General features: G+C 44.6%; 13 protein-coding genes and 2 long non-coding RNA genes across 27 annotated transcripts in view; 11 read left to right on the top strand and 4 right to left on the bottom strand.

Moving 5' to 3' along the window:
- stx8 (syntaxin 8) overlaps positions 1-25,106 on the bottom strand; it is a 36,554-nt gene extending 11,448 nt beyond the window's left edge. For both annotated transcript variants that reach the window (XM_078080264.1, XM_040186440.2), the window contains exons 1-6: positions 24,978-25,106; positions 22,423-22,522; positions 22,229-22,323; positions 21,869-21,979; positions 18,551-18,684; positions 17,090-17,182 (exon numbers count right to left, since the gene is read on the bottom strand). In XM_078080264.1, the coding sequence (XP_077936390.1) occupies positions 17,090-17,182; positions 18,551-18,684; positions 21,869-21,979; positions 22,229-22,323; positions 22,423-22,522; positions 24,978-24,994 (550 nt within the window). In that variant the 5' untranslated portion in view covers positions 24,995-25,106. The remainder of the gene's footprint in view (positions 1-17,089; positions 17,183-18,550; positions 18,685-21,868; positions 21,980-22,228; positions 22,324-22,422; positions 22,523-24,977) is intronic.
- Positions 25,107-27,884: 2,778 nt separating this feature from the next.
- Positions 27,885-32,186, top strand: LOC120825363 (TBC1 domain family member 24). 2 transcript variants are annotated; one of them, XM_040186948.2, is made up of 11 exons: positions 27,885-28,143; positions 28,225-28,439; positions 28,523-28,784; positions 28,910-29,023; positions 29,333-29,749; positions 29,845-30,084; positions 30,223-30,378; positions 30,821-30,884; positions 31,013-31,111; positions 31,268-31,544; positions 31,624-32,186. In XM_040186948.2, the coding sequence occupies exons 1-11, from the start codon at positions 27,947-27,949 to the stop codon at positions 31,788-31,790; spliced, it is 2,208 nt and encodes a 735-aa protein (XP_040042882.2). In that variant the 5' UTR covers positions 27,885-27,946; the 3' UTR covers positions 31,791-32,186. The 2 variants fall into 2 exon arrangements, with proteins under 2 accessions (XP_040042882.2, XP_040042881.2); XM_040186947.2 differs by having other exon boundaries at positions 28,907-29,023.
- A 1,127-nt stretch (positions 32,187-33,313) lies between these two features.
- LOC120825364 (uncharacterized) lies at positions 33,314-42,550 on the top strand. The gene is made up of 6 exons (XM_040186951.2): positions 33,314-33,478; positions 34,336-34,393; positions 34,507-35,630; positions 40,583-40,711; positions 41,117-41,174; positions 41,272-42,550. The coding sequence occupies exons 1-6, from the start codon at positions 33,425-33,427 to the stop codon at positions 42,408-42,410; spliced, it is 2,562 nt and encodes an 853-aa protein (XP_040042885.2). The 5' UTR covers positions 33,314-33,424; the 3' UTR covers positions 42,411-42,550.
- An 858-nt stretch (positions 42,551-43,408) lies between these two features.
- cfap52 (cilia and flagella associated protein 52) lies at positions 43,409-52,738 on the top strand. Its single transcript, XM_078080260.1, has 14 exons — positions 43,409-43,857; positions 44,096-44,295; positions 44,426-44,562; positions 44,984-45,112; positions 45,203-45,302; positions 45,507-45,623; positions 45,776-45,876; positions 46,089-46,256; positions 46,713-46,852; positions 46,978-47,123; positions 47,463-47,614; positions 48,741-48,843; positions 51,684-51,795; positions 52,366-52,738. The coding sequence occupies exons 1-14, from the start codon at positions 43,797-43,799 to the stop codon at positions 52,545-52,547; spliced, it is 1,848 nt and encodes a 615-aa protein (XP_077936386.1). The 5' UTR covers positions 43,409-43,796; the 3' UTR covers positions 52,548-52,738.
- A 1,239-nt stretch (positions 52,739-53,977) lies between these two features.
- Positions 53,978-130,773, top strand: usp43a (ubiquitin specific peptidase 43a). The gene is made up of 16 exons (XM_040187101.2): positions 53,978-54,942; positions 59,832-59,987; positions 77,673-77,776; positions 87,608-87,700; positions 89,653-89,788; positions 91,524-91,668; positions 99,036-99,204; positions 100,411-100,522; positions 104,395-104,498; positions 114,337-114,414; positions 114,696-114,825; positions 116,905-117,024; positions 118,965-119,214; positions 120,800-120,958; positions 124,791-124,952; positions 125,053-130,773. The coding sequence occupies exons 1-16, from the start codon at positions 54,304-54,306 to the stop codon at positions 126,192-126,194; spliced, it is 3,699 nt and encodes a 1,232-aa protein (XP_040043035.2). The 5' UTR covers positions 53,978-54,303; the 3' UTR covers positions 126,195-130,773.
- LOC144383244 (uncharacterized) lies at positions 105,476-106,037 on the bottom strand. The gene is made up of 3 exons (XR_013450611.1): positions 105,920-106,037; positions 105,723-105,802; positions 105,476-105,562 (listed from the first exon to the last, which is right to left on the bottom strand). It is a non-coding gene; the product is annotated as an uncharacterized LOC144383244 (long non-coding RNA).
- LOC144383243 (uncharacterized) lies at positions 112,711-113,274 on the bottom strand. Its single transcript, XR_013450610.1, has 3 exons — positions 113,157-113,274; positions 112,960-113,039; positions 112,711-112,799 (listed from the first exon to the last, which is right to left on the bottom strand). It is a non-coding gene; the product is annotated as an uncharacterized LOC144383243 (long non-coding RNA).
- Positions 130,774-134,813: 4,040 nt separating the features above from the next.
- On the bottom strand, positions 134,814-138,925 carry mchr1a (melanin-concentrating hormone receptor 1a). Its single transcript, XM_040187673.2, has 2 exons — positions 138,579-138,925; positions 134,814-137,835 (listed from the first exon to the last, which is right to left on the bottom strand). Exons 1-2 carry the CDS (start codon positions 138,652-138,654, stop codon positions 136,820-136,822), a joined length of 1,092 nt encoding a protein of 363 aa, XP_040043607.2. The 5' UTR covers positions 138,655-138,925; the 3' UTR covers positions 134,814-136,819.
- A 19,315-nt stretch (positions 138,926-158,240) lies between these two features.
- On the top strand, positions 158,241-169,148 carry gga3a (golgi associated, gamma adaptin ear containing, ARF binding protein 3a). Its single transcript, XM_040186223.2, has 17 exons — positions 158,241-158,383; positions 158,840-158,924; positions 159,096-159,171; positions 159,268-159,366; positions 159,463-159,586; positions 160,811-160,914; positions 161,618-161,698; positions 161,919-162,056; positions 162,320-162,401; positions 162,671-162,796; positions 163,613-163,807; positions 164,014-164,087; positions 164,190-164,563; positions 165,172-165,455; positions 166,382-166,551; positions 166,696-166,806; positions 167,724-169,148. The coding sequence occupies exons 1-17, from the start codon at positions 158,263-158,265 to the stop codon at positions 167,832-167,834; spliced, it is 2,355 nt and encodes a 784-aa protein (XP_040042157.2). The 5' UTR covers positions 158,241-158,262; the 3' UTR covers positions 167,835-169,148.
- LOC120824983 (small ubiquitin-related modifier 2) lies at positions 169,148-173,238 on the top strand. Its single transcript, XM_040186226.2, has 4 exons — positions 169,148-169,701; positions 170,739-170,870; positions 171,493-171,564; positions 172,731-173,238. Exons 1-4 carry the CDS (start codon positions 169,510-169,512, stop codon positions 172,797-172,799), a joined length of 465 nt encoding a protein of 154 aa, XP_040042160.2. The 5' UTR covers positions 169,148-169,509; the 3' UTR covers positions 172,800-173,238.
- A 135-nt stretch (positions 173,239-173,373) lies between these two features.
- jpt1a (Jupiter microtubule associated homolog 1a) lies at positions 173,374-182,366 on the top strand. Its single transcript, XM_040186227.2, has 5 exons — positions 173,374-174,070; positions 175,759-175,901; positions 179,359-179,456; positions 179,693-179,720; positions 180,808-182,366. Exons 1-5 carry the CDS (start codon positions 174,015-174,017, stop codon positions 180,939-180,941), a joined length of 459 nt encoding a protein of 152 aa, XP_040042161.2. The 5' UTR covers positions 173,374-174,014; the 3' UTR covers positions 180,942-182,366.
- Positions 182,367-182,736: 370 nt separating this feature from the next.
- LOC120824982 (uncharacterized) lies at positions 182,737-190,233 on the top strand. 3 transcript variants are annotated; one of them, XM_078080263.1, is made up of 9 exons: positions 182,741-182,895; positions 185,641-185,717; positions 185,799-186,131; positions 186,545-186,856; positions 187,262-187,390; positions 188,142-188,171; positions 188,825-188,863; positions 188,965-188,997; positions 189,082-190,233. In XM_078080263.1, the coding sequence occupies exons 2-8, from the start codon at positions 185,651-185,653 to the stop codon at positions 188,994-188,996; spliced, it is 942 nt and encodes a 313-aa protein (XP_077936389.1). In that variant the 5' UTR covers positions 182,741-182,895; positions 185,641-185,650; the 3' UTR covers position 188,997; positions 189,082-190,233. The 3 variants fall into 3 exon arrangements, with proteins under 3 accessions (XP_040042159.2, XP_077936389.1, XP_040042158.2); XM_040186224.2 differs by having other exon boundaries at positions 188,142-188,174; positions 188,828-188,863; XM_040186225.2 differs by lacking the exon at positions 188,142-188,171 and having other exon boundaries at positions 182,737-182,895; positions 188,828-188,863.
- A 12,405-nt stretch (positions 190,234-202,638) lies between these two features.
- Positions 202,639-204,764, top strand: LOC120825809 (uncharacterized). Its single transcript, XM_078080266.1, has 4 exons — positions 202,639-202,940; positions 203,032-203,352; positions 203,621-203,745; positions 204,083-204,764. The coding sequence occupies exons 1-4, from the start codon at positions 202,889-202,891 to the stop codon at positions 204,197-204,199; spliced, it is 615 nt and encodes a 204-aa protein (XP_077936392.1). The 5' UTR covers positions 202,639-202,888; the 3' UTR covers positions 204,200-204,764.
- A 5,108-nt stretch (positions 204,765-209,872) lies between these two features.
- Positions 209,873-212,270, top strand: LOC120825102 (uncharacterized). Of its 2 annotated transcripts, none has more exons than XM_040186499.2 (4): positions 209,873-210,450; positions 210,542-210,862; positions 211,128-211,252; positions 211,597-212,270. In XM_040186499.2, the coding sequence occupies exons 1-4, from the start codon at positions 210,399-210,401 to the stop codon at positions 211,711-211,713; spliced, it is 615 nt and encodes a 204-aa protein (XP_040042433.2). In that variant the 5' UTR covers positions 209,873-210,398; the 3' UTR covers positions 211,714-212,270. The 2 variants fall into 2 exon arrangements, with proteins under 2 accessions (XP_040042433.2, XP_077936391.1); XM_078080265.1 differs by having other exon boundaries at positions 211,591-212,270.
- A 7,723-nt stretch (positions 212,271-219,993) lies between these two features.
- septin9b (septin 9b) lies at positions 219,994-279,588 on the top strand. Of its 8 annotated transcripts, XM_078080258.1 has the most exons (12): positions 232,430-232,506; positions 235,651-235,747; positions 245,132-245,833; positions 265,179-265,364; positions 268,218-268,346; positions 268,473-268,554; positions 268,768-268,905; positions 272,205-272,322; positions 274,659-274,754; positions 275,030-275,126; positions 277,024-277,075; positions 277,740-279,588. In XM_078080258.1, the coding sequence occupies exons 2-12, from the start codon at positions 235,717-235,719 to the stop codon at positions 277,960-277,962; spliced, it is 1,854 nt and encodes a 617-aa protein (XP_077936384.1). In that variant the 5' UTR covers positions 232,430-232,506; positions 235,651-235,716; the 3' UTR covers positions 277,963-279,588. The 8 variants fall into 8 exon arrangements, with proteins under 8 accessions (XP_040042428.2, XP_040042429.2, XP_077936384.1 ...); XM_040186494.2 differs by lacking the exons at positions 232,430-232,506; positions 235,651-235,747 and adding an exon at positions 219,994-220,256; XM_040186495.2 differs by lacking the exon at positions 235,651-235,747 and having other exon boundaries at positions 232,340-232,506.
- The last annotated feature ends 6,990 nt before the right edge of the window (positions 279,589-286,578 follow it).

Below are 286,578 nucleotides of genomic sequence, written 5' to 3'. Positions count from 1 at the left end.
ATTAAATTACGTATTGACCGATACGCCGGAAAGCGCCGCTACTCATCCGTTCCCGACCTGTGGCGTTATCAAACGTTGTTTGTTTTGAATGGGATTTTGTAGCAATGTTTTAAATGTCTTTGACACGTAGAACCCTTACAAAATATGATCATATTTATGGAACCAAAATTACGCATAAACTTGGTGTTAGAGTCCTGCTATACGGCTTTGTGAGTACAGGTGGATGCAGGAGAGTACAGTAACAGTAACAGTATTCTGACGGTAGTAAATATGTCGTTTTTGAAAGGCTCGACACCCACACATGATGTTTAAGCAAAACGGTTTGTTTGATAAAACAAATTTGTGAATTTTGGATTTCATGAATATTATTCTGATAAACTCAGAAAATATACGTTGCAGGAACTGAGCACCACGCGACTAGCTGTGTGTATGACAGACTGAGAAGGGTAAAACAGGTGGAAGGCAATAAAACTTGCACGCCAAGATACTAATTTATGGGATAACCGATGCCAAAACATGACTCACAACATTTCATCAAATAACATTCCTAAGCAGACACTGGGAGCATATCGATTCCAGCGATATTTCCAGTACCACGTTAGCTTTGGTAATAGATCATTTTTATTCACCATTTCGGCTCTTCGGTTTAGCCTTAAACTATTTTCAATTTTGACTGTTCTTCAAGAGTTTTCTTACTTTTTAGATTAGTCCAGTAGTAAATCTTCATTCAAACATCAGTGAGTGAGTGTACTTTCTTTCAGGTTTAGGTCCAGTGATTTTGGGAAATGCACAGTACCAGTGTGGACAGTTTGGACACACTTTCTAAATAACTTTTGACTGGTACAGTAGCATCCTGTGTGTAATTTCCTCAGGTCTTGTCTTTTAGGAAATGAGAACGCAGAGTTGTCGTGGAGCACTGCAAGGACAGAGAGTATGCAATCGAGAGAGTTTAGGATCCTCCCCCATTCCGTCACTGGATACCACATTGGAAGAATGCAACTCATTAAACCAATCACCACATGATAATTTAAAGACTAATTCCAGTCAGACGGCAAATGTGACTCTCACACGCAGGAAAATGGTGAGAAGCGTGGCCGATTCGCTCTATTTTTAATGTTCAAATTCCTGCAATATACTCGCCCCAAGCATCGGGAAATTGCAGACTCATCTTGTGTCGGTTTTGGTTTGTGTGTGTGTGTGTGTGTGTTTGCATGTGGTGGGGGCACTGCCGTAAACAGTGACACCCCGGCGTGGCTGCAGGATGTGCTGTATTACCTCTGTGTGTGGTTGTAGGACTCGTTCCCAGAGAGGGCAATCGCTTGTGTTCTCTCACTGGTTTAAAACGCACTCTGACTCAGGGGGGCGAATTCTGTTGTGCTTATTCAGGAGATGATTTCTCCTGAGGACGTGGAGGAAGAGGGAAGTGAAGCAGGTTTTTTTTTTCCACTCAACCATCCTCTTGTTACCCTTGTTGTAGTGCAAGGGGGTCCGACCACAACTGTTACCAATTGGACCTGGTGTGAATGACTGTGTATAGAGAGTAGTGCCTTGTTGCCAACTAAAACACACACACATCTCTGGATGTAACTGGAACTTCACTTGGCACACACGGGGCACTGAGCATGATGATACAACTCAGGGCAATTATGGTATTTACAAGAAGTTGCACAGTCTTGGAAGAGGTTCTTTCAACGTCTTCTTTTTTCCCTCTCCCTGCTCTCGCCTGCTTATTGTAAACAAACCGACCCTGAGGATCAGTGGGGAGTGAGGATTAGGGTGAATTTCACTCAAAACCTCAGTTTTAAACCCCAACAAATCATATGAATGCCTTCCAACAAAAAATAAATGTGATGAACCTGGGTGTGGAAATAATCCTAAAAATGTGTTTGATTAATCAGACGTGTTAGAAACGAGGACTCGTGGTCACACGTTTTCTTTTTTTCTTTCTATTATTGTATGAATATTCACACTGTTAATGACTTCATATCTGCTATGCTGTCCAACACCAACAGTTCGGGAAAAAGCCACGATATTTTTCACCCAATGGGTGATGATACTGTGATAGATGAGAAATCAATGAATATTAACTAACATTTCTCTGTAATGCTTTAGAAATATGATGCCACCACAGATACGATGGAAAATAAACAATAATTAGGATATTATTGCTGTGAAAAACGATGCAGGCCACTACAAGGAACATTTTGTACATGTGATTAAATGCCCCTGCTGATGTTTACATCAGTATGTGCAAAATGTCATCATTTTATTCAATTAAAACTCAATTTTGGGGAAATTGTCGTACGTAGCATATGAACTCTTCAGTGATGGCTAAAATGAGGTCACATGTCTGATCCCCACAGTATAAACCAGTACTTCCAGCTGCAAATTGAAGCCGGAGTAAAGAAATTTCCCCCAGGTGCGCCTGACGTATATCGCGTCCATGAGAATGGCCGCCACCGAGCGGCCGTCGTGTCCGGCCTTTGTTGAAAGCCTTCGTTTGGAATCGGCCCGCTCTTTTCCAAATGTCAGTGGGGTTTCTGAGGGCACCGCCATGCATACAATTCACCCTTCCCACATCTGGCCTTCTGAAGTGCCGGGCCACATGTGTACAGATTAGTCCCACTGCTGGATATCATCAGCGCCCTCGGCCCCAATGAATCTCTGAGTCGCTCCGAGAGGACTGACAAGCTCCCCCGGTCAACACTTTCGGGGGGCAAGACATTCTCTATTGTATCATTTGACGGTCTGTCTGTCGGCTGTTGGCAAGCGGAGTGTCGATAAACGTCTCGCTTTAAGCAGCTCACGGCCGCCCTCGCCGATGATCGGAACAGTGTTGTTTATTCATGTTCTGCCGCTGCCAGTTCTCCAGTGAAAACTTTGAGTTGGAACCGTCTTTGTCAACCTTGGAATAAATGTAACTTTACGGCTCCAGCAGGAGAGGTTGTACAGACAGCAGAGAGCCTTCCATCTCTAAATATTCATTTAAAACAGTATTGGCATCAGATATGAGCACTCTGATAAATTGGAATCAAGTATTTTCATGACAAATGTATAAAGAGAGCCAATGGCAAATTGTGAAGGCAGATCATGCAGTCCGGCCAGGACTTGTCTTGGTTTAGAAACTACATAAAAATATAATCCAAACTCAATCTAAAAGGGGGCCGAAAAGCACTTTACATAAACCAAGTAGCTGGAGCAGTAGTGACCCACCACTTTGACAACCATTATTTGGCCTCCACATTTCCAGCCTTAATGCCGGCCACTTGGGTGCCAGTTTGAAACTGAAACCGGCTGTGTGTCCTCGGACAGTTTCACCTCCCTAACCCTGCTGGGTCTACCCCGAGATCCATCACGGCGCATGATGGACACCCAAAAAAACAAATGGCTTGCTGATGAATTGAACCTTTGGACGTTGGAGAGAGAGCACACTTCAAAGAAAAGCCCATAAATTGAGGAGAAGAAGCATCCGTACCGTTTCAGCACGCACAGACCATTGGGTTTGTGCTTCCTCGGTTTCAAAGACAAGGTCCATGTGAATTATGGGAACGTGCCGAAGTCATGTGGGAGGACAACATGAGGTTTCTCATGCTATTGCAATCTCACGCAAGTTGCTAGATCGCTCGTTGCGAAGTAAAGTTATGGTGATGAGCTTGTACATATTCATTCATCCGTTTGCATTTGTACTGACTGGAAATGTCGAGTAGCAGCTATTATGACATTTATGATTTCTTCCCTCATCCGCTCCTTCAACATGTACATCCTGTGACGCTCCAACGCACCGCTGGGATGAGACAACAATTCAATCAGGGCCTTTTCCAGGGGCATTCCGCGACTACAGCACTGCAGCTTAAAAAACCTGCAAACTGGAAATGATCAACGCCGTGCCCATGAACACAAAATAAAACCGGTGAGTCACGCTGTCATCTTGTGATGCCGGCTGAATGAATTCAAAACCCGGGGAGGCAGAATAAGAGCAGTCATCGGGCCGTTGGCTGTGATGGGTTTTTGCAATTGTGAGCTTGAGCTGTCCAAGACGGCTGGAAACAATCTATTAAATGCACGCAATGAATTAAGGTCGAACCCATAATGTCTGTGGTCTGTGGTCAAAAAATAAACGTAATGTGGAAAACGCAAAAGCGTAAGAGCAGCGAGGAGAACTCACATCTCTCAATCAGCCTGTCACAAGCAACTGTTTCTGCATTGGGGGGGCCCTCATCGATGAGTCGAGGCAACCAGTGCCTTACATACAATTAATACTCACATGTTAATCAAAACAAGGATTTACTAAACGCACACAGACAGAACACAGAGCAAAGACCAACAGCGTGGAGGAGAAGTGTGATCAGTAACAGGTTTTTACACCATCACTCCTCTTAAGGCCAGGTGCCACCGAACAATGCGTGGATGATGAGCATGAGGGTGCCAGCAGCAGCAGCGTGGGGCGGAGACCACCCTGTTGCTGGCACCTCCAAGCCAGTTACACTTCATCACTGCCATCACACTTCATTACACCCAGGAGAGGGTGACATATTGAGAAGCTATAGGAACTGATCAAAAAATAAATAATAAAACCGGGATGAAAAAGAATAAAGTTTCGATCGGATGAAGCAATCCAGTACATTTCCAAACCTATTATAAAAAGGCTAATTCTATAATAGTACGCTTTTGATTAACTTGGGGGCCCCAGAATGTTTCGCCATTGATCGCAGCGCCGAATGATGAGGTCACACCCACTTTATTTGGATAGAGCATAGCACTAAGCGGTCGCTTTTGCCATCAGCGAGATCGAAGTCCAAACCTCTACCTCCCCCTTCCGTCATTGTGTACATGTCAGCGACAACATGAGCGCCGACGATGACGATCACCACGGACTTGCTTGAATGCAACAGCAAGAAGTTTTAACTTGCACGCAGACAAATATATATGCAACCATTTTGGTCCCATACTGGATCCCTGGATAGTCGGCAGTGACACATTTCAATTACCGGGAAAAAGAAAACCTTCAAAGAATTTTGTAAAAAGGGCGTTTTTGCTCCCCCTATCTATAAAGCAGGCTTGGCCAGGTTTGATGTGGAATGGCATTCATCCAAAATAATTAATAATTAATTGAGCAAGATCTTTCATCGTTATTCAAAAGACATCTGAAAAGGACATAAAACAGAACATTTTTCCTACACCATAGATTTTATTGCAATTCATTTAAAAATGTAGACCTAACTTTTTTCAAATAAATCTTTGTATTGCTGCCTAGCCTCGAACCTTTATTGAATCATCCATTTAACGGTTTCCTTTTAAATCCTTTATGCTCTTTTAAAGTATTAATATTTAACAGGGGACATTTCTGGCTTCTAACTTTTCCTGCACGGTGTTTGAAGTTATTGATATTTTATTGCCTTTTTGTATGTGCAAATAAAGAAACAACAAGAGAACTTTTTGAAAAACATCCAAGTATGTTTTTCCAATAACAAGCCGCGTTGGTTTTCCTAATCGTTACTGTAATAAATAACGTAACCAAAAAACAGAGACAGAGGTTTCTCACTGGCCAAATGACTGTGTTGTAATTGAAATGATCTGATTCTGATGAGTCTTCGTCCCCCTCGGTGAGCGGAGCTTCCTGGCAAAACGTCGGCCGGCCGACTGAGTTATGGAGGGACTTTGATCTCAATGCCAGAGCCCATTTCACTCATAACGCACTCACACGCATGCAGACACATGTGCTCCCATGCACAGACGCTGACACAACCACGTGTGTCAGTGTGTGTGTGTGTGTGTGTGTGTTCTATGAGCAGCGTATGGACTTTAACTTCCCGGACGTGACACTCTTCCGAATAATTTCCCCGTCCACGGGCTGAAGACGAGTCATCTCATGAGCGTTGGGCCACAGTGCCGTTCAGAGGGAGAACGGGAGAGTTGATAGAGATGTTTTATTGTGGAAAACACCGTTCAGGGCCAGCTGGTATTTATCTGCCAAAGATCAAATGGGGGTGCAGAACATGAAACACCACGCGGTTGTTGTTCAGCCTGGAGTATTCCCAGATAAGACCAGATTGGTGGACTTTACTTCGGAACGTGCACTGAGCGTGAGCATCTTCAAATATGGGTATTAAGTTCAAAGTCCTAATGAGTGCTGCTTCTGATGAGGGGACGTCCAGCAGTGGGACGAATAGTCCATCACAAAATGAAAAAAGGTTATGGTGACTTGCACGTTTTTTTCCTTTTGCCAAGCACCATGAGGGGCAAATATGTGTGTGTGAGTTTGGCGAGGAACACGAAGAAGGGCATAGAAGAGAAAGGTAGATTCCCCGAGCACGGAGGGAGAAGATTGCTTCCCAACTTCCATGTGAGGCAACAGGTGCAGGATGGGTTTAAAACACAATGTGGCCACTTGAGGACGGGGTCCAACGACAAAAAGGTCGATGCAAACTGAAAAGGGCACATCTGGACCTCCTGTGCGCCAATGCCAGTGTGAACGTGGTGTGAACGTGGAAGTGACGGGCACGGCAGAAATGTCGCATCAGATGCACAGAATTGCTGAGAGTCATAGCGAGCATGCGGTGGATTTTGGGGTAATTGTGCTCTCCTGGAGGCCAGAGTAAATGTTTGGCCAACAGCGCGGCTGGAACAACTTCCCATCCTGAGAGGAAACAGCCTCCCACATAACCCGGTCACCGGAGCAAAACAGACGAGGAAATACATGACGCAACAAGGGCCTCGCGCTGCACTCGGGGGCCACATTGGCTTTAAAAACGTGGCCGTGATTCACAGACAGTTCCGACATGGAGACAAAAAGAGATGCACACGGCGCCCACGCAGGAATGAGCGCCGCGGCGAGAGTCCCGGGGTCTGATGCCGCGATACAAGCTGTAGCCGTTCAAACAGCTGCACCTACAGCTGTCGTATCATTACCCAGCTCCTCCGAGGTGAAAAGGAGGAGGTGCCGATAACTGGAGGAGGAGAAGAACAAAACCTCCTCGGGGGGAATTAAAGTCAAAACCTGTGGGAGATCCCGTGACTTGCTCCATGTCCGCCTTGTAAACCTTGGATCACGAATCACGTCTATCCCGCGGAGGGGGAAGCACAGAGCATGTTGCACCACGAGGACCGGAGCTGCCTCTGCTGCCCGCTAGTGGGTTCACACGGAACATTTACCACTTATCACATTGCTTCCAATCACTACAAATCAACAACGGTAGAGTTTAAAAATACAATCAAAGCAAAAATATTTTATTTATAAAAATTAAATATTCAATAGTCACCACTTTTTTAGTGTTTCCAAAATTGTAGAAACATTTTAATTACATAGGCTCTTATTAGGCCGACAAAGAGTTAAATATGTAATTTCAAAACAACTAAAATAAATACTTTATGTATTGAAGTTTTACTATGTGTAATACTTTGGAGCAATGAATATCACTTATATAACAGAAATTAACCAACAAGTATGTTATAAAAAATAGTTTTTAGTAATTACTAAACATGTTGAAGCATGCAGGTTTGTCATCTTTGCTGTGGACAGTGCAGGTCTACGTTAAACACTTCTCAAATGTGTAACAATAGCAGCTTGGAAACAGATGAGAATGATTAGATCACAGATCAAGGGGTTCTTGTTTGTTCAAGCGGCACTGATCTGTGCAGGGCCCACAACATGTTAAACGGGCGACAAAATTTAACACCAAAAGAAAAGACCAATAAAGGGCCTCTTATTCCAAAGTTTTTCATCTTTTGTCCAAGGGAGCCCGGAGGGGATCGGGGGGGCATTATCATTGTAGATTGTATCCGACGGCACACATGCGGGGCTGTCAGATAGCACATGAAACGGAAGGCGCACGAAGCGTTTCCCACTTGAAAGGTTTCATTCTAGAAACGAGACACGTCTTTTCGCAGAGACCTGTTACAGTTTCTAATGGGACGGATACAAAACAGCGTCTCTTTGATGGTTAGGTGACGGCTATCGCCTACATTTATCTCCCGGCAAATACCTCGCGAAATAACACAGTAATGTTATGGCTACGGTTACGTTGTTCGGATATTTTAGAACAAATTACCAGTTTTATATACTGAATACGTGTACGTTCTCGAGAGTATAAGTTCTTCTTATAGAATATTAATTTTCCTTTTCACCACTTTATTTGTTTCATCTTCTTGCTCTCAGACTCTCTTGCCTCCCGTCTTTGCACAATGCAACCGGAACATCAGCCCACCCTGCTGCCTGTCACACTGTGTGTGTGTGTGTGTGTGTGTGTGTGTGTGTGTGTGTCCGATCCCTCCTCGGACCGGCCGGTCGGCCTCTGAGCTCCTTGTGTAGATGCACAGACACGATCTGTGTGCCGGCAACGACCCCGAGAATGTGCTGGACATGTGGTGTCGACTTTCAGCACAAACACAATGACCTCACACTCAGACAGGGCACTTACACTCTAAGCGAGCGCTGAAGAACAGATGTATACACACACACAAACACATAAAAAGGCCGATGCAGATAAAGGTGCAGTCGCTCGCTAGCAGCCACCTCCTCCCCGTGCATAAATAGGAACCACGTGCTGCCTTTGGGTCGAGGCAGAGCCAGCGAAGTAAGTCCTTCCACTCGTCATGAGAGACGACCCATGCTTCCCCGGGGCTGGTGGGGAAAGCAAAAGCAGCTCCGGCTCGTCGGCCCTCTGAAACCTGTGCGGTTCGCAATTCAATAAACAGAGGAGGAGGATTTGTTCCCGCTGTCACTTGCGTTTGCCAAAAGTCTGAGTCATTCTGAGGTACCGTTAAATGGCAGGGAATCTGTCGCCCGGAGGTAACTGAATTGGCAGAACAAGCAGTAAGTCTGCCCCCCCCCCCAAAAAAAAACAAATAAACACAGCAGTGACTTGGCTGTGCAAACATAAGGCAAATTCTTTTGAGCAGGTAATCCAGTAATATCCGTGTTATGATGAGTTCATCTACTTCACATGATTGATGTGTTGCCAGATATTCGGCTGACGGCAAAGGTGTGTAACTGTGCAAATGTCGTCACGCCTTCCTGCAATAGGAAGTATATAAATAACGCTTATATAGAAAGTTATCTCTTTCAAAGTCATATTGTGTGATTTTCCAAATGAATCATAGTGGATGGCACTAACAATTTTTTTAAAGAAAAATCTAAAAGGCAGATTATTGTGTGCACTCCCCGTCAGTTTGTCTGTGTGGCTCCGGCAGCATGTCAGACTACCAGCACAGCAGAAAGTGCAGGCACAACACAACATGTAAAATAATGACTTTTTAAACCAGGTTGAGCAATGCAAGGTTCAGCCTCCGGGCGCCCTACCAGCACTCAGAACCCCGCGCTCACCCACGTAGTCCAGCGGGTCGTCTACAGCAAAGAGACATTCTGAAAACACGAAGCTGGTCAAACACAAAGAGGCTCGTCTCTCCCATCGCCGGGGTCCCCCTCAAACTTTGCATCACTACCAGCAAAGGTTCCCTTCAAAAAAACGTTAAATGGTGAAAAGTGATCGAACCTGGCAATGAGACCAAACACACAAAACACACACACACACACACACAGCTCTATAGGTGTCTGTTTCCAAGTGTTGTGTCATCATCAGCTTTTAAAGATGGCAGTGGGAAATCAAACCGTCGTAGATTTCTTTTTTTTTCCCCTGTTCCTTATTAGCGGATGTGTTTTCAGGGACAACTGATAGTTTGTGAGAAAGCTTGCAGCTGCCAGCATGGATGCCGTGCGCGCTGTGAGGGATGGATGCAGTAGGGAGTACAGCGGGAAACAACCTCGCCCAGTCCGTGCACGGGCCTGTTGGTGGACATCTGGATGTGATCCGCCTCTGCAGATGAGCCGAGCAGCGCCGACCACACCTCATTCCTGCGTCATCCGTAGAAGTTGGGCTTCTCTAGGTGCCCGTCTCCCTTGTGTACGCAATGACTGGGGCGTGTAGATATATGGGTGTGTGCAGGTGAGAGAGAAAGTCTTCTTAATAAGCGCGGATCGGTCATTTGACTGGTTAAATGGTGAATGTTGTTTGTTGTTATGATGACAGCACACGCCAGTCTGGATGTTACCGGTTATCACAGCTCTCCGGGGAGAAAGGCGGCTGACCAGTAGTCTACTGATTAGCTAGTTTTCTTTAGCCTGTGTAGCATTGAATCATGGAGGAATTAGCAAGTGAGCTTACTTGTTAGCTGGTTTGTTAATTCCACCCTGATTTAATGCCACGTTGGCTACAGGAAATGAGCCAAACCAAGTTGTCACTCATCAGGAGTGAGAATATGAGGCCTTGAGTTGTTAACGTAGGTCTGCTAAATTACAAAAGTAAAGTAAGGCTACACATAAAAATGGCCGCCGCCCTGACCAATAATCTTTTCTTAAGGAGCTCTCAATTATTGGTGCCATCCATTAAATAAATCAATAGTACCAGTTTTTTTTTTTGGAACAGAACTAGCTATAACTACGTCCAAATGCTCAGACGGTTGTCTCTTCCTCCTGTCTGCCACTAACTTTTGAATGCGGGGCCTTTCCTGCTTACGACTGTCTCCAGCTCACGTTGTTCCAGAGGGATCGAGATGAATCGACGTGTGGCGTGTGGCTTGTAAGGCAGAAAATATAGAGAAACCTCCTACTGCGAAAGCCTCTTACACGTCGGCATGTGTTAATAACAAAGGACATCAGTCCTTAGTCTTAATGCTTGTTTGTGAGACAAATGTTTAACCAGATTTATAATCAAAGCCAGGTATGACTACTCCCCGATGTCACTGAGAACATTTATTTTAAATCCGATGCGTGTGGATGATGGAAAATAGGCTACTGGCACTCAGCCTCTTTTTCAGAAAACATGGGTAAGGAAACATTTTTTTTTACTTTTTCATGTATGTATTTCTCACTCAATCCACTAAATTACTTTCGCATTCAGACAACTGACTGATTGTGATTCCGTTACATGACCGAAGAAATGAAGGCCCGTGAAATCGCTTGAGAATCTCACAGTTACTGGAGAAAAGACACAAGTCCAATCAAGGAGATTAAAAAGGTACAACAGGTTGCATGTCTGTAAAGAGAGGAAAGCCAAAGTCCCGAATCCTACTTTCTGAATGATACAAAAAGGGGGCATCAATCCACTGAGGGAAACAAAAGAAGACATGATTGATGAAATGACTCCAGACGTTTTTCTTTAACGTCCAAAAATGTAAATTTCCTTGCTGCTAAACAGGATTATTCATCACTCGGCTGTAGTTAACCCGAGTCCCTCCTCTCATTGTTAGCGCCCTCTTCTTCACAACTCAGTCAGTTTGACACCAACAGGCCTGGGACAGAGACGGATGCCGGGATGGATGGATAGAGAAATAAGGACACCAGGGCTGGTGATTGATTGTAGCCTGGTTAGGATGCGTGGCACGAGAGGCCTGGCGACGCGCCGTGCTTCTTCATCTGGTCATCTCTCCAGCACACATCCAGCTTCTTTTGAGATCTTAAAGCCTCTAAACAGATCTAATTTGTCAAAGAGTATAAATAGAAAACATTGTGTAAATCTTCAAAATGGATTATGATTCTTGAGCATAGGCTGAGTTTATATGAAATAATCTGGTTAAAACGCTGCTTTATGCATTTCTTAAATCCACAAACTTGCTTGCTGGCAACATACAAACTGGAACACAATTGATTGTTGCTTTTAAAATATCAATATCAGTGAATAGGTCCCAGAATGCATAATGCAATATGTATGTATGATTAAGATGAAACAACTGGAGTCCCCCCCACTGCTACTCCATCAAGCAATGATAGAACTAAAAAGAATAGAAGGTACAGCCGACAGATCAGATGTAAAAGTGAACCCCCACATCAGCTTCTGATTGAGACAGTGAAATAGAGAAAAACAAAGTTCCTGTAAAGCCTGGCAGGTCTTCATTATTACAATGAATGAATAAGAAGAAGAAGGCGCAGTCTGTCAACTAAAGTGAAATGTTCCTCAGTAAAAGATTTGTTTTCGTCCTTTTTTCTAAACATAGCATTATTTTCTATTTTATTCCTCGTGCAATGTTGTCTTGTCGTCCATTGTCGTACTGTCTGCTGTCACGCACCAACCGCTAGGTTGGTACTGTTAATTAGACAAAATAAGTTATTGGTATTCGCCATATTGAACTGATTACTTGGTATTGGGCATCTGTCAAATCCTGTATATTTAATATAGTAAAATATGACTGAATCAAATAATCCGTAGTTGCAACCCAATATACATATAACAAACAAGCATGAGGTAAATTATCAACTTATAACTCTTATAAGCTATTCTCAGACACATTTCGAGAGCAGCCTGAATTTTTCCAATGTAAATCAGACCCTTTACCACTAAAGGGCGGCTGTGCTATCCCTCCATCGTGCACCGTGTGGTCCTCAGTAATTCCCCAAGTCAAACACCAGTCAGCCGATCTGGTGCTCACTCCAAATGATGCCCTCCTTCACGGCTCGTTGCGAGCTCCACATTCCTCCAACGGCCTTTGAACATCGCATCAGGACTCTCCGCATTTCCACGTCTGGAAAACACCACTCACTACTACCAGCCTCACCTTCCAGCGGAGCGAATCAAACAAACAGTGAATCAATCTGCGCCGACTTTCTGCCCAGTGGCATCATTAGTGTGGTTTATTTGCTCACCGAGTTGTTTCTAAAAGCAGAAGCGGGCGGGCGGCTGCGTTCTCTGGTGGCTGATGTCACTGCGCCGCAGTCTCACTCCGCTGTTTATTTGGAAGTCATTAGTGGTGTCCGGCCCGGGCCCTCTACGCGCACCGCTGACGCAAAATCAGTGATCTAATTATTAGCAAGAAGTCCATCACAGGAGCAAAGTCTTTGGTAAGCGGCTGGCGGACTAAAGGCTCGGTAGGTAACAAACTTTTACCTTGAGAATAAAGAGGAGGACAAAGTGCTTTAAAAACCCTAAAACGGTGATATGACGCTCATATTGGCCAAAAAAGTTCTACGTTTTTTATTTCAGTGACACTTTATCACCTCAAACTCCGAGAAAAGAGGTACAACGGAATAGACTAAAGAGATCCATTGTAATTTTTTGTCAAAGCCTCACGTAGCTGCAACAGAGGGGCAGAGGAGCCGCGGGTTCAGGGTGCCCATAAATGAAATTAAATCACAAAATGGGAAGTGCAAGATAACGGAAACAACTTTGGATTAATAGAATGAACCGCTTTTGCTCTTTACTTACTTTTCTTTCTTTGCAACAAAAAGATCCCATTGTTACGGGGAGTAATAAACCTTTTGAACGCACTATAAAGGGTAGCTGATTAGACAGATGCTTCACTGACACGTTTGAGAACTACAAATGCAAAGTTGCTTGCATGTAGATATTAAGCTGCACTAACTGTGTGTAACCACAGTTGCAGAACCTTTACTGCGATATATTCCCAGGAGCAAATAGTGATAATGAATCCATCAATGGTTTTGACGTTGAATCTACATTGTCTTTGTCTTTTACAGGAAGTGAATGTGTTTATAGGGATGTATTGATGCCACATTTGTCAGACCAAGTACAATTACTTACACAAAAGTAGAGTACTTAATAATACTACTACCGTGCAATACCAAGCACTCTGAATATGGTGAGATATTTATTGTGAAAACACATCAGTCGGAGCCGTCAGGGGTCTGAGGCCTGGACGTGTGCAGACGAACACACAGAAGACGTGGCAGGGACGGGAGTCATCTGAGCGCTTTGTCCAGATCTCACAAAGCAGATTCAGTTTTGAACTCCAGACACACTGATGTGGTGAAAAAGACATGAACTCCTAATTCATTCGTTCCGTTGGTGGAGTAAGTATGTACAGTAACCCCTGACCTTCGATTACCTTTGATATTGTGCAAAGGGGATTATGGAATATGTCGTAGCTGCAACTACATCCCCCCCCAAAAAAGCCTCTAAAATTCTGACGCTTGCCACTCACCATCACTGGAAAACACAAGCCATTGACACGCGCGGTCTATGTTCTCCAGCCACAATCTGAGAAGAACCAATACCAGTAAAGTGAAACTGATGTTGATTCTTCTCGGTTGTGAAGGGAGACTACTGCTGATGCAAGCAGCTGGAATGCTGCGGACTATTTTCTGCAACATTTCATTTGGAAATTAAAATATACAATGTTTGGTCACATCATTTTGAAGATAAAAAAAATGTAACGTTAGAAACTTGACGGTATGTCATTTAACTCATTTTAAAACACTAACAATCATGATTAAACTACTCTTGTTGTTATGACTGGCGAGAAAAATGGGAAAAATCTTCAGCTTGCAGTGAATTCATGTTACGAGCTATAAAGCAGACAGATGAAGGGAATCGGTCTGCTCACTCGTTCCTACGTCTCATTCTGTCCCGGTTGAGAGTGAGACGGGAGGAACTGGGGGGCTTTGGGTTCATCACTGAACCTCCGAAAAGGGTTGTCTTCTTTCTGACCTCGGCCGGATTTGTTTCCCAAAGAAGGAAATGATTGCAACCTCCACTGCACTTGGGTCATGAGCTAAACTTGAGGAGCCAAACTACAAAGAGCTTAATCTATTTATAGGAAAACACCGCTACAGGACAGTGATCTGGGGGGAAAGGAACCCTGCGAGACGGAAAGACAGTCGGACGCCAAGGACACGCGCCAACGGTCAGCCTCAACAAGGAGCCGTGCCCTTAAGAACTTACGTCCGTGTTCCCTGCCTCTACGGAAATATTCAACTATCCCATTACTTTTTACACTTTCAATGTTGCCCTTCGTTATGAGTAAGAAACGCAGCACCTACAAATCTGTCTCCTGCAATAACATTAGCAGGTATTTTAAGCACAAGTCACATTTGGATGTCTCACATTAGAGGGAAAAAACTGAAATTGGAACCGACAAAAAAGAGCTTGCATTAATGCAGAGTTATTGTTGTAATAATAAGGATACAAAAGCTACGTTCCTCAGACTGGATGAACTACTGGGGAGAGCGCTGCGTTTTTATGGCCCACAGCTCCATTGTCTTGGTCGTGTGTGAGGCCGAGTCTTTACTTTACCGCTGTGTAGGACGGACCGACCACCAACCGGGGGACGAACCCAGAACAAGCTTTAATAAGCTGCCCAGACAGAACGGTGGCGAAGAGGCAATGAGGCGCGTATAGGCCAACTATATTCCTGTAAATTAAGCAAAAGCATTTTGACAGCCTGACACGGCTGTATAGTGAATGTGAATAGAAAGCTATTGTTTTTTTAGTTGTTAGTTCAGTTTTCTTATCTGATGAGGAGATGCTGTTCTACTGACAACATGCAGAGTTAAACACAGACAAAGTTTAAAAAGAGAAAGATTACTCTGACCCGAGGGCTCTATTCTAGCCCACGTTTCATTGGAAGAAATACATAAACGTATTTTGGAGTGTGCGCAAAGCCAGATACTCTCCCTCGTCAAATCTTGTGAGTTTCTCCGGAGAACCCTAAATCATGCTTAAGGAACGTGGGGTCCACACCAGCAGTCACCACACCTGTGTGATACGTCACTCTCCATCCTGAGAAACCCAGACGCCTCCCATAACAGCACGGCAGGGTGCAGAAGAGACACGGACGTGGAGGAAACTGAAAAGGGGTTTATAAAAAGGAAAATACTGTATAAAACGAGCCGAGGGAGAGCAGGGGGTCAGATGAGAAATGAGAGGGGGGGAGGGGGGCATCAAAGGCCCCTTAAAAGGAAAGTAGCAGAGGGAGGTAAAGCAAACCTGTGGAAGGCCAGAGCCCCGTGGGCCCCGTGAGTCATTGTCAGCAGGCCTTATGAACCTGACGTTAGGCCATAAATCGCGGAGAGGCCGTGAGGAAACTCTGGTTCTACACTTTATCAACACTGCGCCACAAATATCTTTTGTAGTGAACAAAACGCAGTGTGTGTATCTGAGAGTGGCTCCATCGTTTGAGCGAAACACCAAGTTGGGCTTTCCTTAACCAGCAGCAGACTTCTACAAATGTCTTCGGTTTGTATTTCACCAAATGGAGCCAACAACAATACCCAAAGGTGGCCTGGATATCTTGGGCCATTACAGAAAAAGAAGAGAAGCTGAGTTCCCATCAGATATATCTTTCAGAGTTATGTGGGCTCTAAACTCGCGAGCAGCAACAAGCCATTGTTTCCGGGGAAACAGACATTTGCCTTCTCTCGCTTACTCGCAGTACCGTCGCCCATTCAGGTTCCTATTATCGGAAACACTGACATCAAGCTGAAGGAACGAGAAGAAAAAAAAAAAAAAAACACGCCGGTGGGAGCGTTGGAGCAGTGATCCGTCTACTTCGATACGGTAACGGGAGAGCGCGGCTAAAGACCATCCGCCCTCTCTTTTCTCTTCTCTTCCATTCTCCCATCAGCGTCGACAGAAACATCTGCCGTTCCTTCCCAGCACGAGGGACGGCCGCTTGTTTCCGTGCAGAGATCAATTGGTTATCCAACCCGGTGGGCTTGTTTGGGTACGACGGCTCAGACAGGATATTACCAGACAGTACAACGCCTTCGTTTCCCACCGAGAGGCTGGGAAGCAAGTGAGAAAAAGACAATAACAGCCTGTGCTGTAGGTGTGTGGGAACAAACACATCTTTTCAGCGTCCTGATAACTGCTGTATTATTCTGCCAACGAGATGCATTAAAAGATCTAATTGTTCACCGGTCGGCGGATGATCGTCCCAAAAGTCGAATGTCTCACGTGGCGCCTGTCTGAGCGTCAACAGTCCGGGGAAGTTGGGATGGAAGCTTTTTATGGACCGAAGAGAGACATTTAGTCAGGAATAACTAATAAAAGCACCATTATCTCACAGTAGACCTGATTCCAAGCCGTTATTTATGCAACACTAAGGCTCAACAGGGGAAATACGACAAAGGTTGAGCTGGTCCTGAGGTCAGTTGCTCTGTCAATGCCAGTGTGTGTGTGTGTGTGCGCTTGGTTCTAACTCTGTCAGTGTTGCGGTTGTGTGAGGCAGTATTGCCGTCCAGCAAGTTACATGAGGCGAGTTATTCCGTCGCAGAAGAAGTATGTCTGATTGACATCGCGGTGCGTAATGTGTGGGGAATTTTGATTTTCTTTTTATGTGCACATGCGGGATCAACTTTTACCGTTCTGTTCTTCCAGCTCATTGCCGATGTCCTGGCCCATTATCTTCTGTCTGCTGATGACGGCGGCCAGCGCATCCAAGCCTGCATCCTGGACTGCGAAAAGACAGAAGACAGAAACCTGTAAATCCATCCAACCAAAGAACAAGAAAGGGGAGCAAGCAAGAGCGAAGAGAAGTGTATGTGGGGGGATGAAGTCGATGCGATGTCAGATTTCGCAGTGGGGTAAAACAGACGATAAAGAAAACGTTTGAATAAGCGGAATTACAAGAGAGCCGTAGAACGACTGTGCACCGTTGTACGATGAGGTGAATATTGGGGAAATAGGAATGACAGGCTGTCCGGGCTCGGCTCGGATCACGGTGCCTCATGTGAGTCATTCGGCACTTTACCCCACTCAAACGCGCTCTTGTTGTTATAACTGCGGTGGAGAGCGGAGTGAAGCCGAGCGCGACGAAAAGCCGCGGCCTCCGCTAAGTTTCCCAGATTGACACACTCTCTTCTACTGGAATTCGAGGTTTTCTTTTTGACCACAGGTTCAGGCACTGCACCAGAAATCCCCACAGGGAACCAGAACGACCTCCATGTGGTTTGTTTCTCGCCGTCTCAAGAGGAATCCGTGATCCCCACGTTGACAAGAAGCAGAGGAGCCGCCATGGCGACGGGGCAAAGAAGTGTCACTCGCAGTCAGGTGAACTGACGTCAAGTGATGTCAGAGACATTGGGGAAAATGGGTGGGGGGTCGGCAGCAGGCATTGGCTTTCAATACGTCTTCTCCATGAGAATGATTGTGATCCACTTTTTATATGAAAGCCTACAACCAGCCGAGCAAGGACTTGTTATATATGTATGTATATATATATATATATATATATATATATACACACACAAAGAGTCAAAGAGTCAATGTCAAAGTTAACGTGTCATTCAATAAGATAATTGTGGCCGAGAATAATGCGATAAGATATTTTAACACAGCTAACACCTTTGACACCGCCGCGTGCTCCAGTCAGTTAGATCGGAGACAGCGAGGCGACATGAGAAATGGAGAGAGCTTTCTGCATTGGAAGTAAAACAAACAGAAGCGGGACACACAGCGGAGAACTGTGCAGAGGAATTCCTCCACGCGTTAAAGGGAAGGGAGACACACTGCTAAGCTAAGCTAGCTGCTAGGCAACGTCCATCTCAACATCTACTCTGCAGAGGACCATCACTGCGCCCCTAAAAGACAATATTATGTGCACACAAATATTAAGAGATGTCACACATGATGCATTCTTGTTGGAAGTATAAATTTATATAAATAAAGTATGAGTTTAGGACAATTAGTGAATTTGTGGCAGGAATTTGATCATGCTATGCCCAGATTTGCCTTCAATGGCAAATTCAATTGGAAAGAAAATTAAGCGGACACACGATACCGTGGTTGCTCGTTTCATTTGGAGAGCGCTAAATATATTTTACCTTCGATGATTCGTTGTTGCTGCTGTTTGATCTGCCCAAAGGTCAGTCCTGTGGTTTCCTCCGATTCGTTGACCAGCCAGGGGTTGGCCACAACGCCTCCGCTCGATCCTGCCCCCGAGCCCATCAACATCGACCTGTGAGACGCCATCAAAAACACACTTCGTTTCAAAAGTGTGTCACCCGAACCTCTTCAGGTTCAATAAAAAGCTATTACATTTTTCGTCCAATTAGTTTTGGGAGCATGTGAAATGTATATTCGTAGCCAGAAAGCAGAGATGCAGCTGTTAAACTAACAGACTAATCATCCAACAGTGCAGCACGTCTCAGACACTCAATGGGAAGCTATTTTACTGACAATCACCACTCCAGCACACAAGTCTAAAGCACCCGTCAAGCATGAGTGACTTTCAGCTGCATAAGTAAACACAGTCTATTTCCCAGGTTGGGAAATAAGTGCAATGCACATCTGTACGACCTTGCACAGAAAACACATCTGTACAAGGCATGTTCCTATTAAAATACTTTAATCTTTCAAACATTTTATGACAACGACACCCTTCAGATCGCAGAGAAAAGTATTCAGCCACTTTGTCTTTTAAGTTCTTTGAATGATTGAAAAGTACCAGGTTAGCTCGCCTGTTAATCTTTCACAGGACTGAGGGCTGCTGGGGAGGTTTGGCCCTGACGAAGTGACAGACCAGAGAGAAAGAGAGGGGAGGGAGGGAGATCTGCACTGTACTTTGCTGTGATAAACACCGCTGTGTGCTTTTAAAAGCTATTCTTCTGCTAATAGCTTAAAGCTGTGTTTCAGCTTTCCCCCGTCTTGCCGTGACGGGCTCACAAACCCTGCGTGAGGTCGGATTTAACCACGTATGCCGAGAGCAAGCCGTCTGCTGGTTAAGCTCGTGGGGGGGCGGAGACCAGAGCCACATGTCCCAACTGTTACTTAACTTTGTCTTTTATTGGCACATTTAAACCTAAAGCTTTCAAATTCAGAAGTGAAAGTCGTTTTGGTTAATCTCCATTTCTTTTGGACCACCGCTGCATAATTTTACCTCCCGCCCCCAACTTCTTCATCAACAAATCCTTGTCAGGCCATTGGCAACGCCAGCTAGCTGGGGCCTGATACCATGAGGGCGTAGGTGGGACAAGGCACTCGGGGTAACCTTTCTGACACGTTTCATTACTGTGAGGCCGTGTGCCAGCCGGACACTTACTGCGCAGAAGTGCCCAGTGTGTGGAGATCCAATTAACCGGCCGGTGGGGGGGCGCCAAAGTCACTCGGGCACATCTCTTGGCAGCCGCGAGGCGCTAGACTGCCGCCACCGGGGCCCGCGCACCCGGAACATGACTTGAACGACTGGGACGGAGAAGATTTGACTAATTGCAACTACTTCCAGTGTGATCAGATCAAAAGGAAAGGTTAGTGAAGAATGATGGCGTACTGAGTCCTTCTTTTGCCCGGTCTGAAATGGAGATTCAGAGAAATGTATGGTTTCAGAGATAGAAGTTAGGAGCTGACTTTAATCGATCCCTTTTCTTCTACCCAAAGTTCTCACCCCAAAAAAAAAAAAGAACGGCTTAGATGATGCAAGCATGGCCAATCCCCCCCCTCCCTCACTGCATCCACGGGGACCACACAGCGGCAGAGAGTCCTACCCACAAATCCAAATGACCTACCACAAATCACTGTTATAGTGAGGTCTGAAAACTTAAGAAGAGAAGAACAAATCACACGGCCACATGATTGCAGTTTGCCGAGCTTTTTTATTAGCAAATATCATTTGTGTTTTATTTGACTTTTTTCACAAGGTCTTTTTATAAAATTGAGTGTGTGCAAATCACCGCCAAGTAGATCAATCCCAAAAAACAAAAGCCTATTGAAAGGAGTTTTACTAATCTAGCAGAACGGTGGCCATTACTTGTTTTGGCACAGAGGAGACATGCTGTACTGTACGATGTCAAAACAGCATCTCGAAAACACAGATTCACTAGACCGACGTAAAAAGCTGGAAGGATTTACACAACGCGCAAGAGTTTCCACCTCCCGTCCAAACAAAGATCACACGGGCCGGACTGGGTCAGATGTTACGCAGAGTAATGACCGCTCTCACGTCAATACAAAAGAAGAAGACACAAGTCTTGCTGCGAGCGCCGCCTCAGGAGGTGTGATCAGCGGTGCGAAGAAAGATATTTCTCTTAATGAAAAAGAATTAGGCGTGAAGTTAGGCAGGCCTGTCAAAATGGCAGACAGACGGACTTCTTTCCGAGTGACAGCACAGGGAGAGGTCACGGCACATGGGTCGTACCGGATGCACGGAGACTCTCACAGAGAGTCAGTGACCGGTGACGTCTCATCAAAGCGGAGAACAGAGCCTGTGACCTCTCTGGTCAAGGACATAGACAAGAGAATGAGGATTCGTTATTTTTAATTGGCCGTTCGGCACTTTGACACTGACTGACGGAGACTCAGGGTCGAGAAATATTCCGTAATTTTCTTAAACCAGTTAAGCAACAGGCTGGCTGCCCCAGAACATTTTTCAGAATGAAAGTGCTAAAAAAAAAAGGCACCACTGGTCAAAGATATGTTAAAACTCTGAAATTTGGACCAAATGGTCTAATGCATAACATGTTTATATTTTTCTAGGTTCACGCTTAGCGTTCACAGTTCTCCTATTTTGTGGAACCCATTCAAATGAAACGCTACCGTTGTCGTTTTATGTTAGCGAGGCCTAGGTCGCGTTGTATTGTGGACCGGCAGAACGCTTCGAAAATGATGACAAAGGAACCTGCATTTGCAACTTCATTGGGTCTTAGCAGTTAAGTATCCTTGCCTGCCCGGCTCCCCGGCTGCAGCTTTCAAGAGGGCAACAGACACAAAAGGAAGAATTTTCCTTTCCTTATCAATGCAATGGGGTTTTGCACAACATGGCGAAGCTATGAAGGTGAGAACAGACAACCACAAACCAGGAGGAAATGAGAGATTGACCAAACATATTGACCCATAAACTAGTCAAGTTTGATTAGCCAGTGTTCATCTTGAGTTTGAAGAAAACTAACCACTGAATGTATCTGTTTAAGGGCCTGGTTGGGAAATATAGAAGAACGTCTTAGTTATCAGGCACTAGGATTTTTAATAAAGCTTGCCCAGTGTTTTTGAAAAACTGTGAAAATGTATCTGCTTTTGTTTTAAAGGAATTGTAGTTGTTAATAGTTGATAAGCGTAGAGAATGCTTGATGAGATTTACCAGTGTTCCTAACTTTGACTTCTTAGTTAAGAAGGGCTAGGATAGCACAATCTGCTTGTATCTTAAATACCTTGAAGGTTCAGACTCCATGAAGTCTCCCTTGAGGGTGGCATTGAGCTGCTTCTCTCTGGTTAGCAGGTCGTCAATAAGGTTCTGTCTCCTATCAGCTTCTGACTGCATCCTGATGAAGCCACGTTAAAGGTCATGCACAAAATAGTCAACGTCCTTCAAACCACCTTGGATGCTCCACACACTTTTCTCTGAGCCAGTTTAGAATTAACCCATGAACACAGAAACCGATCGCTTGAGAAGTTAGGCCAGAGCTTTACATAACACTGTAACGCCCTCTACAGGAAGAAAACTGCTACTACACGCGAGGGAGACCCTCCAGGACTACCAGTGTATGGGACGTTCTCAGAAGAAAGGATACAAGCGCCGACTTGATGATGCTCGCAACAAACCCTCTTTAAGCTGGGCAATGTTCTGTTTGAGCTTCTGCAGTGACGCTCGCAGTGTCATGTTGATCTGAAAAAAACAGAAGATATTCGACTGGCCACCACAGAAACCGGAATATCAAAGAGATTTGTAGGTGAAGCCACTATGTTTGTGAATGTTACGCCGTACCTTTGCAGGGTTCCCCCCTGTTCTCTGCTGCCTGTTGCGCTCATGAATGTTTTCTGCCGTTTCCTGTGCCAAGCGACAAGTGGCGTCATAATTCTGTAACCTGTAGATCAATGAACGGGAGGAAATGTCATTCAAGATTTATTGTCAGAATGTAACACAGTGATCCACAACTAAGTTCAGCTGTAAAAACTACAAAACTTCTGTTGCTGCAAACATTCGACATGTGAATTGATCTGGAATCACTGACTCGTGACAAACAGTTGGCAAAGATAAATCACAGAGCCAAAATACATTATGTAATTAATGTGTGAGACACAAAACTAAAAGGTTAATCCCTGGATTTGTGAAAGGGTGAGAACAATCGGTTTCCATAACAAAACTTGTATTTAGAGAATACAGAACACAGTGCAGTAAACACGATCTAGTTCTGCCCTCGTAGCTCTTAATGATCAGACTGTCTGAGGGCTTCACATCACTCTCCTCCACCGACGTGTGTGCTGCACTGTGCAGGATTAATCCACGTAAGGCTGATGGCCCTGATGGCGTCCCCGAACGCGTGCTCAGGGCCTGTGCTGTGCAGCTAGCTGAAGTCCTGACTGACATATTCAACCTGTCACTAGCCCAAGCTACTGTCCCCACGTGCTTTAAAACCACCTCTACCGTGCCAGTGCCAAAGCACTCCACCGCAGTGAGCCTAAATGACTTCCGCCCAGTTGCACTCACTCCAACCATCATGAAGTGCTTCGAGAGTCTGGTCCTGGCTCACCTCAAAACCTGCTTACCACCCACACTGGACCCCTTCCAATTCGCCTACCGCAAGAACAGGAGTACAGAGGATGCCTTTCTCACCTGGACAATAACAACAGCTATGTGAGGATGCTGTTCATAGACTTCCGTTCAGCGTTCAACATTGTCATCCCCTCCAAACTAATCACGAAACTCAGTCACCTGGGTATCAACACTTCCCTCTGTAACTGGATACTGGACTTCCTATCCAACAGACCCCAGTCTGTTAGGGTAGAGAACCACACCTCCTCAACCCTCATGCTGAACACCGGCGTGCCACAGGGCTGTGTGCTAAGTCCTCTCCTCTACTCCCTCTTCACCTATGACTGCACACCTGTACACAGTTCTAATACCATTGTCAAGTTTGCAGACGACACAACGGTGATTGGCCTCATCAGTGACAACGATGAGTCGGAGGTCCAGCACCTGGCAGTATGGTGCGCCGACAACAACCTGGCCCTCAACACCAAGAAGACCAAAGAGCTAATTGTGGACTTCCGGAAGAAAACTGGCACACACATCCCCATCCATATCAACGGGACGGAGGTTGAGCGTGTCGCCAGCTTCAAGTTCCTGGGTATCCACATCTCTGAGGACCTCTCTTGGACCCTCAACACCTCATCCCTGGTAAAGAAAGCACACCAGCGTCTCTTCTTCCTGAGGAGACTGAAGAAGGCCCAGCTCTCTCCTACCGCTGTACCATAGAGAGCATCCTTACAAACTGCATCTCAGTATGGTATGGCAGCTGCTCTGTCGCGGACCGTAAATCACTGCAGAGGGTGGTGAAAACTGCCCAACGCATCACCGGTTCCTCACTCCCCACTATTGAGGCTATCCAGAGCAAGAGATGTCTGCGGAGGGCACGCAGCATCGAAAAGGACAGCTCTCACCCCAGCCACAGACTGTTTGCCCTCCTCCCCTCTGGGAGGCGCTACAGGGTGCTCCGTTCCCGGACCAGCAGGTTCAGGAACAGCTTCATCCCTGCGGCTGTCATTCTACTGAACTCTGCCCCTCCTGAACTCTGAACTCTGCCCCCCACCCCCAAACACATCCCCCTCAGTGACTGTACTTCCCCCCTCCAGCCACTGAACATTTGCACTGTTATTGCATATCCATTTCTTACTGTTCATATTGCAAAACTATTTCTTACTGTACATATCTATTTATTCACTTATTGCACATACTCTGCACTTTTTGCTATTTGGCACTTCTGGTTGGATGTTGTACTGAGGCAACGAAATGCAGTTTTTGTACCCTGTGCAGTGACAATAAAGTTGAATCTAATCTAATCTTATTTACCGCCATGGAAAGGATGAAACACCACTGACATTCAATACAGCAACTATACTAAAAGTGCATTTTCGTCACTTGTTGGTATTATTGGTTAAAAACGTCCGAGAACAGGTAAAGACTTCACATAAGCAGCATTTATCATGTGACATTAGCATCGCTTTTTTTACTAGCTTCAGTCTGAAAACAAAACCCAAGTGTAACGTTACCAACTTAAAAACATCAAGTTTCATTAATCTTACCCAGTGCCGCTGTACTAACCTTACATTTTACAACTCACAGATACCATATTAACTTAAAGTTCATATATTGTATTTGCTCAACGTTAATCCTGACAGGGAAGAGCTAACGTTAGCTACCACTTTAGCTAACAGCTGAAAGAATAACGTTAGCGTAAGTTATTAGCGTTAGAAACAGCATTTTTAAAGTTAATAGTACAGTTGAGATAATTTACGGTAAGCTTCGAACACTGTGCTTACCACGGGTCCTGAGACATAACGATAACAGTTATCAATGGAGAGAAAATCCACTTAGTTTATCTGGCAATAATCACCAGCAAACTGCTTCTTGTTTAGGTTTGACGTCACGACGGCACCCAGCGAGGTACAATATAGAAAGAAGCGAAACTTTATTTAAAGCAAATCCGTGCTTTACCAAATGATGACATGGAACAATGTGGAAACATGTAAAACATCGAGCCCATTTTGACAAAAAGAATATGGATATGTAGATAAAGACTAAATAACTGCGTATTGCATTATCATATAAGTCAATTTATAAATACTCAGCTAGACATATGTACAATATCAAACATAGCAAATCAAACATTATGCACAGCCTATTCTTGGCTCCATTAGTAACACAAACAAAGAACATTCCATCTTGGGAAAAACACCAGCAATTGTGTCATTGTGTTGTATGACTTTTTAGTATTATCTTGGATAATAGCAGCTAAAATTGGTTGGGAAAAAACATCTGTATTAGATATAAACCAAATGTCACAGGTGTATCTCATTTTTTTCCTTTATATGGATAAATGTCTATCTTAAATCTGATAGTATCAGTTTTTCCAAAACTGTTATGTGTGAAAATTGTAATAAGTAGCCATGGTCATCCAAGAGGTACTGAGAAAGATTATTGTATCGTCATTCCAATTTTGGCTGATTGAGGTTTCCCTGTTGATTGAAATTGTTCTGTTGTACGACAAGATGAAGTAAAACCTCCATTCTCCATTAATACAGGATTTGTCAAGGACATTCTAACCACTTTTAAGTAATATTTTTTCATTTCAAAGTCCCATTTTAGCAAAACTTCCAACCCTACAATCTTTTTTTTTTTATTCTGGAAACATGAGCCCACAACCACATGTCAGACATTCAAGCGTTCATCCAATTTATTTTAAAGTATCCTATAACTGATTCAAAGTTAAGTGTTTTTAAACCTCCCTTAACCAGTTGTGATATATGGATTAGTTAATATTGAATACCCCTTGAAGATATCCATGGATCAATCAATTTACAAGCTATTATATATAATACTTGATTAGGTTGGACTCCTGTTAAAACATCGGAGCAAGTAGCTGATCACGGTCAAAATATAACCACCAGGTGGCTCTGCATGATGTCTGTAAGGGAAATGATGAGAACAAATAAAGAAAAACTTAAATGTACAGAGAAGAAAACAGAAGACATGTTTTTGTATGATTAGTGGCACTAACCTGTCCTGTCTTGAAGGGACAATCTAAATTCAACATCAACCCTTTATAATGCATCTTATAGTTTTACATCTGTACTTGAGTTTGAACTAAAGGGACCGTCTCTCGGAGCACACAAGTCATTTCTTTTGGTAATTAATTCAATCGTGACTGTGAAATCAGAGTGAACTATATGGTGCTAGAGAAGTGTGTGAATTGGAGCTTTAAGTTGATTTTATGAGATTTAGCGAGTGATGATCCCAAAGAAGCCAAACCACAAGATGCAGAGCAGAAACTGTTGCTGTCAACATCAGCTGCATGATGTAAACAGCTCTGGAAACAGACAACAACGCACAACAACAGGCAATACATGAACGGAAGACTTTATTTTAGTTTTAGTAACTTTTAATGTAATTCTTATGCGTAGAAGACTTGTTTACTTGCCTTTTTAACTATCATCAGGAATGAGGAAACATTTGTTACCAAAACGCAAGAGGAATAAAAATATAATATAATAAAATATAATGCTATGGGTTGGAATATAAAGCTATGTGTTAGTTTAAAAATAAAGGAATACAAGTTAGAAATGTTTAAATAAATAAAGTGCACCAGCGAAAAGAAGTGTAAGTGCACATGTGTATGTGGAGTGTGACTGAAAAGGCTTCTCTCTTGTTTTATGGAGACATTCTGCGCACCTGACAGCTATTTGTTTTCTTTTAACAGCCTATCATTTTTCTAATCCAGAATAATGCTGTTCAACAGAAAAGGAAGGGAACCCGAGCTCACCTTTCACAGCGTCCTTCTCCTGTGTGTTTGTACCTCGAATAAATAACCTAATCAATACAAAATAATTGAAAAACTGTATTTGGGATTTCTGCTTTTTACACCTTTTTTTTCTTCTTACTGACACCCAGAGCGCTAGTGCTCATGAGCAACATTTACATGATGTTTATGATCCTAAAGAGACGTAAACAGTTCCTCCTGGTCACAATATGGGCCTCCATAGAATTAATAGTATGTAGGCTAGAAGCCCCCAATTTCTTAAAAGCATGACTTTTAACCATTTAGGAAGGTTCTTAATGGACCACCTTAATGGAAATTGACATAAAGGACCGACGGGATGCCTTCAGTTTGTTTTTCAACTTGGTAACATGTGGAGCCCGCACATGAAATGAGTGCTTGTTGAGGTTACATGTTTCATGAGAAAACAGCAGTTGTGTTGTGATCTAAACACACATCTGTTGTGTAGAACAATAACCTTTGGAGGACTTCTGGGAATAGACACATTTGACATTTGGCTGTTGTGCACAAGGCGGTTTCGGCGAAAGGAACATGATTACTCTGATGACCTCATCACCAATATTCAAATCTTTGACATGTCTCTGCATAAACAAATGAAATCAAAATATCATCTGCAACAACTGCAGCAGCGAGGAGAAATCTCTTGAGCTGTGAGTGCATGTGAATTTATGTTTTGTGTAATGTATTGTGGAGGTTTTTCATTCTTCTGAATGATGCTTCTGATAATTGGCGTTCTGAGGACACAGTCCAGTCGGGGTAATTACTCCCACACTGCACGTCAGCATACATACTTGGGTTTGTTTTTTGTCTGGACTTTCCACAAACAAACCCTCCCACCAAAAGTCTCGAATGACCGCAGGGCCCCACAGGCTTATATAACGGCCCGTCCCTCAGAACGAGCACACACTTTGACGCTCCGGAATCGCATGCCGGCGGACGACAAGACTTGAAGCAATGATCCACGTTTCGAGAGCGCCGGATTTCTCCAACTGCGTGGGCGTGAATTCCATGCCGATGTCCGACCAGGACCTGGGCTCCGTGGCCGGGGGCGAAGGCCGGCAGAGGTCACACTCCTACTGCACGCCGGAGGACAGCAAGAACTGCGGCCTGGAGACCCCGACGGAGGAGACCTTCACGAGGCCTCGCTCCAGGTATGTTAGACAACACTTGTAATTATGTGCATCTAAAGTTGGAAGTACTGCGTAGTTCAAACTGATTCCACTGCTCTCCAGGTCCTTTTACAGCTACGAACAGACGGAGCGTAACTCTGAATACGACGCGGGAAACTTCTCAAGGTCCAGTCCACTGAGGCAAAGGGTCAGCTCCCTAATTCAGTACCAAGTGAACAAAAAGGAGAAGAGAGAAGGGGACGGGGTTGGTGCTGGAGTCGGCACCAAGAAGACCAAGTCCAAACGAAGCAAGCACTCACAAATAGGAGATCATTATGGTACTAAAATATTGTGTGTGTTTTTCTCCCAAAGCTATTTACCTAAAACTAAACGTAAATGTGTGTGTTCATTCTTTTCTCAGGCAGTAAAGGCAATCTCAAGCCGGTGTGCATGATGACCATCTCTGAGTCAGACAACTGGGAGATTAACTCCTGTTCTGGGATGAAGTATGGGCAGTTTGTGGACTGGGAGAAGATTGACCCCGAAGCTGCAGTGCGATACCAGCAGATCTTGCACAGTGACCACCAGCAGCTGAAGACAATGGGCCGTGAAGGATTCTGGGCCACGCCGCACACACTGAGGGCCAAAGCGTACTACCATATCATCCACAGCATCAACTCCAGGTTAACGTTGTCACATTGAATTTTCTCAATTATGTCCTGAAGCACTTGGTGGATACCGCTTTTTGCAAAATTGGGAGGTGCTTTTTAATCTAAACCCAAATGGGATTGTGTTAAATCTGCAGCAGGTGTATCATTCCAGACAGAAATGTTTACTGTGAAGTATCCAAGACGTACTTTGGAGAACAGAAAATCAGCACACATGCGGTCCCAGAGTACATGGAGGCGGCAGAAATACCCAGGTACTTTGATGGGATAATATCGGTTCATGATATTATTAGTTTTGAAAAGTGAATCTGGGACTCTGTCAACTTATTTTTGCCCACAGCGACCCCCAAAATCAACACAAAGCGAAATGTTCCTTGTGGTGCCCTTCAAGCATGTCAGTTGATCTGGTTACATTTAGCGACATATTTTGACATATTCTGTCTTTTTCCCAGAAAAAGAAGATGCAATGCAGGATTTTTATGCTTTCAATGGTGAATTACCACGTGTACGACTACATTGAAGTCTCCCCAATTGACTCTTCTTCTTCGTCCCCCCTCATCTAGATACTGTCTGAACAAAGCGGGCCTGAACTCTGTGAAAAAGATCCTCATTTGCCTCGGCAAATGCTTCCCAGACATGAACTTCTGCCCCATCCTGGCCGAACTGGTCTCCCTCCTCCTCCACTTCAGCGAGGACGAGGCCGAGTGTTTCCACAGCGTGTCCCGGCTCATCTGCTACAAAGACCCCAACAAGCGCTACATCGACCAGACCTTCCTCACCTACCGCGCTTCCTGCATGACCTTCGGCGACCTCGCCAACAGGTGCTGCAGAGGCATCCGCAAGCTGATCGCCAGCTCCCACCAGAACCTCTTTGAGTTCTACTCCGACTGGATCATGTGGATATTCGCCGACCTTCCCTTCACGTACGCCATCAGAGTGCTGGACGTCTACCTATCGGAGGGCTACAAGGTCCTTTACAGGTTTGTTGTGCCTTTCGCATGGAAACAAAAATCTTGAGCGCATTGGCGGTCACCTTTCCGGAGCGGCGGCGTAACCCGTGTGGTTCTTTGCGAAGGGTGGCGCTGGCTCTGCTCAGCCTTTACAAGGTGTCCGTGTCTTCGAGAGTGGCCGACGTGGAGGACTTCCGCACGGACATGAAGAGGTTCGTTCAGAGCGTGGCTCGCCACTGCACCGTTGAGAATCTTCTGCAGAGGGCCTTCCTGATCCGGATGGCCACGCGGAGGGAGCTCAACCTGCTGTTCAACGCCAACGTGGACGCCCTCATGCAGAAAGGCGTCGGCACGCACCAGAAGAGGTGGGTCAGCGCAGAAGTTCCGTATAATAATGGCCTACTTGGCCTACTTGGGAGGAGAAATAGCCGAGGAATCTGCTCATGAGGCAAATAACTTTTTTTAATTTTCACGTTGTTGTCGTTTTAACGTTCCTTTAAAAGGCAGTCGGTCGAGACGGTGAACTTCAGCAGCTTCTCCTCCTGTGTTGTGACTGGGACGGAGATGAGAGTTGTCTGGGCCTGGATACCCGAGCGCTTCTCCCTCTTCAGCCCCGTCCGGCTGTTCAGCACGGCGGAACACGGAAGAAGTCTTGCATCGTAAGTTACCTTCGGCGACCAAAAAAATCTGCGAGATAAAGAGCTGGTGAATTATGTCCAATAGCCTTTTTCCATCTACTAAAATACTTCCGGTCCGGTATTTCTCTCCTCTCATCTGTAGTATTCATCAGTCTGGATTCTTTATGGTGTGAGTTGCCTAGTTTGATGAGAAATTAGTATTAAGTTTGTGTTTTCTTGACTTTGAGGTGAACACTGCCTTTAAATGAGGCCATGTTGTTATGGATCAATAACTGCTGAACAACATGTACCAGCAGGGAAGAGCAGACACTAAATAGCAGAGAATGTGGAGACCAAGCAACGGTTCAGGTGGTTCTGTTGACAAAAGTTAAACAACTATTTCTCAACTGTCGTTATTTAAAAATGATCAGGAGGTGGATGTTAGAAACGACACAGAATCACGTTTGTTTTCTCTCTGATATAGATTCTATTCACATGTGGAGGGACACGAACCAGCGGTCTTGATTATCAAAACGATGTGTGAAGAGGTAACATTATACAAGAACATATTTTCTGTTTTATTCAATATATTTGAAGAAAAATAAACAGAAAATCTATTGCAGACAATAATCAGTTTCTGAAATGCTGCCCTGCTGAAAAACTTTTCCTTTCTTAGGTCTTCGGTGCCTTCCTGTCTACAGATGTGATAGAAAGAAAGAAGCACGACTCTGAGGGACTCACGTATTTTGGAACCGGGGAATGTTTTGTTTTCACAGTGAGTCATAATCCAGCCTTCTTCCTCTTCTTCTTCTCTTTTTTATTTTGCCCCCTTGAGTTTAGCTCGTCACGCTTTCCTGCAAAGTTTTTTTTTTCTTTTGCGCCAACATTCTTGATCGCCTCTCGACATACTAAAAGTCTCTCCCTCCCTCAGCTGCGTCCCAGCATGGAGCGCTACCAGCAGGCCATGGTCAACATCATGACCAGAGCAGCTTCCCCTCAGATGGCTCGGCACGGCTGTTCGGCCTCCTCTTTGGTGCCTCCCATCACCGCCCTGCCCTGTCCCGCCGGAACCCCCCAGGACACCGGCTACCTGACGATCCCCTTCGCAGCCCCGTCAGAGCGACCCACGGCGACCAAAGAGCCGAGGAAACCCAAGGAGCAGGAGGCCTCCATGTTCATCGCAGGCAGTGACAGTCAGCTCATAATCGGTACGCCGGAGGAATATATTGTTATTGTTATTAGTTGTTGAGAGGCTCTGGTTATGTGCTGATGTTCCTTCTCTCTTAGGTGGTGATGGAGGAACTGCACTGTGCCTACAGGAAGACCTGGAGGCGGGGTACTCTGAGCCTTGTGACACGTTCAAGAGCACCCAACTCTGCAAGGGACATTTCAAGATCCAGGCCCTGGAAGTGTGGGGCATCCAGAACTCTATTTCAGTCTCTCTCTCTCAGTAGACTAAAGACAGAGAGCGAAGCTGTGGAACTTTGTAGCTTTGGGGGTAATACCCTGGAACCATTTTCTCCACCATGCTGTTTCATTGCACCTGATTTCTTATGTAAATGTATTGTCATAAACAGTGGTTCCTGTGGCACGCAACGACATCCGCTGTAATGACTCGCAAAAAAACATACTCTACCTGGATGCATATACACTTCCACATGGTATTTTCTTATTATTTCAGTTTCTATTTGTATTTTATACTACCTTTATGCTACATTTTAACATGTGATCAGTGTTTCATGTTTTCCTCTGTCTTATAACTTATTCAGATATATACTGTACCTATTGTGAACATGATATTTTATACTGAAAGGTAAAGCATTTTCTTTTCATTAAATCATTACGTTGTACATAATGTGTACTTTTGTCTCATCAAATATCACACCACAATGCGCACAACAATTCAAATACAATATGAATCAATAGCAACTATTTAAAGGAGACATATGATTATTTTAACACCCATATTTGTATTTAAGGTTTCCATCCTCACATGCTTTGATGTTAAAAAAAGAATTCTCGCATTGTCTATGTGAATTCCCTTGTATTCCCCTTCTGTCTGAAACTGGAACGCAATCTAGAGAATTTAGCAGAACTCTGCAGCCGACTGCAGCACATTTTGAGTGTTGATTTTGCTTTGTGCTGCTCACTAGTTCATCCGAGGTTTGCAAGAACAAAGTTGAGTGCTTCGCCGTGTTGGGGGGGGATGCGGTGGAGGGAGGGCCACGGCCATGTAGGGGACTCCCGCTTGATCTGATGACCTCAGCAAATCCCGGAACGTCCCTACAAATTTGTGTAATTTATTAATAATTCATTACAGGAATCATAGAAAAAACGCACCAGCCACCCTTGTCGTGTTAATTCCTTGTCGTGTCTCTGGCTCCAATGCTGCTCCCCGAGCAGACCACGGAGAAGATCAGTTCACTGGCCACAACAGAGTGCTAGAACAACGTCAATATCTTGCAGCACACGTTGAAGGATCAAAGCTCTTCCCCCTTCTCGTAAACATTGTTGTCGTTGGTCTTCTAGTTAATTCTGTTGTCGATCGAGAGTCTCAGGAAACCTGTACTCCTCTACCAAGTCCACAAACTCAATCACCATCTCTCTGGTCTTTTGATTGACATGCATGAGTTGGAATCTGGTTTAAAAATGGTTTTGGCACTATATTTTGTTTGGGATGTTCTACATCTTCACTTAATGTTTCTGTTGGACCACCGCTTTTCTTTGCATGGCTGTTATAAATATGTCAAAACAAAATAACTCAGTCAAGCATTCATTTGATTATCTTACAGTAACGCTTTAATTAAAGAAAAAATACAGTTCAGGCACAATTCAGTTGTAATTTCCCTTTAACACACGAAATGCAGGTAACATGTCCTCTACGTATTGTCAAAGAAATTCAGTTAATCTTCCATCCGTATTCAATTTAAAATATACGCTTTGTTATTATATTATTTTGACAACCGGAAATTGACTCACGTCGATCCCTCCGCTAACTTCACACAGGCTCTCACTCGCTCTCGATCTGAGCCATTTGAATGCGAACTAACCTTAATTAAATTTAAATGTCAAGGATGTTGAATTAAAGATGATGCAGAGAAAAGACGTTGCCGACCCTCAGTTGTTACCTGTTATTAAAGAGGTGGGACTCTTATTGTGTATGCCCTTTGGAATCGTATAACTAACGGTACGTCTTTGTTATGCTAGCCAGTGGTACAACAACGTTAGCCTCGGCTAAGCTAGCCGATAGCTAACCGGTCTTTTTACTGTGTGCACGCGCGTCCCAGATAAACAATCATCCAAATTAATTTTGCACAGCCAATGAAGAAATACATTCGTGTATGGTCAGCACATGACTCAAATGTAGTCCGCGTTGCGTTAGTTAACGTTACCCTGCATGTTTACAGGTGTTGAATCCACCAGATTCAGATACAGTGTTTTTCCTGATCAACACCTGGTTTATCGTCCTTTCCGAAGACCCGACTGTGGTATCTGTAGCAGGGCAATGAAGGAGAATCGTCTTCACCGTGAGCGCGAGAGAACCGCTGGATTGTTCTGCTCCGCGTTCTCCTCGGTGGTTCTCCTCGTTCTCCAGTTAGCAGCTGCATTTCAGTGTTAATAACAACAACACCGGAGCCCAACAGCTGAACCCTTCCAAGCAGAATCTGGCTGCAGTGTGGCTTTGCTGTAATAGCCCCAAACGTGTGGTCTCTTCTACGGTCTTCATGTCCTGGTGTATTTTACACACATATTTTATGCATCATGACAGCAGCTCTCTGGGTCTACGGTCATGAGTGTTCCGAACATGTGACTATAAGTTTACTATAGTTTACCCTCCATAGAGCAATGACAAGTAGATCCCTTTCAGTATATAATTGCTTTTTGAAACTATGTCCTTATAGCATTTACAGTATATAGTAATGTTATATACTGATAACAGATGCCATTTCCAATTACTCTCCATTTGTGTTGTTTTTATTTGTATCTGTGTGTGTATAGGATGCTATCATGGACCCTGGCGCCGCATCTGTCACTATAACTGAATCTTCAGAGGAAAGTAGGTGATGATTCCTCCTTTTGATTCCATGTCTTTCAGTTTAAGTCTTCTCAAAGGATTACGTAACATTAATAGTCACTGATGAAAAAGGTAATCCTTTGACTGTTCCTCAGGTCTGGGAGAAGTTGACATGAAGGAGGTCTCCGAATCGGATTCCACTGACGCCTCCACCGCCACTGAGCCCGAGCAAAAGTCTGAGAGCGGTGCGTCCGACAAGAGTTTCCCTTGCATTGTCTGCGGCAAGGTCTTCGACCGCCCGTCAAAGCTGGAGAGGCACGGAACCGTTCACACGAGGAAGCCCAAAGCCCTTCACCAGTGTCAGCACTGCGAGAAGAGCTTCACGCAACAAGAGAAGCTGATCCGACACCAGAACTGCCACAGCAGGACTAACAAGCACCCCTGTCCCGACTGTGGGAAGGTGTTCAACAGGCCATCGAGGCTCGAACGCCACAAGCGCACGCACTCCAAGAAACCGAAGGTGCCCCATCAGTGCTCGTACTGCATGAAGACGTTCAGTAAACTCAACAAGCTGGTCCGTCACAAGCGCATGCACACTGGGGAGAAGCCCTTCACGTGCTCGGTGTGCGGGAAAGGGTTCTCGGAGTCGGGCCACTGCAAGGCGCACGAGAAGACGCACCAGGAGCAGCCAGAGAAACCACACTGCTGCGCCGACTGCGGGATGTGCTTCCTAAAGGCCTCGGCACTTCGTCGGCACTTTCGCTCCCACACGGGGGAGAAACCGTTCCGGTGCGGCGTGTGCGAGAGTCGCTTCTCCCGCCCCGAGGGACTCAAAAGGCACATGAGGAGCCACACCGGGGACAGACCGTACAAGTGCATCATCTGCGCCAAGGGGTTTTATTCACGCCAGGATTTGAAAATACACTTGTTGACCCACTCGGGGGAGAAACCACACCTTTGCCCCGTGTGCGGCAAGGGCTTCTCGCAGCTGGGCAACATGAAAGAGCACGAGCAGAACGTCCACATCAAGTCAGAGAAGTACATTTGCAACGAATGCGGGGCGACATTCACGCAGTACAAGTCACTGATGAAACACCAGAGGACACACACAGGAGAAAGACCCTACGTGTGCCTCCCCTGTGGTCGCAGTTTTTCGTGGAGCCACTCTCTCAGCCGACACCGGCGCTCGCACACACACCGACAGATGTCGATGGACACGTCGATGGACACGTCCAAAGACAAATTATGTTCTGAAGGATCCTCGATGAATCCCGACAGTTGAACAATAGGAGTGAGGATACTTCATCGTCAAACTGTCTCCTGGAGCTTCAGTCGACAAAAAGTGTCGGATTTTGTTGCGCAGTGAGAAGTGATTTTGAAGCTTTGTTGCTATTCGCCTCGCAGACTGCCTTATTTTGCCACAAAATATTAGTTAGATGTTCTCAGCACACGCCTCAATGTGAGTATTTCTGTTGATTCCAGTTGTGTTCTATTAATTGAGTGAAGGCAGATCATGTGGCTATTTGAGGGCACTGCTGTAAGTTTACATCTTCCTTTCTGACCAATTTGGACTTGTGGAAGAATGCGGAAGAATACCGAGTTCCCAAAAGATGTGTGACAACCAAAGTTGTTTCCCAAGACCTGAACTCGTATTTGACATGCAACCAAACCGATGCTGGAAACAATATTGCGACTGTAGGATGAATAAATAAGTCATTTTGAAGTCTTGGCTAAATCTGAGTACTTATCTGCCTCTATGATAGTGTTTGACTTCATCTGCTGTGATCCTCTACCTCAGTTCTCCAGTCCAGTACCAAGTCAACAAAAAGGAGAGAAGGGTACAGGCCAGTGCTGAGTCAGCTTCAAAAAGTCCAACCCCAAACAAAACAAGCACGTCCCCTTCTCCCAAAGTCTATTTACATAAAAATAAACTTAAATATGTGTGTCCAAACTTTGCACAGGCAGTAAATGCAATCTCAAGCCGGTGTGCATGATGACCATTTCTGAGTTGGACCACTGGGACATTAACTCCTGCTCTGGGAAACTCGGGGCCGGGGACAAAAGGCTATGGTTTGCTACCGGGGCAGGAACAAGATGAGGGAATCCAAGGAACGGGTATGATTGTTTTGTTACCTCTGGCCTCCTTTTAAATGAGGACAGGTCATTATTTATCAATAACTGCTGAACAACATGTACCAGCAGTGAAGAGCAGACAGTAAGGTCTAGTTACATCGCAGAGGCAGGCCGTGTGTTTTCACTATTAACATGTTTGCTTTGGGTGTGGAGGCCGAGAGACTCACGGTTCACAAGCTTCTGTTTACAAAAAATTAAAACAATTTTAACTGAACTGGCCATTATTTCTTATAAACCCAACCACTGAAGTTGTCACAAAACTACTATCAATGGCATGACCAGTGACTCCTCACACAGCCACCAATTCCACACAGGTGCGAATGGGCTTGTTGAAGCAGATAGATGCTGGCGTCGTCCACTCCCACACGGGGCTTGTATGCATATTAAAATCAGGAATCAGGAAACATTTATTAGCCAAAATATGTCAAACATACAAGGAATTTGTCTTGGCGGTTAGTGCGCGACAGTAGACAGACAAGACAACAGTGCACAAGTAATAAAATAAAGTGGAATGAAATGCTAGTGCAATGGGTTAGTAGAATAAGGCTAAGGCTATGGGTTAGTATAAAACAAGGGAATAAAGTAAAAAAATGTTAAATATTAAAAAGTTAAAGAAAAGTATTAAGCATAAAGTGCACTAACAAACAAGTAACAGACAAGAGACAAAGTGACAAGTGACAAAGTGATGAATTGCAGTTAAAGTGGCATGTGCAGTATGAGGGGAAGTGACCGGTGGAATGTTATAGTCAGGCAGTGGGGGACCAGGCTCTGTTGATGAGCCCGACTGCCGACGGGAAGAAACTGTTCGTGTGGCGGGAGGTCGTAGTCCTGATGGACCTCAGCCTCCTGCCAGATGGAAGGGGCACAAACAGGTTTTGTCCGGGGTGGGAGGGGTTGGCCGCGATCTTTTTAGCTCGCTTCAGAGACCTGGAAGCGAACAAGTCCTGCAGGGACGGCAGATTGCAGCCAATCACCCTCTCCGCAGAGCGGATGACACGCTGCAGCCTGCCCTTGTCCTTGGCTGTGGCTGCAGCGTACCAGACGGTGATGGAGGAGCAGAGGATGGACTCGATGATGGCCGTGTAGAAGTGGACCATCATTGTCTTTGGCAGGTTGAGTTTCTTCAGCTGCCTCAGGAAGAACAACCTCTGCTGAGCCTTCTTGGTGATGGAGCTGATGTTCAGCTCCCACTTGAGGTCCTGGGTGATGATGGAGCCCAGGAAACGGAAGGAATCCACAATAGTGACGGGGGAGTCACACAGCGTGATGGGGGAGGGTGGGGCTCTGTTCCGCCGGAAATCCACAACCATCGCCACTGTCTTTAGAGCGTTAAGCTCCAGGTTGTTCTGGCTGCACCACGACACCAGATGGTCAGACTCCCACCTGTAGGCGGACTCGTCCCCACCAGAGATTAGTCCAATGAGGGTGGTGTCAGCCGCAAACTTCAGGAGCTTGACGGACTGATGACTGGAGGTGCAGCTGTTGGTGTACAGGGAGAAGAGCAGAGGGGAAAAAACGCAGCCTTGGGGGGAACCGGTGCTGATGGTCGGAGAGGCTGAGACATGTTTCCCCAGCTTCACGTGCTGCTTCCTGTCTGACAGGAAGTCTGTGATCCACTTGCGGGTGGAGTCGGGCACGTGCAGCTGGGAGAGTTTGTCCTGCAGCAGAGACGGGATGATAGTGTTGAAAGCAGAGCTGAAGTCCACAAACAGGATCCTGGCGTAGGTTCCTGGGGAGTCCAGATGCTGGAGGATGTAGTGGAGGGCCATGTTGACAGCGTCGTCCACAGACCTGTTGGCTCTGTAGACGAACTGCAGGGGGTCCAGGAGGGGGTCGGTGAGGGACTTCAGGTGGGTCAGGACTAGCCGTTCAAAAGACTTCATGACTACAGAGGTCAGGGCGACGGGCCTGTAGTCATTGAGTCCTGTGATCCTGGGCTTCTTGGGGACAGGGATGATGGTGGAGGCCTTGAAGCAGGCTGGTACGTGGCATGTCTCCAGGGAGGTGTTGAAGATGTCAGTGAACACCGGAGACAGCTGGTCAGCACAATGCTTCAGGGAGTGAGGGGAAACGGAGTCCGGACCGGCTGCCTTACGGGGATTTAGTCTTCTAAAGAGCCGGTTAACGTCTCTCTCCAGAATAGAGAGGGTCGTTGCTGTTGGGGGAGGGGAAGGTGATATAGATGAAGAGGCGTGAGCACCTGATGGGCTGGGGGAGGGAGGGGAGGGGGACTGCAGCAGGTTGGTGGAGCTGTGGGGGATGGGATCAGGACATTGTCTTTCAAATCTGCAGTAGAACTCATTCAGCTCGTCTGCCAGGCGGAGGTCATTCATGGAGTGGGGGGTTTTGGGCTTGTAGTTGGTGAGGTGTTTGAGGCCTCTCCAAACCGAAGCAGAGTCACTTGCTGAGAACGGTTGTTGGAGTTTCTCAGAGTACAGTCGTTTAGCGTCCCGTAAGGATTTTACCTGCGCTCTGAGGACCCAATCTACTTTGCGTACGTCTTTACCTATGGAAGCCTAAAGAGAGAGAATATTTTATGCTAAAAAAAACATACAATTTGAGGGATGTATCAACTTAAGACTGTGTGGGCCGTACTGATAAAATGTAGCACTTTGACATTCAAGGTATTTTAAATTCTTACGGCTCTGGAGAACAACTGATTGACATCCAGAGGTTTATCTGTTTTCAAAATAGTTTTGTTGCCTTATTTTATTTGTGATTCTCTATATCTTTACCTAATGTTTCTGTTGGATCACCGCTTTACTTTGCATGGCTGTTCATATAAATAAGTCCAATAACACCACAATCGGGATCTACGGGAGTGTATGGAGTGGTATTAAAGACGTTTGATTTCTACATGGTTGTTGTCAGAAATGTTCTGAACAAAATTAAATCAGTTAATCTTGCATCCGTATGGATTTTAACATAACGCTTTGTTATTAGATTATTTTGACAACCGGAAATTGTCTCACGTCGATCCCTCCGCTAACTTCACACAGACTCTCGCTCGCTCTCGATCTGAGCCATTTGAATGCGAACTAACCTTAATTATATTCAAATGTCAAGGAGGTTGAATTAAAAACGATGCAGAGAAAAGATGTTACCGGCCCTCGGTGTTTAAGGATTAGTAAAGAGGTGGGAGTCTTATTGTGTATGCCCTTTGGAATCGTATAACTACGTCTTTGTTATGCTAGCCAGTGGTACAACAACGTTAGCCTTGGCTAAGCTAGCCGATAGCTAACGGGGACGTTTTACTGTGTGCACGCGTGTCCCAGATAAACAGTCGAAATCGAAAGACCCAAGACTGAGGCTTTAGCGGTATCTGACGCAGGGCAAAGCAGGAGGATCGTCTTCACCGTGAGCGCGAGAGAACAGCTGGATTGTTCTGCTCCGTGTTCTCCTCGGTGGTTCTCCCCGTTCTCCATCTAGCAGCTGCATGTCAAACACCGGAGCCAAAGAGCTGAACCCTGCCATGCAGAATCTGGCTGCAGTGTGGCTTTGCTGAAATAGCCCCGAACGTGCGGTCTCTTCTGCGGTCTCCATGTCCCGGTGTATTTCAAACATCTGCATCATGACAGCAGCTGTCTGGGTCTACGGTCATGAGTGTGTCAGACTTCCCATGTTACGATCACTCTATTGAAAGCTTTAATATTGCTGCTAAACCGATGTCGTGTTTAGGAGGTATCTGTAATCAAGTGCCTTTTGCTTTGGTATTGTTGTAACATTCTAATTGCTGCTGTTAGAGCTCAGCAACCAGATTTGAATTGGCTGATATTAGCTTACAACAAATATATTGTCTTGTGCAAAATTTGATTTTTGATTAGAGTACAGGTACTGAGACAACAAAATGCATTTAGCATCAAACCAGAAGTGCAAGAGAGCAGATAAAGTGCAGAGTATATATATATATATATATATATATATATATATATATATATATATATATACATAAGTGTACAGTATGAAATATACATGGAGTAGTATATACATTAAGCCGCAGGGTTGTTAATATCAATGACAATGTAGTGCAAATGTGGCATACTTGAAGTGTGGAATGTTCAGTGGCTGGAAGGTCGTGTGTCACTGGGAGAGGTGTAGGGGGGCGTTGGAGGAGAGACTAGGGGCTGTCACGGTGGTGCAGAGTTCAGCAGGGTGACAACGCCATGGAAGAAGCTGTTCCTGAATCTGCTGGTCCGGGAATGGAGGGCCCTGCTGTCTATGGCCGGGGTGAGAGTTGTCCTTCACAATGCTCCATGGACATCTTGTGTGCTGGACAGTCTCGATGGTGGGGAGTGAGGAAGCAGTGATGCGTGGGGCAGGTTTCACTCTCTGCAAAATTGACTATGTTGTTGGAACTAGGTCTACAGTCGGTAGGTGAAGAGGGAGTAGAGGAGAGGGCTCAGCACGCAATAGGTCGGCCAATAACAAGACATTAGTGTACAGAATTACCAAATCAAGTTTGTGGTGAATTAGAAAATGTGACTACAACATAGTTTACCCTCCATAGAGCAAGTAGATTCACTTGGCCTTTCCTTAGAACATTTATACACCGATTTCCAATTACTATCTATTACTATTACAATTATTATCCATTTGTGTTGTTTTTGTGCGTCTTTGTTTGTGTGTATATAGGATGCTGTCATGGACCCTGGCGCCGGATCTGTCACTACAACAGAATCTTCAGAGGAAAGTAGGTGTGAATTCATCTTTTTGATTCCATGTTTCTCAGTTTAGGTCGTCTAGTAATGGTCACTGATGAAAAAGGTAATCCTTTGACTGTTCCTCAGGTCTGGGAGAAGTTGACATGAAGGAGGTCTCCGAATCGGATTCCACTGACGCCTCCACCGCCACTGACCCCGAGCAAAAGTCTGAGAGCGGTGTGTCCAACAAGAGTTTCCCTTGCATTGTCTGCGGCAAGGTCTTCGACCGCCCGTCAAAGCTGGAGAGGCACGGAACCGTTCACACGAGGAAGCCCAAAGCCCTTCACCAGTGTCAGCACTGCGAGAAGAGCTTCACGCAACAAGAGAAGCTGATCCGACACCAGAACTGCCACAGCAGGACTAACAAGCACCCCTGTCCCGACTGTGGGAAGGTGTTCAACAGGCCGTCAAAGCTTGAACGGCACAAGCACACGCACTCCAAGAAACCGAAGGTGCCCCATCAGTGCTCGTACTGCATGAAGACGTTCAGTAAGCTCAACAAGCTGGTCCGTCACAAGCGCATGCACACTGGGGAGAAGCCCTTCACGTGCTCGGTGTGCGGGAAAGGGTTCTCGGAGTCGGGCCACTGCAAGGCGCACGAGAAGACGCACCAGGAGCAGCCAGAGAAACCACACTGCTGCGCCGACTGCGGGATGTGCTTCTTCAAGTCCTCAGAGCTTCGTCGGCACTTTCGCTCCCATACGGGGGAGAAACCGTTCCGGTGCGGCGTGTGCGAGAGTCGCTTCTCCCGTTCCGAGGGACTCAAAAGGCACATGAGGAGCCACACCGGGGACAGACCGTACAAGTGCATCATCTGCGCCAAGGGGTTTTATTCACGCCAGGATCTGAACATTCACGGGTTGACCCACTCGGGGGAGAAACCACACCTTTGCCCCGTGTGCGGCAAGGGCTTCTCGCAGCTGGGCAACATGAAAGAGCACGAGCAGAACGTCCACATCAAGTCAGAGAAGTACATTTGCAACGAATGTGGGGCGACATTCACGCGGTACAAGTCACTAATGAAACACCAGAGGACACACACAGGAGAAAGACCCTACGTGTGCCTCACTTGCGGTCGCAGGTTTTCGTGGAGCCACTCTCTCAGCCGACACCGCCGCACACACACACACCGACAGATGTCGATGGGCACGTCAATGGACACGTCGATGGACACGTCAAAAGACAGATTAAGTTTTGAAGGAGCCTCGATGAATCCCACAAGTTGAACAATAGAAGTGAGGATACTTCATCGTCAAACTGTCTCCTGGAGCTTCAGTTAACATAAAGTGTGGTATTTTGTAACGCGCTGAGAAGTGATTTTGAAGCTTTGTGGATACTCACCTCGCAGACTGCCTTATTTTTCACACAAAATATCAGTTAGAGTTCTTAGCACTGGCCTCCAAATTGGATTTTTTACTTCAGTATCTTAGTTGATTCCAGTTGTGTTCTATTAATTGAGTGAAGGCAGAACATGTGGCTATCTATGGACACTGCTGTAGGTTTACATCTTCCTTTCTGACCGATTTGGACTTGTCTTTAGCTTTAGCGTTAGTGTGGAAGAATACCAAAAGATGTGCGACTACCATAGTAGAGTTTCCAAAGACCTCAACCAAACTGATAATGGAAACAATATTGGTAGCATCTCTCCAACTGTATGATGAATAAATAAGTCATTTTGAAGTCTTTGCTCAATCTGAGTACTTATCTGCTTCTATGATAGTGTTTGACTTAATCTGCTGTTATCCTCTACCTCACGTAAACAGCCAGTAGCTCAGAGATTTGTCCAAAAACGTACTTTCTTTTTCCAGTTGTTTTGGAAAATACCAAAAACACTAAAATGCCAAAAAGAACACTTTATTTGTGCTTTATTGTCCTTTTTTTTAAAGAAAAGGAATATGAAACGTTTTTCTCAGTTTGACTCAATTTGATGTGTATCACACATCTCAAATGTGCTGAACTCTCTTGTGCTGACAAAGATGTGAATTAGACTTGAATGAGCAACTTGTCTCTGTAAAGCTATTGTATAGAAATAACTGTATAGGCAGTAATAAACTGTCTTCAAAACATTTTATACAACATGGCATTTCTTATTATTACTTTATATGACATTTGTTGTGGTGTACTAACCAATTCTGCTACACGTTGCCTTGATGCCTACTAATGAAAACCAAAGTTGCCTTTAAGGGGTTTACTGGAAAATAAACCGTTTATCAGTGTCTTCCTTGGCCAAAGCCACGGTACAGATGTCGTGTGTAGTTGACTTTTTTTATAGAAATACATTGACGTTTTAGTGGTAGATATGTCCCTTTACAACAGCACTAGGGATTGAATAGAAAACAACAATAAATGCAATTTACGTTTTTAATATTTAAATCTCACATTTGTTACATGAGTATATTTCCGAGGGACAGTGAAGGCAACGATGACGTGTCACGACAGCGGCCGATAGGATCCCAGTGGATGCCAGGCAACGTTTGGTTTAGTGTAACTTAGCTAACTATTAGACCTGTTTGAAAAAAAACAACGGGAGCTTCTTCTTTTTGGGGGATTTTCTTGACGAAAGTAACTTTAAAGCTATCTTAACACTTTGCTGGAAGTGTAGTTTCTCAGCCATGTCTCTGGAAACACACGGAGTGCCTCAACTTGAGCTAGAGGCCGTTATTGGATTTAACGGTAAGTTTTAACTGACGCTAACGTTAGCTAATTAAGAACGTACTAATAGTTATATAGCTAACTAACGTTAACCTAAGATCAAGACTGTGGCATACATTCTATACATACATGCTCGACATTTTAAAACAAACATACACCATCACATCGCAAACTTTTTTTTTCTTCTTCTTTTTCCTCAAACACGCTCCATCTCATCTGAAGGTGCCCGGTATGCTAAAGTTACGTTATGTCTCATCAGGTCACGTGTCTTCTGGTCTGAGAGTCGACCCGGACTCAGAGCACCTGATCTACCCTCTGGGCTGCTCGGTTATTCTGAAGAGAATCAAAGGTGGCAAGCAGGAGATCCTGCATGGGCACTCCAACAACGTGTCCTGTGTTTCAGTGTCCAAAAGTGGGTCCTATATTGCCTCCGGAGAGGTCACCTTCCTGGGCTTCAAGGTAGGAGTAGCTCTATAATTCTTAATCTGCAATGTCTGAACTGAATAATCCAAAACACCAGTAATACACATATATGTATATACAGTATATGTGTATGTGTCATGTATGTTTACATTTGTTTTTTCTCCAGGCTGTGATTATCATCTGGGACTACGCACAGCGAAGTATCTACGCCAAGCTGCAACTCCACAAGGCGAAGATAGAAGCACTCGCCTTCTCCCCCAACGACAAGTACCTGGTATCCCTCGGCGGTCAGGACGATGGCAGGTAAACAATGACGGTCATTAAAGGGTGATGCCGTCCAGAGTAAGCTGCTAGATAGTTGTTACTAAAACAAACAAAAGTCTCCACAGTCTCTCTAGTTTGAAATCTTACTCATAAAATCAGGATTTAAATGACAAAGCTTTTTTTTAGAAAACAAACAATCCAATTGCCATGCACACATTACATTTAGTGACTATTCTCCACAGTTGGACGGAGTTACAGCCAGACGAGTGGTTACTTTAGGGTCTTCATGCAAATCATGACACTTCTCTCAGCATACTATCAGTTTGAAACAGTTAATTAATACAGCACTGTCCTACTGAGTGGTTCTTCGGCGTAAATAAGAGAGAAAATTCTCCATTTGACTAAAAATGTATTATTTATTCATCATTATTTATTCATTTGGTTTTCGGTGTGTCTCCAGGATAGTGGTGTGGAATATTGAGACCAAGCAGGCCATCTGTGGAAGCGCGGCTTCACCCGGGATGGCCGGGAACTGCCTCACTGTGCAGTACTCAAACACAGACGACAACGTCTTTGTTTCTGCCGGGAGGTGAGCGACTGCAGTCTCAAAACCAACCGGAAACATTCTTTTAAGCCTTTATTCTGTATGTCCATACATTTTTTTGTGTATTTTGGTCAGCGGAACATTGAGAGTCTGGGAGCTGGACCGCGCCAACTGTAGAATCCAGCCCACAGAGTGTCAGACAGGGAGGCTGAAGAGGATTGTGAAATGTGTACAGGTACGAGGCCACGGTCTTATATTCACATCCGTGATTTCAGCATATTTAACAAGCCTAACATGTTCAAGTCCATCTGGGCCGTGCCAAATATCTATTGCTGAAAGGAGATAAATGGCGAAAAACTCAACTATTAACCGCCCGTAAACACGCTGCACTACGTTGACAGAGTTTCGGTCATGTTGACGTGTTTATGATATTTCCCAGATCTCAGAGGACGATCAGTTTATTTTCTGTGGCACCACCAGTGGAGACATAATGGAAATCGACCTCAAGACGGGGCGCCTGACCAACTGTGGTCCAACTGAAGGAAAATACAGCATGGTAGGTCGACGAGTCCAACTAAAACAGGCCAGGTCTTCAGCTCTCTCTCTCTCCCTATATACAGTGTATATATATATATATATATATATATATATATATATATATAGAAGAAACTAGAGATTTGATCTTAACTCACAGTTTTTTCTGTTCAGGGTGTCAATGTCCTCAGGATTCTGCAGTGTGGGGATCTGCTCGTGGGTTCTGGATCCGGGATCCTCACTCTTTGTTCCGGGACTAACTTCAAAACTCTTAAGTGAGTCCAACAACTGCATTTTTTCAATCATCCCTGTGAAAAAGATACTTACATTTGGTAACAGTGTGCGAAGTTGTTGTTTTTCTCCATCTACATGATACATAACAATGAATGTCTGGGTTACCGATATGGTGCAAACTGTCTTGCCATTCTTATTTGACAGTGCTCAGTATCAGCTCCTCGCGCCCCCCCCCCCTCTTCTCCCACAATAGGAAGGTCCAGCTGGAAAAGGGTGTCACCTCCATCGCTATTGGAGGAGAGGGCAAGCAGTTCTTCGTCGGGACGGAGGCCGCCCAGATGTACCGCTTTGGTTGTGACTTCCGAAAGGAACTCATTTCCACCAGCCACAACAGCGCCGTGAAGGACGGACTCATATGTTTGTAAGAGGCACACACGCAATTCCCAGGAGAGGAAGTAAAACAGGCCAAAGCCCATTTATACAGCTTTTGAATTTGGCAAATGATAAACAAGAACATCCTAAATGAATGGACATTGGTGTGATAACAATGAGAATTTTCTCTGGTACCAAAAGCATCCCACGAATAAGAGCATCTTCTGTGTAAGTGGTTGTGTCTCAATTGGGTAAACGTCTTAAAGGCCGTTACTGTAATCTCTAATAATGCCTGACGTCAGTACCACTTTGCGCTCACTAGAGAGCGACATAAGCTTGCCTCATCTATGTCAGCTCTAAGATGACATTCTTTAGGCTTTCTTGACATGTTACAGATACATAGTGAGGTGGTATGATTGATTCCTTACTATATAACCACTCGGTTGATTCACCTGAAGTAGTAATCTAAGGGAAATATAATTCCACCTATCTCTGTTGTTTCTAGTGGAACATCTGAGTTGTTTGCAACCTGCTCTGACGACATCCGGTTGTGGCACAGAGACAATGAGCGGCTGCGCATCATCGTGCCCAACATGACCTGCAACTCCATGGACATCATGCTCGACGGACACAGCATCATCAGCGGTGGGATTCAGGGAGAGAAATATATATCCGTCCCAAGTCACCTCACAGAACCATCTCAGTGTAATCTGTGTCACACACTTCACACGCTGAATCCCCTCATCCTTTCGTTCATCCCCCTCTTGTAGGGTGGAACGACGGCAAGATCCGCGTGTTCGCGCCGGAAAGCGGCCGGCTCATGCTTATCATTCACGACGCTCACCAGAGGGGCGTGACAGCCATCGCTGGCACCAGGGACTGCAAGAGGATCGTCAGCGGAGGCGGGGATGGACAGGTGAGAAGACGTCGTTCCCCAAAAGGGGCAAGGTCGCATCTTCTCACTGATTGAAAACGCAACACATGGAAATTGTGCCACAAGCATAGCGAGAATGTGACATTTTAGAATGGCAGAAGTCTGAGCCGTGTCTTATTTGGTTGCTTAGTTGCAAATACATTTACCAGATTTCGCATGCAGATGAGCACAGTGGCATACGGCACCATTTAGGAGAGGCGAGAGAAATACTCTCTTCAAAGAATCGATCTCTTGTTGGCATTGAAACAAAGTGAAAAGGGTCTTTTAAATGAAATGTCATATCCGATGACTGATGAAGGCTTTGGGGCTCACCTGCTGTAGGTCCGCATTTGGGAGCTGCTTCCGCACGGCCATCGGCTAGTGGAGACCATGAAAGCGCACACAGCCACCATCAATTGTATCAAGATCAAGAGTGACAGCAAACAGTGCGTCACTGCCAGCGCTGATGGTGCCTGCATCATCTGGGACCTCGTGTGAGTAGCCCATCTGGGTACCCAAACACACACAGGCACACACATCCTCTTCAAACCTTGCTTCCTGTTTTTTGGTAGATGTCATTACAAAGAAACCACTCAGTGGGATTTGTAATGAATTCAATCTCAATTTATATTATGTTTTTCCTGAAACTCCAGAGTTTACTTGAAAAATACTAGTGGAAAGACAGACGTGTTACTGGATTAAGTTCCAGTAATAAAAAGAGGATAATACTATACGTTATAGACGATTACAGTATATAGCCAGTGCACTAGAGAGGAGAGCGTGTGCTGCTTTCGGTTACGCATTGAAATAAGAATAGATTGCTGAAGCACTTCATCGGCGTCTGGCTGGTACAGAGGGAATAAAAAGAAATCCAGTCTATTCTTTATGCTAAATCTTAAAATCCTTTAATCACTGTGTCTTCCTCTGTCGGGGGAATAAAACCTTTAAAAACTCGTCTTGTTTTTTCCCTTTCTTGCCTCTTCATTGAACACGTCTGTGGATTAAAGGCCTCCAGGCTGTATTCATCAAGAGTGGCATAGATTTTCCTTTTTTTTGTATTACTAACTGTTGATGAAAATAATGTTAGTCAGAGAAAACCTTCATTAATCTACGTCTGTCCGTCCTCAGAGGAAGTTGTTCATGCATACTCTTTTTTTTTTGGCAAACTATACAGATGAGATTGTGTGTACTCGGTTTGCCCCGAAAATAAAACATGTTTGGTCCCATTTAAGATGCTATTTTCTAAATTCACAACAGCTTTAGGCTAGAAGTCTGAACAGTGAAAACAAAGCTAACAGTGTAAAAAGCGCTAGTTGCGGGCGCTACGTTTCTACAGTGACACCATGGTTGGGGATCGGATACACACACTGAACGGGGTGCGTAAACAAAGCACAGAAAATGTTGGATTACAGCACACACAGAGGGGAGAGTGACGTCATTCTCTGCTCAGGAGGACATTACTCTTAAATAGTATCTTCACGGAGCAAACAGCTCTTTGCTGCTGTGTCAGTGCTCTGTATTTCAAATGAAGCACCTTAACACTGCACTCTCCCGATGAGAGGCTCAGTCGGCCTCTTTTCCTTTCATCTGCTGTACCATCGTCTCCTTTTCCTGCTGCAGGCGGTTCTTGAGTCTTCAAATGGTGATGACCAACACACGGCTCCGAGATGTGTGCTACCACCCGGAGGAGTACCAGATCATCACCAGCGGGAGTGACAGAAAGGTATTCAGACCCGTCCTTCAAGTAGAGCTGCTATTATCACTCTTTATGTACATCCCGTTACAGTCTACTAACATACAGTTGGTTGATTATTAATTGCACTGGTATCTAGAAGTGTTAACAAATAGATTCCAGCATTATCGCCTGACAAGGAAAGACCCCCCTTCCCCCCCCAAAAAAAAAGAAATGTAATAATTTGAATGATTGAAGATGCAGTGGAAAGAGGCCGGCACTCACACAGTCATAACGTGGACTTCTCATTATGCTCTTATATTTATTATAATCTCCACTGAGAGAAAACGGCCTGCAGCTCGACTACAATCAGCATGGAGAGGACTCACACACACTCACACTCACACACGTCGTAAGGACACTGATTAGTTTGAAAAGCTTATAATTTCTTTCTCAGCTGAACATGATTAAGCCGTTGTGTTGGCTCCTCGTCTCAGAGACAAAGCCTGAGTGGTTCTGGATGAACTCGTCACCGAGTGTTTACTCCAGGTCAGGAGTTCACAGATGCAGAAATGGAATGCTTGTTATTCCCCTGATTGTTCGCTTCAGCCGCACCCCTCCAACACCTCGGCCAAGTTGTGCTCAATGATGGAGCGCTGTGGATGTGCTCAGTGAGCAGAGAGAGAGAGAGAGAGATTCAGGGGATTGGGAGTGAGAAGGGAGACATTGAGAGAGAGGAGCGCTGTGGTGTCCGCGGCTTCCTGCGGATGTGCCTGCACCACCCAAGTGGCAGCCAGATCCACCATCTGCTCATCCCCAGACACAGGCGCCCTGTCTGGGGGAGAAAATACCGACGCACTCTCTCTCTCTCTCTCTCTCTCTCCAGTTGATTACTGACATTAATACAATTACTACTTTAAATTAGTTTTCTGAAATTGATGTTTAAATATGTGAATACGATTCAGAAATCTGATCACAGAATGAAAAAAATATATATTTGAAGAATATGGCTTTTATAGATACGTATTATACAATAATATACATTTTAAAGACACTACAGGTGAATAGGATCGATACATTTAACAATAGATTTCGCCATGAAACCTCCCCAGTTGGTTGACTTACATTTGGGCAATTTTTTTTTCTGAAACGTTATGTTTAATAAACACGGTCTGTAATTCTAAACTCTGGGGGATTCAGGAGAAATCTACCGAAGCAAACGGACAAAGTTTATTGAAGTTTAGTGAGTTTTGGCCTTCCTGGTTATCAGGTGAGCGTTACCCGCGGCGTAGGCCTGACGTTGCAGACTCACCGTCGCTTTTCGGCATTTGATTAATTTCCTGGTGGCTCATGTTGTGGCGATGAGTAAGTTTCCCGGTCTGAGGTGGAGGGGAGCCCAGATGGGCCGAGACAACTCACACAGGCGGGAGTCTCTATTAAGCTGCCGTAATGAGATAGTGACGGAGGGAGAAGGCATCGGAGGATGGCGCGGGGGAGACGTGGGGGTAGTGTGACAGTGACTTTAATCGTGCACAGAACATTTGGTGAACATGATTTCGTCATTGTTGGCATTTGGAGATGTGCTGCTTTGTTTGTTGTTTTGTCACAAAACCAGACCATAGCTGAATGGATTTGCATAGTCTGCACTGCTGTTAAATGTTGAAGAATTTCATCACTTTACCATGAACAATTTATCCCCTCTGATTTTACGCAAAAGTTAAAAATATATATTTTTGAGGAATATTTACACCAGGAAGCCATTCCGTCAGAGTGCTCGGCCACAGAAAATCGTTTCTGCGGCTGGTGGGGGCCGCTTATTACTTTGAGAATCACTCTGCGGGTCTGAAACTATAAATAAGTCTGAGCCTTTTGTTCCTCTTTCATTCCATAATAACCAACAGCCTTTGATACGCCTGTGTGCGATTACATTTACCCTCCTGTAATGCATTACATGCTCTTGTGCAGAGAAATGAAATCCTACCTCAGAGGCTATTTTTATAAGCGTCTGACTTATTCTGCGCCGTCCTGTGTAACATGAACTTCTACAAAAAGCCCCACCGTTGCAGTGCTGCTTATGAACTGATTTAAATGAATTTAGTCAATAATCATTTCACACTTCTGTGAATGGATCAAATAGATTCTCAGTCTTTAGGTCTGATGTGTAGTGCTTTGAACGCTTGATTGACTTTGAGGTGCAACCTCTTCTGACGGCACCTGACTCGCCCTAGAACGACTTCTGGACTCTAAAACACACAATGTTCGTTAGTATGACCCAGAAGACTGGCGATCAAATCCAATGAGCTTCTTATTTACAGTATTTAACTTCTAATAATGTAACCAGCTCGGTCATATAAATAACAAAAAAGGACCTTTGTTCTCCTGTGATGTTTTTTTTTACTTTTTACACTATAAATAAATAACAATTGCCTTTTGTGAGCGTCGATACTTTGACAGCTATAAAGCTCGGAGGGGTGGGGGGGGGGTGGGGGGGTGAGGGGGTTGGATGTCATTTGGATCAGTACAAACAGTTTAAATCAATGTGTGTGACTGTGTGACAGAATCTCATCGTAGACCTCATTTCCATCCAGAATACAGATAATACAGCAGTAAAGGTAGTTTGATGTTGCATTTTGCACAATGCCATTATAGGAAACAGTACATCATACGACAATGCAAAAGTATAATAACACAAGCTGTCACCGGCATCATCTGCAGAGTGAGCCAATAGTCTGCCTCCATCAATCTTCTAAACCACTTACTGCCAAAACTCAAACACCGGCAGATACCGAGGGAAAGTAGCATTTAGGATGAGGTAAAGAGACAATATCACTCTCCCTCCCTCTTGAACTGGTGATTATGTGATATGTGGAATGTGTTAACTTCCCTCTCAGGTGGCCTACTGGGACGTGTTTGATGGGACCTTAATCAGAGAGCTGGAGGGCTCGAAGTTCGGGTCCATCAACGGCATGCACATCTCGCAGGACGGCAAGCACTTTGTGACAGGTCCACTGCTTTGTTCCTCCCTCTTTTTTTTTCTTTCAATTTGATTCAATATATACATTTATTATACATATATAAAAGTCCTGTTGTACTCAAATACAAACTGAATTAATAGGGTCAAAGGTTTATGATCTGATTGAAATTTGGTGATCAAAAATTTAGGTCACAGCAACTTCACTAAACGCAATTTTCGCCATAACTCAAGGATTCATAATGCTAATTATGTGCATTTCTCACAAATGTTCACTAGGATAAAAGAATGAAGCGATGACACGGTTGTAAACTGCTACTTCCATAAGTGGCAGAGGCCTAAAACCGCAAGGCGCTAATTGTAGTTGCAAATGTAGTTTCATACTGAGTGACTTGCGTTAAAAACTGTACCATGAAAGTAAGGTTTGTGTATGTCGTGGTATCCTTGTGCTTCTTTCCGTCTGTCTTTCTTCACTCCCATATATGATGGAGAGGGTTCTCTTCTCTTTGCAGCCATTGTTTTCATCTCCTCTGACACTACAATGCACGCTCTGCCATAACGTCTCTGAGGTTGTTGACATGTTTTCCACCTCTCCATGGCAGGCGGAGATGACAAGCTGGTAAAGGTGTGGGACTACATGGCAGGTACGGTCACACACGTGGGAATAGCTCACGGTGCCAGCATCACCAGAGTCAAGATCTGCTCCAATAACCGCACCATAATCAGCACCAGCGCAGACGGAGCCATCCTCCGGTGGAGGTTTCCTCATCCTTCTCCCTCTTAATTTGTGGAACACCACATGTGAACTGCCCGGTGCGACTTCTACTCCAGGAACTCCACATTCACACCCAAATGTATCTGACGTTCTTCCTTAATCTATTCTCTTAACAATTGTTATGAGAGTTCAACAGTCTTACATGAAAATAGTTAGTTAATACTAGGACCAAAAAGGAAATAAATGCATTTCATTAAGCATCAGTGACTTTGTAGTGTTTCATTTTCCAACAGGTAAAAGAACGATATAAAAGAAGAATTGAAAATATCACATATTCGCAGGAGTGGAGGCACTTAAGTGGTAATTCCCCACTGGAACCAAATGTATGTGGGAATTCACGGAACGACACTTAAAGTGAGTTTAAAATTACACTTCAAGGTATAAGAAGGTGTTCTTCCCATCAAAGTGTCCACATTACACTTTTCTAGTGACACCCGCTCTGCAAACCGTTTCTCAATGCAGATGAAATCAGAATGTGTAAAAATAAGGCTATACTATTCAGTGCCTCAGATTTTCACAGATATGATTCTGTTTTTGTGGAGACACTGGCTGATATCAGACAGAATTGTTGACTAGATCGAGTGGGCGAAGTGAAAGGTCTGGATGGAGGGAAGCAGGGTGAAGGAGGGGGCCCAGATTCAGTGAGCTGATCTATCAACAGCGGTTCCCCCAGGGATTCCGGTTAAGACCACAGAGAGTTTCCCTGTCTCTGATCCGAACTTCCTCACTATTGTTCAGAGGGTCTAATCTAAATCATTAATATCTCACCCCTGCTTCCCAACAAAAAGTGTCGCGCAAACCAAGCCATCAAAAACATTTATGAATTAGTACAAACAGAAAAAGGGCATCGCTTTTGTGGGACATTGTGGGTCATTTTCTGTAAGGAATTGTGATTCACTTTATTTGCGTGCGCGTTTCCCAACTTTAATGATTGTATTGAAAAATCCTATTTTTCATTGCAATGGGAGCTCGTCAAGTATAAAAGGAGTCCATACTTTGACGTTAATGCGCACAACAAGAAAAAATGTTTTTATTCACACATTTGGGTCAGTTAGGGTCATGTTTAGGTTCAACAACCACACAAATGGCAGAATCACCATCCAACAGATGCCAACCGCATCTTCTTCTGAAGCATTAGCGTCAATCGGGTGATGGTGTAATTAGTCCTACAGGGGGCAGTTTAACGCTGACAGAGATTGTCACACGTGACAAACTGTCAACACAGAAGTTTTCGTCTTTAATGTGTAACGTCGATTTAACAACTTCCTTGTTCCCTGTGCAGCAAACGAGTCTGGTGAGTTTTGCTCTTTGCCGCTGCAGCTTGAGACAGTGAGTACAACTATAACTAGAAACACTCCACCCAAAGGAAGTCTGTGAATGGGGGCGGTCATTGTAGAGAGAATCCCCCCCCAAAACGGAAACTCTTTCACGTTAGGAGAGGAGACGAGAGGGGAGGAAAGGAGAGGAGGGCGCTGACAGCCATCGGTGAGGAAGTGTGATTGAACGTGCCGCGCGCGGAGGGAGGAGGACCCTCGTCTCATCTGGGTTCCCGCGCCGAGCATCGCTTCACGAACCGCGCGCCACTGGGGAATTAACCGGGATGTCACCGGTAATCACGCGCCTTACCGGCGCCACCTCAGCGGCGAGGCTTGCGGAGAGAAACGTGCAGGAGGAGAGATAGACAGCCGCGGCGGACAGGTGCCACTCCGCAGCCCGTGTCATTTGGGTTGTTTTTGAGGGGGGGGTTCTACAAAGTACCAGCGCCATGGATACCCGCAAGGAGAGCAAGGTAAGGAAAGCCTTGAAACCCAAAGCGACGAAGCGAAAACACAAGAAATACAAAACCGGGAGCTTCGGCAGAAAGAAATCGCTGCGATCTTTCGGGAATTTCATGGGGAGGATCCTTAAAACTTTGGGCACTTTGGCGCACTTTGGCGACGCGCAGCCGCCGGGCGCGGAGGAGGAGGAGGACGACGACGGCGGCTTCGGGCCGGGCGACTCGGGGGGTTTCAAAGACGGCGGCGCGCAGGTCGCCCGGGAGGAGGACGCCGCGAAGAAGAGCTCCGCGGCGGCGGCGGCGGCGGCGTCCTCCTCGCGCGGCCCGGTGAAGGGCAGGCTGTCGTGGTGCCACGGCGACAAGACCCCCGGGGTGCTGGGGCTGAAGAACCACGGCAACACCTGCTTCATGAACGCCGTGGTCCAGTGCCTGAGCAACACGGACCTGCTGGCCGAGCACCTCGGCCTGGAGCAGTACAAGTCCGAGGGGGGCCACGGCGGGGCGGACGGGCGGGGGAGAGGCGAGGAGCTGCAGGCCGCCAGGGGAGAGGTGACCGAGCAGCTGGCGTCGCTGGTCCGAGGGCTGTGGACCCTGGAGTACACGCCGCAGGTGTCCGTGGAGTTCAAGGTGAGGCCGCACCGGGGTGTCGCGCGTGTTTGGCGGCGTCGTGTTTAATCACCTGTTCACCGCGAGCTTTTATTTTATCATGTTTTACCCACCTGCCATTGACAAAAATGAGTTATATATGACCTCATAGGAAGATGTTAATGTCCTTATAATAAAGGGAACACGCTTTACCGTTTTACAAATACGAGCTGTATTTCTTTGGTAAATACTCGAAATGCATAAAACATGCGTGGGCCCCAGACCCCCAGGGGCCCTGACATACTCCGCCAAGTTAAATAGTGTGTTGATTGATTTCTGGTTATTTTATTAACTGCACATTTGTCTGGGAATGTTCTCCGCTAAAGCTCAATAAAAAACAACAACAATGGCACAGGGCCTAAAGGCATTTAAAATCACATTACCTCACAGCTAATTGACACACGGCAGCAGAGAGCTGCGGCCCGGTAGTTTAATTTCCAGCGCCGGTGGGTGTCTGGGTCTCTCTGGGCCCAAATAATGCAGCTGCTGTGAGCGGCCTGCTGCTGTGTGGTCTGCACTCAGCAGGTACTTGGAGATGACAGGAATATATTCACATTGGGAGGGGACTGCGTGAGGGGGGGGCAATGGGGGTTCACCCGACCCCTCTGTGAGCTGCTCCTGCAATAAAGACAGGTCATTATCGACACATTTAGATTAGTTCTGCACATTCATCCCAGGGGATCTAAGCGGCACCTTTTAAACACAGTCCCAGTAGGTTTAATGTGTCCCGGGGCCCCCACAGTATGTGTCGAGAGGTGGGTTATGCAAGGTTTATTACACTGAGGACTGAGGAACCAAAATTGGTTCAAGGGGTGGCAGTCTGTGTCCAACGAAGACGCTCGGCTCATGTGTGTCTAGTAAACCACTGACAATAAAAGGTATTCACCACTTTGCCTCCCAGTTTCAAGCCTTTATTCTTGTTTGTTGAGCTCGCAGTGCAGTTACTGATTACACACAGGGTGCAGCGTCCCCGCCTGACTCGCCATGCCCCGCAACTCAGGTGGTTTGTCTGCATTCCCGCCCTTCCGGGTGACAGCCGGAGCAGGAAGGAGTCCTGGATTCCGGCCTCATTCATTAACTCTAAAGCCCAGTCACGTGACGTGACAAAATGCAAGTCGTCTTGTCACTGCAGTTGGGAGGCGGTGCTGCAGGTTCCTCTCTGTGCTGGGCACACTCAGTGGTAACGCTCCTGATGCGTCGACAGACGGCCCCCGGGGGGGGGGGGGAGTGGTAGAAGAGTGGGAACGCCATAGTTGTCCATATGAATGGGTTATCATTTCGACTTCAATAAAGTTGATACTCTGACAGCGGATTGGATGGAGATTGCTCCTCATCCTCAACTACAAATTAGTGATGAAGTAAGAATGAGTGCAGTTTGTCCCGTAGGTGTAAAGGGAGAGGTGGTGAAGGTGATGAACTATTATCAAGAAGAAGATGCTGCTGTTTGGATCTGAAAGAATTACTCCGGATGTTATCGACCATGCGATATGAAATAAGCAGATTTTTCAAACAGAGGTTCAACTTCTAACTAACGACTATGTACCTTGCGTGGAAGTCCTACTAATGTCGGATCGCCAAAATAGCAGACATTCTTGGGGGAGGTGGGGGGCTCCTTGATATGACGGTAGGGTAACACTGCTGCCTGTGTCGTATTTTTCCGCATTGGCCACTTTTCACAAGTGATGGTTGCTGCCGTGTTTCCTTAAAAAGTGAGTCATGGGACCTGGTTATTGGACAGCAAGGAGGATGAGTAAAGAGTCATTTCTGGATAGTTGGCCTCTACTAACTCATTTTAATTCCTGTAACCGCTGAATTTGAAGCCAGGCCGGCACAGAGCGTGTTACCAAATGCTTACAAATGACAGCGATCGGCCCAATGGGAGTGCTGCATTGAAAGGTCGCCATTTCCAACTCTGCCACAACCGCTTCACTGCACATTTGACATTGATCAAATCTGGAGGGATGAAGTGTCCTTTTATTGGTGCCTCCAAAAGTTGTCTACATCAATTTGACTCGACGGCGGAGCCGAGCTCGTTCTTTCCTGACCGCCTCACACTCCCGACCGAAAGGATTTAACGACGCAGTAACTCCTTTTTTTTTTTTTTGCACGGATGCACTTTTTGTGTCTTTTTTATTTATTTTTCTATTGTTACGCTTGACATGGCACGCAGCTCCGTGAGGCCCGTTGTTTCCTGTTGGTTGTGGGGAGCGCCGGCCGAGCAGCGAGACTAATGGTTTGTTGTTCTTCACTTGTCTCTGCGCCCTCTTCATGCTCACTCTGGGTGCTGAAGATGTAGAACTTTAACACACACACACACACACACACACACACACACACACTGCTGTAGGGGAGACACACACTACTTGGCCTCCTTAAAACGCACAGACATAAGAATGAGCGTATTTTATAGCCACACTTGTACAGCGGGATCTTCATGCTTTGAGCACCTCGCAGTGTGTCTGTGTTTACAGCGCCACGGCACCACCAAGTTTATTATCCCTCCTGTGATTAATGTGCCAAGCCTGAACAGCTCTCCGCAGGAAGCCAACCACTCAACCCTTAGCGTCGTGGGTTTTGATTTTGCGATCGTGGGTTTGCGTTCACGCGACCCTTGATGGTGACAGACGCAGCTTCCCAGACTGTCAGTTGTGCGCGCGGCAAAAAACAAACCCCAAAAAAAGAACTCTACGGCCTCGACTGTGAATCCTCAGAATGAATTTCTCTGTTTCAAACGAGCCTGTAAAGGAAACGGGAGGCGATTATTTCCATCGCATCTCTTCCCCCTCATGTACTCACGGATCACCTGAAAATCCCACGTCTGCTTTTTCCGTTTTGACCTGCTGGCAAAGGATTTCTGAGCTGCTCACCGCCGCAGAGGAGACATAAGGTCCGATCTGAAGGCCCGGAGACGAGGCATTCAGATTTGTCTCAAAGAGAGAACAAATAATACCTTCCTGTTCTCTGTTGTGCTGGAGGCAAATACAGAGTTGCAGCGGGCGAGTGTTTGGTGTTTGTGCGCCCAGCTGGGACTGATTCCATTAGGGAACGGTTCTCTCACGATACAAAGGAAAGAAATTTGTCAGCATCCTACTCCGTCGGAGAAATCCATCCAGGCCTGATGGGATGCCGGACCCCGACGAACCATTTGGCTGATGTCTGTTTGGAAGCAGGTTCCTGGCCTCCGCCGGCACTCTGATCCGTCATTGTTTACAGAGCAGGAAGATGGATTGGGGGGGTTGGATGGGTGCGAGGAAGGCGAGACGGGGGACGCCAAAGCAGAGACGTCCGGGTCGCTGAAGCAAGGGGGGGATGTTGCCGGCGCACGGCCATCTTATCCCTGCCGAGCACTGGGAGGTCATGACCTCTGCCTCGGAGACCACCATGTGGTTTAACGTCTATCTTTTGTCTTATATTATCTATACAAGCTTTTAATTTGCAAACAGGCGAGTCGACTGTGGTTTTTCCGTTTTTGTATTATTTTCTATTTCGTAAAACATTCTGTTACACAATCAATTGCTATTACCTTTTTTTTTTCCAGTTCATTGCTGCACATGCTTTGATCTAATGAAAAGAAATGTGAAACAGCTTTCTTCAAGCCGAGGTGACTTCAGATGTGGGTTGAGAATTGAATCCTCGGTCTAGACTAATCAATAGTTTCTTAGGAAGAACAACTTAAGTTGACCGCTAACGCCTTCCTTTATCCTCTGGAGTGTTTGCTCAACGTAAGATCCCACCTGAGCTCTGATGAAACAAATACTCTCTCTCTTTTTTACACACACACACACACACACACACACGAGCGCTGAAACAGTCAGAAAACAGCAGATGAGGCGCTGAGGTCACTTCTTAATGAATCTGCAACCTCTTCAGTCATCAGGCGTCTGAGTCTCAACTCACCGTAACCGTGGCAACTATCTTTGCCTTGGTGTTTTTGCCCCCCTTATGTGCGTGTGTATATTCTCACTTTTTACCACAACAGCGTTTTCCTTGAGGAAAAGACAAAAAAACGTCCTGTTGTAAACTCTCCCACCGTCCTCTCCCTCCCTCCCTGCCTCTCTCCATCTGCCCCCCATTCCTCCATCCTCCCTGTCAGCGCTCCCTCACAGGGATGAAGCTCATTAGCGGGCTGTCAGGTGAAGGCCCCCCCCCCCCCTCCCCTCCTGTGTTTATATTTAGACGCTGCAGGTATGATGTGGTGGTTTGTTCTTCCACACCGAGCTGTGGAGAGCGCAAAGGGAGAGCGACGGAGAGAAGTAGCCATCACTTTTTTTTTTACGTGTCGATACCTGTCTCTCTCTCTCTCTCTCTCTCTCTCTCTCTCTCTCTCTCTCGCCTAAACCCACAACTCCCTCCTCATAATTTAATTAGACAGCCTGTTTATTTTCAGCACACCTGCCGTGGTGATGAGGACGGTCTGATTTGTGTTTACTGGTGCCGCTCAGTAAATGTGGATTTGGAACGAGTTAGTTTCAAGAAAACACAGGTCTTTTGTTTCTGAACACACACACGCACACACACACACACACACACACGCACACACAGCTTTACTTTAGTTCAGGTCAGTTTAACGGTCTTCGGCACCTTTTAGACCAAATCTCAATCTGATTGGGGACATTTTTGTTTGCTCCTTTGCTCACTTTCCTTCTGAAATGTGATGTTCTTGCCAGCATCCAGAGAATTGGCAGTGACTTTTTACATGATCTTACCAGAGCCGGCAGATGTTCCTAAATGTGTCTGCATTTAGTGACGATAAGAAAAATGTCCTTGCCTGTTTTTTCTTTTTTCCCTCCATGTCTCTCCAACTCCAACTTACAAACGATCGGTTCATGTGTTCCGTGTGAACTTGAATTCTTCTGATCTTTCCCCTGCAGAGCATCGTGGCCAAGTACGGCTCTCAGTTTCGGGGAAACTCTCAGCACGACGCCCTGGAGTTCCTCCTCTGGCTTTTGGACCGAGTTCACGAAGACGCCAATCACAGCCCGAACAACAACAACAACAGCAGCCACAAGACCAAAGCCTCCGTCAAGGTGAGCCAGTAATGAATGTGTCAGTAATGAAACATGTTGAAAGTTGCTTCAGCTGCTTCACAAGGTCTCTTACCTCGAGCGCAGGTGTTTTTCCCCCCTTTTTTCTTTCTTTCATAATATGAAGAGAAGCGTTATCAGAGAAAGATTATCTGTCCAGCGACGGGTTAATGTACAGGATTACAGCAGCAGAGCGGATAAAGTGCACACAGACAGTCAAACAAGTTCAAAACAGTCACAAACACCCAGGTACTTCTAAGATTTTACAATGTCAATGTCCATTCCCTGGATGTCCCCTGGATGTTCTCTGGTTCCGGAGGAGATTGTTTGTCTCAGCTCAAGTCCAGCACCAGTTCTTTGGTTTTACCGCAGTTGATCTGGTTCAATCCTAAAACGCCCTGGTTCAGTTCCCAGTAATAAGTAATAAGCCACCTTTTAGTCCTTTAGAAGCAGGGATGTGTATGATTTCCTTCTTAGTTGGATCTCCGGAACAAACTCCCCCTGATTCAGTTACACTTCTTTTCTGCACTGCACAAACTGCCAAGCGTCATAAGCCAACCAGATTTGTCTGAGATGCATTCATTTATCAGACGGATTGAGAGAAATGCACATTGTACAACAACAGCTATTGCACTTTGGATTTTTGGAACAGTATTTATAATCGTAAATTGCAAAATAACTCTTACGTAATGAAAAAAGCTTTCCAAACGGGAAGTCCATCGTTTTACTGTGTCTGCTTTCTTGAACATAATCAGCCAACACATATATATAATATAAAAAGAAGTAAACTGCAGACGTATGGGGGAAAAGGAGTGGGCCCTTTAATTGGTCTGCGGCGGTTTCACCGATATAAACTTTTGTATGTTTTGTAAACTGAATGTTCAAGCCTACGGTTTGGTTTCTTTGGGCACACATTGAGCACCGGACGAGGAGCCTTGCAGTCCTCGTTGGTGGATGATTACTGCCGTGAGCCGGCTCGCCCTCTCTGACAGCAGCGCTAATAGAGCCTTTTGTGCGCCGTTACACAGCTTACGACCGCCGATCTCATTAGGATGCCAGTGAGTCGAGGTCTTTGCAAAGCCGGCTTCCCCACCGGAGAAGAAGAAAATGACACCAGGAGGGCAACATTTCTGATTTTCTAAATTGAAACCTGAAACGGTCGTCCGCCTTCCCCTAAATTGATTTTCGTTCATGTGGCTCAGTGCGCTGGTGCTCTGGCTGCCTGTGTAACGTGAAGCGCGTTGGACCTCAGAGATAACATGCTCCTCCGTTTGTGTGGGAGACGTTCCCAAAATACCGCTGGATTAAAAACACAAACGGTAATGTGCAAAGGAGGTATGTTGTTAACTGGCAAAGCCTCCAGTGTGGCTCCGTACGCTTCATTAATAAATCATGGAATCTCATTAATATAATAAGAATAAGAATAATAAGAGTCAAGCGTCTCCATCCACGCCGCGGCTCTCGTGTGCTCTTTCTATTTCGTTCTTGCTTATTAGAGTCCATTAAATGAACAGTAAATATATGTCTATAATTCAATTGTAGAATTGTAAAATCCCATTAATTTGCGGCTTTAATCTCAGAGAGAGAGAAAATGAGAGAATACACATTTTTTTCCCTCCCTTAAAGGAAAACTTCAATCTTAAAAAGTGGCTTTGATCGCTTTGTCCGTCACCGCACACTGGGAACTATTTCGATCACGGCGAGCTGGCAGAAAGCCCAACGGTGACGTCAATTTTCACAGACGTTTCACGTACAGCAGCTAAAATACAGGTAGATTCCACAGAGTTGAAAGTTAAGTAATAAACAACAGCGGTGACGCACATTTGAATGTGTTGGGGAACTTTGTGTTTCCTGACGTGTATGATGTGCGTTTTATGATGATTTATTTTCCCTCCGTCGCCTTTTCCCTCGCTCAAACACGTCAATTCAGTGCCTGACTTAAGTTGACTTTACCGACAGCGCACCTGTCATGTATTCTGCTAACAGCTCGGGGAGAGCAGCTCCTCGCGCTACGTTGGCATCCTTACATCCGGTGCATTACATGCCACTTTGTCACGCTTTTTGACAGCCTTCTGTTCTGTTTTCGGTCTCATTCTTATTCCTGCCGTGATTTATCCTCTTGGGGTGTGGTACCATTCTCAAGGAAGGAAGGAAAATAACTACTATCCTTGTAAAGTAACTACACCTTTTGCGGTTGTGTTTAATAATGTTACTGGCGGCTTTAATTGTTGAGAAAACAAACATCTGCTGCGTATTTGAACATAAAGATTCCCACTTTTAGGTGTGTTTATAGGTCCCTCACACAGGCCAAGGATGAGTACAGGTTGATAGGACACTATAAATGATATTACTCCATTTGGATTACTATTATTAAGACTCAAAGAGTTCATGTTTCAAAAGCATCTTTACAAACAAATCAAAGGCACCTCAGTGCTTGACAAATGCTGAAAAAAGGAGAGAAGATGACAAGGCTAAGAACCAAGTGCAGAAAAAAGAATATGCTAAATTTAACTAATTGATTAGATAAAGCGGTAAAGAAAGTCAACTTTAGCTAAATATAGTCACAACAACAACAACAAAGAAGTATGGATGCATAAAGAAAACAAAGAAGAACTGGTTTGTGCAGCACACCTGCTGCGTGAGCAGTCTGACCTGTCCGGCAGCTTCCACCCGAGCGATTACGTAACACGAGGCTGTGAGCACACACAAAGGCAGCTGAGTTATGTTAATCCTCCTTCCAGCGGGACCTCGCTGAGCTCCCTCTGTTCCCCTCTCGCCTGGCTGGCACCGCGGCGGCGACGCATTCCTCGCCGGCTGCCAGAGACAACCCGACCCGCTGTGGAGTCATAGCTTTGTGCAACAACGGCTTCTCCAGCCGTCGCTCTCTTCCCCTCGATGTCAGCAATGTTGTCACAAGCGTTGACCAGCGTCTCTGCTTTTTCGCCTTGCAGCAAGAACAAGGGAGGCTACTGCTTTAGCTGGAAGACGCCCGTTTCTGATCCAGTTCTGCCGCTGCCTTTGAGTCGGGCAGATTGTCAGAAGCACACCGCCAACCGCTGCATATGTATATAGACCTTTAAGGCCTCAGCAGTTCAAAATCTGATAAGGAGCGGTGAAACAATGCTGATCTCAAACCAACTTACTCCAGCTTGCCTGCAGATGGTGGCATACGTTTCCCCAGCGTTCGTGGCGTGAGCTCACTGAGCGCAGCTACGTTCTGCCCCGGGCACTCGAAGCGAGAGCATTGTAGTAAAACCGCTGCACTTTGCCCGCGGAGAGCAGCGGGACAGCAGGTCCGCGGATGCAACACCAGGGCCAAATCATCAGGCATGCATTATTCCATTTTCAACCGTTGATAGCGGTCGGCTTTTCTGCCGAGGGGGGTCGACCGTGGAGGGAGAGAAAGAAGTGTGGGGGGGGGGGGGGGAGTAAAAAAAATCCCCTTTGTACCCCTGAGCCAACTGCTGACTTTGAAATCGGCGTCAAGCGCGCAAGCTTTTGTATCAACAAGGACAGAAATCGTGAGTTTGATGGTTCTCCTGTCTCATTATGTCCATGTTGGGTTTTAAATGACAGCCCCCCCCTGTCACCGTCAGCCAGGGGTCCTTCATCTGCTGCCTCCCGTTCCTGTGTCAATCATCACGGCCCTGGACATCACAGGCACCCTCTTATTCTATGATCCATAGACGTACAGTCCTCTACGTTTTGAGAGTGGGGCAACAGCTGGAAATCAGGCGGCAACCTCCGTTTCTGACGAGTTTAAGACACTTCCAATGCAGAAGTGTCTCTGGTGACAAATAACTTCTTAGTTTGGGTTAGAGTCATTTATTTCCCCAGTAAACACTGCGTCACGCAGTGTCACGCGTCTGTTTGTAGCTTTGCGTCGCTGGCTTCCATTGCAAATGACTCGTAGTCAGAGATGATGGGGTCGTGTGTATAAAACGTCCGTGGCCCTGCTTCTTCTTCACGACCCGGAGCAGAAAACTGCAACACACTTGTTGAAAGAAATGCAAAAGTTTCATAAATATTCCATGCTTGATGATTAATGAATAGCTCCCCAGAAAGTCAAGAGGCGGTTGTTAATATTTTACACACAAAATCAGATCATTTGTCAGATTTTTAAAGAACGGCTTTGAACTCATTCAGAACTTTCATTTGCAAGAAAAGTTTAATGTTAATATTCAAAGTATTAGCAATTTGGGGTGCAGAGGAAGGCATCACACACCCACAGATGCGTGTCTGCGGTCGCACCACAAAAACACCACCCAGAGCAGGTGGGCCCGCAGGCTGGGTGACGTAGTGACTCCTCGGCAGTGGCTGACCGCTAACTTGCTAGCAGACTCTGTCAGGCTTGTATTTTTTAAGCTCGCTCTAGGAGGTTTTTGCTTTTTCTGAAAAAAAAAAGAAGTGCAGGCGATAAATAGATTATGTGCTGTAACAGGATGGCACAGAGGAAAGTGAATAAATGGCAGCGCAGCAGTCAAGAGGCAGAGGGTGCCTTCGGAGATATTTTAAACAATCAATCCGAGAAACAAAATCAATCACTCCAGTAATTCCAGCAGCCAGCAAAACCTAAACACAACTTAAGCGCCCTGGGCCGCTATCCGGTTTACCAAGGTCCTCTCCCCAAACTGTCTTCTCATCTTCCTTATGTAGCCCCTTGACGACATCAGGTCCAGGTGTGTCTCCTGGCACACCTGATCTTGATGAGTTCAATTTCTGACGCTCGTTTAGGTGGCCGACCTTCCGAATATATAATACAGTACGCTCCCCTTTTCGAAAGGGCATCTGGGCAGATAAGTAATGTGTTTTTTTACATTGTCTTCTAAATAATTACTTTTTCATTTTAATGTTCCCAAGCCCTTAACCCTAATAATGTAATCGCTTTTTTGTAATTTTAAATTTATTGATCAAATTTTCTGCTTACTGTATGTTTTTGGAAAACAAATTGCGCAAAACTTAATTTTGTTTTAGTTTTTTCTCCTTCTTTGACTGAGTACAGTAAATTCCAGCTTTGTACTTTTTTGTGCTACACCTCACCTCAGTCTGGAAGTCTGTTCTGTTGTGAAGCTCAGCCAGCGCCCCCCCCCCTTTGCAAAAGATATAAGGGGGGAGGGGGCTAAGCATGCTAGCCGCTGCGATGGCTTGGGTCAACCAGGGAGAGCCTTCACAAGTAAGCAAGAGATACGACGTCAACACTACAGGAACCATTGTGAGGTCTCATGTAGTTTATCAGTGCGAAAACAGTCCGGACAGAGTGGTCGGGGTCAGCTAATCCCTCCCTTTGTCCCCCCCAACCCTCCCCACTCCCTGCGCCATCCCTTTCCTCCCTAATAGGATTTACAGAAGGAAAATGAAAACTTTTTGGTTGACACATATTTCTCCCCCCTATCTTCCCTCGGTACATCTTCATCCATAATTCAGCCCGATCAAATGTATGTTTTTCATTCGTTTTTTTCAAGCATCTTCCTTGACGTAATGGTTTGACTTATCCCGCCATTGAGGGTGGAATGAGTCGGGCCGGCTCATTGCCCGTCTGCTGTCCCCTCCGACACCCCGGCCCCTTCTCCTGCACCTCTACCTGACGTCTGCAGAAATTACATTTGAATTCCTCGGGTGCCGGTTAGCCGGGTCAAATAGAGTTGCCCCGCCAATGAAGTTATCCCAACTCCGTTCTGAACAGACACCAGCGATATCAGCACCGCTTAACCTCGAGTTAAGCCTCCACCTGGTGTTCGCGTCTCTTTTAGAAAAGATGAGTTGCCGAAAGGCACCGAGCTGTAGTGGCTGAGGGGGGGAAGGAGCGTGGTGTCAGCACCAATACGTCGCTGTAACAAGTGGCGTGCACTAGAGGGTGGATACCCGACCCGAGCCCGTCGGGACCCGACAGGTCGGGCCGGGTTCGGATAAATATTTAGAAAATATAGTCGGGCTCGGACACATCAGCGCGATAAGGCATTGAACATTCCATATTTAAAATATCTTAAGAAGCAGTGAAGTCAACTTCTGCTTCCAATGATGTAGAACCTCGGTTCCCAAACAGCGCTTGTTTGAGCGAGTACTGTATATTTATCTGTGGATGCCTGAGTTTTTATAAAGGCAGGCTATTTATTAAAAAAAACCTTCGTGAATGTGTCATTGTTATGAACAGTTGAGGCATTGACTCGCTCGGGTCGGGTTCGGGTCGGGTTCGGACAAAATTGTTTAAAGGCTGTCGGACACGGGCCGGGCTCGGACAGCGTGCACTAAGAAAGGAAGCACAAAGCCGGAGCATTTTATTATATTCATTTTTGATGGCAGAAAAATATGGAGAGGTTGAGATTTTCTGAGAGGCTGCTCGGAGATGAGAAGACTGATCCTGCAGAGAGAAGTTGTGTGTCTGTGTGTGTGTCTGTGTGTGCACCAATAGAACCTGCCAATTGGGGCCTATTTCTTCTCGTGGCAAGACTTTGATGCATTTGTTATATTAAAAATGTTGTGGTGAGTCCGTCATGCAAACGACCTGCAGTAGAGAATCACGTTACTAACACATGAGCCACAGTGCGACCATTCTTTTAATATTGTTTTTGCAAGGGGGCGGGTCTCAAGTAGAGGCCCGCCCCCTGGCCCCGGAGAAGCCTTAACAGGAGCGCCGTGTCTGAAAGGCCGTGCTGCGGGAGGTTATGAATTATTAAATAATGTCATATCACGAGCGAAACCACAGTTGTGCGCACACACACTCAAAGGAGATCCCCACGCGGCAGCAGCACCGATTGACACTCGGGGAAATGGCAGCGGGAATGTCGGCGACACTTATTCCTGGGGCCGCGTCCCAATTCCTGTCCTCTGCCCTTCCTCCCCCTCCACCAGGTGTCCTCTGTCGGTGCTTGTGTGGGTCGGCGGGCGGCGGAAGAGTTTTCAGGGGGGAGCTTTTTAAAAACCTCTCCTTGCATGTTTGACAAGAGCAGACAGCGATGGCCTCGCCTGCTCTCCGCTTCCATGTCAGCCTCCCATTTATTTTTACCAAGCGCTGAACCTCTTTTAGGTCAGATTTTTCTTTTCTCCTTTTTCCGTTATACTACTTTCCGTTCTCTTTCCCCTACGCACACACACACCAAAGTACAGCAACTCAAGGTGGGCCATAATCACCAAAAGTTCACTTAAGAGGCTTTTAAACGTTAATGAAATATTCAAATAACAAAATATTCATATTTGGAAACATTTAAATACATTACATGTTTCAAAGGATGTCCTTCGTTAAATAGAACATCTGAAAGATAAAATTCTGTCTGCAGGAGTGAGGGAGGGGGGGAAGAATGAAAGTGAAAGAGAGACAAAGAGGAAAGTGGAAAAATCGTGAAGATTTTTCTAATTAGAGCGTTAAAGCTTCCTCGCTGCCGCGCTGCGCTTTTCGGCTGCACACATTTTCCCGAACTCAAACGCATCGCGCCAAGCCGGATGCTCCGCCCGCTCCGCGTGTCCCTAAAACGCTCTTTGTTCTTTGAAAGAACGCACTTGTATCACTATGCTGTTATTATATTGTCATTATGTCATCGGCGGCATAAAACGGTCTGAAAATTGAGATAATATCGCAATAAATGTCCATGCAATAATCGCACAACAAAAATGTGGTATCGTGACGGCTCTAATGGGGCTTGGGGTGAAAGGGTGAACAGATAATCACATGGTAGTCCTAAAGCGTACCCTGCCTTATGGTCTACTTACTAAAAAGTTGGCCGTACATTAACATCATGCTGTATTGAAGAATACTTTAAGAAATCAACTACATAAACTGATTAACTGGGGCAAGAAATCAAGTGACAGGTAGTTTCTCTCTCTCTTTAACTCTTTAGAAGAAATGAAAGTTTCTTCCATGTTGGCCTCACTTTTCCGTCACGCTGGTTTCTGGCTGGTGTGTTCATAAACAGAAAATAGTTACTTAGTCGTAAAATCAATTCATTTGGTTTCCTCATTAGATTCATAGACAATAAGATCATTTTAACGCTGAAACCAGACACAATATGTCTAATTGTTTAGTGTAACTCCAGATGTGTACAACAGCACTGAACTTCCCTGCATCACGAGGTCATCTAGGATATGTGATGGGTTTGGATGTTGTGTATTAACACCCTGCACTGTGACGCGTCCAATCATCGTAAGAAGCACGCAGACCAGCGGCAGTTCATCTCATTTGTTTTATCCCCCGCAGGCCGTCGAAGTTGCACAGCCCGTCTTCTGATAAGACGTCCGGAGGAAGCGCTGTAAACGTCGGTGGTTTCTAGTGACTCTCGCCGTCACCTTGGAGTTACTTTAAAACAACCAGAGGGATCATTCTATTCCCGCCTGTCCTCCGTGTGACCCGTGTTTGTCGGGGGAGGACCGGTTCCTGCTGGGAGCTGAAATGCGTCTCCCGCCGGGTTATTGTTCCGCGCGACTTCCGCCACACACTCCTCATATGGTCGCGCCTGTGGAACGCGACATAGCAGTCCGATCCGTTCCTTCCACCGGATCAACCACCAGTCACGATCGTCCTCAGAGGCCTGAGATTTTGATATGACGCTCAACTTATTTGGTTTCACGTTTAGTCATGAAGTCCATTGGAAACTGGTGTGTTCTTTACAGGTGAACTAAGTCCTATTTACATTAATCAGCTGGTTATTTGCAGTGTGACTCTTTAGATTGTGGATGAGTAAGGCATCATTCTTACTTACTCGGATGTCTTTTTGTTCCTATGTGTTTTAAAACACCTCAGAGGGACCAACTGAGGCTTTAATAGTGTCTTTGCGAGGAATATTAAACAGCCTTTTCAGAGTCCCAATGGATGCTGAATGAGCTGAACTTTGTGACGGCGCGAGGGTTGGGCGTGACGGGGGAGAAGACGTTGTGACCAGAGGCCTTCAGAGATGGCGCTCTGTGCGTGAATCAGATGGAGGTGCAAACTAAAGACCCATAAGCCGTAGACTGAAGATGTAAGCGGGTATAAACCACAGACCAACCTCAACAATGCTGAGGCGGGATTGTAACCATCTCGCTTATCTTACAGCTCTGGCTTCAGCTTTAAGGGCGGAGGGGTAAAATGCCTGTTGGTTTCATCTCCCCCACCGCCTTGTTACAGCGAATCGGCCGTTTGGAGCAGAAAGAAATGGAGGAGTCAGACGCTTTCCTGCGCCGACAGCGTTTCTTTCTTCGCTCCCTCTGAGTCCGACTGTTGCTCCGCTTTATTTCCGTCCGTCCTTTGAAACGAGATACAGAGAGCCTGACATCATCGCCGGGTGGAAAGTGTCACGATGACACTGGAGTGTGACGGCAAACACGTTCGCTTTTGTGAGAATGAATCAGGAAGCGGCTTTTGATAGATTAGTAGTCTGTGGACAGAAAGGGAATTATTGTTTATGAAGATCGAATGTTTTGTGACTTTATGTTCTAATGTGGCTCAGCTGTCATTTGTAGCCACGTAGGCATAATTCATTTACTATATCTGATGGTTTTGACGATATTAATGTTTAAATAATAAATCTGACTCACATTTCTGTATTAACTCGCACAGCAGAAGCTGACGGACGCTGATCTTTTTACATCTGAAGGCCAGACCTTATTGTCGGCGGTTTCTCAGCCTCGTGCGAGGACTGACGCGCCTGTAGACTTTTACTCGTGTTAAGTAATTAAACACTGCTGGTCGCACATTTTTTTCCTAATTTCTTCCCGTCGCACCGTGGCCTTTTGAATCTTCCTTTTATCTCCTCTGCCTTTGGCATCGTTTGCTCCTCAATTATCCGTCCTTTGTGCGGCCACTTTCTCTCTCACTTGCTCCATTGACCTTACGCGACCCCTGCCATGCTGCCTTTTCACGCCGTTCGTTGAGGAGAGAACATCCGAGTCTTTGAGCTGTTTGATTAGAAGCGAACCAATCTCCCGTCCTCTCACATCGCTGACAAGCCCTCAGGTGTAAAACAACTCGTACACATGCTGGCTTGTGCTGATTTTCTAGAGCCAGTCAAACCCTCTGGTAGAAAGGGGCTCCTCTGGAAGACAAAAGCGGATCTGGAACGTCTCCTGAAGCAGCCGGCAGCCATGTCAACATTGTCTCGTTTAATTCGCACGCTCGGTGGGAGACTTTGTCTCTTCCTGCAGGAGGCCGAAAACATCAAGCTGATAGCAGCAGCTTCAGTGTGCTACTTCAGTACCGAGCGCACTGAAATACACACACACACACGCACACGCAACCAAACTCGCCAACACAGAATGCATTCATGCTCTGCAAGGGGACCAGACTGGCAGACACAAACAGTCCAGTCAGTCAATTATACAATTATTCAAATGTGTTTGTTTGAAGTGTTCATTTGAGATGATGAACTGTGATCTGTGGCTCTAATGAGCTACAATATCAGTAAAGTGTTTCAGAGACGGAGAAAGAATGTTGCTAGTAGTTTAGTTCCTCAGCCGTTACCAAACTAAAAAAAGAGAGATATGAGAGAGATAAAGCGACGGCTCACCGTTGGGCTTATTTTGGTTTCACTAACGCAGTATGAAAGCAACCTCAATAACTCCATACTTACATCAGTGTTGGGCAAGTTACTGAAAATCAGTATTTAGTTACTGTTACTAGTTACTTCTTTTAAAGGTAATTGAATTACTCACCAGTTACTGTGTATCAAAAGTAATTAGTTACTCTGGAAAGTAACGTTTAAGTTACTTTTATGTCTGCTTTTTAAATGTAATGAATATAAATAGTACTGAAAAGTCAAACACAAAATTTAGACCTATTTATTGTAATCAACAGGGCACCAGGCCTTCAAATCAAGCAATAGTACAAAAGTCCTTTTTAATACTTAACTTAATACAAAATAACTGTTTCAGGCATTTGCCTGAAGGCTCCACAGTTGACAGGATGAATCTCATCTTCAACATAGCGAGCAATCCATCTATTCAGCTCTGCCCGGTTTATCGGCTGCACTGCAGTCCGTGTAAAGTGGAGCCGTGGTGGTTTGCGTGGAGCGGCGCCTGCAGCATCCGCGGGGCTGCGCTCTTTCGTCATGAGCGACGCGATGCTGTTTACATGCACGTACGGCGACTATTCTGTGACACACAACGTTTATTTTGTGCTGACAGGCAGCTATTTACTCACTATTTGCCGGCCCTCCGCTTCGCGTCACAAAACAGAGTAACGCGAGTAACGAACTCATTTCAATTTCAGTAATTGTAACCGCGTTCATTTATTAAAAAAAATACTTTGTTACATGCTCGTTACCGCTAAAAGTAGTGAAATTACAGTAATGCGTTACTTTGTAACACGTTACTCCCAACACTGCTTACCATACATAAAGACACTGCTTACAGAAACGGATCGCAACAAAGCAGCGTACTTTCCAGCGCTGTGACATTAGGTTGATACATTATAACAGTTTAAAGGCTGGCTAGTTAGCTACCCAGCCTGTAAACCATGCTTTCATGAGCCCAACAGTAGACTGGTGGTCAGCCAGAGAACTGCGTTTAAACGGTCCCTGTGCCTCTTGATATCCTCTCTAGAACTCCCATCTGCCTGTTTTAATCATCTTAACCATATGAACAGGCACAGGGGCGTGATAAATGTGAACTGCTCCATAAACTGTGCATAAGGAAAGATTATATAGATGGTACTGAGAGCACCATGGGGGGCCTCACAGCTGATGACACTACAAAGAGATATATAATATTCGCGTGTCTCCCATTCATCGTCTGTGAAGCAGCTCCAGACTTTATATCTGAAGTTGAGACTTTCTTTCTGAATTTAGTTGGTGTTTCTATTTTAAAACCCAAACTCACTCACAAAACGTTAAGAGGCCATGAAGCTCATTTCATCGACACAACTTTCTAAATCACCAAAATTCTAATTCATGTTGCTGTATATATATTTTTGACCCAGCAGATCACTTTTTCTGTTAACCCATAATAAAGTCATAAAAGAACCAAACTTTTTTTGTGACAAAGAAGTTCCAACCGCTCTATCAGAGAAAAATCTGATTTGTAGAAATAACTGGAAACTCCACGACATGATGTTCTTTACAAGTGTTTGTAAACTTTTGACCACAGCTGTAACTTGACTACCACGCTGCTGTGGAACAGAGATTACAAATGTGACGCGATGGGTGCTGTACCCATAGGTGCACCTCGGGCGGTGCAGACTTTGACTCTTTCGGGACCATCCAGTCATTGGACATACCTGAGAGCACATGTCTGGTGGCTCTGGCTGAAACTGGCACTTTCGGAATTGCGATGCTTTGTCATTGTCATTTTGTGTCAAATTCATCCTCACATATTCAAATTCCCGTCGCACCCGGCTGTGGCAGTTTTCGCCTCATCACCTTCGTTATCGCTCTTCCTGCGTGACCACGAGGCAAAGATCATTTCATCAGAGCAAAATACGAACTTTTATGAGCCTGCTTGCATGCACGAAAAGTGAAACCGAAAGGGAGCAAGAGTGCGTCGGTCCATGCGAGTTAATATGTTACAATGTTTGTGAGCGTCTCAAGTGCGTGTCTAGGGATGACTCAGCACTTGCTGGCAACTCAGGTGAACGTGTTATGGCGCTTTCAGTTGATTAGAAATGTGGTTGGAGACGATAACCAGCTCAGCTTCTCTCCTCAGTTGGACGTCATTATTTTTCATCTTAATAAAATAAGCGTTTATCTCGCAAACTGCAGCTTCGGTTCTGTGCAACTATAGAAACATGATGCTGCAACCTGCTCAATATGGGGACACAACAGGTACTTTACCTCATCACAGAGTAGGGATGCGGTAGCTTTAATGTGTAGATGGATCGGAAGCATTCTTATGATCACAGTTGTTGGTGAAGAGATTTTTAGCATATTAGTACTTGGTCTCATGCTCTCGCTTTCAAACACAGCTATATTGTGGTGGTGTAATGTGCTACTTCAGCACACTCTAGGGACAAATGTTACTTTGGAACGACACACAATAATACATTTAAAAATGTAGTTTGCAGGGATTCCCATTTCAAATAGAATGTGTGTGTGTGTGTGTGTGTGTGTGTGTGTGTGTGTGTGTGTGAGCACATACTGCGATGCTTTAAGGCCAGGAAGACCTCCTGTGTACGACCATTCTGATACTCAACAATAAGTAATAAAAGAACCTGTGTCACCATTGTTCCCCTTCATTCTGCTCCATGAAAACAGGGAGTTACAAATGTCTTTCGGCCACGTTTCAATGCTTCATTGGTTGCTGTAGTTAAAAAAAGAAAAGACAGACTGTATCCTGATTTATAGTCGGGGCGTCAGCATTTCCCTCGCCCACTCTTTCCCGTTGTTACAGTGAAAGTATCACACACACAAACTTTCAAACAAACTCCCACTCATTCCTCAGCTCTGCAGCGGAGCGCCTCGGCATCGTCTCACATGAATGCACGCCACGGGTGATCAGCGGGGGCTTTTGATAACGCCTTATGTTTTCATGTAGGGGATTGCAGTGTGAGGACATCTTGAGGGAAACGGGGGGCCGGGGGGGGGGGGGGGGTCTCTGTTTAAGACACTGGGCCACTGAGATTTATGGAGGACTGCACGGGAAGAATGTTTCACCGATCACACAGAAATCAGTCCTCCAAGGCCAAGAGGTGAGGAATAGAAGAAGCCCGCTCGGGTAACGACGCCCACCATCCCGCTGGATGAGGGGGGATTTCCACCACCACTGCCCACTTACACTGGATCCTTAATCTTGGCTCACGCTGTGAATGCACAGGAGAAAGGACAAGCGTAGCTAACAACAAACATACAAAGATTCTGTTATGCATCGTTCCGTTGCCGTGGCTCCAGCGAAATACCGCGTGTTGTGGGATATTGTCATTCTGTAGGTACAGACAGACGGACAGGCAGCTGAAGCACACGGACGCAGCAGGTGGGGGAGAGATGGGCGCCATGCAGCTGCTGCAGGATCTCCATCCCAGTCACAGGAACAATCTCCTCTTAGTTTTTAGCTTAGTTGTGTGCACGTAGTGATCACCACGCACGCGTACGCATGCGCGCGCGACAGCAGGTGTGTTCCGAGTGAGTTTGACTCATCGCCAGGAACAAGGACATGAACAGGTTTGTAATTGGTCGCCACGGCGCTGCTTGGTTTGTGAGGAAAAAAACGCCCTCAGGTTTCACAGACATATTGTTGTGTGAAACAATAATCACCTCACGACATCACACGATGTCTGCGCAGAGGAGCTGACTGAAGCGCCACCACCACCCAAATCTAATTTCACAACACAGTGGCTGCAAAACACAACACGCATGAGTTTGTGCCTCTGCGTTGGAAAACAGGAGCTCCGGCTGGTTCTGAACTTGTGCGCCAAGTTCAGAACCAGTTTTCTGCACTGTTGAAAGAAACCACTGGAAGTGGTCAAGAATAATAGAGTTATTCTTGATGGTGATGTGATTCCGTTTCCGTTTTATGGCAAATGGGAAATGGGAGAAAAAAGGATCTGAGGACACGCTATTTTTTCTACACCCTTGAAAACGGCGTAATAATCGTAATAATGGAAAGAGGCTAAAAGTGCCAAAGTCACCAACGATGCACATCTCAAATAATTTGTCTGAGTCCTGCAGAATCCATTGCAGCGAGACCTCCAGGGTTTGGCTCGTACCCTCCGATTAAATCGCCTTTTTGTGCTGAAATCAGCTGTAAAAGAATAAAGCAAGATATAAAAGGCTTTAAATGCAAAAGCATGAGCAGAATACAGTAGATCTCTGGCTCTAGTAAGAAAAGAGAAAAAAAAAGGCTTTTTATTTTTAGTCCCTGAATATTTCTTCCCTTTTCCCCAGTTGTCTCAGATGCCTACTCATTCCTCTGCTACATTTTTCTGAAAGAAGCAGCGTTTTATCACTGAAGTCATTAACAGAGCAAAAGCAAATACGGGCTTCAGCTGGAGCACGCTGAGCTATGACAGTAAAAGTAAGCCTTAAGAAATCAATTACAGCGCCGGGGGACCGAGATGCTGCCGGTAATTCAGTCCTCGAGCAACAGGAAGCAGCTGAATATGGCCCAGATCTGTTGGGAGGCTGTTTTTTTTTTTCCAGGATACACACAGTGTGACAATTGAACAGCTTAGTGCCGCCGTATGTTAGTATTTGCTTGTGATCGTCGCGGCCGGCCCCCGCATCTATTTTTGGCGGAGCTGGAACGACGTTGCAGGGGCATTCGTTGTTCCCCGGGTGATAAATAATGAGCCATAGTGAGTCTCTCTCTCTCGTTGTGTTTTAACCGCGCACATGGCTATTTCCTTTAAAGCACACAGTGTCTTTGCTAGATGTTCCGCGTCCGTCCTCGTATCTCTCTCACTGTCGCCGTCTGCTTATCAGCTCTCAGATCTGCCTCAGAGGTTGATGACCCGCCCCATGTGGTGCAGTGAAAAGCCCCAGTTCGGATCAATTATGCATAGAGAATTAAGTATCAAAGCCACTCTTTGTCTCCCACCCATATTCCCGCTCCTCTCCATCACACAACAACTCTCCTTCTGGGCACTTTGTGTCCTCGGCGAAATTAAATGTGTATGAGTGAAAAGGCAAAGGAATGGTGACAGCGGTGCGGCTCAGCGGCAGGCGGCACGCTATTCAAACACATTATGCGGGAAGTGATGGATCTGAAGGTGAGACGCCTCAGACGTTTCTCTTTATTGGAATGGGATACTCGGGAAAATCCCATTACCTCACAACCACTAAGAACACGCTACATGCGATGCTCTTTTCCTTGAGCTTTTATGAGCGAAATTGTCACAGTACTTTTTAAACTTTTCCTCAAAATTCTAACGCGATCTATTTTTTGCTCAGTGGATACGAGTTTAGAAAACAAATACTAGTTGACTTTACTCTCATTCATAACGAAACGAGAATGTCTCCTGTTCCCATATGCTGATTGAGGGTAATAAGGCCGGGGTTGCCATGGCGATGCTTGTAACCGAGTCCGTCTCTCGTGGGTCTGAGGATCGTGCTGCATTGTCCTCTGGAGATGAGACAGAAAGAAAGAAAGACAAAAAGGAGAGTTGGTCACGGCTGGTCTTGTGACTCACAAACAAGCGAAGATGTTTAATACATCGGCACTGCGATGACACAAACCCATGCAGAGGCAAACGGAAGCATAATTTGAATCAGCGAAATCATGACTCGCCTCCGAAATCAAACATGATAGCCTGAGATTAAAAAATAAAGTACTACGCAGTCATTGCGACATTCATGAGCTGTGCGTCTGCAGGTTGCGCTTTGGGGGTAATTGTCTCCATTCGTTCTCTCTCCGAATGAACCCATTCTCGCCAGCGCAAAGTGGTAATTGAAGTCAACTTTAAATCGCCCCCGCTGCACGCCGTGGTCCCCGGGTGGCGGCGAATCCCCCGTCCAATCTTTGCAGGTGGCGCGGCGGGCCTCCTGAGCCGTCCGCTGTTCTTTCTTTGGGCCCCCGTTCTGCTTCTACCCTGCACCTCGACGCATCAAGAAGATGCACCCCCCCCCCCCCCCCCCCCCTCTCCTCCACTTAGCACGCGAGCAGATGGCTTTGGGTGTGAGCGTTTGGAAAACACGGCTCGCCAACAGCTGTTTGGAGGCCGATCAGCGTTCTCTTCTCCGCCGCGTCGACTCTTCGGTGACCTCGGCAGACACCGCAGCAGTTAATTGGAGAGGTTGTCTTGTGGTTTTCACTCGGGAAAAGAACATGGAGATTTAACTATTGCATTATGCGAATGACGAGCTTTCATGTTGTGCTGGATCTACTTAGTAAATGAAAAAGTAGACACAAGGCCGGGGTGGAGTTTGAAGGAAAACTGTCACATGGGAGATTTTTTTGTTGTTGTTGCTTTTTTGTGCTTTTTCTTCATTATATATATTCTAGTAAAGAGGGTCCCGGGAGAAGATTTCATTGTTCAAAGCGAATGAAACCGTGATTGGATTTTGTTTGAACAACAGTGGACCTTCATCAAAGCTGCGTAGTCGTCATACTGTTCCTCGCTGCGGTCTTGTGTGTAATTCCTGATGATGGTGGTGAAGCCAAAGACAATCTTAAAAACTTTAACCGGGGAATCTCTAAATCGAGGGGGACGGTTAGGACTCTGGGGGTTCATTTCTCGACGTTTAGGCCTCGATTAGCAACTCGAGATGCGAGACGACGTCTTCGACCCGGTTCTCTCACAGGCAAACTGTTCACAAGGTCATTTTTAACCAAAACGAATCATGGGGGGGATTCCAGTCATTTTTCCAAATAAAACATTTTTGTGTTTATTCTGTTTGATCCCCTCCTAGTTTATTAATGACATTTTTGTACAGTATTTCGTCCAAGAGATTGGCTTATTCTTTTAGCAAACATTCTCTCCATATCTGCAATCAAGTCTGGTTAAAGCTGCTATATAATGCACCACTGCTCCTTTGCTCAGTTTTCATTATCTCTCCGGAACAAGAAAAGCTTATGCCGGCACTATATCTGACATATGACTATATCTGACCCCCCCTGATGGGGACTTAGCCAACGTGCCCATTTGCCTTCGTTGGCCATGTTTTGTAAAACAGACAACCATATATTTGCACAAGACAGGCTTCTCCTCTGCAGCCTTGATTCATTTATTGTGGCTTGCAGGAAACCCGTGTTCTTATTCTTATTTAATGTCGTTGTGGAGTCGATGTTCATGAATCGGCCTGCGTCGACTAAAGCGATCGTTTGTCTCCTCTCTGTCCCCCGTCTCTTTGTCTGCAGGGACCCAGTTCCTCGGAGGAGTCTTCCAGCACCAGTTCAGCCGGCCCGCGGCAGCCTCGGGATCGACACAGTTTTGTCCAGGAACACTTTCAGGCTCAGTACAGGTGAGCAGCACAGACATGAGCCCCACGGATCAAACATTTAGCTTTTCATATAGTCTCTCTCACCTTTAGGAATGAAAGAAGTCTGCACAGGTGGATTCTGTAGCTTTGCTGAGTTTTCCATCCGATCTTAAAAAACGACCAACGTCTCCTTAAGTCTCCAAGCCGTAGTTTATTAAACAATGGTCACTTCTGATTGGTGTACTAGTGAGGGCATCGACACACAGGCGTGACACAAAAGCAAAGCAGAATCTAAGCGACCGCCAGTTTGAGGAAACTCGCATCGTCGTTGTCTCCTCTTCCCCGGAGAAGTAAACTGTACTTCTGACGGAGGGGAGCCGGGACAGAAGGCTTTGTGCTGTTGCCATGAGCAACATGACATTCATGACAACATTCCTCACTGAAGCCTCGCCAAGCGGGTTGTGGACAGCCCCAGTGCAAAGTTTTGCTTGTAGAAAAACAAGACATTTCTGGAATTGTGATCAGTTCTGCTGAAGCTTTCCCTCAGGCACCTGATCTGATGAGTTTGTGTTTAAACTAACACACCATGCATACCATTAATGAGAAAAGGTTTTCAGCACCGAGAAAACAGGTCAGAACGTTGTGTAGGATTCACGGGATTCTTCCATTGAGTCACAAACAGTTTCCTGCTTTAACATCCACTCCATTAGGGAATTGACTCGAGACCTTTCAGCAACGGCGCACATTTACCTCGCCTCTTGCTTTCACTTTCTACTTGATTCCAGAAGAATAACTATATGGAAACAGGCAGTAAATGGCCGGCTTTAACGTTGTGATTGTAAATCTTTCTAAAGTGGGAATAGTGGAAGAAAACATTCTCTGCCCTTACAGAACTTTTAAAATGATTTTTAGCTCAGTGATAATTGCTGATATCTGCAGGGTGTCTGAAACAGCTACTGTGCAGCACGAGTCGCTGATGCCTGATATGGATGGAAAGGCTTTCAGGTTGACTTTTAGCGAGTAGCATCTGTCCGTAGCGTGCCAGGATAATGTGCCCCGTCTCTCTGGATACGGTGCAAGTGGTGGGAACCAGGAGGATGATGCCTATGCTTTCATCCCTGATGGACAACCCCTCCCACTGCATGCGGGACGCCCTGGCTGCTCTGTACGGCTGCTTCAGCCACCGACTGCTCCCCCCCCTCTCCCCCCCGGTGTGTGAAGGAGAGGAACCGCAGGTCCTTCCCTCCCGCCGCTGTCAGGCTGCACAACAGCTCTGCTCCAAGTTTAAAAAAATATTCTGTGCAATATGTACAAGCTGTAGACATATAATGTCTGTATATATCATTTTATTTCAGTTATTGTGGATTTTCGTCTCATTTTTATTACTTATTCAGACTAATCTATTGATTAGTTTGCACTTTAAGCTTTGCTGCTTTAATCCTACAGCTAGTTTTATATTTGAATATTAATTTCAATTCATTTTACAAGCAAATGCCAAATATTTCCTGTTGGTGTTTTTATATTTCTTTGGTCAAATATAGTATGAGAGTAAACTGAATATAAAAAAGCAATTTTTACAGGCCACCTTGAGCAGTTTTCTTAATTTTTTTTTTTTATGAACAAAAAGACAAATTGCTCGCGTAAATAATCTACAACTGCATCAACCATAACAATAGGGGGAAGTTGTTGCCCTATAGTTCGCTTACCTGTCTGTTAAAACAATCCATCAACATTAGCACATTAGCATTTTATTTTGTTACACAGGAAGGAAATATCTCAGTTTACTGTGTTTTGAAAGGAAATTGAGTGTGCTGGATGAATTGATCCTAGTCAACAGCTTCACCATGATTAGTTTCACCAACTTGTCTCAGCTATCGAGCCTGTAGAATGTTTCCTCTGGAGCAAATGAGAGGACTTTTACCAAGCATACACTGCAAACGCCACATGGATCGGCAGATTATTTTTTTGCAGGAAAGGTAATAGTTCATAAATTGTCTGTAAATATTCACAAATGAATCATAATTACCTATAGACACCAATTTGACATCCTGAGGTTGTTACATTTAAACACATGTCTTAAACAGGGTTCCCGCGGGTCCTTAAAAAGTCTTAAAATGTCTTCAATTAAAATGTGGGTAATTAAGGCTTAAATTGTCTTAAATTTCACGTTAAGTTCCTGTAAGTATTAATTTTTTTGCCGATGCGCTTAATGACGACGCGAAAGCACAGTGGCGCATCGTAAAACATCTAATAGTTGATTAATTTAGTATTGTGCGAAATGAGTCTCCGCAATTTAATAGCTGTTTACGGTACGTCGGCTACAGACGCTGACGTCAGGCTGCGTGTCGCCATTACGCGGTTGTCGATGTGAGGTTGAAAATGCAAAGAAGATGGGGAAGTGCAAATTTAACGACAAGTGGATGGAAGATGATGCATTTAGGAGGTGGTTGGCGCCGGTTGAAAACAACAATGGGGCAATGTTTAAACTATGCAAAAAGACCTTTTCATTAGGGACCATGGGGCTCAAAGCCGTCGAGTCGCACATGAAAGGAGGAAAGCACCAGCGATACGATGCAGCAGCTAGCCATAGCGGGGCCAGGTTAATCCCTGCACTGTTTGCAGCACGACCTAACGACGTTACAACCTCTCAGTCAAGTGTGTGTTAAAAAAGTTTTGATTTCCATTGTAAATTGTGTATTCCAAAGAAATTGTGACATTTTGGGGTCTTAAATTATATTTTTTGAAGTCTTAAAAAGGTCTTAAAAAGCATTAAATTTTACTTTCGAAATGGTGCAAGAACCCTGTTAAAACATAGACGTTCTTTCATATAATACCCTGCTTGGGGACAGCAGACAAAACACTCTCACGTACGTTTCCATCGTAGAACAGTGGTATTTATTAATGGTAATATTAAGCAAACTCCATAACTGAATGTATATATGAAGCGCCCAACAAGATCCCTCCCCGTTTTTCATTTCCTCCCAAAAATTGCTCCTCCATCTCTAACGGCCTCCATTCGCTTTAAAAATGGAAAAGAAATTCATTACTTAGATTACTTTCTCAGTCCAACACCTTAATAAGGCGCCGGCTACGAAACACATCAAGAACACGCGTTGCGCTCTAATTGAAACTGCCGAGTTCTGATTACGTTCCAAACTCTGCGGCAGCCTCGTCCCCGGTGACTCACTCGCGTTTAATAAATAACGGTTTTGAATTTGTTTTCCCCACTCTGGGTTTCATCAGACCGTCTTCAGTGTAAATATACCTTTTATGCATTTGTATTCTCCTCGCGTTAGCCCGTCTCAGGCCGCGCTGGTCTCGGTCCGCTGAGTCGGGGGACCTTCATGAGCTCTCGCCGTCTTTACTTTGTGTCATTTCTGGGGACTTCAGAAAAAGAGCAATCGCTCCCTTTCACTTTTACGGCGTCTTGTTTTCTTTATTTCCCGGCTCTCATCTGTCTCCATCTGTCTGTCTCTCCATCTCTTTCGCTGGCCTTCCCTCCCCTCTTCTCTCTCTCTCTGCATCCATCACTTGTCTGATCTCTCTCTTCTTCCCTCCTGATTCTTTTTATATCTCACAGAGATGCTCCTCAGAGACATCCAGTGGAGTCGTCTGATCTGAATAAATGTTTGCGATTAGAGGCCGAGGCTGTCTCGGGGTTCGGGCTGCCGGTGTGGGAGTCGGCACTCAAGTCGCGGCGTTTGAATGGGGCTTTGTTAAAAGCTTCCCTCCTCCCCTCCGATGTCTGTCGCTCTTCGGCTTGTGGCATCTATTTTTAATGGCCTGGGAGACGAGCGGAAAGCCCCGGCCTCTATCTCCGTTTTGACAAACAAGAGAGTTGATGATGCTCAGTCTTTTTTAATGTATTTCTTCATACATCAAAGTGGCTTTTATTTGGATGCATATTCGATGTGAACGCTTTTGGGTTATTACACAGTTTCTTTAATAGACGTTGTCATCCGCAAACTAGAGTTTCTGTGATTTGTGGGCTTGCGCAGCAATGGAAACACAGCGAGCTAAAAGATACATGAGGGCACGTTGTTCCTCTCGGTCGCTGAAAGGTTGAGCCGACGGCAGTAAACAGTTGATGTGTTTTATATACAAACCGTGATACCTGTCCAGCATCCGTTGTTCCGTCTGCCAATCACGTTCTCTCACTCGCCTTTGAAGCCTCAACGCTTCATAGCAGAGGGCAAACTTTCTCTCATCTTCAAAAGACGCTCCGGGCCTCCGCTTCTTCCACCCGGGTCGGGATGCGCTCGCCTCGACCCCCCCCGTCCGGCCGCCGCACCCGCCGAGCGGCTGTGGGAAATGATGGACGACTCTCACCTCACTTACTTCTGATTTTGATGCTTTCACCACAACCAGCAGCGCCGCACGCACGTCACCGCTCTCCAGCGGCGCCGCGCTGCACCGGGCTTTGAAGTAGACGGCAGGCGGTGAGTGGCGAGCAGTACAACACGGGAGTGGTTCTTTGATCCCTTTTGTAAAGACCAGTCATTTCCCACTTTTGTAGTCGATAGTAGTTTACTGTAGTAAACTGAAAGTCCTCCAAGCCTAAGATGACTTCTGAACCTCACCCAGAAAGATGTTTTTGCCAACAGAAGTGAGCTCAGTACAACCAAACCCCGGATATGAGAATTCAGGACAAAAACATTTTGAAATAAAAAAAGTCACACAAGACACACGGACAACAATGTGGTAGCGACCTGTCAATCAGAATTCAATTCATTCTAAAGCATACTCGATCAATAATTTCCCAATTAACTAAATTAATATCTCGCTCTATTGAAAAAGACTCAAAAAACATAAACTTTCATGTACCAAATCAGACTTGGTTTTTTTTTACAAGCGAAGCAGTCGATTAAAGGAAACTTCTCCAGTGCCGTGTATGTGTGTGTTACCGGGTGAATATGAATTGTCTGATTCATATTATTTTGTGGAACTGACTATATTAGAGTCTATATACACAAACTTTTCCTGTCTACCACCAACTGTGTATGTTGAAGTTCAGTCCTCCAGTTTCTCGGCTCATTAAAACACACCAATACTTCTCCACTGTGGAAACCTGCCTTAAAATCAGCCATGAAACCCAGTCCTGTGTGTGTGTGTGTGTGTATATATATATATATATATATATATATATATATATATGCCTCACTGCATGCACACACCACACACACACACATTGCACACAGCGCTGTTTGGCTGTAGCAACGAGAAACCATGGAGTCGCTCGTTTGTAGAATTGGTTCCAACTCATGTAGATGCACTGTGTGTGTGTGTGTGTGTGTGTGTGGGGGGGGGGGGGGGGGGGTGCAAGTCTGAGAGAGAGAGAGAAATAATAACCCTACATTTAATTTATAACGCACTCTTCATCAGCAGACCTCAGAGTGCGACAGAGATGGCAAAACGTAAAACATTGTCGAAAATAAAGTAAGAGCTAGTAAAAACATAGCGGGAAAAAAACAGATTAATAGAGTTTAAAAAAGGCCAGTTTTAGGCCTTTGTGTCTTCAGCATAACAGTGAAAGGACATTCCATGTTTGCTGATGACTCGGCCGAGGGGGAGCATGTAGGTGATAAAGGGGGTGGGGCCAAGGACCGACCCCTGCAGAACACCAGAGGAGACAAGGAGCAGGCTGGACGTGCGTCTTCCCAGTGAGACGTATTGAGTTCTGCCAGAAAGGTGGGACTGAAACTGCTTGAGTGCAGAGTCTGATGAATCCAAGGGTGGTGTGGAGGCAATCAAGCGGCATAGTGTGATCCACTGTATCAAATGCAGGTCCAGGAGGATGAGACGTGAAGGTGATCCAGCATCAGCTGTCATCAGCAGGTCATTCGTTACACTGAGCAAAGCTGTTTCCGTGCCGTGAGCTGAACAGACTGACTGAAAAGTTTCAAACAAGTTGTTGTGCTTGAGGTGGTCCTGAATTTAAGAAGCAACTACCTTCTCTGGCACCTTGCACAGGAAGGCAAGGTTGGAGACACGTCTATAGTTGGCTAGAACCTCCGGGTCCAGGGTGGGCTTCTTGAGGAGGGGACAGATGACAGCAATCAGGGTATATGTGACTTGATCAGAGCAGTGAGAATGGGGTTGAGGGTGCAGGTACATGATGTCATTTTTCTGAGGATTTCCTCAACATGGCTCTCCTGAACCTCAGCGAGATGTAGAGGAGACAGCACACTGGCACTGACTATTTATTTCTTATTCATAGCATGGCTGCATATAAAACTGCAAACTCTCTATACGGAGAACCAGAACTGCCCACTTTTAACAAAAGGGACATGTAGCTACTCCCTCAAACAGAAGATCTTTAAAGTCTTGATGATCACTGTGCTCTCATCGCTGTTGGCTTTGACGGAGAGCTGCCGTTCTTCATGCATTTTGTGTGATTGTATGTTGTCTCACTTTGAACCCAGTGCTGTGTGAGGTGGTGACAGTGTTTTAACTCGGCGCAGGGTGGCAGACCACACCAAGGATCTGTACACAGCCAATACCCAACCCCGTCTGATGCCGAGGACAAGATGTCCCCGCATATGTACTTTGGTATTACCTTTGATTTGGTCAACAACCACCCAGGTGCTGCTGCCTTTGCCGCTGGCAGCTCGGAAAGCAGGTTGTGTGTACCGGTGCACACCGAGGGAGATTAATTCAACATCATTTTTATTTTCTCTTGGAAAACAAATTAGGCTAAAGAAACAAATGGTAAATGGACTTTTACAGTTAGTTATAACCTGTTAATCCTCAGTTTCGGCTGCATTTTCTCACTGACTCTCGACTTGCACAAACACCAACTCAGATCTGCTAATAATAACACCTTTTAAGTGGGAGTGTTTTTTACTCCTTCTGTGGACTGTCAAAGGCATTGTATTCCCAGGAAACGCTGCAACTGTAGACAACATCCGCTCATCCCTGACACCATTACTAATAGATCACACAATATGAATACCGTGTGTGTGTCACAACAGCCTGACCCATTTGGCACGCCCACCCTTCCCCCGTATTGTGCTGCAAAGCGTCTCAATTTAGAATAACACTTTTAAAAGCGGAATCGGGGCACGTGGTGCTGCATGATGTTTAGTGATGCTGCCGGCGGAGTGTTATTCATTCAGCCCCGAGCACATCGTCAGGATGCTGAGCAGCTCCGCTTTCTTTCCCCATGAATGAGAGCAGCTGCTGCTGGGTTGTTGGTTACTGGGTGTAAGGGGCTCCAGGTCTTAACCAAAGGTATTTTAAGGTTTGACACCTGAAACTTGCTCTGTACGCATCTCATATTCTCTGCCAGAGCTGCACTGTTGCGTATTTGTACATTTGACAAGTGTGCCTCTCCGGGAACTTGGAAGCCGCTCAACTGACAAAGATGATAGTGGGGGACCGCGAGACAAATCGAGCATGTACACACACATACACACAAACACACAAACGTAAACACAGCTGTCAGTGTTAGAGAACATTATGCAGCAACATTAGAATCATTTTCGTTCTGGTCAAACAATTATTCAGGAATCAGGAATCAGGAAACATTTATTGCCAAAATATATTTGAATATTGAAAATATTGAGCAAAGTAGTTATCAAGAAACTGCGTTAATGTCTTTGTAGCAACACAGAGGTCCGATTTAAAGTCACTATTAGCTATAACCACACTTTCATATAACTGTACTTAACTCAGTCGGAGACTTGAAGGTTTGAAAAGTGGAGCCAATGCTGATGTGTCTTAATGTGCATTCTCTCTACAGGCCAGCAGGGGGCGACTCCTGGAGTTGATAGTGAATATTGATGCTGCAGAAGTCTATGAAAAATGACCCTACTTTTGACTTGATTTATTACCTCAGAAAACTTTATCAACCTGAGTTTATGGTCCCGATCTCTAGTTTCAGCTCAGCGTGGTTGCAGCAGCTACAAGCCCACTTCTTATATGCAGTCTGTGTTTTTTTGCCTCACATCTTTTGACAGTGTTTAACCAAGCCACAAGTATGTGACTTAATTACTGTGATTTCAACAAAAATAACTCCTGCATCAGTACTTATTATCTTCTAAAGGATAATTGGTTTCCCTTTAAAAACTGGTTTGAATCTTTAATGTCGGCTGAATGAGTGCAGCGTAAGGCGCACACAGCGCGCCACATTGCATTCCATGATCTCACGTGTATAAAAGGATTATATTCCCCACTGTGAGGGGATTATGTGATTCAAGAACAAACTGAACATGGTGTTTTCACTCGACAAGTCTAGATTACTGTCAAATTTAGAGAAGAACAACCGGTTATTTGAGGTCTGGCGTCGGTTTGTAAAGATAAAAGCAGAGGCATCACACACACACACACACTCACACACACCAGGAATTGCAGTCATAGCTTACCCGTTTACACACTATTGTAGTATCAGACTGCTACTACTGCCCGTTGCCAGCACACTACCCTTTGAGGGACTCCTGGTAGTGTGCAGTGAAAAGCGCTGAGACTCGGATACACAGATGTTGCTCGGTCCGTTATGGCACACATAAGAGCTTAAGGGCACCTGGGTCGCCCACCGAAAAAAGTTGTGTAGCAAAAACCAGATACCTTGTTATCCTTTTGGATAACCAATGGTGCAATATATGTCTAAAGGGAAAAGTTAATCATTTGTGCTCATTTCAAAATCCACCTACAGACCCCTCTGATTTTAACAGATTAGTATTTCGCTTTTTTAATTAAAAAAAAAATGGAATTAGTACACTGCATCTAGTCGAGAAATGACATGCAAACCCTCTAAAATGACACGGCCCGTTTAAAGTGTAACTATACCACTGTACAATTTTAAAAAGAGGGAGAGGGGCTCAGTGTTCTTTGTGACGAAAGCCTCGGGGCAGCACTAATGTAGCTCGGAGAATGGCAATATGGCACAGAGTACTGAATGTGACGGATTTCCACACAGCCAAACCCGGCCGTCTCCGTGGCCCCGCGGGGCTGATTTAAAACACGCGGTTTGAGGTATTTTCATGAAAAGCGCGCGAGATATGGTAAGAAATGTCAACATTATAATTAACACCTGAGTTACAGAGTACAGTCATTCCATTTAGTTTGAAAATCTGTTTGACCTTTCGGGTCCGGTCTGTACCTTTTTTTCTTTTTAGTCTTTGTCAACCCGTCTGTGCTGCTGCCAGTCTTGTGTTCATTTTGCATTTGCTCCCACGGAGCCCAGCACCTTGTTGTCTTCCTCTTCATCTCTGTCTCTGCTCTTTAGCTTCCTCCGCCGCATGCAACCCCTCCTTTCAGTCAAAGTCATCTTTGTTCCTTTCAGCTTTCAGCAACAGTTTCTCTCCGCTGCCCTGGGTGCCTTTAAATATCCCATCCACCTTTCATCCTTCACCTTTCCTCTGTGCTTTCTTCTCTCTGCACGCTCATCTTCTTGTGTTCTTGAGGATAGAGGCTTTTTTTTGGCAGTAGCAGCTGCTTCAGCAGTGTCTCAAATGCCCAACTACACTTTCGGCGCAAAATATTACAGTATCCCCCCTATGTTGCTTTGCAGCACTTTCCTCAACAGCAGATTGAGTCCAGATGGCCGGATTCTGTGTGTGAGTATTCACCACGGTTCATGCAAAAAAAATCCTCATACGACTTAAGAGGCGATGTGAAGATTTGGCATGCAGGGACGGGCGATATCTGTCGATCCATCTGTCCAACGCTGTCGAAATAAAGTGAAAAGAGCTGCTTTTTCCACTAATGAATGTGATCCATGTGACCGGATTGGCCGACGCATCATCCAATTTGGAAAATAGCGTGAAAAATATGTAATGTTTATTTCAGGAGTGATCAGAACCCAGAGTGCACGTTGAACGGAGGTCGTGTAGAACAAGAGCATTAAAATTGCTCTTTTTGTTTGTTTTTCAGGTCTTCTCTGACGTGCCCTCATTGCCTTAAGCAGAGCAACACCTTCGACCCATTTTCATGCATTTCCCTGCCCATTCCCCTGCGACAAACCAGGTGATGTATAACACAGAATTGATTATAGTGTCATTTGTGCCGGTTTGAGTCTGTATGCAATGCAGCACTATCAGGAATGAGTGCGTCCGTGTTGGATTTTAACCCCCCCGATCATCGATACGTACGGTACCTGCCGTGCCAGAGAAACTCGTCCTCATGTTTTAAGAAATCGTCTTGGTACCAGTTCTCGGGGCATCCCCAGCTTCAACCTTACGTCAACCTAAATAGACGTCTAATCACCTGAAATAACTAAAACAGGGCCTGAAAAACCAGTGGAACGAGGCATGCTGGGTAAGCACAACATCCTCATTTAGTCATATGTTAGCCCCTTTCTCTTTCTCTCTGTCTCCCCCATGTGCATAAGAAAGAAGAGGAACAAATATCACAATTTCCCTCAGTGATTCAGTGAATCCCTCTATCTTCAAACGTTCAAACGTCGCAAATCAGCTTCCGCTCCGCACGAATGACTTCCACAACCCCATTTCTCTGACCGTGTGTGGTCTGCCCGCCCCCCACAGACACACACACACACACACAGTGGCCTCATTGCATTGTCCTGCGGCAGCAGTATCCCAGCAGAATGCCTGGTCTCGGGTCTCGGGGCCCCCAGAGACTCAGCAGGGTCTGGCTGGCAGTGGGGCATCGAGGTCTGGGTGCTGCAGATAATGCTGGGATGGCTGAGAGAAGAGTAGGCAGTATCTCTGAGTGTTTTCTCCTCATCTAACTCATGCACAGCTGGTAGCAGCACTAGAGTCCTTCTTTCTTTTCTAAAAACGATCAAATGGCACCATGAGTGATGTAGAAGGCAGGTCAGGTAAAGGCTGAAGAATGCATGGAATAAACGATGATCTGGTTCTGCTGCACCGATTTCCTTTTGTAAACTGTAAAGCACTTCTTTAGGAGTCACACGCTCTTTAAAAAGGTTTTCTAAGGTTTTTAATGCAGCAAAGATCATGTCAATAGGTTCAGTACATTGTTTTTTCCTTAGAGTTGGTGTAAGGGGTTTGAATAATAAAAAGTATATATTCAGATCTCTTCACTGCAAAAATACTTACCCCCCCACCCCAAAAAAAAATCCATCCTCTCGAGTATCATCCTACACCCTTCATCCCTTTCATTGCACATCTCGGTATCTCATCGCGTTGCATCTAACAATGCAAACAAAACATATTCCTCAGATCCTCTGCCGTCTGCCACCATTACGCACCTGAATAACTCATGATGGGAAACAGGAAACGGAGGCGCCAGCGGTTACGCCCGTCTGCTTCCCACATGGAGAAGGCGTGACCTTACTTCGTCTTCCCGCTCCGTCTGCAACCTGCTCTCCTCCGTGTCCTCTCATCCCTCCATCATTTGACAAATCTTCCTCCCTGAAAGACGGGTTTCCTCGTCCCCAAAGTGCTCGTCATGTGTAGTCACACGCAAGGGGGAAACAAAACACTAAAGACAAAGCTGTAAAATATTTCATTCAGTTCTGAATAAAAAGAGATGGTTTATGCTCAGGAAATTTGATTTTGTACAGGAAATCTTTTCCCAGATCGTATTAGAACTGAAAAGGCTCAACAGCGCATCTCAAAGCCTCCTTCTATCGAATGTTTTGTTGAGCTGTTAAGCACATGCAATACATAAAGACTCAACACTCAAACTGACAACAGAGTGAATGTTGCCCCCAGGCGTCCTGGTTAATGGTTGATGTGTGGATCTCTAAACAGTACGCTTGTATCAATATGTGTGCGTGTGTGTCTGCATACCAATATGTTAATGACTTGCCCGGGTGTGTTTGGAATTGGTAATAAATGTAAACATGCAAAATCAGAATTGCAAAACAATTTGGCACTTTGGTCGGTATGATTCATCCTCCTCTCTGTCTTCCTGCCCCTCCATCCCTTACACACACAAATGCACCTGCGTTCATGCACCTCCTCACGCTTCTTCCCTTTGGCGCCCCGCAGGCCAATGTGTGTGACGCTGGTATTCACGACGAAGGGTCACAGGTACCTGCGCGTGGGGCTGGCTGTACCCCTCCTGGGTTCCCTGTCCTGCCTGAGAGCCATGGTGGCACAGGAGGGCAACATCTCCCCAGACCAGGTACAGAAATAACCACACACACACACAAGGACGTCTGCTCTTGGGGGGGGTCGATGGGGGTCGAGCTGTGCGCACACTCACAGTACTCAAATCTGGTTCAATAAGTATACAAACCTGTGTGGGTGGATCATATATATCAATGACTTTTTTGCATTAAGATGCCAAACATTTGATGGTTCTAGTATCTAAAAATGAGTATTGGCTGCTTAGCTCTGTTGTTTTGATCATCATTTGATCATACAGCTCACTTCACAATAACGTCACAGTGTGATGCCAAACAAAGCTCAAACTAGAGCCGGTTAGGTTAATGTTAACTTAAACTCAAAGCAGAGGGAGAGACTGCACACATGGAGAGAAACGGTTTCCTTCAGCCATTGACAAACAAAACAAAAAGCGGTTTGTCAAATATAATATGGTTAAATGTAAAAAAAACTTGATTTAGCTTAATTTTCTCCTTTTTTTGGCCCTGATTGTTTTGTTTGCCACTTGATAATCAAAAGTTCTTTTCATGGGCTTAGTTGGGGGTTCGCTGTCTTGTCTTGATTTAAGAGTTAGGTAAGGGGGGAAGCAGGATGGGCCGAGCAGGCAGACACGAGTCTGACAGGATAGGGAGTCAGTTTCTGTCCTGGCTGAGGAATGTAAGGTCTGCGGGTCAACTAGTAGATTTACCAGCCAAAGGGGGGTTAGAGACACACCAACACTGTTCAACATACACACTCTGTTCGTCAATGTTTACGTTAAGTCAGGAGTCTGGACATTGGATGTGACCGGATCTTTAGATGCGGGGGGTGGAAGGTCCTCCTCTACGCCAGTTTAGGGTCAATAGAAATCTTTCCTTCTCTGTCTTTCAAGGGTTATAAAACATGATGTTCTTTCTGATGTTAGTTAGTTGTTCTTCTGGCCTGTGTGCTGCCTGAACTGCTCCTGCCTTTGCAAACGCAGCGCTGATACTTGACCTGTGATCTGACCAATAAATCTCCCAGAACGAGAGTTCGGCTGAATTTTTGATAACCCCAACCAGGCTCCAATTCTTGAACACGTATTCTTACACACTTCACTGGTTTCCCAATAAGGAAATTACTTTCAGTTCAAAGAGTGAGATTTAGCTGGTAACCTCCTACCCGCGGCCCCACGGTCTACAGAGGCCTTTCACATACGGACTCTTCTCAGGCTGTGTCTGGACATTGTGATTAATCAACATCCCCCACTTTCTGTTCATTTTGCTGCAGTAGTGGAAACATTTACAGCTTTGTCCCCTGTTCTGGTTTTGCTTTTATTCCTATAAACTTACATCAAAACACACACTGATTAATTCGGGCCAAAGACTGTCCCCTTATCATATACAGTATATATATAAGTTATGAATATCCATATAAGTCAATTGAACCCATTGCTCGGTAACAGATTGACTTGACTACTTAAGTGCAGTAGATTTGATTGCCTGCATTTTAATAATCCTTTCACACATTTTCTGTACTTAAGTATCGTTTAACAAGACATCTGCCGTCCATTCAGTATTTTGAAACACAAATAAATAAATAGAAAAAAGCCCTCCACCTTAAATAGTTATAAGTACAAAATATTCATCAGTGTGCATTACATTGCTCTCCTCACTTGATGCAAATGCTTTTATTTGGCTGTCTGGACTCATGAAAACATGAAAACGTATCACTCCCATTGCGAATATTTCGGCTTTGAATTTGTATCTTAATATCTTTTTCTCTGTCGGTCGCAGGTCATCCTTTCAGAGTTGTACTCTACGGGTTTCCAGCGTTCCTTTGCAGATGATGATGACCTGACAGCGATCACTGATAGCGACGTCATTTACGCCTTTCAGGCTCCTCCCCCACACAGCCGTGGAGGCTCCGTACCACACTCAGGTAACTATGGCAACATGCTGTCCATCAAAACCATGGACCACACTGATTTCTTTACCCCATTTTATTTCCCACACTTCGAATTCTCTCTTTTTGCTGTGGCCCTTGTGTATTTACGCTGACTCTGCACTGGGATTTTCATTCCTCCTTTTTGTTCCGTCTCTTCATGCGTGATTTCACCCAAACACACTCACTCCTGAATGAGTAAGTAGGTATGAGTATGGTCTCACCCGGATGAGCTCCTACGAATGAATAATTTGTCACGAGTGCTGGGGAGTTATCCGGTTTTGGGCTCGTAAGAACCATCTAGACGAAAACCGCAGGTTAAAGGTAAAATTGTTCATGCGCTTGCTTCCCTTTTTGTTATTCGGTTCATGAAGAAAACAAAGAGCTTTCTGATGAGATTGAAAACTGCTTTTACAGAAAATCTATTCGCCAGGGCTGGACGCACGACACGCAGAGGGGAGTTGGCTTGTGTTTTTGCTGCACATCTTACAGTATTACATGAATACTCATTAAAAACATTACGTATAAACGCAATGCATCATTAGTTAGAAATGCAAAAATCAGTGCAGCCGTGCAAGCACTTACCAGAAAAATGGGTAAAAGGCAGTTGGTTGATTGTGTATACCGGTAAATAGATATATCCAAAATTCTCCAAAGATGTTCTCAAATCATTTTGCATGGATGAGTAACAGTCTGGATGAAATACTCTTTCCTGGAAATGGCAGGTGGCAGTAAACAGCAGTTCATGCTGGTCACCGGACACCTGTGTAGTTCCTCAAGGATCTTTGTTGGGCCACCCACTCTTGGTTGTCTTTATAGAGGATTTGCGTTGTGTCGCACAGTCTGATGCACACATGATTATTGACAGTATAATGACAACTAACTCACGTTCTGCTTTGTAGAGCAAAAAGGCCGAACGAGGCCCTCATGAGAGATGCACCTCATGTTTGAATTGTTAAAGCCTTAGTATCTAAAGAGATGTGTTTCAATGGAGCACAATTGGGCGCTAAGTGCACAAAACATGTTTGCTGAAAGCCGACATATTAATGGAATTATTTCGGCATCCGTTTCATCCATATTGTCCATCTGTGGTGAAGGTTGTGTTTTACAACATCAGCTTCTTGGATTGAACCAACGTGGACAATGACATTTAGGAAATACGGATATGAGGGATGATCCATCTGTTTTCTCTGGTTTACCTCAATCCAGGTTGTATTATTCTATTCAGCCCTGAGGAATCATTGTTTTATATTCTGCTGGAAATTACTAAAAAGTCCTTTTCATCAGTATTTCATTTTTTGAAACAAATGATCGTAACGCGTATTAAATTGCGTCCTAATTTAAGCAGCATTTAAAGATGTATATCCAACCACTTCAGGCGGGAGATTCTCTGGACGAGCCAGTTTTAATCACAGTAACAACCTTGTTGTGACGCCGGCAGGTGAGCGAGTCAGAAGAGTGTCAGTGAAATGGAAAAATAACACAGTTCGGTCCTCTCGCTGTGGATGGAGTTAAAAGTTGTTATGATTTGAATCCCTCAGGCTGCCGATGTGAACGCTCTTTCCTGTTCACGGCATCACCCTCCACTCGCTTATGTTCTCAGTCAAAGGATCCCTCCGGCCTCAGAGGAAATGGAGAGCCAAAGGTCCTTTTATCAGCCAGCGATTACTTCAACAGATTGATGTTCGGCGTGAGGTCATTAATTGACGGCTCCCTCGGTTGCCGGGTTGAGGGAGATGTGGTTGGCCTTCGTCCATTGAAGCTTTCACAGCGGGGAAGGATTTGGGGGCTTGGTTGTCCCAGAAGAAGAATGCCTTCAATAATTCACACGTGCTCAAAGTGCACATGAAATATGAAGACTCTTCACTTTCTCATTAGGAGGCGTTTCTGTTTGCCGTTCACACTGTTACAAACGGTGTCACATGCGGTTTGATTTCACACACGGAAAGAGGCGTGCATGAGCGAAAAACCAACACGGGTAATGAATCCATTAGAGTTACACCGGGGAGTCGCATATACACACATGACCCTCGAGAGGACACACACACAAGCGCAGGAGTACACTTGTAAGGACTCACACTCAGGCGCCTTCGCTGGGAAATGCATCTGCAGTACTCACGAGCTATCTGAGGAAAAATGATGAACGGTCCATGCCTCGGAATAATTCATGCGGTCACAGCAGACCAGATTCCAGGATATCACAACTTCTATCAGTGGGATTTATGTCACTTTTAGTGGAATGTTGCATGTGGAATTACGCAGCTGAGGCCCATGCATGATAAAAGGTGATGGATGGAACATTTATAGCCTGAGCAAGTCCGATCCGGCTTCGCACCAATTTCAATAACTACGACAATAAAACACCACTGTTTGGAAAAGATCTAAACTACAAGCAGCCATATTGGTTTGAAGCAGAAAGCGTGTTACTATGGTTACTGAGGTTATGCAAGACTCTTAATTGCTCCGGGTCTTAAGGCGGTCTCAATTTGCCAATACACTGTAGTCACTCTACTTTAAATATATAAAACTGTTACATAAAGACACACGGGGCAGACGTGTGGGTGTGTTTGTGTGTTTTACACACATGTCGGGCTGTGCAGAGGTCTCTCAGACTAAACAACCCTTCAGCTACAGGTGTCGACGCGGTCTATCGTGTGAGTTTCTTTGTGCAGCCTTGGTGAAAAAAAAAGCGAAAGCCCAGTGCTGCAATGACGGGTAACTGTGGGGAAAAGCTCGTAGTCGTAGAAAAACTTCTTGAGGTGTTGTTACTTTGTATTGATGTGTGAGTTACTTTGAGAGGTTTAGCCATTTCCATTTTAGGATCAATCGCTTTGACCTTTAGCGTGGAAATGGACAAATGACTGCTGGTCCAAACAAAAGTTTAGCTTATTTAGACCTAACGGTTGAGTAAATGAATTGCAGTGATCCTGCGGAGGCTTTGTTTCATGCAGCGTGTTCCCCCATGGTCACAACCCGGGACACTGAATCACCGCAGCTGAAAAGCAAGTTTTGCATTTAGACGAAATGGCGGCAGGAGATCTGAAAAAACACTGAAATCAATTAGGTCCTCAGCGCCACGGTAGCATCCAGGCAATTTGTACTTAAATGGAGTCAAAAGGCTCCATATTGCTGCACAGAAAAAAAAGAGACTTACTTTCCACTGAATAGAAGCTCAGGGAGGCAAAGCGGGCCAACTTTGTGTGATGCTCACTTGGTGCCCTCTGAGTTAAACAGTTACGGTCTCCGATAATGGGGAAGTCAATCAAGATTTGAGCAGAGTGGATTGTGGGAGCTGCCTGCACGGATAGAGACACACTTGTGGAGAGAGAGAGAGAGAGAGAGAGAGAGAGAGAGAGAGAGAGAGAGAGGTGAAGTGTTTGATGATGTTTAAAGAGGATTCTGGGGACAGGTGCTAACATTTCTTAATTCAGATTTAGTCTTTCTTTCATTCCCTCGCGTTCTCCTCACCTACACATACAGTGTTGAATGTAAACCAATGTGGAAGATGCTGTCCGTGCATTGGATACCTAGACAGCTCAGCCACTGCATCATCGCCTCTTAAGTTATTGTAGGGAATTTGTGCAAGCAGCTTTTTGTTTACACATACAAGCGAATGACATTACCATTCATTTGGGGGGGTCGTGTTTCTGGTCACCCCTGAAAATACTGGGACAATGATGTGTTGTCTTGCAGCAGGAAGCCCGGCTTTGGGAGCACAAAGGACCTACGATGTGTCTCGATCTCAAAGTCGTCGACAAAATGCAACACGTGTGCAAAACGAAACCCTTGCAGAGCAAACACTGCGCACGCTTCCATGAAGGCCATTACCGGCCGCCCGCAGCTAGAAGCAAGCATGTGCCAGGGACACTCACAGGGGAACTCTGCCCCCCCCCCGCGGTAGTATTTCATCATTTAGAATAACCTAAGGAGAAACGTCTGCGCCTCTGGAACGTGTTCTCAGATCATCGGGGGAAATAACAGCGACGCTCGACTCAGCTGCGTCGGGGAGAAGCTTCCTCTAACCCACGAGCCTTTCGGAAGTGAACCTGCGCCACAAAAGGCCCAACGGCTTAATTGTGTTCCAGTGAACCCGCCGGCAAGGCGGGGAACTCTGTTTTTCTACCGTTGACCCGAGAGCCCTTTTCTGTTTTGTGCCTCAGAAACCTTTGATCAGACTTGTATTTGGTTCTGCAACAAAGCTGAAATGATTTATTTGTATTTATTGATAGATATTAATACCACAAATGTGCAGCACTGTACACAATGAAACAAATACCAAGGTGTGTGAACGGTGTGTAGTTGCGGGACTACAGGGGGAGAAAAGGGACGAAGAAAGATGAGGGACCATGTTGGAGAGGCGGCACCAGGTGTATTCCATTCCTCCCAAATGTGTTGTTGCTGTGGGCAGGAAGCTCAGGTGCTTCGCTGTGAGCGGCAGCGTTTGTGGTCGGACGGCTGCCCGCTGCCCCTGACCACTAATTGGTTTGGGGTTAAACCCAACACTCCCCCAGGGGGTATCCAGGTAGCCAGGTGTGTGGATGCTACGGACGGAGGTCACTCATACGGTGCTCAACCTCCTGGGAGCAGCGCCCCTCCCGGTGTTTTTGTGCTCTTGGTTCCGTGCTCCACAACTCGTGCTATTTTTCTGTCTGGAAGAGATGAGATCAGTGTAGAAAGACTTTTCCCTCCGGTGCAGCAGCTGAATGTGACTGTCTGGTTACATGAAGGCTGAAAAGAGAAATGGGACCATGAAGAGCTCACTGCTAAGTGATGCGGTTATCAATGAGGCCGCATGAGTAATCCGTCCTCGGGTTGTCCGCGCCAGCAGCCTGTTGTTAGTCAGTGAGCTCTATTGGTAGCCATGGTGACGGGGGAGCCAACCAGGAAGTGAAGTCAGGTAATGTTAAGAATTATTTAAAGTAGCATATTTAACTACGTTACCTAAAAAACATACTTATTTTAACAGATCTTTTCCTTAATGTTACTAAATAGTTTAGATTATCAATGATAAATGGAACGGTAAAAATATACATAAAATAATTGTCCACGTCTGTATAAGTCTGACTATTTTGCAATCCGTTGCACATTTACAAAGCACTGATGAATGGAGTACCAGCAAGAGAGACGGGTGACATTGCAGAGGATGGGGAGAGGCGAGCGATCGCCACATGAAGTGTGGCGTGTTTTTCAGGGCTGAGCTGTTTAATGCTCGCCACGTCCAATCTCAAGTGTCTTTCTCCTTCCGTCTTTGTGTTTATCTTTTAATTAAAAATGGCAGACCATAAACAGATTACCACGGCAACAAATGAACAAAACAACAAATGGTTCAATAGATCGTTACATCAATCTTCTCTCCCTCTCGCGTACTTTTAATTTATTATTATTGGCATCTCGTCTCTTTTCCTTCTGCCCGCGGGAGAACTCTTATTCTCACTTCCCAGTCTCACCTTTCTTGTCTCCAGCTAGCTGGCAGCTCTCTCAGTCCGCGGCGCATCCTGCTGTGCTTCAGGGAGGGAGGGAGAAAGGGAAGGAGGGAGGGAGGGAGGGAGGGAGGAAGGAGGTGAGAATCAAACCACGGGACGTGTTGGGGCCAAGTCGCGCCCCTCATTGTGCACAATATGTTACTTTTGAAACCGGCCCGGAATCAAACTTTGTTTTTGATTTTCAAACTGACTCAAGGTCCAGATAGTAAGAAACATTAAATAGAATAGAATGCTGAGCGCTGTTAAAATACGCCTGTGTGCTGGATATTCCGTGTTCATTCCACATTAGGAAACCTTGTCGGTGAACATGTCTGTCGAGTTTGCGAGCTGTGCGAAGAGTTTCATCAGCTTTTTGTTTTATATGGTTCTGTTTTGGCATTCAATGTTACTGAAGGAGTCTCCTGACAGCGAAGCAGGAAGGAGGAAGATATGAAGATCTGAGTCATTTCTGCCACAAACAAAAAGATCAAAAGGCACACGGAGGCCCGGCCTTTGAACTTCTCAGCTCATCTACTGCTCGTGTTGAACTGAGGACAGGCCGCGATATCGTGACTCTCTATCGCCTCTCGAAGTGCAGGTGGTATCACAGAGCAGTAGAAGTCTCTGCAACCTGCTCAGCTCCTGTTGATGACGTCAGTTCTTTAGGTTTTTAAGCAATTCTGTCCTTACACATTGCACCTCTGACATTGAACTGAAATAGCATTCTTCTCTTGACCTTAATCATTATGTTGAGTGTAATCTTGTTATTATTACTTTCCTTAACTGTCAAACTACACTCATTACAGTCATTTTGAGGAGTCAGTGTTTAATATATTAGGGGGAGTGGGGGTCAACCCAGCGCGAGGAGATGAATTGGTTGTTCAAAGGGCAGCAATATGCATAAAATGTCACATCGAGTTGCTCCTGTCTGCTAAACACAGAGTCATTTAGTGGCAGTCGACACAAACATTAGTCTCAGCTTTTTCTTTTCTTCATTATCTGAGCTTGTTTTAACAGTCAGCCCTTTCATTTTCTTAATCTTCTACTAATACTCGCATTTCTGACTGAGCTTCCAGTTGGACGAACACGTTTTATGAAGCAAAAATGCTTTGACTCAACCCTTTTCTGTGAATGAACTTTACATCTATTCACACTTTGCTCTCCTGTGTCCATGTTGAGGTTTGTTGTATGTGTCGTGTTGCAAAGTGGCAGTGATTAATTGCTCCGTGGGGTTCGTACCAGCATTGTTTAATTAAATCCTTTAATAATGTCAAAGTTTATGTTCGCTGGGAGTCGCGTTGGGCCTTCTGCATCCGCTCGGCTGTTATCCGCGATCAATCACAGCGTGCGTGTAGCGTGTAATTCATCTCACAGCTCTTCAGGAATCAATCAAACAAGAATCAAAGGCAATTCAACATGAATGTTTTCAGTGTAAACGTGTCACACTTCTGGCATACAAAAAGAATAAACAGACATTTGTATATTCCTAGATACTTCTAAGAATACATGTAAGTACATGTATACTGTACATGTACAATGTTGTCATTAGTTCGTATGGCATGTGGTGAAATCCGGTCCAGACGTCACCGTACGGCAGCTTCCTCCGTCGCTGATTTTGTCCACTGCGACGGAGGAGGCCGCTACACGTGACGGTATTCGGGATAAAGCAGCAGAAAGGGAGGAAGCATCTGTCCAAATCCGACCGCATTTCAAATAATGGAGAGGAGGATTTGGATTTTTATTCTTAACAGCAACAGGTTTCGAAGCACTAATTTAAATGAGCTTTTTGTCGCACACAGCAGCAGCAGCAGCTGGGATCTGGATTAGTTTTGTCTAGAAGGTATTGCTTCTTCTCCTTCTTCAGCTTTCATGAACTGTTCTGCCCTCCTCTGTTCCTGACAGGGTATCACCACAGCCTCCCCTCCTCCCCCTACACCTCCGCGCCCGGACCCGGCGCTCTGAAGCTGCCTTCGTCTGGCACGCTGTCCTCAGAATACCTCAACCAGGGCGGCTCCACCAAGGTCCTCCTCCTCGTCTGCAACACAGCGGGATCTGGCCAGCAGGCCGTCAGGTGAGCTGCAGGCCGCCCGCCGCCATGTAAACTCACGGGTCTGGGTTTATTCACGCCGCGCTGCTTCAGCCGCCAGTCTGCCGAGCGCTGACAGTAAAGAGACGCGACTGTGGCAGTTCTGGTTCCATCGGTCGCCGTGTGTCGCAGCTCCATCCAGTTGCTCCGTATCTAGTGAGCCGCTGGAGACATTCTGATGGGAGTGTTCATGTGACCCGGGGTGGACGGTGTCCATCAGAGAGCCTGGTGGAATCGCAGTAGCATCAACCCTCTGATGCCGAGGCGCTTTGAAAACCTCCCCGTCACCATCGTCACAGCTCTGTGACGCTCTGTGTGCTCAATAAACCAATTGTCATCCAGTTTCAGTCAACACGTCTGACAACACGCTGCGAAAAGCCTGACAATGTCAGAACGTGACATTTGTCCACATGACTCATGTGTATACGGCTGTGAGCACCCGGGTCTCTCTTTGTTCTGCATCCGTCAGCTAAATCAAACAACAGCTCACCTGGTGGCTCTCATTGTCTGTACGACTGGATCAAATAGCTCTACTTTTATTTTCTCTGTGCTCATGTTGAAACAGGAAACGTCATTGTATATTTTAGCTGTTGGAGTTCTCTAAACTCGTTCATTGGTCTTGGCTAATTCTTGCAATTATTATACAGAGAAACCAAAAAAAAAGTTCTAAGGCTCCTGCTAGGAGGCCTCAACGTGTCTCTAAAACCTTCTAGACTTCTAGAAGATGGAATCTAGTGCACGGTTCGTTTGAGCCTAAGTGTACCTGCAGCAGTAAAGTGCCGTGTTTTTGCGTGTTTGTTTGTTGTTTGTTGTACGTGCGTGAACCCCGGGACTTTGATCTTCGGCCATGTGTGTCTAACTAACCCCGTGAGAGATCCCGAAATACTCGACCAACGCCCAGCAGCGTCTGCGATCATCCTTGTGTGTAAAAGCCTCCGATGAAGCGCCTGTTGTGCACTCGCCCTCGAGCCAACCCAGAGACACGGAGGCCACTACGAGGCATCCATGGTCCTCCCGTTCATTTGGCCCCTGAGGCGGCATAACGAACCACTTCAAGCCTTGAAGCTCACAGGATGCAGCGACGGCGCAATTCTACCCCCGGGAACAAGTTTCTATTGAAAATAATGGACTTTTTCTAATGTGAGTGACGTAGCCGGGTGTTTAAAATGTTCTGTCACCCTCCTCCCCCAGGTTTGGACCTCCATTCCTCATGCGCGAGGACAGGAGCGTCTCCTGGGACCAGCTGCAGCAGAGTCTCCTCAGCAAGCTCTATTATCTGATGCTGAATGGATCCCAGGCTCAGGTAATAGTCTCCCACCCCCCCACCACCCCCCACCTCAAAAAAGCACATCATCCACTCTATTACGCCATCAACTCGAGTGCAGCAAATTAAAATAGCACCGCAGAGCAGCGATTTGTTTTAATCAATGTCATTACGCTTGGGTTCTGTGTTTGGATTAATTAGTTCTCATTGTCTGTGTGCAAATGTTTGGAGTTAAACTTCAAGCTGAACGACTGTAAAAAAGAGTTGTCCTGCTTAACTGTTGGAGTCCCGGAGGTTGAAGTTTAGGTCGGGCCATGGTGGACAGTGCTGTGATCTCCTTATGAGGAAGTACCTACTTCAGTTCTCCTCTCTATGAATATATGGTCCTCACACCTGGTTAATACAATTCCATTCTATTGTCTCGTAGTTCATTCTCCAGACACAGCAATTATTGAAAGAATTCTTTGATTGAAAGAAACGAGTGCACCTCGGGACACAATCCCAGCCTTTCATGAGAGCATAATGATGGTTTTAGGTTCAGAGCGTACATAAATTAAATTGTATGATTTGAAAATGTGTTCTACTTCTGCTACACGGCACTTCCTGCGAGTTTCAGTTAGTTTGTGCAGATTTAGGAACTTCCCATTGACCTTGCCGCCCATTTTCTTTATGTAACAACACCCTGACACAACCATCAGGGTCTTTGGGTTGTAGATTAAACTGAACATTTTTTTTCTGCCGATAAATAAAATACAACAACAACTGTGCCGTTTGTGTTCTCCCTTCCTGGAAGAAGTGTGCAGATACTTTGCTGACGTTACTTCTTCCTGGTGAGAGGCTCTGGCGCCACCCGCAGGTTTATTCAGCAAAATACAACTCACCTGTCGGAGTGGAAAAAAGCAAAAAGTTCAGATGTCCCGCTCGTCTTTCCCCGCTCTGATGTACAAAGAGGCGTTTGGCTGAATAAGACTGGCCGGCTGAGCGCCGTGTGGTCTGTGCCAAATGTCACACCTGGCGGAGAGGCTGTAAAACATAATGAACAGAGAAGCTCTTTTGCTTGCTTTGACGTGCGTTATGAGCCCACACCACTGCAGCTTGATGACGTTACGAGGTGAAACATTTCCGGAAGCGATTTTACAGGGTTTAGAAATCATCTCACATCTTTTACTGAATAATAAATCCATTCGAGTGCTGGAGATTTCTGTTATTTATGAGGAGTTATTGATCACCTGCTGAAGTTCTTTCAAAAACCTGGATTTAAATTTTATATTGATGATGAAATAACCTACAAAAGTTATTAACATGCATAGATTTTGCAAGACTCTAAAACTCTCGTGGTAACATTTGTCCTTACTGGTTTACCGGCACGTGTTTTCACATGGGATGCTTACCGCCGCTTGAAGGAACAGTGGGTTTGTATTGAGGGGATCTACTGGCAGAAATGGAGTATAAAATAAATGTTTCCTTTTCTGCATAATCAACCTTTAACATGACTACACACGGAGCGGGTCGTCTTCACAGAGTCCGCCGTGTTGCTTTGTTTTCTGCAGGAGCCCAGAACAGACAAACACAAGTCACGCTCCATGCCTCATCGTATCGATTTGCTACTTCCTGAGTTATAAAGAAACAACGCTTAACTATCCTGTAAACGAGCGCTGACAAATTAAATGGAAAAAATGTAAGATCTCTTTATTTCTAAAGCCTTTAAAAAACAATTGGCCTCCTTACTGCGTTCCCCGGACGCGTAAACAGTGCTGTTATCAGGGAACTAGTTTGTGACAGTCACGGCTGAAAAGAAATCCTGTTACCATAAACCGTGCTTGAGTCTACGCCCATTCCTATTTTCACATGGGCATGGGAGAAGAGCAGCTCTAGGAAATCAGTTACACTCAAAATTGTGGTGCATATTTCTACTTCCGGATAAGAAGGCTTTGCTTAATGGGATTTTCAGTCAAAAGACCCCTAGGTTTAGTTTTGATTTCCAGAACTGCTCAAAATCCTCACTGGTGATGACTGTCACTTAATGCAGATCATCTTGTCGAAGCTCTTAAATCCCCAATTAAGTTCTTTCAAATGCAAGGTTCACGATATTTCTTGTCGTGTACAGTTACCAACTTACTCTCTTCAATGAAATTCTTATATATTTGTATAATTTAATAACACACTAGAAGAGAAAAATACATGCATATGCATTAGACATTCGGCCAAAGCACAGCATGTGTTTATTGCAAATATTGCACGTGGAATTGGTGACATGGAGTGGCGGGGGCGGGGGGTGTTCTTGTGAGGGAGCTAATGGCCTGCGGGTAGCAACTGCTTGTAAGTCTCTCTTTTATGGATTTAAATGTTATGATTCCTCCTCCGCATTCTAGTCCATTAGAGAGACAGACCATCTGAAAAGAGAGGCTATTCCCCTTTCATTTGCTGCCTCAGTCTCCTAATAAGCCGCCGATGGGTTTCTCGTTATGCACGGCTGCAGTCGCCGCCCTCCGACATCGGGCCGCTCAGGAGGGACGCATTAGCAGCCTGATTCCAGGAACCGGGAGGCAGCCGGGCTGGTCGTGGGACACACAGATGATGTAACATGCACGTCCTGCAGCATTCAGCTCAGAATATGTGATGAACACACGGGGTGGAACAAAGACAATATGGCAGGCAGAATAGAGAGAGCAGCGGAGTACGTATGCGTGGGGTCGGACAAGGTCGGGAGATGAAATGACAGAAGAGGTTAGTGACGAAAATCAAACAGGGACGGACGGGATGTTACAAAATGACAGTTGTTTGTCCTCGACTGCACTGATTACCAATTGCCGAAGAAGTTGTTGCTCTAAAGTACTTATTCACTCCTACTTCCCGAAGGCTTTAAATGACACATTTTGCAATACTTTTTCTCCGTTCTACATTGAGCGCTTCCTGCGCCACCATAAAGTTGACAGAGATGGAAAATAAAAGGCAGCAGATGCTTTGCACTGTGACGCTCTACTTCAAGTTCAATATAGTTAATTTCATTATATAATTCAATCAGATTGTTACTGTCTTTCAATAAACATAGATCTCATTATGTGAATAACTATGCCAATATTGTTTTGAAAGTATATATTATATAAACTGACATACAGCAAATTAGTGCTGAATGGAAGATAACGCTGTCATTGATATAATAATTGAGCTCAGTGGCTGTTTACACTTCAAAACATGACGGGATTATAACATTTCAGTTGAATGTGGATAATAACACAGCTAGGATCGGGTTGAAGTGGCATTAACGAGGCATCGGAAATAATTACAGCTTATGAACACAAAAGCAACGGTTTCTCCCATAAGAACATTACAGGGACATTTCTCTTTATCCCTCTACGTTACAGAATGTGGGGGTGTTATTTCCAATGTGGTTGCGGTGTGGAAGCGCTGCGAACACGCCACACAGGTCACCTCCCACGGCAGCACACGCAGGGTGTTGACTTTACAGAACTTGGATTTCTTTCCAACTTGTTTTCAACTGTTGAATAAATTGGATTAAAATACTGTTCGGTGCAGCTGCTGTAGCTGCTTGCTAGCTTGCTTGTGGGTTTGCATTAGTCTATGATCAGTTTGCCATTTTCACTTCATGAAGAGTGTAAGAGATAATGTCATAGATATTTAGCTACGTGTAGACTGACATCCGCAGAAAGAAACACAGTAGTTTATGCATCAACCCCCTTTCCGTCATAGCAGCGAGGTCTCTGAAGTGGACCCTTACAATAGAGTCTGAACATAGATAAAGGAAAAATAAGCATTTGTTTACCTTGAATTTGAAATGGAGGAAACATTTTTCGTCCATTGTTAATCATTGACTCATAAGTTTATGTGTGTGTGTGTGTGTAGGAAGGGCGTTCTTATGTTGTTATGGATGTGTGTTTCTATCCCTGCAGAACGCCGGCGTGCTGTTCAAGATCCGAGTGGTGGGAGGATCAGCTGCCTACAGCTACCTGTCCCCACAGGACAGCAGGCCGCTGTCCCACCCGGCGGTCGACAGGTCGGACCATCCCACACGCACGCACACACGCGCACACACACACACACACACAAGTAAAACGCCTCTTTGTTCTCCACACACACAAACTCATACCTAAACAGTATGTAAATACAGAACACACTCTCTGCGGGGGCACCAACGCATTTATGAAGGCGTAGATTTCCATTCAGTAAAATGATTACTGCTGGGCGACTGTGGGCGAGTGCGCAAGAGGATCTTTTAATGAGGGTTGTCAGTGTGTCCTTGGGTGCCGTTCATGAATAAGTCCTTACGGGCAGAAAGCCCCGTGTATGTAGCGCCAGACGTCGGCGTATGAATGGTTTTACTGATGACATGTGGTGTTAAATGCTTTTACTAGAAAAGAGACACGTGGAAGAAGGGCCCATTTAATGTACACCACTTTGATAGAAGCGATGTACTCACACTTCATAATGATTTAATATGCATTTAAAAGCTATTTCAATGGCCGTGGCACATTGATGGATCGCTGGTACTCCAAGTACATTCACACGGTGTAGTAAACTAACAGACAAATAACCCTGGCAGCCTATTGGAAGCTTTTAAATGATCCAACGTCAGAACCGTTAGCTGACAGCCCCTCCCTTCAGGCGTTCCTGCAAAGCCACGCCCCCAAAACGACCACGGCGAACCTCACACAGGTTATTTGTTGCTAGCCTGTTTATGAGAGACTTTGGTGATTAACGATGAGCGCCGGGGCGGAATAAGCGGCGGTTAGCAGGTAGACGGGCATATTCGTTACCTGCGGGACAAGTGGGATGATTGGACGAGCTTACTGCAGCCCGGTGGCAGTATGTCAACTCCCAAAACTCAGAGATAATTACTGACCCTGCCTTTCAAACTGTAATGGAGACGCCTGCATAAACCTTCGTGCAGAACAGTTTTTTGTGCATTAGACCGAAAAGCAGCAATTTAACGAGTGTAGCGGCCCCTCGGATTGATTGATCAAGACGCAGAGAGTTTCAAACGGGTGTTGATTTATTTCGTTTCTCTCGACGAGCACCATAAGCACCATGACGTCGTGAACACCTTGAACACCGTGAAAACTACAGAAACAGAAGAAATACACAATGCTTCTGTGTAGTTTCAACAATTAACTTATACAAAATAATGTTTACACTCGATACAGGTCATTTGAAATACTAGCCAAAGTGAAATAAAATATGTTTAAAACGCTATGACAAATAAAACATGCATCCTTCATACCTCAATCCGCTCTCCAAGGGCGCTAATCAAAGGAATTTCCTCCACCTGCTAGCATCTCGGCACACCCTCATAATTAGGAGCTTTTTGAAATGACAGGTACCAACAATACAAAACAATGAAATAAATTACGATTTAAACTTTCTTTACATCATTCGAATGTATTTACAATACATAACTAATAAGTTTACAAGTTTTACCCTTGCTTCGACGATGCGTGACTTCCACGTTGCAAGTGATAAGTAGCAGGAAGTTAGCGTCACAAAAACATAAGAAGAAAAACGGCGCTTTTCAAAATAAAAGCAGAACGGACCTCGTTAACACATGAATAGAATATTGCGTAGGAGAACTGCAATTCAAATCAGACATTTACACTCCCACCAAATCCTAGTACAATGAATGAACAAATAAGCAAAGAATAAATGAATGGTGCTGGATTTCTCGACTCTAAGAAATGAACTGCCTGAAATTCAGAGGTATAACTATATAGCATCATAATTAACCAGTGCGTGCTGTGTTGTCAATTAAGTTTTTCCAATCAGTTCTCAAGGAGGAGCACCAATTTTTTGATTGGTCTCTCAATAATTGAGGGCTTGGAGGGAGGATCTTGTTTTTTATAGGGTTTCTTTTCCCCAACTTGCACTTTAACGCGACGAACTAAGCCATCACCACTTTGAATAGTTTCAATGACTCGTCCAAGTTGCCACTGATTTCTTGGGAGGTTGTCGTCTTTAATAATGACAATATCATTCACCTTTAGGTTGCGCTGAGGTGAGTGCCATTTCTGTCTCAAAGATATGTTCAGCAGATACTCCTTTTTCCAGCGGCTCCAAAACTGTTCGATGAGATACTGAACTCTTCTCCACCTCTTTGTCGCATACAGATCCTCCTTGACAAATACTCCAGGAGGAGGAAGAGCAACTTTAGATTTCATCATAATGAGGTGATTCGGTGTTATAGGCTCCGGTGCCTGTGGATCATTGATTCCATCTACTGTTAATGGGCGGCTGTTAACAATAGCCATGGCCTCATACAGCAGTGTTCTGAGGGAGGCATCATCCAGTCGACCTGGGCACTGTGCAAAGGTGGCATTCAGCACATTTCTGACAGTCCTGATCTGGCGTTCCCAGACGCCTCCTGCCTGACTGTCAGAGGGAGCATTGAAGACAAATTCGCACTGCTTCTCAGTCAGGAAAGTTTCCAGTAGTTTAGTGTCACATTGTTTAAGTGCTTCCTTGAGCTCATTTCTGGCACCAACAAAATTAGAGCCTTGGTCACAGTGCAGTTGCTGGACAGCTCCTCTCAGGCTGATGAAGCATCTCAATGAGTTGATGAATGAGTCTGTTGACAAATCTTCGAGCATTTCGATGTGAACAGCTCTAGAGTACAGACATGTGAAAATCAAGCCGTATCTTTTGTATTCTTTGCGGGCTTTCTTTACAATGAAAGGGCCAAAACAGTCCATGCCGCTGTATGTGAAAGGTGCCGAGGCTTCAACGCGTTCTTTGGGAAGTTCGGCCATTTGCTGTCTCTCTGTTGGCCGTCGCAATTTCCTGCAAAACACGCAAGTGTGTATCAGCTTAGCAACCAACTTGCTCCCACCAATTACCCAGAATCCATTGGCTCGAAGCTCCATTAAAGTCTGGCTTCGACCTTGATGGCATGTCTTAGCGTGGAAATGGGATACAATCAGCTTGGTGATGTGGCTGTTATTTGGTAGGATGACTGGATGCTTGATTTTGTGACCGAGTGATGACTGTTTCAATCTCCCACCAACACGGAGGAGTCCTTCAGACCAAATAGGATCGAGACGGAAAAGAGAGCTTGAGTTTGGAAGGTCTCTTTTACCTTGAAGCATCTTTATCTCATGAGGGAAGGCTTGCAGCTGTACGATCTTTATCACTTCGTCTGCAGCGTTCTCACGCTCCTTAACAGTCACATACTCACTGGGTTGTTTTGTTTTAACCCCAAGCCTCTTAATTCTTGCAACTACTTTAAGAATTGTTGTCCAAGAGGAAAACTGACTTAGACGTCCGAGGATGTCATTGTAGTTTTTGACTTCTGTTGCAAGCACCTGAATTGTCTTGACTTCCGGATCACCAACGAGTAATTCTGATGGAGCGCTGGGTGTTAGAAGTAATTTGCGCTCCCAGAGAAACTTTGGTCCTCGCAGCCAGTTTGTTGAATGAATGTCTGAAGCACGAAGACCTCGGGAGGCATGATCTGCCGGATTTTCTGCGGTGTCCACATAGTGCCACTGACTGGGATCACTGTTATCCCTTATCAGCTGAACACGGTTTGCGACAAATATGTGAAACCTACGGGCATCATTGTTAATGTACCCAAGCACAACTTGTGAATCTGTCCAGAAAAATTCTTCATCAATCCTGATGTCAAGTTCAGCTTTTAACATGACACTGACTTTTGCAGAAACCACAGCTGCAGTGAGTTCTAGCCTCGGGATGCTTGTGACGTTTGAGGGTGCAACCCTTGCTTTTGCCAACACAAGACTGCAATGGACTTCATCCATGTCATTTTTGTATCTGAGGTAAGAACATGCACCGTATCCTACGCAGCTGGCATCCGAAAAATGGTGCAACTCTACTCTAACAATGTTGTGGAAGTCATACGGGTGATAACATCTCGGAATTGAAACCTCTTTCAACTTGTGCAGACCATTTTTCCACTCCTCCCACCGTAGCATCATATCTTCTGGGAGCGGATCGTCCCACCCGATGCCTCGGTGACACAGCTCTTGAAGTATACGCTTTCCCGTTAGGCTGAATGGAGCGATGAATCCAAGTGGGTCATACAGAGAGGCAATGACCGAAAGGCAACTACGCCGGGTTGAAGGCTGATCTTTCAAGCTGCTATTAAAGCTGAAAGTGTCAGTTTTAATTGACCATTGAATGCCGAGTGCACGTTCTGACGGGGTTGGATCCAGTCCTAGAGGTTCGATGGTTGCTGCTCTTTCTGAGGGATTTAAGCAGGTGAGAGCTGCTTCCTCGTTTGAGTTGAATTTATGAAGGCGTAGGCCTCCTCTTTTGCACAACTCCTGTGACTCAGTGATAAGTTTCTTGGCTTCCTCGATCGATGGGACACTGACTAACCCGTCATCAACATAAAAGTTTTTCTCCACAAATGTTGATGCTAGCGGATAGGTGGCTTTGTGTTGCCGTGCCAGGTGTTTCAAACCAAAATTGGCACATCCTGGAGACGATGCAGCTCCGAAGAGGTGAACCGTCATCCTGTATTCCTGTGGTTCCTTCTCCAAATCTCCACCTTTCCACCAGAGGAATTTCAGATAATTCCTGGATTCAGGAGTGACGGAGAACTGATAAAACATTCTTTCGATGTCACAGATGATCGCTACGGCCTCCTTTCTGAAGCGGCAAAGAACTCCTACCAGTGGATTGATAAGATCAGGCCCAGTTAGAAGAGTGTCGTTTAGAGAAACGCCATGGAATTTGGCTGAACAGTCGAATACGACTCTCAGTTTGTCTGGTTTTCTGGGGTGATAGACGCCGTGATGCGGAAGGTACCACTCTGTCTCTCCCTCGGATGTTGTAGGGACAGGCTCTGCATCACCCTTGTTAATTGTTTCTTCCATGAATGTTTTGTATTGATCATGGTATTGTTTATTGGTCTTTAATTTCTTCTTAAGACACTGCAGGCGAACTGTTGCTAGCCTCTTGTTGTTTGGTAGGTTGGGTGGCGTGTTGCTCTTGAAAGGGAGTGGCATCTGATAATGTCCGTCCTTTTTCTGCGTGATGTTGTCACTGAGGAACTGTATGAAACGAACATCATTCTGAGACACATATTTATCTTCATAAGTTCTCTCAGTGAAGTCCGATTCTAGGGCCTTTAGAACATCTGTCGCCGATGGATTTGGCAGTTCTTTTACTGTGAGCCGATGCACAAAGCTCTGACTTCCTTGTCTATCTAGGTGGGGGTTTGATGTGCCTATGATACTCCATCCTAGTTCTGATCTCTGTGCAAACGGTTGATTTTTGTCCCCAATGATAACTTCAAGGGGAGCTAGCGCTGACGGACAGTCATATCCAATCAGGAGCCCTACATCACAGTCTTGAAGGGGTGGTAGCTTATCTGCTATATGTCTGAGATGCGGCCACCGTAATGCGGTTTCCTTCGTTGGGACGTAAGACTTGTCCACCGGGATAAAATCACGGCTGTAGGCTTGCTGTACTTGGATGTGGTTCTTGGAGTGCAGTCCTCGAACCTGTAGACCATGGACGTTCTTGCTCGATATGACTGTGTCAATAGCTGTCATAGTACTCAGTTTCAGTTGTACTTTTTGGGTATCTACATTCAATTTGTCAAGTACATCTTCTAAGACAAACGTTGAATCACTCTGTGTGTCCAGTATTGCGTACGTAAGCACTTCTCTGTGTGGTTCTTGTATTGAAGACACAAGGACTGGCACGATACTCGAGGTAGCAGAAGCATGGTGTGTTGATGCATGGGATACGACCTTATGCGTTTCCAAGCTGGCATGGTTTTCCGTGGAAGGAGAGCTATTCGTTGACGCTTCCACAGGTCTTTGTTTCCTGTCTTCGTGCAAGCAGGTTGGGTGACGACGGCTGCATATGTCGCATGTGTGCCGTCTCTTGCAGTCTTTGGTAATGTGACCCTTCCTCATGCACCCAAAGCAGAGCCGATTTTCACAGATGAATGCCCTTTTGTCTTCACCACTTTTCGCTGCGAATATGGGACACTTGGTGATGTTATGAGCTTCACGTTTACAGACGGAGCAAGGCGATTTAAGTTTACTGACGTGTGTATCTTGTTTCTCCTGAACGAAACTCTTTGTTTGCGTATTTGTGTTGAGAGCCTTGGCTCGCTTTGGTGATCTTTCATCTGTGGCTTTGAAATTTATCAACCATGGAGAAGCAATAGGGTTGCAGGCTATCCGTGCCTCTTTGCTCAGGAACTTTGTAAAGCATGCAAGATCTGGATAGTTTCCAGATGTGTCAAGTTCATCTACAACAATTCGACTCCACTTGCGCACGATCCAGTCTGGTAGTTTTTTAAGCAACTTGTGGTTTTCCTCACAATCGTTGAGGATAGCTAGTCCTTTGACGTGTGGGATCGCCTCAGTGCAGCCTTGGAGGAAGTCAGCGAACTGTTGTAGGGCTTGTGGGTCGTTTGTGCTGATCTTTGGCCACCTCATGAGCTTATCTCGGAAAGCCTTCTGTATGGTGAACGGGTTCCCATATCTGTCTTGTAAGACTCTCCATGCTCCGCTGTACGCGCTCTCTGAATCTCTATAAAAGAAACCTTCTACAGCTTTGCGCGCCTCTCCAACAAGATAATTTTTTAGATAAAACATCTTCTCACTTTGTGGGAGGGGTTTTCTGTCAATAAGAGCTGTGAATTGCATCTTCCAATCGGTAAACTGTAAAGGGTCGCCACTGAACTTAGTTGGTTCAGGGACCGGCAAGCGATTCATGCTTAATGAGCTGGCGATTGCTTGGGCCAGACTGACAGACTCCAGGGTCATCGTCTCAGCTTGATGAGGTTGAAATGATGCAGCATCCGGATTTAATCGAGGTTCATTTTGCATTCTGTCATTAATCTCATCATGGTTCTCAAAACCTTCCAAATCGTCATATGCTCTCAGACGAGCTGCTGCTACAGCAACGTCCTTTTCTGCCTGTAACTGTTGCAATTTGGCTCTCTCTTGTTCCAACTGTTGTTGTATTTCGACCTCCTTTTGTTTCATTTCTGCCAACATTTTTGCTTCTTTAAGTTTCCATTCACCCTCTAACTTGTGAAGATGTGCTTGCTGCGCTTGGATTTCTTTCATGGCCTTCGATTGTTCCAGTTTAGCCGCAAGCTCTGCTTGTGCATCTACTCTACTGCTGTGGGTACTAACTGAGCTGCAGCGGTTGTTCGATCTCTCCGATGACTTTGCTGAGCTTACCGTTTCAGTTTGGGTGTGACCAAAGACAGACCCATATTCATCTTTGTTTAATGTTTCTCTCACCCTTTCCTTCTCAAGTTGGTCATTATAATCTTGATTAATAGTCTCTAGACGGTCGCTTATGAGGTCACAAATGTCTTTTGTTAGTGTAACACAAGCATCCATTTTCTTTACAATCTCTGGTGTGGTATTACTGTTACGTAGAATGGGTTCATACTGCTGGCTTACGTCATCATGCTTTGCTTGAATGCCTTGCTGTAATTCGTTAAGGTCTTCCAATGAACAGAGAGTTTTTAACTTTGTTCTGGTCTCCCTTGCTACCAGCCTCCAAGAGTCATAGGTCTTGTTAAATGCTTTCTCACGTTTTCTTGTCTCTTGGTCATGAATCTCTTGGCCTTTCTCTGTTAGCTTTCTTTCACGTGAGCTGGACCTGCATGGTGTGTCTTTAAGTGACATCTTGTTTGTGCTGCTGCTGCTTTACTTCGAGTGTAGCCTTTGATTGTGTTATGCCTGAATTTACACTTGTAAGCTGTAGTTATCCTTTACCACAGAGTAATATTTATGCCAGGCATTAACAGATTATGTACATCCAAAGGGTTTTTAGCATGAACAGTAACAACAAGATTTTTTCTTCAACTCTTTCTTAAATAGACATGACACAAGCACATGGGTCAGTTTCTTGAAATAGTCACCATTTTTGAAGCGTTAGGCACAGAATCTTAGCTTGCAAGTTATTTTTGACCTTATAATACCATGTTATTATTTAAGTCGCTTCAGTTATGCTGTAAGCTTGCACTTGTGGAAATAGTTATTTTTCAGTCCTTTTGCTTGTTAGCATCCAGTGTCTTCTTTTGCATCTCTAGTTGTACCTTAAGCATGTTGTCCATTTTACGTCTTGTCCAGGTGCAGGAGTTGGAAGCGAAGTAAACTGGCTGGTAGTTGGACATCGGATGTGATGGCGTCAGATTCTCATCATGGATGGCAGGGCTGGTGCAGCGTTGAGTTTTCACTGTAGCGGCCCCTCGGATTGATTGATCAAGACGCAGAGAGTTTCAAACGGGTGTTGATTTATTTCGTTTCTCTCGACGAGCACCATAAGCACCATGACGTCGTGAACACCTTGAACACCGTGAAAACTACAGAAACAGAAGAAATACACAATGCTTCTGTGTAGTTTCAACAATTAACTTATACAAAATAATGTTTACACTCGATACAGGTCATTTGAAATACTAGCCAAAGTGAAATAAAATATGTTTAAAACGCTATGACAAATAAAACATGCATCCTTCATACCTCAATCCGCTCTCCAAGGGCGCTAATCAAAGGAATTTCCTCCACCTGCTAGCATCTCGGCACACCCTCATAATTAGGAGCTTTTTGAAATGACAGGTACCAACAATACAAAACAATGAAATAAATTACGATTTAAACTTTCTTTACATCATTCGAATGTATTTACAATACATAACTAATAAGTTTACAAGTTTTACCCTTGCTTCGACGATGCGTGACTTCCACGTTGCAAGTGATAAGTAGCAGGAAGTTAGCGTCACAAAAACATAAGAAGAAAAACGGCGCTTTTCAAAATAAAAGCAGAACGGACCTCGTTAACACATGAATAGAATATTGCGTAGGAGAACTGCAATTCAAATCAGACATTTACAACGAGCAAATGGCCCCTTAAGAGGATTACGGGGAACTGAGCGTTATAATCGGTTGCCTTTCCTTCCCGCATTATGAGGAGCCGACAGCTGAGGGGATTGGTCCACGTGCCGATAAGTAAAGGACTAAAGGACTTTTATTTCTGAGGTGCGGGTGAAGCCAACACATAAAGTGTAAAGATGGCCTCTGGGTTATTGTTATTGTTACTATCCAGATTCTCCAGCTACTTATTATTGTTCCATTTGTGCAGAACACGAGTGCATTCATTTTAGTAGTCAAAGGATGTGGTACCTCAGAGCGCCGTGTTGCATAATGGGGTCCTGTGACCTCCCTCGAATGTCTCGATAGCGCTCGGTTTGTACTCGGATTTCCCAGTAAACAAGAAAACAACGCAAGTTCTATTTCAGGGAGAAACATTCCATATGCATTCATGCTAGAAATCTCCATCAAGCATACAGATGCTTTGCAAAAATTAATTGAATTCTAAAAAGGCAAAACATGTCCTCCCTCGTCTTATCTAAACCTCGAGACACCCGGAAGCTCTCAAAGTAGCAAAACCGTGACAAGGAACAAATCACACACTTCACGTCTACTATTTTTCACACCACAACGGCTCAAAATCAGACTTTGCTTATTAACCTGTACAGGACGGCCCTAATTATTATCCCTGGTGCAGTTCTGCGTGTGTGTGTGTGTGTGTGTGTTGTTGTCTCCAGAGCAGTTCTGTCATTTGTCGTAGAGCACAGAGGTTTCAGCCTCAGTTGCCCAATCGATTTTGACCTCTCTCGCTTAATGATTAATATCTGTTCTTCAATGAAATACGGATATACTTTGTCTCTCAGCTGATGGATTACCAATGACGTTGTTCGTTTGTGAAGGTTTTGGTTGTCACAGTGGGATTCCATTGTACTTGTTCTCGAACGTGTGAAGTTTTCCGTTCACCATTTGCCTTGAACTCAGCAAATGTTCATACGATTGAATTAGAACCGGTCTCTTGTTGTATTGCAGAGCTCTGAAGTTCTGCGGCCCCGGGGGACCTGCTCACGTAAAGATTGTCATTGAGTGGAACAATAAGACCAAAGAGTGGTAAGCGTTCAGCTTCTAACGGGCTGTAATCAAATGTAAGAAACAGACATTTGCACAGTGATTTCTCACCATAAGTTTAAGCTTTAACGCACTAATATTTCTATAATATATTTTCTATTCTATTCTTATGATCACCAAGACAAATTCCTTTATGTGTAACATACGTGGCAATAAATGACCTCTGATTCTGAAAAAAAGACACCATACAATCAAACGATGGCAGCTGTAACGAGAGGAATAAACTGTGTGTGTGTGTGTGTGTGTGTGTGTGTGTGCTCCAGTCTCTTTGGCAGCATTCAGGAGGAGGTGATCAAGGACGCGGAGAGCGTGAGGAACCAGCAGCAGCAGCACTTGCAGCAGCACAGCTGTACGTTGGACGAGTGCTTTCAGCTGTATACCAAAGAAGAGCAGGTGAGACGGAGGACGGCACAACTCTAGGAAACAAACGGTGGCGTTCGTAAATAGTCAAATCTTATCGGGCCTTTTGTTGCTAAAAGTCCATCACAAACCTTCTTTTGGTTGTTGTTGTTTTTCGCTACTTTTAGCTTTGTTCATAACACAGTTTGAGTTGAATTGGTACACCGGTTGATATGAAATCAACATTTTTATTTCTTGGATAAGAGTAGGACAGTACCTCTAAATGTGCGACCAAAGAGTAGCATAGAGCGTTTTTTGTTGCTCCAGAAGAAGCTTTAAGAATCAGATAAGTCAATGTAAGTTTGGGCGTAAAAGTAGAAGCTTGCAATTGAAAAGAATCGCGATCGTTACCTTACAGCTAAAAGCCACATTGGTCACCTGAATCTTCCGAAGTTGCTGTGCTCGTTTCAATGTTCATCCATTCATTCAACCACCCATTCATTCAACATCCATTCATTCATCCACCCATCCATCCATTCAACCATCCATCCATTAATCCATCCACCCATCCATCCACCCATTCATCCATTCATTCAACCATCCATCCACCTATTCATCCATCAATCCACCTATCCATCCATCCATTCATTCAACATACATTCATTCATCCACCCATCCATTCATTCAACCATCCATCTATCCATCCATTAATCCATCCATCCATCCACCTATCCATCCATTCATTCAACCATCCATCCATCCAGCCATTCATTCAACCATCCATTCGTCCATACATTCATTCATCCACCCATCCATTCATTCAACCATCCATCTATCCATCCATTAATCCATCCACTCATCCATCCACCCATCCATCCATCCATTCAACCATCCATTCATGCATCATTTCATCCATCCATTCATCCATCCATCCATCCATCCATCGCTTATCTTGCTTGGCAGGGGTGGGCTTGCAGGGGGATTAGCAGGTATCCCAGAGGTTGGACCCCGAAGCGTTCTTAGGTCACTTAATATATTGATATTATATTATTAGTATGTTATGTACACATTTGTTAAATGCCTTGTCGTAATGTAAAGTCTTAAAAGTGATGTTCCCTCGAAATATTTCACATGTTTTCAAGGAAATTTAAGTTTTGTAGGTTTTTCATGAACTCAAGTGTGTATCACAATACCTCAATATGTGATGCCATCACAACACAATTCCACTAAAAGATGGTCAGATTCTGCCACTTGTCGTTGTGCGGCGGCCGGGAAACGCTTCAAATTAAAGTGGCGCTGGTCTCAATTCTGCGGCAGTTAGCTGAGCGTCAACCAATTACATCCTTCTCTTTCATGCTTTCCTGTTCCATCGGAAAGAGAAAGGTGTTGGTGATGAAAAAGGGCCTAAAAAGAAGGATCCAGCTGTTTCAACATCAGTTACTGTTGGCACTTCACATAACACCTTCCTGCCATCGATTTCCGTAAGTCAGAGGAACTGTGAGGGAGACTCGAGTGAGAGCAAACAGATCAACAATCCAAGCATTTGGGACGTCCGTTCGTAGCGCTGGTCTTTCTCTCGCGCGCGCGTGCACGCCCTTTGACACGCGTGTAATAACAGGCCCTTCGGGGACACTCGTCTCCCTTGTCAGAATCACAGCAGAGCGAGTATTTATTTCAGCGATCGATGTGGCAGAATTGAGGAAAGCGGCTTCTCGGGAGCTGACGGATGGAGCCGATAAGGCCCACGCATCACGTGCTGTTGAATGACTCAGCAGTGTGAAGCGAGGGAATCCAATTTCCTGACATCATAAAATAACACTTTATAAAAGAGAGGCAAAGGAGTTCAAAAGGGGGGCGATGAGTCCACGGAGCCATGTTTGCAACTATAGCAACAACAGAAAAGGTAAAGGCCAGATTTTGCGAAAACAAAAGGGCTTCGCTCTCGACCGGAATGGTTAGTCATTGAGAACCTTTTGCACTTTATCCTCAGTAGAGTCCTCACTTGGCACAATAGAGTAAGATAGAGAGCAAGAATCCCTAATTGCATCCTGAACATCGCTTAACATGTTTATGCATTATAGTACACTAAGAAATGTCTTTAACCGTGAAACGGGTCCTTTGGGCTGATTCCAGCTCGCCCCGGATGACGCCTGGAGGTGTCCGCACTGCAAGCAGCTTCAGCAGGGCATGGTGAAGATGAGCCTGTGGACCCTCCCCGACATACTCATCCTCCACCTCAAGCGCTTCCGACAGGTACGTGCGCCGCAGAGAGGTCGCCTGTGAACGCGCCTTGAATCATTTGCCTCCTAAAGCGCCACAAGTCTGTATTTTTCAACTGACAGTTGATCAAACGACTAGTTTATGTGGCACAAACGTATTCTGTTCCCCAGAAAAAAACAATAAAGCAGCTCCAAGAGAAGTGAAACTTTTTATATAGCGTCCTGCAATTTCTGCTGTTTCGTGTTTTGTTGTTTTCTTTCCTTTCTGTGGAGTTAAATTAACGTAATTTCAACAACTGTCGATTTAATGGCAGCCATGTTGATGAAAAGGGCTCTCTTAGTAATTGCGCCAATTATTCTGCAGACAACAAGGATTTGGGCTCTCACATGGGATATAAGTACTTATAAGGATATAATTGAGGGGTATGATAAGTGCTAAGCCAGAAATGCATCGTGGACTGAAAAGCAATACTTTACTCGTCTGGAAGTCAGTCGCACTCATTGATTTTTGATTTCGGCTCAAAAAACAAAGAACAGCCGGTCCTGCAGCACGTTTTTTAAACCAAATGGCAAATCCCCAACCATCAACATGACCTCTGCTCTTTCCTCCTATTATTGAAATGGGAAACAACTCTTGAGGTGTAATAACCACCCATTTTACTGACATGTGACCCCCCCTTGCCCCCTCTCCCCGTTCCCATATCGGAGGCCGAGAAGCACATTGTACACAGGCTGGGATTGTTGGTGTCTTTTAGCAAAACGCATCAGTGGTTGAACGGGGATTCAATGAAGTAGCATCCTTACTATTCAGTCGTTGAAGGATCGTTCCCCGCACCGCCCCGTGTTTTCTCACGGATAGGTTCGCTAATTCTAAGCAGGTGTTGTAAGTCATTAGACATTTTGACATTAAGCTAAGACTGCTTCAGTCTCAGGGTCCCTGCAGTGTGCTGCCATGAATCACTGGGACACTTCATTAGAACGGAGCCTCCGTAAAAGCTTTTCCCTTAAAAACCAACTCCCATTCATGAGCATAGACAATAGTAGCCTTGTAGCCTGCAAAGGCGACGTCACTCACCCTCCCTTTCTCTGGGCCAACGCGGTGGCATTCCCCGGGGACTCGTTAGTGTTCTCACTCTGCCGAGCATCTCATCCAATAAGTCAACTTTGATCCAGCAGGAAGAGTTTTATGTGCTGCTGCTGTTAATGTTATTATCTATATGTGTGTGTGAGATTAAATTGAATCACTATTGATTCTCGGTTCATTTGTACAGTGCACCTTTTCAAGGCCATATTTGTGTTTATTTTCATGGTCGTTGTGCTTCACGAGTAGTACTTGAGTGTGTCTTCATCACAATACCATCATATATGGTGCTCATGCTTGTTATAGTAGTTCAATCCTATAGTTGTGAGTGACGAACTTCCTTAGACTCCCACAGAGTACGTTCCCATCTGCTCGACCTGCACACAGTACCAGTCCAGAGTTTGGACACACTTTCCCATTGAATTGAATGAGAAACCATCGTTCACTTATCATCTGTTCACTTTTGCAGCTGAGGCCGAGCTATACGTCTACCTCTGCCCCGTTCACACCCCTCTGCCTTTTTTGGCAAACAAAGGGCAGCGTGTTTAGTCCTGAGTTCAGTCTGAGGGGTTTCCCTCCTCGGACCGGAGGGATTTTTCTCAGCCGCTGCATTAAAAATGCAGTCAGTCATTCAGGACCGTCTCTGCGGGGGATTTCTCCAGATGCCACCCGCACAACACTCCTCTCAAAGGTTGAGGGGTTATGCAGTGTCTGCCATTACAACCAGAAGCCATCCCCGAGAGGGGAAAGCAGCTTCAATAGTGAACAAGCTGGTGTTTGTTGATGGCTGCCGAATGAGTTCGTTTCTGTTCCATCCGCTCCTTGTAGATGTTCACATGCAATGTGTGTTATCTCTCGTACCCTGTGTGTGAATAAAACGTGTTCTTAAACAGGTAGGTGAGCGGAGGAACAAGCTGTCCACCTTGGTGCGCTTCCCCCTGACTGGTTTGGACATGGCCCCCCACGTGGTGAAGAGGAGTCAGAGCATGAGGAACCTCAGCTCAGGGGCCTGGCCTCCCCCATGTAAGCTCCCGTCGGGGCATCACCCCCAAGCCGCCAGCGCCGTCCTTCCCCACGACTACCTGTACGACCTCTACGCCGTGTGTAACCACCACGGAGGAATGCACGGGGGACATTACACTGGTATGGAATTGGCGGACTGCACTTATAAGACGTTCAGGTTTATTTGTTTTGTTTAATATGATTGACATTCATCATTGAGCTGGCTGCTTCAGGCTACAGCTTCCTATTGATAAAAGGACGTTACGTTGCTATTTTTGATGTCAGGCAACTTTTGCTCTTGTTTTATATTCAACATTCTTTTGAATCAGCAGCCAAATTCAACCCTTGTTAAGGCCCGTTCTTCATACATGTAGCGTCCCTCGTAGGAGTCCTTCATCTGGAGTTAATGGACACCCTGCTGAACATCTGACTCAACTACCTAATAAAAGGCCCTCTGAATACAACTCCATTGGACTCTTAAGACATTAGTTCTAGGACCTCTGGCCCTTTCCAAATCCCACAACGGCCGTACTTGCAAGAAGGGTCAGTCTTCACGCGTGTGATGGATTGGAAGTAATTACCTGCAGCACCCATTCAGGCGCTAAAAATGTGTGTTAAAGATTTACGGACGACACTCGGAGCCCTAATGAGTCTAACTACTCACTAGTCACTGGCTTTCTAAGTTCAAGGAACAGCCATGCAGGACGACAGGTCAACCTTTGATATTATGGTATACACACATCTAAGAATTTAGCAGGAGACGAATGCGGGAAGAATGAAAATGTGATGCTAATGAACTATTAGATAACGCTAATGATTAATGAACCATTAGTTAGAGAAACCAGCGATGAACAACTTTTAAACATAAATGAGTCCTCCCCAAATAACTCTGAATAAAATACTTGATCTGATAATGATGAGTGACTAGATAACCAAATAGGAGATGCTAATGAATCATTATGTAGGAATTAGCTCACATTGGCAGATCAAAACCAGTAGTGGTCTCTTTTAAACCCTGAGCATCATAACGTTTGGTCATTATGTAAAATATGCTTCAAAAGCCTGCTGCAACGGCTTGATGGGTTCAGGGGTGAGCATTGCACAAAGGTACATTAGAATGTTATCGTTCAAATATAATCTGTAAAATGTCCTCTTTGGTGAGAAATTAGAAACAGATTATGCCAGGTTAATTATAAATTTGCAACAATGGTACAGTTCCTCATTTTTTGCCAAGGCAACTTAATACATTATTGAGAAGAATTACTAGTGACGTGCCAATATAAAGAAAAAAAGACTTTTCTTTTTCTTTTTTTCATTTCTTTTTCCAGTATTACAGCTTCAGCTATGAGGAGACACTTCCTGGTATGTAGGTAACAAATCGAAGTCGCTGGCGAGGTGTGTAATAGGCGGGGATGGTTTATGATGAACCACAGGTCACCGCTTGCTTTCTCCGGGTCTTTTATGGCGCGGTTGAAATCGCACCTCGTAGATTTGTCGTGGGTTTGTTCTCTGTGTGTCGTCTGTCTGCATCGGTTTAATGTGGTACTATGTATCTAAAATCTCTCCATAAAACGTTTGGACCACTTTCTTTGCACGGTTTTACATAAAACACGTTGAGTTTACTTGTGTATGATGTGTTGCACAATGTAAAGTCACCCAAGGCTGGCACTGAACAAGTCCCCTTTCTGACCAATAGCGTTTATACCGATGTCATTTGCTAATGCAGCTTACTGTCGGAACTCCGTGGACGGACAGTGGTACAGCTACGACGACAGCAGCGTGGACTTGGTGCCCGAGGAGGAAGTGTGCACCCGAGGAGCCTACATCCTTTTCTACCAGAGGCGCAACACCATTCCTCCGTGGTCGGCCAGTTGCTCCGTCAGAGGTATGATATGAACTTGTGTCCACAGTGAACCGCGCTGCTCGTATATTCCGTGAGGAGAGAGCTGTGTGAAAGATTCTGATTAAAACTGTCTAATAAATCAGACGATTTCACCATTTCTTACAGGCGTATTAGAGCCTTTTTCCTTGTTCTCTGCTGGATGATTATGTGCAGATGATTAAGTGCAGGGTTTGGACGTAGCAGATGCTTTAAATGTCATGCCACTCTGAACCTCGCAACCATATCTTTTTGATGTGAAATAAGGGTTCAAGGTTTTGCTTCTCTGCTAAATTGTTTTGTAAAATAATAAGTGAACTGTTTGTCATCATTTAAATTTGTGGGTGAATAGTATATTATTTTACAAGGCAAATATTTCCAGAAGAGTGAATTATTCAGGATAAAAAAATAGTAAAAGAATTATTTAGCTTAGTATGTCCCAAAGTTTTTTGGTCATAGTTAAAAATAATAATATACATAATTGTCCAAAATGGTCAATAGTTGAATAGCTTTAAGTCAAAAACCTTTTTCTTGAATTCATTTTTTATTTTTGTGATGCCTCCACCCGATATCTCCTCAGATCCCTTATTTAGTGCTGTTCGGCTCTGCATGCATTTGTGACTGTCTGTGGCTGATTGCAGGCTACACGCCTCCTATGACATACTGCATATTATAGGCCATTTATGACGGCAAATCACTGTCAAAATTTGAGAGTGCAAATCAGGTTGATGCGAGCATAAATCAAACATCAAACATCGAACGTGAACTTGCTTGCTCGCAAGGTTAAGCTCGCGCTCGAAGGTGTTTTCTGTGCGCTCGCTGTTGTTCTTTTTGACAGTAAGGGGGTAATTGGTTACAAACCCCGTCTTTGGATTGGCTGGAGTTATGCATCCACAGGACTATAGAAGCACATCTGCCTCACTTTTTGTATCAAGGTAAACGCAAGGTTGTTATTCCCTTTGGATCGCTCTAATGTTTGGAGCAATTCTGCTAATGGCCTTCTCAGCCTTTCTCAAGAGCAGTCAATATAAAACCAAGTGTCCTTACTTAAATCCGCAGCATGATCTCAATTTCCCAGATTTAACCTTAAAAGAAGAAACACTATCCCTGGTGAGCATGCCTACGGTTGCGAACCACTTCAGAACGTAGTATAATCACCTCACGGTGGAGGAGCTCAACTGTATTGTGCCTTTTATTTCACCGTTTCAAACACAAATTGTCTGAGTGAAATGTTTTCATGTCTCACAGATTATTCGGTCTAAAGTAAACTTCCCTCATTAAAATAAAACAAGTTGCATGAAAGATATCAAATATCTTGTTTTCCATTTCTTCTTTCACGGTAAAGACCTATTTATTTATTCCATGCCAAAGTAGTAGATGCGGACTGAGCACGTCGGAGAGGCGTCAACGCAAAGGCATCAGCAGTCAACCACGTCCGTCTCTGCGTTCTAAAGGCTCGCTGTGAACAGTCAGTGCCCTCTTTTCCATGACTCATTCTGAATTCGTAACTACTTACTGGGGAGTTTTGTGAAAGATGCAGACACTCTTGGAATCCATAATCAGAGATTGACATGAAGAGTTTTTCCTTTGGACCAGCAGCCCAAATGTTTTGCTCACCCGACAGTGGGTTTACTTTTTAGAAAAAAAATATAAACCGCAATTGGATTATAATTTATGTATGCGCATGGCTAAATTATGATGCAAACTCCGAACTCATTTCTGAACCAATTATGGCCCTTATTTTTTTCTTTAAAAAGTAAATCCTGCTGTTGGGCGGGCCACATAAATCCTGCCTATGTGAGGTCCTGCTTATAGAAGACAAATGTCTTTTGGATCTAGAATCTCATCATTGAAGCGGAAGCAGAAAAATAAATGTCTCCATCCTCCGCATAGTTATGCAGCAGAGAAGACAACCGAGGAGGTTAGCAGAAGCTCACTAGTAGCATTCGATCTTCAACATGTTATGCAATTATTTGCCAATATTGTGGCTTTCTAGAGTCTCGAATGTCTCAAGATGACATTTCAGAGGTGTAACCTTAGCCCACCACGCCGAGGGATTCGTGTTTGACTCCATCGTGACGTCAGCCCTAAAAGGTCCGTACGCGTCTGCTCCACAGGGCACGTACAATATTGAAAGCAGCTACTGTAAAAATGTAAAAATGAAACAGAAGGTTCTTAGTCATTTGTCTTCTGTATCAACAAAAAAGAATGCATTCAACCAGCGGATAAAAAGGCAGACGGGGAATAACCAAGGACACAGTTTATCCGGTATGAAGTGGGCTTTTCCTTCCACTATACAGTACATGTCAGAAATAATGTTTCACTGCTGTTTGACATTGCACACATTTCTTTTGACACAATGTACTTTCCATTGTTCCGTCTGTCCACTTTAAAACACATTTACAGTATCCCTGATGTGAAGTGTACTGATGCTTTAAATAATGTGGATTAGACTTTCAGATGAATGCACCATTTTGATGGCTATTTAATAAACAAATTTATTTCCTACAGCAAAAACTTTAATGGAAAAGGGTCTGAAATACTATTTATTTTGTGCTACAGAGCCACGTCCACGGATACACAATAAATTGCTTTAAGATTAGATCAACCATTTTTAATTTGTATAAGTAGCGAAGCTAAAAGCGACTCACATTTTCGTAATGATATTACCGAAGAAATACACTTTTCCGAATTCTTTCTCAAGATAAGGCTGTTGCTTACTATGTGCAAGTACTGTGCTAACCATGTGACTGAAGTCATTTGTGTTGTGCTCATTTCAGTGGTCAGGTATTGTGTTCACCATTCATTTCCTCCTCTATTACAACCATACTTCTGAGGAAGTGATTCCCAGACATAAATAATTGACAATAAGACATGCAACGGCGAGCCTCCAATGCTCTAAAGTCTTGAGGGGATCTTCCACCATCTGACTCTCCCTACTTGCATTGTTAGTGTTTTTTGTAGGTGAAACAGCGCGCTTTACGCCGTCTCTCGCTTTTTTCACATCAGTTTGGGTGACTTGTGTGAATCGTGCTGATCCGAAGACTTTTTTTAAGGGGGAGGTGGGGGGGGGAGGGGGTCTGATTATAATTGCATCAACAGCTGACCAACAATAATGCAGGACTCTCAAGTGTCACGCATTGAGCCTCGGCCGTAGTCCGTATCAAGTATATGCATATTTGGCCCGGAGCCAGGGCTTCAATTACCTTTCTCTTGAAAAAAAACCCTGAAGAAAATAACGTTGTTGGTGCCGTTATTCACAGTTTGCACATGCGATGTACCTTCTGTGTCCTGTGTGATTATATTTGTTTCTGTAATCGTGATGGGAGACCACCAGATGCAAGAAGAATAGGGGCTAAAAAGGCCTCTTCTTTTTGCAGTTCCAGGTCCATTTCCCTAAATAAGGTATACACAAGCTTGTTTTAACACTGGTTTCCAGAAAATAAAATTTTCTCTAACGAGCTCTTGAAACTCTTGCTTCTCTTAAAATAGGCGGTTGCTAATATCTGGGTAAATGTGTCCAAAAACCGTTGTTCGGTTGACTAGATCTTTCCTTTATAACATTATGATAATATATGAAGGCAGCTCTGACACGGCGCTATGCAAGACAACTCCTCATTTAACCCAACCCCAAATGGAAAGTAAGGATCCCCCCGTCTCCTTCCACTACAACTGTTAACCTTTTCACAAACAGCAAGCTTTAGTTTGATATAAGATACTCTGGCATGCTGTCATCTTTTAGTTAATAACAAAAGTGGAATTCTCCAGGGGCTGAAAAAATAAAGCCATTGCTAAAGTGCAGAAATGTCTACTTTGTATTCCTCCTCTCGTCGCACAGGATCCACCAGTTCGTCGATGTCCGACCACTGGCTCATCCGGCTGACGGGGGACAGCAAGCGAGGCAGTCTGGTCTCTCGATTCTCCACCACCTGCCCATCGTCCTTACCTGACTCGCCTGAGTCTCCGGTCTTCCTTGAAAACGGTTCCAAAGAGGAAAGAGGTGAGTGTCAGTGAACGCCCTGATAGCTTTGGAGTCTTGTTCGTTGCTTCTTTACAGATGAATGCTGTGCAAATATGTCACATTTCTACGTGTCTTACAGGGTTTTTTGAGAGCAGAACCTTTATCAGGGGTCTTCAGGGACGCAGCGTGAGCATGAGAGCCCCCAGCAAGACCAAGGAGACCCTGAGCAAAGTGTTTCCCCTGCGCTGGTCCTTTGGTTCAAAGGACAGGCGGAAACCCGACCCGGTTCCTCTGTCGGTCCAAGATCCCGCCCCGGTGGAGCTAGTGCAGTACTTGGAGTCCGGCCGGCGGCCCCGATGCACGAAGGATCCGATAGCAACATTGATGAGCGAACCGCGCAGGGAAAAGGAACCTGCCGGGGCCCGGGCTTCAGCCAACGTCCGATCTGCCAGCGTTGGGAGCTTAAGTTGTATTAATAAGGGGGGGAACCAGCTGCCGCCTGAGTCTCCTCAGGTCCCGGAGGGCCAGAGGAAAGCATCCGATAAGACAGCCAGCTTGAGGCACAGAAAGGACAGTCAAACCAGAGGTGAGATGAGCAGTAGCTCTGCTAGTAACACCTTGAGCAGCAGGAAGGATGCAAGGAGGCAAAGCTCCTCCAAAACCTCCCAGGACACCACGGAGGCAAAAAGGAGTTCCGGTGCCGGAGTCCAGCCCAGCCACAGCACCCCTAGCCTCCTTGATGGGACCCTAAGAAGACAAAATGGGGACAGGGCTGATAGGGAACACCACAGTGCGTTTGAGGGAAGGAAAGGAGAAGCGCCCAAGAACAATGAGGGACTGCTCTCCTTCTTTAAAGGTAACTTCCTGAAGAAGGATAAAGAAGTGGGGAAGTCCAAGGAGGTCGACTCAAGGAAGGGAGAAGGAGAGGACGGAGGCAGGAGGACCCTATCTAGGCTTCCGTTGTCCAACGGAGCCGCAGGAGGGGGAACCCGGGTGGAAAGAAGCAAGTCCAACGGCGCGGGCAATGCGGGCAATGTGCTGGCAGACGGGAAGGCGGCACGAAACACGGCGGACATCAAGCGCTCCCAGAGCTCCTCCAACATCCCCACCAAAGAGGAGCAGGGCATGCGCAGGACGGCGTCTCTGCACCGCAACGGGATGTCGGCGCGGCCGCCGCGCAGCCTGACGGCAGACAAACCGTCTTACGGCACCCTGCAGAGGACCCGTTACAGCACGGCCTCGCTGGGACGCAAGAGGACGGTTCCCGAGTCCAGCTTCTGACGCGGAGACGCTCCATAGAACCGCACGAGCACACAGAGCCTTTTTCTTTTTAATCTGTCGTCAAGTAAATTACGTCCAATCTCTGAGATCAATAGAGCCTCGGTTCCCAGCGGCGGGCCTCTCTTGTCTCCAGAACATGAAGTGGCTCGAAGTGGCCCCGCGCCTCGGAGTTGAGAGTCACTTAGCAAATGACGGGTCCTGTAATTCTGGGATACAATCAGCAGTGGGTTTCTGACTTAAAACAAGTGCCTGAGAAAATAATATGCAGTTTAGACCGATGAGTTTGTCTGTTTAGCACTGGAAGCACGATATTACACACACACACACACACACACACACACACCACCTTATCTGTGCTCATTATTATTTGTCTAGTGTGCTGGAATCCATCTCTCCGTTTGGAACTCCCGTGGTTGTCCACTCACTGGCACGACACACTCATTTTATTCAGTCAGAGGAAATGATGTGCCAACTTGATTAGGGGTCTCACTTTGAGGCTGCCGTTTTCGTTTTAAATCAGTTATTCATCTTTAATCCTGTCTGTTTGTTTGTGTGTTGCTGAAGCACTGACTTGTCCCTGTGTGACCCGGACTCCAGTTAATGGTGTTTTGGTGGTCAGACCAAGACCTCTAACTGTAATAACTCACCGTGTGGGAGGGTTATTCTGTGGAGACGCTGACCCGCTTCTCTTAATCATCAGTTGGCTTAGATGTCCCACCAGGAGCAGTATACCTTTTATCTGTCCGCTCAATGCAGTTTCCACCATTAGAAAACTTTGTATATCCTTCATGTAACATCTATTGATGAGACTGAATGCATTTGTTTTTTTCGGCGGGAGCCCTGTTAGGGAACAGTTTGTGTCAGCTGGAGGCGACACACGTTTGATTGAAGCCACTTTGTCAGTGGGATCCGACATCTGGTGACCAAATGGAAAGTATCAGGGAGAAAAATACTACAATCTACATAATAGATGTTTTCCCTCAATTGAGCCACACTCTGAACAATCAAATCCAAAGAAGTTTTGAAACATGGAATAAAGTTATCCGCATTGATAAATGTATTTGGTTTTGATGTATGCATTTAATGTGCTGTAAGATAACTAGCACTAATCAGCTGTCAACACTTGATGAGACAAGTGCCAAGAAGATCCCTGTGTGTCTGTGTTTACACCTGCTTGAAGGATTTAAACTGAGTGGAGATTGTTTTTGTCTATTTGGCTCTGATCGTGCGTCTCAATGATGGTATCATAACAAGAAAACACTAATGCATTTTTTAGTTCACTTCTTTTTTGTCACATTTTGTTTGGTGCATTATGACCCAGTCAAGAATACAAAGGAGTATTTATGAGTGTTCATGACAATTCAAATTCAAATTGTTCGACATTTTAAATGCAACGTTGAAATTGTGTGAGATGTCTCAATGACGTGGCATCATAAACACTATATCATGAATGTCTATTCAGCTTAATGTGTTAACAATGCAGTACATCAGACTGATTAAATGTTATAATACCAGAATCCGATCATTGGACTGCAAGCTGCACGTCTAAACGAGCTAACGGCGGCTACAGTTAGCAGCGGTTTCGGGATACTTAAGTAAAGTCATCCGACATGAGGTTGGACATTTAGTACAAATGATTACACTGTAGTTAAGGTAAAAGAAGATATTCAACTCATGTCTCATATCAGCTAACGTATAAACCAAGCACATATGGCATTTAAACCTCAATGACAACAGTCATAAACAATCCTAAATACTGCTTCATGTCTGTGCCACAAACAAAGTGTTCAAGCATATATTATTATTATTTTTGTATTCAATGTAATCCATTTTATGATTGGTTAATTCCTTGCTATCTTTTTTCCCTTTATCAATGTGATTCATATTTAATTGGTATGGTATGTTTGCTAAAGTCAGTGAAATTACACTTTTGGCTGCTGTACAGCTGTTATGGGAATCACCGCTGGGAGTGAAGCGCATCCTTAGTATCCGGCTGGTGGAAGAAAGCAGAGCGTTGATTTAATTTTCCCAGCCTGGATGTCATCAGGGACTCCATTTATTAAAATCTTTGACTTCCTGGTTGCTTGTCTGCCGTGGCGCGGTAATACGCTTTAACAGGCCGGCTGGACACCTCTTTTGCGGCTGCAGTGGTTTATTTTCGATGATGTATGTGCACAGAAAAGTCCCACAATGCCTTGTCAGGCTCTACACGTATGTAAACGCTCATTGATATTGATATATATATACGCAGTGAAGCATTAAAGAACGACAAAACGCATTGAAAACTGGTAAACCCCCCAAACACAACAACAGCCTTTTGTAATGTGTATAACTAGGATGTATACTTAACCCTGGAAACCAACACGATTTATCAAGCTTCAATAATTCCAGTATTAAGTACTAACATGAATATGAGGAGGTGATGGTTTTTTAATTCAGTTATCAAATGCATATCAGCCTAAAAAATCTCCATTAACTCATTTGAACATGAAACATTGTTCCTGAACAACGTTGTTGTACACTGTGAGTAGATGTTGTACCTTCGGTCTAAGCCAGTAAAAAAGAAACATAATCAGGTATCCTCACTCCAAACACTACAGCACTATATTTTAATAAGTGGAATATGAGTAAAACAGACATTCCAATTGAAACCAAGTGGCAGGTTGCTCAGAGCAAAGGCTGTTATTTCTTTATTTGTTACGATTAAATTGCAAACACTGTATATTGGGGATTTATTTTCATACAAACAAAACCAACGTCCGACAAGTAGTGAGCTGGCTATGTGAGGTTTGGCAGTAACCAGCAGGGGAGTGCTAACACTCAAACAAGTTCTAATGTAGCTAGCTAGCTAGCCGACAGTTGGCTAGTTCTCTACAAATGGAAAATACACCACTCTTCTATTAATATTTTTCATGTGAGGTGTGCGCAACCCCTTTACCACTTAGGGTTTCAATAAACATGTTTCATTTTGAGATTTCCACCATTTCCATTCACACTTCCAGCAGGCGGTTGCTCAGTAACGTTATCGATTACGTAGCTCGCTGTAGATCTTTAAAGAATCCACCGCATTGCTTCTCTGGTTTCTGGCTTTGAGACAGAGCAGCTCCAGCTTCACATAGCAGGTTCACATGGTAGCTCCAGCTTCATTACATAGGAATTATGAAATTACAGTAGGATATATATTGGTGTTTTAAAAGGATTGCTGCAATTTCCACGAAATTGCACGGGTGGCATTATCAGTTTTAAAGGTCATGCACTTTAACTCTGTTTGCAGAGGAGCAGAGAAACCATTAAACCTTTGCACAAACTTGAAGTGCTGTTTATAAAACTGAGTGAGTTCATGCAGTCGGCAACGGCAGCTTTTCTTGAGTAGCCTACACATGAAATTGAAGTTGAAGTAGAGTTTTGGACCTTGAAACGTTGAATGGGATCGGCTGCTGCTGCTGCTATTTCCCCGTCCTCTTTTATGATTTTTCCAAACCATATAGTTGGATTTACATTGGCTGTCCACTTTCACACTGGTTGCAAAAGTAGTGGAGCTGTTTAGAATCTTTTCAGTTCTGATGCCCACGCTGAAATGTAGTGCAGCTTAGTGTTTGAGAAATTGTGTACTGTAGCAAAGAGACATTTGACAGAGATCTAAAAACTGATTTTGAAATAGTTGGTTCAACTTATATACCTAAGGCCACCTTCTTGTTATAATGGCTACAATCAAAACGTGTTTTTAAAAATGTTTATACCCCGCAAAATGTATGTTTTCAGTCGCTTTACTGACTCAAATGAAGCATTAGATCAGAATATATCGACCTAAAGTCTGTATTGCGTTGTAAATGTATTAAGTTTCAACTTTGCATGTCTCAATCCACATGTGGCCACATACACACAATGTTTACTCTGCCAAACTGAGCACACCTGTGTTTTTTTGTGAAATCTTAGTTGAAGATGTTTTGTATATGCAATTTTTCTACATTTTATCAAAAGAAATCTGTATATATTCATGGACACACACAGACCTATGGGGTGTAGTGATTATGAACAAGATGCTACGGTATTTAACTACAACCCAGTCGCTAGCGGTTTATTTGACATATGTTTCTTTAAAGATGTACTGTAAAAATGTTCCATAGATACGTTTCATGAAAATGCAAACGTTGACAATCGTTATCAGAACTACTTGGTGAAGGTTAGAAAAAAAGAAAAGAAAATCATTTTGGGGGTCTAAATAATTACGTAACAAAGTTTAATGATGACAAACATCTTTAGCTGACTTTTATTATGGAACAGAATTATTTTTAAAAGCGCTGTCGGCTTTGGAGTCGCGCATGACACAAACAGTGTCTCCACGGTGAAAGTCACCCACTAACCGAAAGCAAAAACATTTAATATTCAACGAAACTGCTTCAAAAAACTACAATGCCAAAAAAAATCTGGCAACTGGGTTGGCAACTGAACTCACAAGTATCATATGTTTTGCATAAGGGTGTATCTATATGCTTTTAATGTAAAACAACGGTACAGAAATATTGATGGGACATTGTTTTATTTTTCAATACAACAAATAAAAATGTTTTATTTATGACTATGGCCTGCAGTCAATTCCGTTTAGATGCTCGATTCTGAATTTTAATGAAAGGTGCAAAATCCCAAATTGGTAGCATTTGTGTTTTCTCTAACTCGCTCTCAACATGGTTAGCATCTCACAGCTAACGGGTAACACAGCGCAGTATGAATTAAAAAGGAGAAAAAAATAGCAGTGGACAAAGAAGTGGAAGAACAACAAAATGTTCAAGATGTTGAGTTTATGTAATCATGTTGACGTATCGTCTTCTTGGCAAACGTGGCAGTGGCAACGTTGCTTATCTACAAAAGCCAACCATTTCTAAACCATATAGCATTTAAATTGGGTCATGTTTCTGTCATTGACTGTGTACAATAATTTGGCCTAGTCAGAGGATGTCCCTCAGTATTCGTGGACAGCCCTTTTGAAGACTTGATTTTGGGATTTTTGGCTGCTGACATCTTGTCATTTGCTGCAGTTGTTTTGTCTGCTTTTGTCCTCCACCAACTCCAGGAGAAGATGTCTGTCCCTTTAGCTTCTAAATGCTCCCCCAGGCTCTCTACGGTGTCTGTCTGCTGTGTAATGCTGAACAGGCAGTGTGAGGTGGATGTTCTTCAGTTAAACAACTTGACGAGACCTGTGACAGGGAACCGAAACAGTTAAGTGGGTTAATTAATTAGTTAAAATAAAAATATTAACCGCTTACATTAAATTTACTCTGCTTCTGTGTTTGGCCGAGAAGCCACATGCAAGAACCAGGATGTAGAAGGTGGAACGTAATACACTCATAAGACACAGCATGACAGTCTGTCATCTCAGCTCAACGGTTGAGAGGAGACGCAGTCAGACCTGAATCAATTTACTGCTTGAGACATACTGGTGATTTCAACAAACGGCCCTGCTTTTTTCGCTTTTTTCAATTTCCTTTCGGAGTTAATTTTACTTTGTGATCAAAAGCTGCTGTTTATCATTATTTGTTGGTGTCCGGGGGGGGGGGGCGGAGTGGGGTTTCTGTTTTCTAGTTGTCTCTGAGTGTCCATGAGCCCCTCTGTTTATGCTTCAGTCCCTTTTAAGGTCAGTGAGAAGCAGCTGCAACAGAGAGATGACAAGAAGCGTTCCCTCTGATACCTGAACATCTAGAGCGCGTGCTGGTATTGACTCACAATGAACGTTTGCCGTGTTTGCAGCGTTATCCTCCTTCTTAACTCACAGATTCACCTGAAAATTCTCCTGATGCCGTGTTTCACAGTTCTCTGCATTTGTAGAACAGTGGCTGAGAGAATATGGCTGGCGGGCGGGATGGAGGCGATGAGGTAGGCGGATGGAGTCTTTGAGGGGGATACAGGCAAGTATCAAAGTTTCCTGCAGTGCCTCTGCGTCCTGCTCATCTGCTCTCGCTGTTTAGCTATATATCTATATCTGAAAAGAAATAAGATCACAGAGTCCTTCTATCATATTCTCAGGACACCGCCATCGACTGATAAATTAATGAATTAAAACACATCATGAAACCAGCTCTCTGAGTGTAGAATTTGAAACAGGCCCCATAGTGGTGTTAGATTGGTGTGAGCACTCCCTGGGAACTAGATTTCAATGGTACGTGCTGCTACCTACACCGGAACTACTTTTTCACATGTACTCCTTAACGTCTCTACCGGATAGATTTTTTCAAACCTTACAAGGCTGGTTTGGCAGATATTTGAGAACATAGCACTCTTCCGGTAGCTCCGACACCTCCGGGTCACTAGATATGCCCATAAGCATTCCTGTAACACGGTTGAGCAACTCTGAGAGATGAATGGATGAGGAGTGGAAGTTCTCTTGTATCTTATTCCTCAGTAAGTTATAGATTCTTTTTTTTTTCCGGATGTGGGATTTGATTTTTGCTACCTCCACGCTTTATTAATAGGAATGCTTGTAGGTCAGTTGTTTGATCCTTTGCTTTTGTCTAGACTGAAATGTCACAGACACTGTGTACCCTATAAATAACACGATTCATTAAGCAAAAAGAAGGTGATGCCACCAAATGACTTGTGATGCTCAGGTTTTTTATTAATGGGGCTCAGGTGTGTTATTATTATAATTTTGTAAATAATTGGTTTTCTGAAAAAATGTCATTATTCTAGTGAACTGAGCTGGTTGACATTTTTTGGGAGTATCTGTTTTACTGTGTATTAGACTTAGATTTAATACTCTATAGACATTTTACATACGAACAAAGATACTTTGCAACTTGGCAGCTTCTTGCATGTAACCATGTCATCTACATTCACGTGAACGATGAGATTCGGCAATGTTGACCTATATAATGAATACCAGTCGTCATGGATACAAGCTCGCAGAACAGTGCAGACCTTTGTTTAAAACGATTGGATATTTTTCTGAGCATAATTGGCTGTCTTCTTACTACCAGCTCATCCACCACTTAAACTACTTACTGCATTCACTTCCTCAAACCGTCCATCCCAGCTTGTAAAGGTCGCATTTAGCGTATTTAAGAGCTTGTGTTAAGAATCTTTAAACTAAGCTTTTAACCGATAACCGTCTTTTGGCACATTCTGAGACTGATCAGTCAATGTGGAAATTTGCACTAGAAAGTACTGTAGTGGGGACATAGAATGTAACGGTTTTGTGTGTGGATTATTATAATAATTGATCAAACTTTCAAAACTAGATTAGATCTAGTCTGGCTTTGGGAAGATTCATAAGCCATTATAGAAACCATTTCCCATGGCTGCACACATAAATCTTGATAAACAAGACATCTCATATTTTGTTTTCACAGAATCGCTATAAATTACTTTGTTTCCAAAGGATCCGAGTAAAACAGCTTGAGAATATTTCATCAATGCCACGGCTGGCTCCACTTAAATTTGATGATTGACAGTGCTCAATTTATCTCATCTGAAATGGCCTTTCAGCTGAAACAGCTCTTCCCGTCTTACCTTCAGCCCTGCCGCAGTTGAACTTTATTAAACTGATTGCGTGGTGAGCAAACAAAAATTGAAATCGGCAACGTAAGCTGACAGAGACTTGATCACTCTCTCGCTGGTAAAACTATTGTGACAACAATAATATATTATATATAATATAAAAAAGAATATGTTCCGCTGTGTCATTGAGCCTTGATTACTGTGTGTTTTACGTTTGTGCCTCTGTTCCCCCCCCGGCTCTGTGTACCTCTGCTGGCCCGGTGCTCCTCTGATTACCCACAACCGCCCTCCTTCGGGCTCTCGGATTCCACTCAGATTCTTTCACCGCCTCCGGTGGAAATTTTGGGGGATTTCTGGCAGCCTCTCGAGTTTTTGTTTCTTGTGCATTACCTCCTCTGGTGTTTGTCTGCCTGCCTGACGTTGTTGTTGCACCACTGACGGCCTGCGTCCTCATGGCTTCGCCTTGCATTCCAAACCACCTCCAGCACATCTCTCCTTTCCTTCCTCGCCCCCTCGCATCACCCCCACCATCTCCTTCCCTCAGCCACCTCCGTCCACATCCCCAAGCCCTCTACACTTTCCCCCCTTAAAACATATCTCTTTTATTACAATCCATGTCACAACAGGGTCTTTGTCAGTCAGGGAAAATAACAAACCAGCGTGCGACGGACTAGTGGAGTTGAGTGATTCTGACTTTCCTCGATGTGTTTTTGTAAAGCAAATGAGGCGCTTTTGATAAAACGGCCATGCTGACGCGGCACAGCCTCTCATCTGCACACTCCAAACCGCTTCTCCTGGAGAACACTGCCAATTACATTCCAATTGGAGATCATACAATACACAAGGATTGTCAGTCACTTCATGCGTCCTTGCTGGTTCCCTGTCGCTTCATCTCTTTACTCTACCCGATCCATCCCAAGATGTGAGTTCAAATTTGAATCCCACCGCAGGAGTTCTGAGCTCCGACAAAAAGATCTCCCGCTGGCTTTTAAAACAAACGCCTTTTCTGAAAAGTCTAAATAAATTGAATGAGTTTCAGTGAAAACATTTTAATGTTGGATATCAGTTAAATCATAATGCAGACAGACAAAACAACAACCACAGTACAAAGAATGCCTGCTCATTAAGTATTTTGGTCGTACGGATTTATTTCAATGCTCACAACAATACGCAAGTTATTGTTTTCATCAACGATCAAGCAAAACTGCTCAAGTTTTTTCTGCTTCACATCAGACAGAAACAACAGTTTAAACAGTTTCTCAGCTGAAAGTTGTGTTTTGATAGGCAGGTGGGGGGATTTCTAAAACTGACCAACGCTAGCTGTTTAATTTATTTTTTATTTGAAAACATTTCCAATTAATTGTGCGTTTGATCAAGTCAGAGCTTCCTTTGCCCTCTATGCAACAAAAGGCTACTATTTAAAAAATTTATATTCAAAGATGAATACATGGCGCATACACCCTTCCCAAAAACAATCACAAACACCTCATCTGCAAAATTTGCGTCATTTTACAGATGTGATCGACTCTTCAGTATTATTCCTGCGTTGAAGTTCACACTGAATTGATCCTGAAAATGCTTTGTCACTGCTTGACCAATAACTATTTGGTGTATTCTAAAGGTTTCACTTCATATGATTGAGACATTCCTGATGAGCTTTCTAAATGTATTTACACCAATCACATTATATTGGAGAGAAGGTAGACACCTCTACAGACGGTATTTCCAACACTAGTCAAAACACACTACAACAAATTATTCCAATAAACAGCTCTACAGTAATGAAAAAACTTCATTTTGATTTTCGGGTGAATCGTCCCTTTTAAGATTTAGCAAACAGAGAAACGAGCAAACAGAGAAAAGGAGCAAACAGATAGAGCTGCACATAGTAACAGAAAAACTATATTTTTTAACATATATTTAGGTCACTGTTTGAACAACACAATAAATAGAACATGACTTGCACAGCTAATCTTCCGTGATTGGAAGTCGCGTCTTCCACATTAAAGCAACACTACAATAGCGAGGAGTCTTAGAAGCACTTTGCTTGTTATCACGATAGTTTTTTCAGCATCTCACATCACATGAAGACATTATGTCCAGTCTCATTCTCCATTTTGCGTTTCAGATGTTATATATTACATTGAAAACATGATCACACACAAACCAGCAAGAGTACGCCATCAAAACCTCAATAACATCTCAACAAGTCTTTGAACACAAACCATTGTTTGTGTATCGATTGCTAGTACTTGCTCATAATAATATCATACCTGGCTGCGAGCATCTGCTTGTCAAACCGCATGGATGCACACAGAGATGTTTGCCTGAGTAGAATCATCACCTCAGATATACTACTTTACGTGTGTGTTGATGGGAGTGTACTTATAGAGCTATGGTATTTTCTCTACCTCTCAGCCAGGGCCTGCTGCTATTCAGGTGTAGGTATTTTACAACATTTTGACCTTAATATGATACATTCTGGGAAGAGAGAGGCCCCCTGTTGAAGTGGTTAAAGGACAAGGGGACTGAGTGTAGCTGGCATGTCATGACTGCTCAGGCTGCAAATGCCTCTTGTTTAACATGAATGTGTGACCCCACTCAAGCTGCAGGAGTCTGCTGGCACATGAGCATAACAGCATCATGTCGCGTGCATGGATTCACTGGATGAAAAGATTCTCCTCTCTCCGTCATTGTCCGCTGGCTGCATGCTGTTGAGAAACTCAGCGATGCGAGACCTCTTGCCTTGTATTCCGTAAACCTTCAGTATCGATTAAGCAACCCTCCGATCACAGCCCGTGGCTTAATTGTTGATTTATATACATTTTCAAAGGTAAGATATCAGGATTGTTCGACATGTGATGATGTTCAACCAAACAAAAAGGTTTTATTGACAATTTGCAGTATATTTTGAATTGACCAGTTAGGCCAGTAAGATTTTACTTCCCATTTAGCTTCCCATTTTGAAAATGTTTGTTAATTTTTTTCAAAGTGTAGATGAGTAAACTGGTGTTCAAGTCCCGTAGCAGCTCGAAATGTTAATCAGCGGTGCTTTGCATGACTATGAAAGATGGGAAACAACAATACGCTCAAGGTATATGCTGAGAAACTAGCAAGCACGTCGTTTAAATAATTCACTGCGGCGCCATGTTGGACGGCATCATCTCCCCGGGTGCTGGCTCCTGCCGAGCCCCTTCAGGCAACATTCTCACACTCACGCTTCCCCCATCTGTGGTGCTCGGGTTCACGCGGAACTTTCTATTGACCGGGCGCACGGCCCTGAGGAACAGCCTCTTGAAGGTCTCACTGAGGACGATGTAGAGGAACGGGTTGATGCAGCTGTTGGCGTAACCCATGCTGATGGCTATGTTGTAGGCGTAGGAGAAAGCCACGCTTGGCTTCTGCACGCCGAGGTGGACCAGTTGAAGGATGTAATAAGGGGCCCAGCAGACGAAGAAGGCCAGGCAGATGGCCACCGCCATCCGGGTCACCTTCCTGGTGCGCACCCTCAAACTGCGTGGCGGCAGCGGAGCCACGCTAGTGGACATGTGTTGGAGGATCTTAAAGAACACCAGGCAGATGATGACCAAAGGTACCGCAAACGCCAAGAAGAACTGGTAGAGCGTGAACCAATATATGTCAGTGACCGGGTTGGGTAGAAGGAGAGCGCAGGCCACCAGGCCGTCCGGGAGGGGCATCAGGCCTGCGTACATCCACACGGGGATGATGGTGAGCAGCGACAGGCCCCAGACCAGGCCGATGACCAGCGTTGCCACGCAAGGCGTGCGGATGTAGTTGAAGCGGATGGGATGGACCGTAGCCAGATATCGGTCGAGTGTCATCGCAGTGAGGATGTAAGTGCTGACAATCTGGCTGTTGGAGTCAAGCGCCGTGATAACCGTGCACATGGCGGCTCCGAAGTGCCAGGTGCCGTTGCCCAGCAGCTGGTGGATGAGGAACGGCATCCCAAGGAGGAACAGGAGATCCACAATGGACAGGTTCAAGATAAAGATTTCCGGAACGGTCTGTTTGGCGCGGCACTTGGTCTTCTTCATGATGGTGTAAATGACGATGCAGTTCTCCATGATACCCAGGAAGCAGATGATGCCGAAGATGCCGGGTAGGATGGCACTCCGGTAAAGGGCGCCGTCTGCAGCCGGAGATAAGAAAAGGGACGCTGCAGCAGTTGAATATCAATCAAATGCATGTAGTGATGTCATACCGGGTCGTACATTGTGTCAAGTAACCTTTTACGACATTAAAGCTTTTCTGTCACATTGTTACCTGATTCAAAGAGCAAGCACAGCAGAGTAATATCATCATTATCATCAATTGTGGTTAGTCAGGGGATGTGGCTGGTTTCCCACAATTGATCACTTATAGCATTTTGATATTAGGTTGCTGTATAATTTCAGGGTAGATTAATTACTTAATTAATTAATGAATAATGACTTACTTTGGGGTGTGGGAATGGAGGGGGAACAGTGCAGAACAAAGACAGGTGGTGATGAGGGCAGAACTATTGCATTTGTAAGTATAACGATGATGTTAGAAGAATAGACCGGTTGCTAAGTGCAATAAGTAACACAGAAAACTGTCACAGACCCAGTCGGTGCACGATGACCCTGTCGCCATTATTCCAACACTAAAATGAGGTGCATTAATCAATTAAGTAGACATCCTGGAGTTCACAGTTTACAAGTCGGCAACTTTGGGAAAGGATTCCACTGCACCCTGAAATTAATGCAATAAAATGTGAAAGCTTGATTGAAACACGAGAAGAAAACCGAGTGGTAGGTAAATCGCGGGAAATGAAAACACCGAAACAAAAAATACTGGATTTGTGTTATTTGCAGTTATTGCCCTTATGAACGAGTTGCTCATCCTACGTACCTGTTATTGACGAATTAAAGTATCCAAGGGAAAAATTTGAATTGATTAAGAAATCCATCGGTAATCCAAAGTGCATCCACGTAGAAAAGAAAAACAACGAAAAAAAGTATCACCAAGTGCGTGCATTAAAATTAAACTGCGGCAGCGCGCAAATGAAATCTGCCCCCACCTGCCCCCCCACCCTTCCACTCTCAGCGAGAGTCTAAATCTAATATGGCGATTAGTCGTACAGCAGGCGAATAGTCATTTGAAGCGCGCGTTTATTTTCCGCCTGTTGTCCGAGCAGCAGACCGGTGCTCGGTCCGCGGGGATGAAACCTCCTCCCGAGAGCATCTGCGCGCGGACTCTGTGACGCGACCTGCGATGCGCGTGTCAGTCAGATCGGCGTGAAATCGAGTCAGAAAAGTGGACTGCCAGCTGCCAACCTGATATATGACATCCTGGAAGATGTGTGTGTGCGTCTTAAATGTGTGTGTGTGTGTGTGTGTGTGTGTTTGTGTGTGTGTGTGTGTGTGTGTGTGTGTGTGTGTGTGTGTGTGTGTGTGTGTGTGTGTGTGTGTATTGCGTTACAGTGTGTCCGGGGAGATGTCTCATCCTATAAGATATTATTTAACTCTTATCTCGAGTTAAGTTGAATGACACCATATGTGTGTGTGTGTGTGTGTGTGTGTGTGTGTGTGTGTATGTGTGTGTGTGTGTGTATGTGTGTATTGCGTTACAGTGTGTCCGGGGACATCTCGAGTTAAGTTGAATGACACCATATGTGTGTGTGTGTGTGTGTGTGTGTGTGTGTGTGTGTGTGTGTGTGTGTGTATGTGTGTGTGTGTGTGTGTGTATGTGTGTATTGCGTTACAGTGTGTCCGGGGACATCTCGAGTTAAGTTGAATGACACCATATGTGTGTGTGTGTGTGTGTGTGTGTGTGTGTGTGTGTGTGTGTGTGTGTATTGCGTTACAGTGTGTCCGGGGAGATGTCTCATCCTATAAGATATTATTTAACTCTTATCTCGAGTTAAGTTGAATGACACCATATGTGTGTGTGTGTGTGTGTGTGTGTGTGTGTGTGTGTGTGTGTGTGTGTGTATGTGTGTGTGTGTGTGTGTATGTGTGTGTGTATGTGTGTGTGTGTGTGTGTGTATGTGTGTATTGCGTTACAGTGTGTCCGGGGACATCTCGAGTTAAGTTGAATGACACCATATGTGTGTGTGTGTGTGTGTGTGTGTGTGTGTGTGTGTGTGTGTGTGTGTGTGTATGTGTGTGTGTGTGTGTGTGTATGTGTGTATTGCGTTACAGTGTGTCCGGGGACATCTCGAGTTAAGTTGAATGACACCATATGTGTGTGTGTGTGTGTGTGTGTGTGTGTGTGTGTGTGTGTGTGTGTGTGTGTGTGTGTGTGTGTGTGTGTGTCTGCAGCCACGACACGCGAGTCAGTGGGCTTTGGCTGAGCAGACTGAGCAACAGGTGTTCCCACTTGGCAAATGAATCCACGACCCCCCTGTGGATGGCGGTCGTGTTTGAGCCGTTCGAACAGGTCCAGTTTCCACCATGAAAACATCCGGTCCGCACGCTGCCGCTCGCCTCGGTGCGCTTCATGGGCACGTTGCTTGGTTTCGATGCCTTCAACGCTCCTTGGCTTTGCGCAACCTCACGCTGCCGGTCGTACCCCACTAGGGACCACTAGATGGCCCCGATGCCCCCCATCTGGAGTCCTCCCACGTCTCCTTTGTTGAAGCTGCATGAGGTTTGAGGGTCACAAATATGCCCACGGACGATCAATGCATGAATGCATTCATGTGCTGCAATGATTCATTTGTCAATTTGGTGCAGATGTGACTATTAGGAGGTGGAAACCAGGCTGAAAGTACAGGATTTTTCCTGTGTGTGTGTGTGTGTGTGTGTGTGTGTGTGTGTGTGTGTGTGTGTGTGTCGTCCACGGGGCCATTTTAGCATCCTGGGAAGTCAGCATCTTTTTGTAAACAACTAAAGAGACCAGAAGCTGAGAATACAATATCGGCATATTTGTGCATTAAAGAACCATATGTTGGTAATATTATAAATGTAATATAATAATCCTAGTAATTATTGTTAAGTCGGCTTTACTATTGTCTGTGTGAGTGAGAGGATGTCAAACTGTTTTCAATAGTAAACATTTTGAATAAATAGTTTTTAACAGACTATCATTTAGTAGTGGATTCTGTTTTATGGAAGTGGACACTGTGATTAGTCGTTTCTCGCCACCACACCCTGTTGCGCATTGAAATAAACCCGCTGTGATTTGACAGCTTGCCTCCGCTACTCTTCCTCTTCATCACATCCTCCTCCTCCTCCTCCATCATCCTCCTCTCTTCTTTTTTCTTTTCTTTTCTTCTCCTTCTTCGTCTGTTCTGGCAGGCTGTATTGTTCAGGGACAGTCATTTCTGTTAAACAATTTTTGCTCATAGTCCAAGCCAAAGACCCAAATACACCCTCAAACTGTAATCGTTCCTAATCTCCTCCACCCATTTTTGCTCAAACCATTTAATGTAAAAGCATATTGAGAGATTACGACTGAGAGACCTGCACATTTTCACATTCTCTCAAACTATTAGATCCTTCCACACGAAAGAGCCTTTGCACCCTTTTTTTTAAAATATACTTCCGGACAGTTAGTCTCAGGTTTTTGCGCACACAATAACACAATAATGTGTATTTGAGCATTGCACTGACGCTTTGCCACTTGTCCTCACTTTTTTTCCTGACTCCTCCAACGCATCTCAAATGCGTACTGGTGGGAACACAACTCCAGTATGCTTAAATGTTGCTTTTAAGAGGTTGATTAACCTTCTCTTGCTTCTTTCCAATCCTCAAAGAACTTTTTAAGAGCTGCTTAAGAAGACATCTTGTCGAACATTTTTATCTGCGTTCTCAAACATTTAGTTTCAGTTGGTCCATCGACAGATAAGAGCGGTTTTATGTAATGATCGAACCGAAACCGAAATAAACAAACGAAAATATTTTCAATCCAACGATGCAACGTTTAAAAATCATGTAGATGGTCATACATTCAGTTTAATTGGGTGACATTTTAAGCCACATTTGGGCAACTGAAGGACCTGAGGAATTTAAGGATTTAAGGATAAGATACATCATGAGCAAATAGAAGACCTAATTATGCTAGAGACTTCTGCTCTATAAGGTAATATTGAAAGTTGGCAACAGAATTAGGAGAACTTTGTGAAGAAGTGACATTTGCAAGAACAGAGTAATGAAATAGTTCAACATAAAGCATCATGCTGCTGTAGCAATAATGTGAAGTGTAGTTTTAAAAATGTTAAAAGCAGTTGAGTCAAATCACTTTTGAAATGTTGGGAAGAAATATCTGTTTTCGAGACAGCTTATTTCTTACTAATATATAAGATGTTATCTACACCATCATCCTATGACCGAATGAAATACAATTCTGTATATGACCCCACTAAATAACACAAATAACATTAGCGTGGAAGGTCTCCACCATAATCACCACAGCACTCGGCCATTTCCATCAAAACAATTTCGATAACTGGATGAACATGTAATGAAGATTGATCCCCCGATTCTCCCTTTGGCAGTTTTCTGGACACGGCCCACAGATAGAAAGACTCAGGGTCGCAGCAGGAACACTGCTTATATTATCATTGGAAATCTGAACTAAATGGCCTCAAAGATGTGTTTGGTATCACCTTTGTGTCTATCCTCGGCTAACATTCTCCATTACGTTTTGGGGGGCTATAGTTATGGCTGCATTCTCAAGGCCCTCACAAAGATGCGGTGACTCACACTTTCTCAGAACATCTTTTATTGCCTATTTTTTCATATTGCCGTTCTGACTCCTCACACGCTATTCTCAAATGGCTCCCGGCCGAAAGGGACCTTGAGCGATGATAAACCTGTGTGCACTCAGTTAAACTCTTTTGGAATATATGTGCGTGTGGATAACAGCACGTCCCCGAGCAAACGCCACCAAAATGCCCCAGGCAGCACCAGCAAGATGGCCGCTGGCTGTCGGATGTCGGATCACAAGGACTCGGCTCCAGCGTTGCATCCCTGATCAAGGAGCACTTCGAGGGCGGACCTTGAACATAGTCAGAGTTAATGGACAATGCAAAGAAAGTTATTTTTGTTGCAGCTTTTTACTTTTCTTATGATGCAAATTCTTGAAAAATGGGCTTCAACCGCATCCTTGTGTTCTGTAATGACAATAAATGATACGATGAACTAGAACCCATTGCCTGCGTACATTGCTGCTGGTTTTTAACCGTTTGTGTCATGACAGGCACAAGTTGCCGGTTGAACAGATCCAATCAAACAATGTAGAACAGGCATGCAAAGCAGGGCCTCGCACAATGCTCCTTTTAAGTTGGTCCTGGTATGAAGGGAATTTAGAAAATGTAACTGAATGCTTTAAAAAAATAAAAATAAACAATGTACTGGCCGGCCATTCCATTGAATCACGCACTGCCAAACTAGGAAATGGCGTCGCAAGGGAAATGACCACTGCCGCTGATAAAATTGATAAATCAAACTGACTAGCAATTAGAGCTGCTGTAATTAGCTGAGCTGCAGTTAGAAGCCATTGTACTCACAGAGCAGATGCAGAGACACGTTGGTCGCCGCATGGTGATGATGTACATGTGAGCAAACACTCCTGAGTCAAGTGGGGTTGAGTCTTTGAAGTAAAATTTTCTGGTGCGTGTGTCATGCCGCTTTATTTGTGTCTATGGGCTCAAGTGAAAACTCTAAAAGGGAAAGCTGCCTACAGCTGGTTCAAAATTCCCCAGCTTGGTTGGAATTTTAAGTGACCTTTTCATGTTTTGAATAAAAGGCCAAATCTGAAGTATGGCTGGTGCAATCCGACTCATCCGACAGCCTCTCAGATTACATTTAACATCTTTGCATTAATAATCTCTCTCGCTCTAACTCATAATTAATTGTATCATCTGCTTGTTCTACTTTCCTTAGACGTGTATTGGTGGAATATAGTGTTTTTTAAAAACTCTGCCAGTTCTTGCGATTCATCCACTATTAACTCCACATATGTTGTATTTTCAATATGACAGATATGTTGAACTGCAAGTTTTCTGAAGCTTGTGCACTAGGATTTGTTTAAACCGCTTTTTCCCGCCAGAGTAAAACGGAGTGGAAGATTCAGTCATCTTCAAAGCTGCTTATCCTTCACACAAGGTTGCGGGTGTGCTGCAGTCAAATCTGGCATAGTTGCCAAACAGTGCCATCATATTTTCTGGATCAGTGGACTGAACTGGCTCAGGCCCCAGATACTTCTCCTCATGGACTTGCGCTTTGTCTACACTCGTGTTATAGTTCAGGCACCTGTGCCTTGTGCCGTCTTCCCAGAACAAACTGATTTGCCCAAATTATTTAAATCATTGGGTCCTCAAACGTGTAAATTGTAGAGCCCTTTTTAAATCACTTTGAAGCTTAAATATGTAGTATTTACTAACATATTTTATATCGTAAAACCAAATATCATATTGTATTCCATGGCAAAAATAAGAGAGAACTGGAGAAGCAAAAACACGTAGGGGAGAGTGGTGGATTTGTGAGAGTAATAGAAAGTAGTTTCTGGAAAACCTTGGAAGAAATTGGTCATGTGACCACATCATTTTGAATGAACGAATGAATCTATTTTACTCATCCTCCAAAGACGAGAGATACATGGCATGAGAGCTAAACACGTCTTTGCTCAAAAAACAGTTTTTTTCCTTTAAAAGTAATATTTCTATGATTAAGATTTTTTTTTGTAGTGTCTAAACAAGTTTGAAAACATTTCACAAATGTTTTAGTGCTTTAGCAGGCAATGAGTCTATATGATGTTAGCATGATGTTAGCTCTTAACTGCTAAATCATGCTAGTTTTTAAAACGTTTTCCCCCCAAAGGCACAACTTACCCCGCAGCAGGGGCAAGTTGTGCCACAAGACCACATTTTTCCCAAAAGCTATATTTCTGAATATAGCTGAATATATTTCTTGAAAGTCATTATTCTCAGGGATGCATCACATCCCGAAATATATGTAGCCTACATCCTTAAGTTGAAGGCATTACTGTCACGGCCTCACTTTAAAGTCACTTTCAGTAAAAACTGGCACAACTCAACCCACTTTCCCCTCCGGCTGTTAGGACTGCTGAGTTCTTCTTGATTTCTCTGAACTGCAACTCAAATCAGCAGACAGAAGCAGTTTGCGTGTAGTTGCGTGAGTGACCTGTCCAATAAACTGGCTGCTATGGCTTGATTGCAACAAAGCTCACGCGGGCAAAGCTATTCAAATACATTTGACCCCAAGAAAAGTAGCTGTTACCCCAGTAACACCCATTTGGGATCCAGAAGCGATAAACATTTGTCCGTCATTTAAAGATAACAAACACCTTCCAGTTTGGAGTGGGACCAGTAAATTCCTGTGATTGTTGCAGGGGGCCGTTCCCAATGGAGCGATTCAGCAGAAATATATTAACAGCGGAGAAAGCAACACGCCAAAATCTCATTACGCGGGAAAGTCATCTTCTTGTCAATTGTGTGGCACATCGACCTCACAAGAGGGTTATATATTTTTGTCATTTTGTGGCCGTGGAGGAAATAAATGCACTGGCAGCAACAGCGTCTGACTTTCAAAAAATTCAAAAGGCTTGAGTGACTCACTCTGTGTTTCGCAAAGGAACCAGCAGTTCTTCCTGGCTTTCTTTTGATGTTTACCCGTCATGTTTTGCCTATTCCAGAACCGTGCCATGGCTTAAAATATTCAGCCTTGTGGGAGGTAGTTACAGTTTTTTGACCGCAGTAAATCTCCAAGTCAGAATACCAGGCAGAGAGTTTTATTTTGCTACTTTGTCAGAGCCTCCAAAACAGAACGGGAAACTTTATTACCTCAGACAAATACACCAAAACCTTCCACCCATGCAGATTCTTCACACTGGCTCATCAGCAGACTGAGGCTTCAACGTCAAGTGAGGAAGCTTCCTTTCGCTCTCAGCACAACGATGACTGACAGCGATGTTGCATCATGAAGGTTGGTGGGAGAAGGTTGAGGATAGAATCCTTGACATTTGTATAAACAAGCAGTTTTCTAGAGACGGGTATATTATTGGCAAAGAAATGTAGAGAAGCACGAGAAGCCATTTAGTATTTTAGTTTAATTGATTTAATATTGATTTATATTTGTTTGGTACAGCCACATCCGTCGCATCTTCTCCCACTTTGATAGAAAAAAAAGAGGAAATTAAAAAACAACTTGTTATTTGTTTGTTCCTGCTTATCCCAAAAGAAAAGGGGATCATCATCTTGCCGGTATGATGATTGATGCTGTGACACACACGAGACGAAAAACAAACAGTCCAAAAGACGCACGTCAGAGAACATTCTGACTCATCCGCTGTAGTCGCACTGCCGCCCTGATGTGACCTGGTATGCAAGTCGCACTTGTGTGATGAAGGGAGAATAATGGATTAAAAAACAATAGTAGCAGCCTCAGGATAGGAACTCTTGTTCCTAACTGAATAACAGAGGTTGTAGTTCGGTTTTTGGAGTCTTTCTTTTCAGTAGTCATCAGACAGTTGAATAAAGACATGTCCCAGTGTGGAGTATTTGCACTTTCATGCATGTATGAAGTGTGGGGGGGGGGGGGGGGGGCGCACGTGGGAATCGATTTTCTCTCTGACAGCCACACAGCCTCTTCTGTCCCCCAGGCGAGAGCAACACAAAATAAAAATAGGGAGGGAGGCGAGCTACCGATCATTTTTTCTGAGAGAGAGTAGAAGGAAATACAATATCTTGGCGTTCTTCTTCCTTTCTCCTCGTTTTGGCTTGCCGGCAGGGGAGCGGAGGAGAAGGTGAATGGATGGGGAAGAATTAGTCAAATAAAACATCAATTCTTATAAAGACAAGTCACTCCGCCCTCTCGTCTCTCTATGATTATCTACATATTAACAGTCCATCGATCATCTCCTTCTGTGGCTTTCATTTTCTTCTTTTCATTTTAATCTCTTCAACGGTCTCACTTCTCTCCGCTTCTCGGTTCTGTCCACACAGGACGGGGGAGGGGGGGGGCACAGACGAAAGACTCCGACAGGGAGGAATCTTCTCTGAGATAGTTAACCCCCCACCCAAAAAACTAAAAACATCAATGCAGCGGTACAAAATAAAGTCCTCCAGCTCTTACTTCTGAAATTCATTATTTTACAGGTGGATGAGTCAGAGAATGCACTGCTGTCTGGTTATTAAAACAAGTATGTTTATTATTCTTCCCTGGGCACTTGGGAAAAAATGAATTGCTTGTTTGGTAGAAGAAGGAGCAGAGCTGTTTACAGCAAATGCAAGGGGAGAAGTGAATAATCAAGGAGAGGGAGAAAGCTTTCTTCTCAGTGGCGTAGTTTGGGGGGAATGCATCGCACACTGAGGGTATTAGAGATAACAGAGGATGCAACAAGCAAATCAACATATTTCTGGGAAAATAAGTGATTTTTTTATGTAGTTCTCTGTGCATATTTGAGCAACTGCAGATCTGAGTAGGTTGTGGAAAGAAATGAAATTCCTTCTTGATGAATCACAAGTTTATAATAATTTCATTTCCTTTGAGGCCCAAGTGACGGCAGCCGCGTTCAACCATGCGCTTCCCTTGCCAGATTTATGAGAGCCTTCGTATTTGTCAAACACAGAAAGACTCTCCTGGTTATAAATCATATAAAGCTTGGAAACAGATATTTTTTCTGTCTCGTCAAATGTTTCCTTGCAGACACTGAGAACACTATTATTTCAGAGACTTACGGTCTTATAGAAAGTGTGGGGTTACGTAACATCTTCTACCACGGTTAGAACAGCTTAGTTGGGCTTTTTAAGTCTTGATGAATTGACTGTGGTTTGTCTTTAAATATTCAGCTACACTCATTCAGTTACACGCATCAAAGTGATCCCCATCCGCCAACTCAACTTTCTCCGGTGCATCATCCTGTTAACCAAAGTCGACAGACATGACAAAAAAAAACAAATATCATGAGTCAGATTGTGCTCCATGGGTCTGAAACGAGACATTGGAACCATTGCATCCCATTCCTTCCCAGGAATTGTTTAATGCAGAGGACTCAGGAGTCGGTTTCTAAATGGTGACAAGAAAGAGACCATTTTGCAGTTAAGGAGAGCCGTGAGGAGAAAATGCAAGGAGACTACAAGGAGTCAAAGTCTGTAACATACGTGTTATCGGTAGTCCATCCATCCATTTTCAACCGCTTATCCGGGGTCGGGTCGCGGGGGCAACAGCTCCGGCAGGGGACCCCAAACTTCTCTTTCCCGGGCCACATCTACCACCTCTAACTGGGGGATCCCAAGGCCTTCCCAGGCCAGTGCAGAGATATAATCTCTCCACCCAGTCCTGGGTCTTCCCCGGGGCCTCTTCCCAGCTGGCCGTGCCTGGAACACCTCCCTAGGGAGGCGCCCAGGGGGCATCCTCACCAGATGCCCAAACCACCTCAACTGGCTCCTTTCGACGCAAAGGAGCAGCGGCTCTACTTCGAGCTCCTCGCGAATGGCTGAGCTTCTTACCCTATCCCTAAGGGAGACGCCAGCCACTCTCCTGAGGAAACCCATTTCGGCAGCTTGTAGCCGTGACCTAGTTCTTTCCGGCATGACCCATCCTTCATGACCATAGGTGAGGGTAGGAACGAAGATTGACTGGTAGATCGAGAGCTTTGCCTTCTGGCTCAGCTCTCTTTTCGTCACAACGGTGCGGTAAATCGAGTGCAATACCGCCCCCGCTGCTCCGATTCTCCGGCCAAACTCATACTCCATCTTCCCCTCACTCGTGAACAAGACCCCGAGGTACTTGAACTCCTTCACTTGGGGTAAGGACACATTCCCTACCTGGAGTAGGCAATCCATCGGTTTCCTGCTGAGAACCATGGCCTCAGATCCCAACCGTTTCACACTCCGCTGCGAAACGCTGCAGTGAGAGTTGGAGGTCACAGACGGAAGATGCCACCAGGACCACATCATGCAAAAAGCAGCGATGAGATCCGCAGCCCCCCGCACTGTAAACCCTCCACCCTCCACCCCCCGACTACGCCTCGATATCCTGTCCATGAAAACCACAAACAAGATTGGTGACAAGGTGCAGCCCTGGCGAAGGCCAACCCCCACCGGAAACGCCTTTGACTTACTGCCGAGCACCCGAAAACAGCTCTCGCTTTGGGCGCACAAGGATTGGATGGCCCCAAGCAAGGACCCCTTCACCCTGTACTCCTGCAGCACCTCCCACAGTTTCTCTCGGGGGACCCAGTCATACGCCTTCTCCAAGTCCACAAAACACATGTAGACTGGATGAGCATACTCCCAAGCCCCCTCTATGATCCTAAAAAGAGTGAAGAGCTGGTCCGTTGTTCCACGACCAGGACGAAAACCGCATTGTCCCTCTTCAATCCTTGGTTCGACTATCGGCCGAACCCTCCTTTCCAGCACCTTAGAGTAGACTTTACCCAGGAGGCTGAGTAGTGTGATACCCCTGTAATTGGCACACACTCTCTGGTCCCCCTTTTTGAAGAGGGGTACCCGGTCTGCTACTCTTTTGGCACTGTCCCAGACTTCCACGCAATGTTGAAGAGGCGTGTCATCGAAGACAACCCCCCAACACCCATTGCGTTTAGCATCTCTGGACGGATCTCATCAATCCCCAGGGCTTTGCCACTGCGGAGTTGTTTGACTACCTCAGTGACCTCCACCAGGCCAATTGACGATGATCCCTCTTCCGCCTCCAGCTCCGCCTCTACCAAAGAGGGCGTAGTAGTTGGATTCAGGAGTTCCTCAAAGTGTTCCCTCCACTGCCCGATAACCTCCTCAGTCACGGTCAACAGGGTCCCATCCTTACTGTACACAGCTTGGATGGTCCCCCGTTTCCCCCTCCTGGGGTGCCGGATGGTCTTCCAGAAGCACTTTGGTGCCGACCGAAAGTCCTTCTCCATAGTTACCCCGAACTCTTCCCATACCCGCTGCTTTGCCTCCATCACGGCAGAGGCTGCTGCCCTTCGAGCCTGTCGGTACACTGCAACTTCCTCCGGAGTCCCACCGGATATCATAACCCGGAAGGCCTCCTTCTTCAGTCGGACGGCTTCCCTGACCACCAGTGTCCACCACGTGCCGCAGCTTCAGCAATGGAGGTTTTGAACATACACCACTCTGGTTCAATGTCCCCTACCTCCACAGGAATGTGAGAGAAGCTCCGCCGGAGGTGTGAGTTGAAAATCTTTTGGACCGGGGCCTCCTCCAGACGTTCCCAGTTCACCCTCACTACATGCTTGGGTTTACCAGGTCTGTCCCGAGTCTTCCCCCATGCTCTGACCCAGCTCACAACCAGATGGTGATCAGTTTACAGCTCTGCCCCTCTCTTTACCCGAGTGTCCAGAACATGCGGCCTCAGATCAGACGATACGATTACAAAATTGATCATTGATCTTTGGCCTAGGGCGCTCTGGTACCACGTACACTTATGAACATCCTTATGTTCGAACATGGTGTTTGTTATGGACAATCCGTGACTGGCACAGAAGTCCAGTAACAAACACCCACTCGGGTTCAGATCAGGGAGGCCATTCCTCCCAATCACGCCTCTCCAGTTATCTCCATCGTCACCCACGTGCGCATTGAAGTCTCCCAGTAGGACTTTGGAGTCCCCTACTGGAGCCCCATGCAGGACTCCATTCAGGGTCTCCAAAAAGCCTGAATACGCTGAGCTGCTGTTTGGTGCATATGCACAGACAACAGTCAGAGTTTTCCCCCCCACCACCCGAAGGCGTAGGGAGGCGACCCTTTTGTCCACTCAGCCGGGGACTTATGAGTATCCCCACACCCGTCTGGCGCCTCACAACATGGGCCACTCCGGAGTAGAATAGAGTCCATCCCCTATTCAGGAGTGTGGTTCCAGAGCCGAGGCTGTGCGTAGAGGTAAGCCCCACCAGATCCAACTGATAACGCTCCACCTCCCGCACAAGCTTCGGCTCCTTCCCCCCCAGAGAGGTTACGTTCCACGTCCCCAGAGCCAGCATCTGCCTCCCAGGTCTGTTCCGTCTAGACCCCCCACTGTCACTGCCACCCTTGTAGCAGCGCACCCGACCCCATCGGTTTCCTCCACAGGTGGTGAGCCCATGGGGAGTGTTATCGGTAGTAGCAATAGTAATTTGACTTTTACAAATGACTACTAATTAAAGTCACCAAGTGTATCGTTTGGCTGTAATCTTTTGTGTGTGTGCTGCCAAGAGAGAAAACGGCAAGACGTCAACCCACCTAAAGGAGGGCTGCTCATGCTTCTTTAATATTGAAGCGTTTAATCTAGCTGGCCTGTGTATTGTAGTTGTAGCTAGCAGACAGTATTCGCCCCCTGGAAAATGGCAGCACCACCACTTTCAGTAATAAAAAAAAGTGAGGGACTTTTACAAGCACAGCATGTGTTTCAAGATGATACTCTGCTATTTCTGTCTGTATATATTTGTGTAGTTACGGTCATTTTGTGCAGTTCTATAACTGGTTAAATACTATGTATCAGGTTGTCTTGATGCATTTTTTTTTCTTTGGGGGAGACTCAGGCTAACCTTGGGCCATACATAACTACCCACATCGCTCTATTTCATTTGAAGTGTGAAAGCAGTCTCATATGTCACTCTTAGAATGTTCCCAGTTTTGAGACGTTATACGGTCGGGGGTTCAGGGACTGAAGATAAATCTCTACAGAATGTTTGACTTGCTTTTGATGGCCACACACAGTTTTTTCCATTGCTCTCTTCGCACACAGACGCAGTCACCAAAACAACATCTAATCTTGAGTCAACAGCAGTGATTTGTACTCCATCGGGGACCCGGAGCAGAATAACTGACTTCTTTAAACGTCCATCAAGCTGTGTGATACTAGAGTTCAGTCAGTTCTTCACAGCGCCGCTTTTAGATGACAGTCACAGCCGCGACTGGTGCCGAGCAGAGCATTGTGGGAAGATTTCTGGATTCCCAAGATCTATATTAAAAGACCACAAAGGTACAGTAAGTGTGTAAGAACTGTAATGTAAGAACATTTTATTATTTCATCAACTGATAGTTATTCTCATTACTGACTGATTTGCGAAATTTCTTTGTGAAATTTTCGATCTCCAAGTCCAAGGAGAGACGGCGAAACAGGCGGCTTTAAAGATGGGTTCACTTTTGTCGTGGTTTGCGCCGTTAGCACCAGCACAAGCAGAATGCAAACGCTTCCAATATTGTTTTAAGGCTCATGAAGCTTCAGCTGAATTTAAGAATGAACTCCAACCCAAATCTAATCAATTTGTCCCCCGAGGACAACATCCAGGTGCATTTGACCATTTTGAAATGAGCTGGCAAGGACTGTCCAGCCTTGTTTTGTTCGATAGGGGTCCAATTGGCCCTGTTCAGCCTGGCTCCCGGGATGTGGGAGGAAGACACCTTGGCGCTGGCCGCTACCTTTGAAGACATCTGCCAGTCAACAGATCGGTATTTCTGAAGCTCCAAATCAACAACTAAGAAGCACTAGAAAACTGACAACTGTTCCACTGAGTTTGCCGGCTGGCTGAAAGGAAACATTTCTGAGAAACTGAGGAAGAAGCAGAGGCACGAGGGAGCCTTCTTCCTCCTGGTGTTTACCGACTACCGGAAGGGATTCCTCCTACGTTTGCTGTCAGGTCAGTTAACATTTAAATTGATCCCCTGTGTGTCCTTTTGTGTGTGCAATTATAAACCCAAGCTTTCGTCACGTGTGTTTTCAAAAACGTATGCAGCTATTTGCCTCATAATACCAAAGCTGAAGATAGACAGAAAGCGACAGTAAGACAAACATTTTATTTTTTTAAATAATTTTACTTGGTCCTTCAGACTCTGCTCATACATTTCTAAAATACAATTTGGTCTTTTCAGCCTGCCAGCGCTACGCACACTTAAAGGAAAGAAAACTTCACACTGTCATGTCATTTCCCAATCCCACGGCTTGTAATGGCAACGGAGATCTGTCAGCAGTGTCTTCAGAGCTAAAGATAGCTTGTGTTTAATTGTTGATATACCTGAGCCTCGGGATCCCCCGTTGCCTGCTGACCTGACACCAGCCTGCTTAAACACCCACCAGCCAGCTCACAGCACCCGCCCAGCTCCCATCTGACGCCAACCCACACCACCTTCATTACAGCCTCTGGCTTCCCCAGTACAAAACTGTGAAATAGTCTCAGGCTCAGTTTGTATTCTGCACTTGGGTCCAGCTCTGCGCTGACATGAAAAGCATAGATTTTCCTTTGTTCTTTTTGTTTTTACCCAACTGGCCCGCCATGGCTATGCGCCTTCTTCTGTCAATCTGACAGTTTGAGCGGAAACATTTTTCAAAGTTTTATCAAGGCAAGCTGTCACTCTCTCTTGCTGTGTGCGTTGGCGGAATGTGGAAAGTGCATTTCATTTGAGCTTTGACCTCTGCTGGTTCTCAATGTCATTTATGATGCAACTTGATGAAACACACAGAACTGGCAGGGCTCCATTTCCTCCGTCTCCCGTGTATAACACAACAAGGGTTTAAAAACTTTCCTCCTGCACTTGCAACCGCTTTAACCATTAACCAATTCCCTATGTTTTTATTATGTCCACCTGGTTTTATTGTATTGTATATGTTTATCCTTTTGGTGAATTAGAATACAATCTCAATTGGATTTCAAATACAGATATATTATAACATTAGAACGCTAACACTGTTTTTAATGTATGACGAACAGCATACATGAAGTCACATCACCCACTAACAGCTGTGTCCGTTGATCTTAAATATTCATATTGAACTAAATATAGCATTTTATTGTTTTATTGACCAAATACTGTGTATTTCGAGTTCCCTCTGGTGTCTTGCACTGTATACTTCTTCATCTGGTTAAATGCTTTCACACCCTCTTTAACGATTTCTCTGTTTGTCTTTCAAACTGGGCGCTCCGATTGAAAAGCCGTCTGGGACGCTGCGTTGGTGTACGGCTGTGTCAATGTGAAGAATGATTTCCCCAATCTGAAGTGATTGTGCAAGTGATGCTGGCTCTGCTTGTTGATCTGTGATTGGGAATTCAATTATATTATCAATTACTACCGAAAAAAAAATGAAGCCTGACATATTTGAATGTGAATGTTCTGGGAGATGAAAGAGGAATCTAGAACAGTGATCCCGTTTTATTAAGGAACATTTGAGAAGTATTCATCCATTACTCACATATTAAATGTGAACAAATTAAACATTTTCATTTCACAGCTTCTATTTATTACTTTTTTTCAATCCATAAAATGCGAATCAGTCCCACAGAAGCATTTTGTGAATTTCTAAAATGCAATTTGATACGTGAATAACTCGACTTTGGCTTCCAATAGAAAATCTGTGTTTGGCACATTATCAATCAACGAAGCAAACACACTACACAACTGGTATCTCATTTCCCTCATGCACACTATTCAATTGAGGCCAAGAGGGAAGTAAAGCAGACCTGCGGGTCCTGTATCCGCCCGATGCCGAGTGAAGGAAAGAAGATTGCATCGTACAAAGGGACAAAGTTCCCCAACAATTACATGACACCGGGCGCAGTGGAAAGAAGCCAAACCTGATGAGAGATTAAACTTGAATTAATCATAAAGCAGCCATGGAGGGGACACCTTTTTAAATTGCATTTTGTATTCATAGTCACTTGTAATTATCCTGGTTTGTGTTTGTAACAGACGTGCAGTAAATGTAAGTGCGTTGCGCTGAGAATGCCTCTTTTTCAGTTCAATTGAAGGTTGTGCTGGAGCATACTTTTACTAGCAGTCAATAACTTTGACATTCTACAGAAAACAATGTCTCAGGAAGAGCTGAATACACAATTAATACATCCACCCTCGCCACACGACTCAAACACACCGCACAATAGATATGAAGAATGCACAGGACCACTTGAATCAAGAAACATTTATTGACATATAAGGAATATGACTTGGCGGTTGGTGCATAACATCAGACAGTAAGACGATGGACGATAGTAACATAGTGCAAGAAAATGTTCAATTGACAAATTTACAATTTAACTCTAGGGTATGAAATACAATATAAGGCTATGGGCTAGGCGGGTATAAAACAATTTAAAAATAAAATTTAAAAATAAAAAGTTACAAAAATAAAGTGCACTAGCGAGCAGATAACCATACTCGACACAGCTGTGTTGTGGGTGTATGTGAAAGTGACGAGTGTATGTGCATGTGGAGTGTGAAGGAAGTGACCGGTGGAAAAAGGGATGTGAGAGTCAGTCAGTGGGGGACCCGGGCCCTGTTGATGAGCCCGACTGCGGCACACCAGATCAAAATGCTGCTTTGTTTTACAGCTTAAAAAGACATTGCATAATGAATGCACACTATAGGTCCTCTCTGCCACAACGCAACCACAGTCACTGCCTTTGACTTTGGTACCAATGGCAGTGTAGTGAAAAGGCAACGTTTTTTGGGCTAAATGTCCATTCACAGTTTATCAGTGTCCATCCATCCATCCATCTTCAGCTGCTTATCCGGGGACGGGTCGCAGGGGAAACAGCTCCGGCAGGGGACCCCAAACTTCCCTTTCCCGAGCCACATCTAACAGCTCTGACTGGGGGATCCCAAGGCGTTCCCAGGCCAGTGCAGAGATATAATCTCTCCACCTAGTTCTGGGTCTTCCCCGGGGCCTTTTCCCAGCTGGCCGTGCCTGGAACACCTCCCTAGGGAGGTGCCTAGGGGGCATCCTCACCAGATGCCCCAAACCACCTCAACTGGCTCCATTCGACTGAAAGGAGCAGCGTCTCTACTCCGAGCTCTTCATGAATAGCTAAGCTTCTCACCCTATCTCTAAGGGAGACACCAGCCACTCTCCTAAGGAAACCCATTTCGGCTGCTTGTAATCGTGACTTCGGTCATGACCCATCCTTCATGACCATAGGTGAGGGTAGGAATGAAGATTGACTGGTAGATCGAGAGCTTTGCCTTCCGGCTCAGCTCTCTATTCGTCACAACGGTGCGGTAAAGCGAGTGCAATACCGCCCCCGCTGCTCCGATTCTCCGGCCAAACTCACACTCCATCTCCCCTCACTCGTGAACAAGACCAAGGTACTTGAACTCCTTCACTTGGGGTAAGGACACATTCCCTACCTGGAGTAGGCAATCCATCAGCTTCGTGCTGAGAACCATGGCCTCAGATTTAGAGGTGCTAATCCTCATCCCAACCGCTTCACACTCGACTGCGAAACGCTCCAGTGAGAGTTGGAGGTCACAGACGGAAGATGCCATCAGGACCACATCATCCTCATTCCAACCGCTTAACACTCAACTGCGAAACGCTCCAGTGAGAGTTGGAGGTCACAGACAGAAGATGCCATCAGGACCACATTATCTGCAAAAACCAGCGATGAGATCCGCAGCCTCCCGAACTGTAGACCCTCCTCCCCCCGACTACGCCTCGATATCCTGTCCATGAAGACCACAAACAAGATGGGTGACAAGGCGCAGCCCTGGCGAAGGCCAACCCCCACCGGAAAGGCCTTCGACTTACTGCCGAGCACCCGAACACAGCTCTCGCTTTGGGCGCACAAGGATTGGATGGCCCCAAGTAAGGACCCCCTACTCCCGCAGCACCTCCCACAGTTTCTCTCGGAGGACCCGGTCATACGCCTTCTCCAAGTCCACACATGTAGACACAAACACATGTAGACTGGATGAGCATACTCCCAAGCCCTCTCCATGATCCTGGAAAGAGTGAAGAGCTGGTCCATTGTTCCACGACCAGGACGAAAACCGCATTGTCCCTCTTTAATCCTTGGTTTGACTATCGGCCGAACCCTCCTTTCCAGCACCTTGGAGTAGACTTTACCCGTGAGGCTGAGTAGTGTAATACCCCTGTAATTGGCACACACTCTCTGGTCTCTCTTTTTGAAGAGGGGTACCACCACCCCGGTCTGCCACTCTTTTGGCACTGTCCCAGACTTCCACACAATGTTGAAGAGGCGTGTCATCTAAGACAGCCCATCAACACCCATTGCTTTTAGCATCTCTGGACGGATCTCATCACGTGTGCATTGAAGTCTCCCAGTAAGACTATGGAGTCCCCTACTGGAGCCCCACGCAGGACTCCATTCAGGGTCTCCAAAAAGGCAGAATACTCGTAGCTTCTGTTTGGTGCATATGCACAGACAACAGTCAGAGTTTCCCCCCCACCACCCAAAGGCGTAGGGAGGCAACCCTTTTGTCCACCGGGGTAAACTCCGATGTAGCAGCACTCAGCCGGGGACTTATGAGTATCCCCACACCCGCCTGGCGCCTCACACCATAAACCTAACACTAACCCTCATATCCAGGAGTAGGATAGGGGATGGACTCAGAACCAGGAGTAACCATGGTTCCAGAGCCGAGGCTGTGTGCAGAGGTAAGCCCCACCAGATCCAACTGATAACGCTACATCTCCCGCACAAGCTCCGGCTCCTTCCCCCCCAGAGAGGTTACTATTATTATCTTAAATAATCTACACCAGTAAGTGAACTCTTGAAATAAGTCAATAAAAAGAGCAAATACTGTTCTCTTAATATTTAAATCAAACAAAACCAACAAAAAAAAAATAAGCCATGTCAAAAGAAGAACACTTCAGACAAATCGATGACTTAAAACAAACCACACAATACAACAAACACATGCAAGACAGCTGCTCTATCACTGTGTCACTCCCTTCAACACAGCAGAAAGCCCCACAAGAAAATAAAACTTAAAAAGGCCCATAGAAGTGGCTTATTAAAAAGCCTACCATATACTAAATATGGGAAAAACAAAGGTTGTCCCCGATGTCTGTCTGGACATGTCCACGGTCCCTTACCCCAGCTGGTGATTGAGGTAATTGCCCCTCGCCAAGCAAGACCAATCACCTAGCCACAGGTGTGTGAATCCCCAGGATGAAATGCCCAGGTGAGCATCCACCCCCTTTTATAAGCTCTACCCCTTAACATGGGTCCTAACAGGGGGCTGCCATTTTTCATGCCTTGCCACATGATCTGACAGGGTGGAGGTTTGCTCCGTCTCACCTCCCATTAAATACATTACATTACATTACATTCATGTCATTTAGCTGACGCTTTTATCCAAAGCATTCAACCATAGGGATACACTCAACGATACACATACGCTCAACAGGGAGGGATGATTGAACTTTGCTTATGTTTGGTAAAACTGCAGAGGTGGTGCATGTGTAGTTCTGTTTAGCAGTGCACTGAAACCAAACGAGTGTGCTGTTAAGCCAAATGAGCCTTACAAGATGAAAGAACTGGCGATAGCAAGCATTCAGGAAGTAGAAGTCATTAGGAAGAAAGGAATGACAAAATGGGATGATGGAGGTTTGACAAAACACAAATGCTTCGGAAACTGTTGTAAGCACCGAACAGAAGGGAGGAAATCTTTGAATGTGTTTCCACACAGATTGAAAGGGCGTATGTTTGTTGATTAAATAAACTGCTTTTATTCTATTGCTACGCACCACGTATGAAGCAGAAAGAATGCAATGTTATTTTTTTTTTTCAGGTAACACGTTTGGTGAGAAGGACAAACACCCCCCTGCACAATAGGTCGCGGTACTCGGTCTGAAGCTGTTTGCGAGCCGCCGTTCAGACCCGGTGAAAAAACATGAAGAAGAATTTCCAACTCCCGTTTGTCCGACAGCAAGTGAAGGGAGCACGAGTCACGCGTTGTTTGTGTCAGAGGGGAAATATGGCGGACGATGGAGAATCGCTGGAGTCCTGGCTCAGTAAGTACACGCTTAAACTCCCCTTCCGCGTCGCTGGTTCACGCTAAAGGTGCGCACCAACGTGCCGCGGGGTCGCAGGTGTCTGATACCAGAGTTGGACTCAAATGACATTGTTTAAAACTGAGAAGTGTCGCGTTAAAGCGTCCGGGATGTCTGGAAAGTCGCTCGCGCAGACAGCAGCTGGCAAACGGCAAGTAATGGACGTCGCTAGCTGGAAAAAACGCTCTCATGTTCGGTTCATACTTGAGTCCTTGAGACTCAATGTCGAAACGCTCGAACAACTGCATGTCGAAACAACTCTCGTGCTTGTTGTTGTTTCGCGAGCTGGATTTAAAGCTTGTTAATAGTTCATACATCCAGCCTGCGTTCGCCTTAAAGGGACAGCGCGGCTCAGTCTATGGGAGAGTTCATATAAGAGATATAACATCACACCCTGAACTCTTTTTCTTTTTCTAGACAAAGCCACGAACCCGTCCAACAGACAGGAGGACTGGGAGTATATAATGGGATTCTGTGACCAAATCAACAAGGAACTGGAAGGGTAGGGTCACGCGGTTCACGCATAACGTTGTATTAAGCCCATCATCTGTGTCTTCATTGTGAGGAACATGTGGAGCTTATTATTCAGGCTGCACACCAGACTCTGTGTGGCCTTTTTTTTTTTTTTTGGTTACCAAGTTTGCATTTGATTGTTTTCTGTCATATTTTTCAGCCCACAAATTTCCGTTCGGCTGCTGGCTCACAAGATCCAGTCCCCTCAGGAGTGGGAGGCGATACAGGCATTAACGGTCCGTAAATTCCGCTCCTCGGCTGTGTTTTGGGGGGGATGTTAATCTGCGTGAGGTAGAGGAGGATATTTGCTTCAGGTTGCTTTCTTTTTACAGGTTCTCGAGGCTTGTATGAAGAACTGTGGGCGGCGTTTTCACAATGAAGTCGGGAAATTTCGATTTTTAAATGAATTGATCAAGGTGGTTTCACCCAAAGTAAGTCCCGTAAAGTTTCCTCAGGTTGGGGTACGTTTCCTTGGGTTAGAAGTTTTCGGGGGTCACTCTAAACCGTGCATGGGTCATTTATTTCAGTATCTCGGGGACAAAGTGTCAGAGGGAGTGAAGACGAAAGTGATCGAGATGCTGTACAGCTGGACCGTGTCTCTGCCGGATGAAGCAAAGGTCGTTGAAGCGTATCAGATGCTGAAGTCCCAGGGTGAGACGCCAACAGCGTACAAACTGAGACAAGATATATATAACGTTTAATACAACGTGGTTGCATAATAGTAGGGGTGGGGGATAAAATCGATTTTTCGATTTCTCTCGATTCTCTCTAGAACGATTCGGTCTCGATTCAGAAAGGTTAATAATCGGAATTTAAAAAAAAGTCTGTCGCGCGAGCAAAAGTTCATCTTGCGGAGCGTGAACTTCCTCGCTCGCAAGGTTAGTCTCTGCTCGCGCTCGAAGGTGTTTTCTACGCGCTCGCTCTTTTTCTTTTTGACAGTAAGGGGGCGGAGCCAGTCACCATGGTCTCTACACCTGATTGGTTACAAACCCCGTCTTTGGATTGGCTGGAGTGATGCATTCACACAACTATAGAAGCCCATTTCCGCACTAATGTAAGGGGATAAAAAGCGAAATTATGAGATAAAACGTTGTCAAAAAACAAACGCCCCCCTTCGGTAATCGTAGTGGACCGTAGATGACAACCAGGTACAACCATCATTACCGGCACATTAAGAGCAATGCGTCCAGCTCGCGGACCGGTCCGTCAGTCTGAATCTGAATATCTTGCCAACTTTACCGAACTATGTAGGAGCCTGCGCATATCTTACCCCATTATTTCGATTTTACAAAAAGTCGATCCGTATTGAAAGTTGGCATGATATTCACAGATTTTGACTTTTTCCGGTATTTTACAAATACGGACTGGTCTGAGACTTAAGAGCAGCTTTTTCTTCATTTAAAAGAAAAATGAATCTTGTTTAATATTTTTTTTTACATAGGCTACTTCCATATTGTGTTGAAATGCAAGCTTCATTGGTTCTTGCATTGTTGATAGAAAATCCTATTTGTGACAAAGATATTTTTTCTCTTACAAAAAATAAGAGAAGGTAATTCATCTGTTGATTTTCTTTAATTATCAAATAAAGTAGGAAGTTATTAGCAACCTCTGAGTTGCAAACTCAGATTTGAGAAAATTTTGAAAATCGAGATGCATCGATAATCGTTTTATCAGTTTAGAATCGATAATCGGTTTAGAATCGAATCGTTGACCTCTGAATCGGAATCGAATCGTGAGGTGCCAAGAGATTCCCACCCCTACATAATAGTGACGTTAAAAAAAGACAACTACTCCGAGCAGTCGGTTATGACATCGTTGTGCCTGAAACTGTCACTTGCACGACGTAACAGCCGTCTGTTGTCATGGTTATTTTAGGTATTGTTTTAACTGACCCAGAAGTTCCCCTTGATGCTACGTTCATACCATCGCCTTCTCCGCAACCCAAGAATCCCTTGTTTGATGACGAGAAGAAGAGCAAGGTAAGAAGAGAGAAGAGTTATTTCGGGATGTGACTATAATAACTCTCTGTGGGAGAGAAATTGTGTTTAAAAGATTTCCAATGAAAAGTTTTATTCTTACAACATTCTGCAGCTTTGGAGTTAAAGTATCGGAGGACTATTAAAGGAATTATTTAAAGGCCCCCTTTTTTCCCATGCATTTTTCTGTCTGTATCGAGTGACAGCGGGGCAGACGCTGAACGGAACTGCAAAGTAATGGCTCAAAGTTAGAAGTTAAATCTGGAATTTGACGAGCCATGGTTTAAAAAAAGCAATGTAAGTCGCTTTGGATAAAAGCGTCCGCTAAATGATCTGTAATATTACCTGCAACACAAAAACATGGGAAAAATATGGTCCACAGGTTGAATGAGTTGAAGTAAGCTATTAACCATAACACACGGTGCATTGAGGTGTTTTAACTGGTTCTCTCGCCCTGTTGTGGTTCTCGCTCACTGAGAAGTCGGGGGCATCACACAGAAAAAGTAGTCATACTTTTAATGTGGATTTACGATGCTGCTCTTTGTTGATATTATCGCTCTAAATACCTCACGGGTCGCTGCATACTGAAAAATGTCATGTTTGCTTTACTTTGACTGCCACTGATGTGTGGGTGAATTTAGTTTTTCCAGGCTGTGGGAGCTTGTGTCTGTGTGTGACCTGTGGGGTATGTTTTCTCTCTCTGCAGAGATTAGCAGAGCTGCTGAAGAGCAAAAAGCCGGAAGACCTGCAAGAAGCCAATCGGCTCATCAAGTACATGGTGAAGGAGGTGGGTCAAGTGAACTGCTTAAATTCTTACCGTTTTATATATATATATATATATATATATATATATATATATATATATTAATTTATCTTTTTTTTTTTTTTTTTCTGACCCAAGTTTGAAGCTAACACAGACACTCCGTGCTCCGGTTCTGTCTCAAAGTTGGTACTGTCAAGGCTACAGAGTATGTGCAACTCTTGTTTATTTTGTTTTCCTCCACCAGGACGAGGTGAGAACCCACAAAGAGAAAAAGCAGAGAAGCACCTTAGAGGCGGTGAACAGCAGCGTCAAACTGCTTACAGAGATGCTCTCTCACTTCAGCCCCGAGGAATCCACAGACGGAGACAAGGAGCTCATTAGGGTTTGTTTCTTTTTTTTGAGACGGGGCTCACATGACCTTTGGAAACAAATCAACTCCAACTTTGGCATTTATTACATTTTTTGGAAACACTCTTACTTAATAGTTTGACTGTACGGCTGTGAAACAGTCCAAAGTCATTGGCTGCTGTTGCAGTTAAACTTTGCAATGGAAACCGCCTCTTTGTGAGACCAACCAATCTGTTTTTAAGTACCTGGTGTCTTAAAGAAGAACTGTTTATTTAAAAGTGATTTTTATTTTTCCAGGAGCTGTATGGCGATTGCGACAAGCTGAGGCAGACTGTGTTTCAGCTGGCCACTGAGACGGAGGATAATGACAGCAGCTTGGGTAAGAGATCCTAGAAATGTTCCCTGGTTGACGCGCTCTCTCTCTCTCCTAATTAAAGACGGACAACCTATGAGTCATCGGCTCGCGCTGAGTCAACCGGCGTCCCACACAGCCAGTTTACTCATTAAAAAAAAATAAAAAATTAAACCCATCCTGCTCACATGGTTCCTACACTGGGCAACTGCTGCGGGGAATAGAATGAGATGGTTCTTTCAGTTGTCAGAATGTTACAAACCTGGACTAACCTTCTTTTTAAATGCATTGATTAGGAGACATCCTGCAGGCCAGTGATGACCTCTCCCATGTCGTTCAATCTTATAAGAAGATTGTGGAAGAACAGATCGTCAATGGCGGGACTGAGGATGCACAACAAACACAATTATCAGTCAGACAAGGTACACTTCAGCTGTTCAGTGGAGAGAATTGCATCTCCTCGCTGTGCATGTTTTATATGGCATCATTCACAACTATTGTTACTGCATCTCCTTATATTTTCTTGAACAGGTTAATCAGCCATTTAGTAGAGATATAAGTTTTCTAAATCACAACGTTGTTTTACACATGCGTAATTGAAGACTTATGCACATGTTTACTCTCTATAAATGGGACCATTCCGGCTCCTTCGTGTTTCTGAAAGACGGTCCGCACATTTAATTGTCCAATAAAAAGAAGACTGCGGGACAAATTCTGCAAATGTATCTGGCGACCCCAATAACCCCAATGTGCGACGCAGCTGTGAGCGAGAGAATTCTTTTTTAAAGCAATAAGGTACGAGATGATTATTGCCTCATAATCTAACAGTTTGGGGTTGTTAGGCCAAAACACCCCCAAACTGTTACATTACAGGCTTTAATAGCCTGTAATGTAATTAGATAGATAATAAATAAAATAAAAATATCTACTCTAGACACCATAAGAACTTACTAACAACAAAGCAGTTTTTTTCAGTTTATGTGCAAAATGGGAGTCATTAATAAAGTAATAATTATACAACAATTAAAAAGCGACTTTGTAAAACAATACGTGCTCCCAATGTGTAATTATCAGAAGCTTTGTTTCAACTCCCTTGACTTTGCTAATGGTGCTCTTTGGCGGAAAATGTATTTAATTTTCAGAAAAAAAGTTAATTATCATGTTGAAAAGCTTGAACGTAAATAAATCTTTGATTTTTCTCTTCTGCTTTTTGTTTTTTCTTCATGTCACAAGCGCAGGTCGCACAAACCGGTCCGAGGTTCTGATTGACCTGATGGGTTTGGACGTCCAGGGCGTCTCCCGGCCCCCGACATCGCCCCTGTCCCTCCCTGTTGACCTGCTGTGTGGGTCTGCTCCCGGGAGGCCGAGGGCCACTGGCCCCACTGCTCCCTCTGCTGCGCTCTCCCTGCTGGATGAGGAGCTGCTCTCTTTAGGTGATCATTTATTTATTTGTCATGGCATAATGGAGCATTATCAAAAGCCAGTTATTGCAACTTAAATCGGCCATCAGTGTAAAACTATAGTGATTCACTTTGACACGACAAAGAGGAAAAATATATTTTAAAAAGGATATGTGCTTTCCACGTTATTTCAGAATATTTACATGTACTTTTATGACATGTTTTGTCTTCATTTACAGGCCTCAATGAGCCCGCTCCTGCTCCAAATAAATCTGCACATGTGAACTTCAACAACGGTTTGCCATCTTTACAGGTATTTCAATAAATTAAAATACTGTGTACTAAAGTTAACTGTTTTCTTATTCGTAACAGCAACTTTTTTTTTTTTTTTTTGTCAAATTTCCTCCTGTTACAGGATTCTGGTCACAATTTAGATTTTTTTGAAAGCACTTTGCCTTCGGCTCCCGCGTCATCGATGTCGCCGCTCTTTCCAGACGCCCTTGCTGTGACGGCAGACCCAATTCACTCGGCAAAGTCTTCCATAGCTGCTTCTGCCTCAAGCCTCCCTGGTCCTGTGTCCTCCACGTCTCCGGTCTCTACACTGTCCGTCTCAACGACATCGGTCGTCTTTCCACAGTCCTTCAGCTCAGCATTGACCTCCGCGGCTCCTGCTCGGTCATTCCACATGGCCTCGCCTCCTCTCTCCGCTTCGTCCGGAGCGTCCCACCCGACTGCTCTGAGTCATAATCTGCAGGACCTTGCCATGCTGGATCTGGGCAGTCCTAAAATGTGAGTAAGAGTCTTTGCACGAGGTAAATATGAGGATGGAATATGGATCAGAGCGATATTTTGGATGCTAGATCACATTTTTTCATACGTATTAAATGTATGCTTTTTTTATTTCACTGATTGGGTGTCCAAGGTCTTGAGTTTAGCTGCTTAACATTCGTGGCGTACACTGTGTATAGCGCACACCTAAAGTGACGTTACACTGCCACTAGGTGGCTGCAGTAGGTCAGATTGCTTTATTAAACAGCGAGGCACTGACTACAAATAAGTACGTCAACCTCACTTTAAAAACTATTATGGTTATTTTTATCTCACTGATCATGAGCAGGCGAGACAGTTGAGTCAAATTGGATGCAACTTGTGAAATGCCGCTGTAAATTCCTCATCAATCATGTTGTGAGCTGAGGTTATTAAAATGCCCCCAATCTCATCTCAAAAGCCATGTGCCTTTTCATTCCGCTCACGGTAACCAGACGTGACTGCGTTTGTTTTGAAATACCTGCTGGTGTCTTTGTCCCTGTGTCTGTTCTCTCTACCTCATCCATGTTTGTTCGAGCATTATGGGATCTGGGAAGTTTTTGACAAAGGCTCTGGAATTATCCCCACAGCACACCGGCCGTGGTGGACTTCAGCAGCTTGCTGGTGAAGAGGGACGACCTGCTCGCTCCCGCTGCCCCGTCCTCCAGCGCCGGAGTCGCCTCCACAGTCACCTCGCTGCTCCTCGGGGAGGCGCTGGCCGGGTCCACTCCTCCGCTTGCCAAGAGCCAGGCGGAGGACAGCACTCTGTTACGCTCCCTCTCCCCCATCCTGCCCCTAAGCCAGGCCAGCCAGGGCACAGGACGAGAGGTGTCCCTGGCCAACGTCTTCGTCCCTTTGGATGCCATCAAGCCAAGTGAGTTGGTCTGATGGTTGTTTCTTATTTCTGTGGCTTTTTATTGTAAATATAGGTGGTAGAAAGTTGGAAGAAAAATGACCACAAAGACCTCAGATCTGATATTTTGGACGTGCAAGTATAAACATCAGTTTAATTAGGGTCCATTCACTTTTAAGAAATAACCTCCCTCTATGTAGCAGGGCAGACGTACCGTGCATACACACTTTTAATCTTTTTGGCCGGTTGCCGTATCGATGACGTAAATTATGCCTGACCTCTGGCATGAGGAAATTCCCTTTTTACAGCGTGTGTGTGAAGTAGCGGCAGAGTTGACACCCAACCAAGTCATAAGTCAAGGCTACTCAAAGGTTTCCTTATCTTGGAATGATAAAGCCTTAGATAACACAGATACTAAGCAGGTGCTGCAGGACCAGCTCATGACAGTGAGAGTCGTTATTCAGGATTGTAGGAGACCGGTGACTCACTTTGTTTACAACTAGATAACACAACTTTACATCAGCAAATCCTGGTATCTTGAACATGCCTAGACCACCATGTGTCTCAGTTCAAGAGGTCACAGACTTATCTGTCCATTAAGACAAAACATTATTTAGGTTTTCTCAACACAGAGGACAATAACTAACGAGACCAATTTCAAGATCAGTTAAAGAGTAGTCTTTGTAGTTTAAGTAATGTCAGAAAATAAACCCTTCCTTCGTGTTTAAGAATTATGGGGGATTGTAAAACTGCACTGTAGACATTACTGCCACCTAGTGATAAAAGTGGCTTAATAAAGCCCCCCCCCCCCCCCCCCCCCCCCCCCCGCTGTTCTTGGTCTTTTTTCGTCTGAGTAATTTTCACCCATCATGGTGTGCTTGTGACGTCTCCAAAGCTGTCGTTTAGATCTCTGTAATAATCACATTTTGCTTTCACCCTGTGTGTAGGTAAGGTGTGTCCCGTGACGGCTTACGACAAAAACGGAGTGCGTGTTCTGCTGCATTTCGCCAGCGACTGTCCAGCGGGCCGCCCCGATGTCCTGGTGATGGTGGCGTCCATGCTCAACACAGCGCCGCGGCCGGTCCGGAACATCGCTCTGCAGGCTGCTGTGCCCAGGGTGAAACCCCCGTCACTTTTTATTTACCAACAACAACAACAAAGTATTTGCTGACGTTTGACTCATTAGATTAAAAATGTCACTTTGAATAAAATCAAAGTGGGCGGTTAATGACCATGGCTGTCTGTTCTGCTAATTCACCAGACGATGAAAGTGAGGCTCCAGGCGCCCACAGCGACGGAGCTGGCTCCTTTCAACCCGATCCTCCCGCCTGCTGCCATCACCCAGGTCATGCTGCTTGCAAATCCTCTCAAGGTAAATCTCAGCTGGGAGCTGTTTCTGGTCCTCAGATGATTTTATGCATCAAGTGAGGTATTTATTGATGGAACGCTTTCTCATGCTAGCTATGTTTTTTTTTGGATGCCTCGCCGTAACCCACAGCCGTGACCAGAGACGTTACGTTTGTGGGTTATCCATCTGTCCGTCTGGTCGCTTCTTTTTTATTTTTTTTATTTATCCGAAACCTCCAATTGGACTCCAGCTTAAACCTGTTGGATTTTGTCAATCAAAAGTCACTTTGACCACACAAAACTAATTTTTTGCCCATGACTATTTTACATACTATTAATGGCAAGTTCACACAATTCAAGTCAATAGGATGAAATGGTTTGGACAGACATAAATGTAATCTGCCCCAGACTGGTTGGCGGAGGCGTGCAGCAACGAGCAGGTAATTCCAGTCCTGCGTAAAAGTATCATACTGTTGCTGCTAGTATCGCTCGTTCTTCCAGTCGCACATACCGACCATAACTTTGAGGATATAATCATCACTGACTTTTACAATCCTTTAGATCTTGGCGACTGTGGGTGAGTGGGGAGCACGGTCGCCCTCCAATCAGAGGGTTGTCGGTTCGATCCCAGGCCCAGCTAACCCGCATGTCGTTGTGTCGTTGGGCTTGCCACACTTAACCCAACATTGCTCCTGTAGCTGCGACTACAGTGTGTGAAGGGTAGTTACTGATGGCAGGTGTCACTGTGTATGGTTCTCCTGTCATCAGTGTATGAATGGGTGTGAATGGGTGAATGATGTCATGTAGGGTTAAAGCGCTTTGAGTGATCAGAAGACTAGAAAAGCGCTATACAAGTACAGGCCATTTACCATTTAGATCTTGTGTGCTGCAGTGAGTCAATGAAAGCTGCCAAAGCGTATGTGTGTTTGTGTGTTTCAACAGGAAAAGGTGCGGATGAGATACAAACTGATGTTCACGCTGGGAGAGCAGCCACACTCGGAAGTTGGGGAGGTGAATGAGTTTCCGCCTACTGACAGATGGGGGGCTCTATAGCCCGGCCTGCCGACTGCAAGACAATTTCATTTTGGAAAAGGGCAGTGCTGGAAGACTTTTAGCAAACTAATTGAGTGTTTTTCTGCTTGAGGTGGCCCCACTGAATTCCCTGTAGCGTACATCCAACTTAAACGTTACTACAGCGCCACAGGTAGTCAGTGTGGTGCAGCAACACGATTTTCATCATGTCAAATATAGTTAAGTTATTATTCATGTATTATTGTTAATAATGTCATATCTATTTGTTCTTATTTTGATGTTCATATTTACTCTCAATGCTAAAAAGTGAGCAAAACAAAAAAAATAATGTTGAAGGCGACTGTGAAGCCTGGGTTGTATGAACATGTGACCAGGACCTGCACTTCACATGGTTTGCTGCTGCCTGTGTATGTGTAGCAACGTTTTACGCTTGGACATCGGACTGAAGCATACAAAAGACCATGTGTTCCTACACAAAAAGGAACCCACAGACCGGCCCGTCAACAATACTTCTCTTGGGAGTTCTACACTAACTCGTAGCTCAGACGCTTCTTATGCTTTTTAGTATTTATTGACATGAATGTCTTATTTATTTTTGGGAAGGATTTCAGATCATTCCATCTCCTGTGTGGTATTTCAATCAATGGTTGCATTCCTTCTTCACTGTTGGCACAAATCACTCGTGTTCGGTCAAAGAGTGTTACCTAATATTCAGGAATGAATCAACAGGGTGGATTGTAAGGAAATACATGTTTCCTTCATGCCCGGGTTGTGCGCTTTGGATAGCATCCTAATAAAAATGTGATTCCCGCCATGAGGAAACCTCCGCCAGAGACCGAAAGCCCTTTTACTTGGTAGGTGCAACATGAGCTGTTGAGGCCCCGAATCGATTGTGTGCAATGGTCAATCCCTGAAGACAGGAATATTCTTTGACCGTAATTAAATGGAGTGCATAGCGTTTGCTCCTGCTGCCGTTGTTAGACAGTGAAGTGGAAACTAAGCTAGAAGGGTGGATTATTTCCCTGGAGTCCTACCTAAATGTTTTGCTTTGTGGTGGGGCTCTCCTTAATCAATTTAGGAGCATAGTTCTTTGAGCAAGCCTTGAAGAAATATTGTAAATCTTGAGGAAAACCTTTGATTACTTCATAGAATCAGGATTACTGTGTGTCAAGAACGAGAACTGTGATTTCTTTGTTTTCGTCTTTTTAAGGCTACTTGGGCTACATCTTATAAAACTTATTTGTTTTAGTTTGTTACATGAAAGTGTCGTTGCATATTTGGAAAAGCTACTCCTCTGCATGGAAAAATAAAGGAGGTTGATTTATTGTTTTACAATTTTCACGTTTTGCCTCTTTTTTTATCAGTGTGCAGGGACTAATATCAATGCAGTAGAATATTACCTGCACTGTTGGGTGTGCTTTATTCTATTCTTTATTAGTAGCACACTGTAAAATAAGTAAAACAAACAACGTAGTAAACGTGTGCATGTAGCAGAATGCTCTCTGCCATCATTATGTAGATGTAATAATTGTTCATTTGGTAACATGTAAACACCTAATGGATGTTGCGCATTTGAACATCGTTCTGCGTGTAAAATCAGAGAAGTAACCAGTATCTCGCACATGTATGTTTAGTAGATCAATTACATTAAATCATCCTATAATACTTATGGTATCAATTTGCAGAATTAACAATTATGAGCACACATTTAAACGGGCTCTCTGGAAAGCTAGTAGGACGAGCGCTCCGTCCATCTGGCGCAGCTGTGCGCACCTCAGCCCGCTACAGCGCACGCCGAGTGGCGCGCCAGACAGCGCAGCCGCAGCAGAACAGGCGCAGGCAAACAGACGCAGTAGCAACAGCAACCATGGCCGACGAAAAACCCAAGGTGAGGAGCGGCGTTGGTTTTCTTTACTGGGTGTATTTAATGTGTGTGTGTGGTAGGTTTACAGACGAAAGCGGTAAAACCAAAAAGCCGCCCGTGAGATTGATTCGCCAACGGTTGGAAAATTATAAACCGGGCAAACAGCACAAACGGGCGCTAAGGCTAACCGCGTTAGCCAATTAGCAAGCGGGGGAAGTTAGCATAATAAGCTAACGTGGCTAACGCGCCTGAGAACCGGGCGATATGAAATAAATAATTTACGGTAATTTATTGCACCGCCTTCGGTGACGCTGCCGGTTTAAACGCTATGCACGTGAAATGTGTGGATATAGTTGTTGTATGTTAAAGAAACGTTAGGAAGGTACGCTGGCGGAAGATATGGTAGCGTCCAGAGAGCTGTCTACCGCGGGCCCCGAAAATGAACAATTGTTTTAACTCTAACCGTCAAGTGTGAAGCTGGTATCTTATGAAATATTAATGCCCCTCCGCACACGCCAGTGTGTCCGAGCATCGGAGGGGTTGTTGATGCGTCAGAGTTAAAATTCCCATTCTCACTAGGCCGTTGAGCATTGTTTTAAGTAGCAGGCCCTTGCTAATCGACTCCCTGAATGCTAATGCTAACGTGGGAATTTAATGTCGCTACTTTTCTCTGCTCTGTAACACCAGGTCCTCCCGTCTCTGCTCTCCAGCTGCGCATATCAGATTCATGTAACAGTGGGGGGGGGGGAGTAGCTTCCAACCGTGAAGTGGATAGTTTTTTTTTTTTGGTTAGTTTGGATATAAAACGTATACTAAACTATATTGTCAAGAGCTACCTGGATCTTGAATTTCCCCTCGGGGATCAATAAAGTACTTTTATTCTAAATCATCCAGGTACACAATGTGCATCTCAAGCAGTGTGTGTCCTGAGCGGAAGAGGTTTTGCTGTTGATGGGGCAAACTCATTTCCACAAGTTACTTTACCAAGCGTCTTGGATTGCCTTGCATCACTTTCTGCAATCGGCTCAACTTTCTGAAAACATCTGCTGTCTTTCTTTCAGGAGGGAGTGAAGACTGAGAACAATGAGCACATCAACCTGAAAGTGGCGGGGCAGGATGGCTCAGTGGTGCAATTCAAGATCAAACGGCACACTCCTCTCAGCAAACTGATGAAAGCGTATTGTGAACGGCAGGTGAGACTACTGCACAATGATTACAAATCTCCTTAAGGATCCATCTTTAAGTGCATTGCATTGCAGGTGGTCTGAATGGTGTTGCTCAGACCAGAGGCCGGGGGCTCCGCTGAGGGATGATGTTCTGGTCAAATGAGAAGTGCCCCTCTCAAAGCAGCAGTTTTAGGTCTTTGCGGTCTAAACTAAGGTGTGATTGATAACCGTAGTAAAGGTCCTGTTATGGTCCATGTGCCCATAATTCAGTGGGTTAATTACACCTGTGTTTACCCATTACATGTAAAAAGGGCCTGTTTTATGTGTTATTGCTCACAAAAAAAGGATAAGCGCATAGCATTTGAACAATATACCGTATGGCCATGGGGGAAAAAAAACTCCTTTTTATGGTATAAATTATTGGAGTAGAATCAATAATGTTGCGAGGTATTTACCAAAGTCTTGCTAATAGCTAATATTTCACGGTTTATAATTTATCATAGAAACTTGTTGGTTGGAAACGTCTCTCTAAAAACATGGCCGCTATGCAGGATTGTTCTTTTTTGCAGATCTTTGGAACTTAAAAGCTCTTAAAAGTCACCGGGGCGTCCCATGAGGTTGATAATAACTCTTCTCTCTGTCCGTACAGGGGCTGTCAATGAGGCAAATACGATTTCGATTTGACGGTCAGCCCATCAATGAAACGGACACCCCCTCGCAGGTAAATCTTTAGCCTGTTCTGTGGCCCCACAAACTTCATAGAATTCAAGGACGGCTGCGTTACGAGGACGGGATATACAAGGGTTAAAGTTCAAATGTTTAAATCTTCTGAATCCGATTTAAAATCTTTGCCTTTACACTATATTGGAACCGTTATAAATGGCTGCTCCGTGCAGAGTCCACTCCGAGCACCTGCTGTGACGGTGCTTTTAATTTGAAACTAGAGGAAGGACACTCTCTTGCGTCGGCTTTGTCCGTGTATGTTCACTTGCAGTGCTCCCTTTAAAACGCCATTGAGCAGCTCTGAACAAATCTGCGTTGTTTTTGTAGCCGTGGACCACGTACATAAATGGCACGTTTCCACCGAGCGGTATGGTAGGGCTCGGTACCCTTTTATTTGTGTCTCCACTGCCAAAAGTTGAGAATGGTACCAAAAATCCGAACCGTACCACTTTTTGGGTACCCTTCCGTTGGGGTACCTGGCAGTTGTTTGGTACTAAAGGGTGGAGCTAGACTCACTGCAGAACGTTGATTGGTTGAAAGAGTGTCGTCATTTGCGCGTGCAAAGATTGTCGAAGATTGTCGTCTCCTTGTGACAAACAGCCACATATCGAGAAGCAAGAACAGGATCTGCTGTATGTCCTCCATTGTTGTTTGCAGTTAGCTTTCAGTTTTCACGCGATCGAATGACGTCAATCTACTTTCCGTCATATACCACGTCTATCAAGTGACGTTATCACTACTTTCTGGAATACACCACGCCTATCAAGTAAGAGTACTGTTGGCGGTGGAAACGCTCGCCAAATCATGGTTAACAGACCCGACCCGTACCATACCGCTCTGTGGAAACGCGCCAAAAGACTGTCTCGTTTACTTTCATGTTGCAAGTCTCTGGTTAAGAGAAACTCTCCTAAGCTTCGGTACCTCTAAATGCATGTAGATATTTTGCTGTGCACCTTGTCTGAGTCAATCTCCTGTTTTCTGACCTACTCTTTGTATTATGCTAAGCAGGAGATGCAATGAAATGTATCCCCTGTACACGTGTCAAACTAACATCCTGGTGAAAAGCTTTGGATGAGTTTTCGACCTCACTGACAGTGTTCATTAAGTGGCTTCACGGTAAAGATCTGCCTTCACATCAGCTGACATTTTGACTTTCTCTTACAGCTAGAAATGGAGGACGAAGATACAATTGACGTGTTCCAACAGCAAACCGGAGGCTCTTTTCTTTCCTAAAGACTGTTTCCTACGAACATCCCTACCTCCCCTTTTCAGCCCCCAACATCTTTGTTATGCTCAGTCTTCAAACCCTCATGACCAGTGTTGATACCATCCAGTGAAAAATTTTACAAAATGTTCAAAGGCAGCAGCACTGTTGACGTAGATAGCTGTAATCACACTGTCATTCGTATGTTAACATGTTTTGACTGCGCAGTGGAGACTACTTGTAAGCTACAGTGAGTCTAATGTGCTGAAGAAATTAAAAGCTTGCCATGATACTTTGTCTTTTTTTTTTTCTTTTTTCTTTTTCTGGAGTTAATAGAGAGCCTACTGGTCCGGTTTTGTTTTTATACGCATGTCATTGAGGTTTTGATTCAGATGGAGTCATGTTATTGTTTAACATCAGTTGTTATGAAAATGTGTTATTGGAATAAATTTGAGTCTTTTTTTAAAATATGTCCTTGCTTTTTTGCTTATGGTTAGTTTAAACCAGAGCATGTAATGTATTCTCTCAGAGATATGTAAATTCATGCAAAAGAAGTCCATTCTTTGAAATATCAATATTTGCGAGCCTTTTACATCTGACTAGACAGGAAGTGAATCCATCTGCGATTCCGCAGCATGCCGCATCATCATTTTAAAGTTGTAATATAATAAATAGCTTTTCTAATACACTCTTAAAAAGATCGAATTTCGGGGTCCATATTTAATCGAATGCGATACATTCATTGCGGGTAAGTAATCCTTGGTTGGATTAATGTCTCAAGATCCAGTCAGAAGTAGCGGTTTGCTTGTGGGCGGTAGAAGCTCCACAAAGGGTTCTGTGGCGCTCACGCTTGTTCACAACCAGCCTGATTTAAGCAGAGAATCCCCGGTTTAGCCTCGAATACAAGCCATTTTTGTCTAAACGCACAATGGATTTATTTAATTTTTTTTCAGCCATAAATAAACTGATTAAATTAACATCTTGGGTTCAAATTAAATGATGAAATGGGATTTTTTAGGGGTAAACTAATTAGGTAAGCATGTTTTATTTCGAAAAATTTTACCGGAAGCGAAACCTCCTCTTCTGGTCACTTCCACGCGCGTCCAGTCAGATTGGAGGCAGGTTGATCGTTGGGAACCACGGGCTGGGACAGACAATGATGAGGCGCTGAACCGCAGCAAACCAAAGTGTAATTCGCTCGTATCCTGTCCGACATTTACACGTTCACGACTTCTTGCGCAGAAATGACGACGACCAAGAACTACCAAGGGATGGAGCCCGGTTCCAAAAGCAGTTCCAGGTAAAGACGCTCCGTTAGCCCCCACGACGCCAACGCGCCCAGCGTCCGCCAGCCTCAAAGCTAACGTCTCACAGCTCATCCTAAAATACACACGCGTGTTCATGCCCCTAACCCTGCTCGTAATTATTACACAACCGCTTGGAAATGCTGGGAACTTAAGCCCGGGGGCGACGATGCCGTGAGATACGCGGGTACCACACCTTCCCCCGTTGTGTCTGCCGGGATGGACCGGTCCCATTTTCCTTTGACGTTAGCTAGCAGCGTGAGCGCTCGCTCGCGTGCACTCCCTTTCTCCGGAGGAGCTGCGCGGCGAGCACGCGCACACCGGGCGGCACGCGCAGCCGACATTGGGCCTCCTCGCCCGTAGTGCGGGTCTCCCCGTCGCTCTCGGTGCGGAGGGCGCATCGCGTCTGTCCTCCCGGTCGGGTACGGCTCCTCTCCTCTCCTCTCCTTCCCTCGTCGTCGCGGGCGAGCTGCGACCAGCGGAGGACAAGGCGTCGTTGTGCGCCGCGTGCGACCCCCGGAGAGGCCCGAGGGCCCCGTTACAGCGCGCCGCACCTGACCGACGTGATTTTATCATCACACTCGAGGAAATACATAATCAATATTTAAATATAACGTTGATGGTGTAGGATACACAGTGTAACGTTTACAGTTGAATATGCACACATTGTTAAGTTGAATTAATGCTATTCTCACAAAGGTCCTTGGTGCTGTCGAACTTAAATTGCATGTTACAATCATACAATTTCTTTTGTGTATGATTTTATGGAAATAATATCGCTTAGAACGAGTAGTACACCTCTACATAACTTCTCTTCAAGGGTCCGTCATTGTTCTACCACCGAAGAATGGACCACCAGAGCACATTTGAGCGTTTCACCTGAGTCTGTCAGATCAAATTGACAGTTCTAAAATTCTATCCCAAGGATAGCTCATTGTTAAATTAAGCAAAATATAATTTATATTTGAGTGTGAATGAACAATCACCTCTTCCTCTTTGATTACAAACATTCCACAACAATCAAGCACATTTTTAAAAATCCAGAGTGACTTTGGCTCATTAGAGACCACGGTCGTCTTTTAGTCAGATGATCCCCGGCTCCGCTAGCGTCCCTGTCTTTGTGTCCTCTGCCGAAGGCACTTACACTCAGGTCCATAAATATTTGGACATTGACACATTTTTCATTATTTTGGCTCTGTACACCACAACAATGGAGTTGAAATGAAAAACAGGGTGGCCACTTATACATTTGTTGTGGTTCCTACACTGTTCACCTGATTTCGATGTAAATACCCTCAAATTAAAGCTCCACTTAAAGCACATCTTGATTTTTTCATTTCAACTCCATTGTTGAGCTAAAATAATGAAAAATGTGTCAATGTCCAACTATTCATGGACCTGACTACGACAAATTGGTCCCGTAGCAGTGACTACTGTGTGTGAGTGTTTGTCACTGATGGGAAAGTGTCAATGTGTGTGGGAGCGCTGGTCATCAGTGTGTGAATGGGTGAATGATGACATCTAGTGTTTAAGTGCTCTTGAGCGCTCAGAAGACTAGAAAAGCGCTCTACAACTGCAACCCATTTCCCACAAATCTTCTGTGAGATGGAGAGAAGACGCTTCAGACCAACCGGCCCGCACGGTGCAGCTTCCAGCGGCGACTGACTGATCTCTCTCTCCTCAGGGTTTTGCGCCCTCCTGGCGGCGCCTCCAACTTCTCGCTGGGTGCAGATGAGGAAAAGCCCCCCGTCCGGAAAGACAAGATGGCCTCCAGCGTTTTCGCTGAGCCGGAGGACCCCTACGCCAATAGAAGGAACAACCCACCAGGTACAATGGAAACCGCTATCTTATGCGGCATTTATGGACTCAAAAAACGGTTTGAGAATATTTTTTTCTGGCCTTTCGGAGGTCCAAGTTTGTTACTGAAGGTTTTTGTCTTGACAGACAGTCTATTTAAATCCTCGGGCCTGAATACATGATAATGTCATTTAACGTCTCCACTGGTGCTTCTTGATACAACAGGTTCAGATGCCCAATTCATTTCTCTTCCGAGCTTTCATTAGATATTCACTCACTGTTGTTTCTGTATTAATCAGGATCTTCTCATGCCTGCAGATATCTGAAAAAATCATGGAGAATTGAGCTGCATCAAGTAAAACGTCTAAGCAGATTAATAAAAGGCTGAGAACCCGAATACACGTTTTTGCCGAGTACCTAGTTTTTTTAAATGGCCGGTGTGACCAAAACTCAAAAGGAAGGAAAAGTGATACCAGCCAGTTATGTACACTCGTGCAGCAGTTCCTAATTTTCTACCACAAATGCAGCAATGTAGGCTACAAAAACCTGCTGAAACAGGAGTCTTCTTCTGTTACTCATCTTTTTACCTGGTTGACGGGGCCTTCTGGCATTATTGGACTGGCATGCCGAAGCTCCTCTCATTACCTGGTCTCACACTTCTTGTGTGCTAAGATGCATTATCAATTCTGTCTTTTTTCCTTTTGAAAAAAGGCTAATTTTCTTCCCATTTTTTTTATTAGCAAAATTAAAAATGTATCGACATTTTGAAAATTGTATGTGCATATTACTGGTAAAGTGCGGCCATCTTTGTTTGTGTTTGACGTCACGAGACCCGGCAGGCAATTGATGTTTATCAAGCAAAACATGTTTTGAGTAGCCACCCAAATGTGAAAGTAGCCAGCTGAGGCCTGTCTATGCCATTTTATACAGGAATAGTCAAACCGGTTTTAGGAATAAGGGGTAACTGAAAAACATTGTCATGAAAGGCTCACTTTGAAACTCAAGCTAAAGTTGTAGCTTTGCTTTACTTTATCAAGGAAGCGGCCAGTAGTAATAATCTTAGTGCATAGTGTCTCATGAAAGAAGAATATGTACCTACAGAGGATATTCAACAGGGTCACAGGATGAATGCATAATGAAGCCCATACATTTCCGTTCTGCCTCCCTTTAATTCAACCACGCCCTGCATGGGTTAGTCTTCAGTCCTATTAACAGAACTAACCAACAAAGGATGAATCCCTGATTCTCCGACGGGTTAACTTAAAAAAAAAAAAAAAGGAAAGCGAGCCCTTTCCCCGCGGCCACTGAGCGTTCTTTTCCGCTTGGACTCCCAGAGAGGCTACATGAGTGTGTGTATGTCTGGCTTGCAGCGCACAACGCAGACAGACAGTCGGACCGGTTTGGCGGTCCTGCAGGGACGTGGCCAACGTGGGAAGGGCGGCATAACCATGATCATATCTTATATCTCATTGGCAAAATCGCTAACTAAATACCATGTCTGGTTATCGCCCTCGTTGGACTTCATCTTTCTCACGCCTTAAGCAGCCGGGGGACCACCACAGAGACGGAAATCTTCATCATGTAACACACAACACGAGTAGTCAAAGCAAAACCCCAGGCGCTCTGACAGGTGGGCGCAGTCCAACTCGTGGGCGACTACCACACATTGTGGTTCAATTGCACTCACTCAATCATTCACCGTTTCAGATTAAGAAGGAAGACAAGCAACACCACCCCCCGTCTAAAGACTATAAAACACCTGTAAAGTCAACAGGCGTTTCCTATTAAAACAGAGTATGTTCAACTATTTACAAAGAGAAAGAAAAGTCATTGAAACGTGACCCATAAAAACAAGATGCTATTAACGAAAGAAAGCAGAAAACCTCTTCTGAGGCCGCAATGGGGAAGTAGTGGGTGGGCTGACCTTTCTGCCTCCTCATCATCAGAGGCTTCCTTGATCCCCCTGAACACAGCTGGGAGGACACAAAGCACCAGTTAAGGTTCATTTCCATGTCTCAGCCAGCAGAGGGGGAGCATGTCACTGTGTCAAACAAGTTCATCTAAGGGCTTAATCCAATGAAGCCATTCAAAGAGGTAAACGTACAAAACATGTATAAAAAGCAGTGGATTGGTAATATAGAAACACATTTGTTTCTGAGAGGTGACCTAGTGATGAATTAAAGAATGTCGAGGAGTCAATTGCCCCCATCTGTCCATCAATATAACAATATATGCTTTGTGGAAACTCACGGACAAACCCAGACAATTCCAAACGTTCCAATGCCCTGAAATATTGCCGTAGGTCATGTCAAGTCCCACTCTTCCCAGTGCATGCCTGCATGTGTTATTTATTCGCTATGAACCGAGTTACTGTCAGAGTGCCATTAATCCCCAAAGGGAAAGTTCTTGGCCCAGAGGAAGCTAACAAGAACTGTGGGAGGAAATGTCGTACGCACTTCCCCGGCAAGTCAAGTCCGGCATAGGTCAGGTCACATCATGTCAGCGCCCTGCTACGCACTCAGTGCTATTCTGCTTCCCCTTCACTTCCCCTTTTTGCCTTTCTTTCTGTGTTATGGCTGAGACTTAAGACGTCGCGTTGCCTCATCTGGGAAATTCCACACTCCTACGCGCACACCTTGTGATACTCCGCCATTTGATCTGAACGATTGGAGGAAATGAATGTTTACTTTGCGGATTCAGTCGGCAGGAAAACACAACAAAGACTTTCCCAGTGATCACGTGACAAAAAATAAATAGCTTTGAGGATGAAGCTTAAATGCAAGTGTGTCCTCTGTTTTCTATCTATTGCATGCAGAGCATTAGGACGATGTTGATCGGTGCAGTGTTTTGTATCAAATCTAACCAGAGGATCCATGTGGCACGTTGGCCATTATGATTGGACCTTCAGACGACCCCTAGCAGGCCACGGGATTGTCAGATATTAGCCAGCCACTTAATAAATATGTAACGTGCTTAACCTGCCTCTCTATGGCAGCCTAACAGAAACCAATCTGCCCGCCAGCAGCTTTATATCAACTAGTACAGCAGTGATAGGAACTATGTCCTTTTTTATGATCCAGTCTCTAAACTTAATGATTCATTAATTAGTTTATGATTAGGCCATCAGCTACTCATTTGCAGAGGAGATCATATAAGAGATCTGCTTCGTTTTGGCCACAGCTGAAGAATGAATTGGCTAACTTCAACCATTTCATACAAATGTCACAACAGGATAGAATGGGGATGGGACGTTTTGGACAGACATAAATGGAAGTGATTCTACTTATGTTTTTAAAAGTGGAAAATAATATCCTTTTGCATCTCGTAGTTGATGTCTAAAGTATTAAATTATGTAAATATATACAAGTAAATGCAACGTTGAAATGATCTGTTTGTTTGTCTTCACGGTGTCTGACTTTTTTTTTGTCTCTGCGCCTCCTGATTGACAGCCTTTGTCTTTAGTCATTGCATCCCCTCGTTGTTCCAGGTGGGAAGCCCACAGGTGTGCTTTGCGGTGAGCCGTCAGCCCCCCTGAGGAGAGGAGGGAACCAGACCCCCGAGCACACAGCGGACGCCCCCCCCACGGTAAGAGAGGCTTTGACATGGGAGGAAAAACAAATGAAGCCAAACGATTGAACTTATCATCCATTTTCTTGCCTTAATGTCTTAAAAAGTAGCATGTGTATTAATTACAGTGGAACAAATACTATGAAAGTAGCCCCCGCTTCAGTACATGCAAGTCTTTTCAGAAACGATGACGCAGCACAATGTTTCCGTCTGGGCTGATGAAATATTTACCACCTTTGTGCTCGTTTTTGTAGGATGGAGAAAGTTTTGTCCACAATTATGGTGAGTACTTGTTTATCTGATTACAGCCCCACTTTGACCAAAAGGCAGTTTGTGAGACACCGTCCAAAAACATTTCACGTTTTAAAATCACAGACGTTCAAATGCACACACACATTATGTGTGCCTGTATACTTACATACGTCATGTAAAGTGTAAATGTTACTCTGTTGCTGTAAAATGATTTCCCCTGTACTTTGCATAAGCGGTATCCTGTTTGCTGATTAAGCCAATGTTGGAGTCATGAGTTGGTTGAAAGCACCGGCTGCGGCTGTCTAATGTTTCTAACATGTTTCCTAAATATGCACGTGAGGCCTACCAACGTGACACTGCGCAGACACACTGGCAGAAACTCTGTATCAGCAATATCGATGCCGCTTAACCTTCCTCTTGTATTAGCTTTCTGTTACCATCCCTTATGTTAACGGGTCGGTTTTGTCTTAACTCAGCTGTAAAATACACTAAAAACAATTATCTATCATCCAATTTGTAGATGTTACAATGGGTAATATTATTAAAATAAAAAAGAAACAAAACAGATTCATTTGAGAGATGTGTTCTAATACCCTTCAGAAATAGTCAGGTAGCATGGGCCAAACCGACCCGTTAACATAAGTGATGGTAACAGAAAGCTAACACAAGAGGAAGGATAATTGTGGGCTTTTTGTCACTTCCTGATGACACAGTTGCATCTGTGCAGTCATACAATTATTCTCGACTATAACAGAAGGAGTGAACAACCAAAATAAGCTGACTGCCACCTACACTTTCCATTGAATGACCAGGAGACACAACAACCTTACATTTATGTATATAATTTTACTGAGGTTAATTTTACAATCGTTTAAAATTGAAATCAAGGGGTATACTGACAAAGAAAAGGCCCAGAGGCATGGTAACAGAAAGCTAACACAAGAGGACGGTTAAACGTTGTGGAGGAAATCGACCCATATCGGCCTGTGAGCATTTCATGGGAATAAATGAAAGAGACGTAGTAGACGATGAGCGTTCTCCCGGCGGCTGCTCCCTGGTTGGTGTCTCCTGATGATACACCAACACGCCTCACGCACGCCTCCCTTGTCGTGTTCAGAGAACAGCGCTCCTGAGCCGGAAGCCGTTCCAGAGCAGAAGGAGGAGGTCCCCCCAGCCGACCACGCCGCTGCAGGAGCCCCCTCCGGCCGCAGGAATCCCCCCGGGGGCAAGTCCAGCCTCATCCTGGGATGAATCCCTGCCCAAGCCCCCCCACCCTCCCCTCCGTCCCGCCCTTCATCACTCATCTCTGAACTTGTCTTTTTTTTATGTCTTTTTTTTATAACAAAGAACCCCGGCCCGTTCGTCTGAACCGCAGGAACCGTGTCTGGTGTGCAACGGACTCCTACACATCCCTTAAGTGCATTGTTTTGATACCTCTTTTCTGGGAAAAAAAAAGGTTTTGTACCGTTTGTTTGTTTTTGTTTGTTTTAGCCAAAGCACTTTATGTATTTCTATGTAAACTGTTCAAAGTCCACCTCTGCGCCCAGAAACACTGGATGCAAGGATCACACCTCTCATAGCGACAAATCCATTTCCTCATTTTACTGCGAGGGCAAAAGCTGTGAGTGATTGTACGAGCAGTTTACAGAACACGAGCAAATATAGAAGAAAATACACTGTGTTCTGTTTCGACCCAACTTGCATGCACGTCCGGTCTGTAAACGTATGAATGTGACAAGAAACATAACTGTGAAGACTTTTTTTAAAATTGTTATTATTTCACTTGTTTGTACGTTCTTTTTAAATTGTGGAATAATTGTTGTATTGTTGCATGAAGCTGGAATCTTTCTACCGATTATATTATAATCCACTTCCCATGAATTACTGTCATTGTGACCTGAAGGGTGCCAACTTATATTCAGATGACTCACTGACAGGTGACAGCATCGGAATAGGCCTTTTTTTATATTGCAGTCACTAACTTTGGATTATTGCAACCCCAGTGCCGGTTTTGAGTGCCCCGTGTTTTTTAGACGTCATATTTACTCTCGTAATAAAGTGTGCCTGTTAATGTGTGAGGCTACAGCATCAAATAAGGTTGGGTTCCCTCAATTGCATCTGGCCCAGAATGAAGGAAACAAGAGTTTAACCATTGCCAGTCAATGGATCAATGGAATGCTGACGGTCCTGAAGTGTTTCTGGTAAAAACCCATCCTAAATTTGACAAGTGACCTTATGACAACTCAGCCTTTTTTTTAAATTAATTTATTAATTTATTTTCTAACCTCGTCACCCATCTACATGTGTTGCTCATTCTGATCGCTAGAAAGAAACAACAGCCTTTTTGTACAAGTCATCGCCGCGTTATTTTAAAACCAAAAGTCAAGCTCCTCCCGCTTCTGTCTTGTTGAGCCGCCGTGTCGGGAGGAACTACATGTCACGGGGGGGCGTGACTCTCACGCTCAATGCGTGACACTTGAGAGCCCTGGGTTACAGTGTGTGTAGTTCCTGTGGCGTCTGCTTTTGAAACGTGTAATGATGCAAGACGAGCCTGTTGGGGGTTTTTTTGCATCCTGTGACAATTCCCTTGTCCCTTCGCTGGATGTTGACTCGCTGCAGAAATTTGAAATCAAGAAAAATGGCACAAGTGGAAATTAAATATAAATTTTGACCATGTGTTCGCTGTGTGTGTGTGTGTGTGTGTGTGTGTGTGTGTTATCTGACTTAGACACTTTACGGTTATGATTGTTCCTCAGCTCATTGGGGAAATAACACCAAGAAGAAGATTTCATAGTGATAATGAAGCCTCGTACTGGCAACATTTATGATTTTTTAACTTTAGTCAACTTAATGGCCAGTGTGAACACAATTCATTGTTGACACGTTCGTATGAGTTCGTGGATATTGTTTCATGAACACACCGGGAACAAAATAACCTCTCTCTGATTTATTTGTAAAGAAAATTACGTTAAACAGGGTAAAGTAGTAAATCGTAACTGCACATTTTCATTAAAAACACTCTCAGCCTCAGTTGACCAGCTTTGTTCCGCCCGCCTCCTCTCCGGCCAATCCGCTTCTCCAACCGCCGACCCGCTCATTCCGAAAGTGAAAGTAAGGAAGCGGACCCGAGGACTCGAGCTGTAAAGCCCGCAATTTAAACGTTGACCGCAAACTGGAGCAGTCGCATCGTGTGGGAGCGTGTATGGTGAGTTTTTCGTTCGTTGGGCCTCTGTTGTTGTTGTTGCTGTTGTTGTGTTAGCAGTATGTCTCGACAAATGTGCGTTAAGATGGCGAAGCGTTCTCTGCAACGTGGACAACGTGGATCATACACAAGATGTCAAAACAAGCAGGGGCTTCCTTGGTTAATGATTGCCGATAATTGGTCAAAATGTAAACGTGTATTTGGGGCAGCAGGTACAGATTGCTGTAAATGAAATGTAGACAAAGGAAATTCACACGCAATAAATGTATTCACACTGCTTCAGCCCCTCATTAATGAGAAGGTCAGCCCAACTGTTTGTTCTAAAAATCTAAACACTAATTTTGTGGCAACAAGGTTTGTTAATCTTGGTTTTAAGATTTTGCAATTGCAGAGTTTGGCCTATGGAAGGCAACACAATCACAGAGCAAAAGGCCAACCCCGACTTGTGTCTCATGACTTGTACAAAAGGCTGTTGTTTCTTTCTAGCGAGCAGAATGATCAACACACGTAGATGTGTGACGAGGTTAGAAAATAAATAAATTTAAAAAAGGCTCAGTGGTCATAAGGTCACTTGTCAAATTTAGGATGGGTTTTTACCAGAAACACTTGACCTCTATGACGTCCCACACTGTTTATGTATGATTAGTTTCAGTGAGTGTGAAGGCTGTGTGCTTTTACTACGTCGCTCAGGAGGCATAAAGGCTGAATGTTTTTACAGTTATGTGTAGTTCTTGGATCATTAAACTGTCAAATGGACGGGTTGGCAGTATTAACCTCCTCTGCAGTTCCTTTACCTCCCTGTCGTCAAGCTCCAAGAGCTGGAGACAAAGCTGTCACACTCCTTGACACCGTTGTCATCTTTCAGGCTGAGAAAAGGACTATGATGGAACGCGTACCTTGTGATCACTGACTTTAAAACAATGCATTATCTATCAATTATGGCATATTCTGATACTGTTCATTAAAAATCAATGTTGGTGGTGGATGTCTGTTTTAAAAAAAAATATGTCTTTTAGCATATGTCTAAGTAAATGCAGCAAACAACAACTTTTCAAACATTTTGTTTTTAAATGCAAGATGCACTACGAGCCTGAACAGGTTCTGCATGTGTGCAAAAAAAAGACTGCTGATTAAGGAGATAGACCCACGCAGCCACATCGAAATGACTATCTCAAACTTCCTGATTTTTATTTCATCCTCTTCTGCGTGGTCAGACAACGCTGGAGGTGCAGGCCCCGGATAAAATAAGACTATACAATTGCAATGGATGGCTGTATGTGACATGTCCTGCATGGCACTCTGTATCCACATTTGTCCATTGTTCTTTGGGTTCTCCTAAAGCAGACAAAAGCAACCATACACTCCCTCTACTTTCTCTTTCAGAATGACAGAATGTTGATTTGAATGTGCGGGCAACATTCTAGGTTAAAGTAAAACACTTAAAGTCGTCCAACAGATGTCGGAAGAGGTTCCACATTTTGAAAAAGTTATTTAGTCTCTTTCTCGTTAATATATTTTATTTAATGGGAAAATGATCTGGATAATAATGAAATGATGACTGTAATAATAATTACATAATCATTTTCTCTATAACATCTGTGGGATGCACATCCGCCTTGAACAATGTGTCGAGGACCTCGACTCCTTTTGCTGTGCAGCTGCAGTCACTAACAGTCAAAACTCCACCATTAAAGCTTTGGAACCACATGACTAACCGGTTTAGTGTCTGTTTGGGATAACCGGTGTTATGGCTCAGGAGCTTATTTTCCTGAAATTGCCGTGACATTCCTTTCACTCTCAGTTTTTGCACAGGCCCCCATGGATCTGTGAGGTCATAAAATAGAGAATAAAAAAAAGCTTTCAAAGATCTAGAGGTTCAAACTAGGATACGTTTTTCAGTCTCTGGTGGTTGTAAGGAAACCAGACAACTGACCACGGCGGGTCGGCACACGCAGGCATTATTGATTATTCCCGTGTAACGCTGGTCATTTAAGTTTGTCAGTACTGTGTCCCATCTGCAGAGTGATGTGCGTCCTGAAACCCCAACAACGGCTTTTACATCCAAGTCTGACGTAATCAGTCTTGCACAAACTGGACAAAACACGATTGCAACACACTCAGGCACGGCACATTGCTTTTGTTTGATTTCAAGGTGCGATTATCATAGTCGATGTCATAATCAGACTACATTGAACTTTTTCAAATGTATGACTAACTGTGTTTCCTCTAGGTTTCCACCCTTCGGCTTGCGCTTTCTCTTTCTGCTGGTGGGAGTGTACCCACCTGTGTGTGTGTGTGTGTGCGATACAGAGAAGGATTGTAAACGTGCGACCATGTAAAGACCGAAATGCCCCCTGTTATAATGGTAGGGGGGAAAAGTGGTGATGTAGCACAAAGTTAGTTAGTTAGTTTAGTTAGTTAGTTTTTTTAATGGGTAGTTGCCAGTTTTCACAATAAAATACTGAAAAAGAATAAAGTGTACAAAAATATGGAACTTAAAAAAAACAATTGTATTTTATATTAGATTAGATTCAACTTTATTGTCATTGCACAGAGTACAAGTACTGAGGCAACAAAATGCAGTTTAGCATCCAACCAGAAGTGCAAAAAAAGAGATTCTCGTGCCTCTAACACACTACAGCGTGACGTTAAGGAGTAAGAAATAGATCCTTGAGTTAAAACATCTGTATGTGTTTGTTACATATGTTCCTATCAGCACATAAAGAATTGTTTTTTCTGTCATTTCAGGTAAACAAACATGGCCTCAATTTGCGTCCTCCTTATTTTGACCGTCACCATAATGAGCATAGGAAGTGCAAAGACAGGTAAATTCAGTCTGAATCAGAGAAGTGGAAGTATGAAGGGCTCTTTGCTGCTGATATAACTTCTTATATTCTCTTCTCCAGGAGATTTTTCAACTGTGCACTGCCAGAAGGAAACGCTGGGACAGTATGGCGGTCAGTCGCTCCTGGAGTGTGTTGTAAAAACCCCTCCTGACACAGAGATGTATAGCTTCACCTGGAACAAGGACTCCCGTACCCTGCTGAGTGTCACAGACAGAGTTACTACAGTGCAGGAACCTGGGTATTTGTTTGTGACGCCTTCTTCCTGGAACGGCAGAAACATGACGGTGTCCCTGCGCATCATCAACACCGAAGTGGAGCACGAGGGACTCTATGAAGTCAAGGTGTTAACGGACCGCGGCGTCTGCAAAGACTCCACCACACTTCATGCCACAGGTGAGAGCCTCCAGTGTCCACGGCGAGGTGACCAGTATTCATCTACGAAACCGATCCCAACCAATGTAAAAAACAATCCATGACTACAGTTGATTCTGTAAACATTGAAACATTCTAGTTACAAACAGATAACGTGCTTGAAATATTTTACTTTTGTCTTGTTATTATTTAGAGATCAGGGGACTTTCCTGACACGTTGTATTGCTATTTCGCTTTCTGTCTTTATGTACTTTCAGTTTTATTGTTACAAGTAATCCTGTCGAAAGTAACCCGTTGCAAGTCTTTGTCCGTCTGTCCCACCACATATCTAGTACTTTTCAAAACAATGGCCAACTTTATTTATAGTTGTCACTTGGTTGACGTCACGGTGCATTGTTCACTCAATGATGGTCTTTTTCATGAACTCTTTTCAGCCAAATACATGAAACCAACAATCCACTCAAACCCTGAGGCCATGAATCCCAGTACAGGCGGTACCCTGACTTGTAAGTCTGATGGTGGCTACCCAGAAGGCACACTTCGCTGGTTCGGCAGCAACGAGGAGCTCATAGCCTCTCAAATGAAGGCGAGCAAGGGAGAAAATGGTCTGTTTCAGCTCTCGAGCACGCTGTTTTTAGGGAAAAGATCCTCTGTGTCCTCCTACACCTGCAGGGTGTTTAACGCCAGCGGTGGCAGAGAGCAAGAGACCCTATTTCCAGTGCCGGACCCAAATCCAGAAACTGCAGGTATTTGTCCCACAGCGATTTCAACCAATTTCCATGTAAAGTCAGTTACTAAAACTCCCTCAAAACCCACTATAACGAGACAGTTCTGTCATGTGAGCATCTGATATCTGCTATGTTTCCCAAAACATCCTCACAAAGAAAGAAAACGCCACACCCCTGATAAGACTGTGCCTCTCGACTTGTCTTGAGTTCATTTAGTCTTTGTTGATAGGAAAACTGTATCAACAGTTTCAATTTGTCACTGCAAACACTGCGAGTGTTAAAGAGAAAGTGAATGTAGGTTGCTGAAGTATTTCAGGGGGGAATTTCCCATCAGTGCATGTACCCCTCATTTCTACTCTATTTGGTCCCTAAAAGAAATAAAGCATGAATAAAAATCTCAATTGTTCAATGTGATTGCTACAGAAAAAGTGGAAGGAGAGCGGCGGAAGAAGCTGGATCCGGCCACCAAAGTAGTGGCTCCTGTGGTGGTCATCGGATCGCTGATCGTAGGGTTGCTCATCGCCGTGATGGTTTACAGAAGGCGATCTCAAAGTGAGTACCCGCACAGGCCCTTCTTTGGCTTTCGGTTAAAATGAACCAAGAAATCAGTTATTGCCCTCGAACACAAGTAATAAAGGTACAAAAGAGATAAGGAAATGTCGCTGGTTCATTTCAGTGTTTCCATCTTTCTCTTAAGACACAAGATTGCATCACAAACACGGTGTCAGGCTTCACAAATGCAGCCTACATCTCGTTTCCATGGACATGACTTAATATATATTGCAACACAGCGTTTTATAAAGGCTAAAAAGTCAGTGTTAAACAGCCAGCTGCTCTGTTACATTGAAGGAGGTTCCGAGTTCTTCTTCCTCTTCATACTTGTGAACTGTGCAAGTAGTGCGTAGTTACTGATGCAACACAACTCTGCAGTACAACTGCGCAACTACTGTAGTACTACTATTCATATTTGATCATGAATTAAAATACTGTATTTTTATTGATTTCAAAATATTTTCCCATTATTATTTTATATTGCTTTGAAAATATCCACCTTAAACTACTGAACCTATTAAGTATTCAACCCACGCAGCACTAGATTACATTCAAGCCGACACCTCAATTGGAGGAGGTTGACAAACCTGTAGACAACACCTGGCGAGAAGCCATATTATTTACGATGGGAAAACACACACTGTTACACTGTAAAATCAAGACGGGCAGGTGCCGTGAACTGCTCACAGAGATTTGTTTCGATGGCACTTGTAGATGTTTGATTTTTATTCTCCCATTGTTGTTTTCACAGCGGCTCGAAGACAGTCCACAGCACCCCTTATGGGTACGTCCATCTTTGGACATACAATCGCTTCTGCTCTGGTTTCAACTTTGTCTCTTTCTTAGAGGTGTAGAGAAAGATTCTGTCTATGGATTGTTCCACCTATCAGCTACATATCTGCTCATGTCCTTCTGGCAAATTAACAAGGGGCTTAAATGGCTGAAATCTTCTTTTTTCAAACTTTGGTGGATGTTGAATTTTTATGTCTATTTTTTGAATAGTAAGGTCGGTGGCATGAGAAACAACGTGAAATCAAACTCACTCCCTTACATACAGGGCTCTGATCTCATTCCAACCCTGTTGAGGCACGTACTCCTCCTGTGTTTTAAATGTTAATTCAGTTGGAGCACATGTTGATCACCAACCAGGGAACCTAAGCCTGCACTGACTGGGGATGAATGCAACTAAACGTATCACTGTGCTTTGAAAGAGTCTGGGTACAAACACAGGATTTAAATGATAGCGTTTTTTTCTTGGCTTTTGGGAAACTGGGCTTGGTCGCTAATCCCTTTTTTAGAGTCCAACCCGACTCTTGTTTTGGTCATTCACCTTAAGGGACCAGCCTCTGCTCCCATGTCACAAACTTGCTTCATGTGGTGATGGTTTGACGCCCCCTCCCATAGTAAACTAATTTAACGTCTTGTGATTTCTTCCAGGGGGCCGCAGTGAGGCTTCCAAAGAGTACAATGGAGGTATGTCTGAATGACGAGTATGTTCACTGTCCCACTAAAACAACTTCAAATAGACTCTGCGACAAAGAAATCCATGCTTTGATATGACATTTTTTTTGCAGGTGATTTGGAATACACAGACAACAATGCGTGAGGTAATTATAATGCTGTCTCTGATATTCACCCTCTTCAAATCAACATCAGGATTCTGAATGTTCTGTCTCTTTCTCTCTCTGCAGGAGTCCGTGCGAGTTTTGTCACCATTTTACTGGAAGACACTTCCTTATATGCTAATCTACATTCTATCGTTGTACTTTGCCCACAGCTTTGTATACCGTATAACCAGGGATTGCTACTGTGATTACCCGAAAACACGCTTAAATCAACTCAATCCAACAAAGTCATTTGACTGATTTTGAATCTGTGATTAAATGTGTGATTGAACCTGTGATTCAATGGCGGCTGCATGGAGCGGAATGTGTAACATCACCAGAAACCGAAAGAGAACATTGAAGAACGATCAGATGAAGGATTAACTGTAGCCTTTGGCAGCTTGGCCGAGTATCTCACGGCAGGAAAAAGTTGACTTGTATTATTATGGGGGGGGTTTGTGCGTGTGTGTGTGGGGGGTGGGGGGGGGGGGGGGGACCTATTGGTCAGATTTTTTACTTTTTGCATCAAATTCTGCAATTTGTAAGTAGCCTAGTTTTGAGACTGTGCTGAAAGAAGATACTTAAACTATATTTTGCTGTCAACAAATCCAACTTAACGATAACCGTGGGTCTGACTAAAGACACTGGTGGGAATACAGGTGCTAATTAGAACCATATTGAAACTCCAGCTGATCCTGAGACAAACCCCTTTAGGGTTGTTGATTGAACCTTTTGTAAAAACTAAAATCAACCGACCAACTTACCCATAAACTGCCTGAGAATAGTCAAGCGCAGCAAATCTCATATCCTTATTCTAACCGCTGAGAAAGTACACAGGACAGATACTGTTCTCCGATTGCTTGCCAATGGAAAACTGTGTGGCGGAAGGAAGTAGACTTATGTTCCACTAGCTGTCGTTCATGAAACTCACTGTGTTACTTTTGGCAGCAGTAAGCAACTTGATTGGCATATTAAAACTCAGGTGTTCCTTTGGCACCGGGGGTCATGGAAATTGGCAGGACATGTTGTTTCTAAACTGAGTCATGGTTAATAAAGGAGCAGAGTTAATTATTTACTCTATGGGTGTTTTGTATCCTCTACTGTAAATCTGTGAAAATGATGTTCGTGTTTGTTGTTTCTTTTGGATTCATATGGATTAAAAGCTCATCTGTGACTTATTTTCATGTAAATTAAATGTTTCCTGAAATGCAAATGAACACATTTAGTTGAAAAACTGAACCGTGTGAAAGATTCCTTGCCTGTGTACTATTAAAAAGATTCTCACTCGACCTCGTTGTAAAACCATCAGGAGACATAGAGTCTAGCCTACTCAAGCCTACTAAGAGGTTTTTATCTTCGGAGCAGGACTGTATAGTTGGAAGAACAGGGGGGTTCTGGGAAAAACCAGCAGTCGGCCTCGGAGACAATCATCTTTACCACCACAACATTGTAAACATCGACGCACATGCATCTTGTTTATAAGATGACACAGAACACCACGTGCCTCTAAGTGAGCACAGACTCTCTGTCGTATGAAGGTAGAACAATATTGCAGTTTCAACATTTCCCTCCTTTTTGTTTAACTATAACTACTAATTAAAAGGAAAACATAAAAGAATGTTTACTGCATAAAACCAAGACATAAAAAAAGAATCTCACATGAATTACTCTCATGTGTCTAAAACCATTAAAAAAAAAATATATATATATATATACATCTTACAACACGCTGTCTACTGTTTTTGCAAATGCAGATAATAACTTTATTCATAATTGTATCACTTATTTCTGACTAATAAATCATTGTTTCATAATCCGGAGTCAGAATGTAATTCAAATGAGGCCATTGAGGCCTCCATAGAATCGGTCAGGGGATCGGGATGATTCCCCTCAGCCTGCTGCAGTTTTCCCCAATTCTCTATCCCTGTTGAGAATTCTGTTCGGTTCAAACTGGTTATTCCTGGTGGCATCTACCCGACGCTGCTGTAGTCCTCCAATACCAAGTATTAGAGGCACCCAAAGCATTCCAGCATTCCAAGCGGTGCACCCGCTGAGATCATAATGAACAGTGATGACTGCCGAGCTGTGAGTCCAGCATTCTACTGACAGGATGTGTGTGCATTTAGTGTTTTATTGTGTATTTGGCAATTAATGGCTTCTGATTCTGACTCTGCACGAGGTGCGGACGGTCTCTCTCTGCTGGTTGACTGTTGCTCTGCTCGGTTCATGTCAGGCTCTCTGTGGCCTTCATAGCCAATTAGTATTCCTTCTGTCCTGTTGACTGTGGATAATAAGATGATATTTCATGTAGAAGTAGTAGAAATCAGATACATTGTAACTTGTTGACACAGTGTGTGCTGTTTAAAACAAAACATTCCCTCTCGTATCTCAGCCCTCCGCCTACTTTCTTCCGTTGAGGCTTTTTGCTTCCCTTTTGTTATAAACATTTGAATTCATCTGGAACACTTCAGTATGACTGTCAGATAAGAGCCTTTGAGATCTGGCACGACGGACCAACTGAGTTAGAAAAAGAGAAGACACGTCTGCCACTCGATTTCTCAGCTGGAAAATACTTTTTTTTGTATTACAGAATGTGTAGCCCCCGAATCAACCAAAAATGATAAAGTTTCCCTTGAACTCGCACCATAGTGAGGTATATTTTCAAATGATTTTCCTCAGATGTGTGTGTGTGTGTGGATGCATGCAGTTACTGCAGAAAGCATTTCTTCATTGCAGGCGGTGTGTGTGTGTGTCACTTCCCTTATCCTGTGAGGTGTCAGCATGGATGCCGTCTCCCCCTCACATACAGCCTCCTCCTCCCCCGCCTCGCGTCAATGAGGTTGTGTGTTCTGGAACCTGGTGGTGGTGGTTCTTGCTGCGGATCGGCATGTGGGACCTGCGGTATTGGCGGACATGTGATGAGAAGAGGGCCTCCAGCATCTGTTAGACTCGGACACGTGGCAGAAAAACAAACACGGTCATCTTGTCCACAAACCTTTGAATCTGGTTCGTGAGACACTGTGGTGGTAACGCACAATAGTTCTTCAGCCATTCGTTTTCTTTCCCTACATTCACATTCATTCCATACAAAACATTTTAATTTTTGATATTTCTGTCTCATCACATCCCTCCGCTTCCTTTTTACATGTACACCACCCATCTTTCAGGCGTGGTAAAGTATATTTATTCCTTAAAATATAGTCGTCACTATAAGTCTTGATTTTCTTTTACCCTGGAAAAATACAAGTTAAAACCCAACCGAAAAAATTGGTTAATAAATATAGGTCAAAGGCCTCGAATACCTATTTTCAGACTATTAGTATTATCTGAAATACGATACCGTTCCTTGTTTCCCTGTTCACAATTATGATTTCCCAAACCATATATTGCTCTTTTGGTTAAGGCCACAATTGTACAATTTCAGAGTGTTAGTTTGAATACAATCGTTAATCCGCAAATTGCCCCAGTCTTCCCCAGTAAAAAGCTGCATAATGATGAGAAGATCAGAAATACTTTACAATTACTTTTATCAATTCATAGACATGTTTCCATAACCGTAAAAAGAAAATTTGTCCTCGTTAGAGATCCAATTAGCTAATTAGCTAATGTGATCTTATTTCTCCAGTTTTCTAAATTCACATCTTCGTAATCTGTTATCACCCGTTACAATTCAGAACATCCCGTTTGAAATCAGAATATCAACTTCTTACTCAATTTGAGTGAAAATCTTCCTTGGTTTGATCGTGTTGAAGGCCCCTCTCTCTGCATCTGATGAGGTTTGGGGCAGAATTACTTACTTTGGTCGATCCTGAAGAGGAGAGGCCACTTCTGACACCAAATTGTTGTGGAAGACTTTGCACGGACAAATCGGTAAATAAGAACAAGGCTCTGATTCAAATATGTTTTTCTCTGTTTATTTCCTTGCAAAGGAAAAAAAGGTCACAACAGCTACGTGCTCAGTAGACTTCCTCCTCCCACAACAGGGCAGTTCTTATACATGCAGGTGGCCTCCAAAACAACTTGTTGTGTCTCTACAGCCAGGAGACAAGCATCTTATCAGTGTAAGACACTACAGCTCAATTCTTTTTCATAGCGACGCCATTCCAGCACTTGCAATTTAAAACTCCCTAAAAAACCCTCCCAAATGGGGGAAAATAAGGAAGAAATCTAGAGAATCTAGAAGATCAAAACTGAAAACCTTCTCCCAGGGTTGATCATTACACCACGGATGTCATGTGTACAGCATAAACAATGACTCATAGGAACTTCAAGATGTTTAAATCACAATACAGTAATTAATCTGCTATCTACAATCATTCCACATGGGAGTATGATGTGGACAATCATCTTTAAGACCCTCGGTCCACGGTGAATAGAACACCCGGTCAAATTTAGATTTATTAGTGTACTTTTATGAACTTACGGTTAAGCATCACAACCTCAGTCTCTAGTTTTCCCAAACCGACCAAAGACTGTTACCCGTTATGAAGAAAAACACTGGTCCGGTTTCACTAGTAAACGGATCTCAAGCGGATTCTGGCCGCTCAACCAACCAAACTAATCCTGTATCAGACGAGGGGAGAGGAGTTTGAAAAGAGTCCCAGACTCCCTGCGCACAGTTTAAGGGACCCAAGTGCTGGTAGTCGACATCGGAGACGATCATCATTGCCACCACAACATTCGACGCACAAACATCTTGATTATCAGATGAGCTAGAACACAATGTGCCTCTGAAAGAGCACAGACAAAAATAACTCTTCATCTAAATGTTTTAATCCCAATTCAATTCACCTCAGTCCTGCCATCCAGTGGACAACTAGCATTCTAACATGTTGGAGCAGAGTGGCAGAGGAGATCATCATTAAATTTGTGGTACTGAACCAACCTCACCTGTTGACACAAGTAATCAAAGGTGCCCTTGAATTGGTATTGATCCGCTTAAAGTAATACAGTCTAATTCAAAAGGGGTGCAATTAAACCACACCTACATGAAGGTCATCGTTTTCAGCTTTCGTTGAAACTGTTTCACTTCATTTTGGAGGTTGCCGTTTACTGTGCGGTTAAATTTCATTACACTGACATGCGTTTTCGTTAATTTGTCTACCCCAGTTATATTTATTAGAGTTACATAAATAGAACATCCTGATCGCAGAAGTGCAAATAGTAAGAGTTGCTCATCATGGAAGCTATATGTTTTTAAAGGGTTGATGCATGCAGACGACATCAGGGCCGAGAGAGTTTAGTAGCTTTAGCTTGTCTATGGGCTGTGCTGATTGCATGCGGAGGTGCAGATTATCCTCTCAGTTGGAGTACATCCAAGTTCCACGTGCCTCACATGTAAGTTTATGATGAGTTCCAAATCTGCAGGCCAGATCTATTCAAGTCGCCGTCAATGGAGGTGCAGAACAGTGTCATAAATCTGCGCATGACCGTAGACTTTCAAGTTTATTGTTTGAAAAGATAAGACATTCCTTTATTACTCCCACAATGGGGAAATCCACGGAATCCCGAGAGCTAAGTAAACAGTGCACACAAGACACATGATGAATAACAACACGACAAGAGCCACAGTAATAAATAAGTGAAAAATATAGTAATAGAAGTAAAAATAAAAAGAACAAAAACCACAGTAACTAAATATAACAACACTAGGAACTAAATAAATATGTATATGTACACACTTCACAGTGGTTATTGCGCCTTGTCATTTTTATTGCACATTTGTTTTAGTGTTGTTCGGTGGTGTTTTCAGTGATCTAACGTCCTGTGGTTCACTGGGTGCACAGTCGGTTGTGCAGCCTGACAGCAGCAGGAGGGAAGGACCTGCGGTACCTCTCCTTCAACCACCGGGGGGGGAATCAGGCCCTGAAGGAGCAGAGCTTCCAGGGCGTCCACCATGGGGTGGGAGGTGTTGCTCATCAGGGGTGATAGCTTAGTCCTCATTCTCCTGTCTCCCAGCACCTCCACCGTGTCCAGTGGACGCCCCAGCACACTGCTGGCCTTCTTGATGAGCTTGTTGAGTCTCTTCCCGTCGGGCGCCGATATGCTACTGCCCCAGCAGACCATTCCATAAAATGGAAGGTGCCGCGGCGGAGTCAAAGAAGGTCCTTCCTTCCAGTGCACCCTGCACCCCAAAGGACCTCGGTCTCCTCAGCAGATAGTCTGCTCTGACCCTTTTTATAGAGCGCACAAATGTGATCTGTCCAGTCCAGTTTATTGTTCAAGTGAACAACCAGGTTCTTATAAGATCTCACGACCTCAATGTCCGTATCCTGGATGTTCACTAGTACCGGAGGAGAGCGTTTTCCCCCGACGAAAGTCCTCCTCCAGCTCCTTGGTTTAGAGTTCTGCTGGCACCATCCTAAGAAGATGTTTGTGTTTTTTTTGTTGAAGGCCGCAGCTGAACATTTGTGGGAATTCAGAGCAGATTCGGCGGCAATGTTTGAGTAATAGATTAGTTGTCGGGACTAATTTTGAATGCACGAGGGTTCCATCAGAGGCTACAGAACATAGGAGGATTTTGAAAATTCTGTTATTGTTATGAAATGTTGAGGTGTTCCTGTTTTTTTGTCCACTGCTTTCTTGTTAAATTGCTGTTTTTTAAATTGTTTTTCACAGCTTTGTTCCGTTTTGCAAACACCCAAATCCTCCACCAGGGGGTGATCTCAACTCATCCCTAATGGAAGTAGAGTGGACCAGTGTTAGGTTTACAACTTCAGGGGGGGTAGTAGTCGGGCAAACGGTTCAGGGGAGGGGCTTTTATTTAACCATTATATTATAACCCAAAGAATCCTCCGGTTGTCATCACATCCCTCTTCTTGATCTCTTCTCCAATGAGTTAACGGTTCCATATTCAATATTAATTCTCAATTATTGGCCATCCATCTTGTGACGGTGGTTCTTTGTGTCGTCTCTTCGTTATAGACCTGGTCTCATGACTCCGGTCACATTCCTAAGTTTAGGTGTACAATATATGTATGTATGTATAGAATTTAGACCATAATAATATGGGCGTTTCTCAAGAACTGTACATTTTAATACATCACAATGTGCCTGAACAATAGACAGATATTTGCTTCTTATTTGGGGGCTGTCACAGGCCGGCTCATAGCCTGTGGCAAGAATGAGGGGACACACACACCAAGTATAGGCCAATCAAGAGAAGGGTTTATTATAAGTCAAAAACTAGTAACTTTAAACAAAGAAAAGGAATGAGGTGTGCGAATGTCATAGTGTAAGGTGTATGTAAGGTGCATGGTTGAGTGAATCCGTATGTGTAAACATGACTGAGTGTGAACAACGTAAAACCTTCAAAGGAACAAACAAAACAGGATCATACCTGGAGGAGCAGAGAGCAAAACAGAAGTGGTTAGAGGCCTTCTTATACCTAGAGCCCAGGTGGCTCCAATCGCTAAAGACCCTCCTCTGCCTGCAGGAGGAACCGCCCCTGCAAGGCCGAGGAGGAGCCGTGACACCCCCCTCCTTAAGATGAGGGGCCCACATTGAAAACAATCCAAACAGTTCCCTCAAAATACAACAAAAGAAATACCCGTCCTGGCTCCTAACAGTCACCCTCTGTACCCCGCCTGACTGTCCATACCTCAAACTCTGCAGCCCTGGTACCTAGGGAGTAAATTAAGAGAAAAGAGGCGCAGACAACCCGTAGGGGTCAACAGAAAGAACATACCAACTAGGCTACAGGAGCACGGGACAGAGCGTCAGCAATGATATTATCCTTGCCACTAATATGTCTAATATCAAGGTTGAACGGTTGCAGGAACAAAGCCCAACGCATCAAACGCTGGTTGGGATTTTGCAAGGACTTCAAAAAAATGAGGGGGTTGTGGTCAGTGAAAACAGTTAAAGGGGTCAAACCGTGACCAACATAGACCTCGAAGTGCTGTAGAGCCCAAATGAGACCTAAAGCCTCCTTTTCAATCACAGAATAGTTCTGCTGATACTTATTAAATTTCCGGGAGAAGAAACTGACTGGACACTCAACTTGGTCATCATTTTCCTGGAGAAGCACAGCCCCAGCACCGATTTGACTGGCATCTACCTGTAATTTAAAAGGTTTCTCGAAATTTGGTGCTGCCAACACAGGCGACAAACACAGAAGAGCCTTAACTGCATCAAATGCCTCTTGACAGTGGGTGGACCAGATGAATTCAGCTTTAGCCTTCAACAAATTTGTCAGTGGGGACACTACTACCGAAAAGTTTTTACAGAAAGCACGGTAGTACCCCGCCATTCCCAGGAAGCGCATGAGTTCCTTCTTTGTAGAGGGCTGTGGAAACTGCTTCACAGCCTGGACTTTTGCTTCCACGGGACAAACAAAACCCTGACCAACCACCTTGTCTAGGTATGTGACTGTAGCTTTGGCAAACTCACACTTTGCCAAATTGATGGTCAACCTGGCCCACACCAGTCTTTGAAACAAGGCTTGCACTCTGCAGATATGCTCCTCCCATGAGTCAGAGTAGACGACCACGTCATCCAAATATACGGCACAGCCTTCCAGACCTGAGACCACACGATTCATCAGCCGTTGGAAGGTGGCTGGAGCATTCCGCAAACCGAAAGGCATCACTGTGTACGAGAATAAGCCAAATGGTGTTATAAAAGCAGCAATCTCACCAGCCCTTTTGGTAAGGGGCACTTGCCAATATCCCTTTAAAAGATCAAATTTGCTAACAAACTTTGCAGACCCAACTTGATCAATACAATCCTCCATCCTAGGAAGAGGGTAAAGGTCTGCTTTGGTAACATTGTTAATTTTTCTATAATCAGTGCAGGGTCTGAAAGTGGAATCAGACTTTTTTACAAGAAGACAGGGGGAAGCCCAATCGGAACAACATGGCTCAGCAATACCATTGTCCAACATATACTGTACCTCTGTTTCCAATTTTAGTCTCTTCTCCTCAGGTACACGGTAAAATCTCTGTTTGATAGGCTTCGCATCTCCGATGTCTATGTCATGCTCTAGTAAATGGGTTTGTGATGGACTGTCAGAAAACAAAACATTGTAGTTTCTAATTAGAGTTACCAATTCATCACGTTTCTCCAAATCTAAATGATCTACCAAAACCCCAAGGTTTTGCAAAGTCTGGGAGTTTTTCAACCGACCCTGCAGGACTTTATCAGAAACCCTAATGACCTCCTCCATCCACAAAGTTTAAGCCACAAGATACAGTGACTGGAGCAGCAGTCAACGCTGACTTCACTACTCGAGTTCCCTCCACTTTGCTTTGATCACGGGAGTGATAACATTTTAACAGGTTCACATGGCATAATTTAGAGGACTTCCTATACCCCGGAGTTTCAATAAGATAGTTCAAATCTGACACTTTGCGCAACACATTAAAAGGACCACAGTATTTTGCCTGAAAAGGTGAACTTACAAGAGGCAAAAGAGCAAGTACACGATCACCGGGAGTAAACTCACGCAACTCCGCCTGTCGGTCATATCTCAATTTCATTTTCTTTTGAGAACATTTTAGCTTTTCTTTCGCCAGTTCTCCAGCTCTATACAACTTCAGCCTAAATCCATTTACATAGTCAATGAGGTTCCGAGGTGGTTCTTCAGGCAAACAACCATCCTGCAGCACTGCTAAAGGCCCCCGTACCTTATGACCAAACACCAAATCATTTGGGCTGAACCCTGTGCTCTCCTGTACTACCTCACGAGCAGATAGTAGTAACCAAGGTAACCCCTCCTCCCAATCTGCAGACAGTTCTGTACAGTACGAACGAAGCAAAGATTTTAAAGTTTGGTGAAATCGTTCCAAAGCTCCCTGGCTCTGGGCATGGAACGCAGTAGACTTGTTGTGTTTAACTTTTAGCTGTTTGAGAACCTGAGCAAATAAATGGGAGGTAAAGTTAGAACCCCGATCTGACTGGATGATTTTTGGAATTCCAAATGTAGAAATGAATTGAGTTAATGCTCTAACTACTGCTTTTGAAGTTATGGTACGCAAGGGAAAAGCTGCCGGATATCTCGTTGCGTGACACATAACAGTTAATAAGTAGTTATGACCTGACTTAGACCGTGGTAAAGGCCCAACACAATCGATAATAAGATGCTCAAAAGGTTGTCCTATGGCTGGTATTGGATACAAAGGAGCTGGCTTCACAACCTGGTTTGGCTTGCTTGTGCGCTGACACGTAGGACAAGTTTTAATAAACTGAGCTACAGCTCGCTTTAAACAAGGCCAGAAAAAATGCCTGAGTATGCGATCATAAGTTTTACGAACACCCATGTGACCTGCCACCTCACCATGTGAAGTTTGCAACACTTTGTTTCGCAAAACAGTAGGTACAACTATCTGAAAAACTGGTTCGCCTAGACCCTGAACAGAGTGTGGAACCCATTTCCTGACCAACAGTCCCTCAAGAAGAAAATAGCACTGAGCATTATTCCTCACCGCTGCCTCAGGAACAACTCTATCAAACAGATCAGTTAAGGTAGTATCGGCCTTTTGCTCAGCTATCAATGACTCTCTAGAACTAGTCAACTGTTCAGTTTGAAGTTTAACTGGCAACTCGAGACTTTCTGGCTTACTCTCAATCTTCTTGAGTGCAGCAGAGCGGGTAACAGCACACCCTGGAAATACCTCAGGAGACACACAACTGTATTCTGGAGATACCTTTGCAGGGGGCACTGAAGGGTGCTTCTTAATGTTTATTTTGCCATCCGCCCACACCTTACTACCTGCCAAGTCATTCCCCAGAATCATGTGTATTCCCTCTACTGGCAACTGGGGTCTAACCCCAACCGCTACATCACCCGCTACCAGACCACATTTTAGAGTTACTACATGTAAAGGGGAAGAGAATGGAACTAAACCCATGCCACGTACCATTACACAACTGCCAGTATCCGACACCTTAGAGAAAGGCAAAATGGACTCCAAAATAAAAGAATCCAAAGCTCCAGTGTCTCTTAAGATCCTAATTGGAACATTGTGGTTGCCATCTACCAGCGACACCACACCATCCGAAACAAAAGCTGAAAAGTCACCTTGGTGAGATTGAGAACCAAACTCAACTTTTGGCTGAAAAAACTCACCCTGATGGTCAGAGGCTGTACCAGAAACGGCCATCACAGCCGGTTTAGCTTGAGCTAACTTCTTTGATCTAAGTAACGGACAATCTTTCTTCCAATGTCCTTCAACTAAACAGTAGCGACAGGTATTATCTTTTAATGGTGCTTTAGGTCCCCCAAAACCAAACTTCTGTGGCCTTTGGAACGAAGCTCCAGAAAAAGGTGACTTACTATTCCTAGGAGTAAAGTTTTTAAAGTGCATATCACTATTTGACTCAAAATGGCTTTTATGTGTTAACCTGTGCTCATCTGCAAGGACTGCTGCATCACTTGGCGACTTAACTTTTCGCTCATTAATGTATGTAGCAACCTGGTCAGATACAGAGTTTTTGAACTGTTCTAACACGATCAAGTTAGACAGATCCTCAAATGTACTAGCTTCAGAAGCTGTACACCAACGATTAAATGCAGAAGTCAAATCGCGAACAAATTCAGAATAAGTCTGCGAATCTTGTTTCTTCCTGTAACGAAAACGTTGACGATATGCCTCTGGTACGAGCTCGTAGACCTTCAGAACTGCCGATTTAACTTTAGCATAAACTTTACTGTCAGCTACACTCAGTGCTGAAAAAGCCTCACGTGCCTTACCTGTAAGTGCACATTGCAACAACATAGTCATGTCCAGATCTGACCAAGCTCTAGCTTCTGCAATACGATCAAATAGCGTAAAGTATGTGTCTGGATCTGACTCATCAAATTTAGGCAACAAACGAAGATTCTGTGAAACGTCAAACTGTTGTACTCCTTCTGGTCTATTGACATTCCGCAATCGTGCTATCTCTAACTGCATTTGCAACAGCTCCCGCTGCTGCTCAAAAGTTAATGAAAGGCTAGACTGAAAACTTGCACCCTCACTAACAGAGTTATCCCAAAGAACACCTATTTCTCTAAGACCCTGCTTTAATCTAGCTTTGACAGACTCTTTAAGTTTTCCATCATCAATCTCAATCTTATAATGGTCAGCAATTTCAATTAACTGCTCCTTAGTACACAATTCCAAAGCTACCTCTGAAGGAGTTTGAACAAAACCACTTAGAATAGAAGACATTTTCCTCAACCAATACAACCATTACCATCTCTGAGGGAAAAAAAAAATGTACACAATTCACCTACTGCCAGTCTGGGTTTAAGGACAGGAGCCACACCCCACTATTCTCCAAAAAAAACTAACCAACTGGCCCCTAGTCTTCGTGCAGTCACATGTGGTGGGTTTTTATGCACACAAAACCAGCAGAGTGGAAAGACAACCAGAAGCTGGCTGCCCCCCCACATCCACGGAGGTGCTCCCGAGCCGATGTAGGGGAAAAGGAAACAAGGGAAGCTCTACCCACGTTCACTGCCACCTAAAACAAAAACACCACGAGCCTCCTATTGATACTCGCTGATAAGCCTCAAAAGGAGAGGACTCCCATCTGAACAAAACCCCAGAAAAAGCAGAGTGAATTGTGAACTCAAACTATAAAGCTAACCAAACAAAAGGAAGACCTGGCTCTCAATGCTCTCTCCAACAATATTGGCCAAACTAAAGCATCCCCTCAAACAAAAAGTTTGGCAATCTAACCTAACATGATTAACCCAAGCTAACTACAAAACAATAATCAACATGAACCAAACTTCAAGTAAACAAATATAATCAATGACAAAGCCAAAACAATCTAGACCTTAACCAAATAAGGCAAACTATTAGAATACTCAAATACTAACGACTAAAGTATAATTAACTTTAACTTAAGGACGAGCCCCCATTTGTCACAGGCCGGCTCATAGCCTGTGGCAAGAATGAGGGGACACAAACACCAAGTATAGGCCAATCAAGAGAAGGGTTTATTATAAGTCAAAAACTAGTAACTTTAAACAAAGAAAAGGAATGAGGTGTGCGAATGTCATAGTGTAAGGTGTATGTAAGGTGCATGGTTGAGTGAATCCGTATGTGTAAACATGACTGAGTGTGAACAACGTAAAACCTTCAAAGGAACAAACAAAACAGGATCATACCTGGAGGAGCAGAGAGCAAAACAGAAGTGGTTAGAGGCCTTCTTATACCTAGAGCCCAGGTGGCTCCAATCGCTAAAGACCCTCCTCTGCCTGCAGGAGGAACCGCCCCTGCAAGGCCGAGGAGGAGCCGCGACGGGCTAATAAAGAATGGAATTAAATCCTCCCAACAAGGTCCTCTCAAAGTACACAAGCATGTGTGTCACTCACTCCGCTAATCCGGTCTTTACACAGGCTTCCAGTAATTGACTTCGAAACCCTTCTGTTGGTTCACAAAGCACTGAATGGTTCGGGGTCAAAGTGCAGTTCTGATCTGTTGATACCTTATAAAACGCCACTGACCTTTAGGTCGCCTGGGACGGGTCTACTTTCTCTTCGCAGAGTCAAAACTAAACATGGAAAAGCAGCTTTTAAGTCCAGACTTTCCTGTTTCCTGCGGCCTTTAAGTGACCATTTGTGCATGCAAATTTTATTCTATTTTCAGTTTTTAATCTCTTTTTCATCGTTTTAATGAAAGTTTTTTTTTCCTCTTTCAATCAATGTTCTTAACTGTTTTTAAATCTTCCTGCCTTATGGTTGAATGTTTTTAATGGTTTTACGTGAAACATTTTTTGCCCTGTTATTGAAATATGCAATACAGATAGAATTGCCTCACAATGGATCTGATTCAATAGGCCCAGAGAGACAAGTCAATGTGAGAGATTTCACAGCATCACACCACATCAAACAGTGTATGGCACAGTTCGCAGCACTGCCTATGTGTGAGAGACAAAGACAGCTTGCAGTCACAGCCGCGAGATGAACCTCATCGGTTGGTTTGCCATGTCGCTCTGTCTTTGCGTCAATGCAGGTACACAACCATTCACGTCCGCTTCTAGAAATACTGCCTGCATTTTTTTTAAAACCCTCTAATCAGATCCTTTCACCCCTTTTTGTAACAGAGACCAACGCAGTGTGGCGAGATTCTGGCGATAACGTCACCTTGGGATGTTCCAGCTGCGACAAAGGGTATGACGGGATGTATCTTTATCTGTATCGGGAACACAAGCCGCGGATACAGGTGGTGTACTATCCAGACTCAGGTGACGAAACAACCCCGGGAGATGCCTTCATAGAGAGGATTCAAACGAATGGATCTCTGAGCAAACACACAGTGACCATCAGCACGCTGAGCGTGAACGACTCTGGATTCTACAAGTGTGTCTATGTCACCTTTCCAAGTGGTGAAACATCATGCAGCAACTACATACTCTTTGTAAGAGGTAAGTGTCTTTCCTTCATCTTCTTAACAAACTACAAGTCTGCAGACCGAGTGAGGAGAGTGACCTAAATAGAGCGTTGTGCAAACCTAAAGTATCTTTTTTTTCAGTTATTTTATTCAATGTAATCCTAATGCCACTTTCTGTAAGGAAAAAATACACTTTTTATTCCACTAAGTTTGATGAGACTGAGATGAGATTTGGGGAAAAGATTTTTTGTATGATAAGTTCAAAGACATAATTGTTTTGTCTTTGAATCCTTTGCAAACAGGAGTTGCACCGTGTCCTTGCCCCCTTGGCTACGACAAAAGTCCATGTCGGGTGTTTATCATCATCGCCGCCTTCACCGCTTGCATGCTGGTAACCATCCCCTTCATCCTGCTGGTCGTCTCCAGGGTGAGTTCAGGTCCCTCACATTCATCTGTTAGCGGGGGTGGTGAAACGTTTAAATTCAGGGGATCTGTAAACTGTCATTTTATAATGAAACATTTCTTTGCACCTATGGCTTTTTATTTCTCTTCTTAGCATATATTATTTTCTATTTGGAGAAATCCAACCTTGTGTTTTATCCCTTTCACCTGCAGTAAGAACCATCATTGTATTTACTTTACCACTATGGAAATAGTTTCAGCTTCCTGAAAACATGGCCTTAAGAAGGCCTGTAATGTCCTGCCATCTGTAAACACCTTAACACTATCCAACAATCTCTATTGTGATATTTGACCACCAACAGGTGAGGCGATGGAGTAGCAGCAGTAGAGTCCCGGGGCCGTTATCCAATGACAACGTGTATGAAGTCATGAGTCCTGCGCGAGAGGAGCTGCCGCCCGGCCCGTGTGCTTCTGCTTAGCAGCACTTAGCTCGGCCTACAGGTGGTCTTCTTCTTCAGGCTGATGTACCTTTTTGAGACAAAATTAGAAATCCATGTTATACAGCTGAACAATGTGTTTCAGTGTTTGTTTTCTTCAATAGAATTGTGATTAACTGCTTTAAAAGGTTCTGCAAGGTTTCGTAGCTCTGTAGGGCGAGCGCTAACAGTATGTGATGAGCAGGTAAGAGACACAAAAGGAAGTGTGATTAATATCTAGAGCATGCGTTGCTCTTGAAAAACAGAGTAGAGGCTGATATACATCAAAAGTTGCGTGCGAAACGTCTGCACGTGTGGGCGCAAACCACATACTGAGGAGTGGGGGGATGTTTTAGGGGTTGTTTTGCAAGTCGACAGCCTTCAGTTTAGAAATGAGTACCTATCTAATGCAATCCTAAAATTCATAATATGATTATTGAGACAAATATGACATATGTTTGTTATAATAATGTGCTTCCTGATGGGAAAGGTAGTGATGATGCAAATGGTTATTGTAAATCTGTATCTCAGGTAATGAATATGATTTTCATAAATTTTGATAATTGTTGTTTCTTGTGGTTGCCTTGATCTCGCTGTATGACATTTCTTATTTACTAAGACACATACAGTTGTGGTCAAAAGTTGACATACATTTGTAAAGAACATCATGTCATGGCTCTCTTCAGTTTTCCTCTGGTAGAAGTGTCTGTTTTTTGTGACAAAGAGTGATTGGAACAAACATTCATGAAGTTTGCTTCTTTTATGACTTTATTATGGGTTAACAGAAAAGGTTATCAAATCTGCTGGGTCAAAAATATACATACAGCAGTGTTAATATTTGGTTACATGTCCCTTGGCCATTTTCACTTTAGGCGCTTTTAGTAGCCATCCACAAGCTTCTGGCATAAGCTTCTCGTTGAATCTTTTACCGCTCCTCTTGACAGAATTGGTGCAGTTCAGTTAAATTTGATGGCTTTCTGACATGGACTTGTTTCTTCAGCATTGTCCACATGTTCACAATGAAATTTAAGTCAGGACTTTGGGAAGGCCATTCTAAAACCCTAATTCTTGGGGTTAAAGGCCTCACCTTTTCTCCTCCAAACATATTGCTGGGCATTGTGGCCGAACTGATTTTTGTTTCGTCTGACCACAGAACTTTCCTCAAAGGTCTCATCTTTGTCCATGTGATCAGCAGCAAACCTCGAGCCTTAAGGTGCCGCTTTTCTATATTAATTCTCAATTCTTGCACAGCAGCCTCCCAGTCCATGGAGATACAAAACACGCTTGACTGTGGACACGGACACCTGTGTTCCAGCATCTTCTAATTATTGGCAGATCTGCTTTTTGGTGGTTCTCAATGGACTCTTCACCCTCCTGACCAATTTTCTCTCAGCAGCAGGGGATTTTCTTCCTGATGGTGGTGTTAAGGTTTCGGAAGGCTCTCGAGGGAGGACCAAATCCTTTGTTCTCGTCCCGGCCGGAAACGAGGACACGAATGAGTCAATTCGTTTAAATTCAAAAATCAAAAGTTATTTAATAACTGAACAACGTAATAGGGATTACAATTACAAAGTGAAATACTAAGCGAACAGTGGAATATTTCGCGAAATAGAGAATCCTCTGAGCAAGTCTGAAGTGACTTATCAACGCGGCTGCAGGAGAAGTTCTAACAGTCTTTCCCCCGCCATGGTCCTTTGAAAACTCTTGAGGTGTGTCTTCCTTGGTGCATTTGAATGTCATTGGCCTCTTCTCCAAAGGGTCACCTCCTCCATTGTCCCTTCCACGTCGAGGTGTGAATCTGCAGCTGTAACCTGAAACCTCTCTGTCCTAGCTGTCCCTCACATTCCAATGCACTCAATGTAGATACAGTTGGCTTTATGCCCCAATGAGTGAATTTAACAAAGCATACATCGTTTAAGTCTTCATCTTATAACTAGTACACTTTCATTACAACAACCCATCATTAATGATCACTGTTCATCACACTTCATCATAAGATCTAAGACAGTTCGTGTGGTTCAATTCTCAAGACATTTGCCTCAGTCGGCTGCCTTACATGAAGTTGTTCATTTATTACCTGACAGGAGAAAAAACTCCCAAAAAACCCTCTTTGGGGATAAAATTGGGAGAAATCCATAAAGAACGGCAATTGGCATCCGTCCCCAGGTTTTAACATCACATTGTGACAATGTTAATGTGTACAGTGTTTATATGATTTAAATGACTATGAATTGTGTTTGATTGAAATTGCATTCACTTCATCTAACATGTTAATATAATAACTAATATCTAATAACACACAAACTATAATTCTAACACTAAACATTATTACACGTACTACAAATTCCCTTACTAGGGGTGCACTTCTGGCTTAAATCCCTAACAGTGGCAGTGACAAAACAGTGCCATGCACTTTATACTTACAAACTATTGTTTGCATTGTTGCTCTTGGGACCTGCAGCTGCTTTGAAATGGCTCCAAGTGACTTTCCTGACTTGTTCAAGTCAATGATTCGCTTTTTCAGAGCCATGCTGAGCTCCTTTGACTTTCCCATTGTGGCGTTTGTATCCAATGAGCCCTATTTAAATGGCCTCAGAGTCGTCACCAGCTGGAGGCACTCACAAGAAGTTAAGAGGCTATGAAGCTCATTTCATTGACACTTTCTAAGTCACCAAAATTGCTTATTCATGTGGCTGTAATATATATATATATAAATATATATATATATATATATATATATATATATATATATATATATATATATATATATATATATATATATATATATATATTTCTAGTTGGAGAACATGGGCGAGCCTTTCAAAGTGACCACAGGAAACTGAATTTAAACATCCAACACACTTAAAGATATCCAAAGAAATTATTCTCAAAAAATTCAACAAAAAGTGTGTTCTCGATAAAATTCCTCCCTCCATCCTACAAATAAATGGACCGCGGGACAGAATGTTGTTCAACTTAGAAATAAGATTAGATAAAAACAAGATTATAAATAAAGCAAGCTGTAAATTGAAAAAAAAAAAGTGAACACAAAAGACGACTGTAGAAGTTTCTAAGGGGTTGAAAAATAACCACTACCACCACATCCGCACGCCAATCACAGTAACAACAAACCAATCCTAAATATCAGCATCAGTGTGTGGTTTGTTGGATTAGATCAGATCAGTGTTATTGCTGTACCTCAACATGTGTGGTTTTGTTTTTCTGTCGGGCCTCACATTGAAACCTATTGAAGTAACGCCAGTTCCACTTTTAACCGGCAGAGAGCAGCAGAGGGCGGTCGTTTTACTGCAACGTTCAAGAAACAATCGGTCACTGATCATTTCATTGGATTCAATCAGTAGTGGGGAAGGAGGTGTGTGTGTGGGGCGGGGGGCACGAAGCGCTTGCGCTTGCGTGGGGATTGAATGTGTCAAGAGGGACATGTGTCAATTGCATGTAATTGGGAGAGAATCCGCTCATTTTTCAAAATAAAACATATAAAATGAATTCATCAAAAATATAAGTCACCGCGTTACGGTGTTTGGGACCAGCACTCTGCAGTGAAGGTGGGGTAATTTCCAAACGTTCGGTGGTCCTCTACCACATCAATTAATTTACCAAAGTCACTTGCACACACATTATCACAGGTTTAACAGAGACACGCATTCGATGTCTGTCTATCCATAGATGTTACACGTAAAGAAGGCTGGAGATCTGTATGCTAAATATTTGTCTAAAGTCCATTCTTGTTTCAAGGCAATGTCTGAATAGAAGTTATTAATAGTCATTGTTTACATCGACTGTGGAGCCCAACCCTGGAGAGAATCTGTGCAATCTCCCGTCGGTATCCGTGCGTAAAAGCGCGTCAGTGCCCCCCCTCTTATATTTCACCATGGTCGCGCGGTCTCGCGACTCCCAACTAAAGTGCACATCATCGAGCAGAGCGGATCACACGGCATTCCTGCATCTGCCCTGCCCGCAGTCACACAGTGTCATCAACAAATACAAGTGCCCGGGAAAAACCGACACCAACAAAGTCGACTCCGACCGGCCGACTCCACGGAACCGCGCGAGCGAGTAGAACGGCTGCAGGACCAAAGCGTTGATCGCATGATCCTCCTGGCGGAGATAATAATAATAATAATAACAACAGGCTTGGAGGAGCTGGTTGTCCGTCGCCGATGATTTCCACCCCTAGGTCCTCGTGTACTTTGATTACTATTGACTGACAGTCTGATCTTCCTCCAGGCAAAGGCAAACCATAAGACCGGGCAGCCACACTCGCTGTAAGCTCTTGGTAGCTCCGGCCGCGTGTCCACGCGACCATCTTGACCTCAAGGTGTCAAATCATCTGTCGGGCTGCAGCATTTCATGGTTGAACTGAGAAGGAACCCAATTAGCCGTAGCAAAGGGCTTTTTCCTAACCAAGATGCTTTAAAATAGGTTATGCATCACAACCTCAATCTCTAGTTTTCCCAAACCGACCAAAGACTGTTACCCGTTATGAAGAAAAACACTAGTTTCACTAGTAAACGGATCTCAAGCGGATTCTGGCCGCTCAACCAACCAAACTAATCCTGTATCAGACGAGGGGAAAGGACTTTGAAAAGAGTCCCAGACTCCCTGCGCACAGTTTAAGGGACCCAAGTGCTTGTAGTCGACATCGGAGAGGATCATCTTTGACACCACAACATTCGACGCACAAACATCTTGATTATCAGATGAGCTAGAACACAATGTGCCTCTATGTGAAAGAGCACAGACAAAAATAACTCTTCATCTAAATGTATTAATCCCAATTCAATTCACCTCAGTCCTGCCATCCAGTGGACAACTAGCATTCTAACATGTTGGAGCAGAGTGGCAGAGGAGAACATCATTAAATTTGTGGTACTGAACCAACCTCACCTGTTGACACAAGTAATCAAAGGTGCCCTTGAATTGGTATTGATCCGCTTAAAGTAATACAGTCTAATTCAAAAGGGGTGCAATTAAACCACACCTACATGAAGGTCATCGTTTTCAGCTTTCGTTGAAACTGTTTCACTTCATTTTGGAGGTTGCCGTTTACTGTGCGGTTAAATTTCATTACACTGACATGCGTTTTCATTAATTTGTCTACCCCAGTTATATTTATTAGAGTTACATAAATAGAACATCCTGATCGCAGAAGTGCAAATAGTAAGAGTTGCTCATCATGGAAGCTATAGCACCCAAATCTGCAGGCCAGATCTATTCAAGTCGCCATCAATAGAGTTGCAGAACAGTGTCATAAATCTGCGCATGACCGTAGAAGTTTATTGTTTGAAAAGATAAGACATTCCTTTATTACTCCCACAATGGGGAAATCCACGGAATCCCGAGAGCTAAGTAAACAGTGCACACAAGACACATGATAAATAACAACAAGACAAGAGCCACAGTAATAAATAAGTGAAAATATAGTAATAATAGACAAGTAAAAATAAAAAGAACAAAAACCACAGTAACTAAATATAACAACACTAGGAAGTAAATAAATATGTATATGTACACACCTCACAGTGGTTATTGCACCTTGTCATTTTTATTGCACATTTGCTTTAGTGTTGTTCGGTGGTGTTTTCAGCGATCTAACGTCCTGTGGTTCACTGGGTGCACAGTCGGTTGTGCAGCCTGACAGCAGCAGGAGGGAAGGACCTATTGGGGATCAGGTTAATTGGGGACTTTAAATTGGCCATAGATGTGTGAATGTGAGTGTGAATGGTTGTGTGTCTCTGTGTAGCCCTGCGATTGGCTGGCGACCAATCCAGGATGTACCCTGTCTATCGCCCAAAGTTGGCTTGGATGGACTCCAGCCCCCCGCGACCCTGTGTGCAGGATAAGCGGTTTGACAATGGATGGATGGAATCTCTTTTTCATCGTTTTAATGACGTTTAATGTCGTTTTTTTCTCTTTCAATCAATGTTCTTAACTGTTTTTAAATCTTCCTGCCTTATGTTTGGATGTTTGTAATGGTTTTACGTGAAACATTTTTTGCCTTGTTATTGAAATATGAAAAACAGATAGAATTGCCTCACAATGGATTTGATTCAATAGGCCCAGAGAGACAAGTCAATGTGAGAGATTTCACAGCATCACACCACATCAAACAGTGTATGGCACAGTTCGCCGCACTGCCTATGTGTGAGAGACAAAGACAGCTTGCAGTCACAGCCACGAGATGAACCTCCTCGGTTGGTTTGCCATGTCGCTCTGTCTTTGCGTCAATGCAGGTACACAACCATTCACGTCGGCTTCTAGAAATACTGCTCGCATTTTTTTTAAAACCCTCTAATCAGATCCTTTCACCCCTTTTTGTAACAGAGACCAACGCAGTGTGGCGAGATTCTGGCGATAACGTCACCTTGGGATGTTCCAGCTGCGACAAAGGGTATGACGGGATGTATCTTTATCTGTATCGGGAACACAAGCCGCGGATACAGGTGGTGTACTATCCAGACTCAGGTGACGAAACAACCCCGGGAGATGCCTTCATAGAGAGGATTCAAACGAATGGATCTCTGAGCAAACACACAGTCACCATCAGCACGCTGAGCGTGAACGACTCTGGATTCTACAAGTGTGTCTATGTCACCTTTCCAAGTGGTGAAACATCATGCAGCAACTACATACTCTTTGTAAGAGGTAAGTGTCTTTCCTTCATCTTCTTAACAAACTACAAGTCTGCAGACCGAGTGAGGAGAGTGACCTAAATAGAGCGTTGTGCAAACCTAAAGTATCTTTTTTTTCAGTTATTTTATTCAATGTAATCATAATGCCACTTTCTGTAAGGAAAAAATACACTTTTTATTCCACTAAGTTTGAGACTGAGATGAGATTTGGGGAAAAGATTTTTTGTATGATAAGTTCAAAGACATAATTGTTTTGTCTTTGAATCCTTTGCAAACAGGAGTTGCACCGTGTCCTTGCCCCCTTGGCTACGACAAAAGTCCATGTCGGGTGTTTATCATCGTCGCCGCCTTCACCGCTTGCATGCTGGTAACCATTCCCTTCATCCTGCTGGTCATCTCCAGGGTGAGTTCAGGTCCCTCACATTCATCTGTTAGCGGGGGTGGGGTGAAACGTTTAAATTCAGGGGATCTGTAAACTGTCATTTTATAATGAAACATTTCTCTGCACCTATGGCTTTTTATTTCTCTTCTTAGCATATATTATTTTCTATTTGGAGAAATCCAACCTTGTGTTTTATCCCTTTCACCTGCAGTAAGAACTTCCATCATTGTATTTACTTTACCACTATGGAAATAGTTTCAGCTTCCTGAAAACATGGCCTTAAGAAGGCCTGTAATGCCATCTGCCATCTGTAAACACCTTAACACTATCCAACAATCTCTATTGTGATATTTGACCAGCAACAGGTGAGGCGATGGAGTAGCAGCAGGAGAGTCCCGGGGCCGTTATCCAATGACAACGTGTATGAAGTCATGAGTCCTGCGCGAGAGGAGCTGCCGCCCGGCCCGTGTGCTTCTGCTTAGCAGCACTTAGCTCGGCCTACAGGTGGTCTTCTTCTTCAGGCTGATGTACCTTTTTGAGACAAAATTAGAAATCCATGTTATACAGCTGAACAATGTGTTTCAGTGTTTGCTTTCTTCAATAGAATTGTGATTAACTGCTTTAAAAGGTTCTGCAAGGTTTCGTAGCTCTGTAGGGCGAGCGCTAACAGTATGTGATGAGCAGGTAAGAGACACAAAAGGAAGTGTGATTAATATCTAGAGCATGCGTTGCTCTTGAAAAACAGAGTAGAGGCTGATATACATCAAAAGTTGCGTGCAAAACGTCTGCACGTGTGGGCGCAAACCACATACTGAGGAGTGGGGGGATGTTTTAGGTGTTGTTTTGCAAGTCGACAGCCTTCAGTTTAGAAATGAGTACCTTTCTAATGCAATCCTAAAATTCATAATATGATTATTGAGACAAATATGACATATTTTTGTTATAATAATGTGCTTCCTGATGGGATAGGTAGTGATGATGCAAATGGTTATTGTAAATCTGTATCTCAGGTAATGAATATGATTTTCATACATTTTGATAATTGTTGTTTCTTGTGGTTGCCTTGATCTCGCTGTATGACATTTCTTATTTACTAAGACACATACAGTTGTGATCAAAAGTTGACATACATTTGTAAAGAACATAATGTCATGGCTCTCTTCAGTTTTCCTCTGGTAGAAGTATCTGTTCCAATCACTCTTTGTCACAAAAAACAAAGATTCATGAAGTTTGGTTCTTTTATGACTTTATTATGGGTTAACAGAAAAGGTTATCAAATCTGCTGGGTCAAAAATATACATACAGCAGTGTTAATATTTGGTTACATGTCCCTTGGCCATTTTCACTTCAATTAGGCGCTTTTAGTAGCCATCCACAAGCTTCTGGCAAGCTTCTCGTTGAATCTTTGACCGCTCCTCTTGACAGAATTGGTGCAGTTCAGTTAAATTTGATGGCTTTCTGACATGGACTTGTTTCTTCAGCATTGTCCACATGTTCGCAATGGAATTTAAGTCAGGACTTTGGGAAGGCCATTCTAAAACCCTAATTCTAGCCTGATTTATTCATTCTATTACCACTTTTGATGTGTGTTTGGGGTCATTGTCCTGTTGGAACACCCAACTGCGCCCAAGACCCAACCTTCAGGCTGAGGATTTTAGGTTATCTTGAAGAATTTGAAGGTAATCCTCCTTCTTCATTATCCCATTTACTGAAAAGCACCAGTTCCATTGGCAGCAAATAATACTACCACCTCCGTCCTTGACGGTAATGTTAGCAAGAAGTGCACCCCTAGTGGTGGAAATTATAATACGTGTAATAGTGTTTAGTGTTAGAATTGTAGTTTGTGTGTTATTAGATATTAGTTATTACATTAGCATGTTAGATGACGTGAATGAAATATGAATCAAACACAATGTATAGTCATTTAAATCATATAAACACTGTAAACATAACATTCTGTCACAATGTGATTTGAAAACCTGGGGACGGATGCTAATTGCCGTCCTTTATGGATTTTTCCCAATTTTATCCCCAAAGAGGGTTTTTTGGGAGTTTTTTCTCCTGTCCGGTAGTAGATGAGTGACAGCCGACTGAGGCAAATGTCTTGAGAATTGGACCCCATATACTGTATTAGATCTTATGATGTAGTCTGATGAACGGTGATCATTAATGAGTGTGTTGTAATTAAGGTGTACCAGTTATAAGATGAAGACTTAAACTATGCATGCTTTGTTATATTCACTCATTGAGGCATAGAGCCAAATGTGTCTACATTGAATGTGTTAGATTCTGAGGGACAGATGGGACAGAGAGGTTTCAAGTTACAGCTGCAGCTTCACACCTCGACGTGAAGGGGACAGTCCAGGAAGGGACACTTTGAAGGAGAAGCCAATAACATTCAAATGCACCAAGGAAGACACACCTCAAGAGTTTGACCAAAACGGGGAAAGGACTGTTAGAATTCTCCTGCAGCCGCTTTGATGAGTCACTTTAGACTTGATCAGAGAATTCTCTAGTTCGCGAAATATTTTACTGTTCGTTTTTTATTTCACTTCGTAATTGTATTCTTTTGTTTAGTTATTAAATACTTTTTTGATTCTTGAATTTAAGCAAGCTGACTCTTTTGATTCTTCGTTTCCGGCCGGGACGAGAACAAAGGAGTGAGGCCTCCCTCGAGGGCTTTCCGAACCCTTAACAGTAGGCATGGTGTTCTTGGGGTTAAAGGCCTCACCTTTTCTCCTCCAAATATATTGCTGGGCATTGTGGCCAAACAGATTTTTGTTTTGTCTGACCACAGAACTTTCCTCCAGAAGGTCTCATCTTTGTCCATGTGATCAGCAGCAAACCTCGAGCCTTAAGGTGCCGCTTCTCTATATTAATTCTCAATTCTTGCACAGCAGCCTCCCAGTCCATGGAGATACAAAACACGCTTGACTGTGGACACGGACACCTGTGTTCCAGCATCTTCTAATTATTGGCAGATCTGCTTTTTGGTGGTTCTCAATGGACTCTTCACCCTCCTGACCAATTTTCTCTCAGCAGCAGGTGATTTTCTTCCTGATGGTGGCAGTGACAAAACAGTGCCATGCACTTTATACTTACAAACTATTGTTTGCATTGTTGCTCTTGGGACCTGCAGCTGCTTTGAAATGGCTCCAAGTGACTTTCCTGACTTGTTCAAGTCAATGATTCGCTTTTTCAGAGCCATGCTGAGCTCCTTTGACTTTCCCATTGTGGCGTTTGTATCCAATGAGCCCTATTTAAATGGCCTCAGAGTCGTCACCAGCTGGAGTCACTCATAAGCACTCACAAGAAGTTCATTTCATTGACACAACTTTCTAAGTCACCAAAATTGCTTGTTCATGTGGCTGTATATATGTATTTTTGACCCAGCAGATTTAGTTACTTTTTCTGTTAATGAATAATAAAGTCATAAAAGAACCAAACTTCATGAATGTTTTTTGTGACAAAGAAGTTTCAATCACTCTATCAGAGAAAAATCTGAGTTAAGTCAAGTCAAGTCAAGTCATTTTATTTTGTATAGCCCAGAATCGCAAATTACAAATTTGCCTCAGAGGGCTTTACAGTCTGTACACATACAACATCCTCTGCCCCGAAACCCACCATCGGCACAGGAAAAACTCCCCAAAAAATGAAAAAACCCTTACAAGAGGGAAAAAAGGGAAGAAACCTTAGGGAGAACGTCAGAGGAGGGATCCCACTCCCGGGATGGACAGACTACAATGGATGCCATGTGTACAGAATGAACAATGTATAATACATGCAATTCCTATGACAGAAATGATTCAAGTAATTGTGAGTAGTAAGCCAGGCGCACAGCAGGACGACTGCAGGGGCAACCACCATCAGATAGAACCACCATCCACAGAAGCCTGTGGGGAGGGAGAGCACAGAGATTTTAGGAGAGGGTAATGTCGGTTTATGAGTAAAGTAATATGATTAATATCTAAAATAATGATGATGATGATGATGATGGCAGCAGCAGGCGTCAGCATGGCCACGGTAGGTGTCAGGACCAGGGTCCCGAAGGAACCACGATCTACGGAGACCTGATAGGGGCGAAAGCACAAAAAAAACTCCCGGAAAGAAGCTGAATTAGTCATGTGCATTAATAAAACTTGAATTATGGTAGAACGAGAGCGTGAGAGAGGAGCTCGGTGTGTCCTAAGAAGTCCCCCGGCATTCTAAGCCTATAGCAGCTTAACTAAGGGCTGGTCCGGGCTAACCTGAGCCAGCCCTAACTATAGGCAGAATCAAAGAGGAACGTTTTAAGTTTTACTTTAAAAGAGCTGACCGAATCTGCCCCCCGGACTGAAAGTGGAACCTGGTTCCACAAAAGAGGAGCTTGATAACTGAAGGCTCTGGCCCCCAGCCTACTTTTTAAAACCCTAGGAACAACAAGTAACCCAGCATCTATGGAGCGCAGTTGCCTTGTAGGGCAATACGGTGTTACAAGCTCTTGAAGATACAACGGTGCCTCACCAGCAAGTGCCTTGTAGGTGAGGAGAAGTACCTTAAAATCTATTCTTGATTTAACAGGGAGCCAGTGCAGAGAAGTTAATACAGGAGTGATATGATCCCTTTTCTTAGTTCTTGTTAATACACGTGCTGCAGCATTCTGAATCAGCTGGAGAGGCTTAAGAGATTTATAAGAGCAGCCTGATAACAAAGAATTACAGTAGTCCAGTCTGGAAGTGACAAACGCATGAACTAATTTTTCTGCATCACTTTGAGACAGGAAGTTCCTGATTTTTGATATGTTACGTAGATGGAAATAGGCAGTCCTTGAAGTCTTCTTTATATGCGAGTTGAAGGTCATATCCTGGTCAAAGAGAACTCCCAGATTCCTGACGGTGCTGCTGGGTACCAGAGCAATTCCATCCATAAAAACTGTATCACGCGACAGCTGGCTTCGAAGGCGCTCTGGGCCTATCAGGATAACTTCCGTTTTTTCTGAGTTTAGCATCAGGAAGTTGCCGGTCATCCAAGTTTTGATGTCTCCAAGACATTCTTGGAGTCTAACTAACTGGTCCGTCTCTTCTGGCTTGATCGACAGATACAGTTGAGTATCGTCTGCATAACAATGGAAGTTTATGCGGTGTTTCCTGATAAGATTGCCCAAAGGAAGCATATAGAGGGTAAATAAAATCGGTCCAAGTACAGAACCTTGTGGGACTCCGTGACCAACATTGGTGGTCTTTGAGGATTCACCGTTTACAAGCACAAACTGGGATCGGTCCGATAGGTAGGATTTAAACCAGCTGAGTGCAGTTCCTTTGATACCAATTAAATGTTCTAGTCTCTGCAACAGGATACAATGGTCTATGGTATCAAATGCGGCACTGAGGTCCAGCAAGACAAGAAAAGAGATGAGTCCTTGGTCCGATGCAAGTAGAAGATCATTCGTAATTTTCACCAGTGCTGTTTCTGTACTGTGATGCACTCGGAATCCTGACTGGAAATCCTCGAACAAAGCATTGTTTTGTAGAAAGTCACATAATTGATTTGCGACGGATTTCTCAAGGATCTTAGAGAGGAAGGGAAGATTAGAGATAGGTCTGTAGTTAGCCAACACCTCTGGAGCAAGAGTAGGTTTCTTAAGAAGAGGTTTAATTACAGCTACCTTGAAGGACTGTGGTACATGTCCTGTCAACAAAGACAGATTCATAATATCTAATAAGGATGTGCTAACTAAAGGAAAAACTTCCTTAAGCAGTTTGGTCGGAATCGGATCCAAGAGACAAGTAGAAGATTTAGACTTTGAAAATAAAGAAGTCAGTTGATCAAGGTTGATGGAAGAGAAGGCATCCAAACAGGCATCAGGGCCCACTGCTGCATCCAAGGTTCCTACATCGGAGGACAGGTCGGCACTGGTTGAAGGCAGGAGACCATCAATTTTCTCTTTGATAGTCAGAATCTTATCATTGAAGAAGTTCATGAAGTCGTTACTAGTGAGGTCCAAAGGAATACACGGCTCGACAGAGCTATGACTCTCTGTCAGTCGGGCTACAGTGCTGAAGAGAAACCTGGAGTCGTTTTTATTTTTCTCTATTAATGATGAGTAATAAGATGCTCTTGCGTTACGGAGAGCCTTCTTATACGTTTTAAGGCTGTCTTGCCAAACTAGCCTAGATCCTTCTGATTTGGTGGAACGCCATAATCGTTCAAGCTTCCGCACAGTTTGCTTTAGGTTCCGTGTTTGAGGGTTATACCACGGTGCAGACTTCCTTCTTGTTGCTATTCTTCTTTCCAGAGGAGCAATAGCGTCCAGCGCCACTCTCAAAGAGCCTGTAGCAGTATCGACAAAATTATCGATCTGAGACGGACTGAGGTTCTCACAGGAGTCTTCTTGTATCTTGAGGCAGGGCACTGAACTTAGAGCAGAAGGAATGGCTTCTTTAAATAAGGCTACAGCGGTATCCGATAAGCGTCGACTGTAGAAACCTTTGGCAGGAGGAGGTGGTTCTGATAGTAGAAATTCAAAGGTTATCAGACAATGGTCCGACAGGAGAGCGTTCTGTGGAAAAATTGTTAAATGTTCAATCTCAATCCCATACACAAGAACCAAGTCGAGAGTGTGGTTAAAACAGTGAGTTGGTTTATTTACACACTGACAGAAACAGAAATCTAACAATGAAAGGAATGCAGTACTAAGGCTGTCATTGTCGACATCCACATGAATGTTAAAGTCACCCACAATAATTACCTTGTCCGTTTTAAGGACCAAACTTGTTAAGAACTGTGAAAATCCAGAAAGAAATTCTGAATAAGGACCTGGGGCCCTGTACACTATTACAAAGAGAACCGGCTGGATTATTTTCCAGGTCGGTTGCGAAAGACTGAAAACCAGGCTTTCAAATGAGTTATAATCCACCTTAGGTTTAAAGTTTATTAAAAGGCAGGAGTCATAAATAGCTGCCACTCCCCCCCCTCGGCCTGTGCCTCGGGGAGTATGAGTATTAACATGACTCGGAGGAGTCGCTTCATTTAAACAGAAATATTCCCCATTCAACAACCACGTTTCAGTAAGACAAAATACATCAACATGGTGATCTGATATTAGTTCATTTACCAAAACAGCTTTAGATGACAGAGATCTGATATTCAAAAGACCCCCTTTAATTCTCCTATTTTGTTGCACTATTGCATTATTAGTTTTAACTTTAATTAAGTTATTTACTACAACTCCTCGGTTGTTTACCTTTAACTTAGATAAGTGTGTCCGTGGGGCAGACAAGGTCTCTATAGGGTTCATTATGCTGAGTGACTGCTCAGATTGAAGCGCAGAGAAGTGTGTAAGACTGCGACTCTGCTCCCTGGTCTGAACTCTGGGTCATGGATTAAGTCCACTAAGAAACTGGGTCAGGTTTCGACCACAAGGGCAGGAAGTGCGTGTCAAACAAAACCACAGGTACACAGAAACAAGTTCTGGCAGGGACTGTCAGGAGATGGGGTGGCAGACCAAAATGCAAAACACAGACCACTGGTGAGCAAGAGCAGGGTTTTAATAGCCCAAATACACCGAGGGTGAAGATGTATTGAGTGGTGGGGGAGCCTATTGAGTGGTGGGGGAGCTGAGGACAAGGATGGGTAGGGGGGTGGGGGGGCAATGTAGGATCGGACTAGTTGGCAAACATGGGCGAGCCCTTCAAAGTGACCACAGGAAACTGAATTTAAACATCCAACACACTTAAAGATATCCAAAGAAATTATTCTCAAAAAATTCAACAAAAAGTGTGTTCTCGATAAAATTCCTCCCTCCATCCTACGAATGAATGGACCGCGGGACAGAATGTTGTTCAACTTAGAAATAAGATTAGATAAGAACAAGATTAGAAATAAAGCAAGCTGTAAATTGAAAAAAAAGTGTGTAACACAAAAGACGACTGTAGAGGAAGATTTCTAAGGGGTTGAAAAATAACCACTACCACCACATCCGCACGCCAATCACAGTAACAACAAACCAATGCTAAATATCAGCATCAGTGTGCTGTTTGTTGGATTAGATCAGATCAGTGTTATTGCTGTACCTCAACATGTGTGGTTGTTTTGTTTTTCTGTCGGGCCTCACATTGAAACCTATTGAAGTAACGCCAGTTCCACTTTTACCCGGCAGAGAGCAGCAGAGGGCGGTCGTTTTACTGCAACGTTCAAGAAACAATCGGTCACTGATCATTTCATTGGATTCAATCAGTAGTGGGGAAGGAGGTGTGTGTGTGGGGCGGGGGACACGAAGCGCTTGCGCTTGCGTGGGGAATGTGTCAAGAGGGACATGTGTCAATTGCATGTAATTGGGAGAGAATCCGCTCATTTTTCAAAATAAAACATATAAAATGAATTATTTATCAAAAAGAAAAGTCACCGCGTTACGGTGTTTGGGACCAGCACTCTGCAGTGAAGGTGGGGTAATTTCCATCGTCGTTCGGTGGTCCTTTACCACATCAATTAATTTACCAAAGTCACTTGCACACACATTATCACAGGTTAAACAGAGACAGTGTTGTCTATGTTTATCCATAGATGTTACACGTAAAGAAGGCTGGAGATCTATGCTAAATATTTGTCTAAAGTCCATTCTTGTTTCAAGGCAATGTCTGAATAGAAGTTATTAATAGTCATTGTTTACATCGACTGTGGAGCCCAACCCTGGAGAGAATCTGTGCAATCTCCCGTCGGTATCCGTGCGTAAAAGCGCGTCAGTGCCCCCCCCCCCTCTCATATTTCACCATGGTTGCGCGGTCTCGCGACTCCCAACTAAAGTGCACATCATCGAGCAGAGCGGATCACACGGCATTCCTGCATCTGCCCTGCCCGCAGTCACACAGTGTCATCAACAAATACAAGTGCCCGGGAAAAACCGACACCAACAAAGTCGACTCCGACCGGCCGACTCCACGGAACCGCGCGAGCGAGTAGAACGGCTGCAGGACCAAAGCGTTGACCCAACGACCGAGGGAACTGGACCAGTGACAGAACCAGAGCATGAAGAAGACTGCAAATTCAGGTACAGATGTTTCAAATTATTATTTGAACTAATTTAGTTTGATATCAATTGACTAGTGCATTAAAATGTAAGAGTCTTTCCAAACGGGTTTAAACATTTACATTCTTTAACACGTTTAATATTTCTGCATGTAATAATTGCATACACGCTTGTCTGTCTGTGTAAAGAAAACACTGCTGAATGTTTTATCTAAACTTTATTCCTGTTTCTATTTTTTTTTAAACATCACTTTCTAACTTGGCAAACTGTCACTTAGTCGTTTCCCCCTGTGTGGTTTTATGCCAGTTTGTTTTTTCGGCCGAGTGTGCAGCCCCCCTGGGGGAGCTCCCCGGGGTCCCCCGGCTATTAAAGTCTCATGTGCATCATCATCTGTCCGTTTCAGCCTGACCTTCTGTATGGATGCACTGGCCCCTTCGGGCTGCGCTCTCCGCACGGACTCACAGTCCCTCGTGCTTTAACAAACATTTCTGTCCGTTTGCTCGCTCACGATGTCGTAGTGAACGCCTTCGCCTGTTTGTGAGTGCTTCAGCATTGTGTGTGTGTGTGTGTGCCATACAACACATCTCTGGCTTTGCTCAGGCCCCATCTGTGCGTCGTTGTCCCCCTTCAACAGTGTTTGGAAACACTGGATGGGCTCTGGGGAGAGAAATAAAAGTGCCTTTGATTCAACTTTGATTTTATTTTGACTCAGTCTGATGAAAAAGCTTTTTTTAACACCTTACTTCATCATTGTTGGAGCAATTCGTTCATTTAAGTTTTTGAGCATTTTCCTTTTATAGCTCTTAATAGTGTTTTTGTGCAGTCTACATGTCAATGAGTTTTACCAGGTCAAACTTTAAGGTTTTTGAATTTCAGTTGAAGGTAAATTGAGTTATACTCACATTTGATTTTCCATGAACAAAAACAGCAACATATCACAGTATCAACAATGTGCAAAGAATCTATCACAAACGCGGCAGTATTCTGGCGCCGTAAGGAATCGGCGCTTGACCTTTCAGCGAATAGAAATACGAGGCGTACTTAGAGGCCCGAGGCGGGCCTGTTGAAGAAGTCTTATCACTAACTGTCACTTTCTATCTCTGGAGATCCTCATCGCTGCGCCTTCATTGACGCAGCACTGCTGTGCAAACACCGTCAATCTATTTGCTGTTGTCTTTATAAAGTGCTGGAGGCTTCGTAGGTGGTCGGCCTGCCGAGGACGCCAACAACATCGGGCTCGTCCATTTAGATGATAACCGTTTTCAGGTATTGTGTCGATTCTTTTGCCCATTCTTCCCCCGAGAACATTGCAGCAGCAGAATTTTAAACAACTTATCGACTCATCGCATGATCCTCCTGGCGGAGATAATAATAATAATAACAACAGGCTTGGAGGAGCTGGTTGTCCGTCGCCGATGATTTCCACCCCGAGGTCCTCGTGTACTTTGATTACTATTGACTGACAGTCTGATCTTCCTCCAGGCAAAGGCAAACCATAAGACCGGGCAGCCACACTCGCTGTAAGCTCTTGGTAGCTCCGGCCGCGTGTCCACGCGACCATCTTGACCTCAAGGTGTCAAATCATCTGTCGGGCTGCAGCATTTCATGGTTGAACTGAGAAGGAACCCAATTAGCCGTAGCAAAGGGCTTTTTCCTCACCAAGATGCTTTGAAATAGGCCGTCTTTGCTACGTATCTGTAAACTAATGCTAAGCTAAAGTTCCTGGTTGAGAAAGCTGCCACAGAGTGTAACAACAGTGGAGAAGGTATCTAGATGTTTCAAGTTGTGCAGAGGTGTAATTCAGAGCAGCTTTCTCCATAAAGCCTTAGTTCAAGGAAACGGTTCTTGTTAAATTGTGAACAGCTTATATTGTTATAATGTCGTACTATTGCTCTTTATGTATAGTGCATATTGTTAAAGAAGCACCATTTCTCACTTTCCAAAAAAACACATATGTAAACACTTCGAAACTCAGTTTTTACCCCAAACGCTTTTGGGAACGGAGCATTAAATCCACGTTCTCTCCAGCGGCTCGTGCTTGATTTCACTCTCCCCCGAGTGGGAGCACTGCGTTGTTCCTCGGATCACCGACAAAAAATATGTTTACCCCCAGTGAGGAAAATCCAGTGAGACCTGGAGCGTGTTGGGCTTAATGAGGTGGATGTGCAAGTAATGGGAACAGGGAGACCCGGTGGAGTAAATGCACCGTTCCTTTTCTTCCCACGCATGACAGACCTCAGTCAGCTGTGCCTCATATTCTCATGGCTGGCTCAGTTTTCCAAACAGGCTCGTCCTCAGCTTGAATAGACTCCTTTGAGGTTAACGCTCGCTGGAGGCTGGATAAGCAGCTTTGTTGGACTTTTTTTTTTTTTTTTACATCTTTGATAGATGATTTGATAAAACCTCAGGGAAGCGTCCTTGACGTCGACTCCGCCGACGAAGCTGACGAGTGGCTTGTTTTTAGGGGCGGTAAATGTAAGAACCGAAGCCTTCCCGTAGAAAATGGGCCGACTACCAAAATGTCTTTGGGAGACCGTCTCTTCCCTGACACTTTTCCAAGGAAATGGCCCATTATTACAATGACTCAACGTCTCGGCGCTGTGCAGCACACTAGAGGGGGCGATGGCAGGATTTAGCCTGCCGGATTAGATGTGTGGTGGGTGACACGTGCCGACTTGGCCCCACAATATTTGACTTGACTGAATTGTGTTAGGTCGTAATAAACTGCTAATGTAGTTCAGACTAACAAACTATTTCCTGTGTTTTGATAATGACAATGTACAACGTGCGATTGTGAAAATAATTGCCCTACGTTAAAGCGGTCACTGGTTGTGTTAAACCATCTGAATACGCAGCTCGTCTTGGTTTTATGGAGCTTTATAAGGATCAGGGTCCAGGGAAGAGTCTCCTCAAGTCATCATTGTGTTTTATGACACTTAAACTCCAGTAATCCATTATCTTATTGGCATTAACATGATTATCTTAGATTACGTATTCAGTATGAAATATATATTAGTGAAAAATATCCTTTCCTTCACAGGAAGTTAAAACTATTTACTACGATTCAGGAAAAGAACTTCATTGAAGTTTGCTTGACTGACTGAGGACTCGCTGACTGACTGACGAGTCACGAACATCTCATGTGGCTGTGGCTCAGCGGTTCGATCCCCGCCTCTGCTAGTCCCTGTCGATGTGTCCTTGGGCAAGACACTTAACCCAAATTGCTGCAGAGGACTAGAAATGTGCAAATAAAGAACAAGTCCATGTAGCTCTATGAGTCATGTGACCAACAACCTACCGGACAGAATGTCAACGTTTACTTGTATTGTGCATGGGACAGCGATGTCCTGAACAATAGTCCTATGTTTGTTTGACTCCTTGTGTGGACTATCTCACACTTGGTATTACGCTCAGAGTGTGTTTGTTCAAGTATTGTGCGTCACTTACGCGCACTAAACAGTGCCCCTGTGCTTCGGTGTCAGACCCCGAGGAGCACTGACCAACCTGAGGCATCCATGCATGTGGGGAAGGGTTGAAGGCTGCAGGTAGAACCCAGAAGGAATCTTCTAGTAAACAATTAAAACAGTTGTCAATCACTTTCTACCTGCAGTCGAACTGTGCTGATGATTCTTTGCTTCGATCCAAGCAGGTCGTGCCAGTAGCGATACCGACGTACGCCGGCTGTCATCGCTGTAAAAGTTTCAAACAACATGTGACGGAGCTCCAGCTGGTCACAGATCAGCTACGGTACCTCTGGGTCGCCATGTCCTCCACCCTCCCACTCAACCACACCGTCGGGCCCAGCGGGGAACGAGCAGATGAGCCGAGTCAATGCAGCGCTTTCTTTTTCCCCAACAATGGCTCTTCAGTGACAGCCGAGCTCAATTCCCCTCAGTCTGAGTCATATATTGGCTCGAACTGACACCACATTCACCACGAATCCCCGTGATGATAAAGCTCTCTTTATCGCATCGCTTTTCATGGCCAGCGTCTCGTTTAATTCACTACCTAGGAGTGGAGCTGCCAAGCTCTACGGTTTATATAATCCAGCACAGTAAAAACCCTCCGTGAGTATAATACTACCTTTTTATCAGACTTCTTCGGCGAGTGTTAAGTACAAAAGCTCACCGTGTGCCCCCCCCGAGGGCTGCACCAGACAGCGGTTAGAGAAGTTTCTCTCACTGAAAGGACCACGACTAGATGAAGATAAACGTTCCTCCAGCTATCGGCCTCCCCTTTCTCCCTCACTACAGGAAGTGACACATCCGTCTCTCGTGGTTTTATCTCCCCGCTCATCTCTCTCGTCGCAGCTGTAACAAATAAATCGGATTGAACCCGGCTTTTGTGCACCGAGAAGTCGCCCCCCCCCCTCTCGCCGAATAGAGCCCCACACCCTCACGCCGCACACGCATGCAAGTATGACATCATCTGCCTCTGTGTCAGAGTTTGGCTATAAATAGGGATGGCCGACGATGACGTTTTCAGCCCAACAAAGCCCCCCCACCCCTCCCCCATGAGTGACATAAGGAGGAAAAAGGGGGCAAGTCTCTGCTGCTGCTCATCATGATGAGCAGCCGGCCAGCCGTGAACGATTTCGCCGCATGTTCATTAAGAGAAAACACCTGATGTTACAAGCAGATGCCATAATTAAAGCACTGGCTGATCAAAAGAGCGTTTGTGTGTCATTATACTAGAAGGAATACCTTGTTCTGTCTGACGGCAGAGAGGTTTTGCATGAATTGCATGAATTTGAGATTTTTCCCACCTATTCTTTCTACTCCAACTTTGACACTAAAGCCTCTCGTAGCATTTGCATTTTAGAAGATAGTTCACTGAGTATTTTAACTTGAGCTTTCAGCTTTGCCCCATTCATTTCAATTACTCACTTACTGGACCCCCTTCAGTTATTCCGAGCTAAGCTCAAGGAGATTTCACAATCCTGGAGATGATGTAATGCAAGGAGAGAAGATTATGGAAATATCAGTGAGGATTTGCGCTTTTTTGGTTTTAATTTGTACGTTTTGAGTCATGCTCCCTGCAAACGAGGTCTTCAGTCAACTTGGGGCTGTAGCGGCACATTAGATATTGTCTCTACGTCTCATTAACCAGGTGAAGAAATGTGGGAAAAGATCCAGACTCGAAGAAAGGTCAATAATAACGGCAATCAGCTCTCAGATGTTGGACAATCTTCGATGACCCGATGGTTTGATGACTTTAAATGCATGACCATATTTGTTTTTTTAAGAGAGTTAGCAGATTCACAATTATGGAGGTTTTGCGGCCGTAGAAACAGGAATCCTTAAGCTCGCTCATCTGATCGGGAAATACGTCGCTGATGAATTACACACGGCATCGCGTGCGTCATGGATCAGTGTTACAGATTTTTCCACACTCGGCCGTCCATTTATGCGGGACGTGCCCACCGTCCACATGAAGTCCACATGCGCGTGGATCACCGCAGAGCCGTGTGTATTTGCATGTGCATGTGTAGACTGGCTGGGTCCGAGTTGTGGATGCAGACATCAGGAGCATGGCGCGCTGATTACAGAGGTCCAAAGCCACGGGGAACCACAGGAACGCTCTTCTCGTTCTCCCTCCGCTCTTTTCTCTATTTCTCTTTCACCAGCTCTCTTTTTTCACACAAAATCCCACCAATGGGATAAAAGATGCAGTCTCTCCAATGGCGGCTTCTGATCCATCTAAAAGATCCACATACCTACTTATAAATCGCTACAACAGACTCCGTCTTTCCTGCAAGGGCTCTGGAAATTTGAGGTTATCCCATTTTTATGTATCCTGCAGGCAGTTCCCACTCACATCTAATGATTAACTTATGGTGAGGAGGAAATAGCCAGCAGTGTTACCACAGCCATGCTGAGACAGACAGGCAGACTGCTCTACTGGCACTTTAACAGCCTCTGGCCGTGGAAATGACCTAAGAGTGGGACTTAACATTTCAGAGGCCTGGAAGAGAGCGGCCGTCGTGACTTATAGGTTAGAGGCATGGGTTATTTCTGTGAACTGTGACGTATTACTCCAAGCATTTGTGTGTGTGTGTGACTGTCATCAGGAACAGGGTCATGGATTGGTTATCGTCATGATTTTATATTTTCCTTCCCTGGTTCTTTAAGGGGATTGGCTGAGTGCAGCGCAGCGTTAACTGGCTGACTCATTATGGGTAATGAGTCCGGCCATCGTGTTTTGACTGTGAAACATAGCGGTTAAGAATCGTGATAATCCGTTATAACAATAATTACTTAATAATAATAAGTAATTACTGAGGTCTGTGTTGGTGTGTGAGTTTTCACTTTTCACAGGATCATTCACGCAGCTTCAGCTGAATGTGTTCAGTGCTAATTGGCTAATCTCAGCATGCTAACATACTGAGCCTAAGATGGAGCCTGAGCATGGTGGGGCCATTGAATGTCTGTATTCTGTATGTGTGAAGTGGGTGTAGTCACCGTTCCGTCACTAATCGAGTTTTGGGGCTTTTGAAACCTTAAGTTTGGCATTTTAGTCGGCATCAAAAACAGAGCTGACGCCGGAGTGAGGAACTACTTATTGTGCAACCAAAATGCGGAAGAGGGTATTTGTCGATGTCATCTACCAATCACATGGTAGCGACTCCCTGTGGCATTCTCTGCTATGGTATATTCCATTGTAGATAGACCATATTTTACTGGATAAACATCATGCTTCGAAAACACTTTAAATTAAGTGAGAAGTAAGGAAGTCAAAGTCTTATTTGATCATTGAACTGATTTTCCCCCTGATTATTATCAAATGGAAATGACTGATAATAAGCATCAATATTCTCAGACTGCCAACCAACCGCCTGCTCTGATGGACAGTGACTGACCGGTAGTGACTGAACTGTACAAAAGCCCACTGATCCTTCGTGAGCCTCCACTCATCTTGTGAGTCTCAGTGCGTCATCGTGGCAAAATGTGCTGGATTGAGTACTTTGCCAGCAGAATATATGTCTGTCTGTGGACAGATGTCGAACCCATGGTAGTACCATGACTAGGGAAGATAGAAGATAGAAGGAAGTTAGCAGATGTGGGTGAAGCGATGCCTACTAGACGTAGACGGGTCTCCTGGCCTGATTTGTCATCGCAGCTGTGATCCCATCAGAAGATTTTATTGTTTATATTGTTCAATTTTCCACTTAATGTCAAGGAGACCTTCTTGACAAAGATTTACAAATGATATGTTTACAATTCTCAGACGATCACTCATACCTTTTATTGAATCCAGGCTCAGTTTGTTCACTTCACAGAGCAGGTCAGCAGTTCTGTAAATACCAGACTCATGACTGGGAATAGACATTGATACCTCAGATGACCTTTATATGTTTGATGCTGAGTAAAACAGGACAATCACTGCGTTTACAATGAAGAACAACAGAAGAGCGTCTCTCCTGTCCGTTTCTCTCAGGTTCAGGGGGAACACTTGGTGGGCCCATGTGGCTGCCATCTGGCCAGGCTGGGAGGTCCGATTGGGAAATAGAGATAAAGTCAGACTTTCTCTTTCCCACATTGCTGTAATGATATCTTCACTATTTCATTACATGAGAATGACTGCTGGACTCATTCTGGGTGGTGCAGCTTTCAAAAACCTCAAAAAAATCATCATCTTCATCGCCGCGGTTCCTCCAGATGGCTCAGGTAATAATGGCTCTCGGTGGTGTTTAGACAAATGTGTTAACAATCACTTGGTGTATCCCCAGCCAGGTAGAGAAAGCACTAGCAAAGTGAAAAAAAGGAAATCCTTCTCAAACCGACGATGGGAGCTCCCCGTGTTTACAAAAAAATACATTCCCTCACAATTTGTCTTGTGCAGATGCGTGATGTGAAGAGTTGTGTCGTCCCTGTACATGCCCCAGGTTGCATGTGTAGGCTGGAGCAGCAGCAGGGGACGCAAATGAGGAAGACAGCGCCCCCCCCCCCCCCCCCCCCCCCCCCCCTGTCTCTGTCTTTATGTGTGAGGGCACGAAGGGGACGAGGCATTGCACGGGGAAGATGAGTGCCGCGTAGCGCTGCGGTGAGGTCATCCCGCTGTGGCTAGGAGCTCCAACCGTTCTCTTTGTCATTCTCCACCATCTCCTCAAAGCCTGTTGTGTTGTTGAGAAATTAGGTCTTTCGGGGGCTTGGGGGCAAGAGGAGCGTGTGCAGCACGTGTGCGTTTTGTTAAGCATGCCTGTTTGGCCTATTAGAGCTCAGTTATACTTGATGATATGTAACAGTGGTGGTGCGATCGATTTGATCTGACACACGGGCCGTGAATCAATACACCAAAGACGCGTTTGCTGCAGCGCCACGCCGCCCTTTTCTCTTCCACGTTTGCGTGGATCCACGTCACGCCCGATGAAAACGAGCGGCTTCCCCTTCCTCACCTGCTTCCTTCTTCCCCTCCATTTACCTCTTTCACTACTTGGTCTCTCCTCCTCCTCTCCCTTCATCTTTTATCGTCGTCCCACTGTTCTTTCTCCTTCATTGTGCATCGCCGCCCCTGCAGGCAGCCCTTCAGTGTTGGCTGGCATGCTGGGGAGTTTTTTTTTAATCTTTGCTTGACTGTTATATAAGTTAATTTAGCATGTTCGAGTCACGCGTTCGGTCAAAGGTCGTGCTGTGAAGTGACGGCTTACTTTAATGTGCACCCCAAGGCTCACCATCCACCCGTAGTCAATGTGTGATACACTGCTTTTTCTTTAGGTGGATAGAAGCTGTACGTGCGTGTGTGTGTGTGTATTTCCTCGCATGAGTGAGGAAGCACACGTGAGCATCTGCGCCTTTATGACCATCTGCGTTGTCGGCTGCAAATATAGGTTACGCGTTTGGTGTGTGCGATAGAAAGAAGAGAGTGTGTGTGTGTGTGTTTCCAGGGTGTGCTGTCATGCGAGAGGAATCTGCACAGATAACCCTTTTTAGTTTGGTTTGAAGTGAATGTTTCGGATGTGTTATTCTTTAAGCTTTTGCGTGTCATGTTGCGTGTGTGTGTGTGTGTGTGTGTGTGTGCGTGGTTGTGTCGTGGGAGGGTCCGCCTGTACCTCGCCAGCAGGTTGAGATGATGGAAAGGGCAGGTAATGAAAGGTATGAGTGAGGGAGGCCCTCTCAGTCTCTTCTCTCCTGCATCAGTTTGTCTGTATGACGTCCTTTACGAGCTCCAGCGGCTTCGGTTACTGTAAAACAGCAGGGAACTGTGTGCTCTTGCATCAGGAAACAAGAGGAAATCGGGTTTACTCATCGCAATAATATGTTGTTGCAAAACTAAAATGTGTTCAAAAAAGATGAATAATTTAGAGTCTTGAAGTGAACTGAAGACAGATGGGTGGTTTTACCATACAAAGGGAGGTTATGTTAGATTTTTTTAGGAAAATAATAAATTTCATTATAAAAATAAAGTTCCATACTGGAACCATGAAGGTTCTTTGCATTGTGGTCTTAGGAGAATCCTTTTTGGTTACTGGCGAAAATTCCAGAGGGTTCCAACATTTTACCCACAATCCTCTCTGGAGGTTCCTTACCGAACCTTTCCAGCCTCTAAATACCTGCACACATTCAAGAGTTCTTTGCTTTGTGTCATTCATTCGGATCAATACAATTTTTCGAAATGTTTTTGTCGTTTGTACACTCACACAATGAATATCACGCAGTAAATTGGGTCATTTTTTCTGAGCGACAAAAAAGGCATTGGTCAATCATGCAGTGCACAACGGACATGTTCAGAACCACAATCGCACACTTTAGAAAAGGCAACGCAGTGCAAACCAGATCCACTCCTTCTGTTCATACCTTTCACAACAAAAGCCCAGGGGTCTCAAAGGGTTTTTTGGTGTTTGCAAAGGCTTTTAGGTGGCAAACGAGAACACACCTCTCGTCTGGGAACCCTTTTCTAGACTTCTAGAACTGTGCTGCTGCAACCCACAACAATCAAGGATGGTTCTTCAGAGGCAAATGGTTCTGTGTAGATCCTCCATCCAAGACATCAACACCATATACATGGATGTCAAGTATTTAAATGAATATAAGTGTGTATCTGTATGTGTGTGTGTGTGTGAGGTATCCAGCCCACCGCTCTTTGTTCTGAGGCCAGAGGAGCACCCTGCCGGGGCGACAACCGGGGTTCAAGGTTTGAGTGTGTATGTAGATACCGAGGCAGCTCAATTGAAAAAATATGAGAAAAATAAAACAAGAAACAAATACAGTGCCACATGTGTCCACAGACACATGGCGCACATCTGTTTACGTGTGTCGCAACAGACATGCGCGTTTAAAGTGAATCAACAAATGTACAAGCACAAGTTGTGTGTTTTATGTGTTTCTTTTGCCCTGACCCTGTGATTAACTGCAGTTTTTTAAGTCTGGAAAATGATCACCAGACGGAAAAAAAAGAGCCAGCGGCCAAAAGCAACATATCTCTATTTTTAAAACCACTCTTTTGTCACAGCACCGGCATCCAGCTGCACATATGGATTCAGATTCAGATCTAAATGCTCATTATGAATCCCTTCTAGATGTCCAGAATTTAGTTACTGATCTCAGCTGTTTTGACCTCAGATGATTTTATTTTACAGAAATACAACACAGCATATGGACAACATAGATGCGGAGCAGTTTTATCTTTCTTGGGCCTTCAAAATAAAAGAAATCTAAATGGAACTATAGTATGACTTTACACACATATTAAAAGGGACCAAAATAGCAATAACTTAATAACTTAGGAAGAAGTATTACATTTTTCAAACGTTCCGACTAAAACATTTTGAGATGGATAAATTGTTCTGTTAAGGCTTATATAAATCCGGTTTTATGCTGATCTTCAGAGCTAGTCAGCCTACATCTACTCCCAGTGCAGCTACACTTGAATATCCCTAATCTGCCTCCTCTGCTCTGCTTCTCCTCACGTCTTCAGTACGGATGTCAGAGATGGCCTCAGGACTGCAGGGTAGTGGGAGCTGTGTGTGTGTGTGAAGGGGCTTGTATCTCTCAGAATGCTCCCTCCGTCTACCGCTTTCAAAAATGCTTATTTTAAAACATCCTCTGGACGCTCTGAAATTGTGACACGTAAACATGTACATGTCATGTCGTCGTTCTACACAAGCATTAGGCTTGTCTGGTAGACGTCCTCACAGGGTGCGTCCTCCTGTCCCCCGTCTGTGTCGGCTGCAGAGACCCGTGCTGCTGGGGGTCCATTTGGGAAGATGTGGGTTTGAGGAGGGATGTTTCTTGTAAGAAAGAGGAAGTGCGCTGTGGGGCTGGGCCTTCTCTCCCGGACACAAAAACAAAAGACGAGTGAGTGTGTGTCTGCTTCAGATTGTGTGTGTTGTGTGTTGTGTTTTCTCACCAAGACGACGGCTCCCTAAGCGACCCGGCCTGACGTCCTCGTCCAATGGGCTTTCAGCTAACGAGGCGGTTAGACTCTGCGTAAGGAGCGAGATATCGGAGGTTTGATGGGTCAAACAGCCACAGGACGGTTCCAGCAGGCAGCTATTTGGTTCCCGCTAGAAACCACATGTGTACTTTAACATTTTTTCCCATCAGTCAAGTTAAGATGTGAAGGCGCAAGTTCATTTTGAAAAGACACCACGCATGTAAGGAGACAGAACTGACTTGCCGTCCCCGTGTGGGGCCGCTCGCCGCGCAACTTTTTTTGACAAGTAAGACACTTCATTGTCTAGCAGATGATGCAACGTGAGTTTTTTCTGTCTTAAGTAGACCCTTTTTTTTACCTCAGACCTTCAGTCAAAGGGCTAAGAATCCATTTCAAAGACAAAATAGGACTCATGGATTAGTGTGTGAGCGAGACCAGCGAATTATTGGAAAAAGGGAAGAGAGAAAGGGATAAAAAGTTCCAGCTTGTGTGACTGTGTGTGTGTGTGTGTGTGTGTGTGTGTGTGTGTGTGTGTGTGTGTGTGTGTGTGTGTGTGTGTGTGTGTTTGTGGGTAGGAGAGAACAAGAGCTACGAGAGAGACCTCCATATGACTGGCACATGGCTGTGGACGTCTGCTCCGTCCACTTATTAGCCTAACAGACTGAAAACATTAAAACTTGGAGGAAGTAAGAGCAGGGGAGGAGGGGAGGGAGGGACAGGGGGAGGAGAGAGGGAGGGTTTGAAAGAGGGGGACAGGGTGACTAAGTCAGGAGAAAGGGGAAGTCTTCATGGAGAAGAAAAAAAGTCTGAAGGGAAGGAAGCAGCGGACAGAAAAAGGAGAGGTTACATGTGGCTATTTGAGGTGGCCGTTGAGTTATGGAGAGAGACAGAATAGCTGGTAAGTTGTGGCTTTTTCAAACTTGTCTCTTTAACGCTGAGGAAGCAGCTTCTTTGCAGTGGCAACAATCAGCTAGAAGCCACCCTAAGTTGTGTTTTCTTTACAGTTAGGGGGGGAAGACGTGTATGTGTGTGTGTCTCTATGTCAACTCCGCCCGTCCTATTTATTTCTCATATAAATGTGCAGTTTGAGCTAAAAACTGAGCGCTCCCGCTTTCTCATTGAATGCACAGCTTAGCTCAGTGAGTAAAGCTCATGTGACGGGCTGTCAAAGACGACTTCACAGAATCAGGAAACGTACTCACCATGTGCTAAGTGGCTGCTGAGCCGTAACTGTCAGGCCCGGGTTCGAATCCCGTCTGAGCATTTGACCCCCCCCCTGTGTGCAACCACGATCCATCTGTGGACGAAGGGACTTAAATCAAAGCATGATGATGCACTTGAAGCCGAGGAGTCCGATTAGTTCCGATTGACACAGATGGTTTATTTCAGGTAGTGGAGGCAAAGCTGGTCTGTCAGCTAATGTTGTTTTTGACAGGCAGCAGACTCTTTGGAGGAATGTTCAGCATGTATCAAAGCACCTGTGCTGTCTCTGTCCTCCTCAGTGCCTTCTGCTATTTACTTCTCAACAGAGGTCCTTCTCTTTTCCTTTTCTCGGTTGCTTCTCATTGATTTGCATCGGACCTTCTGCTCAGGTCCTCGTGTGTTTGGTCTGCGGCGAGAGGATAAAAGTAATCTAGCGTCCTACGGCGATTAAGGCCCGACATCATGCTGGGTGACACTGTGCAAATTAGCCTTTAATTCGACCGTTAATATGGTGACTGACTTCAGGCAGCCGTGTGACGCATGCAGACACCCCGTGCACCTGTTTCTGTTACCACTTGGTGGCAGTGTTGTTCCCTTTGTCCTCTTCTTTAGGCCAGCCACCGTGTCACCGAGAAGTTCTGTGAAATGTTCCATCTGGATGATGAATATTTTGGAGACAGACGGACATTTATTTAATTGTTTTTATGCGAGGTAGATGATTGAGTTTGGGCGAGAAGAGTGATGGAGTGATGTTGAGGCATCATGGATGTGCTATACTGCCTACTGCAGGTGCAAACCCACAAACCCCTGAGTCCTAGATCCTGGGTCCCTCTCGTCTCCCCACTTAAATAATACGTTCAACGTGACAAGTCGTCTGCTATGACAGAACCGTGTGGTCACCACGTTTTGACGCACTGCTTGGTGGAAATCCAACGAAGGGAATGGAAAACGAAGAGTTCAGTCTGGAAATGAGAGAATCAGGAATCAGGCACATTTGTTACCAAAATATGTTCGACATACAAGGAGTTTGACTTGGCTGTTGTTGCATAACACCAGACAAGACAATGGATGAGAAGACCGATAAGACAACATAGTGCAAGAACCACATAGTGGGATTTGAATTTAGAATTTAAATAAAAAATGTAAGTTTTAAAAGATTCAGTAGCTTGATTTAAGGACACATCTGTACAGCCCATCAAAACCAGTTTCGTATTTGTTAACATAAAGGCGGCCGAGGCCAGGAGCCATACATACCCATACCTTTTTCACAATTTGCATAATGTGATTCATTATGAATCACGCTTTCTATCAAAGTTTGACAATTGTCACTCCTGGTCTTCATTTCCAGTGCACAATATTTCTGTGGCACATGACATCCGCTGTTATTTCTGGACGGGCCTTTATTTTAACGGTACTTCAATGGTACGAAAGCGCTCTCTCTTCTCTGTGTTCCCGTGGATTCAGCCAGCGCCCTGCACGCCCCCTCACCCTAAAACCCACACGCTCGGCTTCCCACCCACTTGCACAAAACCGGGGGTTAAAGGGACTCGAGGAAATCACCAAGCGCACCATGTTCCATAAATGAAGTGCACAGGATATCCTGTACGAGTGAACACCCTGTAGTCCTCCTCCCACTGCCGTACCCAAATCTCACCTCATATTGTTCCTCAGATTATTATTTCATAATGATAAGTGAGGGCCAGCGTGAAAGCAGCCTGCTACGGGGAGTTCAGGGCTCCGACTGCACCTTCAGTCCGCCCAGAGGGAGGCTTTATGACGGGGGGAATCAATCAACATGACGGAGACACGGGTCAAGCCTCGGGTGGTGCAGCAGAAATATATCCTCGGTGGAAGCTTGTTCAGGTGTTTAAATGCAGTTAGATTTATGTTCAGTTAGGTGCAAAGAGGAAATTAGTAAGCGTCAAAAACTGAGCCAGCGTGTGCAGGAACATTGCATTTGTTCATTTTCATGCCTGAATTTCATCATTTTGACACAAGTTTTAAAGAGTCCCCCTAATCCTAATAGATTGATAACAGTATTTTTATTAAATAAATCACAACATGGAGTATCTTACATTGATATATGTGAAATCATCTCTTTTCTTCAGCCAATACTTTTAATGAAAGGGATACATCAAATAAATACACCAAGAATACATGAATTACATGTATTCTGAAGAGCTGCATCACCTCTGTAGGTGCGTAATTCTCATCCCTTTTTAGAAATAGGTGTTCCACAAGAGTTCTCATAGAAGGACTGAGGTTTTACCCCAAACTGTTTGCTTCTGAAGAACTGTATTTTGAAAGGAAAGTCTTTCAACGGTTCTCCGGGAGACAAAGTGCTCCATTGACAAAACCCCCGATCCCTCCCCCGTCCAACAACTATGATGGGGAACAATTGTTGTGGGCCGTTCTGCACAACATACACTTGGTTTCAGATGAACTCTGCATACTGGTAGAACCCCTTGGAGGGTTGCTAGATAGCGTTTGTAGGAGTGAAAGAGGAAGCTCCCGGTGGAACCGTTCCATCACAGAAGTATTCTCTGTAAAACCCCGTGTGGGGAGTGCAGGGCTGGTTTTGAGGTAAAACCCTGTTAAAGGGTTTCATGCGAAACCTTTGTAAAATGCTCTCCTAGGAACCATAAAAGGTTTCTCCTATGAGGGAACGTTTATATGTATGTGGGACTCTCACTGGACTACCGCTCTGCCTCCCCCAGTCTCACTGTTCTGTCTTTAAACTATATATTGCCTGTCCTTTAATCCTTTCTTTGTATTTTTCACCGCAGTAATAAATTGGTTCACCTCACCATTCAGAGATATTATTTTGGCTCCTTCCTAGAAAAGTCGGTCAAACTGATCATCTCTAAAAGAAAAGAAAACGCTGCAACCAGCCACATGAGCACCAATGGGCCAACAAGCCACACTGAAATATAGAGGTTGGTGTTGTGCAACTTCCTGCAAATGTTTATGGTTGTTCTGGATTCCGGTTTGCATTAAATGCACGAGCAACAAGCTAGAGCCTTAGATACACAGTAATGTGTGCTGCGTGAACTGCATGTCAATATACAAACAACAACAAAATGATACGTGCAACAGCGAAATTTCAATGACATATTAAATGTTGAAGTTATTTAATAGCAATAAACAGACAGCCTTGTTGATGAAAAATGTATTTATTCATTCATTTAGCAGAGAAAATGCACACCAGTTAGTGAGCGGCTCATCTGCTGTCCCCAGCCAGATGTTTTTAAGGCAGAAAATACAAAGTGGGAAATTACTTTGGAAACAACAGCTTGTGCATTAGTCAGTAGATTACACACTTTCACGCCCAGAACTGTATCCATCATCGAGGTACACAAAGAGCATACAGAACAACTTTCCCAGAAACACAGAGATGCAGTATGGGGCTAAAGAATGTTGGTTAAGTTGATTGATCCCACAATGCAAAGGCCTCTGTGTTCACGCTGCTTTAAAAAAAGAGCACCGTGACACGCAGACGGACTCGCGTCTTGCGTGTCACGGTGCATTTGGGAGCCTGTAAACCTGCACATGTATAGGACCATAATCAAGTACTCACTGCAAAAACACACACTGTGGGCCTCACGAGGGTGAACAGTGTGTGTCCAAACTGGAAAAAGAGCAGAGTTGCAGTGAATGTAACAGAGTAGTTTGTTTTGTTATAAACAGAGGGGAAGGGGGCAAAAACTGTTACTCAAAAGGTTCACCGGGATGGCCGTGAGCGTCAGGGGGCTCCGCAGGACTCTTCCTGGGGCAAGAGAGAGAGCGTTATTCCTCTCAGCGATACATCGGCCGGATCGCACAGCGTCTGGCGCTCACTCCTCCGTAGCTCAAGAACGTCTCCCCCTTCTTGGTCTTCTGGTTGAGGTTTAAAAAGGCTCTTGGTTGCCTGCTTGATTCACGCCACCTGTGAGGGCGGGTGTGGCGTGTGTTTTTTGTCTCACTGAGTACTGCAGAGGCTTGTTGCACATGGTTTCCAGTGCAGCTTGCAACTTGGGCCACACACACTTTGTTACATATACATTTATATGTATATACATATATATAATGAGGTGCACCATAAAAACGTATTTACGCACAAACTCAAATAAATGCCCATACGCAGCTGTCAGGGTGTGTGATATTAAGTGCACTCTTACAACGTGCACTCAAAGCTTAATTACACAGGTTAGGACAACAGGCGTCTCAGGGGACAGATAGTCTACCGGTAAAGCTCTGTGATTGATGCATTAAGGATAGAATGGATTCAAACACTGAGCATAAACACACCACAGCGCGCTCTGTTCTTTCTCCGAAGACGCCTTTGCAGCGTTTGTTGTAGGAAATAACCAGACTGCAACGTAAGCCCACAGTGTTGTTCTGTGTTAGCATCGACCTCTAGGGTGTTGGGGTTAAGGGCCACTGGGTGGGCTTGGCATCGCGTTAGTGGCCCTTAGAATAAAGCTTTTCATTCAAGTGGGAAATTTCCTGAAAGCTCGCATGGCTGTAAACGCGCCAGGCGCTGGCGCTGCACCTTATTGAGATCACCGGGGGGCGAAATTAGTTTCCTGTGGCCCGTGCTTTAGTTTAAAGTTTCTTTTGAGGGCTGATTGTTGACCAGCCTCTATTCGCTCTCATGACCTTCACGATGAGTTTGGGAATGGTAAAGCAGAACTAGAATGACAATTGATCCCAAACTCTCGACTGCAGCCCCGTCTGGCTCCAAACAGGAAGCTGTAAAAACCTGCTCACTCATGACCAATCAGCATACACAGCGATAGCATCACTTCTTGGTCCTGGGGGAGAGAGGAAATACTGTAGCACGTCCCACAGGGAGATAGTGGATGCGGTTAAATAAATGCAAATACCAACTTTGACATTTCATCACTTTTGTTTGTATATACATCTATACTGTTTCTCTGTCCCCAACAAAAGACTACTAGAACAATAAAGTGTCCACAGCAGCTGTTAAGACAAGAAGTGTAAACATACACATCAAACATTGGCCTGCCCCCCCCCCCCTGAAAAAAGAAGTGTGCGCTGGACTCGCTGGTCAGCTGTTACCACCAAGCCCTCTGAGATTATGTCTCAGAGGGCGGGTTGGTGCACGAATCCCCCCTCTGATTGTTCAGAGGTATTCGTCGCTAATGTCAACTTTCTCCACTCCAGCTCCCACAGAAGTGACTGCTCTTTAATTAACACGTCAGCTAGTCTGTAGAGGTTGTTTACTCAAAAATTAGGAGCCTTAATCTCAGATTTAAACCGTGGTCCCTCTCCGGCTGTGACAGGGGGAGCCGGGCCTCCCTCGGCGGGGAGGGGGGGGGGGGGGGGGGGGGGGGGGGCGTTCGGCTGTGGGAGAGGATCCCACCTGATTGCCGGCTCGGTTAAAGTGACTATTTGACATATTGTCCACTCGCTCCGTCTGAAATCAGACCCAGGAGCCACTTAAAAAAAAAAAAAAGGGGGGGAATGACGGGGCCTGCTGTCTGCGTGAATGCCTGCGCGTACATGTATGAGCTTGTGTGGGGGTGCAGCGGGGGGAAACACACACACTCACACACACACACAGACACACACAGGGCACGAGGGAGAAGGGGGAGTGTGTTTCTAGCTGCAGGGAGGGGAGGAGAAGGGAGGAGGCTTGCCTTCTTTGCACTCTCTGAAGTCTGAATGCAGCGATATAGTAAAGTTAGTGGGCAGTGAAAGAAAAAAAGAGTTGTGAGCTCCGACTGTGATTCTCATTCACGGGAATCTCTCAGCATAAACCGGCAGCACACTTGAAAGCTTTGGTGAAATTTGATTGCCCGAAAAGATGTCTGATTCTGGAGTCAATCCACACTTGGAAGGGATTATTTCAGACTTTGAAGGTTTGTAGTTTGTTTCCTGTTTTTCTTTCACTTTTAAGTTTACTTAAATGCGTTTATAGTGAACCAGAAAATATTTTAGAAGTTTGTGAATCATATTAATATTGAACAATATATTTCAACTTTGTGTGTGTGTGTGTGTGTGTGTGCTTAGTAGTGTGCATGGTACCGTTAGAGACAGGGTGTTGAGCATGTGCCAAGTCCCTGTGGCCTTTAGTCTGCTGTTGATTACTCCCAAGTTACATCAATAATACAAACAAACAGGACGAACACCAAACTACTGCTTCACTGGAAAAGCCCTCAGCAGAAAACACCAGGAGGGAGACAGTGACAACATCAGCATTAAGAACTAACATCTGTCCGATCTCCCCGTACAACATTCACAACTTTGTCTCTCTTTTGTTGGCTGAGCCGGTGTGGAGCTGGCCTTAATTCCCTTTGTCCTCCTCTTCCTCTTCCTTCCTGTTCCTCCTCCGGTCAGACCGCATCCCTCCAGCTGCTGTTTGGCCTGATGCTCACTGCGAGATGTCATGGACATCACAAAAAGTATAAATCCCCATCCTGGAAGTTCCTTTTCATCCGTATTCCTAGTAGTGTTTGACCAGTTGCACAGCACCTGCCCATTGATTCATTTAATAAATAGTTTAACCTCCAGTTCATAACCTCAAGTTAATTTTGCCTTCATCTCTCCCTTGTCTCATTGACAACGCTTGATTAGGTTTTTAAACGCTACACAATTGCATAAAAGAAAATGCACAATTGGATACTTATGCCAGCTTTGTTTATGATATTACTCTTTTATGTAATTATGATAATCAGACACATTTGTGCAATTATGATTTTTTGTTTATATCAGGTAAGGAGCAAATTCATCTGGTTGTACCTTGTTCCCTTCTCCTTCATTTTGAACTGACTATATTCATATTCATCCACACCACAAAGGTCACACCCTCCGAACTAATTCACATCAAGCACACCGTGGCATTTACTGGTCAGCAGGAAACAGGGCATCATTTTTTAAAGTATTATTTTAGGTCACATGCAGCAGTTGCAACCTACACAGATAAAGGTGATGAATAATAAATCCATATAGGGTTCTTTAGTGCGTGCTTTTGGAGTGCTGTTGGAACCTTATTTTTTAAGTTCCAAGTGAACCCTTTTTTGAGACTTCTGCCTAGAATCCGACACAACCGGTTATACATAAAACAATCCAGAATCCTCCCTGGAGGTTTTGATTCACTTTTCATCTGGAAAGGGTGTTAACGAGAACTCACCCAGTGGGTTCTCCTGGGAAACATTTTTATACCCCAAGGATTTAGAATCCAAAGCGGGGCTCACAAGGGCAAACTTTCAAATTTCCTTTTAAATCCTTTAAATCTTTCTCTACCCGAGCAAGGGTTTTGTTTTAACAGGTAAGCCTAGGACAATGGCAACTAAGTCCAGTGTTTTTATAGGGCCTGGTGTGTGATTGTGTGAAAACAATCATTGTTCAAAACCACAGTTTTTGTCGGAGGATATTTTTATATCCATCCTTTCAACAATAACTCTTTCTCCCAAAAGGGATTCTGTATGAAAAGGGCTCTTAATGGGCAACCGTGGGTGAGTGGAGAGCGGAGTCGTCCTTCGGTTAAAAGATTGGCAGCTTGTCTGTCAGTGTGTATTTGGGAAAGACACAGAACCCCGAAATTGCTGCCCTGTACACTGAGGAGGAAACAGGCACCAAGAGGGAAAGGCGATGCAACTGGTGGGCCCGCTTCAGAGGTAGTAACGCCTCTTGGGTGAACTCACGTGTGGGACTATTATTGAAAAGGGACGATAGAAACCACCATAACAACTACACGCTGAAACCATTTTAGGATTATCCAAAAGGTAAAACATGCCTCTGTCTGCTGAATCCAAATGACTGTCACCAGAGAAGAAGCCCAGAATAATCCCATGTTTGTATGTGCACAGAGACCTTGTGAGTCCTACGTGGATTCCTGCTATGGCTGCCAACCTAAACTGAGCTTTGACTCCAATCCAAAGCATTTTGCACTGATTAAGCCTTAAGGTGCCATGTTGTTGAGGGAGAGTGGCACTTGGACACAGACAGGAAATGAACATTGAAATGGAGGAGGGTGCATGTGTGTTGTACAATTTCTAAAACCAGACCAGAATGGCTCAACGGCATTTGCACATACAGTGGACTGTGTCAGAGCAGTTGTGTAAGAGTTGTATTTTTACAGGTTGTTACGCAACAAACATACACACTGACTATCTGACCAGATGAGACTGAAGATATTAGTCTGTCATTTCAGATGGTATTCTCCTCCCCTCCTGTTATCCATATTGCCAAGGCCATCTTTGGCTGAGTACAGCCGGTGTGTGTGTGTGTGTGTGTGTCTGTGTGCGTCTGAGTGTGTAGAAAGTCTCTTGCTTCTGATAAAGATTCAGACTGAAGAAAAGGCCGGGAACTTCACCTCTTCTATCACGTGTTACCCCTCCTCACAAAGCACCTCCTTTGAGCTGGACACAGGGAGTCGGGCACGAGGAGCCGTACCGCTGCTGCCGGGCAGCATTAGTAAACCCAACACCACGAGTGGGCAGCAGAAGGGAAATGTGTGTTTGACAGCGTAGCCTCAGGCTTTGGTTCTGACCAAGCAAAAGTGCCGTAGTGTGGAATTATATCTCGTTGTTTGGCCTTGTTTTGTCAAATAGGAGGTTTTTCCTGGTTTGGCCACGTGGACCTGTATTCTGCGGCTACTGACTTCTGATTAACTCCACTGTGCATAAACTGGTTTCATGTAACCCGTTTTTGACAGTGTAACAGTCTTGAATACTTGACTTATTGTGTGTGGCTAGAAGTACCAGACCGATTAGGAGTTCAAGGCTGTGTCTAGTACATGTTTTATTGATTAAATTCCTGGTGCGGTGGGTTTCTTGTTCTTACTGTAATGTATGTGCTGAGTTCACCTTCAAACAAAGTAAAGACATTAAACGATTTGTGTTTACAGGCGTCAAGTAGGCAGAAATATTAATAGTGATTTTGTTTTTTAGTGACCTTTTGTTTGACATATTTGTCTTTTTCACATTAAAAGCCTTCACTTGGTTTTCTCGTGAAATGTATGCTGGGAGTGGGATATTATTATTATCATTATTGTGCACGAGATTTGTAAAAAATAACAAAGTAACAAACAGGTGTGAAATTCAATCCACAGACCATCAGTTAGCGAACACAATGACATCATTTTTATTAGCTGGAGCGGAATGTAAGCATAACTAATCTTTTTTTAACTGCTGTGCGTCCCATTTCTCAACGCGTCTATCTCAGGTCTCTTGTTCCTCCTCTCCCGCTCTCTGTGTTTGTGTTCCTCCCTCTAACTCGCCACTATCTCCTCTTGGTGCATCTGCGCCGAGATGATACTGTGTGTGTGTTTTGCGTTCATCGGTGGGGACGTCCTTGAGAGACACGTGATGACGCTCATGACAAAGAGGCGGCCTGGCCTAACACCTGGGCCGCATTATAGGACCAAGGACCGTGAACCAAAGCGAGGATACAGCTGCCTCCATCTTTGTTTTTATTGTGCAATCGTTGGTATGTTCCGCGTGATATAGCGGACACCGGGCGGTGATAGGTAGCGGTGGGACGTGGGGAGACGAGTCTCCTGCTAATGAGAATCCTCCGAGGTGGACTCGACCTCTCGCTTGCAGCTCATAGTCTGGGAATGCTGTTTCAATGGGAACGACACTCCTTCATCCGTCTGTCAGTACCACACTCGGTCCTTCTTCTGTCTAGTGTTGCAGGATCCGGTGTGGTATTCATGCAAACAATGTCCGGGTTGGAAGTAAAATACTGGAAGAAGAAAGACCCAGGAGAACGAAAAAGAAGCGTGAGGAGATTTGAGCGATCGTCTGAGTGAGAGACGCCCTGGAGGTCCCCCCCCCACCCCCATATCTCCTTATTCCCAGACAACATTAAAGCACAGAAAGATTCAAAATGATCCCTGCTCTTAAATCATGAGCACTCGGCTGCACGGCCTCTAAATACAAACAAGCGGCTTGAGAGGAAAAAGCACTCAAGTCCTCTGCTGTGATCCTACGCCTGTGGTCATATAATCACAGAGCAAAGCAGCCAAAAACAGAAATACTAATCTAGGATCCCTTAACAGGTCACTGGCAAACAGCGCCATGGCTCAGCTGTTATATTTGGGCAAAAGCTTGTTAATACGAACCCTGATATCCTTTACTTGGCAGCTTTTGTTCTCACGGCTCTTCTACAACTTAACAAAAGTCTACAGCAAGTGTCGGGAGACGTTAGCTTGCGCAGGTTTTAAGAAAAAGTGTCGGAGGCCTCGGGGGGGCTTGAAGAAGCCTTGCTTGTTCCACAATACAGTCTCAAAGGGCGCATCGCAACCCCTCAGCTCCCGAATGAACTCTGCAGACCAATTTTGGTCGAGTCGACATATTCTCTGGCCGGAGTTGAAAGTGACCACGGCCTTGGACTCCATCTCAGCAATCGTAAAACACGAGGTCGAGGAAAGCGGCGGTAAGAGGGACACAGTCCAGTGGCGCTGCGGGTTCAGGCGCCAGCTTACAAGTATAATTCTTCCATGTGTGTCTCTATGAAAGGGTTGGAGATGAAAGCTTTTTCTGTGCCCTGTGCGGGTCGTCTAATGCGTTCCACACACAATGTGTCTTCATGTAAGTTAGCCCTGCAGTCTGAGCATCGGTGTTCTACAGCGCAAGAATGCCAAAAGATTGTATCCTTTACCTAGACCTTTTTTTAAGGTCTAGGTAAAGGATACATTGGAGGTCGACGAGGGCCTAAAGATATTGACATAAACTCCAAAATGTTTGTGCAGATCTGTTTATTGCCAAAGTGAACAATAACGTCCTTGGTGATTCCGACTTGGTGAAGTTGGCTGTTCTGGGGTAAATTAATTCAAATGCCCATCATGTTGTTATGAAGCAGTTTATTATTATGTTATTGGTGATGCAGGCTAGTGTGCGTCGGTGTGTGTGTAGAGCGGCAGCTTTGATGTGATTGTGTTGAGCTCTGCATCCTCGAGCAGAGTTTTACAAAGAGTTCAGTGTAGATGTGGCCCCCTGGTCCTCTCCCTGTGGGTGTAGTCGCTTAAAAATAGACACAAATCCATTCCCGTGATACACACTTGCACGTTTTTTAGTTTTTTTACGAGCACTTTGAACAAAACTACAAATTTACCCTTTTCATCCACCCATCCATCCATCCATCCATCCTTTTCAAAGTTACGTAAATGCACGCTCAGAGTGGACGCACTGCAGGCCGCAGGCAGATCAAATAATCAGCGCTGCGTTCCGGACTGTAGGAAACAGGAGATTCCCTGCAGGGTGAGCGTGAGACGAGCGGCCTAAGTAGTGTATCATTGTGATACCAGCTCGTGGCCCTTCTCTTGGCACGGCAACTCCAAGATGGGAGTCAAATTCAAGTTGACTTTGAGCCATTGCTCTCATCCCAAGGGTTGATCCCAAGCCGCGGTATCTTCATCTTGGACGCGGCAGCTATTTTTCCCACGTCACCACTAACCGAGGGGAAGGACGTGCCTCCATCTCTGCGCTCGTGTTACTCGTAAACAGGGAGACCTTTTTTTTCCCCTCAAAACGCTTGGCGGGGAACAATGCTCGGCTGACTGCGTGCATTGTAACATGTCCTATAATGCTCTATTTGACACCAGTGCACCACGCACATAAACATACCCACACGTGTCGTGGCGAAACAACACATAAATTGACTTAAACGTGGAGCCTATTATAGTTCAGTGAGAAACCTGCTGCTCGTGAGGGGGATGTAGTAAAGTCAGATAAGTAAGGCTTAGCGGCGAGTGCACGCTGTGTCCTCTGTGATGCCAAACGTAATTGCCTCACAAGCCCTCCCTCAAACCTCAGGGGCTGTGCGACGGCACCTGGATACTGTTCATAATGAGTTCTAGAAAATTACTTTGTTTACTCCTTTTATAAATGTTTTATGTTCCCACTTACATGGTAACGCAGTGACGTGTTTCAGTGGGCAGGTGGAGGCGGATTAGTTCTCGGAAGATGTCAGTTACGGCTGGCTGGTAACATTTGTGGTTTATTTTTACATCGACAAATGGTGTTCGGTTTTACCCACAGTTGAATTTCTTCCCTGCATTTAATGGGCAGCTGCAATTACTCATTACTTTTCAGATCCTACATTCCAAAAACCTTTTGGTGGCCCTGCCTTGATTGTCTTGCATTGCACCATTGCATTGCATCCGTGTTCCTACTATTCTATCAAGTCGCAGCAACAGTTTTTTATTTCCATTGAGCATATTTTTTCGTGAGTAATCGTAGAACGGCCCAAACATCCAAAGATATTCAGTGTGCAGTCCTACAATAGATAGAGGGAAGCAGAAAATTCTGATTTGTTTTAAAATAAATAAAGAAGTTGACCCCGTGACTGTGTTTGTCTCTCCCACGCAGCTCTGAAGAGGTCCTTTGAGGTGGAGGATGTCGACACCTCATCGCACTTGTCACCCGGCTCCCGTCGGACAACCAACTCCCCCCACCGCAACACCGCCATGTCCCCCACCAGCATCTACTACCGTGACTTGGGCACCGCCAGCTCCACCGCCGCCACCACTGCCAACAACAACAACCTCAACTTCTCCCAACCCCGCTCCATCATGGGGGGAGGGGGCTCCAAGACCCCCGAGCCTGTGTCACGGCGCTCCGAACTCTCCATCGACATCTCCTCCTCTTCCTCCTCCAGCAAGCAGGTGGACAACGTCACCAGCCCCGCTTCCGTGCGCTTTGCGGCCAACAGCGCTCTGAAGCGCCCAGAGGTCCTGGGCCACTCCAAGACGCCCGAGACGAGCCACAAGAGGGAGGTCACGTTCGCCAAGGCGTCTTCCGAGTCCCCGGTGATCCGCCGCAACGAGGGCAACTACAACAACAACGGCACCAGCCGGACCGCCGAGCAGAATCACGCTCGCAAGTTGGAGCCTACGGCCCCCGGAGACGTCCGCAAGCCCGACATCAGCATCACCAGAGCTCCCCCAGAAAACAACGGCCACCACCTTCCTGTGCACCACCCGCACCACCCCAATCCTCACCACAACTCCATCGTTACCACCTTCCGCTCCTCCTCGCCCAGTCACGGCCGTAAATCCCCCAACCCTGACAGTAAGTCTGATTCATCATGATACACTGACAACTGAAAACAACTAAAATAACAAAAGTTATGATTTCATTCAGTGTCCACACCTAAACACATTCAGTGTATTCTCCAGGATGAATTAATGCATTGATTGCAATTCCTTCTCATAGAACATGTAAAAAGCATTCTTATCCACCGTTGGTTAAATCGATGTCAATCAATGCTACAGAGTTCTCTTTACGGTCATTCATCAATTTTCCGGAAAGTAACCCTTTTTGTTTAATGAGCGACTATGCCAGAGGCATCGTTTCTGCTGACCTTCAGTGGGCTTCTACCTTGCAGCAGGAATGTGGAAGAAGGATGGAGGAAGATTGAAATAACCAAACATGTGACCTGCTTCTGTCAGTGTTTTTTTGTGTGTGTGTAGACAGCAGCCTAATACATTGAAATACATTAATAGTTTCTGTCCTTGGGTTTATACCAAACAATCCTATACCATAGATTGGTTGATTTGCTTGTATACCTTCTGTGACTTACTGGGACTTTCTGGAATTTCCTCTGGATCTCATCTAAGATCTCATGATGTTGTTGGCTTGTCTAAAAACGGAAAAGCTTACTATTTTATCATAGCAGTGCTTCTCCGCCTGTATGATTGCTCTACCAGTTTGATGTGGCACTGTCATCAGTGGGGAAGCTGTCTTAAAACTTAAATAAAAAACTCATTACATTTAATTATTTGTGAAGCAAGGAGAAAATTACAATCACTCTCGACTGTAAATTATTCGACATACAAACTCCACATGGGTAAAAAAAATTGGACATTTTCCAGATAAGATTTCATATGGATTTTTTCTTCCCATATGTTCCTGCTCCTTCTCCGCTCACACTGAGGTAACAGACTGACCCCAGTATCAGATCTCTCACTTAGAGAAAGGTCAGTAACAGGAGCAGCCTTGTGATTAGTCCGATGTCTGCATGTCTGTCAGTAACACAAGCGGCCCCGTCCTTGACGGCCTCCCCGTCGGTCGGAACAGCAGACTGCACGTCTGTGTTTGTGGTTGTCCACGTCTGTTCTTGATGCAGCATTGAAAGCATGACCTTGGCAGCACAGGAACAGTAGTGTGGTAGTTAATAGTGAGCAGAGTTAAAGTTGCAGTAAAACCATATGAAACAAAGAAGGGTGGTTTAGAAGCTCGGCGCTGCACTAATATGTGGTGGTTAATGTTACATCTGCTGAAGAAAAAAAATGTCAGACCATTGACATATCAACTCTGTTCTTTTAGTTGACATGGTGAACTGGATACAAAACGGTTGCTTATTTACGCATCTGACAGCTGAAGAACACCATGATTGTCCTTTTTGAGTTGTGTTTTTGTCCACCATGCATATCTGAATCCATCATTTCCTCTCTTTTCGCTCCGTTTTTGATGTCCGCCAAGTCCTGAGGGATACTTCTGCCCCCTTAGCTGCTAAATGCTCTGTAAATGTACACTGGGTCTTTCCCTGTAAACAGCTGCCTTGTGTGACAGAAGATGACGCTATGAGAGCGGTTAGAGTGAACCAAAACAGTAAAGATGTAGATGGGGGATTTAGACAATGGGCGGAAATCCAGCTCCCGAGTGGAGCCGATCAGATGGATCCCTGTTCCCGTATCACTATCTACCATCCTGTCAACTACGCAATACAATTACCGCTTGAATAGCTCTCGATCTAATGTAATGATGGTACCTCATGTCTTATTGATTTTGGCTATTCAAAACTCCTGTTTTGTTCTCAATACTAACTGTGAGATGAAATGGTGCTTGTTGTTGTGGTCATTACCCACCGTACACTCGCTGTCTCCAGTGTGTCCGTTCGCCGCGCTTCATGTTTCCTTTTATGCTTCTAGGTCAAATAACTCCTAAACATCCGGTCTGTTTCGTGCTGAAGGTTAACCAGGGTTCTCTCCTAGCTCATGGGGGTGGTCCACATGTATTTGTCCACAGAGAGAGGCTCTGGTGGGGCTCTAAATGAAGGGTGACCTGGCACCGGGGGGCCCGGGGGGCTCTGACCGAGCCCACCCTGCTCTGCCCTAACAAAGCCTCAAGACAGCTGAGAAGAAACCAAAAGAACTCTATGGATTGGAAATCATTGCAATATTAAATGTAAAGTATAATATGTCAATCTCAGTTATATGGGAGGAACAAAAATACATTGTTCTCTTGGTATAAGGGGAAAATGAGAATTGGAACTTTTTCACCATTGTTGAAACTTTTAATGAAACTTCTTCAGTGACAGGAATTACAAAATATATAGACGTGTTTTTATTATTTTCCCTTATGGCTGTTGCCTGTGTTTTTGGAAGTATTTTTTCCAGGAGGAAATGACATCACACATCATTTGTGCACATAGATATACACACACACACACACACACGCACACACACACACACATACACACACACACACACACACACACACACACACACACACAAAGGCACACGGAATATCCTGTGCTTCCTTCCGTGTTCCTTTAGCGTGATTGTTTCCCCTGCTGAGTGACCTCACCGCGGCGTGCTTCCTCTCTCAGGGGTCAGCTGATCTAAATCGGTCCGCTTCCTGGCAAATATCATCCGTGTACTTTGATCACAGCGAGCGTGTTACATAGTGGGTGTTTATGCAAAGGGTCAACATGAAACGGATTGTGGGCGCACACAAACAGGCTGTAGAGCGACGTGCGTTTGTTGTAAGATACATCAAATCGTGTAGTTTGTCGTCCTTGATCAGCGGAGGAAACAGACACACAACAGCAATTATTGGATTAGAAGATAAAACTCATCGACTAATTCTTTTTTCACTTTTATGATGTTTTTAGAATTCTTCTATTCAACCATTGTTTGGAAGGCAAACGACATTTGACAAATAACAATGAATTAATTAATTTCCTGAAACGTCGACTGTTAATGATTCATTCTGAGCAAATTGACACTCAGTCCACTTTGTTTGTACAAAGAATTGTCCAGAATTTTCCTCTTTGCATTGGGTAAAGTTAAGCCATGAACAGCTTCACGCTGTGGGAGACGCACATACCAAATCTATCTGTCATGGACTCATTCTGAGGGTGTCTGTTCTGCTCTGCTGGGCTCAGCAGCTGTGTTCTGCTGCTCATCGATCCATCAAACACCACAGAAAGAACTCTATGTGATATCTAAGCGAACACCAACTACGGTCAGAAATAGGCTTTTCTTATCGCTTCTCAGACCAGATTTCACGTTTGAGAATCTGTGATTGATCTTTTCTTTGGATCTCCATGTGTAGGAGATCTGCTGTTAGGGTGGAGATGAATACAATGCTGCAACATCCTTTCCATTATTTATTATACTGCTGCTTGTTCTCTTGATCGATTACTTTGTCTATAAAAGTACACAGTGATGCTCGATGCTGGAACCAAGAGGATATTTGGCATTAAAACCATAATTTAAATCTCTGAATAGTTTTCATTTATAATTCAAGTCTCGTTTGATATAAGACATTGAAAAAATGTGCAGGCACTGATTGTATTTGACATTGTAAAGACAAATTCTTTCTTTTGATTGACTTCTCTTCCTGTCACTAGACTCAACAGACAGAGCGCTTGAACATGGATGGTCTCGCTGTCACTGTGCTGATCGAAATGGAGGGTTTCAGTTGGGGTCACATAACCTCATTTAGAAACTTCTTCAGTTTTCTTATGGGGAAGGTAGAAATGTCCACCTCAGCTGGATTACTGTTACAGCACTAAAGAAAAGAGAAGGGAAGTCAAGGCTGAGACACGTTCTGCAATAAAGAAGAAATGTGCATTTACAGCGATTCACTTGCTATGTGCACCATGTTCCAGGTCTGATGGTAAATCTCAATCTCAGTAAAGCCAGAATATGCCGGCTGAACTGGAATATTTCCTAATATTGCTAGAATATCTAGATTATCACATTATTTTTCCCGAGGTGTCGAAAGTGAAGCCAATCGTCCTTTCCTTGGTCTGACCTTCTGAAGGTGGAGAGGTGGAGACAGTGGAGGGCGTTGGGTGATTTGTCTCACATGTCCCATAGGTTAGCAAAGGGCACACACACACACACTTTCTTCATCTCAAAGTTTTTATCATAGTTTGGTTATCTCTGTCACACCTAAACGCACACACATACACACACATATACATGCACACAGGCAGACTTGGGCGAAGACCATTACTCAGCGTGACTTGTCGGCCAATTACCCCAAAAATAAAAGGTGGCAAAGAAGCTAAGAGAAGGAAAGACAGACTTATTGTGATGGGGAACTGCTGCTGACTGAGAATAATGCGGCTGCAGTGGTCTCACAATACGTGGTCTCCCTTCTAGAGATCAATTCAATCAAGTGTAATCAACAGCAAACTTTGGATCACTCTCTATTATGGCTGCTGGGTCAATCTTGATATCTTATTCCCTTTCTGTGGGATCATATTCTGAGGATACAGTCGGATCACGTTACACGTTACATAGCGAGCTAAGATGTTTGACGGAGGCGAACAGATTAGGCGATAATCAATGATTTCAGTCACAAACGCATGGGACAAATATACATTTGAAAAAGCCAGCAGTGATATCCTTCTTTAGAAATCATGACCAGGTTACTTTATAATCCACCTTGTTCCTCGTTTTGAGAAATGACTCAAAAAACTATTTCATTTTAGCCGTAGTTCCTGCATGAAACTGGCCACTGCTGCACAGATTGTCCAAAAAGAGAACAACCTAGATCAATAAATAGCACTGCAGTGTAGAAGGAAAATATGTTGCCAACACCATGTTTTTTCTGTGACTTTTTCCTTTTTTTCTTTGCCCTAATGTGCTGCCATTATATTGTATCCCCGAGGGAGTCTTAGACTAAGCGGCCTGAAAGCGCTCCGTTCTCTCTGGAAGTCTGTGAGCCTCCACACTGTCACATCCGTCTGCTCCGCTCAGCGATGTCCCACGGTGATAACAGTGACAAGCGTCACCTCTCATTATTTTGAACGTTCTTTCAATGTTGTTGTGCTTTCCAAACAATCCACCGGGAGGCGCTGTCTGACAGACAAAGACCTACCGACAGTTGACCCGGTTTGCCGGTTGAATAAAGCAAGAAGAATAAACCAAGAAACTCCATGTGAGTTTAGTCCTTCTGTCTTTTCCCTCAGAACATTGATTAAGTTTCCGCTTAATCACTGGTGTTCTGTTTCAGAAAGCCACACAACACACAGATGTCAGCCTTTTTCCAATTCATGTCTTCAAAGCTCCAATACATCACAAAGAAAGGCACTCGTTTAAAACGTTGTCTAGCAGCTCTTTGACGTGGGGACACTAAAAGGAACTGGACATGATTTCTTTATATTTTGGAAGAGGAAGAGAGAAATGGGAAAGGATCCGCCCTTTAGTCCCAGATAAATAGACTCCTCTCTCCCCCAGATAAGGCTTTCGGATGTTGAAGTTTACATTGAGCATCTGGGGGAAGTCAAGGGTTAAAGAAGTTTCCCACCGCTGCCGAAGGACCTTTGTCCTCTTCCGTCATCTCGCCAAATCCCACAACTTCAGTAAACAGTTCATTCACTTTCTCCCCGCACGCTCTAGAACCAACACTGTCGCGTAATTCAACTCAACGTTCATTTAAAAGCACGTACATGTTAAAACACACACACACTTCCTGCAGGAGTTTAACAAAACAGGGCAACACACTCACACAAATGGCCTTTGTCGACGGTTTCATTCGCCGTGAGATAAAAGACAAACGCTGGGCCATCGCAGCCCGATGGAGCCCACGGAGATAATGCTTGGACCCGGCTTACGTTATCTCCGTCCTCCGGGTGAATCCTCCCTCGTGTTTATCCAGATGTAAGGCTCCGCTTTGTCCAAGGAACTGATGGGAAAATCATCTCCGTTGTCTTGGCAATTGGAAATGAAGAGCCTTGCAATGGAAGGGGAAGAAAACCCTGATGCCAGAGGGAGCCATGCATCCTGTGTCATCATCAAACATAGTTAATTAGGCCGACATGTAATGCAAATGTCTCCCATCAAGTATGAACACAATGGAATATGTGAATTTGGTCTGTCTCAACGGGATCCTCGACAAACTGTTTATTTTCGCACTTAAGAGTTGTTTTAACGCAGTAGAAAGGTTCATTTGAGGCGACGTCCACATTCCCTGCTAATAATGTTTGGCCCGCTTGTTGGCTCAGAGACGACATGCTGGAATACTATGAAGGTTCTTTTTTTTTTTTTATGTGTGCGTGGACAGACAGATGGCCGTTTGTGCCGCTGTCCTACTGTACCATCTGCTGCTGAATCCATTGTATGAGAGCCGATGAGGGCGCAGGGGGATTCTTGCGTGAGTGTGTGAGTCTGTCTGAACTGAGCATGTGTGGAAAATGTAAGATGTAAAAGTAAGATGGTGCAAAAAACAACAGAAGCGATAGAAAGTCAATCTTACACCAACTGCAAGTGAGTATGCTGTTGAGTTGGAAGCTTGTTTTTTGACTCGCCGGTACAGTCTGTTACGTGCCAGTTCTGATCCTCCACAGTGTCTGGCTTGTGATTGACAGGTCTGTACTGTTGTCAGTGTTTAATGCTTTAAACCTTTCAGTGTGTTTTCAGTTTGCAACATTCCTTTAAAAAAAAATTAGTGTTCAGTTGTACTTACCTCTACTCTTGTGTGTCACTTCTGGCTGAAACCACTAAAGTATTTCTTCAATTTATTTGTCCTCCACTTGGAGTAAAAGTACCCATCACATATGAACAAACATTGGAGTCTAGAGTACCGAATTCAATAGAAACCGAGCACAGGGGACTTTAAGGTATTTGAAGAAGGTTGCAGCAATCTACTGTTAGAGGTGTTTTTCACCACAGTTGAATAAAAGAAACAGACTTGAGATGCACGCGTCTAAAACGTGTTTTGAAGTGACACAGAACAAATGAACAGGACAGTCAGTGTAAAAATCATCACGGTCCCCTGAGCAGCGACAAGGTGATGCTGGGCGACTTTCACTGCCATCCACTCTGTTTCCAGCCGGTCGGCTTCGCAGACATTCGACTCTGCAAGCTCTCATCTCTCTCTCGACTGGGAAGCTCTCGGATCACAGGCAGCACAATGTAAAGATCGACCCAAAGAATAAAAAAATAATCAACCTTGCGGCAGCACTGCTTCAGCGCAGGCAGACAGAACTCATCTGGTCCTGGTGGAGCTTCGAGTTCCCTCACCTTTCTCACCTCACAGATCCATGTTTTAGATTAGCCGAGTAGCCCTCGCGCTGCCCGGGGGATCGGCCCGCCAGTGGAGGGTTTACAAGCAGCTTTTATGGAGTATTTAAAGGCGCTCATGGATGAACTGTTCAGAACTTCAGAACAAATTCAAAACAGAGGCTGGGTCTTTCATGCCCCACTAAGGTTTGCAGTTACGTGTCAATTAACGTCTTCAAAGAGTACCATCACCAGCGGTGGAGCCTGCCGGGGGTTTCACCTCCAGGCTCGACAGTGTGAAGTACTTTGTGATGCCGTGCAGCAGACTGAAAATGTCACCCTCACTCAGTGGAAGAGTAGCCAGATGGAGGAAGCGCGCTCGCAATTGGAGATGTGGGAGAGAGGCGAGTTGCTACAGATGATTTCCTCTGCGATGCACTCTGCTAAACAGAAAATCTCTCGCCGTTCATTCCTGGAAAGCACATTCGCTCAAAAAGATGCTGCTTCATGGTCTCTGCAGGTCTGCTCCTCTGTCCCCGCACAAGCTTTACGTTAAACAGAGTTAGCATCCTAACTGCAATAAACACTTCTGGGAGATGTGCAGCGGACGCACAGGGTTGAATTACAGAGCTCCTTCCCGTCCGCTTTGTCGTTTTTGTTGAGTCATCTCTGTCCCCCCCACCGGGATTCCCCCCGAAGGCCGATCTCCGTGGATCCGCTGTGTTTATTGTTCATCAGGGAAGGCTTTGACTCCGGAACGTCAACAGAAATAGAGTACATGTTGGTGTGTGTGTGTGTGTGTGTGGGGGGGGGCAGTTTGTGAAATTGGCTGCTGCTCATCTACAGAAAAGTAAAGAGTTGAACAGCCAGAAGCTGGGAAACATCCGAGATTTTCCAGAGGACAGAGGAGATGGCTTCAACTTGCAGGGAGCTTTACAACAACCAGGAGATGGAAAACATTTGTGAGTATCGGTTTGTTTGTCTCTGTGGTCTTCGGGGGAGCTCAGCTGCTTCAGACTTCTCTGTACAGGCATGAGGGACAACTGGTTTCCATTAAGGCCAATCTGCACGATTTGTCCTCCTCGGGTGTGGATGCTGAAAATGGACGGGACAAATCCCTCTCTTTCTTTTTATTAGATTGCGAACCTCTCTTTTTTCCCTTTGACCGAACTCTCTTTTACACTTCCTCATTAAATCCTTGTAACTCGAAGGAACGATTGACGCCCGAGTGTGCTGTGGTTTAATGGTAAAGAAACAAAGCTTTCATAGCAGTGAAAAACTCGCCCGCTTCCTCAGTCCTCGCTGCGGTGGTGGCCTTAGGAATTAAGCAGTCCAGCCGGGAAAGTTTTGGTGGCTTTAAAGAGACAAAAAAGAAACACTTCCTCTTAAACAAACTCTCGAGAACTCGAAAATCTGCCCAGTTTATCCCCTTTGCAGTCAACATCATGCAAAAAGCTGTGAGTTTTTACTCTGTTGGTTTGGCATAAGCAGAAAACTGCAGGGGAATAAACCTGCATCAGTGAATCCTTTTACTGTCAACGTGAGAAATGAAACTGTGTTTTGTATACATACATATAACATATATGCAGAAAGAAAGATTTGTACATGTGTCCTGTTGATGTATGTGCAGTGGTTTCAGTCAGACAGGGGGCAGAAGGTTTTGTCCCACTTGGAGACAAATCTCCTCTATCCACACGCACATGCTGTCTCCATTTGCACAGCAGGGGAGCAGAAGAACCCCCCCCCCCCTTAAAAAAACAACAGGAAGTCTCAAACAGACACAGCTATCTTCCCAGTAGACACCCAGGCCAGGACAGATGTTCTTCCTCTCTCTCTCTTGTTCCTTACTCTTCTGACCCCTCCTCCTCCTCCTCTTTCCTCTCTATTTGTCTTCGCCCCCCTCCCTTCCTCCTCACGCACCAACGATGTGTCACGGAGGCTCCTCTTTTAATCAGCTCCACATATGTGCTCTGGCCTGATTTGGGGGCCCTGTAGTCGTGGCAGCCAATCACAGCTCCCCGATGGAGCTCGAGTCAGGCCGCTCACCGCTACGTTTTCTGTCTTCAGTTTCCCCTCCGGCCCGCGTGACATCCCGCCACCAAATGCTCACGTTGTTTGAGCCGCTGTATTTCAAATGGAGAAAATTACGAAACGCGGATAGAATCTCCCGGTTTTAGCTTCTCAGAGGCAAAGTAAAGCTAACGACTCCGCTGCAGATACATCTAACTCAATCCACCCTCTGGACATTCAACCCGTACCGCGGTTTTATTCAGTAAATTGCTCCGTTCTGACTATATAAAACACGTGCATACACGCAAGCACGCATATTGTGTGTCCCCCCGTCTTTAAATCACCAAGCTCGGATTCTAATTGAAGTAATTTGCCGTAAATCTTTTTTCAAAGCTTGTTTTGAGGCTCTCGGGAGGACTAATAACACAGCAGACCTCTCCTTTAATCTTTGGTTCCCACAAGAGGAAACGGTAACTTCAGTAACTGGCAGGTCACGAGTGTCACTAGCAACATTGTTTATTGCGCAGCGAGAGCTATAAGGAATGTCGTCTTTGCTGAAAAGCGATTTGAAGCAGGAATGTCAGAAGCTATAGTGATTTTGTTTTTACTCGGAAACCCCAACAGGCTGCTTTTCATGTCTGCACGATGGTGCACACATCTACTTCTGGCCCTTTTTCCAGGTGATGTCCTGATGTTAGGAAAAAAAAAAGAATTTGCTGAGAGAAAGACCCCCATAAAGACTGTTGCATTTCTGTCCAAAATATTGACAAGCTGGAACAGTGACAAAAACTGAAGTAAGGCCCATCAAAATATTTAACTTAATGAAGCAGGTTGTGGAAAAAAAATGAACGTCTCACACACCAGAACGTACCTGCTGATCAGATGCAAGCAGATGCAAGCATTGGCAACTAATCTCCACTTAATCAGTTGTGAATTGATTCTATATTCATAAAATGATTCTGTGTTAGGTGGAGCAAATTAATGTGGTTCTGATCCAAAATTAGACTCATGTTCAGATTCTCATCCAAACATGAGTCATGACTTTATTCATGACTCCACTACAGCTTTGAGGGTTGGAGACTACTTTGTGTCTCCTCTGAAACAAAGCAGTGGGAGGGAGAGAGCAGATGGACACAAACACACACACAAGGGCCGGGAAGTTTGAAGCATGTGACCTCCAGTCTTGTGCAAACACACACACACACACACACACACACACAATGATATGAATAATGACAATAAATGCTCACACAAACACACCTCATGTATCCTCGCTGGCTTTTTTTTAACCACACGGATCCACAATGTTTCCCATTCACTCTGTCTGAATGAGGGGTGTGACTCCCCGGGCTCTCGGGATGGCGGTCACGTGACTGGGGGTGTGGCCAGGGAGGGAGTAGCAGCAATGCAGCCTTACCAGCTGGAGCTGTGATTGAGAGAGCAAGATAGAGAGGAGAAGGAGAAAGGATTGGGTGAGTTGTTTATTGTCATGTTTTCCGTGTGCTTTTCTGTCATACAAGCAGGGCAGCGGATGATTTGGGGAGGAGACGAAGGGGAATGAAGAAGGCGTTTGGTGCTGCCAGGCCGTTAGTGTCCCAGTCAGCCAGCCAGGTGTCTCGTGTCCTGGAGTTCTGGAGCATGAGGTCCAGTGTGTTGTTGGCAGGGGATCTGTAGAAAACCTTAAATGCAGCGTGCAGGACTTTCATTTGACTATCTTTTTTCTCTCTATTCTTTCCCATTGCTCAGCCTTTTGAGAAAAGTTTTTTTTGGGGGGGGAGGGGGTCAGCACTACCACTCTTAACTCCCCCCTGCCTCCTCCCCTTTTCCTTCTCCCTTCCCCTCCCCATTGTGTCTTCAACTCTGGGGCATGCATGGATAATCGGCAATAATGGGACCAACGTGTCGACCAATCACAATCCCCTGTTGAGGTCTCCAGGGCTCGCTCTCTTTGGCCATGTTTTCTCCTCCACTGTCCCATCAGTTTTCCAGCCTCACTTTGATCCGGTGCAGCGGATTAGCCAGGCACTGATGGAGCCGAGCTGTTTTGACGTGACTTTGGTTTTGAGATTCCTCTGGGTCTACTTCTCCGTGCAGAGTTTGATGACAAGTTCAAGGAGAGTTGAGGAGTCCTCTCTTCGGTTTGAGTCTTGTCTCCCACGGGGGGATAATAAGAACTGCTCATAACTCCAGCCAGTGGCTTCTGCTGGGAAGCAAATTAAGTTTCAGTTAGTCGGTTAGCTTTAATCTTCGTTTTCACCACATGGGCTTTTTTTTTTTTTTTTTTTACCCAGTATGCATTTGGTGACTGAATAGCTGCTTTGTTGGATGCTGCTGCCAGAAGACCCAATGAAGTCTTGGCTAAAGTAATATTATTGGAGATGTTGGAGACATACTTGCTTTGCGCCTACCAGTTATGAGTTGATTATTTTCTGTGCTCGCATGAGTTTGTTTTTTTTCATTTATAAAACTGGACTTGACCAACCAGTCACATTGCATATTCAAATTGACTTGCACTCCAGTCCCTGTAGCAGCGTCCTGCAGAGCATCAATGAATTAAACCATTTAGGATTTATTTCCCCTACAGTAGTCACCCTGCGGTGTCAGTGTGCTGGAGCTTAGCACACAATACATTTGTTAGTGTAAGGAAATCCCCTAATGCTGCCTGATAGGAGATTTACATAACGCATTATTACAATGTGCTTCACAACAGGCATCAGTTGAAGCCACTCAGCCATTGTTTGCGTGTTGCTAATCAGATTAGCTCGTTGATAATGAGTAATTTAATCACTGCAAGTTAAACAGTTCATTAGGATTGTTTGGGACCGACAGCGGGAAATATATTCACACTGAATCATTTTCTAGCTGTGACGTAATACTCGATATCTTGTCAGTCAAGTCCTGACATAATTTTCGGGAAAAGACATTTGGTTCCATTTTCAAAACAGGTTTCCCAAAGGGAAATCACCTCTGGGTGGATTAAACCGGATGTTCAGTAAACTTTTGTACCACACACTTTTTTTCCGCCAAAGAATTTGCCCCAAAGGCAGCGGGGTTAAGAGGAGGAGAGGCGTGAACATGTTTGACAGTAAACATCAAGCCTGTTTGTCTCCATAGTCCTCCGGCTGACGTGTCCATATGTATGTAATCTCATGTAGTCTTGTCTTCTCTCCTTGTTCCATCAGCGGGTGAAGAATGTAGTTCTCGTGTAACGCAACCCGGCACTTTGAAAGAGAAATTGACACACACAAAAAAAGAGAAAACAGCCCATTTGTCAAAATGCAGAAGTTGGTGAGACCTTTGGCACCGTGTGTCCCTCCAGCTGTCCACAGTGGAAGGATGTTCTACATGTATGTCACAGAGGGGGAGGAAGTCAGACGTGTCACATCCTGTTAGAGGTGACAGGTTGTGGGCCCGTCAGCGCCGGGGGGAGGTGGATCAGAGACGGTGTTGAAGTCTGCGGTGTCCTCAACTGCAGAGCTGTGGCAGTATTCGGCTTCAGGCAAGGCATTGTGGGTCGTCCGTCACAGCGGCTTTTGATTCTTGGATGATGATGTTGATCTAAAGGAATCACTCTGTTGCTTGCACAAACCGGTTTATTTACCTCACAATCGTTTGTTTGTTCCCCCTCGGAAATATAACTTAAATACAACGTGCTGCCCCTCATAGTTTGAACAAAATGTTGCTCCGCGGGGAATTTAAGGACAATTCACTGGTGTGTGTGTGTGAGGGGGAAGAAAAACCCACCACTCCAAGAGCAGAAGTCGGATCTGCGCACACTTCTCCCCTACTCTCATTAAGAAGCAGCCACCTCCTGAAAAATGTCAACCCAGTGGTTGAAAGCTGGTGTGCGTGCGTGTGATTCGTGTGTGCCGGGTTTGTCTGTGGTACGCTGTACCAGTTCCTCCCCTGCAGCTGTGGACGGGTCTGCGGCTGGACTTCCCCATCCTCGGTTCTCCTAAATGTTCCCTGTGTGATCAGTTGGCCTTCAGTAACCGGACAGCCGGCCCTTTAGAATCACCCTCTGCCCCTCAATGGGCTCCTGCTGCGTTGGCCTTTAGTTTCCCTCGCGGTCTCACGCTCTCTGCTTATCGTCCATCCGGAGCGTTCTCGCTCACGTTGTGTGTTTTTTAGCACGTCACTGTTTTTGTTGCTTTTAATCTTGCACATCATCTCTGCCTGGTCATGGACCTATACCTTAATGACCCCGCCCTTCACAGCTCCCCCCCTCTCTCCTCTGATTCCTCTGGCCCTTTTAAAGGCTCTTTGGCGCCGGTCATTATTGACACCTTCAGAGGTTTCTGCGCTGTATTTCAGCAGCGAGCAGGCGCCATCTGCTTCGCCGCGCGTTGAGGCCGGGCTAAAAGGTGATGTGGGCCGGCAGCATTCTTCAGACCTTTTTTTTTTTTTTTTTTCTTTCTCTGAAGTGCCGACATGCGTTTGTGTCAGTTTTTTTTTTTTTACCCGCCGTGGGATTTAGTGGGAGGGATTCCGTTGTGATGTGAATGATGGCCTGGTGAGAAGCTCCTCCATCCTCCCAACCCCCTCATGTCGACCTCACTGTCCCTGTACCTACAGTGAACACACCGATTCATCTCCCTCCCTACAGAACTGATTTAGCAAATCATATCGTAGAAGATTAGTAAACACACTTCACACGTTGTTTTTTGCCCTATATCCAATGACTGAGGAAGCAGAATAAATATTGAAGAGGGACATTTTAAGCAATCCACTTGCTAGAATCGCATGCAGGAAAGGGACATATGCCACTGGGCTGCAGCAGAGCAGAGACCTCCTCATGGGAGCCATTCTTTAAAAAAAATAAAAAAATAACAGCGCTTCCAAAAGGTTTTAGCGCTGTCAGTAACGGCGTGTGAGTGGAAGAACAGACACGATACTATCTTTTTCCAAAGCACAACCCCATAAGGGGAGAGCGGACAGCTTGTGAACCTGTATTTAAGACTGTAGACAAGGGACCGTGCGCTCATTCCATGCGTTTAAAGACAATAAATCTAAACTTTGACGCCGGGTATTGTTTCATTTTTTTGACGTATAAGTCAGTTATCTTTTGGACAACTTTGTTTTACTAAATAAATCTGAAAAATACTGTCAACAGTGTTAAAAAAAACACAGAATTCTTAATCGGCGCAGATTGACCAGTTTTTTTGCTTTAAGACTTGGACAAAAGGAGAAGTTTTTTAGATTACTGAATTTTGCATTCTGAAGTGCTTCAATAAAAAAACAGAAAGCTAACCTAACAGAAAATCTAATTTAATTTGAAAGTGTCATTTGTTGATCTGCACTACAGCAGTTTTCCAAACTTAGTCATAGATGTTGAGCGAAACCTCATGAAAACATCTGTGAAAGGAACCGTTTGAATCCAGAAGTGAACTATAAAATAAACCAGTTTTGCATGTTGAGCGTCAGTCATCAACCACATTCATTTAAACAGTTTGACTCATCTGCACAATTTCATGTTGTGCATGCTATGAATGATAAAAGATGCAATGTATGTATCATACCGAACAATACTGTGGTGGAAATTTGTGGATTTAGCCCTTGTATACAAAATAATCCCAGTTTCTCATACATATGATCTAGAAGCAGGCTTGGAATGCTGCTGCGAATCTAAGGAAAGTGAATTGCTTTTAGTTTTTCGTTGAGTCCACTCAACGAGACAATTCATGCTTTGTTCCAGAAGCATTCAAGCTTCACTCTGAGAATATTAAATGTGGATGGGATGGGATATGCCCGATGGGATTTTAATGGAAGGCGTGAGAGGGGAGTGTTGAGTTATGTGTAAGTCAACAGTGGGAAGGGGATTCTCTGCAAAATACCAAACCGCATGTGATCAGAGGGGAAAGCATCGTGTTGGGGGAGGGGGGGGGGGGGGGGGGGGGTTGGAGTCAGTTTTAAGGAAGTGGGTTTAATGCTTCGGGATGGTGGTTATTGACATCTGTCAGCAAAATATTTCCATGTTGCATACTTCTAGAAATATTAACACGATGCACTACTTTTCTGTGAAGGCTGAGGTCAGACAAGAATGCGGCCTGAAAGCAGTTTGTGTTCTCTTGTCTGCACTCGGCTACGCTGGCGTTCAGGATCGAGCATAATGAAGGGTCAGGCTGTAATGTATTTCTAAGATAACTGTTGAGTACTTTACCTTTAAGACTCTAAACTTAGGTTTCGTCCTAAAACTTAAACCTTTAGGACTAATGCAATGGTTAAAAGCGCTTTATTTTCACCAGACTTTGACGACCCTTTTGAAAAAAATTAAAGCAGCGGCGAGCCAGATGTATGGACCTTAATACAAAAGTACTGAAGAAAAAAAAGTACCAATAGAATCTTTTCACATTTTCTGCATCAGCCACAGCAGTTGCTCCCGGGAGAAATTTAAATAGGTTTGCAATCCGCAACCTCACCACTATATGGCACCAAATCCTCCACACTGCGCCTCTACAGACGTCTTTAACGTGGAGGTGGTCTTGCGTAACCGGTCCTATGACCATAATGTATAAGTGCGTGAGAAAGGTGCTTGAGAAAGGTGTGTGAGAACCCTCAAGTTCTGGACTGAGGAAGGCGCTGAGCCTCCGAGGCAGCAACGATGGTTCTTCAATAATCTGAGGATTGTTCACGCTGAAAAGGGCCTTGGCAGGCTTATAAGCACCCTCTATACATCCTGTGAGGCAGGAGGCCGTTGCGGATGTAAATGTTGTGGTTTTGTCTGCTTTAAGAGCCTCTGTGACAAACAGGAAACTATACCACAACGCAGATAAAACACCAAACGGAATTTTTTTTATCTCAATGTTGGAGCGAAAGACGAGCGCTTCTCCGCAACATGACAACCATGTGATGTTGGTGGAAGACAAGTTGTCCTTCACTTTAAACCACAATTAGACAACAACAGTGTCGTCTTCCAAAATGTAAATATTAATACAAAGATTTCAGAATTTGAAAGAGCCCTCATTCCGGTGTGAGTGGCGTCATTTGAAGATAAACGACTGGAGTCCTCTCCTTGATGGGATCTATCCATTCATGCAACGAGAAATCCTGCACTTGTCTCCATTCATTAAACAAACTCTAATCCAAAAATACCCTTTTTGTAAGTGGCCTGTGGCAAAAGAAAGCAGTCATCACACGTAACGTCGGTCTGTCGGTCGGTCAAGTCATGTTCATTTGGGTCAAATGTGTTTCGTCAATGAGGGGTCAGTCGAGGTTTATTAATGCACCCGTTTGGTCCTCTACGCAGGTCCAATTCCCACATCATCCATTTGAATGCACGGTGCCCGCCAGCACCTCACCGTGTCGCTCTCGTTTAGGCTTCAGTTCGTTCTTCAAAGGGAGCGTATTCCAGTGAAGTCTCACGTGTCTCGTTCTATTTCGAGGCACCCGGTCCATCTGGTTGGAGAACGTCCGATCTGAGTCATACTGTACGTCTGTAATGAGGTTGCTCTTCCAGAAAGGTTACCGCCGCTGTCTTTATGGAACACCATAACGCTCGAATGGACATCTGACTCGTGAGGAGTCACTTTCTTGTGGATGCTTATGGCTCAACTGTTGCTGTGGTTTGCTGATCGCGATTAGCCGGCTCACCATTGGGAAGCAGTCAGCGTGGTTACATGGATTCGAATAACTGGCTTAGTCGGACTGAAATCGAATTATCCGTTTCATGTAAACACCTTTGTCCGACTGTGCGGTCCGACTACAATCCGATTAACACCCCTGGATAACTCGATCCGATCCAGTTGATAGTTCAACTATTGCGGCATGTAACGGTGAATCGGATAAGGAACTGGACTTTGCGTCTTTGCGCATGCTTGAGATCCCGACGGCGTCTTCTCTCCGTTATCAAATCAGCCAATAGCACCATTCGCATTCGCTGTGCTCCTATTAACATCATGCAAAGATAGTAGAGGGTTGTAGCTTCACCTTGCTCTCCGTTCGCCATCTTTCTCGTAATGTTAATGTTGATGTTGTTGTTGGTAGTGGTGAAGAGGTCAAGCGGAAATGGCTGTATCACAACTAGTTGTAATGAAAACAGCGCCACCTATCGTATCGGATATGACATGCTTTCGGCCAATGATTTAATTTATTCACTGCCATGTATATTGGGATAATGGCACTTGCCCCGAAAGAGAGCATAGTCCGACTAAGCAAAGATTCGAATTATACCATCATGTAAACACACTGTGTGCTGATTGCGGCGAAGATGCTCACAAGGACTATTGTAGAAGGAGTTGTGAAAATCGAAGCAAGCCTGGCGGTTTTCAGGCCAGCTATTATTTCGTTGTTCTTTCGTTTTCCCTTCCAGATCTTATTACTACACCTGTGTGGTTGCTTCCGCTACAGTTTGACTGTTTGTCTACTTTTAGAGCGCAGCCGTGTGAACCGGCAGATGGCTCCGGGCTGACATTGTCACTATATATATATATATATATATATATATATATATATATATATATATATATATATATATATATATATATATACACACAGAAGTTTAGTATTGAACTTGTTGAGTTTTAGCCATCACATCACAGTTAATTTATGATTATTTCTTGTGTGGTTCCCTCACATGATTTCATTGCAAAATGATTCCGTAAAGACAATAATTTTCATATTGAATCATTGTTAAGCACCGTTACCATCGTTAGCTGTTAGCATTGTTAGCTGTGAGCTGGTGGCTCAGCCATCACCGTGTTGAGAAAAAAAAAAGCTCCCAATCTGGTATGTAACTTCTGAGGTACAAAAGACCCAGTGTGTGCCCTCATTCCCATTTGTTGCATTAAGAGGTGGTGGAGCTGAATCATTTGAGATTTAACATAAACTTTAAAACCTCCCTCATGGTGTAAATGTGTGTTTTCTACTTCCTTTGAGATAGGTGGTCTTTGTTCTGCCCAAAAATGAAAAGCACCTGTAGTGATTATTAGTCAGTCAGAGAGCGAAAAAGGGCCTTTTCTTATTCTTGTGGAAAGTCTGAGCTTCATAGTTTGAGTAAAGCTGGAAAATATACACTGTTGGAGAGATCAACATGCCTCTGTACCTCCAGCTCACAACTGTGTCTTATTTGAGGTCCCTAGGGGACAACATGCTCCATTGTCATTTGCACTGCATTCAAATTTGACATTTTACATATTACATGCTGTCTTTGCGTCCCGTCGGATAAACCAAATTTGTTCTGGTGTTCTTCAGCAAAAAGCTTACAGGTGCCAGAGCCTTGCACAGTGCTCAATGTTACACGAGAAAACCTTATTGACCCAAATCAGAGACTGAATCCATCACACCTTCAGTGTACCATACCAGAGCATTGTCAGGATTGCTGTCAGCTTCAGTTGTGTGTGTGTGTGTGCGGTTTATAGTGTGTGTGTGTAACTGCAGACCATACCTCCAGTTTCTGAAATGCAACACAGGAAACGTTGTCTCCTCCTACAATGAGAGAGTCCCTCTGCTGCAAGCACAAACAGGCACATTTGGCACTGTGGAGTTGTGTTGCAAACGTGCCTTCGCACCCGCAGCCTTCGTCTTCCACACTACAATCTCCTCCTTAAAGTGAGCTATAAGCCGTGATTTGAAAGTTGGCAACGCTTTCTACCACCAAGGTCTGTTTGTTTTGTCTTCCAAATTCTTTTGTTTCACATTGGTCACAACTTACTCTCAGGGGATGTGTAACTAACATGAGGTAGTAGCTTATTCAATAATGTATGCAACAATATGGAGCAGATGTGTGTCTGATCATATGTGATTTACTGGTGAGCTTCGAGGTCAAGTGTTGGCCCACCGGGAAAACGATTCTTAGCAGAAAGGTTATGGGAACGTTTTTTTCTATGCGTGCATGCACATATGCGCACATACATGTGTGCATATGTCAGCCAGCTGGCACAAGTTTGTTTTTTGGCAGAAAAAAGACAGATTATCCACTTTTCTGTGTTTTCTGTGTCACACATATTAATTTGAAGCCGCGTGCCTCCTGTTTCACACAGGAAATGAACTGCTCAGATCAGTATCCTCACACCAAAATGTGTGTACTCGGCAGTTTCCACATGCATTTGTGTGCTGAGTTACCCAGCTGCTTCACGCGTGTACATTGTATAGATACCATAGACATCTAAGCCATGAATTAAATACAATTTAATGTCTTTTTCTTTTGTCCAACCTGCATCCCTCAGGGTCAGAGGTCAGTCTTAGCCACAGCAACATGTCGGAGTCCGCCAAGCCCCACCACCTTACCCCTCAAGGTAAGGGGGAGAAGACCCATGGCAGCGACTTCAGCTACGTGGGCATTGATGCCATCTTGGAACAGATGAGGAGGAAGGCCATGAAGCAAGGCTTCGAGCTCAACATCATGGTCGTGGGTGAGTGCGACGTTCACAATTGCAATTCAATGTTTAGAGTCCCAGCCTCCCACGAGGCTCCATCTGAGATCTCTGAGATAAGAAGTGGCAGATTCATCGATGGATAGATGTCATGGTATAATTGGTTCAATTGGTTCAATTTTGTTTTCATATATTCTTAAATAGCGGAAGCGTGATCCGATGTGGTTGGAAACATGCATATTGTTTTTACTTTGATGAAAACAAATTGCAGAACAAACACACAAATGACGGCCGTATAAGAAGGATATCTGCTCTCATGTTCCAATTTGGGAAAACGATGTCAAGCCGCTTCAGACTTTTCCTACCTTTTTTTGTGTTATTAAGTGTTTTTCAACTTTGACCGTGTCTTCAAATTGTGTGTTTATATGACCATTATTTGCTCTTATCTATGGTTTAGTTGCATTGAGTAAGTAATTCATTTCAACACGTGCTAACAATGCTAAATCATAGCATATTTTGGAGATTTTTTATGAGAATTGGTCACCATAATGTACGAATATGACTGAAAACCTGTTAACTAACCTAACTGCTACCAGCCCGACTTCAAGCTTCATTCATGTTGGATTTGAAGTCCAAACTGACCAGAGACAATTGAGGCTGTTACTCCTTCCAAATGTTTTCAACTGTCATTTGACTCAATTCAGCGAGAAGATAAAAAGGTAGCCGTGTAAAACGTTTTCAATGTGGGCAGCAGCTACAGAAAATGCAGAACTAAGCACATAAAACAGGACGTTATACATAGCATGCTTAGTTTGCAAAATGCATCGCATTCATCATGAAGCTTCTCCTCTGAAGAAAAAGGAGAAAATTGTGCTTCTACCACAGTTTGTTTGTCTTATTCATTATGTATTGTGATGTCAATTCAGTAAATTATTGTCTATTTAGAGTAAAATAAACCAAAAAGCAGGGAATGGTTTGGACCTTGACAGGATGCTACCATGGTGTTGTCTGGTCTCTCAGGGTTGTCTGTGTTTTTTGTCTTAGAACGTTGATCTCCCTCAACTTCACACATTTGGTTAAAAACAAAACAACAAGATTGCAATGTCCAAAGTTTCCGAGCTCGTGTTTCAAAACCCACAAACCACTAGGTGACTTTTTAGTTTGCTGCAATATGTTCGCTCACTATTTACATGCAGTCTCTACGGCGTACAGGTAGGGCCAAATGTCAGAATGTGATCCCACACTGAGATACAGATTCCTCAGCAGAAATACACTGCACGCAGGAGGAGGAGGACTGATTTAGGGCAACGGAGGGAAAGTCGTGTCAGAGCTTTAGTGAGAAAGGGGTGATGCGACTCTGTCAATGTTCTGAGATACGCGTTTTATCCTGCATCTCATTTCTAAAGAACATGTATCCACTTGCAGCGCGTCGACACCTCAAGGATAAACTGTGTTGTGAGATCATATAATACTGTGTTGTGTAACAATACCCTCACACAGCTCATGCCAGAGTTAAATACATAGGAAGTTCACAATAGAAAAGAACAGTGAGTTTAAACATTGGTGGATGGAAGAATAAATAGTAGGGCATCTTTTGGAGTCTAATGAAGTTTCCGCAGGCCACTGAAGTTGTCCGTGTGGTGTCGAGCGAGGACGTGAAAGGTTACAGGAGCCTGTGCACCATTTAGGGACCCTCCAATGAGATGCATTTGCCTAATCCCTGCCCTTCAGCCAGCTGACCTTTTATGCTTTCCACCACGAGAGGGAGAGAGGGAGAAAGTAGACTGAAGGCAGAGATTGTGTGTGTGTGTGTGTGTGTGTGTGTGTGTGTGTGTGTGTGTGTGTGTGTGTGTGTGTGTGTGTGTGTGTGTGTGTGTGTGTGTGTGTGTGTGTGTGTGTGTGTGTGGGTGGCAGCGACAGCGACGGGTGGTGGAAAAGGCCACCCTGGGTGTCACGGGGCCGGCCAGCTTGGCAACGCTGCACACACCGCGGTGGATGTTATGTTCATTGGGACCGTGAACTGAGGGGGACGGCCAAATGTGGAGGGAAACAAAACAGGCCGGAGAGTTGGTGTGTGTTAGTTATTCAGTCACAAATGATAACATTTTCCAAAGTGTCTTTAAGGCCCAGTGCGATGTGGTTGCATATTACTACCATCTCCCCACTGCCCGCTCTTCCCTTTCCATATCAGCATTAATGTGAGGCTACCGAGTGCGAAACCGTGGCAATGCCGATGACCCAATCGGAGGCCGGCCATACCATAATAACATCACTCCACAATGGGAGATGGACAGTGGGCCGCGCTTCAATGGGTTTGCGCTGTGCAGCTAACTCTAATGTAGAAATGCAAAAGACTCTCGAGTCACCATCTGGTCTATCAGTTCTGGGCAGCTGTAGAAAGATGGCGGACTCTGTGAGGAGGACCTGCTCTTTTAGATATGAAGGGCTAACTTGAAGAGAGTAGTAGTTAGCTGCACACTGTACCTTTTTTGAGTATTTCTTTCACTGCAATTGGTTGCTTCATACAAGAAAGCACAAACCAAGTCAGGGTGTCTCAGACATGTCCTAGTGAAGTAATCCATCTTGAAATGTTTAAAAATGGCCTTTGACTTTTACTCACGAGAGTACACACACACGTGTGTGTGTGGTGGGGTGGGGGAGGGTGGGTGGCCTGTGCAATACATCTGTCCTCCTCGCCTCCACAGCTTGTCTATCTGACCCTGCAGCTGTCCTGCTATGCTGAGGGTCTATTGAGACACACACTTCCTGTGCAATCCATCCATTAGAGATGATGTCATGCATACTTAATCTGACAGAATTTTTTGGGGGGGAAAAAACGTAAAATAAAACTTCTATTTAAGTCTCTCTGACTGTGCGTGTTTTCCTGATCAGGGCAAAGCGGCCTGGGGAAGTCCACTCTGATGAACACCCTCTTCAAATCGAAGGTCAGCCGTAAGTCTGTGCAGCCAAATCCGGAGGAGAGGATCCCCAAGACCATCGAGATCAAGTCCATCAGTCACGGTTAGCCAATGTTCATATCCAGTAGCCTTCAGGAGAAATATTAATAGTATTGTCAATGTGTCAAATCTTTTTTTTGTCTGTGTCCAAAAAAACGCAAATCAAACTGCCTTTATTTTCTCTTCTCAGACATAGAGGAGAAAGGAGTGAGGATGAAGCTGACGGTGATCGACACTCCGGGCTTCGGGGATCAGATCAACAATGAAAACTGGTGAGCTGAGGATTCAAGGCCTGAGTAGCTGTTACGTAGTTTATTTCCATCACTGAGTTAGTATGGTTACTCCTTCACCCTGATCGGTTATCAATGACAAAAGTTCAAAGTTTTATCCTTTTATCATGTTCATAATCATGTTTTGTAGAAAATAAAATGCTTGGTCAGCGGACTCACTGTAATACAGCTTCTCATTCCTGTTTCCTGTGCCAGCTGGCAGCCCATTATGAAGTTCATCAATGACCAGTATGAAGCCTACCTGCAGGAAGAAGTCAACATCAACAGGAAGAAGAGGATCCCGGACTCCAGGGTGCACTGCTGCATATACTTCATCCCCCCCACAGGACACTGGTAAGGTCCCACGTGAGCGAGGCGCTCATGCGGCCCTCTATTTGCCCCCCTCCCTCCGTTTCACCAACTTCTCCCACAGCTGCTGAGACCAATCAGGCCTTCTGGGAATCTCTCGCTGACCACATTGTCTGTCCACAGCTCCCACATCCCTCTGCAGCTCTTTTTTATCGTCTCCGTCTTTAGTGACCACATATGGAACACATTCCCTCTTCCAGAGAAACATGTCTTGAAGAGTCGGATACCACAATGAAATTAGACTCGACAGTTCTCATAGCTGAGAGGCAGGAAACAATTTTCAGGATGTCTTTTCTTGATTAGCAGATAGTGACGCGTTTAAGGCAGTGTTACAAACACCTTGAGCGAGTGTGTATACAGAGAACCAGCATTTGATACACTGCCGATTTTGCAGGTTTTCCCACTTACAAAGCTGATACATCAGAAAAGCCAAACTTAATATTTGGTACAGGAACCTTTGTTTTCAATTACAGACATTACGTTTCTTGTAGTTCTTGCAAACCAGGTTTGTGCAAGATCTTTCGAAACACAGCCTCATCCATCCTCCACTTCAACGCGGTGCAGTCGGCCTGCCGATGTTTCCACCTCCATGCTTCATGGTTGGAATGGTGTTCTTGGGTTGTACTCCTCTTTCTTCTTCCTCCAAACACAGCGAGTGGAGTTTAGACCAAAAAGCCCTATTTTCGTCTCATCAGACCACATGGCCTTTATGTGTGTATATATATATATATTATTCAATAATTTAATCAATCACTACCCGTGAAAGTGTTTTCATCACTGAATATATTTTAAAAGGGGAAGCATCAACATTTTGGATTTGATCGATTCAGTGCCCTGAATGTGTATCTGGGAAAGCTTGTTGCAACCGCAATGCAAAACCACAATTATCTTTGTCGGTGATTAGTGTCTTGGGGGGGATTTCCTCCAAGTCCACTCTCTAATTTGTTCCTTTTGACGGCGAGGATTGGTCTGTCTTATTATATGCACCGAGGGTCAAGGAAGGAGCACAGCAGGGCTCAGCGCTCACACGGGATTTCACAGTCGCTAAGGAAACTTGAAAGGAACTTTGTATTGTACACACGCGGATACAAGTACACTAAACACCCACCTGAGTGGTCTCCATGACGGCTTAATACTTCAGTTCACCAGTAACTCAACAGTTGTGTGTGTCCTGCTGCTCGACAGACCCCCTCATCATCTGCTCACGTCGCCACAGCTGCAGCTTTAGAGGATGTGCTTATGTGTGTGTCCCTGTTCATGTAAAGAAGTGCGTATCCTGGACTCCAGTGGGCAGTATGCATGCTAACACTTGCAGCCTGTAAGCACACGCGGTGTGTTTGTGTCACATTTCACTTCAGTAAGGCCGGTTCAAAGTCACCTCTATATCATTTGCGCTGTATTCAGTCCAACTACATGAACGCATGGATATATGCACTCGTGTTGAATAAAAGATGCAAGATGCAGTCAGGAAGTGGTGTCTCGCTTCCAGCCAACCAGACAGTAGAGAGGAAGACCTCTGTTGTAACCTGGCCCAGAGATGAATGTGTGTTAAAAGACAAAATCAGATGTTGTACGGGGCTTAGAAAAGGCATCATATAGCACATACTTCAATCACCTCTTATATGTACCGCAAAATGTGTTTTAACCTTAAATACAAAACATAACATGGACGTAGCGCTGGAAGCCTCTGGACACCTCCGCCATGGGACAGCACTCCTCTGGTCACCCTCATAGGCCTCTGTCACCGGAGATACATACTTTTACTATTATCTTTTTTTCTGAGTGGTCCTAAGCAGCAGCAGCTTCTATCTTTCGAGGCTCTAATGCAATTTGCGCGTCGGCAAATTGGCTTATCAGTGGCTCCGGTGGTCTCTCTTGACGGATGAGCGGCGCTCGGTGAAGCGGAACGCGCTCATGGCACCGGGAGCCATCTCTGATAAGGGCACAGTCAGCCCCGCTGTTTCCCCTTCTGGGGGGATCTCGTTGTTGGCTCATTTAGCGTGCCCCCCTGAGAAAAAGAAGGTCTCTGCGTTGACTCACAGCTGCTTCCTGGTGTATTGTAGAGAGGAAAGAGAGCAAAGGTTTCTGCGCTCGTGGTTTGCTGTTTGCTGTGCTTCTCATTAGACCTCAGCGTATTCTCATCTCTCACGAACATGACTTGAATCTCTGCGTGTATCCCTTTTTCTTTTTTAAGTGGATGCCTGTGCATGCATGCATGCATTCTTATTCGTCCTCCATTTGTTCATGTCCAAAGATACACGTGTACTCACGAGAGTGTGCATGTTGGCTCAGGCGCGCGTGTGACGCGGCCCGCGTGCCTGTTTGTGCATCGCATTGGAACATTTTTAGGGACGCTGAAAGGAGTCATTTATGCTGCATAAACGTTCACACAGAGAAGCTCACGATCCCCCTTTGCATGCACGAGACGCATGCCAGTTGTCACCTCAGCAGCAAACGAATGCATTCCAAAATAGCTACGCCTGGTTAAGGGTACCGCTCGCCGTGTCATCTCTTTTATCTTTTGCGCCGTCTTGTTTCGCCTTTCCTCTCTCTCGCCCCATGTAACACATGCCTCCACCCCTGTGTTTCCTCCCGCGTTCACGCGACGTGCTTGTCAGTCACTGTGTAGGGCCGGCAGGGCCTCCCCTCCGGCTGGCCCTGGCTCTTTGAACCAGGCTGGCCTGGCTTTGCTGGGCTAATTGGAGGGCAGAGCAGCCAGCGTGAGGGAGGGAGGGAGGAGGCAGGGTGGTGGTGTCTGTCTGGAGGAGCGACTGGAGGCAATGTTGAGATGGGATAAAAATAAAATAAAACACAGAGTGGAGAGAAAAATGAGAAAAGAGGAGGATAGAGGAGAAAAGTGAAAACCTTAGTTGAAAAGAGAATTTACAAATTGTGTGAAATTGAAGTATATTGAAGACAAATGGGAAAACAAAGATTGTATTATCCATTAATTAAATGTGCAAGCTCTACATTTTCATAGAAAGCAGGAGTGTAAAAATATAATAGTTTGAGTGAGTAATAAACAGCAGCTGATGTTGAAGCAGCAAGATGAGCATCAACATAAGAAACCACGGTGGACTGAATAAAATGAAATGGACCACGATTGCCCTCTAGTGGCTTGTTGTTTATGCTTTTACTTCCTGCAGTAGGCGTCAATAGTCAATAGTAGCCTGTGTTTATTTATTAATATTTGAGGTTTGAACGAATCTGCAGGGCTTTGCAGCCCATAGCTCCAAACAGGTAGTGACGCTGTACTGTACTGTCGTCTCTCTCTCCCCTTTCAGTCTGAGGCCTCTCGATGTGGAGTTCATGAGGCGCCTGAGCAAGGTGGTCAACATCGTCCCCGTCATCGCCAAGGCCGACACACTCACCCTGGAGGAGAGGGACGACTTTAAAGAGACGGTGAGAGGAGTGCGCGCTGCTTTTTACGAGGCTGCTTCTCTTGCTTGGGGTTAATCTCATCCTCCCAAGCACGCATGCAGTGACCTCTAGCAGGTCTTTAAGGATGAAAATACACGGATGATGAGCAGGTTAAACCGATGGATTCCACCCTCACAGGCAAACGTGTTCATGTTTATATCCGTTACACAGGTCGGTAACATGTGAGGAGCTGCCAGGCACCACAAACGAAAGCCTTCTGGGCAAACTTACACTGCCCCCCTCCTGGGGCGCAGTCGGCCCCATTGCCTCCATTACTGCAGCGCTTCCAAAGGTGCTGCTCGGTCTCAGAAGAAAACATTTAAGAAGTCTTTATTTGAGGTGTTTATTTAATGAGCATTGCTCTTAAATCAGATGACAAATCTCTTCCCGGTTGCCATCCGAGGAGGCCCTACGTGTACCAGGGAATTACTGGGCGATCGCATGTCTGAGTTCAAGGAGGTCTCCACCGCGTGGTGCATGAAAAAGAGACACATGGCCTCTGTGGAATATATTCAAATATGAAAATGCCTCGAAAGAAGCATTTTGCGTAACGTGAATAGGTTTCAGTAATCCAAGGTAATTTATGTTTGTGATACTTTGGTGAAAGTCAAAGCTCTTAGAATTTGCTTATCTTTACTTTAAACTAAAGTGTCAGAAAATGTAGGTTTTCATTTGAAAGACAGGTTTTTAAGCAGAATGCATAGTTGTGTAAATAATCCTCCATAATAAAAAAACGTACTTTATTTTAGGCGATTCTAAGCATACTTACCAATATTGCCCTCTATCTGCAATAACTGTTGTGTGTAATTTGCTTTTCAAAATAACTCTAGTACTATTTTCTCTTTCAACTGGCCTATTCCGTAGTGTGGCACGTTCGACCTATGGGGGGACCTATTTTATGCTCAACAGCAGCACACGACCGGCTCCAGCCTCCTCGCCTCGCTCCACACCTCTGCTGTTGCCGGATCTCCCCTTCTTAAGGACAAACACACACAATGATTAATCCAACCTGAGGCCAATTATGCCTCCTCCTGGCACCGTTCCCCGAACCACTCCCTTCTCCCTATCCCTATCGTGAATTCTTTTGGCCACGATAATCGTGAGGTCAAAATCGACATCCTCACCTGCTACGTTACAGCGGTCAGACTAACACACAAGGAGGCTCCTCCGGCTGAGAATCCTCCACTGCCGCTTGACCTGCTACAACACGTTCTTAAACGTTTTCCCCTGCTTCCCTTCTTCACTGTGTTTCTGTTGGATAATTCACAATCCGCAGGAGGCAGGCAGCCACCATTTCCTTTAAATCTCTGCTCCTCCCTCCAAGCCTTCAGACTTTCCTCAAAAGCTTTAGTCATTTTAGAGAAGCTCGATGGGTGTCTTGGCATACGGTTCCCCCCGTCTGGTGCCCAAACACCGTCCAATAAGAACAGAGCCGGCGTTTGGACCGGCCCCTGGCAGAGAATGGAAGCCGCAGGGCTTGTAGCTGGATTGTTTGGGTTGGCCGCACAGGCTCCTCACGACCCTGAAGATTATTGACTAAAAGCAGCGTGTGCCAGGTGCTTTTCTTTTTCTTCCACTTTTCCTGCAGCAACCTCAAAGCAGGATAAGACGGGTTTTACTATTAAATGTTGAGCCTCGGCGTGTCCAGCTGTGAGTGTCTGTTTGCGTTCCCCCGACCGTTGATGTGGCTTTTCCACTTGGTGTGCGTCTCCCATAATGTGAGCCTGAGAAAAAGCTTCCAAGGATCAACAATGAAGTGGGAATTGTCAAACTAGTAATTGTGGGAGTGAGGAGTCATTCATTAAAAGGCCGTTCCTCCCAGGGGCCCGCCTGTCTATTTCTTTTATTCAAGTCATTATAAAGAAAAGGGGAGGCCATTCAATAAGCCATACCACTGTCTGTGTCACAGCGGTTTACCTTCATGTTAACGCCTCCGTGTCGAGGATAATAGTCATTCTCTGTCAACACCAAACTGCGTGACATGACCCACTGTTTGTTTAAAGTTGTAGTGGGATCACAGCAGGTTCTATTCAAGTCTCAAGCCCAGACCTAAATACCCACCCGCATGTAAGCAGGACTCGATCCCAGCACCCAGTGGTGGTCGTGAGGTGACGAATGAATGAATGGTTCGGGGTTGTTTGGTTTGCATGCCAGTCCGACCTTCCTTTGGCCTCTGTTACCAAAACCCTTTTGCCAACCTGTAATTGTGAAAGATTTGAAATGTGATTGCTAAGACGGAGTAATTAAATGCTGTATACTTGCTGATCCGGTGGTAGTTTACCAACTGATTTCGTCTCGTTGTGCTTTGCTTTGTTCAGATTAGGGAAGAGCTGCGAGCAAACGGAATCGACGTTTACCCCCAGAAAGAGTTTGACGAGGACGCAGACGACCGGAAGATCAATGACAAAATCCGGGTGAGTTCAGTCGTTGAGCGTCCTCCTGTGTCTCTAGACATCACGCCACTCACAAATGTGTATTTTGCAGGTTTAAAGTGGTTCATCTCGTGTCATTTATTTTCTTTTTAACTCCTCATTTTCCCCCTTTTCTTTTTGTTGGAAATTTCCTGTTGAAAAACAAGAAAGTCAATACCAGCATGTTGTTCTGGTAGTGGTGAACGAAAAGAAGCGTGACAATGAAAACAAATTGACCCTGTCGCTTCAATGACCGCGTGCATCTGTGCACTCAACAGGAGATGATCCCGTTCGCTGTTGTGGGCAGTGACCAGGAGTACCAGGTGAACGGAAAGAAGATTCTGGGAAGGAAAACGAAATGGGGCACCATAGAGGGTAAACACACACACACACACACATACATTGAACAGAGAGCTCCTCCTCCTGGCAAACAGATGATTACAAAATGATTCACTGACCAGCATCAGTTGGAGCTGAAATCGTAATCATACATTTATGTATTACAGATTGGCCTTCATATATAGGCCAATCTGTAATGCATAAATATCTGAACGCTGCCATTCTGGTGCATTTTCAACATTGTGAATTTACGAACTGCAGCTCTTAAAGTCCGGGCGAGCTGCTCCAACCATCTGTTGTTTGACTACCAGGCGTTTGTGTACATACGTCTCTCTGCGTCTGTAACCAGGGACACGTACGAGACAGGAGGAAGAGATTTACCGGGACTCTGTGTGTCCTCTGGGACAACTCACCCCCCCTTCCCCTCGCTCGCACACTGTTACAGTTTACATTTTGGTTGGCCCGTGCTGTGTGCTCACACTGCCAAGGAGGTTCTTAGAGAGTGAACATCCTCGCGGTGTGCGTGTGCGTGCGTGCGAGAGGGAGAGCACATCTGTCCAAACAGGCAGTGAAACTACAATTGGAGGACCAGTACTCTTAAAAGCACCCGTTTCCTTCCCAGGATGCACTTCAGCACATTCTTCTGCAGTGCATACTGGGTTCTTTTTTATTAGCCGGCCACGCTATGAATGCCCTGTAAAACATAAGTATAATAAAAGATAATATAAACCATTTTTACAACCTGTAAATTATTCAGACTGCAGACTCAAGAGAGCCGCACGTCTGTGTCATCTGTGATTCAGTGTTCGCTTGGAATACGACGGTCAGGGAAGAGTCTGAGTCTAGAGTCTGCTCTGGTCGGACTGTAATTTGAGGTTTCAATGTCTTTGATTATGAACTAATCTAGTTTGTATATTAGTATATTAATACTGTGATCGTGTAATGCCGGTTAATAAACGGAAAGAATCCTGGGTCGAAATATTGCTGCAATTTTATATTCATTCATATTATGTTTCTTATAGTGAATGATCACATTGGTCCTACTTGGACCTCATGCATTTAAAACAAAGCCGCTTCCGAGGTAAAACCATGAGGTTTTTTTTTTACCAGGGATGTCTACACCGTGGACTCACACGGTACTACTACAGTACGGCAGGGCGAGAAAGAGCCTGTCTTGTTCTTTTAAAAAAACAGCGGCCCCAAACTAGTGAAGCCTGCGGGTGGGAGAGGGAACAAGGGAAAGGAAGAGAGGAGGCCACTCGGCTGCTGGAGTGGGGACTGTTCAGGGCTAAAGATGAGTAGCGTAAAGATGAAAAGGAAGGAATAGAGTTGACTCAGGCATTTAGATATATATATATATATATATATATATATATATACACACCGTACATAGGGTGTTACAGGGACGAGGGAGTGTGCAGATACCGGCAGTGCAGCTCGCTTAAAGTAAGTACCGCCTTCCCTCGACGCCACTAATCAGCGCTCCAGACCCAGCAGTTATTCCACTCTCCTCCTTTTTCAAAGAGAATTTAATTTCCTGCCCGTGGATTTCAAAGCGTTACATAAAAAGCACCCTCCCCTTTTTTTTCATTTACACTCTTGACATAATCTATAATTCAAACATGTGTTCGCCCTACCGGAGGCAGCAGCAGCTTGTCACGGGGAGTTTGTTAAAACGTCTCACTTAAAGTTCTCCAATATAGAGGAGAGCTGAGACGTGTAAAATGACTCAAAGTGTGTTATCTTGGCTTAAGGGAATTGTTGGAGATGTTGTGTTAGGAGACGCGCTTCGGTCGACTTTAGAACAACACAGCGGAGTTGTGGTGGATTATGTGTGTGTGTGTGTGTGTGTGTATATAAAGTCAACCCTTTGAGTGTTCTGATTAAGAGTTTATTTGGTTCAACTACTGTTTCCTCTTTTCTCTCCCTGCAGTTGAGAATATCGCACACTGTGAGTTTGCTTACCTGCGAGACCTCCTCATCAGGTGAGCATCCATTTTAAGATCTAAAGACATGCAGGAACTGATATTAAAGACCTGTCACAGCCCGAGCCTCCAGCTACTCCCTTTATTTGTTGAGATGAATTTGAACCCGCCCCGAGACGCTACAAAGCTAGACGTCCCTACGCAAATCAATAGTAATGAAGTTGTTTTAGAAGGCCTGAGTGCTTCCCTAGACGGTAGTATTACAGCAGGCACGTCTACAAAAGGTCCTCCATTTAATTTGCGCCTGTTAGTGCAGGAGTCTCCTCCATAGACTGTGGAAGTCTGACATGATATTTTATTCTTAAAACCAAATGAGCCAAAATGATTGGTCGCCGTCCCCCACTTGTGTATTTAGCACTGAGTGGAGGATCTAGAGGGAAAAACACACTGAACGCACCACTTAGCTTAGCACACACTTGCATACATGCTTGCAGAGCTTACTCGGTACCAGTGGCACTGTGTATTCTAACCTTGCATATGAGGCTTTCCTATGTGGCAGCTAGCCCCAATCCTTAACCCCTTAATCACAAAAACTAAAGTGCTGTTAACAGTTAATGCATGAATTGCCATTGGACTAAATCAATAAAATAAGACAATCGCATGTATTTTACTTTTGCTGCGAAGCTATACTACTGGTTTTGAAATGCGCCCCGCTGTCTTTTAGGACACACATGGAGAACATCAAGGACATCACAGGCAGCATCCACTACGAGACGTATCGCGTCCGCCGGTTAAACGAGTCCAACGGCCACTTCGTCTCGCAGCAGTGCGAGCGCCCGGCGGCGCAGCCGAAGGCCAACGGTCAGCCCGAGGAGCAGCAGCCCGGCGGCCCCCCGCAGGCCAACGGGGTCGCCGCTCCGCACGAAGCCCGGTCCCACGAGATGTAGAGTCCGCGCAGCATGTCAGGACGCAGCCGCCCAAGTGTTCTGTTTGCATGAACGTGCACACGCACACACTCTCATGCTGTGAAGCCTGTCTTTTTGTTACCTAGAAGGAATAACTACCACAACCGCAGGAAGCTCCACACATCAATCAGAGTAAATCTTTTCCCCTCTTTTTGTCCCTTCCATGAAAAAGGTTCTCTTCTGCAGATTCACATACTGTACAGGACTGTTACACCCCCCCCCATCCCCATTGTGACTGCACAATGCAACATATATTCACATTTGTTTACAAGAATACACCGTGAAAGATGGCGTGTGATGGATAATCAAGAGTAAATCTATCAATGTTTCATGTATGTATGTATGTATGTATTGCGGCGAGTCAAATGAAAGTGAAGAGTCAGTGAAACAATGAACAATATTTGGATCTGAATCACAATACCTTTGCAGGATCTTGGGTTTAGCCGTTGGGGATTGTCCCGACGAGGAGAACTGGCATGATTCTAAATGAAGTACAGCATATCCGACAACACATTAGCTCTAAGTAACTGTTTGTGCCAATGGTCTGGTGTGCTTTGTGTTTTGGTGTATAGTTTTGTAGAGAAACTATGGTTAAGTATGGATATTTAGATTACGTTCATAGCATCACGGAGAAGGTAAATACATTTTTGACACCTCCGCACTGCAAGATGATACTAGAAGACAAAGCCGTGGCAGTGTGGAGCAGCTTTGTAAGAATTAGTCCCCATTTCCATTTTCTCAGTCGTGTTATGTTTTTAAAAACGTCTTTTTGCCAACCCCCCCCCACTTCGTCTCTTTCTATATAATGCCAATGTTGTGTAATACGGTAATGCCTTGCCTTTTACATTTACTATAGTATTTTTATTGCTGTTCATATTCTAATGTGATTGGATAGAATGGGACTGTTGGAGGTATCTGTGCAACTGTTTTGTCCATTTTTATCCTTACCAAATAAAAGTTGTTTTTTTCTGTTCTAAAGAGAAGCACATACAATATAAAGAGTGGATTTATGAATAGATATTTATGTGTATGTTAAGTGTAATCCGTTCAATTCAACTTTCATTGCAGCTTAGGGCTTTCAGAGGTTTGTTGCAGGTCTCTACCAGTCATTATCTTTTAGCTTTAGACTTATTTGTTTTTAGTGGCCTGCATTTTTACACCACGTTGTACCCTGTTGGTCCGGCTTATAACTGGCACCACAGTGCAAAAGATGTATATATTTATACATAACCAACCGATTCTGCAAAAACTAATAACAGGGATATTTACCAGATCATAAGGAAGGAATCAAAATAACACCTTGAAACAAATGTGCACATTAATACAAACTCATGGGATAATTTTTAGAAGCTAAATCCAAATTTTGAACATTATCATACATTTTCTAACACAAATAACCAAGTGTGCACTCTCTAAAATATGTTACATACAGAGAGAATACTTTCCAACAACCAAGAGAACTATAGTCTTTACTGCGGAGAAAGTTATTGGGTTACACCTTGTCTACTGTTGTAAAGTTCTTGTGTAATTTGTTATGGTATCATGGATTAAGGTTCTATCTTTGATATGTTATCTTAAAGAATAAAGATGGATATTTTTATTGTTAAACATTGATTGTCTTGATTGTCAAAACGACAGCTTTGTGCTGATTAATCATCAAAATGTTCAAACCATAAAATAACATCGTTTTGGTAACTAAGTTAAAAATAAGATACATTTTATTTATCCTGTTCTCAAATCCATTGTTATTTATCCTCATTTCACATCAAATATAATTGACAAGGCCAAATCTTTTTCGTCTACATTTAACAATTTTTTTCATAAGATATCAAGTTCACAAGAATGAACCAGATAATTAATAACCAGACGATTAATAACAATCAGCGTACACGACCCCGACTGAGAGGAAATATGCCTCTTTAGCATCACACCTCGCTCACACGGCTCTGGCTCAAAAGGGCTTCTCGTTTACACCCCTGTCATCCTCTTTCTCAACTACCCTGCTGGTCGTTGACGTGTTGACAGTGCCGTTTGTGGTCATTGTCCTCCTTTCACACCTTAGGGCTCCCGCTGTGGCTTCCCCTGCCTTCTCCCTCGCCGTCTCCTCCATGAGAAACTGCTCTTTTACGAGGACGCCAAAGAGTGAAAAATGGAAAACGGTGAGGTGAGAGACAATGAAAGTTTCAGAACAATCTGTATAAGCCGACAAAGCATGAAGGGTACCGATACTGACAACTGTGACACTGCTGTGACAGCCCCACTGGCTGGAGCAGGTACTAAACCAATGTGGGGTTGCATGGTAACAGACAGCTGTACCTGCTCACCCCATGTCTTCATCCAATTGTATGACTTGGCTCATTAGAAATGCATCTCATAGTGCAATAAATGAGAGGGTGAAATGTGCTATTGTTGTAGAATACGGGCACATGACAGATACTGACAGGGGATTTCATTTAGTTCATCTGTGAGTGCCGTGCAGTGGAAGACACCGGGACAGATTTGTTCGGAGAGCAGACGGGTTCACACACGGCTCAAAAAGAGACCGTCTGAGCCAGACTGAGCTTTCAGAGCTTCCTCTTGAAGGGGAAGATTGCGGGGACAGAAACAACAACGGGGAAATAAGTATTTTCCAACATGTGAGACGAACGAAAGAGACAAACAGAAATACTTCGATCAAAGAGGCAAAAATGATCTCAGACTTGAGGGAAACAGGCACCAACAAATTCTAGCTGGTGCTATCATTATAGTGTTCTCACCCATGCACTCATTTAGTTATAATCCTAACTTTACAATTCCAAAATGGCATAAGGATGAGTCCGTAGTGTAATGGGAAAAATGCATGCAACCCTTCAAATGTTTCACTGTAGGACAGTTTATAGACAGTTTATAGACGGCTGCAGTGCTGTGATTGTGTGGCTATGGGAAAGAATTGAGCTGAAGCGTCTCACACTGATAAGACGTCCCCAGTCTCCTGGACGTAGAGTAACAACAAGCTGGTTCACATGTGTTGGACGTAAGCAAGTTTCACTGGATGCCACCTGGATCTGGTACGGAGTTGTCTCCCTTTCCTTCAATAATGTGATTTCTCTCAGTTAGAAACCCTTCTAAGCAAAAAGGACTATTCTATTCTACTTGTTAACACATTTGTTTTTCTTGTCATTTGAGCGTGCAGTTTACAAGTGAAGTAGCAACAGCGATGTTCTAATGCTACTTTTTTTTACATTTTCCTAGGTGCTGTTTCCTATATAATTGAATTATATTCAATTAAAACCCCATTTAGAAGTGGTTCCTACTTTGGTCACTTTAAGTGAGCGATACGTTGTATGTTTTCCATATTTGATGTCATCTTTTAAACTAGAATCAGAATATTTAGCAACTAGCTAGCCACCGACAGGCTAACTAGCCATTTTATTTAGCTTCTAGTGAGCTTGAGTATTTAGGGTCACAATCAGAGATTGTAGTGCAAACGTCCTTTCACAGATTCATGAGGTCACGTGTACAGAATTCTGTGGTTTTATTTGTGTGAAATGTCTTAACAAAAGGCAAACTGGCTGTGCTGCTGCCGCTTCTGGCTTCTCTGTGAGTAAAGTACATTTATAATGTCATAATATGGAAGCAATATTATCAAGTGAGCACCAGGGTTTGTTGATTTGCAAGGAAACCCCCCACAAGGCTCAATAATAGAATCTGCACTGATGTCAGTCAGCTTTTATTTTCCACAGCAAGAACAGACGTCACAACAGAAGAAAGAAACCTCCCCTGGCATCGGCTTGAAATGCGTTTAGCGGCATTCTCCACTAATGGCAGACGTGCCACTACTTGCAGCAGCACACTGCCAAACACTGGGGGGTCTGAATCAATTAGCCACTCAACAACTCCCGGCTCCATGGCGAGGTTTAAAGTCGTATCAGCTGAAGCCAGGTGGATCTGATGAGGTACAACGCGTGTCATCACTTCCTCTCAGATGCTGAGCCGTCCGCCTGCAGGCGGCGGACTGGGCTCTTTCATTATGCGCCTGCTGGGTGGACACCGTTGGATATTGGCAACGTATGAGTGTTCTTCCCCAGTTGATCTTGATAATAATTCACAGGAACTATAGCTATGGATGCTAGGATATTAGAAATGAACTGATGACCCGGTTCATAAAATTAATAAAATGCATTCAGTGTACGCCAGAATACAGCCATGATTCTGAAACTGTGTAATCAATAAAGTAATGACAATATTGTAAAACCCCTGTAATTCTGCAACTGTAATAGAATAATACCAATGCAGTTATGATTGTATTTGATGTAATGTAATCAACCTGAATGCATGCATGTGATACTTGCACAACAACTGATATTGACTAACGGTCATTCAAAATCCGAGTTACAGGGAACTCACCAGAAGACCACTCCCAGAGGTGTGGAGACTAACTTTCACACCTTTACGGATCGGTTTAAATACCTGTAGGCAACCATTGTTCTGGAGCTGGTGGAGGCAGCAGACGGACACTGGGAGGTCAAAGGACCCTGTGGCCTGTTGGTTGCAGAGACCAGCAGCTCCTCAGCTGAGATGTTCTTTTCATCACAACACCATCTCTTTTATTAAATACATTTGATTTTAACCTTTCAATCTGCGATGACCTCTGTCTGTCTGGCGTTTCTTCATTTTTGAACACAACAAATGCTATGAAACACCTGTAACTGTGTACAGATTAAGAGTGTCGCCCGCCTCTTCCCTCCACCACAGAACTGCATCAGACATTTGAATCCATGCCAAACATGATGTGTCAGGTTAACCTCCCGCCTTGTATATCACTGCACTTCACCCAGCAGCATATTGCTCCACGGCAGCATGTTACCAGGGTCTCCTGGCTATAGTACAGTGATTCACCTTGTGTTTGTAGGAATGAAGCCAATTTAATTCAACGCCACAGTGCCATCTGTCTGTGGATTCATTCACCTCCAATTGCAAAAGGACAGATCAGAATCAAGTTCTGAGAAGAGAGAGCAGAGAGGGACGGAGACGGAGCGACACGATGTTAAAAAAACTCAGCTCTCCGCGTTCCTTCACTGGCTGCGTCGTTACCAGGCAGAGTTCTCCCACCCAGACAGCCAATGAGCCACCGGGCCGGCCAGCAAAGCCAACCAGACACACTTCCAGTGAGGCCAGTTCTCCATCTGGCTGGCCAGCCCATTGTGGAGCGGGCCAACGCCTGTCTGTGCTGGTGCGGCACACACACACACACACACACACACACACACACACACACACACACACACACACACACACACACACACACACACACACACACACACAGATGTCTGCCTTTTCCTGAGCCGTGAGAACAAACCCCCCAAATAACACTGCTACACGCTGCACTGCCTCGCTGCACTGACGCTGTTATTGGCGGCGTGTCATTCGGTAATTAACCCCCGTTCCGTTGATGCGTTTGTTGAAGCTCCATATCGTCCTGTTCGCTCTGGGGTCAGAAGCACCTTTTTCTCTCCTTTTTTAAAATCCCCAATATTTACACAAATGCAAACATGTGTACACACAGACACACACGGACCACTAGCGCTCTCTAATCCTCTGTTTACCCTTCCGCTCTGCTGGCTCACTCTTCTGGACTCACAGCGCAGGCGCCAGTTTGCCGTTGCCGTATGCTAATGCACAACTTCCTTCTGCTTGTGTGCTTAATAGGGATTCTTCTTGATTCCAGCCATGTTCCCGCCCCTCATACTCCACCATTCTCGCCCCCATCCGCACCACGTCCTCGCCTGCCAGCTCGCACCCTGTTCCCGGGTGGAGGAGGGTCTGCCCCGCCCCGCCTGGTCCGCATGCAGATTGGCCTTGTTTGGATTAAAAAACAGCTGCATCTTTCCATCAAGTCACCGGCAGTAGGTGGCAGAAGAGGAGGCGCACCCCTGGGGAGGCAGAGGTGGTTTAGGTGGAGTGAATGCTGCTGTTCTGTGCTGCTGATGGGAAACAAATAGCAAAGACAAAAGGGCCGCCCGGGGAATGCTTCTGGGGTTTAATGGGGCCGACTCACTGGCACATCGGTTAAAGCTCACACTGACGTGGAGCACAAGTGTGTGCGTTGCATGATAACAGAAGCAATTGATAATAAAATCCCCCCCCGCCCCCCTCTTCCTTCATCATCAGCCGTCAAGGTGTTTCGGCATGCTATGGCGGTGGCTTTGAAACCAACTGCTACCAGGCTGCTGAGGAAAAAGCAAGGCAGCCGCCGTTTGGGGGTAATAACATGAGAAATGGGTCCTTGTGCATTCATCTCTGCGTGGCCCCCATGTGGGCCAGGGGAAGGGACCCTAACCCTAACCCCAATACACCACACCTCGTCTACGGGCGTTTCACTAGCTGAGCAATAGTTAAAATCTATCATCTCCGTTTTCTATGTTTTATTCTGTGAATTGGGGAGTTTCAAAAGGTTTTCTTTTTTTCTGGTCGAGGGGGGCAGTTCTCCTGCCAGAGGTGGACAAGGGGCGATACCCGTGTAGCCGGGTTAGTGAGGGGTGGGGGCACGGGGAGAAAGGGTCTCTTGGCTCGGCGCCAACTCCTGTGGAAAAACGTGGGGGGGGGGAGCAAGAGGACACAGTGAGCTGGTGGCTCTGCATAATCAATCAGAAACAATAGAGGAAGAGAGCAAGTGGTTCTGCCTTCCTTGACGGGGCTGATTGTATTCATGCAGGGATGGAAGCGTGGTTGGCGGGGGCATTAAAAGCGATTGCGTAGCGCGATGTGGGCAGGTGCAGGGGAGCGCTGTAATGGGCGGCCCCCGCCGCAAAGCCAAGGACATACACCCAGGAGGAACTGATTGAACGCCGTGCCAATAAAAGGAGGCAGTTTCACGCACCATTGACCGAGTTGGCATCCTCGCAGCCACACTGCAATAAAACCCTCCCCTTCGAGGTCACCATAATGTGAATCACATTTCGTACTCCTGTGGGCTTGTACCGCTCGGAGGAAGAATTAAACCAGTCTCCTCCAACCTGATTTGTTCTGTTCTTCTGTTTCTCTCACAGTTTCGTGGCGTGTATCCGGTGTATTCGCTGTATGTCAAAACGCGTGATTGTTTGTTTTGACGGAAAGGAAAAGATCAAATTTAGTGACAATGGGTGGGGTGAATAATGTGATTTAAGCTAGCAGTGTGCACGCAGCCAGAGAGGCTGTCCTTTCCTCTGATCCAGAGGAGGATCAGCGTCTCCCCCCCCGGAGTGGACTAATAGAATGCTTGTCTTGTATCCCCTCAAACTTTTATCTGTCACTATCACGTTCGGGCTGGAAGCCTGCGTGTCTCGCAGCCAAACACAGCATATTAGCCTAAAGCGACGAGGACGTTTATTTATTGACGTCTGCATTCGACCTGATCTCAGCAGAAAAGTGCAGCGCAAGCTGGATGTTTTAATGGAAAACCATAACAAAAACTGTTTTTTTTTGTGTGTATGTCTAAAACCCGACTGCTAACTTCCTGTTAGTGACTTCCTTAGTTGCAGGAAAGGCCTGTGAGACTTCAACCATTGCAACATGTTCACCCTGAAAAAAGACTGCAGGCTCCCAATGGAGACTTTCTTTATTGGGCTGTCTTGACTGTTTTATTCAAGCAATGATGAAGCGTTAGAATGCAATGCATTGTGTTATAAATTGAGAAAAGCCGGGAGAGGACCAAACCATTGAAATAATGGGCTGTGCAGCAGATGGGACCAGACCGTGGGCAGCGATAAGCATGTGTTTGCATTTGTGCTGCTGACGCTGCACCACTGCCTCCTGCTGTCTGTCTCCAGCAGTAACACATTAAGCTTGTGCCAGCAGGTGCGTGAAAAGAACAAAGCCCATTGCCCATTGTCAGGACCTGACATTAATGCACACAGTGATCCAGGAGCCCCTTTGGAGCCTTCTACCCTCCATCCACCTTGCCTCCTCCGCCTGCTGCCCGCTCATGTTATCAGTTCTCTGTTTTCTCAGGGAAAGTATAAGTTAAGCCCACCTTATTTACATTTATATTATCAGATTTTCTCCCTTATGGAAAGTATGCAAATTTGCCCTTTTCTCGAGCCTCAGCCACAGTGTGTAGATTTGTCGGACGGATTGAGGGTGGTGGAAAAATAATAACATTGCCCTCCAGGAGGAAAGCGGCCCAAGTTAGGATTTCTGGAACTCATGAATTTTGTAATGATCCATTTTGTTTACCGTACCCCCTCTAAGACTTATCAGGACATTCTGAGCTTGGGACATATAAGATGAGATTGATTTACACTTGGGGATGTCTATCTGTCTTCTTCTTTTTTTCTTACTCGGTATATAACCCTGGTTGATACCACTGCAGTGCTTTTTATTTTCCTCATTTTCTTCATTTGATGGCTTCAAAAGATGAATTCCACTATCAGTTTGAGGGATGCGGGGAGGGTGTTTTGCTGGGCGCGTACAGGAATCGCTCACGTCTCAAATCCTCTGTGTGTTGGAGCAGAGGGGGAATGAAAGCCAAATCCAAAGGTTGGGAAGATGAATGCAGTGAGCCTGCTCATTTAAAAATAAATTAATAAAATCCCTTTTTGTACGTGTGATTGAAACTCCTCGACCAACCATTGAATCCGA

This window comes from Gasterosteus aculeatus, chromosome 9 (genome assembly GCF_964276395.1).
Source record: "Gasterosteus aculeatus chromosome 9, fGasAcu3.hap1.1, whole genome shotgun sequence".
Classification (NCBI taxonomy): domain Eukaryota; kingdom Metazoa; phylum Chordata; class Actinopteri; order Perciformes; family Gasterosteidae; genus Gasterosteus; species Gasterosteus aculeatus.
This window is presented reverse-complemented; position numbering and strand designations above follow the sequence as displayed.

Coding starts and splice junctions, on each gene's coding strand:
- LOC120825363 (XM_040186947.2), top strand. CDS start 27,947: ATGATCCACGTTTCGAGAGCGCCGGATTTCTCCAACTGCGTGGGCGTG. Junction 28,440..28,522: donor ACAAATAGGAGATCATTATG/GTACTAAAATAT, acceptor TTCTTTTCTCAG/GCAGTAAAGGCAATCTCAAG. Junction 29,750..29,844: donor GGCTACAAGGTCCTTTACAG/GTTTGTTGTGCC, acceptor TTCTTTGCGAAG/GGTGGCGCTGGCTCTGCTCA.
- LOC120825364 (XM_040186951.2), top strand. CDS start 33,425: ATGATGCAGAGAAAAGACGTTGCCGACCCTCAGTTGTTACCTGTTATT. Junction 34,394..34,506: donor AACTGAATCTTCAGAGGAAA/GTAGGTGATGAT, acceptor ACTGTTCCTCAG/GTCTGGGAGAAGTTGACATG. Junction 35,631..40,582: donor CCTCGATGAATCCCGACAGT/TGAACAATAGGA, acceptor GGAGAGGTGTAG/GGGGGCGTTGGAGGAGAGAC.
- cfap52 (XM_078080260.1), top strand. CDS start 43,797: ATGTCTCTGGAAACACACGGAGTGCCTCAACTTGAGCTAGAGGCCGTT. Junction 44,563..44,983: donor GGCGGTCAGGACGATGGCAG/GTAAACAATGAC, acceptor GTGTGTCTCCAG/GATAGTGGTGTGGAATATTG. Junction 51,796..52,365: donor CGGCAAGCACTTTGTGACAG/GTCCACTGCTTT, acceptor TCTCCATGGCAG/GCGGAGATGACAAGCTGGTA.
- usp43a (XM_040187101.2), top strand. CDS start 54,304: ATGGATACCCGCAAGGAGAGCAAGGTAAGGAAAGCCTTGAAACCCAAA. Junction 77,777..87,607: donor CACTTTCAGGCTCAGTACAG/GTGAGCAGCACA, acceptor TTTGTTTTTCAG/GTCTTCTCTGACGTGCCCTC. Junction 119,215..120,799: donor GCACGGGGGACATTACACTG/GTATGGAATTGG, acceptor TTGCTAATGCAG/CTTACTGTCGGAACTCCGTG.
- mchr1a (XM_040187673.2), bottom strand. CDS start 138,654: ATGCACTTTGGATTACCGATGGATTTCTTAATCAATTCAAATTTTTCC. Junction 137,836..138,578: donor CTTTAATTCGTCAATAACAG/GTACGTAGGATG, acceptor CTCCGGCTGCAG/ACGGCGCCCTTTACCGGAGT.
- gga3a (XM_040186223.2), top strand. CDS start 158,263: ATGAAGAAGAATTTCCAACTCCCGTTTGTCCGACAGCAAGTGAAGGGA. Junction 158,384..158,839: donor ATCGCTGGAGTCCTGGCTCA/GTAAGTACACGC, acceptor TTCTTTTTCTAG/ACAAAGCCACGAACCCGTCC. Junction 159,587..160,810: donor TCAGATGCTGAAGTCCCAGG/GTGAGACGCCAA, acceptor TGGTTATTTTAG/GTATTGTTTTAACTGACCCA.
- LOC120824983 (XM_040186226.2), top strand. CDS start 169,510: ATGAGCACACATTTAAACGGGCTCTCTGGAAAGCTAGTAGGACGAGCG. Junction 170,871..171,492: donor AAGCGTATTGTGAACGGCAG/GTGAGACTACTG, acceptor CTGTCCGTACAG/GGGCTGTCAATGAGGCAAAT. Junction 171,565..172,730: donor AAACGGACACCCCCTCGCAG/GTAAATCTTTAG, acceptor TTTCTCTTACAG/CTAGAAATGGAGGACGAAGA.
- jpt1a (XM_040186227.2), top strand. CDS start 174,015: ATGACGACGACCAAGAACTACCAAGGGATGGAGCCCGGTTCCAAAAGC. Junction 174,071..175,758: donor GGTTCCAAAAGCAGTTCCAG/GTAAAGACGCTC, acceptor CTCTCTCCTCAG/GGTTTTGCGCCCTCCTGGCG. Junction 179,721..180,807: donor AAGTTTTGTCCACAATTATG/GTGAGTACTTGT, acceptor TGTCGTGTTCAG/AGAACAGCGCTCCTGAGCCG.
- LOC120824982 (XM_078080263.1), top strand. CDS start 185,651: ATGGCCTCAATTTGCGTCCTCCTTATTTTGACCGTCACCATAATGAGC. Junction 186,132..186,544: donor CACCACACTTCATGCCACAG/GTGAGAGCCTCC, acceptor AACTCTTTTCAG/CCAAATACATGAAACCAACA. Junction 188,172..188,824: donor ACAGTCCACAGCACCCCTTA/TGGGTACGTCCA, acceptor TGTGATTTCTTC/CAGGGGGCCGCAGTGAGGCT.
- LOC120825809 (XM_078080266.1), top strand. CDS start 202,889: ATGAACCTCATCGGTTGGTTTGCCATGTCGCTCTGTCTTTGCGTCAAT. Junction 203,353..203,620: donor CTACATACTCTTTGTAAGAG/GTAAGTGTCTTT, acceptor CTTTGCAAACAG/GAGTTGCACCGTGTCCTTGC. Junction 203,746..204,082: donor TCCTGCTGGTCGTCTCCAGG/GTGAGTTCAGGT, acceptor GACCACCAACAG/GTGAGGCGATGGAGTAGCAG.
- LOC120825102 (XM_078080265.1), top strand. CDS start 210,399: ATGAACCTCCTCGGTTGGTTTGCCATGTCGCTCTGTCTTTGCGTCAAT. Junction 210,451..210,541: donor CTGTCTTTGCGTCAATGCAG/GTACACAACCAT, acceptor TTTTTGTAACAG/AGACCAACGCAGTGTGGCGA. Junction 210,863..211,127: donor CTACATACTCTTTGTAAGAG/GTAAGTGTCTTT, acceptor CTTTGCAAACAG/GAGTTGCACCGTGTCCTTGC.
- septin9b (XM_040186493.2), top strand. CDS start 238,621: ATGTCTGATTCTGGAGTCAATCCACACTTGGAAGGGATTATTTCAGAC. Junction 245,834..265,178: donor TAAATCCCCCAACCCTGACA/GTAAGTCTGATT, acceptor TGCATCCCTCAG/GGTCAGAGGTCAGTCTTAGC. Junction 277,076..277,739: donor CTGCGAGACCTCCTCATCAG/GTGAGCATCCAT, acceptor GCTGTCTTTTAG/GACACACATGGAGAACATCA.